The sequence below is a fragment of the Ictidomys tridecemlineatus genome, chromosome 10 (assembly GCF_052094955.1).
Source record: "Ictidomys tridecemlineatus isolate mIctTri1 chromosome 10, mIctTri1.hap1, whole genome shotgun sequence".
Classification (NCBI taxonomy): Eukaryota; Metazoa; Chordata; class Mammalia; order Rodentia; family Sciuridae; genus Ictidomys; species Ictidomys tridecemlineatus.
The window spans coordinates 41,373,445-41,651,668 of record NC_135486.1 but is presented as its reverse complement, the minus strand read 5'-3'; the positions used below and the strand labels follow the sequence as shown (position 1 = coordinate 41,651,668).

General features: G+C 40.9%; 2 protein-coding genes across 4 annotated transcripts; one reads left to right on the top strand and one right to left on the bottom strand.

Moving 5' to 3' along the window:
• The first annotated feature begins 45,671 nt into the window (after positions 1 to 45,671).
• Positions 45,672 to 221,924, top strand: Ptpn14 (protein tyrosine phosphatase non-receptor type 14). Of its 3 annotated transcripts, none has more exons than XM_005334974.5 (19): positions 45,672 to 46,310; positions 116,436 to 116,763; positions 130,468 to 130,637; positions 162,067 to 162,164; positions 164,231 to 164,298; positions 174,135 to 174,205; positions 175,256 to 175,343; positions 179,319 to 179,407; positions 182,711 to 182,798; positions 183,606 to 183,688; positions 186,404 to 186,461; positions 189,678 to 189,756; positions 191,967 to 193,441; positions 198,229 to 198,369; positions 199,491 to 199,709; positions 202,888 to 203,016; positions 205,493 to 205,727; positions 209,003 to 209,166; positions 214,522 to 221,924. In XM_005334974.5, exons 2-19 carry the CDS (start codon positions 116,590 to 116,592, stop codon positions 214,648 to 214,650), a joined length of 3,558 nt encoding a protein of 1,185 aa, XP_005335031.2. In that variant the 5' UTR covers positions 45,672 to 46,310; positions 116,436 to 116,589; the 3' UTR covers positions 214,651 to 221,924. The 3 variants fall into 3 exon arrangements, with proteins under 3 accessions (XP_005335031.2, XP_077878927.1, XP_077878928.1); XM_078022801.1 differs by lacking the exon at positions 45,672 to 46,310 and adding an exon at positions 115,300 to 115,322; XM_078022802.1 differs by lacking the exons at positions 45,672 to 46,310; positions 116,436 to 116,763; positions 130,468 to 130,637 and adding an exon at positions 145,216 to 146,376.
• A 2,962-nt stretch (positions 221,925 to 224,886) lies between these two features.
• Smyd2 (SET and MYND domain containing 2) lies at positions 224,887 to 272,503 on the bottom strand. Its single transcript, XM_021732994.3, has 12 exons — positions 272,141 to 272,503; positions 253,200 to 253,263; positions 244,661 to 244,771; positions 242,324 to 242,384; positions 241,494 to 241,618; positions 235,589 to 235,656; positions 232,986 to 233,088; positions 230,940 to 231,050; positions 229,930 to 230,050; positions 228,617 to 228,791; positions 226,574 to 226,682; positions 224,887 to 225,297 (listed from the first exon to the last, which is right to left on the bottom strand). The coding sequence occupies exons 1-12, from the start codon at positions 272,311 to 272,313 to the stop codon at positions 225,217 to 225,219; spliced, it is 1,302 nt and encodes a 433-aa protein (XP_021588669.2). The 5' UTR covers positions 272,314 to 272,503; the 3' UTR covers positions 224,887 to 225,216.
• Positions 272,504 to 278,224: the final 5,721 nt, after the last annotated feature.

The following is a 278,224-nucleotide window of genomic DNA, read 5'->3' as shown; positions in this document are numbered from 1 at the left end:
TCTCTGGTCCTCTTTTCTGTAAATCTCACCTTCTGTGGCCTCCCCCAAATTCTGACTTATATATCCTCTCCTTTGGCTCTAGCAGTATTGCAATTTCTATAACCATCAATAAATTTAATTCTCAAATCTGCATCTATAACCCAGATCTCCTCTTAAATTTCATACTTGTGTATTCAACTATCCATTCTGAATAAATAATATCCCAATTCACTCAGCTGCCCAAGATGGAGACTTTACAGTCACCCTTGTCTGCTTCTTCTCTATCATATCAAGTCTGACCCCCACAAATATCCCCAAATCTGTCCTGTGTGCTCCATTCTTACTGCCCCATACATAGTCCTACCTACCATCAATTCTTTGTTACTGCAAAAGCCTTCAGGTTGGTCTTACAACTGAGATTTTATTTCTTTAAGTTAGGACTTTGATAGGAAAGAGATAAGACCTAAATTGAAAATATTCAAATGTGTCCAAGTCAGCTCCTTTCATGATGATTTTTCTTGTCAAGACTCTGTAATCCCTAACCCACTTTCCTTCCTTGTCTCTATACCTCTTCTTATGCCAGGAAATAGCTTCTGAAATAGTTACTGAAAAAAATTTGTGCTGGCTGAAATCAGGGATGCATAGTATGAGAGTAGATCTTAAAGAAGTTGGGAAGCAAGGGATTATAAAATATAGAGCTGGTAGGTTAGGGCTTACAGGCATTGGACAACTCTCTCTCTCTCTCTACAGGGGATTTAACATCCTGGCAAGGGCACTTGGAGCTGGTACTATGGGGATGGCTCCCTACCACTTGAACCACTTGAAGGTGACATTTAGTGAGGTTGAGATAATAGAACCATATTTAAGAGTACTGAAAGGATTATAAGTCTCAAGAAAATAGGAAAGTTAGACTGGATTTATTACTTAAGACCACCACCTGATTATCATTTCTAGGAAGGCCAAGAGAACAATGCCTTCAGTAAGGTAATAAAGAACGTTTTAGTAAGTGGAACACCAATGTCTTTAAGAAGTTTAGTGGTAGCTGACCTCTGTAGGCCAGGATTGACAATAGGACATGTTACTATGGAACTGGGCACTGAAGTGTTGAGGTGGAAGACAGGATTCCAGAATGTCCTAGACCAGGACCAGTATCTAACCATCTTGTCAAAACAAAATGAAAATTATTTCTACAATGTACGACACAACTGGAGTAGAAACTAGATGGTAAGGACCTGTAACTATGGCTAATAGATTATATTGTGTTCCTAGGAAAAGAGAGAGTTGAACAGCATACTTGAGTTTTGCTTGATCTATGTAACCAGAAAAACTCATACAATGGCCCAGAAGAAAGCTGAAAGCCACTATAATGCAAAATCAATTAAGCATCTTGTGCTTGGCCATATCATTTGAATGATCTAACAATGCTAGAGTCAGTTAGGCTTCCATTTCTGTGACCAAAATACCTGACAAGAACAACTTAGAGAAGAAAAAATTTATTTTATTCACAGTTTCAGAAGTTCAGTTCATGGTGGGCCAACTCTATTGCTCTGGGCTGAAGTTGAGGCAGAACATCGTGGTGGAAGGGTATGGTGAAGTAGTGCTACTCCATTTTTCATGGCAGCCAGGAAGCAAAGCGGGGGTGGGTAGAGACCACAGGGAAGATAAACCCTCTCAGAATAGGTCTGCAGTGATGCACCTCCTCAAGCCAAGCCCCACCTTCCTATAGTTAACACACAGTTGTTCCATTCAAACTAGAATGGACTGATCAGGTTTACAGCTCTCACAATCCATTCATTTCACCCCTGAACATTCCTGTATTAACACAGGAGTTTTGGGAGGGACATCTCACATTCAAACCATAACTGATGGCAATAACCATGGAAAATAAGGTTAACCCTCCAGCAAGCTTTAGTAAAAGATCTTTTACACAAATTCTCAAGTATTCTGGAGCAAAGACATGTTTTCTCTATTATAGAATGACTTACCATTTAAAATGCAGCACCCACTGTGCTACTGGGCCTTGATAAAAAACTAAGCACAGACTGTGGAACATTAGATATGTAAACAGAACTGTCTATCACTGAGTGTTGTCAAAACCACAATGTCAGAGGTTCTCATGAGGGCAGCAATAAAGCATCCTATAATAAGGCTCAAGCAGGTCCAAAGAACTTACATAAATAGGTAGCCACAAATCACATCTACTGTTTCTGTCAATGTACATTTATGGCCTTATGGTGGGCTCCCAAAAACTAGCTCACAAAGAAGTCATCACAGATGAGATGACTTAGTATATTGGTATGCCCAAGAAATAGACTGTTGCTCTTGCAGTACTACTCCAGCAGGACAACTCCACCAGGCAGAGCTGTGAGCAGAACACTCGATTAGGTATTGCATACTGTAGTTTGAGTTCAGAGTGTACTCCTGGGAAATGATTGATTTCACTGATAGGTCAGAGATGTGGAAGGAGCAAGATTAAATTATTGGAGCCATAGAGTTTGAGAGGACTATGAATAGACCTTAAAGGAATTAAAGGAATGGGAACAACATATGTAAGCCTTTCTGCCTTATGTCAGTGCCACCAGAGAACATCCACTATAAAGGAGCAGGAAACAGATGAGTGGATAAGGTGATTTGTTGGATTTTTCAGAGGATGTCTTCAGTCACCAATTCATCATCAGAGTAGCTATGGTATTAGGGGTGGTGGGTATACATGAGCCTAAGAGCGTGATCTCCCTCTCACCAGACAGGCATCGCCACTATCTCTGATAAATAGCCATGTTGTTAGAAGACTAACACTAAGCCCTCAGTATGGAACCATCCTAAGTAGAAATAGCTAGCTCCTTCATGGCAATTCAGTTGCATGAGATTCCTTCTACCCTGAAAGAATTGATATCTACTTTTTCTTCAATGCTGTGTAGGTACTATTCTCTGAGAATTTAGAGAATATCTAGTATAGGCCTATGGGATCCTGCATACTATTATTGCTTTGGACCAAGGGACCCGTTGTATTGAGAAATATATACATGGCCATAGGTATCATTTATTCTACCATATTCCTACTTATTTCCTGAACATAGCTGGTCTGACAGTGTTGTGGGTTGGATTGTGTCTTGTATAAATTCACATCCTGAAATCCTAACCCCCAGAAGGTGACTTAAATTGAAAACAGGGTAGTTGCAGATATCATTAGTTACAATAAGGTCATTACAGTGGACCCTAATCAAATATGAATATGTCCTTACAAAAAGAGGGATGTTGTGGTTCAGTGGTAGAGTGCTCACCTAGCATGCCTGAGGCACTGGGTTTGATCTTCAGCACCAACCACATAAAAATAAAATAAAAGTGTTGTATGCACTTACAACTAAAAAAATAAATATTTTTTTTAAAAAAAGAGGGATGTGTGAATACAGAGACACTGGGATAATATCATGTAAAAATTATGGTGATACTGCCACAAGACAGGGACACCAAAGGCTAGTATACCACCAGAAGCTAGGCTACAGGCTTGGAAGATACTGCTTTATAGCCCTCAGAAGGAACCAATCCACCAACACCTTAATCTCAGACCATCTTCCATATCTGTAAGACAATTTCTATTGTTCTATATCTACCCAGGTTTTGGAACTTTGTTATAGCAGTCCTGGGAAGTTAATACAAATACCAAACTAAAATGCTTTATAAAAGACTCAATTAAGACATCAGTTCAGTGGTAATATCTCATAGACTAGGGAGCTATCCTTTATAATGCACTAAAAGCATTGAGCCAGTATTTCAAATAATGTCCCCAATAGCCAGAATATACAGGTCCAGAAACCAAAAATGGAAGGATTGACTCTTCTCACTATTGCTCCAAATAACCCATTTGCACGCTTCTCTCTCTCTTTTTTTTTTTTTTTGGTGGGGGTGGGGCTTGGGGTTACAGGGATTGAACTCAGGGGCACTCAAACACTGAACCACATCTCCAACCCTATTTTGATTTTATTTATAGACAGGGTCTCACTGAGTTGCTTAGCGCCTCAACATTGCTGAGGCTGGCTTTGAACTCACAATCCTCTTGTCTCAGCCTCCAGAGCCGCTGGGATTACAGGTATATACTACCTCGCCCAGGCATTTGTGCTTCTCATTCCTTCTACTCTAGGATCCACGGAGTAAGGTGAAGAGTGGAGAACTTTACTCCTATGACAAAAAGTGTTCCACAAAACTTGAAGCTACACCTTTTTCTGATTTTCTTATGTGGTGAACTAGTAGGCAAAGAAAGGAGTTACAATACTGGTTGGTGAGAGGTTGATCCACCCCAATTATCATGAAAAGTTAGGCTCGCTACTACAAAAAGGGGATAAGAAAAATGTGTCTAGAACTCAGGAGATCATTGGGGTACTCCTATCTGCTTTTGTGTCTAGGAAAAACAGTGAACAAGCAATTACAGTTACTATAGCTCAACAAGGCAAAGCAACCCAATGCCAGAACATTCTGGGATGAAGTTCTGGGATCCCTGACCAAGCAAATAAATTAGACCAGCTGACACTGGCCCAGGCAGGGGAAATCTAGGATGAGTGGTAGAAGAGACCACTCGAATATGAGGCATAGCTTTGGGAGTTGTTATAATGGCAGAGACCATAGCTAATTCCATCATTTTTTTCCCCCTTTTGATGCCAGGGATTGAACACAGGACTGCTTAACCACTGAGCCAGTAGTTAAGTCCTTTTTATTTTTTATTTTGAGAAACCGTCTCGCTAAGTTGCTTAGCACCTTGGGAAGTTGCTAAAGCTGTCCTTAAACTTGTGATCCTCCTATCCCGCCCACCCCACACTGAGCCATGCACCCAGAGCACGTGGCTCAATTCTCTTTTAATAAGTGTTCTTTAGAGATTATGGCTACCACCACCTTGACAATACAATGAAAAAAATGAACTCAATATAGGGACAAATGGATCTGAGCAGGGGAGGGGGTGGGCTATAGCACATAAAGACATTCCATTGTGATTTCAGCCTACCTGTGATTTCAGCCACAGGTGTGATAGACAGTTCTGTGGAGACTCAGACTATTCATCCCTCAAGTTCAATTTATGGATCTCTCAGTGTTTCTGCTCCAGGCTTTCTCAGAAGTAGAGGGCGCCATCTTGTCCAGCACCCAAGCACAGTCAGAAAGTGTGGGGGCAGTTATGACTTCCAGGGGCGAACCTCAACAAAGGAGGTCAAGAGCCAGTGGATAAACATCCTAACCTTCCATCCTCCACATTGGCAATTCTGAGAGATTCAGAAGAATCAAGCCCAGTACCTACTGCAACAATAGTACTATTGCATCCTGATATTGACTTTTCCTCCTTCCCAGTCTCTCTCTCCCTGCTCACCACGTTGGTTCCTGAAATCATCACTCAAATAAACCACCAAATCAACTACTTCCATCTGAGTACATTTGACTATTGTTTGGGAAGGAACCCAAAGTAAACAGAAGGCTTCTTACACCTATGCTGCATGAATTTCAGCAAGCAAAAATATCCATGCTGCTTTCCCAAATGTTGTAAAAACTTCTATTGTGTACATGGAACCTCAGTTACTGACATGGGAAATTAAAAGTGTCATCATCATGGGACTGGCCTGCATGGTGGTTTCTGACCAGAAGGTTCTGTAGGTAAGGACCATTCTCTAGTGCTTGTTTTGTACATGTCCCTAGAGTCCTTTTGAGTATAGAATAAGGAATTTAACGCATTCTTTGGGGCAAGAATTTATTTTCAAAGCTTGATATTAGGGAACTTCTAGGAAAGTCTTGGGGATACAAGTTAAATATTCAAATGATATGATTTAAATGAATTTCCTTACCAAAGTAAAGTTCAACATCTCAGTAGGTTTTGGGTAGGTTGATTACAAAGCATGTGAACACTACTTAGTGGTATGTCCAGAAGCACAAGAAAAAGGATCAACTTTTTAAGAGCTTTTTCTATTCCCACCACTAGGTGATTCTCTATACCTAAGAAAGGCTTTGAAAGTAAACTTTTCCAGTCCCACATCCTGCACTCTTTCTCTCTCCTGCATTTTCTCTTCTTTCACTCTTCTGCTCCTGCTCCCTCTCTTTTTAAACTCACATTTGCTTATTTATAGGACAGAAAAATTAAAAAAAAAAAAAACAATGGCTCATAATTCTACTACTTACTTAATCTTCCTTACTAACAATATAATAAAATAATAAGATGATAAGAAATTTCAAACACTCAAAAAAGAGATAAATTTGGAAAACTAGAATGAATATAGGACATTCACTAGTCTAAATCCTCATTTTTTTTAATATTTATTTTTTAGTTTTAGATGGACACAATATCTTTATTTCACATTTTATGTGATTATAAGGATCGAACCCAGTGCCTCATATATGGTAGGTGAGCACGCTACCACTGGACCACAACCCTAGCTCCACTAAATTCTCATTCTATAGCTGAAGGTAGAATTAAGATTTTTGTAATTCATACAACTAGTTACTGACAAAAAAGAAAAAGAAAAGGGAAAGAAAAAAATAGTTTAATAGATAAAATATCATCATTCTGGAATCAATTACTTTACAGAAATTTGGAACACTTTCTTAATATTCTTGCAGTAGAGACTTTTATGAATGAAGTAAAATAATTTACATTTTTAAAAAATTTCAAAGGCTGGGAGGTGTATCTCAATGGTAGAGCATGCATTTAGCATGTACAAGGCCCTCCTGAGTTCTATTATATGTACCACAAACAAAAACAAAAAAATCTCTAAAAGATTCCAGTAGCATTTCTTAGGAAAACACTTCTAATGCCCATAGCTTCCAAAATATTTAAATTATTTAAAACACAAATGTTTTAAAGAAAAAAATGTTTATTACATTTGTTTTATTTTTGGTTAGAAACCTGATTTTCAAAGAAAGTGGCTTTCACAAGTCCATATTTCCAAAAAGAAAATAATATAATAAAAAATGAACCTGCCAACTTGTAGGACAAGTTTGCTGAAAGAGATGACAGTTTTTATCATCACATGACTGAGTTAAAAATCAAATTGTCTCTATATTACTTTCTTTTTTTTTTTTAAAGAGAGAGAATTTTAATATTTATTTATTTATTTATTTTGGCGGACACACATCTTTGTTTGTATGTGGTGCTGAGAATCGAACCCGGGCCACACACATGCCAGGTGAGCACGCTACTGCTTGAGCCACATCCCCAGCCCTCTATATTACTTTCAATAATCATTTTGGCCTAGGTACTAGACTAACCCTGGATTAAAATACATGATTTTTCTGAGCACGATGATCAGGTGGCTTAACACCTCAGAATAAAAGGTGAGAGAATTACTTACACGAAGAATAAACTTTAGTGTCCCTAAGGATGACATGGAAAGCAGTTTTAAAATGTTTAAACCAGGTATAGTGGAGCATGCCTATAATCCCAGAGACATGGGAGGCTGAGGCAGAAGGATTGTAAGTTCAAGGCTGGACTCAGCAGCATAGCAAGGTCCTAAGTAATTCAGTGAGACCCTGTCTCAAAATAAAAAATAAAAAGGATTGGAGAGGTGGCTCAGTGGTTAAGTACCCCTTAGGGTTCAATTCCTGGTACCCTCCCCCGCGCCCCCCCAAAATATATATATATATATATAATAAAATGCCTATTTTGAAAGCATACCTAGTTCTGGTTGAGTAGGTTTGGGATAGTGTACTAAAGATCATTTTATGAAGCACCTGGGAGCCCAACAGAGAAGGTATACATACCTCCTATTTTACCTCAATTTTCCTATTACCTCGCTGATGTTCTAGAGTTGTTGTTTGTTTCTTTTTTGCAGTACTGAGGATGAAACCCAGAGCCTAGACCATGCTAGGTAAGAGCACTACCACTGAACTACCTGCCAGCCCTTTTTATTTGGGGACCAGGTGTTGCCAAATTTCCCAGGCTGACCTTGAATTTATGATTTCCCTGCCTCAACCTCCAGAATAGCTTGGATTACACGCATGCGCCACTGCATCTAGCCCATCATTATTATTTTAATGAAATATTATTGTTCTTAGTGGCATGGAAGCAAGCAAGGATGAGTTTAGTGATCACTTTGTACTTCTACATGCTACCATAATCTCCTCTATTTATGTGTGTGATACATGTGCTACAAACTGAGTTTAGCACGTGTTGAATCTAAACTATCAGTGACAACCCCTCTCACTCTTCCCAAACCTTTCTTGACATGGGTAGGACAGCATACAGCATGCTTGTTGATACAATGTGGTGACTTCAGGTAGCTTGGGACAACTCACTAGTGTGACATGGAGAAGTGTTTGTGGCTGCTGCCCCTGCTGGCCACCTGTCGTATGACTCACTCTCCCTTGGTCTCCGGTGGGGCCAGTGAGATGATGAAGCCAGTTCAACAATGTGAAATGTGAAATGTGGGAAATTAGAAAAATTGGTGAACAACAATAGGGTGTTGTGAATGACCCTGGAAAATAGGTTTTGTCATGTACTAGATAGGGTAAATCTATAACTACTTAGTTTTTGGTAAACTTGTTGAAAATTTTGACACACAAAGTGCTCAAGAAACAAAACAAAAGTGCATGTTTAAGGGCTGGGATTGTAGCTCTGTGGTAGAACACTCGCCTAGTTTGGGTGAGGCCCTTGGTTCCATCTCCAGCATTGAGTTGGGGCAGAAACATATATATTTAAATGAAAATTTGAGTAAAGAATTTTCATTTCTCAGTAAAGTTGATAATGACTATATAACATACATAAAATGTTTATCAACGTTTACTACCCTCCATGAGGGCTGTAGTGATGAAAATAAGAAGATAAATATCCTAAAGAAGTTCTAGAATTGCTTACAAACCTTAAATGTTATTTTAATATTTTCTTGGACAGGTTTGAAATATGAAGCAATAGCTGTTGATGTGTTTGTTTTAATTAGCAGAACTCTACAAACAGCTATGTGATTCCTATTTTTTGTGTCACCAGATGCTTCAAATTAAATACTAGTCAATTCCCATATTTGCTCAATTTTTTCATAAAATCCATGGAATCAAAGCTTTTGAAAGTTAATCAATTATAACTATTACAGATTCAGTAGGAAAAGTTGAACATTGAAGATAAAATTGTTTTGTGAGGATTCTATGAACACATTTTCTGATGATGCAAATATTTTATTCCTTGTCAGTAAATTTTCTGCCAAATTAGAAAGCTACAGTGCAGAGATGTTCTATGAAGATTTTAGACTTACAAGAAAACTTAAACAGGGAGATATTGAAAGTTATCCTATAAGAGCAAGGAAGAATTAAATGAGGAGATTTAATTTTGAAATTCCATAATTGTGCCGTAGAATATATAAATTTGTGAAATAGTCTTTTGATGGAGTTCCTTGTTTTTATTTTGTAAATTTGTATTCTTGGGCTACAGCTGTGGCTCCATGGTAGAGCACTTTGCTTAGCATGCAAAAGGCCTTGATCCCCAGCATCATTAAAAAAGAAGAAGGAGAAGGAGAATGAATAAAAAGAAAAGAAATTTTAAAATGTATATTCTGTAGCAGAATGGAATGGAAGAATTTGAAAAGTTAAAAAATTTGAAGCACATATACACAAAATATTTTAAAGAAGTATAGAGACACCTTATTGATGTTTTGTCCTAAAAAAGGTGTCCATTGGGCTGGGGATATGGCTCAAGCGGTAGCGTGCTCACCTGGCATGCTCGGGGCGCTGGGTTCAGTCCTCAGCACCACTTAAAAATAAAATAAAGATGTGTGTCCACCGAAAACTAAAAAATAAATATTAAAAAATTCTCTCTCTCTCTCTCTCTCTCTCTCTCTCTCTCTCTCTCTCTCTCTCTCTCTCTTTCTCTCTCTCAAAAAAAAAAAGAATGTTCATTAACAAAATCTAACACAAATGGAGGCAAACAGAGGATATCTGTGAAAACAACTATACTGAAATATTTTTGCATTTCAAAACAGAATAGAATTGAGAATTTCCTCTGTTTCACAGAACTTGTTCTGTGTTTACCAAAGAATAATCTCTCAGGTGAATACATTGTGGGCTATAGAGTCAATTGAAATTTATGGGAAAAAAATTAAAACAATAAAAACATATTGGAAAAAATGTACCACAGAAACATCTCAGTAATTGAGTCCTATCAGCAAAAAAAAAAAAAAAAAAAACAGCTAAGAAACCAAATAAAGTGCATAAGTATGTACCAATGACAATTATTCTATTTTTTTAATATTCAGATAATCAATATAAATATAATTCAAGAGGGTGGAGTTGTAGGTCAGTGGTAGAGCACTTGCCTAGCATGTGTGAGCACTGGGTTTGATTCTCAGCACCACATACAAATAAATAAATAAAATAAAGGTCCATCAAAAAAAAAAAAAAACATGATCAGAGCCTGGCGCCTGTAATCCCAGTGGCTTGAGAGGCTGAGGCAGGAGGATCACAAGGCCAAAGTCAGCCTAAGCAAAAGCAAGGCACTAATCAACTCAGTGAGACCATGTCTCCAAATAAAATACAAAATAGGGCTGGGGCTGTGGCTCAGTATTCGAGTGCCCCTGAGTTCAATCCCTGGCACCCCCTCACCCCACCCCCCCAAAAAAAAAGATTCAAAAGTTTTGCTTTAATGTACATGGATATGTGGTCTTCAAAAACATTTAGGTTTTCAAAAATGTTTTTTAGGGCTGGGGATGTGGCTCAAGCGGTAGCGCGCTGGCCTGGCATGCGTGCGGCCCGGGTTCGATCCTCAGCACCACATACCAACAAAGATGTTGTGTCCGCCGAGAATTGAGAAATAAAATGTTAAAAATTCAAAAAAAAAGTTTTTAAATGATATTTTATAGATCCAACAATATAAATATTTTTTGTTGGTAAACAAATGTTACAAATATAAATTTTTAATAATTTTAGTCTTCTCTTTTATTCTCAAATTGTCTTAATTTGGCAACTAAAGTGTATGGTCACCCTATTTGAAGCTCAAATTTGAGAAACAATTAAATCCTTTATGCCCCAAATCGGTAAGAATAGTTCTAGAATATTTTTAAACGAATTTGGGTCAAGGTCCTTCTGTTTAGGATACAGGACATGGAAAAGAAGGACCAGAATATGTAACATTTTAAAACTGTCTCACCAGGCATGGTGGCACACATCTGTAATCCCAGCAACTCGGGAGGCTGAGACAGGAGGATCACAAGTTCAAAGACAGCTTCAGCAATATAGCAAACGTCCTAAAACCGAGTGAGACCCTGTCTCAAAATAAAAAGAACAGGGGATGTGGCTCAGTGGTTACGTGCCCCTAGGTTCGATCTCTTGTACCAAAATAAATAAATAAAATAAAATAAAAACTGTCTCAGTTGATTCTAAGCAAAATAGAATCATATGCCTCATACCCTACCTACATATGAAGGTACATAGTAGAACTTGCTGAATTTCAAGAAGCAGGTAGGGTGGTCAATCTGACAATATGCCTGGGATGGAGGAATTTCGCTGGACATCAGGCTTTCAGTGCTAAAACTGAGAGATTTCCAAACAACTAGGGATGGTGGTCTCCCCACATCTATTACATGACTTCATACCTCCATGTGTTTAAGGGAGGGGAGCCAGTGAGCCATGGTTTCAAAAGAGGTGCTCTTTACCTTTGGTATATTGCAAAATAAATAGGCAGAACTCAGGGATTCCCTTGTATTGCAATCCTCTCTTCTCCAACCAGAGAAAAACCCTGACAAATATCTGGTGATATTCACTTCCTTTCCCTTCCTTCCCAGGGGTGTCTTGACTGAACCTTCATCCTCCCAGCCCTAAAATGCCCCCCTTGTCTGCACATGGGATCCTACCTGACTTCACAGAGACTCAGCTCTCAGTGTGGCCCCCAAAAGGCTGAGCTTCAAACCTTCACACCTCATTCAGTGCTGGGCACATAGAGTTTCCAAAGAAAATATGTAGACTTTGTGAGTGGTGAACTGAAAAGCCCCAAAGAGTGGGAAATCATCAGACTGTACTCTTCCTGCTATTTGATAAAAGTCGGGAGAGGAATGGGAAAAACATTTGAAAATAATCATTTTCCTTTCTGCCCTGCCCAAGAGCTCAGTGGCCAAAGTGAAGTGCAGATGAGCCACAAATAAACTGAGGAAAAACTTCATCTCTCTCACCTTAGTCTCTTGGAAATTGAAAAGGGAAGAATAGCCGAAGGAACCTAAGTTCTCTCCTAGCTGATCTCTACTGACCAGATACCTAAAAGATAAAGGGCATAAAATTATTTATTGTATTCCCTTCTAGAAGAATTTGCTTCTGGGATTTAAGAATCAGAAAGCAGGACCGCTTCAATGTATAGAAAGCAATTAGTCACACTTTTCAGATTTGCTGATGATTCTTTTATTACCAAGTGAAAAGGCATGATTTCTGAAAAATTCAAATATAACAGAATCTGTATTCAGGACATGTAAAGGCAACCTGCTGACCACTGCAGTTGAGAAGTGCTATTCTTACCTTCTAGATTTCTTGGCAGCCAGGAGGCAGCACAGCCCAGAGATGGAGACATCAAAACCAAGAACAGCTTGAGTGCTACAACCGACCACCTATGAGACACTGGGCAACTTCTCTTCACCTTTCTTCACCTAGTAGGTAGGATAGTTATAAGAATTATGCAAAAGAATCAATGTAAAGCCCTTAGCACAAAACCACATGGTAAATACTCACAATATAACTATTGGTACTTATTGTTCTGGACAGATTGTGTCATCTAATTGCCTACAATTTCTGCTAGAAGGACTAAAGTAATTTTCACACCCCATAATAAGTTTATAAGGTATATTAATCACAGAAAAGGTCATACACTGAGTTAGATGTTGCCTAATTTGATGAGTCAGATTGTTTTCTTTTTTTTTTTTCACTTCTATGTTGAAAATAGAAATTTAGGTCAAAGTTCTGCTTGAGGCAGAAAACCTTCTTCCCCTGATTACCTGTCTGAAATGAACAAATAACCTCTCTTAATGTCTGGCCACCTATTCAGCTCCACAGCTGACGTTGACAGATTTCCTTTGAGAAGCTGAGGTAGGAATTTAAAGACAGAGTCTGGATATGGCTCTGAAACCAGGTAGTGTAGAATAAAATTTAGATACGGTCTCTTTATCTCCAAACCCACCAGAAATGAAAAATTTAAAAACCCATGACTGGGGATATAGCTCAGCCGTAGAGCATGTACCTAGCATGCACAAGACCCTGGCTTCCAGCCACAGCACTGCAATAAATAAATAAATAAATAAATAAATAAATAAATAAATAAATAAATAAATAAAACAAGCAAACAAAAACCCACTCAGAACTCCAGAATTCTTCAGCAGAATTAATAGATAATTTATGATGTGGAGAGCTACTCTACATAGTGCTCATTATTACACTCCATCCATGGCCAGTGTCCAGAAAAGCTTCCCATCCAACAACACAGCTGATGGGGATTGTGGGGTGACTAGGAATAGCCAAGGTGATCATCCTACTGAGAAGACCTAATCCAAAGAAATTATCTAATAGGCGTCTGGATTGCTAATAATCATTCTGCACTAATTAGCAGTAAATGAGCATTTATTTAATTAACCCAAGGTCCTAAGGAATCCTGAATTGACTTGAGAAAGGTGAATTAGCTATTGTCACCATGACGAAGCGACCTAACTTTAACAAAACTTGCAAACTTTCATTTTCCTTGGTGCATGAAACTGGGTGCTGGCTTAATAACCTTGGGCCATCATGTACTGTAACATGTTGGCTCATGCTGGGTGGCAACAGGTTTGTTTTTCACGATTATGTAATCTGAATTCCTTTTCCAAGAAGGGATTTGAAAATGAGTTGGCTTGCCAGCAAACATAGAGTCTAAGGGCACACATGGGTTAACCAGAGTAAACGCAGAACCTTCCTCTCAAACTGCCACCCCTTTCCCACCCCTCTACCAATTGGTGAACTATAAATCAAGTGTGACCCATGAGAAATGTTGTCCAGTAGCTGGCTGAGGTTTACACGAAGCATCAAAATGCCCAGTAGGGATTTTTAGGGAGGATATTTGATCTGTTGGAGTCTTAAATAGCAACCTAATCAGACTGGCAATCTAGGCAATTTGTACACTAGGACCATATTAAATTGGTTTTAAAAAACTAATATGGTATTAAAATATTATGTAAAAGGCACATATTAGAGTGGATTCAAAGACTTTAGGTTCTAGGCAGGTATTTATGGGTTAGAAATGCTGTTTCGAAGAGAAGTTCACATTGTTCTTAATTTCCCTAATGAAGCTTAAACCACAGCAAGTAACTACTTGGAGTTCTGCATTCCATATTCCTGCCACTCACAAGCAAGCTTCCTGTTCCTTCTCAGCTGGCAGACCCCCAAGGCCAGACAATGAATGGTTTGATTCTTATACTTGGAGAATCTGCAGTGGCTTCCAGATCTTAAGGTTCTGGGTGCCAGACCAGGTGTTATTTAAAAAAAAAAAAAAAAAAAAAAAGAGTTCCTTCCAGAGATTTGGATTTTACTTGAAGATAACAGAGCAGGCAGAACACAGAGTTATGCATCTGGGTAAAGATGGTATCTAACAAACATCCATACACCCGTGTATAGTCCCAAAAGGAATGTTTCAAAATAACTGAAAATCAAACTTGGAAAATTCCAAACCTTCCCTAGGATCTTCTTGGAAGTTTTGGGGGAATAAAGAGAAAAAAGGGAGTTGAAGTAAAAGGGAAAGGAGGAAGAGTACATGATTAGATTCTTGGGCCAAAAGGATTTGTTCCCCAAGGGGAAGAAATGGCAGAGCTTTTTCAAGTGATAAGATTATTCAGTGTTTTCCGTTGCAGGCTGTATACACAGCCATATCTTTGTTAGGAGTTGAAAGTGAAATGTTGGAGTTTCCTCCACCGCCTTCAGCCGCTAGAGCCGAATTAAATGGGCCCAAGTCAGAACCTACTGGAAACTGAGAGAGGGAAGATACAACTCTGAAAGTTGTGCATGCATGTGCACCGATGTGTGTGTGTGTGTTTGTGTGTGTGTGTATGAGAGAGAGAGAGAGAGAGAGAGAGAGAGAGAGAGAGTTCCAGAACTTCTTAAAAGGAGTAGCTACAAGTCTGATGTGAATCTTCAGTAGAAAACAAAACTAAGACAATACTACTTATTCAAATAGCATATTCAAATTTATTTGAACAGCATTGATCAGGAAAAACTGTTAACCTTTTGTTTTCTGCCCCATTTTTCCAACTTTTTTTCTTTTTTGTGATACTAGGAATTGAATTGAACTCAGGGGTGCTTAATCACGGAGCCACATCACCCACCTTTTTTTTTATATTGTATTTTGAGACAGGGTCTTGCTGAGTGGCTTAGGGCCTTGCTAAATTGCTTAGGCTGGCTTTGAATTCACAATCCGCCTGCCTTAGCCTCCCAAAACGCTGGGATTACAAGCGTATGCCACCATACCCAGCCTATTTTTCCAAAGATTTTCAAGGTCTTATGGCAAAAAGATAAACTCTTCAGCTGAGGCATCAGGGGTAAAGAGGATGATAGGAGTTGTATTTTAATGTGGCTGAGTTGAGGACTAATTTCCTGGGCAGTTCAAGACCTTTTAACGAAGACTTCTTCCAAACAGAACCAGTGCAGCCCACACAATCTTGTCGTGCTGAGACCTGTCCCTGTCTCTCCTTCAGAGAGGAAGAGACTAGCACATCTCCTCTGAAGCAGTCCCCTCCCATGGCAGGATGGGAAGAGACAGCCTCCTCAGTTCCGACCACCACCACTCAGCTCATTCCCACCTCTGTGCCTTCTTACAAATTCTGCTTGGAATTCTGTCTCCCCACCTCCCTTTAACCCAAACTTTCTTCCAGGAATAACCCTAAGTCCTCCAAAAAGCCTTACTCTGTGAAAGACTTTCCCATAAGCCATCAAGTTGCTATGGTTTTCACTATTTATGGTAGAGGTTTTGATGTAGTTGATAGACTACAGACAAAAAAAAAAAAAAAAAAAAAAACCTTCTCCTTTCTTTCCTGGATGTATGTTTCTTTTTCTTAAAAAACAAACAAACAAACAAACAAAAAGAATAATGACTTTATGATCCCTTTACCTGACTTCTATCATTGTTTTCTGTACCCACAGAGGTAGAACATGACTTTTTTCTGCTGTTACACCAAGACAGTGTGTTACTTAACTTCTTGATCCACTGAACATCAATGCAAGCCCATATTTGGTTTTTGCAAAAGTTCTCTGACATTAGAATTCAAAAACAATCCAAGGAATGAAGTTATTCTTCCAACAAGGACAGGATGAACCGAGGAAGAAGTTAGTACATAAAGGGTATATTATATCACTTATGGTCCTCTACTTTGGGGAACACATGCAGAGAAATAACAAGGAAGGGCTTTCCAGAAATGTGCTGCAAAGACATTAGGGAAAACCTTTTCTCTGTTAACAAAAATATTTTAAAGGCTTTTCAAAAAGCAACAAATATATATATATATATATATATATATATATATGTATATATATATATATATATATATATATATATATATATATATATATATATATATATATTTCTCTACTCCCTGAAGTGCTAAAATCTCCCTTTAAAATAATAGAGGTAGAGATAGGGAATAGTACATCCATGGGAGAGAAGTAATTCTCTGGACTTCTCTACCTAAAGGAAATTGGGTGCAGTCAACCTGCTAGGGTGAGCAGAGATAATTGAAATGCACTGATAATTCAGAATCTCATTTCCACCCCATTAATTTCAACCTCTGTACCCTCATTTTGATACTTCTAAAGAAAAGCAAAGTAGACCAAATTAAAGATAATATCCTGTCCCCACTCCCACCCTACCCGACCCTGGAGGTGCTCAGTCAATTGGGTGGAAGGCCATTATCACAGAAGGAGACAAAGCAAGTGACCCACGTGGCTCACAACCCACCTGGCCTCTCTCCGTGGCTTCACTGTGCAAAGATTGCAGGTAGCTGTCACATTTAATATTGATTACAATTAATATGAAAATCATATCTAGTTTTGGTCTGCTTCCAATTTGTCAGTACACTACATTTTGCCAAGTTTGGGAAACTTAGCATAATTATAGCTAATGAGGTCATCTGACTATAGTTAGTGAACTTCTGTATTTGCAATTTTTATATTCTTTGATAAGGCAGAATTTAGCATTATTCTCCATAGGATATGCCTATTAATTATTGCTTGCACTGAAAAATAATTGAGACTCTTGTCTCTCTCAAATAATATTTTCCTCTGACATTTTATAGTTTATACACCTTTTTTTTTTTCCAGAGAAGGAATTTCCCTATATTGTCGAGGTTGGCACCAAATTCCTGACTCAGACTCCCAAGTAGCTGGTACTACCAGTGTCCAGGACAGTGTGCATCTATTCTTCTTAATAAGGAAAGGGTATAATTTCCTATAGTTTTCAACATAGGAAAATTATTTTCTTGCAAGAAGAACTTATGGATTCTTTTTTTTTTTAAAGAGAGAGTGAGAGAGGAGACAGAGAGAGAGAATTTTTAATATTTATTTTTTAGTTATCGGCAGACACAACATCTTTGTTGGTATGTGGTGCTGAGGATCGAACCCGGGCCGCACGCATGCCAGGCGAGCGCGCTACCGCTTGAGCCACATCCCAGCCCCAGAACTTATGGATTCATAAATACTAAATAACAACACATCTAGATTCTAATTTGGGGACCATCAGATAGTAAGCATTCAGGAAAAATTAACCTGAAATGCAAAAAACGTCTATTCAGAGATTACAGGATGCCATGATAAAGAGAGGGGAGAATCTGTGCCTTAGCTATCACCATGCCTTCCTGTGACTCAATATAAACATGAAGACTAGACGGAAAAGAGGTTGGGGAAGGTAATTTTTCTGTGAGTCAGAGGGAGGCCTGATCCAAACTGGGAGCTGAGTCAACCTCATGTCCCTCTTCCCTTTTCTTACCAACACCTACTTAGAATTCACAGTAAGAGGCAACTATCACTACCACATGTGAGGCTCACATTTTAACAGTGACACTTCAGTATTATCTCTAATGGGTAAAATTTTGGACTGAAAAGACACAATTAGGGGGGTATTTAAGGAAATCATTCCTAACCAAGAAATTCTGTTGCATACCAAGAGTGTCTGAGTCCAGGCCTGGAAATAGTAACAAGAAAAATGTTCTAGACCCTTATCAAGATACTGGTATGAGGAAATAAGATACATTTATCTACCACACAAAAATAAAGACGGCAAAAGTCCAATCTTTCTAACAGGGTGTGATTAGTTAGTTTTATGTGCAAACTTGGCCGGGCTATAGGACCTAGCTATTCTACCCAATACTCATCTAGGTATTGCTGTGGAGGCATTTTGTAGATGCAGTTAATATCTAAAAGCAGGTGACTTTAAGTAAAGGAGATTATTCCAGACAATACAGGTGGGCCTCATCCAAACCTTTGAAGAGCCTTAAAAGAAAAAACAGATTTCTCAGAGGAAGGAAAAGAAATTCTGCCTTCAGACTGAACCATCAGCCCCTGCCTCAGAGTTTTCAGCTTGGAAGCTTGCCCTACAGATTTTAGACTTTGCCAGCCTTACAAAGTGTTAAGCTCTGTCTGCCTGTCTATCCATCTATCCATTCATTCATCTATCCATTTGCCTGTTTGTCTATCTATCTGGTTCTGTTTCTCTGCAGAATCCTGACAGGGTGATTAGGAAGGACTGAAGAAGTGACAGTTAAACTGAGCCCTCAATGGATATGGAGCCAACCATGTGAAAAGCCGAAGTTAACTGTGTTCTTTGCAAAGGGAAGAGCATACCAAAGACCCTGAGACAGAAAAGAAGTTGGCATAAATAAGAGAGTGGAAGGCTGAAGATGTAGCTCAGTATTAGAGCATCTGGCCTATCATGTGCAAGGCTCTTGGCTTGATCCTCAGCACGAAAGAAGGAAGGAAAGAAAGGAGGGTGGAGAAAGGAAGGAAGGAAGGAAGAAAAAAGAAAGAGAAGAGATAAACAAGAAATCAGGGGCTGGGGTTGTAGCTCAGCGGTAGAGCACTTGCCTTGCACACGTGAGGCCCTGGGTTCAATCCTCAGCACCACATATAATAAATAAATAAATAAAAATAAAGAGATTGTGTCCATCTACAACAACAAAAAAAGAAGAAAGAAAGAAAGAAAGAAAGAAAGAAAGAAAGAAAGAAAGAAAGAAAGAAAGAAAGAAGTCAGGATGTCTTAGATACAGTGAGTCAAAGAGCTTTGGTCCATGATGAGGGCAGAGAGGTTTGCAGAGTTGGCTCATACATGACTTAGTAAAATGTTTGGACTTGTTTTTCAAAGTACTGTAGGGAGCTATTGAAGATTATTCATTTGGAGAAAGATAGATGCTTCATGGAGAAGAAACCTGGAAGGCACCAAAAATGGAAATAGATAGAAACTTCAAAGGTTACTGTAGTGGTTCAGGTAGAAATTTATTTATTTATTTATTTATTTATTTTTAAATATTTATTTATTTTTTTTTTAGTTCTCGGCGGACACAACATCTTTGTTGGTATGTGGTGCTGAGGATCGAACGCGGGCCACATGCATGCCAGGCGAGCGCGCTACCACTTGAGCCACATCCCAGCCCCTCAGGTGGAAATTTATAAGGCTTGATCCAGTGCTTTGGCAGTGTTGAGAGCCACAGCCAAAGGGGCCCCAGCAAACTTCCAGCTGCCAGCAAGCTTCAGACTGCCCCAGCAACATCTAGCTGATTGGCTCCTCTGCGGTGATGTTCATTGGGCTGTTTCCCTGCCCTTCAGACTGCCAGCTGATGATTGGCTCACAGCTGCCCCAGCAACATCTAGCTGATTGGCTCCTCCACGGAGCTGCTCATTGGGTGACTTCTTTGGCTCTGCCCACGCAACCCAGCCAATCGGCCTCAAGAGGAGGAGGATTGTGGGAGGAAAAGGCTGGTGTGGGGGAGAGAGGCTTGTGGAAGCCGGTGGTGGCAGTTGGGCTCTGAGGGTTTTTCCCTGGAGCTGTTTTGTTTGGCGTTTGTAGTTCTAAAAATAAAGTTAGTTTCTTTTTGACAAGTGGCTCCTGATTTGTGCCAAGCCAGACTTCGGCATTTGGTGGCTCGCACGGGGAGCAACTGAGGGTAAGTAAACTGCTCGCCCCTGAGGGCAGGGCGAGAGGATGGGTAGCCATTCTAAGTTTACTCTTTTGTTTTGCTTCGTTTTTGTTTTAACTTGCCTGTCCCTGGAGATGAGTGAGAGGGAAGAAAAACCACTCACATCTGAGGAAAAACTATTTGCGTTTGAGGAACAGATAGGGAGAAAGGACGGATGGACATGTCAGGAGGATAGAAAGGCTGTTATAATGATTTTGTGTGGTTCCCTTTTTATTGGATTCTGTCTCGGTTTTGTTTGGCGTCATCTTGTTGGGTTGTATTATAGTAGTAATACGGGATCAGCAATTAGTAAAAAACAAACCGAAAGAGTGTTAAGTAAATTGTTAGAGGAAGGAAGCTTCCCAGTAAAACCAAGAGCAGTCAGGGCATACGTTGATGTAATACAAGAATATAGCCCATGGCTTTTTAAGGAGGGGTTGTTAGATATATCACAATGGAACCATCATGGTGAAGATTTAAAAAGAATAGAAAAGAACAACCCAGGGACTCTGCCAGTTGGCACATTGTCATTGTGGACGTTGGTATCTAGTTTGCTTAGTCCAAAGCCTTCAGTTCAGACAGAGGTAGAGGAAGAAGAAGACATATTGATTCAAGTAGAAGAGGAAGTCTCTCAAGTTAGTCAGACAGAGAAAAAGATTCAAGTAAAAGCTCGAGCTAGTCAGAAAGAGGAAAAGATTCAAGTAAAAGAGAAGGTCTTTCGAGATAGTGAGACAGAGGAAGGAAGTTTAGAGCAGAAAAATCTATCAGGGGAAAAGTTAAAACAGGTGACTGCTAATAAGACCCTTTTATTAGAGAGCGTAAGTGTCCAACCAACAGCACCGCCTCTACAGGAGACTGCTACTAACAGCATTCTATCACCAGAGGGCGTAAGTGTTCAACCAACAGCGCCACCTCTACAGGAGACTGCTACTAACAGCACTCTATCACCAGAGGGCATAAGTGTCCAATCAACAGCACCACCTCCATATGCTAAGAGACTCCCAACCCCCGCAGTTGATAGTTTGGATCCTGAGACAGGATCTCAAGTATGCCCTGTATTTGAGGTAGGAGGGCAGCGAACTTACCAGGGTTTAAATTTCAAATCAGTGAAGGAGCTAAAAGAGGCTGTAGCAACCTATGGTCCTCAAGCACCCTTCACTGTAAGCTTGGTCGAATCCATTACCAACTTAAGCATGACGCCAGCAGATTGGGCTAGTTTGTGTAAAGCTGTGCTAAATGGAGGACAATACCTGTTATGGAAGGTTGCCAATGAGGAATTTTGCAAGGAGACGGCTAGTCGAAATGCAGCAGCTGGTTATCCTCAGAGAAATCTAGATATGTTGTTAGGAAAGGGACCTTATGAGGATCGGCAGCAACAACTTGCATATGATCCTGGTGTATATTTACAAATTGCTGTAGATGCAGTTAGGGCATGGAAGTCTTTACAAGAACCTGGAGGTTTACAAGGTCAATTATCTAAGATAATACAAGGAGCTAATGAACCTTACGCTGAATTTGTAGATAGGCTTATTCAAACAGCTACCAGAGTTTTTGGGAATACAGAACAAGCAATGCCATTTATAAAACAACTGGCTTATGACCAAGCGAATCGTTGGTGTAGAGATATCATTAGACCATGGAAACATGAAGATTTAAACACATATATTAAATTATGTAGAGACATTAATGAACAAGGGCAAATTGTGGCAGCTGCAGTAAAACAAGCTTTAGATGCCAGAGACATTAATGAACAAGGGCAAATTGTGGCAGCTGCAGTAAAACAGGTTTTAGATGCCAGAGACATTAATGAACAAGGGCAAATTGTGGCAGCTGCAGTAAAACAGGCTTTAGATGCCAGGCCAAGAACATGCTACAATTGTCAACAAACAGGACATTTTAAAAGGAATTGCCCCATAGGAGGAGGGTTTAACAAAACTAGGTATCAAACAAGTAGAATACCGGGTATTTGCCCACGATGCCGTAGAGGGAGGCATTGGGCTAATGAATGCCGTTCTCAAACCACCATAGAGGGTACTCCATTATATTGGGCTAATGAATACCGTCCTCAAACCACCATAGAGGGTACTCCATTATCAAAAAACGAACAAGGACAAGGTGTTTATCCACAATATCGTGGACAAAGGCATCGGGCTCCGTTGCCAAAAAATGGACAGGGGGCCCCAATGCTCCGGGGCCCCAAACCACAAATATACGGAGCACTGGAGGAACCCAGCAACCCCAGCAACCCCATCAGGGTAGTGCCCAGCACATCAGATCCCTCATCAGACAAACCAGAGGGAGCGCAGGGTTGGACATCTGCGCCTCCACCAAATCAGTACTAACTCCAGAGATGGGAGTTCAAATCATTCCCACAGGGGTAAAAGGACCTCTTCCCAAAGGAACAGTAGGCTTATTATTGGGACGCAGCTCTTCTACTCTAAAAGGACTTTTGATAAGTCCTGGGGTAATTGATTCCAATTATGAAGGTGAAATAAAAATTATAGCCAGTTCTCCAAAGGGTATATCAGTAATTTCACCAGGAGATAGAATAGCACAGTTACTAATAATACCAAGCCTACATGATAAATTTTCCAGTCATGTTGTAGAAAGAGGTTCCAAGGGATTAGGCTCCACAGGTGTAGATTGGGCTATGCTTTCTTTAAATTTAGATTCTCGCCCCATGCTAAAACTAAATATTCAAGGACATGAATTTAATGGGCTACTGGATACAGGTGCAGATCTTAGCATCATCTCTCGTCAAGAATGGCCAAAACATTGGCCATTACAACAAGCCACTCAATCGCTTCGAGGCCTAGGAGTGGCGACTAATCCCGATAGAAGTGCACTGGGACAGAAAAGATCCATTCTTTATAGGACATATCAGGGCACATACAGGATTGCCTGGAGCCCTTAGTTTAGGCAATGATTTAGCAGATAAAACTACACGTGACATACATATTTTCTCTGTACTAGAAGAAGCTATAAATTTTCATGAAAGATTCCATGTCAATGCTAATACTTTACAAAAGCGTTTTAAAATAACTAAGGAACAAGCTAGACAAATAATAAAACAATGTCAAAATTGTGTGACCTTTTTACCACAAGTTAATCTTGGAGTCAATCCTAGAGGATTGATGCCTAACCATATTTGGCAGATGGACGTCACACACTTGCCAGAATTTGGAAAATTAAAATATTTGCATGTTACAATTGATACTTCTTCTGGATTTTTGATGGGCTCCCTTCATGCCGGCGAAAAAACTAAAGATGTTATAGCTCATTGCTTACAAAATTTTGCCACTGTGGGCATTCCAAAACAGTTAAAAACAGATAATGCCCCTGGTTATACGTCTACTTCTTTTAAACAATTTTGCTCATCATTTGGCATTACTCATATAACAGGAATCCCATACAATCCACAGGGTCAAGGCATAGTTGAAAGAGCTCATCAAACTATTAAAATGTACTTATTAAAGCAAAAAGATGGAATTGGGAAGGGGTATATATTCCCCAAAGATAAACTTAAAATAACCCTTTTTACTCTAAACTTTTTAAATTTGGATTCATCAGGACTTAGTGCTGCAGAAAGGCATATGTGCCCAAAAAATGTACATAAGCCCAAGGTACTTTGGAAAGATATTCTAACAGGACAATGGAAAGGTCCTGACCCAGTAATTGTCTGGAATCGGGGGTCTGTTTGTGTGTTTCCACAGGAAGAACAGCAGCCGATTTGGATTCCAGAGAGATTAACCAAGGTTCTGACCCAGAACAGCAGCCGATTTGGATTTCAGAGAGATTAACCAAGGTTCTGACCCAGTGATTGTCTGGAGTCGGGGGCCTGTTTATGTGTTTCCACAGGGAGAACAGCAGCTGATTTGGATTCCGGAGAGATTAACTAAAATCCTGACCCAGTGATTGTCTGGAGTCGGGGGTCTGTTTTTGTGTTTCCACAGGGAGAACAGCAGCCGATTTGGATTCCAGAGAGATTAACTAAAGCGATTTCTACAAACCAAAAAGAAGATGATTTAGCTCAAATCCATAATAGCTGATATCCAAAACTCCAATTTGGCTATCCTTACATCTGCAACAGAACCAGGATGCTTTTTTCAATATCTATTTTATTATTGCCCTTTCCCATATCATGAAGTTCTATTTTATTTTTTTTGAGCTCATACAGACCTAGGTTAATGTTTTGCTGATCAGTTCTATTTTTTTTTTGACTATAGAGTTTTTAAACATTGCAATAGAGATTTTACCTGTAAAAAGTTATAAGGCCTTTACTATTGTGTTATGTGTTGTATGTATTATATTATGTGTGCACACTTGTGTTTTGTGTTATATGTTTGAATGTACGTATGTCCAATGTACATATTTCTATATATCATATATGATGAGCGCTCATGAAAAGATGGATCCAAATATTTTTTTTTTTATTCACGTGATTTAAATGGTTTAATTTAAATTGGGTAAATAACTGTTAAGAATTGTTTTAATATGTAAACAAAAAAGGAGGTTAACAGATCTGTTTGTTTACTCTCACCTTTAGTTTTCATTATATTTAATAATTCTCTTCACTATAATGTAAATTGTTAAGAAAATTGTTTTCTTTTAGTGTCTTCTGGAATGTTACCTAATTTTTTCTTTAGCCATTATTGCCAGAATTTCTATCTTCATCCCAGTGCCGATGAAGATAATATAAATTGTTAAGAAAATTGTTTTCTTTTAAGAAAATTGTTTTCTTTTAGTGTCTTCTGGAATGTTACCTAATTTTTTCTTTAGCCATTATTGCCAGAATTTCTATCTTCATCCCAGTGCCGATGAAGATAATATAAATTGTTAAGAAAATTGTTTTCTTTTAGTGTCTTCTGGAATGTTACCTAATTTTTTCTTTAGTCATTATTGCCAGAATTCCTATCTTCATCCCTGTGCCGGTGAAGACAAAGATAAAACTAATCTACAGTTTCTGCAATAGCCATCACTGAACTGCTTACAGAACTTACACTGAACTGCTTACAGAACCGTCAATTGACTTGGTATATCTTCCTCCCTTCTGCTTGTCATGATCATTCAGCTAAAATTTGGGGGTCAACAGAGGTGAGGCAAAGAACCTCACCCCCCCCCCCCCCGCTGAGACCTCTCCACAGGTGTGGCTGTACTGGACCGGTAGTCAATGACGGGTAAGATCCAATTACAATGGTACCAACCTAAGACAGGAGGCTGACGCCCTGAGGTCAGCTCATCCGAAGACGGGTAAGGACCATATGTATTGGACAACCTAAGGCAGGCACGGTCCATAAGCCACATGCTTGTTGTTTAAACAGAGAGGGGGAGATGTTGAGAGCCACAGCCAAAGGGGCCCCAGCAAACTTCCAGCTGACAGCAAGCTTCAGACTGCCCCAGCAACATCTAGCTGATTGGCTCCTCTGCGGTGATGTTCATTGGGCTGTTTCCCTGCCCTTCAGACTGCCAGCTGATGATTGGCTCACAGCTGCCCCAGCAACATCTAGCTGATTGGCTCCTCCACGGAGCTGCTCATTGGGTGACTTCTTTGGCTCTGCCCACGCAACCCAGCCAATCGGCCTCAAGAGGAGGAGGATTGTGGGAGGAAAAGGCTGGTGTGGGGGAGAGAGGCTTGTGGAAGCCGGTGGTGGCAGTTGGGCTCTGAGGGTTTTTCCCTGGAGCTGTTTTGTTTGGCGTTTGTAGTTCTAAAAATAAAGTTAGTTTCTTTTTGACAAGTGGCTCCTGATTTGTGCCAAGCCAGACTTCGGCAGGCAGAGAGGAGAGGAAGATGTGGGCTGACTCAAGACTCCCTGATGGAATGGAGGGAGAAGGCAGGAGCTGGAAGCATCAAGTATGCTTCCAGATTTCTAGCTTGAACAGCTGATGGTGGTGTTACTTAATGAAATTATGCAGACCGAGAGAAGCACAGGATGAAAGAATCCAAATTAAGAGTTTAGTTTTGGTACTAGAGTGCAGAAGAAGGGGTTTCAGAATTGGAAGTCATCACTTTATAGGATACTTTTAAAGGCTCATGAATGAAAGTGATTAAGGAGAGAAGACAGAAAATCCAGGACTTGAAACCTGGGTGAATCTGACATTTAGAGGTAGGTGGCAAAAGCAGCCAGAGAGATGGATAGAAGAAACTAAACAAAAATTAAGAGTGTGCCAAAAGAGGCTGGGTTTCAAGAAAGAGGTAGCCAGCATGTGAAGTCTGCCAAGAAGTCAACAAAATAAAGACAGAAAAATGAAGGTAGGGTTTGGAAGCATGGCCCAGCACAGTGAGTTCTGGTGTGGGCTGTGTCTGCTTATTGGCTTCAGAATTTCTGGTTTGCCATTGGCAGCCTATTTATAACAGGGTGACCATTGTCATGGCTAATTCCAGGTGGTCCCTGGATTTCCTGGGTATTCAGGGGGGTCTGGTTTTGTTTGCTTGTTTGTTTTCCTGAAAGAAGGAAGGAGAGAAGTTGGTATCTGACTGCCTAGGGATGAGGAAGGAAGAGAGGAGAGATGAGGAAAGGAAGGACAAGATGTTCATTATTCTCCATTCTGGCCTCTGAGACCACCTACAGTTTTGATCTACAGGACACGCCCTAAATCGATGATGGATTATTTTGAAGATTCAAGTTTTCTGAGTTCTGCGTTAAGAGACTTGTTCTCTTTCTTAATATCGTTTCTTTTTTGTTCCTTCATAACATTTAGTACAATTTGTATTTATGAATATATCTGATATAATTTATTTGACATTTATGTCCACATGTGACGATAACTTCCATGAGAAAAAGAGTCTGTTGTTGAATCCACTTGTAGCTAGTGTCCAAAGCAAGGACTGGAACCTAGATATAGTTGTTGAGTTAATAAATAGCAAAAATATACATAGGAGTAGAACATTATGGCCATAAGCTTGTACGCATAAATTTGTGAACTACATGTCAGTGATCTTCTATGTTTTTCTATGTATGTTAATTTACTACTTGTTTATATTGCTCTCCTCTGGTAATAGACATGTGGTAATAGGCACTAGAAATTTAAGAAACTGTGGGAGAAACACAGGAAATTGAGAAAATTTTATGTATTAACTTTCTCAGGGATTTTCAGAGAAGACAATTGTTATTATATTTTAATTGTAAAATATCTTGGTACTAATGGAGAATTCTGTGCTGGTGTTTGAAGAGTGAAAGGTTATGTTTATATTGATGTGTCTCAAAAAGTCCAGATGCAATGGGAACCATGGGAAATCCACTACTAGTATAGTTCATATAACACTGGCTAAAACCATGGCTCTTCAAAATGAGACATTTGGAGAAGAAACTTCTAATGCCTCTGAATAATAGAGAGCTTGTCTTGGAAAAAATCAGAGGATCATATAATTTTAGACTGAAAAGAATCTTTAGTCCATTTTCCCTCACTATACAGTAAGGGCCTATAAGGGCATTGTAGGGTCACACAGCTGGTCCTGACAACTTGTAATAATCTCATGTGTCTGACCTCAATCCTGGGTGTAGGTGTGAAAATTTGTGTAAATATTGAATGTATAATTATAATCAATACTGGTTGGTACACAGGCTATAAAAGAGCCTCTGTTTATAGTCCTGGTGATTTACCTTGAATGAGAAGCCACCCCATACATATTTATTTCATAAGTCTGGAATTTTTATAGGTTTTCTCCAAAGTTAGGCATCACTAAACTACTCTGATGAAATCCCAATTTTGGTACAAATGAAAATGTCACTTTCTCCTCTTACAAACTCTTGCTGAGACACTGTAGTGAGCTCACTACATGTCAAACAGTGAGGCCATAGCCATGTGCTCCAGCAGCCCAGGCATGGCAGCCAACAGCTGGAACAGAGGACTCTGACACATGGAGCATAAATCTCTACTCTGCCAATTTTTTAATGACACTTATTTCTGCACATTTATGAGGAAACTGATAGCTTTATGCAACCACATATTACTATGTATTTTCATGGTAACAGAATTTGTTTAAGAAATTACTAATCTCCCTATACTTAGGGAATTTTGTCAGTTTTTTTTTTTCTCTTAGAGTACTTGCTTTCTACCCTAAAATCCACACCAATGGATTTACTAGCTGAAAATCAATAAAGGTGTGTATTTACTCATTATTTTCACACACACAAGGGGTTGGGGTTGTGGCTCAGTGGTAGAGCACTTGCCTAGCACATGGGAGACATTGGGTTTGATCCTCAGAGCCGCATAAAAATCGATAAATAAAATAAAGGTATTGGGGGTGGGGCTGTGGCTCAGTGGTAGAGCACTCATTTTGCATGTGTGAAGCCCTGGGTTCTATCTTCAGCACCACATAAATGAAATAAAAAGGTATTGTGTCTACCTACAACTAAAAAAAAATATTTAAAAATAAATAAATAAATAAAGGTATCATGTCCAACTATAACTAAAAAAATATTAAAAAGAAAAGAAAAGAAAACACACACAAAAAGGAAAAGAATGTTGGGGAAATCTCATGAAAAATCAAAGGGAGATCAGTAGAATAGAGGAAAGGGACCAATGGGAAGGAGGAGAAGAGGGAAGGAAAAATAATGGAGAATTATATTAGCCAAATTATATTGTTACATTCTGTGCATGTATGAATATGTAACAACAAATCCAACCATTTTATACAACTATAATGCTCCATTTAAAAATGTGGAAAAAAACGCATGAAAATGTGATTCACTTTTCAGAACAGCTACTATTTACACTGAAATATTTTGGTCCCTATTTTAGCATTGTTTCCTTCCTTTCTATGAATCTCATATTTTAAAAATAATGAAGTTAGAATCTTTTATACTGTTCATTTACAGTTCTCTTAGCAAAATGTTATTGTAGCTAGAAATCGTGTTCAGTGTTCCCACTAAGGATTGTTTTCTTAAATCTTTTGATTCCTTTTTTTTTATCTTCAGTTGATGCAACTCAGAAATTTTGATTGCAACTGATGACAATATATCACAGAAACTTTGTAGTATTTCTAGGGAAAAGTCTTATTACCATAAATGGTGAAATACGAAATAGTTTGTCACTGGCAATATAATGACCTATGAACTATGCAAAATGTAAGTATGGTTGCCTCCAAAACAGCACCACCAAATTCCTAGAGGTCAGCTGACTGCATCTGTCTCAACACTGTTTCTTTAGGTTAATAAATCTTACTCTCATTTTCATGATTTGATGATCTCATAATATTTTTTAAAGTTTCATGTCAATTATTATTTAATTTGAACAATTTTTTTTTTTTTTTTTTTTTTTAGGTACCAGGGATTGAATTCAAGGCACTTGACCACTGAGCCATATCCCCAGCCCTATTTTGTATTTTATTTAGAGACAGGGTCTCACTGAGTTGCTTAGGGCCTCACCATTGCTGAAGCTGGCTTTGAACTAGTGATTCTCCTGTATCAGCCTTTCAAGCCTATGGGATTACAGGCATGTGCTAGCAGACCCAGTGGCAATTCTTTCTTTAAAGAATACAGATAATGTGGTAATAATGTTCTTTCAAGAAAAAGAGACATTAGGCGTGGGGATGCTCACCAGTAATTTTAGCTACTCTGGAGACTGAGGCAGGAAAATTGCAAGTTTGAGGCTAGCCTGCGCAACTTGGGGAGACCTTGTCTAAAAATAAAAATAAAAAAAGCCCTGGGGATGTAGCTCAGTGGTAAGCGTTTTCCTAGCAGGAGTGAGGCCCTGAGTTCAATCCCTGATACTGAACAAAAATAAAACAAACAAACAAACTAGCTATTGAAAACTTTCCTTGTATTTTATTATTTTAAAAAATGCACCCTTTGTCTTTATCAAAAAACAAATATTCATTGCAAATGCCATATTAAATAAAGGAAGATTTCAAAAAATAATGACAAAAAACTGTTTCAGTCTAAAAATGGAAGGTATTTAAAAACTCAACCTAAAATATGTCTTCCTCAGCTGTGTATTATCAGCACTTAGCAAACAGTAGAGGTTTACTAAATGTTGTAAAATTAAATGTTAACTATCATACATACAGAAAAGGATAATTAGCACTGGTCAATATTAACCTGTATATAGCCTGTAATTGTTTGCATTCTGCACAAATACAATGGTGTAAATGTTAATAAGGAGTTCGTAGAAAAATTGGGTAGAAAACATGCTCCCCCCCCAATTAAAAATTCACAAAAAGAGTACATTGAATTTATAGAACATATGGAGCTGACTTGACAGATGGGTGGAGTAGGTGGTTCCCAGCATGCAGAGGACCCTATAAATCCATTTTCCTGCTTCTTGTTAGAGGAGAGATAATAAGATCTGTGTGAACTAAGTGTTTCTCTGTTTTTAAATAAGGCCCATACAGACATCTTTCTTAGCTTTTATTTATATTTTTATGCTTTCTGAGCTTTCTTTTCTCCTTCTCTTTCCTGAACAAGTCCACTGTGATTAACCAGCTGGGTTTTTGTTTGTTTGTTTGTTTATACATGGACACCATATCTTAATTTTATTTATTTATTTTTATGTGGTGCTGAGGATAGGACCTAGTGCCTCACAAGTGCAAGGCAAGTGCTCTACCATTGAGCTACAACCCCAGCCATTAGCTATTTTTATGAAATAATTCTAGTTGAATAAGATGGCTTTAAAAAAACTGCATCATTAAGATTAAATCATAATTTCCATGCCCTATACAAGGGTTACCTTATAAAGACTCAGGTCTCCTAACTTCAAATCCAGATTAGAGGACATAGGGTATGTACATGTGAATAAATTTGAAAAGTTATGTATAAATTAAATGAAATGTCAAAGTCAAAAATTTTTATTCATAATTAAAGGGAGTCCTTGGTATATGTATGCATCTTTCCTTTAGTGAAAAATTTTCTATCCAATCCAAAACAAATTTGTTTTCTACATTTGGATTTTTTTTTTGTTTCTTCTTCAAAGTGAGTCACCTTGATTTTATTCTAAGTTTAAATTACCAATTTGGCACAACTGGCAACATTTTTTTCTTATCATATGATGAATAGTTTGGTCTATTGGTCTATCTATGTATCTCCAGACTTTAAAAAAAAAATCTTGTCTATGTCCAACTAAAAATGTGGATTGACCACAGTCAACATATTGTGGCATCTAATGATTTACCTTACTTTTTATTTTTATTTTTTGGTACAGGGATTGAACTCAGGGGCACTTGACCAATGAGCCACATTCCCAGCCCTTTTTTGTATATTATTTAGAGACAGGATCTCATTGAGTTGCTTAGTGCCTCGACATTGCTGAGGCTGGCTTGGAACCCGTGATCCTCCTGCCTAGCCTCCTAAGTCACTGGAATTACAGACACGCGCCACTGTGCCTGGCTACCTCACCGTTTTTTGTTTGTTTGTTTGTTTTGTTTTTGCACACATGTGTACACATGTACACATACATCAGATCTTTGTCTGCAACAGTATAGAAGAGAATTAAAGTGATTACCTTGAGGGATTGCTAAAGGTGAAAATGGGTTGAGAAAACAGAAAACTGTCCAATGATATACTTTGATATTGTTGGAAACAAGAATATATTAATTTTATGTTTTTCTTTTAAAACTTTTTATTAAGTTTTTAACTTTATTATTCCACCAAGACTGCACAAAATTAAACAGAATAACATAATGAGCTACCACATCCCTTTCGCCCAGCTTCAACAGCCATCACCTCACTGTTAACACTGCCAACCTGCTTTATCTACACCCTTATCCATTCCCCAACTCCTGTGTTATTTGAAAGCAAACCCCAGAAGTCTGAAACTTCAACCATAAATATTTCAATTTGTAACTCTAAAAGAAGGGGGACTCTTTATTTTAAGCATAAACACAATACCAGTTATCACATTGGAAATATTTCACAATAATTCCTTAACCTTGTCAGTATTCACATTTTTTCATCAAAAGCACAACGGCTTTAGTTTTAGTTATTTGAGTTAGGATACAAATAATGTCACATGTTGTGAAATGTATTTGTTTAAAAAAAAATGAAGAAGAAGAAAAACAAAAGTCTTCCAATGTTTACCACAGCCTAAATTCTGCTGACTGCATCTCTTTTGAACATATTCCTTTGTTCTTGTATTTTGGGTTAGTAAATTGGTTGAATCTATTCTAGAATGTTGGTCAAATTTAAGTTATCCTTCTAAAGCAAAATGGTGATATTATAAGGTCTGATCATCTCTGGTTTTTGTCCCATTAGCAACCATTACACTCATTCCATTATCTTTCATTGGGGGAAGAGGGACCAGGGATTGAATTCAGGGGCACCGGACCTCTGAGCCACATCCCCAGCCCTATTTTGTATTTTATTTAGAGACAGGGTCTCACTGAGTTGCTTAGTGCCTTGCCATTGCTGAGGCTGGCTTTGAACTCACCATCCTTCTGTCTCAGCCTCCCCACCTGCTGGGATTATACTTTATATAAAGGATATTTTTAGCAATTCCTCATTTCCCTGTCTCCCCATCCTTGGCAACCACAGGTTTGTTTTCTGCTTTTATGAGTTTGACTGTTTTTGATATCAAATGTAAGTGGAATCATGCAGTATTTATTCTTCTGTAACTAGTTCATTCCACTTATCATAATTTCCTTGAAGTTCATTTATATTATTACATTTTGCTGAATTTCCTTTTTTAAAGATTGAAAAAATTAAAAATTACATTATATGTATATACCACATTTTCTTTAATCATTCATCTGTTCATGAACATTTAGTATATATCCACATTTTGACTATTGTGAATAGCACTACAATAAACTACCTACCAAGTTGCCCAACTTGATGGAAATTCTTTTTTTCTTTCTTTCTTTCTTTTTTTTTTTTTTTGGTGCTGGGAATTAAATTAACTCAAGATTTTTGAGATACTTATCCAGACATGGGATTGCTGAATCATAAGGTAGTTAGATTTTTATAATAAAAATTCAAAGGAATCGGTATGTTGTTTTTCCATAGAGGTTGCACCATGTTTCATTCTCTCTAAATTTGTACAAAAGTTCCAATTTCTCTATCCTCACCAATTGTATTGTCTTTTGATTTTTGGTAATAGCCATCAGACCACGAGTGAGATGATATTTTATTGTGATTTTGATTGTTGCAGTAGTATTCACAATAGCCAAAATGTGGCCCATCTCTACAGATGCCTTTTACTAGCCAATGGTCCCAAATGGACAGGAGGAGCTCACAGGTCAAATTCTGAGAACTGAAAGTTTGAGGAACAATGAACTGAACAACTTATACCAGAGAAAGAACTTAAAACAAGAATGAGAAATATGCTTGAGGAGCTGAGAGAAGACACTGGATAGATGAAGTAAGAATAAGTGGTTTGGTAAATGAATTAGAAATATATTTTTTTATTTATTTATTTTTAATTGTTATTTATTTATTTATTTTATGTTTTTTTTATTGTTTTTATTGTTTTTTTTTTAGAAATATATATATTTTTAAAGGAGTCACAGAAGCAAGATACATCAATATTATGGGAAATCACTTTTTTTTGAGAGAGAGAGAGAGAGAGAGAATTTTAATATTTATTTTTTTTAGTTATTGGCGGACACAACATCTTTGTTTGTATGTGGTGCTGAGGATCGAACCCGGGCAGCACGCATGTTAGGCAAGCGCGCTACCACTTGAGCTACATCCCCAGCCCATGAATTAGAAATATCAAGAACAAATTCTGCTGGGCATGGTGGCTCACACATGTAATCCCAAAGGTTTGGGAGGCTGAGGCAGGAAGATTGTGAGTTCAAAGCCTACCTCAGCAACTTAGTGAGGCCGTAAGCAACTTAGCAAGACCCTGTCTCTAAATAAAATATAAAAAAGGGCTGGGGATGTGGCTCAGTGGTTATATACTTCTGGAATCAATCCCTAATACCAAAATAAAAAAACAAACATACAAATAAGAATGAATCCTATTTCATACTGCTGCTGCTGGGCCTCATGGATTCTAGGCAAATGCTCTACCACTGAACTATATCCCCAGCTCTATTATTGAATAGAAAATTAGATGAATTACTTCAGTAGTGAAAGTATCTAGTAAATAAATGAGTGGAAGATTAGGTTATAGAGTTTCCCTGGGAAACATCAGGAAAGGATAAGGATATAGAATGGGAAAAGAGAGATGAAGAAATTTGGAGAATCAATTAAGCACCAAAGGCAGTTTCTTGGGGAACCTATAAGAAAAAAAAAAGGGAATGGAAGGGAGCAAATTCTTCAAGCACAATAATAAGAATTTCCCAATGTCACACAGCCTGTAAATAGCCAAGCCTGGGGGCCAGCCCAGAAATCTGGCTCAAGTACATATTCTTAACTATTATTTATGCTTGAGGTATGTCTCATGAGATGCCAGTCTGGAGAAGAATTAAGTTAGGAGGCATAAAGGCGGGGGGTGGGGATTATGAAATCAACAGAAGAGAGGTAGTAGTACATGAACTTTTGGAAGATAGTGTGGCACAGTAAGTCTGAGTGTCTCAACTCCATGTGACTGAAGTCCTGTAAAAGCACAAACAGCCAGGCATGGTGATGGTGCATGCCTATAATCCCAGCAACTACTTTGGCTGAGGCAGGATGATCGAAAATTCAAGGCCAACTTCGGCAACTTAATAAAACCTGTCTCAAAATTAAAAAAAAAAAAAAAGGACTGGGGAGGTAGTTTAGTAGTAAAGTGCTCCTGGGTTTTCAATTCTCAGTAACCCTCCCCACTACACCCCCCAAAAAAGAATAGACAAGACACTTCAATTCAATTTCTTCATCTATAAATGAGAAAGTATAAAGCCTATCTCACTGGGTGGTTTTAAAGATTAAATAACCGTGGAATTCTGGGCACAGGAGAATAACTGCCCAGATATGACAAAAATAATAAAAATTGCCAGGCGCAGTGATGCAGGCCTGTAATCCCAGTGGATTGGAGGCTGATACAGGAGGATGGTGAGTTCAAAGCCAGTCTCAGCAAAAACCAAGGTGCTAAACAACTCAGTGAGATCCTGTCTCTAAATAAAATACAAAAAATAGGGCTGGGGATGTGGCTCAGTGCTCTAGTGCCCCTGAGTTCAATCCCCAGTACTCCCCCCGCATAAAAAAAAATAAAATAAGAATTGTATTTATTCCAACTTTAAATAAATATTTGTTGGGACTCTTCTAGGCCCAAAACAGACAAAAATTCCCACTGAGATTGAGCTTTTGCTAGGAAAGAAAGACAATAGCAAATAAACGTAAATAGATGTACAATGGGAGGCAGTGTTAAGTACTAGCAAGGAATCAGGGCGAGGTAAAGAAATGGTATAAACTGGCCAGGCACGGTGGCTCAGGGCTGTAATCTGAGCAATTTATCGAGGTGCTAAGCACAGACCCTGTCTCTAATAAAAAACTGCTAAGGATGTGGCTCAGTGGTCGAGTGCCCCCTGAGTTCAATCCCTGGTACCCAAAAACAAAAATTAAAAAGAAAAAAGAAATGGCATATAGGAGTGAAAAGATGCTATGTAGACAGCATGGTTGGGAAAGGTCTACCGAGTCAGGAAACACCTGGATGAATGGAGTTCTTGGTGGAAGGAATAGGAAGCACAAAGGTCCTGAGGTGAGAGAACATGTACCTGGCATGTTCAAGGAATGGCCAAATACCAGTATGGTCAGGACAGAGTGAACCCGGGTGGGGGGTGGGGGGAAGTATTTGGAAATAAAATTACCAATGTAGCCAGGAGCCAGATCATTTGGATCTTCATCTGTCATGAAAAAAATCAGTTGCTCTTTCATCATTTGAAAATTTTTGTTGTGTACAATCACATTAAATCAGAGGTACAGTCTGAAGCCTGGTGGGTACCTTGTTATATGAGCAACTCTTTCTAGCCTCTAAGATTTATGATGTCAGAAGATACCTCTGCTTCACAGTTGTAGCAGAAGGCACCTCAAAATGGAGTTTTCTGGGCAACTTGCCTTTACCCTGCTGGCTGCAGGAAGTAGCTTTCAATCCTCAGTGGTCATTCCAAACCAGTCCTCTAATTGCCCTTGTCCGGGTCCATGGGCATTACTCAGACATGCTTGAAGTACCAGAGCCAGTCACGCTCTGAGTCACCCCCTCATTCTAGGGGAGGCGGCCAGGAAGCAGCCGGTCTTGAGGGAGGTTTTGATTTAGTGCTGCCGGATATTCTTACCCAGCCTGGCCTATCCCGTGGGTCACCCTATCTCACCCCTTTGGGCTGGGGTGTCCATGTTCTTTAGAATGGCATCCCAAACATGACCTGATTCTTCCCTCCCCCAGCGAAGGTTGTTCCTGGTCGCTAATCACAGCAGAAGATTCCTTTCATGTCCTATACCTCTCAGAGGGGTGTTATGGCTGCAGCTGCTGGTGTTGGAAATAAATGCAGCAAATGTACCCCTGTTCTTGTTTTACTTTCCAAATTTGTAATTGGTTTTGAAGGCTGTCCAGTTTTCACGTCTATCAATCTGGTTTGCATGATTTTTTTGTTGACATCTTCATCTAGGTACTTAAATTATATTTAAAAATTCAGCCCAGAACCAAAGACGTAAGAGAAAAACAAATGAATGAATTGCTACCTCTTGGGGGATGTATTTTAAATTTAGCTTGTAGGACTATTATAAGGAAATGAGGTAATGGCCCATAAGATTGGGATCCAGTTTTCTCGGGTTTTTACTTCAAGCTAGATGCACTCTCAGGAGGTCAGTGCAGTTACAAATATCACCAACAGTAAGAGTGCCAGATGTGGGCTGGCCCTTATTCTGAACATCATAATTACAAGAAGGCAAAAACACACATCTAGCTCTAAATATTTTTCTTCTGAGTTCCATGGGAAAGGATTAAAAAACAAAAAACATACAGAACAGGAGCATCTATTGACTTTTTTGGGGGGTGGGTATCAGGGATTGAAACCAGGGGCCCTTAACCACTGAGCCACATCCTCAGCCTTTTTAAGATAGACTCTCACTAAGTACTTTAGGGCCTCACTAAATTGCTGAGGCTGACTTTGAACTTGCAATCCTCCTCTTCAGCCTCCTGAGTTGCTGGGATTATAGGCGTGTACCACCATGCCCGGCTCTACTGATTTTTAACCCAGAAGTGTCCTCGACGACTTGACTTCTTATAGCATGCCTATCATTTCCTTTATCTCCTATGAACAGTGATGTAAAAGAGCTGCTTAGAACTTCTTGATCCTAGATGTGCTTAGCAATCTGGCATCTATTCCCACTCTCATGACACAAAATAGCAGTAAGCAGATGTTTTAGTGAAGATTAGGTGAGAATAATTACGGATATGATTTACCTTCCCTTATGCCATTCCATTAAGGTGTTGATGGCTCCTTGGCCAGACTCAACTCTATAGCTATGTGTCTTTCTAGGAGGCGGCCCAGCTAAGTTATAGACAGAATGAAGAGCTGTTTAGCTCAATTTATGGATGAGAGATTCATAACCAGCTATTTTTGGAAATTAGGACATTTCTGACCTTTTGAGTTTGATGTCATGACCAGAAACTACTCCACAGTCCAAGAAAGTGTGACCTCATGCCACTGAAATGCAAATTCTTGTGTGCTACAAGGACCATTGGTTCAACTTGACTTTCTTTGGACTTCACATGGCTAATAGATGAAGAGTCCTAGGAATCTCAGAGGCTAATGAAATAAACAGTAATGAGATATTAATATTCCATACTCTGGATATGTTTTTTCTCACACATCCAGTTTAATATCAACCCAGTAGAGTTGTTCCCTGGTAAACTGCTAAAATGGAGAAATTTGAAACCAAAAATACTCTAATTTGATAATGTTTTTATATTTTCTTTCTTTCTTTTCTTTTTCTTTTTCTTCTTCTTCTTCTTTTTTTTTTTTAATCATTAAGATGCTCAGTAACCTGAACTGCAACATAACACATTAGAAAGAACGTGAATTTTGGAATTAGAGATCTCCAAGTTTGAATCTTGCTTTTATCATGTATTTAGGTACTTTATATCTTGGTCCATGTACAAGTGCAAGGGTGTCCAAGTTTATTTTTCTGTTAAAAAATAGATCAAGGCCAGACATGATGGTGCATGCCTGTAATCCCAGCATTTTGGGAGGCTGAAGAAGGAGGATTAAAAGTTCAAAGCTGGCCTCAGTAAAAACAAGGCACTAAGCAACACACTGAGACTCTGTCTCTAGATAAAATACAAAATAGGGCTGGGGATGTGGCTCAGTGGTTGAGTGTTCCTGAGTTCAATCCCCCCCCTCCCCCCCGCAAAAAAAAAGATCATACAAATATACCTAAATCAACCTCAATATATTAGCTTGATTGGACTGCAATGATAAAATGCCATAGACTATGCATTACTTTTCTCACAGTCTGGCTGGAAGACAAGATGAAAGTGCCCTCAGGGTTGATTTCTGGTGAGTTCTCTCTCCTTGGCTTGCAGATGGCAAACTTCTTGTTGTGTCCTTACTTGATCTTCCCTCCCTGAATGTGCAAAGAAAAGGGGCTGCAGTGTCTCTTCCTCTTCTTATATGAACAAAAGTCGTATTGAATTAGGATCCCTCCCAGCCTTCTGACCTCATTTAACTTTAACTGTCTACTTAAAGAACCTATCTCTAACTATAGCTGGGTACAGTGGCACAGTTTTGTAATCCCAGCAGTTGGGGAGACTGAGGCAGAAAGATCACAAATTCAAAGTTAGCCTCGGCAATTTAGCAAAGCTCTAAGCAACTTAGTGAGACACAGTTTCTAAATTAAAATATAAAAAGAGCTGGGGATGTGAGTCAGTGGTTAAGCACTGGGTTCAATCTTTGGTACAAAAACACGCTACATATGTCTCTAACTATAGCTATAGTGGGGATTAAAGGCTTTAACATGGGAATTTGGCAGGGACACAATTCAGTTCATAGTACTTAAATACTGTTATAAGAATTACTCCAGATTATGTGTGTAAGACACCTAATCTTGTCCCCTTAACACAGAAGTATTCCATAGACACTGGTTTCCTCAGCTGCCTCCCATGTCACCTTCTCCTCTAGGGAGTAGCCCCTCGTCTTTGCACATGAGAAGCCAGGTCAGGCACATGTCTAGATGGTATAGACAGTTAAATGAACTATGGGATCCCCAAGTTTTCCTTGGAAAAAGGAAACCTGGTTCTTCTCTAGACTCATGACTCAAGTCAGATTCTCTTGGGAATTTGGATCTGAGATTGAGTCTCTGCTGAAGGAGTGCAATGCAGTCTGCAACAAGAGAATTAGGTGAATGATAATATCAAGTAACACAATGAGAACTCAGTGTGTACCAAGTATAGCCCCAAGGGTTTTTCACACTTTGACTCATTGAATTACTACTACACTATGAGTTAGATGCTTTCATATACCTGTTTTGCAGGTGAGGAAACTGAGGCCTGAGAGGTTTAGTACTTTGCCAATATCACGTAGCTATTCATCTGGATATAGTCAAAAGTGGAGGATGGTACTCTCAGCCAAAGGGAGAAAAGCAGGGTATTTCATGAATCTCTGGCTCCAATCATCATTAACATGGACTCCATGACATGTTCCAGTGTCCTGCCAATAAAATGTACTTTTTTTTTTTTCTGCAATGATTTGAAATAGAATTTATTCTTCATAAATCAGGGGAAGTTTTATAAAGCCAACTCACCTTGTCTACCAGATGTGTCACACTCAGCATTAGCGTTCAGTCTTTAACAACTGTATGTAAATGATTATGAAGAATTTGTTTTAAATGACTCACTTCCATTGCAATGTTTAAAATTGCTTAAATCAAAATCAAGAAGAGATCTGAGAGAAAGTGTCTGGATAGTAGATGACACATTTCAGCAGCAGGGATGGGTAAATTCTTCATCAGCAATGTGTTTCGAGAACATAGGATGAGAGTTAGATCTGTGTCTATGGGTAGGCAAATCCTCTTGTATTTGTGTTTGTGTGTGTGTGTTTACAGTACTGGGGATTGAACCTGGGGGTGCTCTACCACTGAACTACATTCTCAGTCCTTTTTATTTTTATTTTTGCGTCAAGTTCTGACCAAATTGCCCAGGCTGGTCTCGAATTGTTTTATTCTCCTGCCTCTGTCTCCCAAGTTGCTGGGATTACAGGCATGAGGTACAAAGACTAGCTAAATTGTGTGTTTCTATCAAGCCTGGAGAAGCTGGAAGTCTAGGTGGCGTCTGAAGGAGGGAGAAAAGTAAGCAATCTGAGCCAGATGACTGTGATCAGGAAGCATATACCATGAAGTCATGGTTCAAAGTGTGTTTGCTATCTAAGATAAAATTAGTAGAAAAGGTACAGGGAATGGTAGTGCAAAACCTGTAATCCCAGCCACTTGGGAGGCTGAAGCAGGAGGATCTCAAGTTTGTGACCAGCCTCAGAAATTTAGCAGGACCCTCAGCAACTTGGTGAGACCCTGTCTCAAAATGAAACATAAAAAAGCACTGGTGATATAATTCAGTGATTAAACAACCCTGGGTTTAATCCCCAGCACACACACAAACACATATGTGCATCTACAATATGTGCTTATGTAGAAAATGAAAACAAATAGAGATTGAAATTCACGGGATAAAACTTTTCATTGTGTTTAGATTTCATTTATTTTAAATCTTGCTAAAAGTACTAATAATATATGTGAATTATCCTTTCTATACTGTATTGATGCACATGCATTGCTCTCATGGAATTTTTATAAAAAGTAAACAATTGTCTGAATCTTGGGAAAAAAAATCAGTGCTCCTGCCTTTGCAATGTCATGACTCTACCTTACATCATGGCCCACAGGTTAGCCACTGGTGCCAGAGGAGCTGGCATATTGACCCAGAAGGACACTCCATCTTTCTTCTCCCAGATTGAATATATGCAATCTAAACCTTGGCATTCTTTCCCAAAGGAAATAATTCATTTGTGGCCTAGATTAGCAGGCACAGAACAGGGGCTCATAAGAGGTGGTCCCTTTGGAAAACAGGGAGCCTTGACTGAGAGGAAGATAGAGAAAAGAGGAAAGAGAAATGAGATGGAGAAGTGGTCAGGGATAGGGGAACATCTGGAATGAGAAATTTGAGAGATGAGTAAAAATGAAACAGGAGATAACATGCTACATAAAAGGGGCTGGTATCCTGGACCTCCAGAAGAGGCTGGTGAGCAACCCCAAATAAAAGGCTTTCAATTTTGTCTTATCTATGCCTTTGCAAAAGTCTTCCTTTTGTCCACTTTATCAATGTTGTAGAGTAGAGAGCCTTCTTGGCCTCAACAAACCAGAAGTAGGCTGAACTATGGGTGTTCTCTTCCACCTTACTGAAGGTGTTTCCCCTTACTGAAAGATCTCAAAGATGCAACCAAGAGGGAAGGAGGGCTCAGTCTTCTGTATCAGCAAACATCATCCTGGAGCAAATACCAAGAAGCTATTTTTACAGGGGAAATCACCAGATCATGGCACACTTCAGGGATGTCACTTATATTGGAGTCTATTTTAGCTCCTGGAGTTGTATTGTATACCTTGTGTGCGGTTGTATGTTACAGTTCTGCATAATCATACAGTTTAAGAAAAACACTAGATAGCAAGGAATTCATGTTCAGTGACTTTCCTAACTTGGCTTTTGTCAATAAAAAGCTCTGAATGTATACTACCATTAAAGCATTTTTTTTTCTTTTCTTCTTTTGCAGTGCTGGGAGTCGAACCAAGGGCCTCATGAATGTTAGTAAAGTGCTCTACTGCTGAGCTATATCCCTAGCCCCAAAGCATTCTTAAGTGTAGTTGTTCTTAAATGTTCTCTTTCGTTTTTTCTGTTAACTTTTTTTTGTTTGTTTTAGGTACTAGTAATCTAAGCTGATTGAGTTATATTTTTGCTGTATATTTGTGGTTCTGAATTGAAGGTTGCAGGCATAACAGAATTACTTGGGAACTGTTTCTAAAATATACCTACCCAATATGTCAACAGGAGAATGAACCTGCAAACTGTGTCATGTTCACACAATGGAATCTATTCTGCGAGAAAAGGGAATAAACTCCTCACACATTCATTAACATGAATAAAACTTTGAGCCAAAGAAGCCAGATTCCCAGATAAAGGCATTATGTATAAATACCATATGATTTCATTTACAGAAAGTCTGAGAATTAGCAAGACAAATCTTTGGGGGCAGAAGATACCGTAGAGGGGTGATACTGATTAAAAATTTACATAGGGAATTTCCTGTGATAATGGACATTTTCCATGTCTTAACCTGGGTAGTGGTACATATAGGAAGAAGTGTTTGAGCTGTATGTTTCAGCTGTATGCACACTTAAGTTTTGTGCTATTTACTGAATATGAACTGTACTTCAACAAAACACTAAAAATATTATGCACTCACACAACCCAGCCTATCTTTACCCCAGATCTAGGAATAAGATATGAAAGCAAAGGATTCAGAGACAATGAGTGTTTTGAAAAAGCTCCCCATTTCCCTGTGTGTTTGCATATAACTAAAATCTGCAGAAAGCCTCTGGAGATCATCAAATAACCTGCTTACTTTCCAGTTTGCTTCAATTCAGGAACTTATTTACTTTCAGTGTCTTTGAAGGTATAAAATTAATACATTAATGACAAGAACATATTGGAGGTGGGAGGAATCATGGAGGCCCCTGAGATTCTGCTTGCATCCTGCATTTAGTTTGAATTAGGCTCAGAACAAGTAGAAATATTGCTTTGGAAAATTAAACATCCACAAGTTCCTAAAATTGCAAAGCTTTAAAGCAAACATGTAGTGATGGATGGGCTGATATGTTCAGAGCCTATCCCATCAATCCAACTTCTGCTCACCCTGATGCATATTAGGGATACTTGAGTGTGATGCAGATTTAGGAAATTGGTTGACTTTTTGAAAGAAGCTATGACTAGCTTTTCTAGATTTCTGTCTATACCTACAAAGAGAATGAAAGCTTTTTATCCCTTCAAGTTATACTTTCTTTCTTCTTTTTTGGTTGTTGCTGCAGTGCTGGGGATTGAATCTTGAATCCAGGGTTTCATGCATGCTAGGCAAGAACTCTACCATGGAGATATACCCCCAGCTGAGGATTACAAGTTTGAGGCCTGCCTCAGCAATTTAGTGAGATCCTATCTCAAAATAACAATAAAAAGAGTCCGGATGTAGTTCAGTGGCAATGTGCTCTGGGTTCAATCCTCAGTACCAAAAAAGAAAAACAAGCAAACAAATAAACAAACAAAATGACTATTATTATTGTGTTGGGGGAAGAGCTCAATGATAATCTAGCAATTTTTTAATCCCTAGCACAGGAGGAAAATAGAGAGAGAGAAAGAAAAAGAGAGAATCCAGAACAAACAAAAAAACCTTATTTGTATTGCCTTTCTGTAGTATAAAGAAAAAGAAATGTAGCTGGTAAGATGCATGCACCTGAAAGGCTTTACATTTAATAATACACTTTTTACTATTATATTTATTTAAATATTGAAAATTAGTTCACAGGGTTATTGCTAAACCATAGTTTTACTTCTCACCGAACACTCAGCAACATTCACTGAATTCTCAATATTTATTTTTTAACTTTATTTTATTTATTTTAAATTTTTTTAGTTGTAGCTGGACACAATACCTTTATTTTATTTATTTATTTTTATGTGGTGCTGAGGATCGAACCCTGCGCCTCACACATGCTAGGTGAGTGTTGTACCACTGAGCCAAACCCCAGCCTCTCAATATTCATTTTGATCTGAAGGTATGTGTGGTTTTCTCTACTCAACGTTGGCTTTATTGCTTTGCTTCCTCCATAGGCACGTCCTCTCTCTGGAGGAGTACACGCGTTCATGCAAGTTCAGACCTGAGAAAGACCTCAGAGATGAACTAATCCAATCAAGCTCTGTGCTCTATATTACACTTATAAAATAAACTCAAGCATCAAGTGAATGGTTTGCTCAGGGTCACATGTCCTGTCTGAGGCAGAACTGAATTCTTGGGTCTGCATGCAAATCACTTGCTCTTTCTTTTAATTCAGTTGCCTCAGGGTGTTGTGCTCAGTTTGGTATCACAGTGACTTCAGACCAACAATGTGCATCTGCTACTTCCTTTCTACTATGAATGAAGCCAAAAGACCTTCCATCTCACAGGAAGGAACAGCACTCTGGATTTCACACTTAGAGTCTGCAGGAGTTTCCTTATCTTTAATCCTAATCTTGTTTTTGTCAAATTTTAGAGATTTAGAGCAGGCACTTTGGGCCAGAGGGACTGGGGTTCATTATCATATTTCACTTGCTGCGAGACCCCCTGGTGAGACAGGTAATCTCTTCCTGTCTTCCCTTCCTCTTCTGGAAAATGGGGCTAAAGATGGAGGATTAAGTAAAGTGCTTTTCCAGTCTTTTGCGATACCCTATGTTATTCACTAATGTTTTCTTTTGAAAATTAGCAACTATATACAGTGATTTCCTTGAAAGTTTGAGAAACTGACCTTATTTCCTTTTACCCTTTTCCTTCCATCATTTTTATGGCCCCTCTATTCTTGACTTCTTTAAAATTCTGGACATTGGCCAATGGTCACAGAAGTCGAGGTCATTACAGAGTTACACATGGTGGGTACAAGTAGGCTTTGCCTTTTGGTTCCCGTTCTCTTTCCCAAAAGGCCTGGAATTGTAGGAGTTGTTGGAAAGTAATTTGATACAGTATCTTCTGTGACAAGGACTTCAAGGTCCTTGAAATGTTGAAAGGACTGGGCTTGAGTCCTGGTGAGATAACAGCTGCCCAGACATGTTTGGAGCAATGCAAAGGACCACAGAAATGTAGGCAATCCCTTCAACTTTATAATTACAGAAACAAGGATCTCGGGGGTTGGGATATTCCTCAGTTATCCATCACAAGTTGGGAAGGGCCTAAACCTAGGTTCCCTGCCTGGCTCGGTGCTTTTTCCATCATACCAGCTGCGCCTCATTAACTCCACCTCCGAAAGTGCTAAGGAAGTTCCCTCCCAGTGCCTACCCGGGCAGGGTGGGGCGATTCTGTGGCATGGAACAAACCGGGAAAACGACATATTCCAACTTTCAGCACAGTCTGCTTTGGCCATTACGAGGGTGGAGGGAAAGATAGAAGAAAGACACAATCACACTACCCAGAGGTTCCAGTTTTTTTTAGGAGAGATCTCTGGGACTGCCTGCTCAGTGAGGCCACCTAAATGTCTCCAGGACTGCCCTCCCCTGTGCTGTGGCTGCATGGGTGCATCCTGCTTGGAGGATCTCCCAAAATAAGTTGGACTGTCGTTGCTCCGGGTCTGAGTGGGCTAGTTCTTACCACCTTCCCGCTCTTGCAGTCTACGAAATCTAGGTGGGATCTTCCTGTCTTTACCGCTTTCCCTCAAACCGCTGGAACAGCGCAGAGTTGGGCTGACTACGGTCTCCTAGCCTTCTCCCCTCCTACGTCTCTTACTCCATGGAGTCTCATCTTGTCTTCAGTCCCCACCTTTGGAAACATTTTCCAAAGCTACCCCATCAAAAGTAAGCAACTTCTCCCGGGCCTGCAGAAAGAACTCCTGCAGCCCGGCATTCCTTGGATTCCAGCGCTGTGACGTCCCCAAGGACAGCGCGCCTCCAGCTCCGGAGCTTGGGCTCCACGTTTCAGCGCTTCCCCCGCGCGCGCGCCCGCGCCCCCGATGCGCGTCCTCGCCGTCCGCATTCCTCTCCGCCCCGGCCACGCGCCCCGAGCTCCCTCCGCCTCCCGGCCCCCAGCGCCGCTGAGCCCGGCCCGGGGGTGGGGGAGCCACGGCCGCCGGCGCCTGCTCCGTCCCCTCCCACTCGAACGGCCCCTTCCTCCCTCCTCTCCCGGCTGCTCGCATTTCCTGCCGCTCTGGCTCTCCCAGCCCCTCAAAGTTCTTCCCAACTTTTTCTCGGCCGAGCGGGCGCAGTATCGGGGGCAGGTTGCTGCGCTCCTCCGGTCTCAGCTGCCTCCTCTCCTGGGCAGGTCCTCTGGGAGCAGCACACACAAAGTGGCCGCTGGCGGTCCTTCCCCTCCCACCTCACCCATCCTCCTTGGCCTCCTGATCCCGGTCCCCTCGGGCGGGACAGCTCGGGTACTCAGGTTCTTCTCCCTTTCCCCTTCGCCGGTGCGCCCCTGAGCCGACTCTCGCGTCCGGACCTCAGCGGAAACCTCCCTCCCCTTTCGCCTCCTGCGGCTGCTTCCCTCCTCCCCTCCTCCGCCAGCCACTGGAATCAATTCCGTGGGGAATTGGGGCTCCGTCGCCGCGGAGGACAGCCTTTCCGCGCGGGACTCCGGGCACCGCGGGGTCATGTAAGCAGGTAAGCCCGACCCGAGGCGGGGAAATCGGGCCGAGATCGCGGGTAGCCTTGGTGCTCCGGGCGCCTTGCAGATGACTTGGGCAAACGCTGGCAACACCAACTTGAGATTGGCGGTCTCCGACGCCTGGCAGGCAGGGCAGCGGGGGCGCAGGGTGGCCGGGCCGCGCGTTTTCTTTCCCGGTGGGAGCTGCGGGCCACAGGGCGCACCGCTTATTTGGGAAGTGAGCTGGAAGGTAAGGGAAGTTTGCAGAGTTTGTGGCTAAACCCAACTCCCTCGCCCCCTCCTCTCAGATCCCGTCTGCATTTTGGGGACGTGAGAGGGCCGGCCAAGGGCTGCCAGAGATAGCTAGACCGTGGGGCCAGGAGGATGAGAGACAAACGACGCTGCTGTCGCCCACGCGGGGAATGCAGTTCCCCGACTCCCCTTCAGGTCCCCGCTTAGGATAGGATTTGGAAGGGAGAGGAGTTTTCATGCCATTCCACTAGGCCCCAGCCGTGCCACCGAACTCCCGAGTGTCTTGGCTCCTACTTGGGTGGTCGGGCAGGCTCATAGGGAAAAAACCTGTGGCCACGTACTTTCAGACCAGCTCTGACTTCCAAAATTCTGCGTCTTAACCACCCCCTCTCCCACGTGACTCTTAAACCTAGGTTTTGAATACTTGTGGGTTTTCTACCTTTTCTTCTGGAGAGAGCAATGAGGCAGGCAGCCTTGTCCTTACCTCCCTTTCCCTCACACTTCCTTCAGTTCCTGTCACCCCCACCCCCATACTTACCTACAATTTAAGGAGATTGTAGGTTTTCAACTCCAGCCTGTTGAGGAACTGGCTGTTTGGGATTCCCAGCGAAGGTGAAGAATTTCTAGACTGCAGGTCTAGCGTGTATGCTTATGGAGTTTCCACCAGTGTGTTAATATGTGAAATGGATTAGTTCAGTTCAGTCATTCATTCAACAAACCGAGTATCAGAGCTTCTACGCTGCTAGAGCAAGATCACAGTACAGGAGTCTGCAGCCCTGTAGGCTGATGGAGAACTACTGTGTGGTGGCAGAGGGGTTCTGGGGGGAGGCTTGGTCCTGGGGCTGAAGAGGTCCTCTCTTGGTGGAGTGTTTAGAGCAAACACTCCTTGTAGAGGAAACAGTTAATGAGAAGTGAACCCAAAGAGAACAGAAAAGTCATTCCTAGCTGTCTGGGACCCAAGGAAGATTTATGGGTGGGTTGGGGCAATGTTGCTGGCATAGCAGTCTCTCCTCCTTTCCTTATACTAGAAATTAAACTAGAAGTGTTACATGCTTATGGGAACTACTGGTAGCTTTCAGAGGAGCAAAAATTCCTCTTTGGAAATGCCTCTGTACCTGATGCATTTCTACCACCAGCAGCAGTCCCCATTTTAATTGACATTAATTGACCCATGTCTGGTTCATTAAAATGATATTGATTCCTTTTAAAGAGACACCTGACAGCAATAGGGGATGACAATACGGCAGTGCTACAGACCTTGTATTAAAAGTTCCCTTATTATTTGGTGATGTGGTTAACAGCTTGTGCTATAGAAATGACAACTTTCACAGCCCGGAGCTGAATGATGTCCTGTTGCCTAATCTGAATGGATGGTCATGATGTGCAGAATTAGTTCGCTTATGTGATGCTGTTCATTGTAGTATTCTCTACTTTAAAAACTCAACTTTATTGTGTTACCAGAGGGGTGAGGACTACCATTGCTTTCTCTGAAACTTAAGACTGAACTCTTCCTGCAGGTGGTTGAAGCCTCATGGACCCAGAATTCAGCACATCCTGCCTAGAAAATTTCCTTATAGCATAATAGCATTTTGTACAGGCTTGTCTTTCTGCAGTGCCTCTTCACTTGGGTTGAAGTAGTGTTGTAGTACTATTCATAGTGGCTGAGTCTTGGCTAAGGTGGCAGACGTCTAGCTTTCAGCAACCTCAGAGAGTACATCAGAGTGGGAAGAGCACACTAGCTTCCTGCAACTTCACATGTTTATCCAGGCCCTCTACCAGCACCTTGTCTTATCTCAAGAACAGCCCCCTTGATGGTTTTCCTGAAGGTGTAGCACCTGTGTGAGAGAAGTGGCTAAGGAGAAGCCCTTTCAGCTAATCCAAGATCACCGCCCAGGTTCCATTATTACGATGTTGCATGCACAACTACAATAGCAAGAACAGTTGGGGAAAACTATTTTGATATGGAAAAACCATAAATAATTCAGAGGAAAATCAGAATTTTTAGAAGATTTCTTGCTTGCCCTGAATGAATGGGACAAGATTTAAGAACTGTGAAGTTATTTTTTTTTTTTTTCCTTCATTGTCTGCTTTTTGGCTTAAGTTTGCTCCAGGGATGCAAGTATCAACCCTTTGATTACACATGATAGCTTACCTGAGTTCCATATTCTTGTCCTTTTGAATAAGAATTTGATCAAATCCCTGCATTTGAACTTCATTAAATGGTCACCAACTACTGTATTTAAAAAAATTCATTCTCAGCCTCAGAACACTGCAATGCACTTTGTTAGATATAAGACAGGGAAGAGGATGAAACACTTAATTAGCCAATTAAGGAATGAGGGAAAACAAACACAAAAGCTTTGGTAGGGAGGAAGTTGATGTCTAAAACTTTCTGATTGCCCCCTTACTGATTTAAATTGATTTAATTTACTTTGCCTGTCTCCCCAGGAGGCTTTGTTGAGTTGTCCCAGGGGTGTGTCTGGCAAAATCTGCACCCCTTTCTAGGCTATCAGTGTACTGGAGCCGTGATCCAGACTTGGGAGTTTGCTATAGAGCCAGGTTTGAATTCCAGCTCTGCCACATTCTAGCTGTGTGATGTTGGGCAGACTTAATCTTTCTGATATTCAGTTTCTTTACATGCAAGACAGAGCCAGTAGTATTTAGCTTGCCATGATATTTATGGAGAATTCAGTGTAATGCTATATAACAGCACCTCAGACAGACTAGGTCAAGGATGGCTATTTATATGTTCAAGGAGTTGTTATGTGGCCATGAATGTGTTCTTTGTTTGTTATTCAGCAGCCTGAATCCACATGCGTGCCAACATACACATAAAGCTTTGTCTTTGACTTTTTTTTTTTCCAGTCTATTGGCTCAAAGCAAACACATTGGCTAGCAGCTGCCATGTGGTCCCTCACACTAGAGGAGGTTGAGAGCTACACCACCAGGCAGTAAAAGTTTAGGGAGCTAGAGCCACTTAGGGAGAAAGGGCAGAGAAAAAGATTCTTTTTCCCTGTATACCCCTTACTATAACAAAGGTCCAATGTATTATGCAAGGGTCTTTGCATCTCTAATGTTGAAATCCAGTTAATTACAGAATGCTAGAATAACTGCCTGCCTTTAGCGGGAGTGCAAAAGCCAGCCAGTTTTCACAAAGGAGTTTCTTGGCAGCCTCAATTTTCTTCTTTGAAGCCTGAATACAGAGTCAACTATAACACCTAGTGTAATGCCAGCTGCACAGGTCATTTGAATTTTTTGTTGTCTTTTATCTGAGAAGCCTAAAGTATTTGACAAACATTAACTCACTGATCTTCGTATCAATTTCCCAGCAGGGGGGAGTTTTAGAAGAAAGGGACTACTCACATAGGGACTATAGGGCAGGTGTGCAGTCTGTTTTCTTGAAGCAGAATGTATTGTTATGGCAAATAATTGGTTAAATCTCTCACATTCCAGGAGGCCATGTGTAGGTACCCTACCCCTTGGAGAGGTCAGGAGGAGAAAGCCTAGAAAAATGCAAGTCTGACTAGGATTTTTGGTCAGTAGTACTTTTACCATACCTTGCATTCACTGATTTTAAAAATACATTATCTCAGAATGTTTTGTGAATCTGAATTAAAGGATATGATGATGCAGTGGTTATAGATGAAAGGCTTAACGTAGCTGAAGATAAAAGGTAAGTAGATTTTTGTACCATAGAGTGGTTATGGATGTAAGCTGGATTATCAATGGCATATTAACATTGCTTCATTTCCTTTCGATTTTTCCTGTTGGTTGGGTGTTTCTTGCATCAAACGTTTGTATCATTTGCTTCATGGTGATGGCTGTGAGAGAGAACATACCATAGTCATCGAGCCTTATAGGTAAAATTTGATCTCAGGGTGATTTTTCTTAGTTTCTTAGATCAGTGTTATGTGTAAAATTTGATCTGAGGATGATTTAGCTTAGTTCCTTAGGCAGCTAAATTAGGCCCAGGTCAAGGGTTGCATCCTGAGCCTGGACAATCAGCTTGACTCAGAGGACTGTTGCATGTCCAGAGATCCTGTAACTCTATCTGGACAGCCCATAAATGCTCCATGTTGGTCAACAGGGAGGAGTCTGGAGAAAATGAGAAAGAGATCCATTGGTTGTGTAGCCGCCTCTGAGTAGTAGAATAACCTCTTCGTGTTTGGAATGTCTTGAGATTTTACTGTTGAGAAATAATCCTAAATTAGGAAGCCATTCTATTGGCCACTGACTTGCTCTTCTTTGCCTTACAGTGTTTTTAGCTCACAGAGGAAAAACTACTCATTGTGGAAAATTAGCAAAGTTCCCAGTACGGTATGCAGGTGTGAACTGTGTACTTTACTTAATACATACTAAATTTCCTGTTTGGGAGATTCATCTCTAACAACTCCCACCTCCTTTCTCCTTTTTTTTTTTTTTTTTTCCTTAAGTGATTGGGGCATTAACTAAGGTAGTAGGTCTCAAACTCTAGAGGGCATCAGAGTCACCTGGAGGGCTTATTAAAACACAGCTTGCTGCTCCCCACACCTTACATTTTGCTCCTCAAACCTTACATTTTGATTTAGTAGCTTTGGGGTAGTCTGAGCGAGGACCTTCCAAGCCATGCTAATGTTCTACTTTCTGATTAACTGTGCTTTGAGAAAAACTGAGCTAAGAAATCTCGGTTGGGTCCACCCACCCTTTTTTGCTCAGGCTCTGTGTGGTGGTCATTGAACTTTTCTAGTATATTGGTTTAAATGATTTTGTCTGCTTGCTTTAGAGCTGCAGAGAGGCTGGATACTACTTGATGGCCACTTGTCCCCGGCCAGATATGAATTCGATGTATCTGTTTTAGTGAGTTTTCTTGGCTATTGTCTAATCCAGACTCTCCACTTGCAGTTTGGTTTATCTGGTGCTAATATCCTCTGAGTATTTGATATTTGTGCCAAATTCTACCCCTCTTTCATTGAGCTCTCCAGTTTCTTGTTATAAAATTTACTACTTTTGTATTCCTGTCTTGGTGACATCACCTTATGTTGAGTTAGCTGCTTGAGCTTGGCTCTTGGACTTCTCTTTTTTAGCACCCTCAACCCCTTTTCTTAACCCTCCCCTAACAAATCCCAGCAATTATTAGGTCCTTTGAGTCTGACTCTAAAATATTCTCAATTTGCTTCTTTCCCTCCCTCTCCACTGTCCCTTAGGATTTTTTCCAAGAGCATTAAAGGCTGTCTTTCATATAGTCTTTTTTTTTTTTTTTTTTGGTACCAGGGGTGCTTAACCACTGAGCCACATTCCCAGCTCTTTATATATATATATATTGTTTTTGAAACAGGGTCTCACTAAATTGCTGAGGGCCTAAATTGTTGAGGCTGGCTTTGACCCTCCTCTTCAGCCTCCCAAGCCATTGGGATTACAGGCATGTGCTGTGGCACCTGGCTTTTCTTTCTATATTCTTTGTCTACTTAGTGCTGTAAAAAGGTTTTTTTTTTTTTTTTTTTTTTTAAAGCACAAATTAAAAAAAAAATCTGTGTTTTCTTAAATGCCATTTAAATTCTTTTGCTTCTTATTCCCTTTAACTTAAGGCTTCTGGCTGGGAATGTGGCTCAATGGTAGAGCACATGCTTTGCATGTGCAAGGCCCTTGGTTTGATCCTCAGCGTTGGGGTGGGGGGAGCTTCCTTTATCCCTCCTTTCTCTTCCCAACTGCTTCTCTTTCCTTCCATCCATTCCAGTGCCTCTAACCTTTGGTAGCATTAATTTCCCTTTTTTATTACACTCCCATCCTCTCCCCCAGCTCCCTGCTGAGCCCCTCCATGCTGGAGGAGCCACTCCTCCCTACTACCGGCTAGCTTTCCTTTCTTTATAGTCCCATAGCACTTTGAACTTACCCACATTGGCAGATTCACCATATTTACCCTTGTTCACTTCTCGGTCTCCTCTACTGAGTTATAAGCTTCTCTGGGTAAGGATCTCATTCTGTTCCAAGTCAGAATCTCTATCCTATGTGCAGTTGATAGCAGTAACCATGGTGATGCCCTTATTATTGTCATTTTGTAGATAACAAAATGGAATCAATTTTTAAAAAACATGTATTTTTATAAGTGTGTGAGGGCCTTTCTGAAATGCAGACCTGAGGGTTTGACATCGGAGCCTGGTTTAGAATTTATTATTTATTCTCTAATGAATAGTTACTGGGCTGTGGAAAAATGGCATCTTGTTAATGATGTACATGATTAAAAAAAAAATTAAACAGAGAGCTGGGGATGTGGCTCAGTGGTGGAGCACTTGTGTAGCATGTGCAAGACCCTGTGTTTCATCATAGCACTGCCAAAACAACTCAGAAACCATGGCTATTTATTATATACATTTTATTTGTTCATTTGAGAAGAAAAATCACACTTCTAAGATGTTGTCTGAAGTTACTAATAATATGGTTCTTATTGTCATTTCACTTTACTTGGATACTTTAAAAACAACCATTTTTTTTTCTCATTTTCAAATCCAGGCAACCTTATAGATCAAGGGACTGACTGTAAATGTCACAAAAAGTTAGGAAGTAGAAACATTTGTGATCAAGGCCTAAAACTAATGTTTTTGCCGGTTTAGATGTAGTGATTAGAATATGCTGAATTCATTTCTGTGCATTTTTCTTCAGAACCTCATGTAGAAGAGGAAAAGGTAAAATCTCTCATTAATCCACCAGTAAGTCACTCAGTTTTGAAGTGAGAAGGAGACAGGCTCCTTGACACTGTTGTCAAAGCGGATTTGCCAGCCTGCCCATGGCCAAGGAGGCCTGTTCTACTTACAGCATGGTAATAAGCAGCAATGATATCATTGATGTTTCCCCAGATCACTAGATTGACTCTTGCCATGATTTAGTTCTGAAGTAGAAGGGATTAAGGCAGATTTCATGGTTATGAAAGTGAATTTGTCATGAATTACATATATACTTCGGCTGGATATTTAAGGTTTTCCATGCATAATCCCCAAAGGGACCTGCAGTTTCTTCATGTTGATGTCCCCCTGCCGCCATGGTTCTGGCCAGCTGTTGTAACTCTTGAACTGATCCTGGGCTTTCCACCTGGGTCAAGCTGTTCTCTCTCTCCTCTTTTTTTTTTTTTTTTTTTTAAGAGAGAGAGAGAGAGAGAGAGAGAGAGAGAGAGAGAGAGAGAGAGAGAGAATTTTTTAATATTTATTTTTTAGTTTTCGGCGGACACAACATCTTTGTACATGGTGCTGAGAATCGAACCCGGGCCGTACGCATGCCAGGCGAGCGCACTACCGCTTGAGCCACATCCCTAGCCCTCAAGCTATTCTCTGGTGCAGGCACCCTAACACTCTCCCAGGGCCCATCTCAAACAATGCTTTCTTGGGCAGCCTTCCCCTCTCTCCCTCCAAGGTCAGGCCTTCCTCCTGCCATTTTGCTCTTGGTATTTACCACCTGTGTTTTGTGGCTTGGTTCACCTGCTTCACCCCCCTCATTAACCTGTGGCCTTCTGCTTCACTCCTCTAGGTTGTGGCTTCTTGCCTGCTGATGGCCCCTGTGGCTCCTTCACATGAAAATGCCTACCCCTTGCCTTTGGGGATGAATTGTTCTGGGGAGACAGCTGTCCAGCACCACACTGTCTAAGCTGTCCCTATCCTATAGCTGGGCCAGTCTGTCTTCTACACTACAGCATCATTCTCAAACATGCCTGATATTTCCGCTCTCTCAATTACAAGCTCACTTGCCACTTTATGTTGTTAAGGGATATGTCTATATGCAGTAAAGGTTTAAAGAAATGCCCGAAGGATGAACTCTAAAAACAGTGCAAGGGCTCTTGGAGGTGAGGACAGAGATGTGCTGTTGTGTTCGTGGTATTCTTCCTTACATCTAAATTTTTTTGTTGATGTTGGGTACTAGGGATTGAACTCAGGGGCACTCGACTACTGAGCCAATCCCCAGCTCCAATTTTGTATTTTATTTAGAGATAGGGTCTTACTGAGTTGCTAAGTGCCTCGCTTTTGCCGAGGCTGGCTTTGAACTTTCAGTCCTCCTGTCTCAGGCTCCCTAGCTAGTGGGATTACAGGTGTGCACCACTATGCCCAGCTTCCCTTACATCTAAAAGATTTCAGTTTTAAAACACATGCATTGCCTATTGGTTAAGGGCCCACTCCCTAGCAGAACATTCAAGGCTCTGCACAGTTCTTGATCCCAACTCGTTTCCTAGCTTGGACCTTTACCCTGAGCCTCCCTTGGCCTCCTGTCATTGTCCTCTGAACATTTCTCGTAGTTGAAACCTTGTTGCTTTGATTTGGGATATTATTGTTACTTCTTCCATGAATTCCTTTTCATATCTGGTCACATAATAACCTCCTACCCATTCTTTAATTTCTGCTGTGATTTTTATATCTTTTTGGGTGTTTTATCTAACATTCTCTTTTTTCTTGGAGAATTCACTGTCACCTTATCTGCCTATCCTCCGGTACTTTACACACCCTTTATACTAAGATATGTGTTAGTGTATTGTAATTGCTTGTTTATCTGTCTCCCCAAGGTTGTGAGCTCTTGGAGGACATATTTATAATTTATTTATCCTTGGGTTCTTGGCATCTGATGCAGAGATGTTCAGTAAATGTTTGGGAAATTGATGAGTAGTAGATGCAAGATAAATGTTTATAATTGAAATGTTTTTTAAGAGTGTCCAAAAAAAAAAAAAAAGAAAATTGAGGCTTAATAGCTGACATTTTTTTTTTTTTTTTTTTTTTTGCACTGCAGATTGAACTCAGGGGCACTTGGCCATTGAGCCACATCCCCAGCCCTATTTTGTATTTTATTTAGAGACAGGGTCTCGCCAAGTTGCTTAGTGCCTTGCCATTGCTGAGGCTGGCTTTGAACTCACTATCCTCCTGCCTCAGTCTCCTGAGCCGCTGGTATTACAGGTGTGGGCCACTGTGCCTGGCAATAGCTGACATTGTGATGATAAATTCAATGAATTTACAGATGGATTTCCTGATTCAAACTATGGTTTGCTTAGAATCTATTTTTCTACTTTTCCCATTTATTTTATTATTGTTATTTTATTTAAATAGCCATTCATGCTCCCCCTCCTCTTTTCTCCTCTATCACATGGATTGTGTTTCTGGTTTCTTCTGTGGATTTCTTCATAGTTTTTTTTTTTTTTTTTTTTTTTTTTTTTTTTGTGTGTGTGTCCTTCTCTCTCTGTGTGTATCCATCTTTCTGTCTCTGTGTGTTCATCTGTCTTTGTCTCTCATATGGAAGTACAGCCTGGCTGTGAACTGGTACTACTTACTGCAGCAATGAATTCTGCCATCAGCCCTACTTGCTCTGGGACAGAAAAGTGACACATTCATTTGGAGGAGAGGCTGCAGAGTTTATTTCTGTGGCAGACGTGTCCCACTGCGGAGCTATAATAACCATAATGAAGGAGGATTATGCCATATTAGGTTTATGAAGGGTGCACCAATCTGTTACCAGGGTCAGTGGTGACATCTCAAGCCAGCAATTAGGTTTCATTTGAGACTCCAGGAGGCAATTAGCATCCCCTTCTGCCAAGGGAAACCTGGGATCTTTGCAGCATATTCTTTATCATTGGACATAGTGTCAAATGTGCTTCAGATGGTGAAGTTACACATTTTTAAAGTTATAAGCATGTCTCCAAATGTTCATTTGAAAAACAGCATTGACTTTAAACACCCTGGGTTCAAATCTGTGGGTTATACTAATGAGCGTTTTGGATGCATTATGTTTTTAAAGTCAATTCGTGTTTAAAAGGTTATATAAATTATTTTATTCACAGGTAAGGAATCTGATATGGAATATTATATCATTATGTGATTTATGGGGGGAAAAATGTGACTGATGTGAAATGAATCAGGACTCCAAAATAATGAAATGACACCTACTGATCTTAATTATATTCTTTAGAAAATTATTGTTTTACTTAAGAGGCATCTAAAAATAAAGGCTGGAAAGGATAATTTGTGCTGTGCTTCTGTTGAGCAGCTGTCTGGTTGTTTTCAAAATGAGGCTTATTTTTTGCATGCCAGGTTAGGTATAAATGTGTACTTTGTGTCACTTCATCCTTATGAATGTGTTTAGGATTTTTAGCTCTGCTTGCAAATATGAAGTGATATTTGGTTAAATTATTCAAACAAATTTCTTTGGCTTCTCTACTCCTCCCTATTACCTCTTTCACTTCCTCCCTCTCCTTCTTCCTTCATTTGGTATAAATTATCTCCATTTGGAGGATTTGATAGATTAACTAGCATATGCATATTCAAAATCAGTGTCTCTTCAGGTATGACAAAAGGGAGCAACGCACAGAGCAGAGCATCAGGCCCAGCCAGGACCCTGATGCAGAGTTCAGGGTAGGAGGTCCCTTTCCACAGGATAATTAGGCTAGTGGCCTACTGTTTGGTTCTTGGTTCGCATTATTATTATTTTTTTCTCATTTGTAGATTGATAAAAACTATAGTAGTGAGGCTAGGGCTGGGGCTCAGCGGTAGTGTACTTGCCTGGCATGTGTGAGGCACTGGGTTCTATTCTCAGCACCACATATAAATAAATAAAATTCTATCAACTATGAAAAAAATATAAACAAAAACTATAGTAATAACCAAGCACAGCACTTTGAACTGTGTATACATTAGTGCATTAAAGACTCTGAGAAGCCCTGCAGGCAACGAAAGTAAGTATTCCAGAGCTAGATTCATTTTAGCAAGGATGGTCTTTTTTAAAAAAAATATTTCATGGAACACCTGTAATCTTAAAGGAACACTAATATGACAGGGAATACTTTCCTAGAGAAATGTTTGTTTAGAAGGTGCCTGGGGGCTGGGGATATAGCTCAGTTGGTAGAGAGCTTGCCTCACATGCATAAGGCCCTGGGTTCAATCCCCAGCAACACACACACACACACACACACAGACACACAGACACACTCACACAGAGACACACTCACACAGTGCCTGGGATAGAAAAGACACATTTGTTGTTTTTTTGTTTTTAAATTTGTTTTTAAATTTTTAAATTTGTTTTTTTTTTATTTTTTAAATTTGTTCTAATTAGTTACACATGACAGAGTACATTGAAGCACTTTGATACACATAAACGGGGTGTTAATTTCTTATTTCTCTCATTGTACATGTTGTAGAATCACATTGGTCATGCAATCATATAAGTACGTAAGTTAATAGTATCGTTTTCATTCTACTATCCTTAACTCAACATCTTAGTATAATGACTTGGATAGTTAAACATTTCAGCTCTTGATTAGCAGACTGGAATTAGCTTTGATTTAAAAAAAAATTAACTGGACTTTTTAGAATATAGTATAAGAGCAATTCTAAAGTAAACTATGAGGAATTTATTCACAAAATTAACTTTTAGGGGAAGTTTAAAGGGACAGTAAACATTTGGTTTAATTTTTACTTATTTATAATACAGTGAAATGTAAGGTTCAGATTAAGTATGTGGCATTATAGGAGACTCATCCTTCAATATATTCAGTAGTTTATTTTACGGATGCCAGAAAGTGAGGGTAATATATGTACTATTAAGTAAATCTTGGTTCTGCATGTTCTGGCCATGAGCTTTTCTCTTCCTCCTTAATTAAAATACTGCCGAGAAAAAAAGCAGGCAGGTTTGGGGGGACTTCAGAAATGTCATTGCAGTTATTTTATTAACAGCTGCCTCTGTTTAAATTGTTTGTGTAATCAGGCATTCACAAAGGTATTGTGAATAAAGTATGATCAAGTGCATTTGCCCCTTCCTCCTCCTCTTTCCTTTCATCCATCCATCAGTTTAATAAATGCACTTTGATGTTTTGAAGGTGGCAGTGTTTTCCCATGGTCGTGATCTTTAAAAGAATAAGCAATTTGTAACATAGCCATTAGCACCATGTGGTGTCCATTCAGTACTTGAAATGTAACTAGTTTGAGTTCAAATGTTGCTGTCAGGACTTTGAAGAGTTAGTACAAAAAGAAAAATGTAAAATATCTCATGGTTTTTAAAATTGATGACATTGAAATGCTAATATTTTGGACATACAGAGTTAAATTTATTATCAAAATTAGTTTCACCAGGATTGATTTGCTTTTTATATGTGACTACAAGAAAATAAAAAATGCTCTACATGGCTTGCATTTATGGGTTCATGTTATATTTCTTTTGTATTGTTTTAGATGGTTATCAAACTCCTCCTCCTAGGAGCCCCACTCCTTTAGTGATGCTTCCAAGGACTGGGGAAAGAATGGTTAGAGGCAGAAACTGGAAATAGCTGTTGGTGATGGTAAGAAGCAAGCCCGATGACACCTGAGACAACCAACAGAGAGAGACTAATATTAGCCTACATTTTTTTAGTGCTTGCCATGTGCAAACACTTTGTCTAGCACTTTAAGTGGATTATCTTCCTTGATCTTTACATCAACCCCTGTGAAGTTAATGGCCTGTTTTAGAGCACTGTCATTGGCCCTTTTTTTAGAGTTGAGACAGCTAGGGCTTAGAAAGGCTAAGTAGCTTGCACAAGATCCAACAACTAGTAAATAAATACCAGTTTACTCTGCAACCTCGCTGGTATGCAAGTACTGGTAAATGATGAGCTGAGTGTGAAACCTGGGCACAAATCCAGAGCTTGTGCTTGTCACCACTCTGCATTACCACCTCTAAAAGCAGAAGAGGGAGAACTGCCATCCTAGCCTTTTCCTCATTCAGTGCCCACCAATGTGCTTGTTCTTCTCCACAGTAATGAAACAGCACCTTCCAATTACAGAAGATGCTACAACAGTTGATGTTCCTAAGAATGACTTTACGCTATCAAGAAATGATAAAATTATGTCTACTAACCCCATCTTTTCTTAATTAGGAAGCTACAGAAATTGTTTTTAAAACTTGAAACGTACTTTTTTTTTTGGTACTGGAGATTGAACTCCGGGGCACTCGACTATTGAACTACACCCCCAGCCCTATTTTGTATTTTATTTAGAGACAGGGTATCACTGAATTGCTTAGCGCCTTACTTTTTGCTGAGGCTGGCTTTTGAACTCATGAACCTCCTGCCTCAACCTCTGAAGCTGCTGGGATTATAGGTGTGCACCACTGTGCCCAGCTGAAATGTACTTAAGATACTTTTTTTAAACTGAGAGATGTTGCTGTACTTCATAGCAAGTACAGATTTTGTAAATACAAGCATTATTCCTTAATGTAACAGTTTTTTTTTAAAAGGGTAGAAAGTACAAATCTCTTCCAAGCTACTTTATTTTTCAATTTTTTAATTGATTTTTAAAATTTATATATGACAGTGGAATGCGTTACAATTCTTATTACACATATAGAGCACAATTTTTCATATCTCTGGTTGTATACGAAGTATATTCACACCAATTTGTGTCTTCATACATGTACTTTGGATATGTGCATCACATTCCACCATCATTTCTAACCCCATGCCCCTTCCCTTCCCCTCCCACCCCTCTGCCCTATCTAGAGTTCGTCTGTTTGTCCCATGTTCCCGCTCCCTACCCAACTATGAATCAGCCTCCTTATATCAGGGAAAACATTTTGCATTTGGTTTTTTGGGATTGGCTAACTTCACTTAGCATTATCTTCTCTAACTTTATCCATTTACTTGCAACTGCCATGATTTTCTTTTCTTTTATGCTGAGTAATATTCCATTGTGTATATAGGCCACATTTTTTTTTTTTTATCCATTCATCTACTGAAGGACATCTAGGTTGGTTCCACAGTTTAGCTATTGTGAATTGTGCTGCTATAAACATTGATGAGGCTGTGTCCCTGTAGTATGCTGTTTTTAAGTTCTTTGGGTATAGACTGAGGAGAGGGACAGTTGGATCAAATGGTAGCTCCATTCTCAATTTTCCAAGAAATCTCCATACTGATTTCCATATTGGCTACACCAATTTGCAGTCCCACCAGCAGTGTATGAGTGTACATTTTCCCCCACATCCTCAATCAAAACTTATTTTTGTTTGTCTTCATAATAGCTGCCATTCTGATGGGAGTGAGATGAAATCTTAGAGTAGGTTTGATACATATTTCTCTAATTGCTAGTGATGATGAACATTTTTTTTTTCATATATTTGTTGATTGATTGTATATCATCTTCTGAGAAGTGTTTGTTCAGAGCAATAGTAACAAAACAGCATGGTATTGGCACCAAAACAGACTGGTAGACCAATATAGAGGACCAGAGACTAACCCACAAAATTACAATTATCTTATATTAAACAAAGGTGCCAAACATGCATTGGAGAAAAGATAGCCTCTTCAACAAATGGTGCTAGGAAAACTGGAAATCCATATGCAACAAAATGAAATTAAACCACTATCTCTCACCATGCACAAAACTCAACTCAAAATGGATCAAGGACCTAGGAATAAAACCAGAGATCCTGCGTCTAGTAGAAGAAAAAGTAGGCCCTAATCTCCATCATGTGTGATTAGGCCCCAACTTCCTTAATAAGACTCTTTTGGCACAAGAATGAAAATCAATAATCAATAAATGGGATGGACTCAAACTAAAAAGTTTCTTCTCAGCAGAAGAAACAATGTGTGAGGTGAATAGAGAACCTACATCTTGGGAACAAATCTTTACCCCTCACACATCAGATAGAGCCCTAATCTCTAGGGCATGTAAAGAACTCAAAAAGCTAAGCACCAAAAAAACATAATCTTCCAAACTATTTTAAGAACTTTTTATGTTCATATGTAGACATATTTTCTTAGGTTGTAGCTATGTATACTTCTTTGTGAATATACATGCTTCCCACACTTTCCTAAAATTTTGAGTAAAATTACATAGATTGATATGATATAAATTTCTTTATTGTTTTCACTTATTGGAGGTACATGCATTTTACATATTTGCTACCCTGTAGGAGGTGATACCTGATACATTTTTAAAATTATTGTTGAATTTATTTCAGGATAAATTTCCATAAGTGGGATTATTAGGGTGAACATTTTTGTAAATTCTTGAATCAGAAAGATGCAACAGAATTTCACACATAGGTCACAAAGACAGATTTAAAGACAACACACTTTATTTTCAGATAGTTGAGGATCTTTCAGATCTTGGTTTTGCACAACTTTTGATGCTGAGAAAGTGGATTTTGTCTCAGACAACAGTTTCTCCTGATTCTTGGTTTTGTCAGTTTTTACAGTTCTCATCTTTATAGTTTGACAAAAGAATTGTTGAATAGTAAATCATACTAAGGTTGAATAATAACCCTTGGATTAGATTCACTTTTGCCATAAATATTCACTAATCCTTGCATCATTTGAAACAGAAAAGTTTGTTGAATAGAAATATATGTAAGTAGCATGGTGGACACACAACTTCTGGAAAATATATTTACAAATGTTTTAAAAACTTTAAACACATGATATAACACATATTAAAAGATATGGGTTGCTATATATGAACATATGCTTCACTGAAAAAAAGAAATAATTATATAAACCATTATATCTTTCTCAGTTAATTAATTCCTGGTGTTTATTCACTAGCTGTCATGGTATTTCCTTTTATTTTTGTCTATTTTTTTCAAATACATAATTTCTTATATCAGCCACTCTATAACTTACCATATTTTGAGGACAAGCTATTGTTTTTTGCTATGGTAACAAAAAGTTTCCAATATCTTAGTGGCTTGCAACTTTAATTTCCTATCTAATATATGTTTGTGCTTTGAGTGGGCTGCAGCTCAGCTCAGATCTTGTATCAACTAGGCTCAATTGTGCTTTACATATTTTCTCATTCTGGGATCCTGGCTAAAAGGTAGTCCCTATCTGGGCCATGCTGTTTTCATGGCATGGTGAAAAGCATGTAATTTCATTTAAAGCTGACATATGGAGGTGGCAAATGGGTTGTCTGCTCATATCTCACAGATACATGAGATACTTTTGGCCAAGCCAAAAGTCATTGAGTTGGGGACTAGTATTCATCCCTTAGGATTTCCAGGCAAGTCATGGGGAAATGGACAGAATATATTATAGAAAGGGAGCAAAGATTTGGGATCAACAGTTCCATCTTTTATTATGATATACTTGTAGTTTGATATTTAGATTATGTCTGTTTTTTTTTTTTAGCAATTACAAATAGCATCTTTACAAAGATTATTGAACTAATTACATTTATTTTACTTGGAGACTATCCTCGTAGTGTATGGCTTCCAACGTGGGTTCTGGGGGTGAGAGGGCAAGAATTGCTTGTAGATCTTGTTACATGCTGCCAGATTGCTCCCAGGAAAGACTATCAGCTTATCATGTCATCATTAATATTTAAGTTTACAACTTTCCTCATATCCTGCTACTTTTGGGTTCTGCAGTTTTCATTTTGCTAGTTTCATAGTTGCTTACAGTTTTGCAGATAGTATTTTTGAAACCAAATCCTTAGAACAAATTGTCGTTGTTCATCTAATAAGTTGAATAAAGCAAGGGCTACGTATAGTTTTCTTTCCTGGTTTCTGAAAGTCAGTGTAAAAAATATGCATTTTCATCCTGTCTTTGTATCCTTCACTTTACATTTTTTTCTCAGTAACTGTTTCTGAAACACATCTTTATTCTTACATTAAAATAAAGCAGTGAAAAAAGCAAAAATAAAACACATACTTTGTAGGAGATTTAACAGCTTTTATTGGAATCAAATCATCATATTGTGGAACTGGAAAGGTCCAAACCTCTTCAAATTGATGAATTTTTTAAAAAAAAAATTTGTTTAGTTTTAGATGGACACAATACCTTTATTTATTTATTTTTATGTGATGCTGAGAATCTGCCACTGAGACACAATCCCAGCCCTAACTTGCTGAATTTTGTTGCAGATTTTAAAGTCTTCCAGAGGCAATTTATTATTGTTCTCTTACCTAACATATTGGATGGCTTTTAATTCCATTATTTTTAGGTTTACAGATTGCTGTATGGTTTATGCAAAAGAAAATGCCACATTGAAACATAACACGGGTCTTCCTTCCTCTCTCCCTGCAAACTGTAAAGGAAGGCTTCTCATTGCTGACTGTATCCTCTAACTCCATTGACTTTGCAGGTGTCAGGTTGCTGGCTGCTACAGTGTCTTTGGCCTCTGCTTATAAACACGGGTGTCTAGACATACCTATAAACATTCTTGGTTCTGCTTTCTCAGGTGAGGCCCTGAGACCTCACGGCAGAGGCAAGAAAACTTGAGGGGCAGAAGTGGGAGAGAGAGCAGAGGGAAAGGAGGGGGTGCAGGATTGGGAAGGCGAGATGGATTTGGGAATGGTAGTTGGATCTTGCAACTGCCTTTGGAGTGCAAATGCCTCACACCTCATTTGACAAAGGAATGTCAAAAATCCTCAGATCTGAGGAGTCGGTTCTCTGTATCTTGAGAAAACAGCCTGGTGAAACTGGTAAGAAATATTACAGCTCTGTGAGAAGGATGTGCAAGTGTGGAAGAAGCCGCTTGATGTGTGTCAGTGTGTGAACCAGAGTTTATTTGAACAGCAGTAGTTACTGGCTGCAGAATGTTAAAAATGGTGAGTATTGAGTATTCGTGGTGTGAATTTTAAGTCATTTTAAGTCTTGGGTGCCTGTTGAAGAAATATGAGTTTGAATAGATTTGCCATGAAAGTTTTTGCACTTCTTTTCCCTGAAATGGATTTTTTATTTCAATTTCAGTTCACTTTATGGAAGCCTTCCTGGAATTCATTGCAATTTCTTTGAAAGTTAAGGACCTGTTGGTTTATGGAGTTTTTGGTTTTGGAGTAGGTACATCTTTTGGGAAAATTGGTTCATAAGGCTCAGAGTAAATGGAACGAGCATGTTTTGTGTTAATATAAGAAGAAACCAAGTAATTATGGAATAAAAGCCTTTAAACATCCGAACAGTAAAATAGTCTGCTTATTCATGTTGAATTGTTCCATATCTTGTCTGAGTTTATAAAAAGATTACTTACTGAACTCTTCTTAAAGGTTGTCATGTACGTGATAAATGTCTCCATATGCTGCCAATGGTTTTGACAATAAAAAGGACTGTATATCCTTGTCATGGGTTCTACTTCACTGAGTTCTTTATTTTGGGAGAGCTGATGATAAGGGAGTAAAACTTTCTGATGTGTATGGAGCTTTTTGGTCTGGGTGATAGCCTATGGGACCTTGTGGTCATCAGTACATGTTTGTTGATGTCTGTGAATTGTTAGTGGTTGCTTGTAAGGAGGGCAGTGGCCAGAACCCTTGTGTTCTCTCTTGTCTCTTGCTACAGATCCCACAAAAGGCATGTGTAGCACTCTCTGTTTTGCTAATGTGCTCAGATGTCAAGTGCAAGTGCGTTTTCTGGGTAGCTGTCTTGTGTGTGGTCTATCACCATTGTTCCTTCCTCACTCTGCTGCTTCCGAGGACTTCAATCTCATACACACACACTTAAGGTCAGATAATCCATGACATAGGATTAGAACTCATCTTCTTGACTTCTAGGTTGTGGGTTTCAAACTGACACCTGTTTTCTAAAACAACAGTACTTAAGCTTTTAAAATATTGCAAGAGTGTTCACACTAATCTTCTTGCTACTCAGGTATATCTTGTCTTTATTTTCTTTCTAATCTATTAACCATATAATTGTAAATATATACCTAGAATAATATATTGAGGAAATACTTTTTATATTCTGCCCCTCCCCCTAGTTTATATTTACCTCTCTCTTTTCTTTCTATTTTGTTTTTGGTACAAGGGATCAAACCCAGGGCCTTGCTCATGCCAAGCTTGCATTCTTCCACTGAACTATCCCCCACCCCCACTAATCTTTATTAACACTTTTCCCTGTTTCTACCTATTAATATATTTATAACGATAATGGTATACAATTCATTGAGTTAATACGTTATAATTAGCAATTTTCATTCATTTATTATTTGGGTTAAAATTAGCTGTCACAAATACAAGGTCATTAATATCTTTGTATATGTAGATATACAAATTATTTTTGGGGTTGAATATCCAGGAGAAGGATTAATGCATCAAAGGAAATAACGTTCACATTTTTATGTCCTTAGTTGGTAAAACTCCTCTCCCAACGAGAGCCCCATTTATATACTGCCAGATTTGTAAGGCTCATTTTTAGTCATTGTTTTTGCGTCATTTTACAGATTTATACTAAATATTTATTATGAGAGTCTTTTTTTAATTTTTTAATATATTTTTTAGTGTTGATGGGCCTTTATTTTATTCATTTATTTATATGTGGTGCTGAGAATTGAACCCAGTGCCTCACACATGTGAGGCAAGCACTCTACCACTGAGCCCCAGCCCCAGCCCCTGGAAGTGAGCGTCTTTAATGCTGTTGTTAATCCTTGGTAGGTGCTCTGTAAATTTTAATAAATCAAACTTTAGAAAGAAGTGCTTATCAATAAGTTAGTATTTCTAATATTGTAACTATTCATCTTTCTGTGCACTTTATTGATTTTTAAATGTTCTTTATAGGTTTTGAATGAAAAGCTATGATGAGGAAAATACTGAAAGCCCTTTCCCCTGGCCAGACAGCCTTTGGCTTCCACACTGCACATTCTGCCTGATTTCCCAGTACCCTGTAGATTTTCCTGTTTGATTAATTGCATGTCACTAAGATGCTTCCCAGCATGCATTTCTGAGCTACTGTGAAATTCCAGACCATTTTTTTATCTTCATGACTATTCAGAATCTCAAATGTATCTCCTGGGAAGAAATACTGTTACACCAATAGAAGTTTGGGGTTAATGAAGGGAATATTGAAGTGTTAAACTGTAATTGCTTTTTAGGGGAACCCCTGAATAAGTGCAGATGTGCCATGCATGTATTGAGGCTCTCTTCCTTTTATTACAAGTGTTTGGGGGATAAATTCCCTTCATTCAAGATTTTTTAATACTAAATTTATTTGCCCAGACACTAGCCCTTCTGGGTTGAGAATGAGCTGAATCCCCTTGGCAATTAGATTTCTTAATATAAATTTCTCATTTGGCATTGGTCACTCCTGGTTGAACTCATAAAATCAAGTTCCCAAACAGGCAGAGCAGAAGAACAGACCCAGTATGCTCAAGAGAAACCACTGCCTTCAGGCAGAAACCTCCAGCGACCCTGGACCATCTGTCTTGTCCTTCTGTCTTGACTGGAGGGTTCTCCTAAGACAGAGGCTCTGCTGCTGTCTTCTCTGGGAGCTACACCTGGCCTTGTTTGTATCACCTGCTCCTTACCTCTTCACTATTCCCTTTCCTCTCTTTTGAGATCCTACATTTTTTTTGCTCTTCTGTCTCCTGTTATTTCTTTCCCACATCTCCAATTTGAACAAAACCCAAAGTACTACCTGGCATTTCAAACATTGTCACTCTTCTCTGCTTTGTTTGGGTCAGTCCACCTTAGGTGTAATTTTGGGTCCCTTCCATTAATTGTTTTTGTTTCTGGCTGCAGGGCCCAAAGAACTGGGGCATCTTTTCTACTAAAACGCTCTCTGTTGTGTGCACCTACCTGCTCGCTCTCATCTGAGGACTTTTAAGTCCTTAACAGATTCTAAAGGTAGTCTATTATATGTTTTACTGGCAATTGAATAGGTTCAATAATACTGCTTTTCAATAAATTATTATTTGACCTTTAGAATATAAACTGTGACTTTTTAATTATTATCAGTAATATGTACTCTAAGTTGAGCTTCTTTTAATCACTTAGACGTCTAAAAAAACCTACCCAGGCATCATTAGAAGAGATTCTAGCTTGCTGCAAGAGAGTCCCTTAGGCCATGTAAGATGAAACCACTGTGTGCAGATGTGTAATGGGCCAAGTGCCTTTTGAATTTCTGCAAGCTCTCCCGCCACCCCCACCATGCCTGCGTGTTCTAGTGGAAAGTATACGCCTGTGGAATTTCAGGGACCTAAGTCCTATTTCTGCCACTAATCAGCTATTATGATTTTTAGGCAAGTTACTTAGCCACTCATGACTCAGTTTCCCTGACCTCATCTGGCAGTTGGTCTAGTAGAATATGATTCCTCAGATTCCCATTTCCATAAGTCTGAGAAATCTACTCATTCCACAAAACTTTTGGTCTTAACTCTGGGGTTGAATTTGTGGTCAAAGCAAAGAAGGAAACCTCTGTGCTTTACTCTTCTCAGAAGAAACTACTAGTTTTCAGATTTATTTTTGTCCAGAGAAAGATTCAAGATGCAAATTTACATAGTAAATATAGACTTTGTTTTTGCAGTGATAGTTCACTTTATTTAAATGCTTTAGTAGCATAGAGTGTTGACCATGGGGGGGGCGGGGGGGGGGAATGGGATGGTCATATGTGCAATATTCTTGTTTTTTGATTCACTGACATTAATATTTATTTATTTATTTTGGGATTGAACCCAGGGCCTTGCATATGCTATCTGAGCTATATCCCTAGCCTAAGTTAACATTAGTTTTGTGTGGATGTATTTTCAGTTTCACTGTGGTCACTTAGGTCATTTGAAATAGGTGTTGTCCTATCAGAAGTTGGAAGTCAGAGGTGGGGGGAGTAGTGGAATTTAGCAGAAGTTTCTCATGTGAAAAACATTGCTTTAGGTCACAGAGTGGTTACTGACTTCCTAGTGAATGCAGGCACTTAATGGTCAGTGCCTTGGGCCGCGCTGATACTGTGTAGCTCTTTGGCTCCTGTGGCTTATTCTATGTTGCACATGTGCCTCTTTGGCCTGCTCTGAGCTTGTTTCCTTTTGGGAATTGCAACATCATCTCCAGGGTTTTAGGTTTCCTGACACCCTCTGGGGCAGATTTCTTTATAGGATATGCATATTACATTAATTTGTTTTGAGAATTTCATCACTTATTCTGAAATAATTTGAGATGTTGGGGGTGTTTCAAATTCTGCGCTGCAAGTCTTCAGTCTAGAGATCAGGATGTAGTGAAAGACAAAAGAGAAAAGGGAAGATTAGGAAGGGGGGTGGTGAATAACTTCCAAACAGGGAACCATATCTGGTATGTGAGGGATTGCTGGAGAGAAGCATAGTTTGAAAAAGAGAAAAAAGATTTCCCAGTACACTTGTTGTCTTTCTATGATCATGCCTGGTTTGCAGGTTGAGGTATCCCTTATCTGAAGTGCTTAGGACCAGAGGTGTTTAGGATTTTGGAATATTTGTAGACATTATTTGTTGAGCGTCCCTAATATGAAAATTTAAAATCCTTAATACTTCAAAATCCAAACCTTTTTGAATGTCATATTTTGCTACTTGTCAGTGCTCAAAAGTTTTCATATTTTGGGTTCATTTCAAATTTTAGATTTTTAGATTAGGGATGCTCAACATTTATTTTGAGTCCTTTCATATTTTTAAAGTTGTTTTGTGTTGCTTATTTTCTACTCTAGCAACTGAATTTTAATTTAACCATAAACCTCTATTTTTTGTTTTCCTTCAAGACATAGATGCACACTGCACACGCAATTTATTTTTATCGAAACAGATTTTTGTTCTTTTGCATATACTACTCATGGATGTTGCCTCCCCTTCTCGTCCTACTTTATAAAAGAATGGTCCCAAAAGTTTGTCAATCAGCTCAGAATGAGGACTTGGTTTCCAATGGAATGATGTTAAAATTGGTGCTACATTCCTGTTTTTATTTGCCTCTTTTATAGCATACTGTATAATCTAGCCACTCTTTCAAGTAGTATTTCATTGCAAAAAAATAAGTTCCCAACTCCAAGACTCAGTGATAGAAGCTTGAGGCTCCTAGTTAGCCCCAGCAGGAGGTGGAGCTCCAGGCTCTGTAGAGAGCCAGTTTTCCTGGGGTCTGCTGCCTAGTGAAAACTGCTTAAGGAGGTTTCCATTCCCCCTGAAGCTTTGACTGAAACTGTACTCAGTGCATACTTCCACCTGAATTCCCCCTGGTTGTCAAATCTGTGGATCCAATCTGAGTATGTCCTCTGGTTTTATTATTGGTTATGAAGGACTACCAATAAGGGATGTGCAAGGAAAAATAAGAAGGGGTGCGGACAGAAAGCAATGAGAGATGGTATTGACCCTTGGATGCTAGGTGCAAGGACACTGTCCTATGATGATGGGTCAGACCTGTCCTTAGAGAGTTTATATTGTGGATTGCCCAAGGATTAATTGTGTATCAGTTTTCTGTTATTTTAATTGTCTCTGTGATTATGAATTGAGCCTTAAAAGTCAGAAAAAGTGTCAGTATTCTGATCCACAGTTGACTCCTGAAGACCACTGTAATTTTAAAAATCTGGAGTTGGTATTTCTCTGCTCCTTCATAGTCCTAGTGTCTGACTCTTTTTACCAGCGTTTTGAATATAATTTATTTTCCCTGCAGTTTTATGAATTATTAAACATGAAGTTGCACATTAAATTATTACAAACACAATAGTTATCTTTTAAAGCTTTACTTTCTGCTTTGCTCCTCTGATGTCTTCATTTACACTTCTCTTGTTCTGCATTTAAATAGCCTGGAGTCAGCTAACTGCACTCTAAGCAACCTCCCTCCTCCACTTATCACCATTTGGTTTAGGCTCAAGGAATGTTAGCTATTTTTTATGCTGATTTAAGAAAAAATGTAATTAGGACAACGGGCTTGTTTCTGAAGTTGATATAAAGCATATATATTCCTTGGTTATGTCCTCCTTGCCTCAGTGCTTGTATTCTGAATGTTTCTTTTTCTGAAGATAGATAGTGATTTGAGTTCCTTGAAGTAGCCGTTTGTTGATCAGTCATTTTGCGGGTTGTTTTTGCAAAGGAGATACAAGTTGAGTAGCTCTTATCTGAAATGTTCAGGACCAGAAGTTGTTGAGATTTCAGTTTTTTTTTTTTCCAGTTTTGGAATATTTGCATAGACTTACATGGCTGAACTTCTCTAATCTGAAAATCCAAAATGCTCCCAAATCTGAGTGCTGATGCATTTTGTATTTTCGAATAGGATGTTTAACTTGTATTAGTTTAATCTAAAGTTTATGGGGTTGGTAATTGTACCAACCCCCAGATTAGCCATAGATTTCCATATTTCATTGAAGCTACTTTTGAATCTTTAAGATGCTACATAACTGATATGAAATCTCATTTTTTTTTGAAGAAAAACGACTCAAGAAGCTTTTGATTTATATTTTCTTGCAAAAAAAGTAAAAATTAAAGTATCTTGAAACATGGTTTTGGTACCTTCTGCTGAACAATTGGGAACATATGCTAAATTAGTGTTGCCTAGACTTTTCCTAACTTCCTCTTTTCCTACCTTTAATAATTTTTCTTATTGAACTCTTCTTGCTTTTTCTTGTTTGTATTTGTTTATGCCGTCATTGGCTTAGTATTTGTACTTTTTTTTTCTTCCTCAGGTGGGGATCTATCTGCTATTTTAAATGTATAGTTGTATCAAAAAGTTCTTTTTTTTGTACATGGGCTAGAGGTTAATTCCTTTCTGTCACACACTAAGGGACTGCAACTATTTTATGAAGACAACATAAATGGATATGCATTTATATGCCAGGTCTCTGCGTATGCTGTTACTGTGCCTCGCGGAGACCTTTGACTGATCCATCCCTTTTCAGTGAAAACATAAATTTGGTTTTTAAATTGCATTGAGATGCTTTTAAGAAAAAAACTATCATTTTCAGAGACAGATTTCATTTCCTATTTAGAAAAGCAGATGACTCTCTTTTCTGTAAAGTTCCTTCTGTGAACTAACAAGTGGATCTGGCAGCCATTGTCAATCTGTTTTATTTCCCTGGTGTTACAAAAAGCAAGGGTGGCATTTTAGCCTCCTTTAAAGAGTTACTAGCCTGGGGTAAATAACAATTTAGTCCAGGTGGGTAGCTTATGACATTCTTTTCTTCAGCTCCATGTGTAACCTCCAAGCAGGAGGTCAGGCCGTAAAACATTTGAGTGAACTGGTGAAATGTTTTGTATTTATTTACAAGGCACTTAATCACAAGACTGATCCCAATAAACTCAACAGGTCAGAGTGATGGAGGAAAGTATATGAGGCATGCAAAACAGTAAAAGTGGGGTCTGGAAGGGTCCTGTAGACTGCATTTAACCTGTCCCGCTGTGGAAGGATGGTCACGGCTGGATTTGATGAGGAATGTAATTAGATCCATTCTGTTCCCACCTGCTGCGGAACTGTTGACATTTTGCTTTTAGGTTCTAGGCCTCAAGCAGCATTTGAATTTTGTATTGCTGAAAAATTTTCATTCTTTTTCTTTTACCTTCTCCACTCAGAATGTCTCATTTGCCATCCATAGTGCATTTGCTATGTTCTGTTGCGCTTGAGTTGATGGCTCAGTTTCATTGGTTACTGCAGTCTGAGTCTAAGGGAAAAAACATTCCAAGAACCTTTTCAGTTTTGTCACTTTATTGTTACTGTGTTTTTTCATTTGTTTAGATGTAATTTGTAGAGAATCAACAACAGCAACCAAACTAAACTAAAAAAACCCCACCAAGCAGTGCCTCTAGATAAATAGTCCATAATATTTTCTCTCTCTCCCCCTCTCCCCCTCTCCCCCTCTCCCCCTCTCCCCCTCTCAGCCACATGTATCCCTTTTCAATATCAGTGACAGACAGGGTCTCACTGAGTTGCTCAGTATCTTGCTAAATTGCTGAAGCTGGCTTTGAACTCAGGATCCTCCTGCTTCAGTCTCCTGAGCTGTTGGGATTACAGGCATGCGCCACTACACCCAGCGCTCCATAATATTTCTCCCCAGGAGGCCCACTATAGTAAGCTCTGCGATCCAGAGTCAATTCTTGGCATTCCAGATTTGGCTGCTGCTCATCTTCTCTTTGTATCTACCAAAAGATGAGCAAACAGGGCTTTCATTCATATATGGTGTGGCTCTGAATTTTTAGATCACAAATCCAAGATTTCATGGGGTGGGAGGTTTGAACTCTATGAATACTAATAATCTAGATTAACTTGAAAGAACTTTCGTTTAATACACTACTAGAAACACAGTTTATACAAGTATGAACTCTATGACCTGGCAGAAGTTTAGGCAAGATTCTTTCAATGAGTAAATAAAGACTAATTTAGTGTCAGTCTGTTGTACAAATAAGAATGCTTTTAGAAGTGAGATCTTTATTATTATCTGGGTATTTCTATCATTCAAACTCTCTCTGGAATGTATTAGTGTATCTTAGGAAGTTTATTATGGATCAGCAAGCGTCCTTGAGAACTTGCTGTGTTGCTGGTGGTATCAGATCCTTCTGAGAGTGGTGAGGGCTTTGATACAGAAATGCGATTGATGCTGCTGTGGGATTGTATACCAACTTTTTTGAGTTTTTTTTTTTTTTTTTAAACAGCACTAATTAAATTATCTAAGAATATAGTTTAAAACCAGCATTGTTATAATATAAAACAGAACACAGGGACATTCTTCTTATGATTTTTTTCCTGAGGCTACCATTTGTTTTAGTTTGCTGTTTGAAGATAAAGACTTTTTTTGTTCAGTAACTTTTTTTTTTTTTTTGGTACAGTAACTTTTTAAATTTTACCTATTTCAGTTTAGCTGAATATAACTTTATGATAAAATGAATAGCCGTTGTATTTCAAGGTAGCACAAATAACAGAGTGTCCCCCTTCCTTGTTCTCTCCTAGCACACCTATCTTTTTAGGGGGATTTTGGATGGTCCTTGGACTCAAGAGAACTCACAGGAAATTCATTTCTGAAGCTTCATGCTCTCTGTGTGAATAAATTATTTGACCATTACCTACTGTTTTTCATTCTTTGTGAAATGTGTCATCTGCTGTAATGGAAGATGGAGAATAATTGTGTTTTAGACTAAAGAGCCTATATTTGGGACGGTTGGTATAATACAACATTTAATCTGCTTAATGAACAAAGAGTCGAAATAAAATGCTGTCATTCTGGGGATATAATTTTCCAAATTAGAAATATTATTATCTCTGACTCTACCTAGGAAGTTATTAGTGTTTTTGATATGGTGGAATCATATTTCGGTTAGGTAAAAATATCTCTAACATTGTTACATTATGTGATGCTTCATTATCCGTCCCTCCAAATAATATTTTCTTTTTTCTTTCTTGTTTGTTTTACAGTGCTAGGAATCAAACCCAGAGTCTCATGCATGTCGGGTAGTCACTTTACCACTAAGCTATGCCCCCATCCCATAATTTCACACTTGGAAAGAAAAGTCCAGCCACGCTGTCTTTCAGCAAGCTTTTATTGTTTGTTATGTGCTAGGTGAGATGGAATGTTAGTTAGCGGGTAGGAAAAGATGCCAAAACATAGTTTCTTTTTTTAGAGGACTTTGTAAGTTTATTATATTTTAACTTGCTTCTTTAGAGAACTTTATTATAGTTTTCTATATTTTTAAGTCCTTCTCCCCTTCCTCCTCTGCCTTTTTTCCTTCCCATCCTAGAAGAAAGACTTGGTTCACTTTGTTGGTGTATTCTTTATTTTTCACTTACGGCTTTTGATTAATGCCATGATAAGATTTTTGAATTCAGGTGGTTAAGCAATCATTTTTACTTAGCTATTTTTGCTGTTATCCTCAGTACATTTGGTAAGATGGTAGCAGCAACTCAAGCTGCTTCTTTGGATTCAACGTGCTTTGTCTTCAGTTGTTTTTAACCCTCATGGTTGGCAGGCCAATGAGACTTACTTGAGGAAGAGTTCTCCCTTCTGTATTTAGGTTCTTTAGGTTTTGGCGCAATGTACTTTCAGAAAGAAAGAAATGTCGTGTATTTTATTATGCACGCACATAGCTTGCTTCCTGGGAAGGTCTTGCCCTGCACCTGTCATGTAGTCACACAGATGGAGGCAGTAGTGGCCTTGAGCAGGAGGAGGCAGATGAACAGGGTGGATGATTGCTCCATAAATGGTATGAGCACAGTAATGTGGAAGGCTTGGGACTGATTGCATTTGCCTTGATGGCAGGAGACAACTTTAGAAGAGGAGGACGGAGCTGGGTCTGGAAGGATGAATAGAGTAGGAGTGGAAGATGAGAAAGAATGTCTCCAGGAGGAAAGAGGGAAGGAACATAAGCTGTGAGGAATGGAGCAGAGATGCCTTAAAGTTCAGAGCATGGTCAGGAAGCTGGGAGTCATCCAGAATGGTGTTTAGGGTGAGTGGGCTGGGATGGGGAATGGGACTTGCCTTCCAGTCAGAATATGAGGATAACCCAGGAATGTGACTTCTCTGGAAAATGGGAATTTTCCTGGATGGGACATTTTGTACCTGCCTGCCTTACTGAGTTTTTTTTCCCTTGTATCAAAGTTAATCCGGTGTTTTTCAAACAGAAACTGTTCGTCTGTTTCCTTTGAATCTGTTCCCAGGGAAAATAAATATTTACAGTCCTGGTAGTAATATGTGTATTGCTTAGGTAAGCTTTTAGTAATAGGTAACTTCAAACAGAGTTTACCAAACCACATTGTGTGTTCGGTTTGGTCTGGTGCTAATCTGGCAAGAATGATGTCCATCAGGAAAGTCAACATATCTTAATAAACCATCTGCTGAGTCGGAATGCTAGCTTTCTGGCAGATGTCATATCTGCCTGGTATTCACTCACAGTGTCGACTGTCAGACCCGTTCCAGAGGGACAGCAGTGTGTTTTGTTGGTCACTGCCATCTTTGCAGAGGATGGTCTAAAGGTCGGTGAAGTCCTTTCTAATTTGTGTACATACCTCAGCGCCTTACACTGTCAGCATCAAGAACAAAACCACACCCAAACAGAGAGTGTCCTAGAGAAATTGTTCCTACCTTTGCAGTACTGTGGCCTCCTTCAAAGAGGAGGGTGAAGAAATTAGAGAAGTAAATAATTTGTTCTTCTATTTGACTGGGCTTTTTAGCTGTGTGTGGTGTAAATGCAGGGAGTTTCCATGAGAACCTGGGGGTGCTAGGGTGGCGTGGGTGGGGTGGATCTAGCTCCTCTGGGGTGGGTGGAGGTGTACTTCCTGTCTTTATGCTTTTGGAAAAGGAGTTCAAGAGAATTATATCCAGACATGAAGAGTTGTTTTGAAAAGGCGCATATGACGCTCTTTTTCAGATACAGGTCCAGGACTCAGTAAGAATATCGGCCCCATTGCAGTTTGGCCTGGAAAAATAGAATTTTGCCAACTAAAACTTTTCCAGGGGGATGTGAAATAGTGAGAGATTTCTTTTAAAAATATTATTTTTTTAGTTACAGACGAACACAATACCTATATTTTATATGTTTATTTTTATGTGGTGCCGAGGATCGAATTTTCTTTTTTAAAGAAAGAAAAATTGGGTGAGGGAGAAGATTATGCCAATAGGGGACCTTTTTTCCCCCATATTTTTTATTTGTGCATCGTAGTTATACATAATGATAGTATTTGTTGTTACATTCTCATACATGCACACAAATATAACAATAATAACAAAATATTTTGATCAATATCACTTCCCAGTGCTCTACCACTGAGCTACAACCCCAGCCTGGCAAAGAAATTTCTTAGAGAAGGAAGTGAAAAGAAAGATCTTTTTCATGGGATTAGCAATGCATTGAACTCGGATTTTAAAAACTCACTAGCTAATGTATAAATTCTTCATTGTCTTCTAATCCCTGAGATGAGGCTCCCCCCACCTTCTGCACATGGAGGTCTTTCTATTGAAAGGTCACTGTAAATAGGAGACTAGTTCAAAGGTATTGAAGGGACTGTGGGCCACATTATTAATATAGAGGACATAGCAGGAGGAGCATTTCTTCTCTTGCCATTGGTCCTTCTCAGCCTGTGCTGTGGATGGTGAAGGGAGATGAGGCCTGTTGGTTGTAGACTGGAGGAGAGAGCTGCTGGGGGATTGGGCAGGGTCAGGGGTGCATGTGACTTGTTCTAAATGCCTCTAGTGCCTGCTCTGGTCCATAAGCTGGGCTTTGGGACTCCCAGATTCTCTGCCTTGTTCAATTCCCCTCATTAGATACATTCTTATTCCCTTTTAAAGAGGAGGGTCCTGAGGTCACACAGCAGGTCTCTTGGAGTCTCGGGTTGGTAAGTCTCCTTGTACAAAGTGGTTTGAGCTAGAGTCCATGGGGTGAAGGCTTGATCTGATGTGGAAGAGTTGGACTCATTGGCTTTATTCTCAGACTAGTCTGGGGCCTGCCTGCCTGCCTGGGAGTGCATTAAACTTAAGTTTCCCTTGAGGGACCCCAGATTGAGAGAATCAGACCACCTATTGGTATAACCTTGGAATCTGCATTTTAACCAATTCTCTGGGTGTCTTATCAGTTGGAAAGCCACTGGTTTATACTTTCCAGTCCACAGATGACTACTCTAAACCCAATTAATAATTTTTAGAAATCTTCTCTCAAATGATCCATCTATGGGATGGTGGGGTAGGTGGCCTAGAGTGGTTGCTATGACCAGCAGGGCCCATATGTGGAGCATATCTTAAAATTATGGACGCTTCATAATACGTCTGAAGAGAACTTGAGGGATTTCAGGCACAAGGTTTATTGCCTTTTAAAATAGGGGTGCTTTATCCTCTTTGAGGACGGCTCAGACTTTCAATTTTGATCCATGGTGTGTGTGTATGTATGTATGTATATATATATATAGACTGTGCATCTAAAGTCTGGCAGCATCCAGATAGTAAAAGACCACCTGGAATTGCTGAGGCAACTCTCAAAATTATCATTTTTTTTTAAAAGAAAAATTGGGTGAGGGAGAAGATTGTGCAAATAGGGGATCTTTTTTCACCCCATATTTTTTATTTGTGCATTATAGTTATACATAATGATAGTGTTTATTGTTACATTCTCATACATGCACACAAATATAACAATAATAACAATATATTTTGATCAATATCACTTTCCCGCACTTCCCCACTCCCTCCCTGCCTGCCTTTCACCCTGGTCCCTTTCCTCTACTGATCTCCCTTGGATTTTCATGAGATCCACCCCCATGGAGGGGATTTGTGAACATTAGATGAGTCCTGGAATTCCCTCCCTATTTTAATATTCCTGATGATGATGATGATGGTGGTGATTATAGTAACAAAAATAATAAAATTGGTATTTAATGAGGATACACTCTTTGCTAAGCATTGTGCTAAATACTGTGGGCACATTAGCTCAGTTAATTTTTATGACAGCTCTATGAAAAAACTACCACTTTTATCAATCCCAATTTATCTATGGGGAAAATGAGGCAGAGTGTTTAGCTCCAATCAAATATCTAGTACTGGCAGATGTGGGATTCAAATTTTGTGAAGTTTGACTTGGGAGTCCATGCACAAAACACTGTGTAGGTTAAAACTCAAATATTTGTGGGGTAAGGTGGAAGAATTGGCAGTAAAGCACACAAGGAGCCGTGAGTCTGTGACCAAAGGAAAAGTGCTTGCTCTGTCCATGGGTAGTCACTTACGTCCCAGTTAATTGTTGCTAGACTGAAATTCTGTCCAGTGCTGTCAGTTCTTCTTTCTAAGAACTAACGGAAATTAACATTATGTAAAAAAAAAAAAAAAAAAAAAAAAGATGGTTCAATGGTGGCAAGACATTCAAATTTTTAAGTGAAACTGGGCCAAATAAAGCATCAGATTATTAAAAAAAAAAACCAAAACAAAACTCCTCCCTGCCCCCCAGTACTGAGGATTGAACCCAGGGGTGCTCTACCACTGAACTATATCACCCAGTCCTTTTTATTTTTTATTTTGAGACAGAGTCTTACCAAATTGCCTAGGTTGGCCTCAGACTTTTCAAGTCTCCTGCTTTTGCCTCCCACGTTGCTGGGATTATAGGTGTGCACCATCTTGCCTGTTTTAAAACATCAGATAGCAGGATTTTTAATTCATTGTCTTTACTGTTAACATGCACAGCATCTAGAACAGTGCTTGGCGCACAGGAGATCTTAAGTTAATTGGATGAATGAATGCATATTTGTGGTCTGTATTTTACTGTCAGGTGACCATTTTTTAACTTCTGTTCTCTTACTTTCCCCAACTACCTTTAGATTTTTTTTGCTGCCTCTTATTCCTGACCAGACCTAAGTATGTAGGTCACATATATTAAAGGTTAAATTCCTTTAGTTCGAGTTGGTGTTTAGATCAGGATTGCTAGTGGAGATGTTTTTGTTTTTATTTTATTTTATTTTCTATTTAAAAAAATTACAGTAAGAAACACATAATGTGGATTTTCCCATCTTCACTATTTTTAAGGGTATAGTTGAGTTGGGTTGCGTGTATTAACATTGTTGTGCAGCAGATCTCCAGAATACTGTCATCTTGCAAAACTGAAATTCTTTTAATCGATTGAACATGTCTGTGTTCTGTCCTGCCTTCAGCCCTCTTTGCCTTCCATTCTACTTTCTGTGAATCTTGATTATTTAGATACCTCGTGTAGGTGGAATCATGCAGTATTTGTCTTGCATATCTGACTTATTGTACCTGGCATACCCAAGGGATGTTAATGTATGGTGCTGACTGGGTGATGGTATAGAGAAGCTAATGCCATTAAAGGATTTTTATTACTTTCTTTTCCCAAGGGGAGGGGGCAGGCCAGACGTTGGCGGGAGGAGCAAGGTGGGTCAGGAGGTAGAAGCAGGGAAGGGAAAGCTAGGTCATAACCTTTATTCCTTTTTTCAGCAGGAAAGACAGGACAGGGTAAAGTCAAGAATTGGCAAGTTTGAGTAATTCTGATGGGCTTGGGGGGCTGTCCTGTCCTGGTTGATTTAGGACAGGAAGGGCACTGGCTTGGATCAGTCCCCTACAGGGACTGACTTGGTTTGTTTGCATGTAAAAGATGAGGGACTTGAGCCCTGTGCTCTATGAACTGACTGGGAGAAGGGAATTTCTCCCCAGTCATCAAAGTCACAAATGTCAGAGCATCAAGAATCTACACAGTCAGAAGATGCAGTCAGTATGATTGACTCTCTGATGAATGGATATCAAATGGACAAATACAGAATCTAGGAAAATGCTGATCCCTATCTTACTAAGCCTAATGTTCTAAAGGGCCAGCCATGTTGTAGCATGTGACAGGATTTCCTTCCTTTATAAGGCTGAATAAGTTCCATTATGTACATGTGGTTTGTCTGTCTATTCAATGTGGCTGTATAAATAAATACCTCTTCCAGACCTTTTTTTAGTTCTTTTGGATGTATACCCAGATGCAGAATCCCTGGATCCTAAAATAATTCTACTTTAAAATTTCCAAGGAACTACACACTGTTTTCTATAGCAGCTGTACCACTTTGCAGTTTTACCAACCATTCAGAAGAGTTCCAGTCGCTCATGCATCCTAGCCAACACTTGTTCTATGATATTTTTTCTTTTTTTGGTACTGGGGATTGAACCCAGGGGCACTTAACCATTGAGCCACATCCCCAGCCCTTTTTTGTATTTTATTTAGAGACAGGGTCTCACTAAGTTGATGAGGCTGGCTTTGAACTCTTGATCCTCCTACTTCAGCCCCCTGAGCTGCTGGGATTATAGGCGTGTGCCACCATGCCAAGCTGTTCTGTGATTTTTGATACTGCAAAAACCATTGTGTGGGGCTAGGGATGCGGCTCAAGCTGTAGCGCGCTCGCCTGGCATGCGTGCGGCCCGGGTTTGATCCTCAGCACCACATACAAAGATGTTGTGTCCGCTGAAAAATAAAAAATGAATATTAAAAAAATTTTCTCTCTCTCTCTCAAAAAAAAAAAAACCCCATTGTGTGAGGTGGTATCTCATAATTTATGACTTTGATTTCTGTCTCCCTGATGGCTGGTGTTGCCAAGCATCTTTTTTACATGCAATTTACTATTCATCATTTTGTTTTATATTTTATAATCGACTAGCTCTAAGTCTGTGAGTTTCCAAGAGTTTTTCAATGTTGTTTTTACGATTACCTGCACATAGGTGGGGGAAGCTTCTCAAGGCAATTGCATTCTTGCTCAGAGATGTAAGAGCTTATCCAATCACCTTGGTTCAGTAAAGAATCAGAAACAAAACACTGGGAACCCTGGCCTCTAGCTCTAACTACTTGGAGCACAGACCATCTATTCACAGAGGACTTACTGTGTGCTGGCCACAGTTTAGATCCGTCCATACTGCCTCTCTCTTTCTCTCCCTTCCCCCTGCCTTTTCTCTCCCTCCCTCCCTCCTTCCCTCCCTCCCTCCCTATCTCTCTCTCTTTCTCTTTTTTCCTTTGGTACTGGGGGTTGAACCCAGGGGCACTTTATCACTGAACTACATCCCCAGCTCTTTTTTATTTTTTTTTTTTTATTTTTTTTTTGAGAGAGAATTCTTAGTATTTATTTTTTAGTTCTCGGCGGACACAACATCTTTGTTGGTATGTGGTGCTGAGGATCGAACCCGGGCCGCACGCATGCCAGGCGAGTGCGCTACCGCTTGAGCCACATCCCCAGCCCCACTTTTTTATTTTTTAATTTGAAACAGGGTCTCACTAAGTTGCTGAGGCTGGTCTTGAACTTGTGGTCGTCAGCTTCCTTGAATTACTGGGATTATAGATGTGCTCCTGTGCCAGCTATTAAGAGGATCTCTAGCTATTTTTCGAGCACGGGGAGGATCCTTTATATCTGATTTCACTTTCCCAGGGGATTGGATCAAACTTTTTGAGATGACATCAACAGAAAGGAAGAAGTTGAAGGGATTGTGATTGTTAGAAAGCTGTACCGATTGAGAGTGGCAGAGTTCAGTGTACTTAGGATTGATAAACTAAGGTGGCCACGTAGAAGAAGTAAGTAAATGATCTTTCTTTTATATTTATATATCTCTAACGGTATCGTTAGTTGGTACTGACTAGAACAAAATAAAATGGGTCAAATCAGTCTGGTAAGAATAATAGAAGCTCAGTGATAGAGCACTTGCCTAGCATGTGTGAGGCCTTGAGTTCTAGCATAGCAGGAGGGAGAGAAAGAAAAGAATAAACAAATAAATAAATAAAACCCCAATCCTCGAGAAGGGTAAATTTAAACTCTGGGATAACAGTATTATCAGTTTCACAGTTAAAAGGTGTTATGCACATTTCTTAAGGATTCTATAAACTAGGGTGAACATCTACTGATTCAAACTGAATTGAAAAAGGTAGTAAGTTGAGGTCTGGACCCCTAGATGTCCTTGACTGATAGAGCATTGAAGCAGAAGTAGCCAGACCTGAGGCCCCAGAAGCAGGTGGCATTCCTGCCCTACTGGCTTGTAGAGTGGAGGGTTGGGAAGGGTTGTCCGGTATTGTTCACCGATTGGTTTAATGGTTAACCCCTGCAACATGCCAGACATACACCTAATCTCTGATGCAACCTACTGCTCAGAGGGAATAATACTTAACCATTCCTTGCCTTTGACGAAGACCATTTACCTTTCATAGTTTATTCTTTTAAATATGTGGGACTTTGTTTTTTTCTTTTTTTTTTTTTTTTTTTTTTACTTAGAAGTAAAGACTTTATTAGTTATTACTCAACTCAGTTGGGAAACAAAGAAGAGACAACGTGTTTTTAAAAAGTGGGGATGATAAAGAGAAGGTAGTGGTCATAATTTATTGTTAAAGAAATGTATTTCTGCTTTGGGGAAACATTTTCTTTCTGTTTTCACCAATGGTTATTCTAGCCATTGGAGTTTAGGAAGGATGAGGGATTAATATGTAGGAGATCTCCCTACTAGAAGAACAGCAGGGTGTTTTTTTCTTTTGCAAATCAAAATCTCATAGCACAGAAGCTTTATGACTCATTCCTTGCAAAGAAAGCAGGTGGTAACCACGAATAGTTTGCCATCTTTGAGAGCCCCGTAGAAGGGTTGCTACCAAATTTTTGTTTAATTTGAACGCAGCCATGTAGTGAGAGGCCAATATAAAATGGTCCTTTCCTCAGTACAGAATTAAAAAAAAAAAAAAGAAAAAAGAAAAAAAGTGGCCTTGTGAACAGACACATTCTTTTGGTTGGCTGTGCTGCACGTGACACAGAGACATTCTTGTTTATGGGAACTTGTCAGGTGGATTGGGAAAAGAATAAAAATAAAGAGAGCAAAGAAAAATCTGAGGGCTTGCTTTGCGCTGGGTGCAGTGTCTGTGATGTGATGGTAGACTCCTGGGAGAGCCACCAACCCCTGGCTAATGAGTATCGGTCACCTGGCAGGCTGCCACAAGTAGGAAGATGCAGTTTTGGGTTAGCCATTTATGGCATCCAACTAAAGCTTTTGGTTCTCTTGCCTACTTAAAAAACATTCCGTAAACATTAGAAACAGTCTTTGTATTAAAAAAAAAAAAAAAAAACAAACTTGAGCTGGAATTTTTTTTTTTTTTTTTGGTATCAGGGATTGAACGAACCCAAAAGTGCTTAACCACTGAGCCACATCCCCATCCCTTTTTATTTTGAGACAGGGTCTTGCTAAGTTGCTGAGGCTGTCTTTGAACTTGCCATCCTCCTGCTTCAGCCTCCTGAGCTGCTGGGGTATTGGTTCTTGTCAGTTCTGAGAAGAGTATGATCAGTGTGGTATTAAGTATTCCACACTTCTTATCAGGGTCCTCATTTCCTTTCCTTTGAGTAATTTATCTAAGGAATTCTCATTAGTTTTCCTTCTTCTTGGCCACTTTCTGCTGCCTAAGCAGAGGATACGAGGCTCACATGGCCTATGTTTCTCTGCTCTATCTTTGGGCTTAGATTTACCTCTGAGAATTCATTGTAAATCTGTTCCAAACTGACTGCTCAGTCCAGGTTGGAATATTTCTTATTTATTACAAACTCTTGTTTTAAAATAATAACATTCTTTTAAAGGTCTAGTTTCTAGTTGCGCATGATGACACACACCTGTAACACGCTAGGCAACTCTGGAGGCTGAGACAGGAGCATCACAAGTTTGAGGCCAGCTTAGGCAATTTGGCGAAACCCTGTCTCAAAAATAAAAAAGAAAAAAGACTGGGAATGTAGCTCAGTGGTAGAGTGCCCCTGTGTTCAATCCTCAGCACTGCCCTAAATAAATAGATACGTAAATAATAAGTAAAGGACTGGGTTCTTTATAACTCTTTCTCAACAGAGCTGTTCGTCTCTCCCACCCATTGCTCTGCTCTCAGCCTCGCAGCTGGCAGCCCCATCACTGTCTTGCCAAGGGACCAGTCACCTAACAGCTAAGGGGCATGTTTCTCTTCTGACCTTCCTTTGGAATTTTACATTGACCACATCCTGCTCCTTGATGTCTTGCCTCCTGAGCCCCCTGTTGTTCCTCCTGCTTCTCTGGATGTTCCCATTTTGTGTCCTCTGAAGACTCTTCTGCTGGTCACCCAGTGAATGGGGGTGTCACCTAGCATCTGATCCTGTCTTCCTGTCTCTGTTCTCAGGGGTATTCACAGCCACACCCACATCTACCAAATTGAGCTGTTCTGCAATTCAAGCTTCTCTCCATGCCCCCCACCCCAGATTCCAACTGCCTGAGGGGATCTTTCCATGTGATTAACTGCAAATATCTTAAACTCAGAATGTTACAAACAGAATCCACTTGCTTTCTCCTCATACCTTTTCCCACCATGGTAAGGGTGTCAAGTTCAATTGAATTAAAGCAACTGGGGGCCTAGGTCAACCTCAAGTCCTCCTCCTGCACCCTCCTTACATAGTTAGCTCTAAACAGTGATTCCTTCTCCTTCCTCTAAGGTTGCTACTTTTTTTTCTAATCCAGGCCAATCCTACTTGTGTTTTAGATCCAATTCATATCTTGCATCCTCTGGCAGGTTCCGCAGAGTCCCAGCTCTTCATCCTGGGGTTGGTCTTACTGGAGTTGAGCCTACCCCAGGCCGGCCCTGTGCCTCAATCACCATATCCTCTCCAGGGCAGAGCAGGGAATGTGCAGCTTAGTGGAGGTGTCTTGGTGCACTTTCATCCTGTGGGATGTGTTACTCTAGACATTCAGAAATGGGGCTGGGACATCACTTGGGACATTCTAGTCCCAAGTCCTGGTGCCTGCCACTTGTGTGGTTGTATCCAGTACAGCTGTGGGAGGGTGCCTGAGGGCAGGAGGCAGTTTTGGTGTAGCAGGAAGAGCACAGACTTCGGACTTTGATGTGAGATGAGGAGAGAATATGCACCGAAGCACCCAAGGCAGAGTCCTTTCAGGAATGGTGAGGTTGGGAAGCCGCCCATTGCCAGGGACTGGGCCAGTTGCTTGGATGCAACTATGCCTAAAAGGTTTCTTGTCTGCCTAAGTGGCAGTGCACTGTGGGGCACCTTCCTGATGTAATTCTGACTGTGTAAGGTCTTTCTTTGCAGAGGCAGGGCTGAAGGGGGTGCCGTGTTCTAGAATGTTGAGTTGAAAGGCTTCTTTCATGCTAAGTTTTCTACCTCCCAACACTATTGGAAGTGGTGGCCTCCTTGGCAGCATCTTAACAGCCATATCCTGGTTTTGCAGGAAAGGTACATTTGAGGAAGGTCTCTGGGTTTCCTGGCCATTTCTCTCCCTTACCCATCTCAAGAAAGCTCTGTGTACAATATGGTTAGCATCCCGGAACTCTCATTGACTGAAGGCTTGTCATTACTGGGGAAACTCAGAGGTTCACTTTTGATCTAACATAAGCAGAAAAGACATAAGGCAAGTGTTTCTGAAGGAGGTGAGGTCAGGGATGGTTGCTGCTGAAAAGATTGGAACATTTTATCTGCAGGTTAGCAACTCACAGTATTGCTGATGTCAGTCTGTGCTTCCATATGTCATATGAGTTTCCTGAGTTGCACTGAGCAACCGTTCACAGACCAATACACAGTAGGATCACAAGCCCACCTATGAAAGTGCTGCCCTTTGCTGAGAGAGAGGGAAGAGTGGACCTTGGGAGAGTTGGCTGAAATGTAATAATTCCAGAGATTCGAAGTGAAAACTGAAAGCAGGATTTGATTTTTCTGTTTCTTCAATTCTGTGTTTAAAGTGTGTCTTGCAAATATAAGAATCAAAGAGAGGCAGCTGATGTTAAGTTATGGCTTCTTCCTGTGTTTAAGATCCACTCCTTCTGGTTACTGAGACTGGCCTCAAATGCCATGTTGTTATGGTTTGGATCTTAAATATCTGCCTCAGGCCATGCACTGAAGCCTTGGTCCCCAGCCTGTGGCACTACTGGGAAGTGGTAGACCTGTTGGGAGGAAGTTAGGTCATTGAGAGTGTGTCTCTGAGGGACATTGAGACCCTCTCTTTGCTTCCCACCTCCATGAGGCAAGCTGCTTTGCTTCACTAGGCCTTCCTGACAGTGGTGTTCTGCTTCACCACAGGCCCTAAACCAACAGAGTGAACCAACCACGGACCAAAACTGACCGAGTCATGAGCCAAAGTAAATCTTTCCTCCTCATAAATTGTTTCTCAGGTATTTTATCACAGCTGTGGAAAGCTGACTAACACATATCTAAGAAAAAGAAATCAGCTTCTTTCCTTATGTCAACCTCTGACATTCAATATATGATCAGGTCAGATTGCTTCTTGTATGTCATTAGATGATATTTTTGAAGATTTAGTGAGTTCAAATAAAATACTTAGAATATTTTCTGTCTTAGTGAACACTAGTGCTTTCCATTATACCATTAATGTTAGTGTTTATTTTAAACAAAATTTTATTTAGATTTACTTTTAGTGATGTTTTTCCAAATACATTAAATATACTTTTCACTATTTGAATTAGAAATTAAAACCTCCTCATTAATTGGATTTTGTCCTTTCATTGGAGTTTTCTTTTGAGATGCTTTGGTACTTTACTTTTGTAGGCTTTGGCTGGGGATACACACGCACACATGCACACACATGCACACATACACAATTTTTTTTTTTTTTTGGTACCAGGGACTGAACTCAGGGGCACTCGCCCACTAAGCCACATCTCTAGCCCTATTTTGTATTTTATTTGGAGAGAGGGTCTCACTGAGTTGCTTAGTGCCTTGCTTTTGCTGGCTTTGAACTCATGATCCTCTTGTCTCAGCCTCCTGAGCTGCTGGGATTACAGGTGCACCAAACCCGGCCATATTTTTGATAATTGATACTAAAAAGTTTTTAAAAATTACAAGTACGAACAACTTTTAGTCTAATTTTTCTAATTACCTTTAAAAATCGAGGGAAATCTGGTTATATCCTACACAGATATTGATGTAAGAATGATAATACTTTCATTTGTTTTATATATGTATTTATTTTTTTCTGTGATTCAAAAAATGTTATGTGTTATATTTTATTATGGAACACTTTTACATATCAAAGTAAAGGTTTTGATAACTTCTTTTTCAACAACATTTCCTCCCCAGCTTAAATTAAAATGCCTGTCATTTCCCCTTAATTTTTTTGTAAATATTTTTAGTTCTAGATGGACATAATACCTTTATTTTGTTTATGTAGTTTTTTTAATGTGGTGCTGGGGATCAAATCCAGAGCCTCACGCATGCTAGGCAAGTGCTGTACCATTGAGCCACAGCCCCAGTCCCCATTTCCCCTTAATTTTTATATGATAAAAAATACTGAGTTAATATTATTTTTCTGGACTTACTAGTGTTAGGCACTATTTACATTTTTTTTTCTTGTTTACTCTTTGCCACTCTGAGCTGTTCCGTAGGATGAGACTTGTTTTGGACATGGGAAAACAGGTTTAAAAATCCATGTCATTTGCCTAGCTAGTAAAGAACAAAACTGGATTGAACACAGGTCTCCATGTCCCCACATCTTGGGCTCTTAACTTCTGCAGTAAAATTCTTTAAAAACAGGTCATCAAGATCAGCAAGATGGCTGGGCATGGTAGTACATGCCTGTAATCTCAGCAGTTTGGGAGGTTGAGATAGGAGGATTACAAATTCAAAGCCAGCCTCAGCAATGCTGAGGGCTGAGCAACTTAGTGAGACCCTGTCTCTAAATAAAATACAAAATAGGGCTGGGGATGTGGCTTAGTAGTTGAGTTTCCCTGAGTTCAATTCCTAGTGCCCCCCCCCCACCCCCAAATTAAATTTTAGCAAGATGGTGGAATAGGAGGTCTTAATTCCTATCCTCCTGTAGAAGAAGCAATTTAGCAACCACCTGTGGTTAAAAATGTCATCAGAGTGTTCTGGAATCCAGTTCTGTACATCAAACATGTACAGCTTTTTGGGTGTCAGCCATACCTTATAAAATGGTTAAAAATATCTTGGGATTAATTGTGTATATGGCATGAAAAATGATTCAGGTTAATTTTCGTCTATATTATACCTGGTGATCCCAATTCATTTCCTTGACAAATATTTACTGAGCTCCTGATAGGTTCCGGGCACGGTGTGAGGTCGATATTCAACAGAGATAACACAGGCATGGGGTCACCTCTTAAGGAGTTTATCGCCTACTTGTTTATAGAATTCTTATTTATTTTTTCATTGACGATGTTTTCTGAGTTTCAGTAGCACTGTTATGGCTTAATAACGGTCACAATGTGATATTATTGAAATGTGACAAGACAGGTTGGACTTTTTGAACCAGTTCCATCCCATGAATGTCATTACTGCGTTATTCCTTGAACTTTTGGTATTGACTTAAAACTGCACAACCTACCAATTTGGAATTTTTACTGTATTTAGTTTTCTCAAGCTCCTATTGGGCACGGTGAATCTTTTTACTATTAGTATTTTTCATAGTTTCCAACAGGAATGGATAGTTACCAAGTGACAGATGTTTTGTAATCTTTCCTCCAGTGCTCACAGCCATCATTCAAAATTAATCTGCCTTCTCTTCCTATTAATGATGAGGGACCTGAGGCCCCGCACGCCTCTCAGATGTTGCTGTTCCAGGACAGTCATCTGCCAGCTTCAAATTCTTTTCAAAATTCTTTTATGAGGACTTAGATAGGCTGTAACAAATTATACCCTTGTCTGCTTCTGGGATGGTTGACTTTCCTTGTATCCATGAACATCTGGAAAGCCCGGTGGTGAATGGATTTCTTCTGTCTGTCCCTCAGTGGTTCTGAAATCTTAGAATGTTGTACTTCTTTCCAGAGATTTTAGCACTTCACTTAGTAAACCAGTTGTCCCAAGCCTCTTGTATTAGGAACTTGTGAAAGGCTTGTCCTTTACTGAATTGAAGGAGGAGGTTGTCAGAGACTTTTCTTCTTTGCTGCTGAAAGGATGGCACTGGATTTGAGAAGCATCTTGAATATCGAGTTGAATCCATGTCCTGGAAAAGCTGGGGGGTTTAAAGAAGTTTGAATTGAATCAGGAGTGTTGGAGAGGAGACGGCAGCATTACCGAGGAGGAAAAGGGGGCAGATCTCTTCCCCCTCTACCTTCCTCTTTTTTTTTTTTTTTTTTTTGTGGTGCTGAGGATTGGACCCAGGGGCTTGGGAATTCAAGGCAAGTACTCTACCAACTGAGCTATATCCCTAGCCCCTCTACCTTCCTTTCTACCTGCTCTTTCTCAGTAGGAATCTGAGTCCATCTTGACCCAGGCTTCTGAGAGTATTTTTCCAGTGTTCTTGCTAATTGCCACAGACGTATCAACAATATGGGCACAGGTAAGTGAGGACGCGTTTCTTATTTGGGTAAATATTCTGTAGGGAACTTTCATTCTTGGGGACTTCCTCACACATGCATTAGGATCAAATTCAAAACAAATAAATTGGAATTGTGATTCATTGCCTAGAGTGGGGAAATGTCACACACAAAGAGCAGCATGAAATGCTGGCAGGTAGAAGTGTTTGCCCTTTCCCCTCCTCATGTGGCTGGTACTGAAGTGTGGCCAGGGGCAGGAGTTCCTGTAGGAAATGTAATGGCTTTTGAAGTTGAGTTTCCTGTAATGTGAACAGTGTTTCTGTATTTGAGACATAAAACAAAACTGAGTATTATTTTCTTTTTAGGGGCTGTCTCATAGCAATTTTTTTTTAAAAAATGTATATTTAGATTAGAAATCATAGGACAACTTTATAGAGAATTTAACAGCTTAACTATTTTTAAAAAATTATGTGAAGTTTGGCAGGTTTTCTGAATTCACATGAATAGATGATTTTTCTATGCAAAGTGTTGGCTGTGAAGGTTATTTTTTTGGGGGGGAGATCAAATATGTTAAATTTAAATTTTAAATTTTGTTTATTTTTGTTTGCATGGGATAAAGGCAAACATGATGCAAGATTTTTGACATTCCAAGGATTGTACTGTAAAAAGTCTTCCTTCCAGTTCTGTTTTGTAAACTCCAGGTTTCCCTCCTAGAGGTCAGTTGCTAAGAAAGCCTTGCATTTCAGTATAGATAGGGTCTCCTCATTCACTTTTCTGTTAAAAACATACATTATCAAGGATGGAATTTTTAGATTATTTCCAGATTTTGCAGTTACAAAGAGTTTTCCCACTTGTGTTTGAATCTTAGAATAAATTCCTGTTAGCGGACTGGCTGGGTCAAAAGATATAAACATTTATAGTTTTAATTGAAATTACCAAATTGCTTGATGGAGAAATTATCCACCAGCAACATGTTGTGGTGTGTTGTAGACAATTGCCTTTCAAGGCTTTTTCTTGGAAATAAGAATTTAGGAATTTTAAAATATACATATTTAGGTCTATAATATGTAAATATGCATGTATGTATTTAGATGTTTCCATATATACTTCATTATTGGGTAATCATATTTGAGATTCCTTTGGAAGCAAGTGGAAATTTTCAAACCCTGAGAGCTATCAGATTGAGAAAATAGGAATAATACAGTAACTTGAGGAACTTTTGGTTTCATGTCCTCTCTTTCTTATTTATGCCCTTGTGAATTCATTTAAGGCCCAGCTCAGTCTTGCCGTCTTCCATGTAATTTTCTATAATTATTGTAGCTCTCTTGACCTGGGACAGCAGTTAGAGCCTGTACTCCATAATATGCTTTTCTTAAAATCAATCTGTGTCATGTTTGTGTACCACATTTGGAAAATTGTGATTTTAGAATGGAAGAGCAAAGAGGGGTTTAACCCTTGACCTTACCATATGATTTTTATCTAGTTCTTGTGACAGAGACAGTAACATTCAATAAATACTATCCTTGTGTGTCATAGAGCCTCCTCAAACACTCCATGATAACATTTTAAGCATAATTCTTATTTTTCTGAATATAAAAGTAAGATTGATCATTAGAGAAATTATAAGAAATACAGGAACTTTCACAAAGCAAACATAAAACTGACTCAGAACTCTACTAGTTATGGATAATCACTGCTGTTGTATTTTTGGTCCCAGGTGGTTGTTTCTAACCTGCTTTATGTTGTTGTTAGCCACATAGGAGTTTAAAATTATTCAATAAAATCTGTTATAGTTTCTTAATTTTGGAACTATTTGGGATAGGGCGGGGCAGTGCTGGGGATGGAGCCCAGGGCCTTGCACACAGTAAGCAAGCCCTATACCATTGAGCTACACCTCCAGCCCCTAGTTTTGGATCTTATTTAGCAAAAAATTCCCTACCTTCAAATTTATAATGTACTTTCTTATTTTTTTTTTTTTTGCACTTTAGGGATTTTCTTACAAAGACTGAGCTAGTTTGATTGAATGACTGAAGTCTATTACCTTTCCCCTGTAGTTTAATTACAGAAACCTATGTATTTTTATAGGATTTTTGTTTACCCAAACAATTCTGAATACTCAAATCAAGTTATAGATTAAACTGAAACTCAATGATGAATATTCACCTTTTGTAGATAAATTGTTTTTTTAGACTTTCCAAATTTCTCTCCAGCTGGCACTGAGGTTAAAGTTTTCAAATAATGTTTCCTGATTACCTTTAGAATTTGAAGGGGAGGCATAAAGAATACATAGATGTCATCCAACCAGCTCTGCTTTTATCTTGGGGGGGGGAAAAAGAAAAAAAAAGAAAAGGGCAGCCAATGAGCTGCAAATCTATTTGAAGTGTTGGGAGCAGGTAGGTAATAGTAACCTATTTCCTCCTAGGGGTGGCTGTGTTTGGTGGTGCGTGTGGTCAGTGTTGGGTGGGGAGGACACTAGAATTCCCTGCCTTTGGGTCTGAGCTGGGTGGGGCCCAGCCATTGCTGCTTCCAGTGCTATCCTGTTACAGTAATAAAGTATGTTCCATATTTTGACCTTCTGCTCTGGAACACTTTGCACACTATTATCTCACATTTCCTCTTGGATACCTTTCTCATCTGTTCACTGGCATCCAGTTATGCCGAAGCAATGCTGCAGAACATAAATATTTTTGTTAAGAACTGAAGTACATTTTAAAATGTGCGAGCACAATACTGAAGTGGAAAATTACTGAGCACATTATAAACTCAGGACCAAGAATGCCAGGAGAGTTTTGTTTTTATGTTTAGAAAAGAAACACAAAGTGATGTTTGTTGGCTGGTGTGAAAAATACTTTAAAGCAGCGCATAATTGTTTAGAGAAGTCTTCTTCCCCCTGCCCCATCTTAATTTGATAAGTATAGACTTGTCTAAATACCTTTTCTCTTGCAGTGAATTAGCAAGACCCTGTCTCAAAAAGGGCTGGGGATATAGATGCCTTTGAATTACTATAAATTCTCACCTATTTTTCTTCCTCACTTTAATGGTATTCTTTTTTTTTTTTCAGAAGATAGTAAATAAATTTAGTTCTTAGTATCACCTTTCAAATCTCCCCTTTATTTTTTGAGGGTTGTTGTTTTTCTTTTCTTTTTCTTTTTTTTGGACTACATTTCCTCTAATCCTAATAACCATAATTAATAGATAACCTACCTGCATTTATTGGAGTGCCAGATACTTTGGTGACAGCTTTTAATCCTTCTGGTAACACTGAATGTGTTTACTATGATTTTCATCTTACAGATGAGGAAACTGAGGCTCAAGGAGGTTAAATAATTTGCTTAAGATACTACAGTTACTTGAAACTCAAAATTAGTACACAGATTCAGGACTCTGTTAGGTCAAAGTCCAAGCTTTTAACTATTGTAATTTCTTTAGATCTTTTCATCTTAATGAGTAACTCAATATGTTTCCATCTCTTTCTGAGATGAGACTAAAGGAGAAAATCATCTTGCTGCTCACAATCTCAGTTCTCAGATAGTTGTGTCTTCACCCAAAGCAATTTCAACGTTAAGTAACCTCTAGATCCTGGTCAGCTTTGTGAGTCAGACAAGAAAGATTCCAGCTCTTTCGGGATCCCCTTCACTTAAGTGCTTTTGTGGTAGAGGTGATGCATGGTCAGCGTTGCTGATTATACCTTGCTCTTCTTTTTTATTGAATTTTGTCAAGGAACAGAGCCACCCTGTCACTTCCCTTCCATCCTTCCTTCCATCCAATAATGCACTCAAGACTCTCAATCCTTACAACCATCTCTGAGAGTCCACTCTTCCTTTAGATTTTGAAACATTTGTTAGCTTTGGTTTCTCTGCTTTGTACAGGAAAGATCCTCATTTATATGAATGGCTTCTCAGCATTCTTTCTTTCCAGCCTTGCAGAAAAATGAGCAGTTCTAACTTTTTTAAAAGTTAGTGGAACACAACGGGGATTGTTTAATCAGTTGAGTAGCTCAGCAGGTAAAAAGAAATATGTTTAGGGCTTACTCCCTTTTAACCAGAAAGCACGGAAGCATATGTGTCACCAGCCTCTGGAACCTTGGGGAAAATGAGCTCCTGAGCCAGAGCTGACAAGAAGACATTGGTGACATTCTTAAGGTGAGGAAGAGGAGGCAGAGGGTCTAAAAACAGGAGAAGGGGACAGTGTCTCCATGTAAACTGAGTGTCTCAACTTCAGAAATTGTTCTCATTTTCTCTGATAGATGCTAATAGGAATGTAGGAATGTTTATAAAAGATCATCCTCAGAGTGGGCATGGTGGCACACACAGCTATAATCCTAGTGACTTGGGAGGCTCAGGCAGGAGGATTGCATGTTCTGGGTCAGCTGCAGCAGTTTAACAAGATCCTAAGCAAATTTGCAAGACCCTGTCTCAAAAAGGGCTGGGGATATAGTTCAGTGGTAAAGTGCCTCTACTGGGTTCCATCCCCAGTACAAAAAAAATCCTCCTAATATAATATTCTGCCAGTATTTCAGAGTTGAGCAGCTCTTGGCTGTATCATTATGACCTCAATTGTAAAGCTATTGTGTATAAACTGGTTCTAGTGTGGACCAATTTTTTATCTTATGTTATCTTCCCTTATCTCCCTGATCGCACTATAGATTACAATTGTGGATAAAAGATAAATTTCCTATTTTACCTTCTCTGCCAATCACTAGCTATTCATTCTGTTATGACAACTCTTTGTTAACTGATTAATTTCTGCATCTCCTGGAGCCCTTTTTTTCTTCTATTTTTTTTTTAATGGGCACATTATAATTATACAGAACGGTGGGATTGGTTATAATATATTCATACATGTACACAATAAAACAGTATAGTTTGATCAATTTTATCCCCAGCTCTTGAAGCTCTTCTTATCTGCAAGTTCTTGAGTTTGAAATTCCTTTCTTTAGTCACTTCTTCCAGTCCATCACTCCCATGCACTCTGACCATTGCCTTCCTTGCTGGTCTCCCTAGTCAGAACCTGGTGGGCAGGTCCTTCTGAACTTTCTAGCACCTGTGACTCCTCTGCCCTCCAGCCAGCCCAGATTTGCACCGTCTGACTTCCAAACATGCCTTATCTTTTCCCATTGAGACTCCAAACCTTCAGAATGAGTATCCCCCACTCCCAAAACCACCACTGCCACCACCACTGCCACCACCACTGCTTGCTTGAGTCCTGATAGGCACAAAGAACAGACCAGGTCTCTTTCATGGAACCTTCCTCATAGCAGCCTGACGGGTGGCTTAACTGCCCCTGTGTCTACCAGCCCTAACAACACACTGTTTATCACCCATCTCCTGTCACTCTAAAGGGAGCCAGGAGAACCTTGTCTTTGAAAACATCATTATGACACTTTATGTCACTCATCAAATGTCACTATATATATCTGCAACTTATCTGATCCTCATTGGGGTCACACAAAACTAAAATATTTTATGGAATTGTTAAGTGAATTACACTGTTAAAATTAAATCAGCATTGCATGTTCACAAGTTTTTAGGGTATTTGTGGATCCTTGGGGTTCAGTTTACAAATGTTGAATCTGCAGGTGACAAAGATTCAGACCAATTTTTTACTCATTTTTGTAATCCTCAAAGATTTCTTTTTTCTTTTCATGGTGCTGGAGATCAAACCCAGGGCGTCAGGCATGCTAAGTAAGTGTTTTCCCACTGAAAAGTTTCTAACACAGTATCCTGCCTTTAGTAGGTTTTTGGTAAATGTGCCCTCATTAAATGAATTACTAAATACCACATTGTAAAATAAGATTCCATCCCAGAATAAGTAAGTAAATAGTAAGTAAAATACGGGGTAGAAAAGGGAAATTCTCTATAGGATAGGCAGCCTGAAAATTGAAGAGAATAATTAGTCTTTATGAATAGACTGAGTAATCTGTATGTCACTATAAATGCTATATTTGCTGCATATCACATATCACATCTCTGTCTTTAGGTTAAGGTCTAGTGTGGTAAATCTGTTTTTGAGAGACGAGAATAAAGAGGCAAGATTCAAAGAATGGAAGAGAAAAGGTGGAAGCTTTCTCAGGTGGGCTATTCAGATGAACTAGACCTTGGGGGAAGTCTTCCTGCGCCTCCATGCTCTATCCAGGCGCTAACCCAGCCCCACCGTGCTTAGCTTCCTGGATCAGAGCAGATGGGGCTCTTTCAGGGTGATCTGGCTGTAGATTCTGCCTCTAATCCTGTAATTTCTTTCTTAAAACCAACTTTCTAGCTGCTGAAGTTCTTATTATAAGTTTAGAGGGGGGTCCAGCTGTTGTTTTCTAAAAACCCTTGAATAGAACTTGGGATACTCAGGCGGCCCTGGCAGTCTGCAGTCACTGTAGAGCCTTCCCTGGCACTTTAATCCATGAAGCAATACTATATCACTGCATCATGAGAACACAAAAAGTGAGGTTTGAGTTTAGAATTTCCCCACGTCCTACACCATTGCCATAATGAAATTTATATATTTTTGAAAATGTAATTTTTAAAGAAAAAGTAATTTCTAAAAGGAATTTTGCTGAATAGAGGGATATGCACTATCAAGCAAATCATATTTCTTAAAGTGGCAGAAATATAAGTTTGGACATCTTTCAGGTATTTCCATTTATATATGCAAGTGAGGAACACTTCTGTTGTCTTGTTTGGAGTCTAGGATGTTTGATGAATGTGGCATGAAGTAAGGCTTTTGCCTACTGTAGTTTTACTTTGATCCAGTAATCAACACTGATATAACTACTGAGAGTGTTCTGTTAAAGGTGAATGACACAGTAACAATTGCTTTATTCTGAGCAAGTGCATCAGTTCCTAGGGAGAAAAGATTAAATTTAAGATTATGTGAGAAACATTTTTTTACCCCTCCTAGCTTTATAGAAAAACCTAAAGTATCTTTAAATGTTTAGCTCTGGAAGAAATTTGGACTGGTTGTTACAAGTTCCCCCGCCCTATAACCAGTGATTGGGAGGGTGGCCTTGTATTTGTTCACAACCTTGGGATTAAAGGGAAACAGGAGCTGGGTACCAAGAGCAAAGTCCCTTATGATCATGGCCTTAGTTTTTGACTTGTACTTTATTACTAATAGCTAACATTTATCACTCATACTGTATGCCACTTACTGAGCAAAGCTGCTAAACTTGAGCTCTCTGAATAGATTTTTGAGCTAGATACTCCTGTTAGTTTTTATTTCATAGGTGAAGCAGTGAGTCTCAGCAAGGTCTGAACAAACTGGTCAAGTTGGTAAGGTACAGAGTCAGGACTTGAATTCAGGCATGTCTGGCTCCAGAGACTGTCCTGAAATCAGGTCTTAGCTTCAGTTCTCTTGTCTTCACTCATTTGCTCAGCCATCTGATACAGGTGATTTGAAGCCTGCTGTGAATTAAGCTATTTTTCATCTCCCATCCTAAAGAATGGATCCTCACTAGATGATGAACTTCTCAAAGACAAAAGCCAGGAAGTACGTAGCACTCATCCTTAGATCTAGTGCCTGACATCTTTTAGCTGCTTGGTAAAAATTAGTTCCATGGGTGAAAGCGCATGGTATTCTAGAACATTCTAGGTATTTGGCATTTTAAGAAGACAGTTGGTAGAAAAAACAATAAGGTTTATAAAGGTGCCTTATTTGGGTACTTGTACATAATTTTTATGTGCCCAGCTGTGATCCTGCTCTGTTTTGTTGCTTTATTGATTTTGATGTTTTTGTATACTTACATAGAGAGTTGTTTTGGAGATGATTAAAACATTTTATGATAGGTGGTATTTATGAGAATGCCCAGCTGTGTCTGTCTTAAAACTGTTTTGCCCCACTGTCTAATAGAGTGCTTGGCATTTTGTGGGGACTTGATAAATATTTGCAATATATGTTTTTAATTTTGTTATAATTAGTTACACATGGCAGTAGAAAGCATTTTGACACATGGTACACAACTGGTGTAATAATGTTTTAAATAGAAATTTTATTTTTTTATTAAAAGCGTGGATCAGGTCATTGTTCTGAAATGTAATCTTTCTTTTTTTCCATACTGGGGATTGAGCTCAGGAGTGCTCTACCACTGAGCTATACAAATAGCCATTTTTATTTTTTATTTTGAGGCAGGGTCTCACTAAGTTGCCCAGGCTGACCTCCAAATGGGGATCCTCCTGTCTCAGCTTCCTGAATTGCTGGGATTACAGCTGTGTGCCATCGTGCTTTGCCCTGAAATGTAATCATAACAAAACCAACAGTTTGACTTCTCGTTGATTGTTTTTGGCCTATAAGGAAGAAGATTGCCTGTGGTCAATACAAAATTCAGTTTGAGTCTGAGTGAAGATTATCCTGTATTTAAACAGTTGGCTTATGCACTGCATGGTGTATTTAGAACTTGCCTGCTCTTCTTGTGTCCTTATTGGTTTTTTTTTTGTTGTTGTTGTTATTGTTGTTTTTTGGTTCTGGGGCTTAAAATTGGAGGTGCTTTACCACAGAGCCACGTTCCTAGCACATTTTATTTTTTGAGACAGGGTCTCATTAAATTGCTTCGGATTCCCACTAAGTTTCGAAGGCTGGCCTTGAACTTGCAGTCCTAAGAACTTTGGGTTGCATGGATACGGCGTACCAGCTCTGTACTGGTGTTCGGTATGTTGAAGGTAGCTTGTAGCATCTCTAGGGAAGCCATCCTGCAAGGGCCTCCCCTCAGATGCAGCCATTTATGTTGCCATTGACTCAAAGAGAACGACATTGACAGCATTTACTCTTCCTTGGCACCTCACAGCAGGCTCCTTCTACCCACCCAGCTTGTCTTTTAAGATGCTGCTCAGTGTGTTATTGCTTCACAAAATCCTTTCAAACATTTTCCTTGCGCTGTTTGCAAAGGATAAGTCGATACTTTTTTCCTGTTGCTCTTGCACTTGGATCTTACCATCTTTGACTCACCTTCAGTAATTCTAGTCTGTCTGGGTCTTGAAACCCCTCATAAAGTGTTCCCTGCCTCCTCCGCCTTTCTTCACTTTACTTTCTGCATCTCTCCTCCTTTCCTGTCTCCAGTCATGATCCAGTGACTTCAGGGGGTACCGTGGAAAACAGGCATACTTTACTATGCTGGAATTGGCTACTGAGGAGCGGGAGCAGAGCGATTTGGGTTAATTTCTGCACTTACCCTTGAAAATATAGAAGTATACAGGTTGCCTCCCCCCCGCCCCCCGTATTTGTTATTCTGTTGGTAGAATGAAAAGAAGATGCTTTGGGGAATCTCACCAAAGTGCATAAGTTAACATGAAAAGGTAGAAGGTAGACATGTCTGGGCGACATTGGGCTTTTCCAGATTTATAGAGTTATGCCAAATATAAAACTTGGGATACGCCAGTTTGTCATGTAAACATCTGAGAACCTAAGCATGTTTTGGTTTATATTTTCACCACTACAATATCAAGATTGGCCTGTGTCCACTGCTTAAGGGGAGTGTGAGGGCTCAGGGAGGTTGTTTTTGTTGTTTGATCAGAAGGGGAACAATATTAGTAAATGCCAGTGGGCAGGTGTCCAGACTGGAGGCAGGCGCACATACGTACTGAAAAGGACATGGATTTCCGGCCTCCTGCTCCCTCTCACCACAGTTCTTTTCCTTTATATTCTGGGCCCTAGGTGACCTAGCAACTTTGTTCCTATTGTTACAACCAAGCTACTCCAAAGAGTCCATTTTCCTACTGAGGCAACACTTTTTATATAATAATGGGGTTGTGACTCAGTGGTAGAGCGCTTGCCTCACATGTGTGAAGTACTGGGTTCGATATGTAGCACCGCATATAAATAAATGAATAAAATTAAGGTCCAGCAACAACTAAAAAGAAAAAAAATAATGCAAGTTGGTCTTGACTGTAAGGAGTACTTTCATTAGTAGAGAATTACTTCTCTTTTTCCCTCTATGCTCTATGGAAAAGTTGTACTCAAGTGTGATGTTATGGCAAATGGTAGACAACACAGCCTCATGGAGACAGCATGGATTCCTGAACTAGCCAGTGTTATCTTAGGTAACTTACATAGACTCTGCAAGCTTCAATATACCCATCTGTAAAATGGGGATAATGCCTAATAAGGGTTGGAGATGTATTAGAAATAAGATATGCCCAGAGTTCAGTATGGAAGAAATGCTCTAAAGTGGCAACTATAGTCTTTGGTAAAATTAAGGCATGATTTGATGCTGTGAACCTTGACTAATCATAACTTTTTGATATTCCCTGCCACACACATACACACACACAGTGATACAGATCATGTTGGTGTCAGCATCTGGAGAAATCTCTGCTCAAGGAATCACCACTGAAATGTAAAAAGGCCGGTTGTCTTCAGCCTGGGGGTCACTCCTCTTCATGGATTTGGTCTCAACTTTTGCAGTGACATTAGCCTTCTCTACTGTTCCAGTGGTGGAGATGGGGAGCTGTAGGTTTAGGGCAATTATGCTTTGGATTTCTCTTTAGGTCTGCTTCTCCCAGTTCAGTGTCCATTGGCTCTTCTTTATTGACCTCAGCAATTCTGGGAAGAATTTCTTACCTTTTCCCCAGGGAGGGCTTGCACCTGGTGGGTACCCACAGATTCTAAACTGAGTGTGATGCTCCTGCTTTCTCCCTTGCAGTCAGAGTTCCAAAGCCTTCCTTCAAGGTATCCATGGAGAGTCTTCCTAACCTGAGAAATGCTCCTGTTTGCTGAATCTGGGATGTTCCATGGTGCATTTGGTATTTGGCAGCCTCCCGGCTCCTGGGGCAGACCTGAGGTCCAATTATATGTGCTCAAAATAAAATTATGAAATAGAGTAACTGCTCAGTAATGCTACCTGAGATGACAGTGATGCTGGTGGGTATTAAAGGACTGAAGCCAGTTTGGGCTCTCTTTTTCCCCACCACCCTTCTTCCAGTATAATTAGCAGCTCTAATGCTCTGGCTCAGTTAAGTGCTTTCTGTTCAGCATAAATATGTAAGTATTGTTTGTTGCTTAAGTCAAAGGTGGTGTGTAGATGATGTTTTCTTTTTGGAGCCCATTTTTGTTTTTCCTTCAATGAGGGAATGCCTCACCTTTTCATTTGCTTGGTTTTCTTTGAACATCTGACTAAGTCTTCCCACACACCTCCAACTGCTTTGTGAATCGCCTGTCATAGCTTTCCACGTGGTCCAGCCTTGGCAGAGCATTCCCACCCCCCCACTATGGTGCCCTCTTGGAGCCCTGTGACTTCCGTTCCCATCTGCACTGGGAGGGGTACTACTTCCTTATAAAGACATTAGATAGTTCTCCTATTTTCTGGTCCCTTCCCAGCCTATAACCTATTCAGTTCCCTTGCAGAACAAAACAAAATACCTAGTGCCTTGTCTCTCAAAGTTAAGTGCCCACAAGGCCCATTGGGCGGGGTCAAATTTTAACGCCCTGTTTTTGAATTTTGTAGTGTGGACTTTTCTGAAATCTTGTTTCATCTTAGACCTTTTAGCATCTAGGCTTTGTTGAGTTGGAGTGATTTTTCAATTAGGAAAAAGGTGACAGCATCTTCATTTCACCACTTAAACCTACCCATCTCTAACTTTTAACTCTAAAGTTTCTAATTATTGGCCAAATTAAAGTAACAAGCAAATAAGGAATTTAATAATCCTGGATATCCCAGACCCATTCTCTACTTTCTTTTGTCCTGTTGTTCTTATCTTATACAAAGGAGAGCCTGCTTACATTCTCTGGGGGCTGTCTCTAGTGTCTATCTCTAGTGAGAGAGCCTTTTCTTCAAATGCAGATTTTTATACAAAAACAACAACAACAAAAAGGTCAGTTTTGAAAAATAAGCCCATCTCTGTGAGGTAGCTTTGCTCATTTTAATATTGCAATTTAAATAAGATAAGGAGAATTTAGAGGTAATAGAGAACAACAGAGATAATTAAAGGGTGAGGAAATAGTGCTTAAAAAGAGAAGGTAAGAAAGGAAGGGTTATTTATGTTGGGAAATATGAGGCAGGGAGTGTCCTCATAAGAGCATTAAATATAAAGGTGTAATGTAGGGACAGAGGCTCCCAGGTGCCCTTCTCAAGAAGAACAATTCAAGGGGAAATGGATGACATTAATAATAGTGTATATAAATAGCAGAGTAGTGCATGAGAATAGCAAGTGGAGTCAGTATATTTTTAAAGAAGTTTGAACTCGGTGAAGATGGTTTCTGGGATGAGCTGTCAAGCTGTAGCCACCTTGAGGAATTTTTCTTTGATGTCTTACTACTGCATCTAAAAGTTCCAACTTAGCCTATAAGGGACCAAAAATTACATTACATTTCTTCTGAATCAGTTCATCTCCCTTGAGAGTGTCCAGGCTTAGGTTCTAGAAGGAGGTCTTCATTCTTCACTACTTGCGTGTTTTACTTCACTAGTCTGAAGTCCTTGCTCCATGCTCTTGAGAGCTATTAACTTCATACAGTTCTAGCATTTGTGTGAATGAAACAATCATATGCAATTTTGAGATAAAAATATTTAAATCTTTATTCTTGTCTGTGTTTGCGCCTCCTGTTGTTTCTGCTGAAAGTATTATATTTATGTGAACTACAGTGTTCTTAGATATAAGCTTTAGCTGAAACCTCTCCATCCTGGAAGGTCTTGTTCCTTTGCTGAACCATGTCTCTTTGGCATCCTCTTTTTTCTTCATACCTTTGTAGATTACCCTGAACCCTAGAACAGTCTCCAGATATTTGGTTGGTTGATTTGCTCTGACCTCTTCCCTGCTGCCCAATGTATCTACCACACTTGGTTTTTAATTCTTACCTAGCATTTCATAGGACTTGGTAGGCAGAAAAGGGGTCCTTATCTTGTCCTTTGGGAATATCACAATCAATATTTCTGTGCTGTATGAATAATATTGTTCGAGGAAGCAAGTTATTTAATGTTCAGACCTAATAATATTTTCTGTAGTTACCACTTGGTGGAGGGCAACATGTTTTTGTTTTTTTTTTTTTTTAAAACTGTCCTTAGAACACTGCCTCTGAAGTTGTGGTGCAGTGGCTAAGCATTGGAGCTACTGAGAAAAGGGCTTGCTGATATCTTTGATGGTTCATCACAACCCAGGCTATGCCTGAGAGTCACAATTCCCCAATTTATTGCAGACCTGGTTTTGGGAGGCATTCTGCCTCTTAGATTTTCTGTTACAAGAGAACACTGAGACATTGATACATTCCTTTCTTGAATTGGAGATTTTCTTTTATTATTTCTGCCATTTTAGAAGCCATGCTTAAGGGCTGAAGATGGAGCCTTAACTGCAGACCTGATGGACTTGGTTCCTTTGATTCCAAGTTTGTTCCTTTTCTTTTTTACATTACGCAGCTTATTTTATTTTATTTTATTTTTTGTACTGGGGGTTGAACCCAGGGGCACTCAACCACTGAGCCAAATCCCCAGCCCTATTTTGTATTTTATTTAGAGACAGAGTCTCACCGAGTTGCTTAGCGCCTCGCTTTTGCTGAGGCTGGCTTTGAACTCATGATCCTCCTGCCTCATCCTCCCTACTTGCTGCGATTACAGGCATGTACCACTGTGCCCAGCTCCCTATGCAGCTTATTGAAGTACTTGGGAGAACACATATTTCTACTCTTTTATAGGTAAAGAAATGGAAGTTGTAGCTTTTGCATTTGTCAGCAATTTAGGAATATGCAATATGAGACTTGTAAGTATATAGCTTTATGTAGCCTTCAATTTGATAAGGGTCCTTAAGAGTCTACTCTAAAGAAAGAACCAGGGCCAGGGGTGTAGTTCAGTGGTAGAGGCCTTACCTAGCATGTAGAGAGGGCCTGAGCTTGATCCCCAGTACCATTAAAAAAAAAAAAAAAAAAAAAAAAAAAAAGTCAAAAGCACAGGCAGATCTTTTGATAGTGAAAATCAAAATGATCTAACATTCCAACAATAGAGCATGGTTAAATAAATGATGATTTATATAGTAGAATATTGCGCAAGAACTGAAAATTATTTTTTGAAAACTTTTATATGAGAAAATAATACAATTAATGAAATGTATTCAACTTACTACAGGCTCAATCAGGTAAATAAATTAAACTTATACTTAATTAACAGAATGACAAAATATGCAAAATTTTTAAAGTGACCTTCTGGGTAGTGACATGATGGGCTATTTTTATATTTCTCTATTAGTTTCATGTAGTAATTTCTGATTTTCTTATAATTTGTTATCAGAAAATACTAAATATTATCAAAAAAATTTAAAGTAACAGAAGATTGACATTTCTAATGCCAATAATTTAAAAGATTGAAAACTCTTCCAAGTTCCAGGGTTTTATTGGTTTTGATCAGTTCTGATTTTGAAAAGGAATGCTTGATCCCAAGTTATTTTTGTTTTTCTTCTGGTCAACTTCTTCTGCCTACCAAGTATGTGGTACTCAAAGCCATTTAGTAAGGGGAGCATTCTGAATATTGTTATTATAAAGGGACAGATATGGCGATCATGCATCTTAAGTATAGCTGGGCCTTGAGCCAGCTTCTGCTACCTGATAGCCCTGGAACTTTGACCAGGTTATGTAGTCTCAGTTTCCTTATCTGTAAATTGTGATTGTGAGGATTAAATGAGATAATACATATAGAAATCTTTAGTATAATTCTTGGCACATAGCAATCATTAAGTTTGATTATAGCTGGAATGACAAGTGGTGGCTACTATATTATTACTACTGAAGAAACACTTTTTCCCAAATTCCCTTAAGTACAGTATTTAGGAATGGCAGATGTTAAGTGATTTAAATTTTTTTTTTCTAATACAATGTTAACTTGAAGACTGCATAAAGTAGCGTTTCTTCTCTGTTCCTCTTTTCTTCCCTCTGAGGATGGAAATGCTCTCATGACTTTTTCCAAGCTCATATTGATATAAACACATACAAGATGACTGAATTTTTGCTGGTTTTGCCCTACATAGGACTTTGCAACTTTTCCTACTTAAAAGCATACCATGGGAGTTGCTCAGAGTCAGTATTTGTTGAGAACTGCATGGTGCTGAAATTTATTTGGACATAATATACAGGTTGCTATAATTTCTCACCCTCTACTGCAGTCATTGTTTGCTGCTGCATCCTTATGAACAGTACTTAAGATTTGTTGCTTTTATTTCTAATGAAAGTTTCCCCAAAGTGGCATTGCTGAGTCACAGTATGTGCTAATTATAGTGCAGAAGGACTTGGGATGACAAAAGCAGTGTAAGCTTTGTTGATTGCTGCCTCCATACAATCTAAATGGAGAACAGATATGTATTTATTTTCCCAGTTTTTTAAAAAACTTACATGGAAAATTTTTATTAAATGGTATTTAGTTTCAGGGATGTTTGAAATCTTAGCATTCTAAAGCACAGGTATAAACCAGAAGAGCAAAAGGATGCTTTGAATTAGGTTTACTCTATGTAGTATTTGCTATGTTTATTAGATACAGATTTGCTAGAAATTTCGCATGCTTTAAGTTTTTTTGTTTTGTTTTGGTACTGGAGAATGAATCCAGGCACTCAAACACTGAGCCACATCCCCAACCCTTTTTGGTATTTTATGTAGAGACGGTCTCACTGAGTTGCTTAGGGTCTCGCTAAGTTGCTGAGGCTGACTTTGAACTTGCAATCCTCCTGCCTCAGCCTCCTGAGCTGCTGATATTACAGATGTGTGCCACCACACCTGGCTGTCTTAAGTTTTTGCAGTGTTTTAGACCTAAAAGCCCCACTTAAAAACTCAAACAATTGACATTTGCTTTCCTTTCCCTGGTGTGCTAACACCCTACATGGGTGCAGAAGGCAGTGGAGATATCCCTGCAGACAGCACTCACCTCCAGAGGCCCAGGCTTGCTCAGCACTGATGCACACACTTCTGAGCAAGCAATCTTCATGTTGAGGTTACCAATGGTAACTGGAATGATAGACACTAACTGTGTCTTTACAGCAGTGAGCCACCTGCTACAGGTAGACAGGCTCTTTTTCTCTGTTAAGGTCACTGTGAACTACTTGGTATAACATAAGTTTTTCCAAGTGCCCATTTAAGTAGTGTAGGGTATGTGTCTTTACAAGGCAGGGGACAGAGAGAAGAAAGGGCACTTGAGATGGGTCTGTGCTGCATGTGTGTGCATGTAGTCTACCTGCAATAAGTAGCAGGACCATGTCTGTTTAGAAGCTTTGTTTTCTTTCATTAGCAATTAGCATTTGGTTACATCAGTTGGGATTACATAGCTCTGAAACAGCTGACACTAGTTCATACCTGTTTTCATTCTTTCTTGCCCCTGATTCAGCTTCTTGGCTCTGGTGCAGTGATTGCATCATGATACTTTAGAGCTTGCTTGGTCATCTCCCTGACTCCCCAAGGTGGTCACAGATCTGAAACCCACCCTGTTACACTTCCAACTCAGTGGGATCTGTAGTAGCTTGCTCTGCTGTCACATTTTGTGTCTTTTTGATGAATAGCTTTAATTTAAAAATTGTTCTGTAACTGGCGGCTTATTGAAAGTTTGGGGTACAGGGCAGTCTGTGTGTTTCCTTAGATTTACTGTCATAGTCAGTGAAATAGCAACTGCAATGATAATGGCATTGATTTCAAACACGTAACTCATGCTTACCGGGTGTCAGGAATTTAGATACAGGTTCAGCTTCCCTAATCTGAAAATCTAAAATGTTCGCAGAATCCAAAACTTTTTGAGTGTGGGCATGATGCTGCAAATGGGCAGTTCCATGCCATGAAGCTTTGTTTCATGCACAAAATTATTAAAGATGTTCTGTAAAATTACCTTCAGAGACTGTGTACAAGGTGTATATAAAACATAAATGAATTTCATGTTGAGACTTAGGTCCCCAGGTCCAAGATATTTAATTATGTACTCTTCCAAAATCTTAAAGAAAAACAAAACCAGAAAACTGAAGCACTTTTGGTCCCAAGCATTTTAGATAAAGGTTATCTCACTTGTATTATTAACTGATATAATTGTCCCAGCAACTCTATGAAATGAAAGTGATGAAGCAGCTTCCTAGCCGTGGTTATGCAGGGGGTAAATGACATTCATGGAAGTGACTGCATCAGGGTGAGCCTTGCTTGTGGGGCTGGAGAAACCTATGAGCAAGTGGGCGACATACCCAGGGAAGGTAGTAAGTACTAGATGCTCAGACCTAGACAGAATTGGCAGAGTTGCTTGGCCGCTACTGACTGTTTGGATAGGAAGTGACACGGATGAGTCCTCCCATCCGAGAGCCCTGTACCCAGGAGGGAAGTTGAGGGAACTCACTCAGGCATGGGCAGGAAGGAAATGGGGGAAAGGGAGGTGTGGAAACTTTGCTGAGGGAAGTCACAGGCAGCTGGCTCTCACGAAGAAGAGTCCCTCTCTTCTCCAGTTCTTTCCCTTCTGGGGAGGGTGAAGCAAATTAAGGTGTGTTTATCCTCTCTGAGTTTCCTCTGCTTTAGGTCATATGCCCAGGATGCAAAACCTCTTTGATTGCTTTTATGATTGTGTTTTTGAAAAAGAGGTTCTGTGTAATGTACTTGGATTCTCCAGTGTGACAACGTAGGGTGCTACTGTGCATGGAAAGCCATTGAGGGGAGAGGCACTGGCAGGGTACTGTGGCTGGAATGGGACCTAGATTCTGCTGCTGCCTCTGGATAAAGCATCTTAGGACTGAACTTGCGTCCCAGCCTTATAGTCCATCTCTGCCACATCTAGATAACATCCACTGAGGGTGCACAAAGATAGACTGCAGATGGTGTGTCACAGCCTTGTACAATGCAGTTCTTGCTATTGTCATTGTTACTTTTCTTTCTTAAAAAATATTTTTTAGTTGTAGATGGACACAATACCTTTGTTTTATTTATTTATTTTTATGTGGTGCTGAGGACTGAACCCTGAGTCCCATATGTGCTTGGCAAGTGGCTCTGCCACTGAGCTACAGCCCCAGCCCTCACTGTTACTTTTCTATCACTAAGTCATAGCTTTTGACTCCCTTCTTTGTAAAAGCAGCATGATTCATTGGGTCAGAGAAAGTGCCAGGTTCTAAGCTTGACTGTTGTTGCTCACTGTATGATTTTGGGCAAGTCCTTTTACCCCTCCAGCCTCGGTGCCCTGGTTTGTAAAATGGGATCATAGAAATAGCCCTCTTATAGGCTGTCGGAGATAATGCTTAGCAGAGTGTCCTGTCATTTTGTCTGCTTGATGAGTGGGGGTAGTCTGACACTTTGGGGCATCTCCTCTTCTGGTTCTTGTTATGATTAGTCTGATATTCTAGGACACATCGTAGTGGGTGTGTAGACCCTGACAGCAAAAGAACTGGAATTGGAGAGTTGCAGATTCCACCTTCTCTCAAAGAAGGGTGGGGTGTCTCAGGACTAAGCATTCCTGGCATGAGTAGACAGAATACTCATTTGAGAAGTAATCCAGGGTCAGGTGTTCTCCTGATAGCTTTGATTATGTAAGCTGCCTAGGAAGAGGCCCATACTTATGCCTGGTGGGCTTTTTTTTTTTTTTTAATTTTTTTTTATAAACAACTTATCTCTTACATATTTAAGATTTTTTTTCCTGCTGTCAGTTTGATCTAGCAAAATCCATGCTTTATTTTGGAAGGAAAAGAAGTTTAAGTTGGAGGTAAAATTTGGACCCCTTTTTTCCTGTATTATACTTCTACAAAGTGGGCACTGTTACCTATTTTACCTGATCACTCTAAAAGTATCATTTAAGAAACATTTTAATAAAAAAAAAATCCGGCTTTTTATCATGGAAAATTTCACATACATGCAAAACAGACACGTAGAGAATGGAGGTGATCTCTGACACGCTGTCTTCCAGCTTTGACTCTTGTCAGCTTATAGCCAGTGGGGCTTCAGCTATACTCCTACTCTATTACTATACCGTCATGATTTTTCAAAGCAGATCCCAGGCAATAGTTTATCCATAAATATTCAAGATGTACTTTGGCTACCTTAAGAGAAAAGTTTTATTAGTAAGGTAAAAAATGAAGACTTAGATCCATACCGTGGGAAAATAAAAAATCATGTATCTAGTAGTCTCAAGGCAGTAATCCTCAAAGCAAGGCATGGGGAAGGTTTTTTTTTTTTTTTTTTTAAACAGGGGGCTTTCCAAATTTCTTCTCCGCCCAGAGGATCACTTCTTGCAGCCCCCCAGACCCCCCTCCCCTCAAGTGGAAAATCATGGCATTTGATGGTTCATGGAGCTGGTTTGCCTCTGTTAGAGGACTGTAAGACCGGGAAGCAGGGGCTGGGGCTGGGGCTCAGCGGTAGAGCACTTGCCTAAGCACATGTGATGCCCTGGGTTGGACCCTCAGCACCACATAAAAATAAATAAATAAAGCAAAAGTGTTATGTCCAACTACAATTAAAAAAGAAATATTTTTGGGGAAAAAAAAAAAAGGTCAGAAAACCGCCTTGTATGGGGAAAGTGGTCCAAGATAGCGGAACCTTTACCTCGCAGGAGCCTTTTTTTTTTTTCTTCTTCTTTTTAATTGCCATGAATGGGACTTATTTTAAAATGTATTTATTTTCTGTCTTCTTATTTAGATTATGCTACTTTTCTAAGATGCACCTGGCCATAGAAATTAGCCAATTGTTTTGAAATTAGAATAAATTGCTTTTTGTCTTGGAAGCAATCAGGAGTCAGCATTGTTGAGTCTTGCTAAGTTGCCCAGGATTATGCTGCATATTATTTAATTGTTCCTATTTAATACAGGCAATTTTGGATACAGCTTTCCTTGCTGTGGAAATGTGTTTATTTTTATCATTTACCCTGTCACCTCCCTTATTGTCACTTGTATTGTGTGTTACCACATTTGTCTATGATGGCCAAACTTGTGTCTCTGAAATTTTCAAAGGGTGCTAGAGAGCAAGGTCAAGGAATTCACAAGGAACTATATATAAAGTTAGAGAAAATGAACCAAGGATATCTTTCCGTTTCCCCAGCACTGTCTGTGATGCTGGAATCTAGGATGTCACAGCCCCATTTCTCAGTTTTCAGCTACATGCTACCTAGACTGGTTGCGTTGTAGCCATCTTTCATGTGTAGGTGAGGTATCATGGTACAGGAGAGTAGCAGAGCAGAAATCTACGTCTTCTAATTTCAAATGTAGCTAAAGAAAGGCTTTGAAAGGTCATTTATGTGGCTAGTGCGTAGGAAAGTTGGAAAAATTTCCACCTCACCACTGAATATTTGAAAGCAGGAAGGAAATCATGGAATTTCTAAATGTGCTCTTTAAAATTCTTCTCATCATAGTTATTTTCTTTAGCAACTAAAGTTAGGGACTTGTGTTTTAAACCTTGTACCGTACCTTTACTTGGCTAAAAGTAATTTGATATAAGGATAGGGAGGGCTGGGATGCGGCTCAAGTGGTAGCGCGCTCGCCTGGCGTGCGTGCGGCCCGGGTTCCATCCTCAGCACCACATACAAACAAAGATGTTGTGTCCGCCGAAAACTAAAATAAATAAATAAATATTAAAAACATTCTCTCTCTTTAAAAAAAAAAAAAGACAGGGAAGGAGTATACAGTTCTAAAGTTGATGGATAGCCCCAGCTGTTTGGGAAACTGAGGCAGGAGGATAGATTGAGCCCAGAAGTTTAAGGCCAGCCTGGGTCACATAGCTAGACCCTGTCTTTAAGAAAGATGATGATGAAGAAGAAGCTGTTATAGTCTAATTTATACCAAACAAATCTCACTGCCTTTCTCCTTTTTAGGGGAAAATCAGAGAAGACCAGTTTTAATACTCCTTTCTTTCCCTCCTTTCCCTATCTATTTTTTAGCTTCCTCTTAGGAAGATGAGAGAGTGTATACCTGAACCCAGAGCTGTGTGAGATGCATCTGTGCACAGGATGGAATAGTCGCATTGATTTTTCCTTTCTCACACCCAGGTCAGGGTTACATAGTTCTGTGAGGTGTGCTTGGGAGCTGTAATAATGTGGAATGCTGGAAAAGTTCCAGAGGGTGTTGGTAAATATAGGATGCAGCTGAATAGCTGTTAGCTTCTTTGGGCGTTTTCAGAATCTACACTGAGAAAGATAAAGTCAAGTGTACCTAACATAACATGGAAAATAAAAAAGAAAGTGCAACAAACACGTTTAGGACTTCAGTTTTAATTTCTTTCATTTCCCTAAAGACTGCGGGTCATTTAGTGAAAAAGATTAAGCTATATTTGGATGATATTAGTGAAAGATCTCTGTACTTCTTACCCTTCCTGTTTAAAGAATTTATTTAATCAGCTGAGACCTTTTTCCATAGGATGAGAAAGCTGTCTTTGCTTGTGTTTTCTGCTTTGAAGGGTGTGTGTGTGTGTGTGTGTGTGTGTGTATATGTGTGTGTGTATGCGCGAGTGCATGTGTGATATGATTTTTGCTCATTAAGAATGGAAATACAAAATGCTGGAAATTCATAGTTCATAGTTAACGATGGAAAGTCACACCTTTTGGCTTGTAGTGAGCTGATGGACTGCTGGGGAGTGGATTTTAGAAGCGACTTTGAAGCTTCTCTGTGTGTTCTCTGCCCCTGTAGCCTATTCTATAGAAGTTCTTTTAAGTGTGGTGTTTACAGAGCAAATATCCCAAGAAATTGCTCTCTGCACACTAAAAACACTTTGTATCACATCATTAAGTTCCATTGTAATTTTTTTTTTCTTTGCAGAGTACTTTCATGGGATGCACCACATCTCTCCCTGAGACCACCCCCAGTTTATAAGCCACAGCAAGGGCTGGAAAAAGGAAACCAGGGTGGTGGGGAATTTCTTTTGGAAATCTGAGCTCTTTTTTTTTTTTTTTTAACCCCCGAAAGCACCAGTGAGCTGAATAATAACTCTCATGTCTGTTCTTCACAGTGTAACCCTCTCTTAAGGCCCCAAAAGTCAGGCTCATAAGGCTCCAAATTTCTCCAGTGATCTAAAGAGCCATTGAAGTCACTCTGTAGGCTCTTGCCCTGCTTTGGCATCAAAACTCAGCCATCTCCAGCGTCATTTTTCTCTCTTTCATCCTAATGACAAACATTCACTTAGCTTCCTGCTGTGCGCAGAGCTCCATTTTATGATTATAGGAGACCACCCAGAGAACCCACATAGGTCTTTCCTTTCAGTATTCTAACCAGGGAGCTAAGTGCGGGTGTCACTATAGCATGAGAGAGACTGTACCAGGCCAGCAGCTTAAAGATGCAACCTTATCCATTCTAAGATCAAAGGTAATTTGGGATCTATTTTCTCTCCTGCAGGAGAAAAAGGACAGTTGGCAACATTAGATATGTATTGGCTAAGATGAAAAGGAGCCTGGGATCTGCCCCATTCAGGATGATCCCTTAAGAGGACATTTAGTCTATGATGAGCTCCCTCCTGCCTCCGGTGTCAGAGTTGGGAGAATAACCAGGTGGCAGTGGTTGGGCTGGGAGAATGCACTTCATTCTCTGTCCATGTCCCCATGGGACTGTGTTTGCTTCACTGAACTCTATCCTTTGCTTTCCCGCCTCCTTCTGAGAGACTTTCTCCATGGGGGCTGGTGAGTCATCCTTGAGCAAACCTAGCATGCTCTGGGCAGGATGGGAAGGGAGCTTGCCCACTACCCTGAAGCACAGGAGAAGACTTTTCTCATTTCCTTCTCACAAATGGATGGGGGATACTATCTTCAGAGATGAGCCTCAGAAGATGGATGATTTGCCATTTAATCCTGACCTCTGGTTAACACTAGTTCCTGTTTTTGAAAGTTTGTTCCTGTCCCTTACAGTAAACCTTGTTCTGTAGGGAGAGTCCCTAGCTCAGCGGCAGCTCTCCCTCCTTGGTCCAGCAACATCTTTCCTCACTGTGGTGTTTAGCATTCACTTTGTAATTTTTTGACTGCTATAGGGACCCTGGGAGCTAGTGAGCTCCAGGAGTTAGTGGCACTTTCCCGCTTTGCTTTGTATTCCAAATTTCTCCAGTCATTGAAGGCCTAATAAAACCTAACTCTCTTATGCAAGGCTACTTTCCTTTCTAAAATGCACCCAGGCACAGAAATTTGCAGATTGTTTTGAGATCAGAATAAATTGCTGTTTGTCTTGGAAGACATCAGGAGTTGGCATTGTTGGTTCTTGCTCAGTTACCCAGGCTGGCCTTAAACTTGTGATCTTCCTGCCTTAGCCTCTTGATTAGTTGAGATTACAAGTGTGTGCCACTCATTCAGTTAGCATTTAGTTTTACCATCTATATTAAAAAATTTTTTTCCCCTAATTTCATGCATGATCCTTGGCAATAGCTGCAGCAGCTTGCTATTATTTACTAGATATGTACTCGAACCATAGATAAATAAAACTACCTATTTGAAGTAACTTTTTATTTGTTTTTAAACTTGACTTTATTTTGTAGAGTAGGTTCACAGCAAAATTGAATGAAAGATAACAGCTATTCCCCACACCCCTCCCCTAAACGTACACAGCCTCTACTGTTGGCACCCACCACCAGCATGTTATGTTTGCTACAATTTATGAACTTATGTTGCAAATTCCCTAAAATTCATCATTTACCTTAGGGTTCATTCTGATTTTTTTTTTAAAGGGGCTATCTTTTTTTTTTTTTTTTAAAAATAAATAGTAAACAGAGTAAGGACTGTATTTTGAAAAGCAGTTTGCATTGAGAAGATCTAAGGTGTTGTACACTTGGGACCTTTCTGGGACCATATGGCATTTACCTATAAGTTTTATAATATTCATGTTATAAAGTGAATGGGACGAAGCCCCAAAGAGCCACATGGGGAGAATCAGTTTCTTGGAGCCAAGCATTGAACAGAAAAGGAGATGGTTCCGAGTGGATTTTGCGTCAAGTCTGCAGTATGGTGGCATATTTCAATCCCAGCTCTATCCGTGAGGCGCAGGGAGCTGAGTTTTGTTTGAGGTAGAACTATATGGCTATTGGGTGGTTAAAAGGGGGAGCTTGGCAGTTGTGCTGTGGATTCTCGGAGAGCTTAAAAATAATGGATAATTCATTGACTATTAAAAATGTTTAAACTGAAAGGAACTAAGAGATGGCTAATCGGTCTGGTTAATCTCAGACAGATTGTTACCTGGGGAAAGTTTAGGCATAGTACTTCCTAAAGGTAAGGGTCATCCCAAATGAGTGCCTGAAAGTTCTTTCCAGAAGCAGAGATCTAGATGTCACAGGCTTTAAACCCAGGAAAATGATGTGTGTGGGAGAGGTGGAAAAGTGCTAGCTCTGGAGGAGTATATCTTCTAAAGTGTGTTAATATTTTTATTAGTATATTAAAATAAGAACAAATGACTGTGGGTGTTGAAAGAAAGGAATCCTTGTGTTGAGAAGGGTCTAGAGAAGTTGATTAAAAGAGGCAGCAGCATTTAAATAGAGCTTTAGAGAGTAGGTACGAACATGTTTATTACCTTCTTTTTAACTTTTGGTTTTGAAAATGGACAGGAAAGCTAAAAGAGTTGCAGTAGATATCTGTATGCAGATATTCAGACAGCTGGATTCAACAACTGTTAACCGTTTTTTAGCATTTGTTTCAATTCTGAATTTTTGTATATGTTTTAACCATTTTAAAGTTGGGGCAGGCATTTTATCCCTGCTAAAGGCCACTGCCATCTCCTAACACCATTCTTCTCCATAACGACAATCCACTATCAAAAATTCAAGAAAATTAACAATAACACATTGGTGTCATCTCATTTCTATTTTTAAGTTTTTCTAGCAGTCTCATTTAGCTTTGGTAGCTCCCCCCTACCCCCCACCAAAAAAACAAAAACAAAAAACCCTTGATTTAACCAATCAAGATGGGCACATTGTATTTTATTTTCCTGACTCCTAAATCTCTTCTATTCAAAGGCAGCCCTTTCTGCCTGCCTCTTCCAGCTCCTTTCCCCCATTCAGTTTTTGTCCCATGATATTGACTTTCAGAAGGACCAGGCTGATTTTCTCACAACTTTTTTTTTGTTGATATCTTATCCTATAAGCTTCTTGCAAATGGAAGATTTAGAAAGTCTTTTTAAAACTCAGAATGGGGTGGGGTGTGGTGCCACCCACCTGTAATCCCAGTGACTCTTGGGAGGCTGAGGCAGGAGGATCACAAATTCAAGGCCAGCCTAAGCACAACTTAGTGAGACCCTGTCTCAAAGTTAAAAATAAAAAGGGCTGGGGATATGGCTCAGTGGTACAATGCCCCTGGGTTCAATCCCTGAACCAAACAAACAAAAAAAACCAACCGAGAATAGGTATTTTCTAAGAAAAATGCTACCAGATTGTTGTTAGCCATGCATGTAAAGATATTGCTCCTGACATAATAATTTTGCTCTGCAAAATAATCTTTATTTACAAAAATAATATAGGACAGTCGGAAGACACTGGAACAACTAAAATATACATAAGGCTAGAGTTCTATTTAATATCTTCTGATATTAGTATCTACTGATATTAATATTCTACTGATATTACCCTGTGGTGGTAATTTTGCTAAACTTACATTCTTTCCTGTGTACATGTCTTATTTATTCTGACTACTGCCATCATCTACACACATTGCCGGTGCAGAGTTCTATTTCACTAGCTGTGCATTGTGAACGTGGTCCTGTAGCATAAGTTGTGGAGATTGTTTTTGATAGGATAGATATGCAACAAGCCAGCCACATTCCTGCATGGGTGTTTAAGGTGAGACACACCCAAATATATTTAAGTGCCTGGCCCAAGATTAGAAAAATGGTTTGTGATCACAGAGCAAATAGTTGTCTCTGTTGGAGGTTCTCTGACTAATGGAGGCATGAAATCCTGGCCTTTCTGCCCTGTGCTTCAGTAAGTCGAGGGGAATTTGTCAGTCGTAAACACTTCAGGGCTGTATATTTGGATTCTGGGCTACCGTCCCTTTCTTTTCCTTTGGGTGGATCTCTCCATATTTCTGTACCTATCAGGAGATCAGGTCGGGCTACCTTGGAGGTAAACACGATGCGCTGCCAATGAGAAGTAAGTTAGAAATGTTAATAGATTTCACCAAGCCAAAGTCTCTAGCACATGTATTTTAAGCCATCATAAAGCATATACCTGTCATGTTAAGGAATGTGCCAAAGGCAAGTATCAAAAGACCTGCCGTGGGAGTGCAGGAGTGTGTTTTGCTGTGTTGTAGCTTATGCCCTGACAACCTCCCGGAGGCCTGGGGGCTGGCAGGGAGTGGTCTATAAATATCGAAGCCATCTTATTTATTAATCTAAGAATTCCTGCAACTATGAGTTACTCCTGTTTGTCCTCCTGAGTGTCCCGAGGCTCAGGGATATTTCTGTGTTGGTGGATAGAGGGAGGGGGGTGAAGCATGGGTGGGTCTGCTGGAGTTAGGAAATCCAGTTCACCAAACAAATGAGCTAGAGATGGTCCTTGAAGCTTAACGGAGAACAGACCATTCGGATAGAAAAGCTTTCTGGATATTTCTGGGTTCTTTGAAAGATGAGTTTCACGAACCTCCCAGCCGGAGGATTGCGTTTGCAGGGTAGAACGGTAAAGCTGCTTTTGTTGTTGTTATTTTATTTGGTGTTCTCCATGGCAATGAAGTCATCCTTCTCATTTGGTGGGACATCAGGGTGCCAGTAAATCTTATTATTAGTTAATTTGAATTATCTGTGATGTTAGTCACAGGGTTTTTTGCATCAGGCATTTTTTGGGGTAAAGGAACAAAATGATGGTAGGATGGTTCCACACATCTGTCTAAATATTTGTTGAAAAAAAGGACAAAGAGTTGTGTACTTAAGAATCACAGATTTTAGGGGCCAGGAGTGTAGCTCAGTGATAGAGCATGGGCTTAGCATGTGCCAGGGTTCCTGGGTTCAATCTCCAGAAACCCCTCGAATATATATATATATACACACACACACACACACACACATACACACACACACACACACACATACACAGATATATTTTAAATTATTTTTAAAAAGAGGAAAGTAGCTGATTATATGAAATGTGTATTCCTACCATTTCACATCATCCTAAGTAAATATAATATATAATGAAATAAAGATAAATGTTAAAAATAAAAGCTAAAGACATTAATTAAAAAAAAAAGAGGAGGTAGTGTTACTAAGAGCGAGGAGGAACAAGATCAGATTTTAAGTTCAGCGAGGTAATGAAATCACTGAACTTCTTTTCATCTGTAAAGAAATTTATTCTCTAGGAAGGTTCATGAGATTAAAACGAGAATATAGAAGTTAAAGTGCTCAAATTATGCTCCTAGTGCTTTTTACGAGCAGATAGTATTGTGGAGTGGGAAAAGCATGTGAGTTGAAGTTGCATGGACGCTGGTTTGAATTCTGGCCTTGCAGTGAACACTGTTGAGTTGGTCTGAACTCTACATCTTCAGCTTGAAGTGGCTTTTTATCATAGAAGCCTCATAAAATAGGGCAGAGCACATGGCCTCCACCAAAACCCTCAGGAGCTTAGAGTTCCTGGTGCTGGGACCTGGCTGTTCACCTGCCTCTGTGTGTGTGTGCGTGCGTGCGTGTGCGTGCGTGTGTGTGTGTGTGTGTGTGTGTGTGTGTGTGTGTAGTATGTACCACACTATTGAGACTTCCCTTCCAGCACATGACCGGGCTCTTTCTTTTCTTTCTGCAGCTGTCTTCCAGAAGGCCACACTGGGCATGGACACCGCTTTCTATACCTGCAGGAGTACAGGGGGTAGTGTGATCACCCGGTCACAAAACTGCTAAGGCCATCTCAGGGGCGTGTGCGCCAGGACAGGAAGGCGGCGTCGGAGGGCCACAGAACCATGCCTTTTGGTCTGAAGCTCCGCCGGACACGGCGCTACAACGTCCTGAGCAAGAACTGCTTCGTCACGCGGATCCGCCTGTTGGACAGCAATGTTATTGAATGCACACTGTCTGTGGAAAGCACGGGGCAAGAGTGCCTGGAGGCTGTGGCCCAGAGGCTGGAGTTGCGGGAGGTAAGGCGAGTGTGAGTGGACACCGTGCCCATGCGTTGGGTGGGCATAGGAGGAAGAAATCCCTAGTGGACCCAGCCAGCTGTTTTTTGGCACCTGCCATGCCCTTTAGCCCAAGTGCTGTGTTCATGAGATCCTGTTCTTCTTAGCATGAGAGTGACCTCAGACTTCAGTGGGTCAGACCTGAGCGGAACAGGGACCCTGCCTGGAGCTGCCACAGGGTGGGAGATCCCAGTTGTTCCCACCAGAAAGGAGGTTTGCTGGGAGGTAAAAATGTGAGACTCTCCCCACCAAAGTCATTTTCTTACTTTGAAACAATGAGTGGGTAGTTGGTATCTTGGCATCTCCGACACAGATCAAGGAGAAGACGCCCACATTCAGAATGGGTGCAGCTGCTCTTCTGTTTGTTTGTTTCTATATTTTCCTCTTGAAGAAGAGAAAAAGCATTTAAAGTGAGCGTGACCAGTGAGACTTTGGGGAGGGATTGTAAAAGGAGGATTTGTTCCTTTTAAGATCCTCACGGACCTGGGTTTTTTCATACCGTCTGTGAGACTGCTTGGACTTCAGGCATCCTGAGGGCTGACCATTTAGAAGGTCACGTCGTCATTCTTTAGAAGAGACCTGGGGTAGCACAGGGGCTCTGTGTTGTTCATGACCTACAAGCCCTGCTTTTCTCAGGCTTATACTTACAAACATTCAGGACAAGAGGCACAGACGTGTGTGTCTGGGTCTTGACAGCCTGGTATCCTGGCTGGTGGGTGGGCAGAGGAGGTGGGCGGGATGGCAGTCAATGCTGACTGCTGCAGGCCCCAAGGTGCACGGTCCTGAGCATCAGAAAATGCTTTGCAATCATCTGAGGCTCTCATGGGGTCCAGGGGACAGCACTGCCCAGGACTGTAGGTGACAGAGGAGGTGATGGTCATTGTTGGGAGTGAGCATATGCGGTTTCTTTCCCTCTGCACAAAGGCCCCGTGCCAAAGAGTCCTCCCCTCCCCTGCCCACCCCTGTGCTGTTCCCTGGGAGACTGGTCCACCTGAACCCTCTGTCTCCTGCTGTTCTTTGTGTTGAGACTTTGGATGCAGTGGTCCTCCGTCCTTTGAGGTTTGCTTTGCAGTGCAGAAGCCTGTTCTAGACCAGAGAAGGGGAGGTGACACAATAGAGGCCACATGTGAAATGTCCTGCCTTGATGATGGGTAGCACATTAGGGTTTTGAACAAACACACGCGCGCGCACACACACACACACACACACACACGCAAGCACAGGCATAAAGGAAAAACCCTGATATTGCTGAGTAGTTGGGCAGTAGGCTCTAAATTCTTGGAAGAAATTTAATTATAGCACATTAAAAAGACATGAAGTTTTTTTTTTTTACTTTTCAGGACTTTAAGTCACTCATGTTAACTGTGTATTATTTGTAGGCATTGATAGCATGTAGCTAAGTAGCTATAAGCACAGGCTCGTATTGCTTTTTTTGGGAGGGGGTGCTGGAGATGGAACCCAGAGGTGCTTTACCTGAGATACAGCCCCAGGTTTTTTTTCATTTTGAGTCAAGTTCTCACTAAGTTTTTGAGGGTCTCGCTAACTTGCCTTAACTGGCTTTAAACTTTGTGATCCTCTACCTCAGTCTCCTGGGTTGCTGGGATTACAGGCGTGCACCACTGCTTCCAATAGGCTTTGTAGTCTTGAACTTGGGTTCAGAGCCATTATTCTGTCACTTACTAGCTGGGTATCCTTGGAAAAGTTACTGAAGCTCTCTGGGCATTGATTTTCCCACCTGTGATTGAAAACAATGATGCTTACCTAGTGGGACTATTGTAAATCCTGAAAATTTGTGTGGAAAATGTCTAATGCTGTATCTAATAATTTATATTGTTTAAATTTGAATGTCTTAACGAAAAGTTTTACATGGAAAGAAAATATTGAGTCACTGTATTATATCAGGTACTATTTTAGGACTTGATGAAACAAAGATAAATAAGCTACAGTTTTGTCTTCAAGACATGCACAGAACAGTAGGGGAACGTAGCACATGAAAAAACATTCAGATTGAATGCTATCTGTGCTGAAACAGAAATTAGGAGGAGGCCTGAAAAGCGACTGTTCTCCTTAGAGTTGTGCAGTGCATTCACTGACCCACTGACTGCTGCAGCTTGGGAAAGAAAGTCTCAGTGAAAGGCAAACAGAGCCCCTAGTCTTTGAACTGGGACTCCAAGGATACTTACGGATTCAGCAGGTAGAAAAGAGGCAGGCCATTCATCCTGAGCACTCAGAATTGGATTTTAAAAGATTCAAGGATGTGAAAGAGCAGCTACCAGTCTTGGGGGCTGAGAAGGGATCTTGGCCAGTCACCAGGTAGAGCTAGAGTGAAAGGAGAAAGGTGAGGTGTCTGGACATGTGCGCTGTAATAAATACTTGACTCAGACTGTCATGGCTCCTAGTGAGAGGGCAAAGGGCAGCCTCGGATTATCCCACAGCTACGCCTTGACAAAGGGTGAAGTGCAGTTAGATTCCCCTGTCAAGTGTGTGTGGAGCTGTGATTGATGTCCCATTACGAAGGGGGCCTTGCATTTAACACTGGCTTTATTTTGACACGCCCTAAATAAGTCCATCACATTGGAGCAAATCACTTTCTCTTTGAGTTTTGGGCTTTCATTCTATGACAGATAACACTGAAGGTCTGACCTTGCGTAAATCAGTCCTGTCAATATTCTTGAGTGAAAGGGCAGATGGAGTCAGCTGGTGCTTTGTTCTTCATTTACACAGGCACACCTGGAGCAGGACGGCTAAAAGCACAAGTAGCAGGGGAGAGAGAGTACAGGGTCTGTTCCTCAGACCTTGACCTTTTCCAAATAGAGCTGATGGTCCTTTAGAAGAGAAGGTGAAAATCAATCTAAAGTATAACCAAGTGTTTAGTCCTGATGAAGCCTTAGAAACCAGATGATGATGGATATTTGGCCTTGTCATTGGAACTTGTTTAGTTGTATCCTAAATTTTATAATAGCTAATAATTTATAAAGGAAAGGGTGTATAGTAGACTTAAAACACTTTTTAAAAACTTTGTGATCTATATTAATTCTTTTACCAGTTAATCTTGTAAGATAGTTGTAAAATAGGCTTCAAAGATTTATTTATTTATTTATTTATTGGTACCAGGGATTGAACCCAGGGAGGCTTAGCCACTGAGTAACATCTCCAACTCTTGCCTATCTATCTATCTATATCTTTTTTTTTCTTTCTTAATTTAGAGACAGATTTCATTGAATTGCTAAGTGCATTGCTAGGTTGCTAAGGCTAGCTTTGAACTTGTGATCCTCCTGCCTCCGCCTCCCAAGCTGCTGGGATTACAGGCATCTTCAAAAAATTTTAAAGACTATCTTTTAGAGTAGTTTTAGGTTTGAGAGGAAGGTATAGAGATTGTACTCCCCATCCCAACTCATGCATAGCCCTTCACCCCTGCTAGTCAGATGTTTGTTAATATAAATGAACTTATGTCCTCATGTCACTATCACCTAAAGCCCTTAGTTTGCATTAGGGTTCACTGTGGCAGCTGCATGTTCTGTGGGTTTGGGCAGATGGGTGAAGGCTTGGAGGTGCGCGGCACACTGAGCAGCAAGTCTGTTTCAGGTGTACTGGTGTGCTGCTGGTTCCCACAGCATTCAGAGGGTCCAGGTCTGGTTCATGGGGTAGCAAAGACCTTCGAAGCTGCATGTGAAGGGTGCCTGCCTCCAGGAACTAGGGGAGCAAAGGAATGAGAAACCAAGCCCAGGGTACAGTTCATGCCAAAGGGCAGAAGAGGGAAAGAACACAGAATTTTTAGGACAGGGCAGAGAGTGATTTTCACCATTGCCTTTGTGAGTGTGGAGGGGGTCACGGCAGGGAGAGGCGGGGAGTGTGGTGAGGCAGGTGGGTCTGTGAGTTCTAACTAGATCCTGTAGGGCAGTTTCTAAAATGTATCACAAAGACTTAAAGAGGGTCATCACCTTTTCATGTCCCATGTACCCGTGGAGCACTTTCCCCCTATCAGCTCACTGACATTTCGTGAGTCTGTGCTGTCCCACATTAGAGCTCAGGATGACCTGTATACAGGTATTGTGCTGGTAAATTGTGAGGCTGGTCTAAACTGAGACAGGTGACTCTCCAGGTCTAGTTCCCAGAAGAGTGAAGTGGAGGAGAAGAGTTTTGGTAGAATGTTTTGGGAACCACTCTCTGAAGTTCTACAGCAAGAAGATAGACAAGCAAATGTGGCAGAGCTGGGATGCAGCTCAGTGGTAGAGCGCTTGCCTAGCACGTGCAAGGCCCTGCTTCAACCCCTAGCATTGCAGAAAGAAACCAAAAAGGTGTTTGTTTTAGTTTTCACTGTTGTGACTAAAAGACCCCATCAGAACAACTGTAGAGGAGGAAAAGTTTGAGGGCTCAATTTCAGAGGTCTCCATCCATAGACAGCAGGCTCCATTCCTTGGGACTCAAAGTGTGGCTGAACATCATGGCAGAAGAGTGTGGCAGAGGGAAGCAGCTCACATAAAGATCAGAAAGCAGAGAGAGAGGTCTCCACTTGCCAGATACCAGGTCCAGAGCCATGCCCCAATTCCCACCTCCTCCAGCCACACCCCCGTTACCACTCAGTTAATCCCTAACAGGGGATTAACTCACTGATTGGGTTAAGACTCTCACAACCCAATCATTTCTCCTCTGAACCTTCTTGCATTGTCTCACATGTGAGCTTTTGGGGGATACCTCACATCCAAACCATAACAATGTTTCACAGTTATTTTAACCTTCTAGTAAATACTCTTAAACTTTGGGGAGTGGGGGGAAATACTGCAGTGAGATGTGAAGACATCAGAGGACTCCAAGGAGGAGCGTGATGGGATCAACTTTTGTATGAGGAAAAGGACCCAATGATGAACAGAATGGGGATTGGAAGAGAGGGACAGGAGGAACAGGGACTCCAGTGGAGACCATAGTGATCCTGGCAAGAGGTAATAAGAATGAACTTCTTAGGAAAAAAATATCTTTTCAATCATTTTCAAGGTCAGACAAAACTTAAAGGTATGAGTTTCTATTAAGGAAGAGATTTGAGAGAGGGGACTGATAAAATCAGAATTCAGATAATATAACTACAGCGTATCTGAGTCAATGGGTTTAATCCTTTTCCTTCTCCCCAAATAAAATCCTAGGAAATATCATGTGTAAAATAGTGCTGTTCTATTTACAGAAGGGGTGCTGTATCTGGAGCTCCCATCTCAGTTTGTAAACCTAGGCTAAGAAAGAAATACCTAAAATCATGCTGCCTTACAACTAAATCATATATTTGAAAATTTGATGTTGTCATTTCTCTGTATGCATGGGTTCCTCATATGTGGATTCAACTAATTACAGGGTTTTTAAAAATTCAGAATATTCCAAGTATTCTGTACTGAACATAGGCAGCTTTTTTACCCCTTCTTGTTCCCTAAACAGTTCAATAACCACTACATAGCATTTACATTGTCTTTGGCACTCTGAGTAATCTAAAGATGGATTAATGTGTAACAGGAGGATATGTGTAGGTTACATGCCTTTTTATAAAAGGGGTTTGAGTATCTGCAGATTTTATTATCCCAGGAGATCTGGAACGAATCCCAAGGGCTGACTCTATGTTTATTGTCCTTTATACAGTGTATGCTTGTTTTGTGGCTTATGTGGCATATGTAGTTCACAATATTTTGCTACCATTACACACACAAGCTGGAATGGAGAATAAAGTGAACATACTGACCATGGTGAGGATGTGGAACAAATGAGATTTGCATAGGATGCCATGGTACTGTCAATTGTCTTAGCTATTTTCCGTTGTTAGGCACCCTCTGCTGCAGGAGTGTAGTGACTGGAAGTGTGATCTGGACCAGACTGCCTGAGTTCTAATTTTGACTTTGCCACTCAGCAGCTGTGTAATTCTAGATAGTTACTAAATTACCTGGTGCCTTGGTTTTCTCATCTGTAAAATGAAGATAGTAATAGTAGCAATATCTGTGAGCTGATAGGATGAGTCACTTTTGCAAAGTTGTCACAGTGTCACAGTGCCACAGTGCCTGCCACAGAGAAACGTGTTGGTAGGGCCATGCCCTCTGCAAGATACCACACAGGTTGCCTAGCCTCTGTGATAAAGCTTCCAGAGGCTTCTCTCTCACTCTTCTAAAAATCTGCTTGTTCCATTTTTAGATGAATTTAATGATTAGAGCCTATGATCTGAGGGCAGATTCTTTCAGCTCCTTGAATAGTTACTGAAAATTGTGCTGTCCAGTTTGGTCTATATGTGGCTACTGAGCACTTGGGTTGTAGCTAGATTGACATATGGTTAAATGTGAATTTGATGTCAGATTTTGAAGAACTGGTATTAAAAAAGGGTTAAAATATCTCAGTAATAACTGTTATGTTGATTACAGGTTTAGATGAGATTTTGAATTTATCATTTTAAATAAAATTTGTTAAAATTAATCACCTTTTGGTACTTTTTAAAGGTAGCTATAAGATGATTTAAAAATGAATATGTGATTCACATTATATTTCTTTTTTAAATTTAATTTTTTAGTAATGAGGATTTAACCCAGAGTGCTTTACCAATGAGCCACATCTCCAAGTCCTTTTGTTTTCTTTAGAAACAGGGTTTTGATAATGTGCTTAGGGCCTGGCTCTGTTGCTGAGGCTAGCTTTAAATCTGCAACCCTCCTGCTTCAGCCTCCTGAGCTGCTGAGATTACAGGCGAGGGCCACCAAGCCCAGTCTCACATTATATTTCTAATCATCAGTACTGTTCTAAGAAAGGCAAAGATGGCTGTGTTAATAGTAATAATGAATATCTAGAATTCCAGGCTGGGATTGTGGCTTAGTGGTATAGCATTTGCTTAGCATGCATAAGGCCCTGGGTTTGATTCCCCAGCATTGCTAAAACAGACAGACAACCACAAGAATTCCAGTGAAATGTAAAAATAAGCTAGAATGATATCTTTAAGGATAATCTTGACTATTTAAAAAGCAACAAGTGGAAGAGGGGAGAGATAAATGATTTAACAAAGGCATCTCAGATACTCTTCACTTCATTGCTGTATCCTATTTGAGGAAGAAAGCTTTTATTTTATTGGAAAATCAAGAGCTCTGGAGAATATTAAATTTGATAACACTTCTATCTCTCCTAAGGCTAGACTGAGAATCCTAGCTTTTAAGGGAGTCTAAAACAACAAATTCAGAATAATTTCATAAGGCAGGTAGTTATTCTCTAATTTAACCAACTCCCCCTTTTTTTTCAAATTCATATTTTCATCTTTACTAAAAGCTGATGTATCCACAGTTGTCAGCAGCAGTAGAAATTTCCACATATGGCTAGAGAGTATCAAGACACAAGATCTTTGTATGCATTTCTTATCTTCAAAGAAAAGTTAACTTATGTTAAGAATAATTGTGTGGTTTGATTCAAACTAATCTACTTACAGTTGGTACTTTATGTGTGATTTGGGGAGCCCTTGAAACCTTATTCCCTCTGGCCCTGGCAGATAATGGTGGAATCTTGCTGTATTCATAACTTCTTTAACCACATCTATATGATTGTACATTTGGAGGGGATTGTAATAATCAACACTGATTAGGAATCTGCCAATAGTAGATAGACTGTTGGGATAAATTGCTGGTGCTAGAATTTCGTGTTGTATTTTTGTCTCTATAAAGATTATGATGTGAAGGGCTGGGCTTGTAGCTCAGTGGTAGAGCGCTTGCCTTGAGTCTAGCATGTGTGAGATACTGGGTTCGATCCTCAGCAGCACATAAAAATAAAAAAATAGATAAATAAATAGATAAATAAAATAAAGCCATTGTGTCCACTACAACTAAAAAATGAAATTAAAAATAAATTTAAAAAGTTAAAAATAATTAACATTTAAAAATAAATAAATAAATAAATAAATAAATAAATGTTCAACATCACTAGCTATTAGAGAAATGCAAATCAAAACCACTCTAAGATTTCATCTCACTCCAGTCAGAATGGCAACTATTATGCATACAAACAACAATAAGTGTTGATTGAGGATGTGGGGGAAAAGGTACACTTATACACTGCTGGTGGGACTGCAAATTGGTGCAGCCAATTTGGAAAGCAGTATGGAAATTTCTTGGAAAATTGGGAATGGAACCACCATTTGACCCAGCTATCCCTGTCCTCAATCTACAACCAAAGGACTTAAAAACAGCATACTACAGGGACACAGCCACATCAATGTTTATAGCAGCACAATTCACAATAGCTAAACTGTGGAACCAACCTAGATGCCCTTCAACAGATGAATGGATAAAGAAAATGTGGCATATATACAGAATGGAATATTACTCATCAATAAAAGAGAATAAAATCATGGCATTTGCAGGTAAATGGATGGAATTAGAGAAGATAATCTAAGTGAAGTTAGCCAACCCCCCAAAACCAAATGCCAAATGTTTTCTCTGATATAAGGAGGCTGATTTATAGTGGGATAAGGAGCGGGAGGGGGCATGGGAGGAACAGACGAACTCTAGATAGGGCAGAGGGTTTTGACGGAAAGGGAGGGTGGGTGGAGAGGGTTATTAATGATGGTGGAATGTGATTATCATTATTATCCAAAGTATCGGTATGAAGACACAAATTGTTGTGAATGTTATATATATAACCAGAGATATGAAAAATTGTGCTCTATATGTATAATAAGAATTGTAATGCATTCTGCTGTCATATAAATAAAAAAAATTTTAAAAAGATTATAAGATGAAATCTCACCAGCTCTCTGACAGACCTATAATGTGAGTTGGCATCTGGACTCCATTTTCTAGGAGTTGAGACCACAGGTGAGATAACTTCCCCCGTCTTCCCCTGTAAGGCTTCATCTTTTTTTAATATGCCAAGGGAGCAGTGCCTCCTATACCTGTGTGATTCTGCAGTTTGTTTTCCTGTCCTTTCATGGAGATAATGGCTAGGAAAATGAAGATGGCGCAGTTGTTAATTATAGATGTGTCAGTTGTAGAAATCCCAGACCTACCCGGAGCGGAGGTTGATTGCACACCAGTTGGTTCTTACAGTTATCCAACTGAGGTAAAGTGGTTTATTTTCCAAAGCTGTTGGAATGTAATTGCATGAAGTGCTGTTTCAGAGTCTGCTTATGGTCACCTTTTTGAAATATTTTCCATGCCTCGGTGAAACGGTGAAACTGCTAATGCTTGCACGTAACTCCTGTCCTTTTTATGTGGACGCACACCAACACTGTTTCTTAATTGACAACGGAAATACTGGGTAAGACAGGCAACCTGTTACAACTAAAGGCAAGATGTTTTAAACTTTTGCTTCTGGATGATTAGCTCTTCAAAATGCTTTCATTAAGATCAAGAGTTTAATCCGTTGTAATTGCCAAGCCTGAATCTGTTACCCTTACAAATAATATTAAAGCCATTCCATAGGTCACAAAACTGGATAAACAAAACCCTCACAAAAAAGAAAAAAATCTTATTAGTTGTTAATGTTCAGAAATATATCATGTCTTTACACATAAATGATTGAACAAATCAAAAAGACTCCAAGCTATTTTCAATAGACTTTATTTTTTTAGAATGGTTTCAGATTCACAGCAAAATTGAGCAGAAGGAATGGAGATTTCCAATATACCCACTGCCTCAAGCTATTTATAATGACCTTTATTCCCTAGAATCTTTTCACAATACGGACCAATGGACATTTTAATGCTAAAGTTAAAGACACACCAGTCTCCCACTGAAGAAACCAGCAGACTTTTTGGTCTGTTTATGCTTCCTCTGTTAAAATACAAAACCTCAAACCAAATCGAAACTATCACATAAAAATAACATTTTAGTGTGGCTTTCCTACGTTGTTTCATCCTAGTACGTTTTTAGTAATTGATTCAGAGATGTGGTTCCTCTCCCTGGGAATGGGTTCTTTGGACTTCTTTTCTCATTGCAGTAAAGTCATTGCAGAACTCAAGGCACCAGCTCAGTGGCTCTAAAACTAGAGAGGAAAATGGGATTTTTACCAGAGGGTATCATGAGGATGGATCCTCTGGGTCTGGCTTGCCTCTGGTCCCTTAGACATGAAACAGACGTTTCAGGCATTTACTCAGGTAACGCGAGGAGATCCTTCTGGTTAGGGAGAAGGTGGTTTCTGTTTGGAATCATCTCCTACATTTTCCTCACCCACGTGGCAGTGTTCAGCAGTGGAGCCCAGCTCACAAAATGCAGCTAGAGTTTAAATTGGTCGGTCTGTTATGAACAGGCCTGGAGTGGTCTCAGCTGGGCTCAATGGGATTAATAGTCCCTTGGGCAGTACACAGGAAGTTGGTTGGTGCACATGCGTGTTGAACTGAGGGCTCAGGTTCTGATTCCATTTCCTGTGAGGCACTGTGTAGACATGGCTATGTTGAACTTCAACAAAGGATTGTAAGAGCTTCGAATCAGGATCTTTCTGCTCTAGAGTAGGGGTGTAACCAGAGGCAGAAGGACAGAAGTGTGGTGGGAATGGAGAAGGTTATTTTGGGCACAGCATCAAAAAAATAGAGCAGGGATGGGAACCTCATAAATGGATTTTCCTTCCTGCTGGATAACTGAATTCAGCACTAAAATCAGGATATCCTGGGTGTGAGTAGTTGTAAACTTTGTGCTGCAGATAACTTGCCTCCCCTAATTCTACCCTGCACTGGGAACCCCATTTCTGGAATAGTTATGTAACCATTTCGTTGGGTAATTGCATAGTGAGTCACTCTGAAATACTCTTCGTCCTCTGGAAAATGCTGTATTTAAGCAGCAGCAGCAGCGAAAAATGCCATAAATTAGGTTTTTCCACTAGAAGTGGCTTGCATTGTTATTTGGAACTCTATATTATTAACTGTGGCTCAAGATTATTACCTTACTCTGAGTTCTCTTCTACTTCTTCATTTCTACATGTGGGTGTGTGCGTGTTGGTGTGCAGGAGCATGTACTTCTTCATGTGCACGTGCAGATGTGTGCACTCCATGGAATATTCTTTGGATGTGTTTTGCAAGCATTCAGATCTGGTTTTATGATTCGAATGGGTGGGAATGATAAAGAGGAAATTTGAAACATTAACCTTTAAATTATAGGAGCAATAATATTTTTTTTGTTTTGTTTTGTAAAATCAGTTGTCAAATGTTTATGTGGTTCTTGTGACCCTTTATGATTTGAATGTTACCAATTTGAGAGAATATTACAATTAGAATGAGGTAAGGACCATATAAATACCCGCCAAATGTCAAAACTACTTTTAGTGAAAGATCATAAATCATGGTTACTCTATTAAGCAATTGTGAAGCTTGCCCTCCCTTCCTCCACCCATGCTTATAAAAGGGCTCTTTTCCAACTCTAATTATTGCATAGCATGTTACAGTTTATGTACATTACCTCATTTATTATATGTAAACACTTCTAGTCATCCAAAATGTAGTGGGAGACCCTTATATGGCACTATCCTCCACAGAGGGATTCAGAATAATGCAGAAATGCCTTTGACCTTTATCAAACAAGTTTGCTGAATTAACGACCCAAGTTACCTTATTGGAGGCTAGCCTAAGTCTTTATCATAGATCCCCAAGAATATCATCAGACTGATGTTCCAGTGTCCCTAAATGCTTATACTGAGATTTTTAAAGACTAATTTAGGGGAGTCACACTGCTTTATTGTTATTTTTTCCCTTATACTCCTTAGGTCCAGCTTCTACTTTTGTCTACTTTTCTCATTACTTCCAGAATGATCTCTGTTTTCTAATTCTGTGTTAGCTTTCTGTTATTGTAACAAAAATACCTGAGATAATTGACTTATAAAGAGAAAGGGTTTATTCTGGCTTATGATGTCACGGTACCAGTTCATGGTTGATTGGCCCTGTTGCTTGAGGCCTTTGAAGGCAACATTTCAGGGTGGAGGTGCCTGGAAGAGCAAAACCATGTCCCTCGTGGATAGAAAGCAAAAGAGAAATCTGGGGTCCCAAAATCTCTTTGAGGACACACCGTTTACTGGTGATGGTGGTGTCACAGCAGGAGTAACAGAGCCAGCAGCCACAGAAGGCAGTGTTTATGACGTACTTACCATGCACATGGGTGGCAAGCATTATCTGAAGTCCACTCCTTACAGCAATCCTAGTTATTCTCATTTACAGGTGAGAAAGCTCAGAGTCTTGTGGGGGCTAGGGTGGGGGAAGTTGCCCAGTGACTTGCACAAAGTTACTATTTGAACGGTGCAAAAGCTGGGAAATGAATTGGCTTCAAAGCCTGTTTCTTGCTCTTTAGCGGCATTTCATTTCCTCTACGTGAGCCTGAGCTTGTGTTGGAACACCTGATGCACTCACTGAAGCTAGGAAATGAAGAGTAGGGTCAGAATTCACTCAAGTGTGCCTAAGTTGATAAAAATATGACTGGGACTCTGATTGTTGGCATTTTTGTCACTTGAGAAATGGATAGATTTCTGATTCTGAACTTGCTTTTTGGAACACCATGGAAGAAGGCTGATGAAATCATTGTGCCCATCTGAAAGTAAATCCATTTAAAAATGTCCTTTAAAAGCACCTGGGTTTGCAGCTTTGTGTAGGCAGGGGACATCTGGTTTCCTAGGAAAATCAGAGTCAGAGTTTCATTAGAGATTTTGGTAGGGTCATGGCAGAGATTGATCTTTGGTAAATTGAGGGGACAGCCAGCTGGAGCAGGAGCATCAGTGTAAGAATGCCTTTGGAAATTAAACCTTGTAATGAAAACATTCTTTTGAAGGCAGATTTCCAGGTGTGCTGCTGTAAACGGTCGTAGGCTATAATTGAAATATAAAAGAATCTTCAAAAGCAGTGTTCTGTTTTTTGGTGATTATTGTGCTAATCCTGAAATCCTAGCATGAATTAATATAAAGACAGGATTGGGTGCATAAAAGTACCTGTTTTAATCATTGAGCATGTTGTTCAAAACTAAGCCAGTTGAGGCTAAGGGTCTAAGGGTGAAAAATCTCACTTTCATCTGTCAAATCCCACCAGTCTGCCAAGAACAGCCATCAGGGGCTCTTGGGGCAGCTGTGGAGAGTAGAGCCTTCCCCTTTCTGCACTTGGTACCTGGAGAGAGATGCTGCAGTTCATGAATAATAAAGTGACAGGGTGATGCTTTTAAAGTACTTCATTAAAGTTCAAAAAGAATGATTACAGTTTTGGTTAAAATCTGGCATTGTAGGAACACATTCTACAGTGCAGAAGCTTTCAGTTGGCAGGTTTTATCTTAGGGGTTGAGTAATAAGTTATTCTGTAGCAGGTGCAATAACTATGTTAGCCTTTGCCAGCGAGCTCCATGTGCAATCATGAGGCATTGGGAAGACACACAGGAAAACCAGCCTTTAGCTCCTAGAAAAAAAAAAGGGGGGTCAGCACTGTCCACACCCTGCACCACCCTCTTTCCTAATACAGTTGAATAGGGACCAACATTTACTAAAGGCCACACTGGGTAGGATGCTGTATCTGGATGATCAGTGTCAGTTACAGTATTCTGTGGTTATGATTGCCTTTAATTTGTTCCAAACCTAGAAAATATAAGCTGGATCCTTGTGTATAAGCTGAGGAACTGAAAATGATGCAGAAACTGCAATCTTGTGTTTTGTGTGATCTCAGGATGCATGTGGAAAACATGAACTGATGCAGTTTTATACCCTTTTATCTAGACGCACTACTTTGGCCTTTGGTTTCTCAGCAAGAGCCAGCAAGCACGATGGGTGGAGCTGGAGAAACCCCTGAAGAAACATCTGGACAAATTCGCTAATGAGCCTCTGCTTTTCTTTGGAGTCATGTTCTATGTGCCAAATGTGTCATGGCTTCAGCAAGAGGCCACAAGGTAGGTGCACGCCCCCTCTCCCCATACAAGGGTATGAAATAACTGTGATTCTCTTGATGAAGCAGATGAGCTGGTTGAGGTAGTGGTGTATATAGTGGCAGAGAGGGTGGGGTAGTTGGACAGTGTTGACCTGTTGCTTTGCAGCTGTAGATTGAACCAGGGCCTCACATCTGCTAAGCAAGTACTCTCTGCATGGTTGAATCCATCTGGCTAACCCCAGTGGTTCCCTGTAACAGTGGTAAGGCAGCAGTGATTTTGAGCCAGGCAGAACATTGTGTCAAGCAGCATAGAAGAATTTGGGGGGGAACGGTGGAATTTATAATTTATCAGGCTTTGGATTTGAAGATTAGGAAGGTAACTAAAGATGGATGTAAAATTAAGGAGGAAATGTTGAGAGGGCAAGAGTTTTGATTGTTCTGGGTTAACCCATTAGATCCCATCATTGTAGACATGGGATATGTATTAAAACTTAAATTGAGCAACAAATATGCCACTTATGATAACTTTGAAAATAAATATTATGTTTATATAGTTCTGTTCCTTTGAGAAAACTGATATTCACTTCACATCCTCTAATTTATCTGTATGCATATACACCTACACACACATATATATGAAAATGTATATAAAATACATAAGCTCTAGATCATGATTTTCAACCAATTTTAATGCACCTGTGTCAATTTCATGGAATATCTGCAAAATGGAAAACTTGGAACTTAATGGGTTAAATAAGAGGGGACAGGAAGTAAACAGTAGAGAGAAGCTCTGGATATTGGCCCTATTCTGCTGTACCTTGGAGAAACCATTTGCCATCTTGAATCACTTGATATTTCCCCCTCTTATTTGTAAATTGAGATATTTGTAAGAGTTCAGAAAGTTCTGGTAATTTATAATTCTGTCAATAAAACAAATACATTTTTGTTGATATAGTAAGATTTACTTACTAGTAAGAATTTTCCATGAAAATGCCTTGGAAGACTCCTTGGTAAATGAGTATTTCCAGCAGGAAAGGGAATCCAATAAACCCTCTACTCCCCCCACCCCACCTTTCTCTGCAGTGCTGGAAATTGAACCAGGGCCTCACACGTGCTAGGCAAGTGCTCCACCACTGGGTGCATCTCCAATGTGCTGCATTTCACCTTGGCATTCAGAGTGCTTGGGAAGCTAAAACAATAAGTGGCATACTTATAGGAAGGCACAGTATTCTACTACTTTTCACTTACATAGTTTGGTAGATTTTAAATTTTTGAAATAAGGGTGCACTTGAAATTTTTATATATGTTTTTGATAGTCTCTTTTTTAAAAAAATATTTTTTTAATTGTAGATGGACACGATACCTTTATTTTATTTATTCATTTTTATATGGTGCTGAGGATTGAACCCAGGGTCTCGTTGTACAAGGAGAGTGCTCTACCGTTGAGCCACAATCCTCGCCCCCGATAGTCTCTTTTTTTAAAATCAAAAACTTAGGCCCTAAGCAATTCAGTGATATGCTGTCTCTAGATAAAATATAACAAAGGGCTTAGTGGTTAAGTGCGCTTGAGTTCAATCCCTGGTACCAAAAAGCCAAAACGAAAAAACCAAAAGCATGCTGTTGTTAAATAGGTGTTGTGTCTGAAAATAGAGGCCATGGGTTAACAGTCTGACTCAGAAAATCAAGTACGCAGGAATTTATCCATTATCATGATAGTCATTTGAAGCACTTTGACATATACTATCATGCACTTGTTTTCAAGTTATTTCATCCAGTCCTTCTTGTATAAGGAATGACCACCTCCTGCAATGAAGCAGTTTCTGCTGTTTAGAATCCTGCTTGGGTACTTAACACAGTGCTAGGCACACAGCATTACGATGATAAGTACTTGCTGAAACTCAGCTCTTGGATCACTAAATTCAAGCCAAGTGACAAGGGCAAAATACTACAAATTAGTGCACATTGAAAAAAAATATTGTAAGAAAAATGAAGTTTTGTTACTATGGAGAGACTTATTCTGTAATGTCTGTTGTGGAGGAAGAGTAATTGAAATGGTGCAGGACTCAGAAATTGTGCTTTGTGAAGTTAAAGAAAAAGAGTTGACTTAACTTAGAAAAATGAAGACTTACAAGGGCACAGTAGCTGCCTTTAGGTATTTAAAGACTTGTCTCTCTCTCTAGGGGGTATTCTGTTAACTCAGGAGCACAAAATTAGAGCCGACAAGGTGAAGTTCAAGGAATTGAAATACTTTGGCTATTTGGTCCTACGTAAGAACACAGTTTCTAATACTGAAGCCATATAAAAGTGAAACAAGACTTACAAAAGGATGAGATCTCTGGGAATATTGCAGCCTAGATGGCCTGTGTGTGTCTTATTGAGGAGGCCACTATATTGGGTAGGATGTTGGAAAAGATCAGCAGTTCTCGGACCAGGGCCTGCTATTTCATAATTATGTGGATCATTTATGATAAATACGGATTCTGGAGCTTTAGCAGAAGTTTGAATTGGAATGCCTAGGGCTGGAAATCAGGAGGGGCTAAAAAGAAATAGGACACCTCATGTGTTCAAACCTGGAACTAGGTGGATGAGTTAACCTCTCAAACTCTCTGTAGTTAGATTTTCTCAGAAAGTAAACTTAAAGCTGAATCATTTGAACAGACTGTCAGTAATATTGGCATTTATAAACTGAAACAAAAAGTGTTTGGATTTCAAGGTTTGAGTTGTAGAATAAGAAGTTTGGGAGGTAGCTATTGGTTAGAAAGAACTTCTTTCCTTTTGCTTTAGAATTTCTTTCTACTCAGCTAGTCTGGTCCATTTTAGATAAAGGTTAACAAGGGGAGAAAGAAGTGTTTTCCAATACAGGATTTTGAGATAAACTCTTACTGTCATGTAAGCAGAAAAATCACCGAAGAAAAAAGTTTTGAAAGACATTTTCAGACTTAAACTTTGGAAGTAAACTGAGGAGATTTCAGGCATAATCTGCTTTTTGGGGCAAATGATGTTTAAAGTTAGGAGTTGGGTTAGCACCAAGGAGTGTCCGTGTTTGTTTTTAGCATACAAAAAAGAGTCATATTTTTTTGTCTCAAGGGGCCCTAAAATGGAATGTGCCAAGGGGTGTCATAGCAAGTGAAAGACTTAAGCCCAGGAGGTAGAGAAATAAGAGAAAAGAGTGTTGTAAGTAAAGAAAGGAAAGTTGATAACAGGAGGAAAAAAGGAAAAAAAAAAGAGAGAGAGAATTGTGTGCGCTTGGGTTTCTGAGGGCCACGACAAACCCAGGTGTGATTCCGTGAGTCTTGTCATGAGTTGTAGGGACGTGGACCAGGGTATAAAGGAGAGCTGGTTTGAACACAATAACATATTTAAATGCTGAAGTTTTCTGGGTTTAGTGTTAGACATGAATAAATGAAGTTTGAATTGGAATGCCTAGGTGAAGAATCCATTAACAGTCAGTAGGAGCCTTTGAAAATCAGAGTTTTAGAAGCATCTAAGGTCTAAACTGAATTGCTGAAACTGCCTTCCAGGCAGAGTAGCCCAGGGGAAGCAGGGAGGTGGGGCTGGATTCCAGTGGCGTGTTTCACAGGAGGCCCCAACAATATTCATTAGGAGCTGGTTAATGACTAACTCTCTAGCCCTGGGTCCCCTGTCATCCCAGGTGGAGATGGGGTCTGGCATCTCCCAGAGCACCTGGGATGGGCTGTGTCTGACACAAAACAGTTAGTCTTTGTGATGTCCCTCCCGAGTAAGATATTTGCATAGATTAGAAATAAAAATCTGCCTTTGATTGGCAGGCAATGGGCAACCTATTGGAGGAGGCAAGGATTTAGCCATCTGTGCTTAAAAAATAAGCCTTTGTCTGGAGCCAACCAAACTTGTTTCCAGCCACACGTTTGCCTTGGTTTGGTTACTTCTGTTTAGGAGTAAAACAGGTTCTATAGCATTAGTCATGACCAGCCTTTTTTTTTTTTTTTTTTTTTTCCCCTATGAAGAGGGGCAGAGAATCTAGGGTTAATACTCTGGGGTTTTGGTGTGTATGTGAACCTAAACACATACACATGTGTGTGTGCATGTGTACATGGGTATGTATAATCTCAAGACATATGGGGGTAAAAGATTTTTTTAAAGTATTTATTTCACTTCTTGTCCCCAGATGGTCCCACCTGTGGAAATTTATAGGTTAACATGCTATCAGCAGCTAAGCCAGGGTCTCTGTGGATCCTGCCTGGCCAGAGTCAGCCACCTGCCTGCCTCAGAAACAAGTAAATGATCTAAAAAGGAAAAAGAATTTTACACAGTTTGATTATACTGGGGAGAAGCAGGTACATTGTTTCTCCATAGGTTCTACAGAAGTAGTTACAATTTATAGAAACAAAAGTCAGATGATATGTGTGCATATGCATGTGTATTATGTATTATACATATGTATGTATAAATTATTATATACCTACACATACATATATATGTATATGTATAAATACATTAATTAATATACCTAGGTGATGCTAGGTAGTGCTTTGCTGTTGGGCTAGGGCAGTACTTTTTTTTTTTTTAATATTTATTTTTTAGTTTTTGGCGGACACAACATCTTTGTATGTGGTGCTGAGGATCGAACCCGGGCCGCACGCATGCCAGGCGAGCACGCTACCGCTTGAGCCACATCCCCAGCCCAAGGGCAGTACTTTTTAATACTCAGAATGAGGAAGTTCAAGAGTTCTCTGTTTCAAATAGGGTGTTCAGAACAACACAACAAAAATTTGAGAATGATGTCAATTGCAAACTGTCTGATAGGGTGGTTGACTTTATTAAAATTATCAACTCCAAATCAGTTTGAATTAGAAAATTGGGAGGCATTGCCTTTTTGACACTAATTTGACTCCGTATGTCTCATCTCATCCTCTGGATGTGACCATTGGGGAATAGATCATTTTACGTCGAGGGAAGCCTGCCAACATCCATGATCATGCTGGAGAAGAAATGGTCAAGTCAGACCTTACCTTAAGCTGACAACTGAATGAGAAGACAAGAGATATCAGAAGGAGAATACACATAGGAGTACATATCAACGTGGGAACAGAGAAACTTGGACATTATTCCAGAAGTGTGAAAAAACTGGCACAAAGGACATACTAGCGGACAGATGGGGATGAGTCACGAAACCATAGGAATTAAAGAGATTAAGAACCACTGAGTTTTGTTAACTTCACTAAGATATATTACCTTGGGGCTTTAAAAATGTTAGTTTTCCCCTTTTGGTTCAGATGACTCAAGGGATGGGGGACCACCATAATTTTTTCCATTTTGCTTTGCTTCTCTTATTCCTTTTTGCCAGATTTTCTGATCAGCAAAGGGACTTTTGCTACAGTTCATTCCCCACCCCCCCACCCCCCCATTATGCCCTCCTGACTCAAAGGAAAGATTTTTGTAATGTGTTTGAATGATCTGCGTAGCAACAGGCTCATTATAAACACATGGTTTTCAGACTTTTCTGGACCCAAAAAGAAGAAGAAGAAAAAATGGTTTGTAAGAGGTGGAGAAATTCTTAGTCAAACAGAAGGATACTTAACAATTGCAAAGGGAAGCCAGAAAACTGCTGGCCACAATCATTGCTTTTAGTTTAGGTCTGGGATTTTTCCAAGTCTTCATCAAGTGAGGAAGTCTCTCTCTAGTTTTTTCAGTACTAAGGAGAACAATTAAAAAAAAAAAAAAAAGGAATTTTTGAAGAATGAATTTAGGCTTTAGAGTTTCCGTTGCTGAGTGCGTGCATGGCTTCTAAAATTTTTCTCTACCAAAACATATTTATCTTTATACTACACACTGACGAATGGTATGTTTGCCTAGTGCAAAGGAGCTTCTAATTGTCCTAATGAGCTCACATAACATTTCTTCCTTTTCATGGACATGTTGCTAACTTGCCTGTTGGGTTGGGACTGTCCACCCTGTTAGGGATGATGAACCCTCTACGGAATTTACATAGTGCCACTACTGCGGAAGCCAACACAGTTTCTCCCCTTGCCTAGGACAGTCTGAGTACACTGTTGTAAACTGGAGGAAGCCCCAGGGCTATGGGACCTGTGCCAGTTACTCTCCATCTCCGGGTGCTTCCTCTGTGTTTTCTGAGCTTCTCAGCCACTGAGGGCCTGCCCTGCTCTTAGGATCACTCTTGCGTACATCTCCAGCTGCTTCAGAGTATTGGACTACGAGGCTGTAGTCTTTTCTGCTAGGTAATACTGCCTGGCAGTTATTACCTGAGAATCTTTAAAATGCTTAATCTCTGTGTGGGCTTGTATGGGGCATTCTTGAATGTTAGACGTGGTTCTTATCTGGGAAGAGCTGACTGGACAAGTTGTCTTTCAACCAACCGGAATAAATGCCCACATTTAAAGCTGTGCTGTTTACGTGCCATAATGAGCGTGAGTGCATTTTTTTGGTGATAGTGAGTGACAAAGGAGTTAGGTGATTGCATTTTTAGACTGTGATAAGGAGGGGCCCTTTTCTTGCACTTACACATTCAGGCCTGTGGCATACTGATGGCAAAGCCAGGGTAGATAAAGCCCTGCATCCCATGAAAGATGAAATGGTATTTGGTATATAAATATATATATATATATATTTTTTTTTTAACTAGGTTTCAGGAAGCAGTTCCAATGACCTTAGAAAAGCTTTCTTTACCTTTCTATTGTTATAAGCACCACTGCTTTTCCCCTCAGACTTTTGCAGTCTGCCTTGTGTGCTGATGCAGAGGAGTTAGTCTTCCACAAGGGCTCAGAGTGTCTATTTTCAAAGCCCTAATTATGGTAATGTTTCCATTTCCTTTTACAACACCCTTTATTTTGTTCCTCTGGTTCCTTTATTATTTTGAAATGTCATTTTAATGGAATATTTAAAGTTTACCCGTGGGCTTGGACATAGGGACTCCCTTCAAGTCAGACTTAAGATTCAGCATGAATTCTCTGTGGATAATATAATTTGCTGAGAATGGCAAACCCCCTCCTGGCAGCCTGAGCTGGTGAATGGGAACTTGTTCTCTCTCCACTGGCAACTGAGAGCAGCGTTGTCTGGGCCAGGCGCTTTAGATATTTTAAGATGCAGTTGATACTGAGATCTAATCTCAAACACTCGGTACAGTTAATGTTATGTAGGATGAGAGAAGAGACGAAATGCCTGTCAGTAATAAACAGAGGGACCTCAGAGAAGAATTACTTTCCCCAAAGAACATTAAAATATTGATTAGAAGGTTATTTACCATTTGCATTCCTTTTCCTTTCAACCTCCACTAAATGCCTTCCATGGTAGATATTTTGCTACTCAATGGGAATTTTAAAATGAACAAATCACAGTGCTCCCCACTCCTGCCACCAAAGAGCTGTGTCTTCAAGCAGCTTTTACTTCAATTCCATGTTTTTGATTCATTGAAGATGTATTTGCATTTGTCCTTAAAACTTCCATTACTGACCCTGTTTTCATCCTGGAGAAGGCTCTGTCTCTGCTTTGGTGAAGCCCTGGGAGCCTGGCAGGGGTTTCCCAGGACCAGGGTCAGCATTGTGGGTCTGAGACCTGTGCAGTTTGTTGTACATGGCCTGGTTCTCAGAATGGGCCCCAAAGTGTTTTAGTTCTCCATTGTCACCATCTTAAAATTCTTATTTTTGAATGACAGGTCCTGCACTTTCATTTTGCCCTGAACTCTGCACACTAAGTAGCCAGCCAAGGGCAGCCCCTTGCTCCCCACACTTATTTGCCTCTGCTTTTTCTTGTTGTGGCCTTGTGATTTGTTCTTAGGATGGGTGGATCTAACCCTCATTCATATTTCAAAGGGAATCTTCATGTATTGTTAGCATTCGGTAATGCATCTGAAATGTTTGATTTGCACTCTTTGTAAAGCAAGAATGCTTCTCTGTGCTTTACCCATCAATAAAGCTAAGTTTATTTAAAAAAAAAATGGGTATAGTATACATCAAAGAAACCTTTGCCTTTAAGGTGATAATTTTATTGTTGCATATTTTAATGATATGCTTAATGTGTTATTTAATGGTCTATTATTTGGAACAGGTTCTTGATAAGTTATTGAGGCTGGTCTTGAATTTGTGATCCTCCTGCCTTAGCTTCCCAAGTCTGTGATTATAGGCAGGTACCACCATGGCCAGCAGCTCCTTGGCTATCACAGATATAATCATTAATTCATTCCAAATGTTTCTTTATTACTATGACACTGTAAAACTGAAAAAAATTTCAACATTCAACACATGAAATATTAAATGTTTGGAATAGTTTATGGATTAAAATTCTTAAATGTGTTTTTTCAAAGGCTGAGTAGAATAGTGGTGATGCCACACTGCAGTGTTTACCTTTAAGGAAGGGGTGGAGAGAGAGAGAAAAACAAACAGAAGCTGTGGGAAGAGATGTCATGTCAAAGCATGCAAGGTATGCTTTATGAATTTTTGAATGGCATCCATTATGGAGCACTCTTAAGATTTGTAGGGTTATCACTATAATGGGTGGGACTGGGAATAAAAATCCTGATTTTAAAAAATGGGTTTTAAAAATATCTTGGGGTAGGGAAAACAAAGGAGCAGATTCTTTAGAATCCTCTGCTCTACCTTTTCCCTGGAAATATCAGTGTTGGGACATTGGGTGGGGAGGGAGGAGGGGACAGATGCACTGTATCCACACATCAAAGGTACTCAGTGTCTGAGAGCAGCAGAATCTGGAAAGCACAGATTCCAAGACCCTCTACCCTCCCTAGCCTGAGGATATTCTGATTCTTTGAGATTGTTTTTTTTTTTAAATTTTTAATTTTTTTTAGTTGTAGATGGACACAATACCTTTATTTATTTTATTTGTTTATTTTTATGTGGTGCTAGGGATCAAACCAGTGCCTCATGCATGCTAGGCAAGCACTCTACCACTGAGCCACAACCCTGACCCCTCTTTGAGGTTTTATGGAAGAATATAGTTTTTATTCAATTGTCAAATGCAATTTCCTAATAGTAATAATGACACATTGTTTGTTAGTATTTATGCATAAGATGCTGTGTTTAGCATCTTTTTTTTAAAGAGAGAATTTTAATATTTATTTTTTAGTTATTGGCGGACACAACATCTTTGTATGTGGTGCTGAGGATGGAACCCGGGCCACACGCATGCCAGGCGAGTGCGCTACTGCTTGAGCCACATCCCCAGCCCTGTATTTAGCATCTTAAATGATTATCTTTTTTTAAAGTCCTCACTAAACCCTATGAAGTGGATGCTGTTATTAGTCCCTGAGAAAGGTATGTTTATTATTTTTTTTTATAAATAATACAAGCTTTATTCTTAACAAATAGAGATTTGGATCACCAAATAAATGGAATCTTTTGTATTATTTTGCTGAAGAGATGCATCCATCCACACACACCTCCCATCAATAGCTTATCAGAGTTAACAAGGAGTTTTGCTTCTGCTGAAGTGTCCGCAAAGAAATCCAGGGGACCGAAGTACCAGTAAAGCTACAGGTTCTTAACTGGTACCAAGAGGGCTGGTTCTGATCTCCAGATGGGTTTTATTTCACTGGGATCATTTTTGAAAGAATTGAGTTGAGTTGCCTTACAAATAGGCAGGTGCTATCTGGCTTGGTCTTGTTCCCCACTCCCAATGCGTTATAGTTGGGGATGTTCACTCCTTCATGTGACTCGTGTGGCTATATAGGGATTTAGGTCACGGCTGCTCGTACTTGCACTTTCCATACAACGAGAAGTCCCTCTGAAGGCTTGGGTCAGCCGCATCTCCTCAGAGGCCCAGATGGTTTTATGCCGTTCAATGTCCAGCTGCCTTTTGTGTTTATATATATATATATATATAATTTATTTTTTAGTTTTAGGTTGGCACAGTGTCTTTATTTTATATTTATGTGGTGCTGAGGATTGAACCCAGTGCTAGGCGAGTGCTCTACCACTGAGCCACAACCCCAGCCCCTCCAGCTGTCTTAAGACGCTAACTGCCTATGAGAGCATGAGATGGCTGAGCTGCGCGTGGGACTCTAATTTCTCTGTGCATACTCACTTGAAAACATTGTTCCTGTATAAGGAACCCTCCAGGGTACTAGGTCTGTGTACTTGTTGTAGAGATGAGGCTCAAGTTTTTCAGATTTTCTCTCTCTATTGCTTTCAGCATCTGACACATCTCTGAACACCCACAGAAGGTTTCATCCATAGCAAGGATACCAGGTGCTTTGTACCTAAATCTTGAACACAGCCTATGTAAGAAGGAACAGCTTGAATCCTAGCGAGACACATCATTTTAACAGAATCAGTGTTACATCTAAACATAAAACCCCACAGATCACAAGGCTGGTTCCTTTATTTTATAGGTAAAGTAATACAGAACCAGAACAACAAAGGGATTTCTGCCAACAGTCACACAGCTGCTTAGGGACAGAAGCCTGGATGCCAGTTGAATCCCTGGAATGGTTTTACAGGAACCAAGCATGCTGACAAGGGAGAGCCCAGGGGTGGGTGGGGTTTATTCCAGCTCTCAGAGGACCCTTGCCAATCCTCCCTCCTCTGCCTGCAGCCACTGAGAGACACCATGGAATTGGGATGGGATGAGTTTTGTCAAAGAGAAGGAAGTAGTGTAGACAGAGGAAACAAAGGGTAGGGGGAAACAGGCCCTTCTTTGAATGGAGTCCTTTAAATAGTGAGCATTATGTAGAGATTGGAACTCAGATGGGTTTTAATTAGCATTTTTATCAGTCATCTCCAGCTCTGGGTCCATAGTGAAAGTGTCAGGCTTTCATATGACACTAGGTCCTTTAGAAGAGTGGAAAAGTGAGACATTGGAAATAAACAGTAGAAAGGTGTCAGCAGGTGTCAGGTTTCCAGGTGTGATTATGAAATAGTGATCCTGCTTTCTGTTGTGGTTTGTGAAAGCCAAGGAGGAGTAATCATAGCTGGACGTGTAGCAACATGTTTCAGTTTACAGCCGCCCAACTCTTTTCAAGGTCAGCCTGTCAATCTTGTGCTTGCAGCTGGGGACAGTGAGTAGACATTTCCCCTGGTGTTTCCTGCCAGCATAAAAATGAGTTACTGCTATTCAGAGCAAAGCCCAGCAAATTTTGACGTAAGTGAAACCAAAATGCAAGTCAGACACTTGATATTTCAATACAAAATCCTGGAGGTGAAGCAATGTTAGAAACAAATGTTTTTGACTGGCACAAATATCTTGAAAAGAGAAAAAAAAATTTTGTAAAGACATTGAGGATGATGACAAAGTGACAAAGCAATAGCTCTAAGGAAAACTTGACAGTGTCATTAATCGAGATCCCTAAAATAAATTCCCACTGTGAAAAGAGGCAGACTGATGAGGAGGATCTAATGGAAAAGATGAAGTTTTGTAACTGCTGGAATTCTGTTCTGTATTTTTTGATTGATTGCTGAAATCATCAAAAAACTAACATTTTGCCGGGTGTGATGACGCACGCCTGTAATCCCAGTGGCTCGGGAAGCTGAGGCAGGAGGATTGCAAGTTCAAAGCCAGCCTCAGCAACATCGAGGTGCTAAGCAACTCAGTGAGACTCTGTCTCTAAATAAAATACAAAATAGGGCTGGGGATGTGGCTTAGAGGTTGAGTGCCCCCGAGTTCAATCCCTGGTACCCTCCCCACAAACAATAACAACTAATGTTTTGGTTTAATATTCAAGGAAAATAATAGGTGGAAATAGAATGTAGTATAAAATTAAAACTCTGCTATAGTGGAATGAACATAAGCAGAAACCAGAAGACTTCTCAGGTATTTGTTTCATGTTAAAGGTCCATATACTCTGCCAAATTCAGTCTCTTTCTATATAATTAGTCAGACATGGTACTAGCATAACTATTGAAAGGATTAATTTAGGGAGTGCCTGTCACTGTGTTTGGCATAACACATAATTTGATGTACTGGAAGATGGTGTGTAGCTGATGCATCCCTCAGGTACATGTGGAGCATTCTTTATTTTAATATTTATTTTTTAGTTGTAGTTGGACACAATACCTTTATTTTATTTATTTATATGTGGTGCTGCGGATTGAACCCAGGGCCTCACATGTTCGAGGCGAGTGCTCTACCGCTGAGCCACAACCCCAGCCCATGTTGAGCATCCTTAATCTGAAAATCCAAAAATCTGAACTCTAAAATGCACTGAAATCTAAAATGTCTTGGAGCATTTCAGATTTGGATTTTCATATTAGGGATGTTTGACTGGTAAACTCTATGAAAATTCTAAAATCTGAAAAACTCTGAAATCTGGAAAGCGTTTCAGACAAGGAATATTCAACCTGTATATCTAACAATTGGCAGAAGACTGTCTCCGGCCCACAACAACCAGAAAACTATGGGAAAGAGAGAACATGCTAGGAAATGTAGTTCAGTCTAGTCACCTTGAAATGTTATAATACTACCCGAGAGCTTAGTGCATAAGTAATGATGAACAAACCTCATATCACTCCACATCCTATTTTAATAGAAACTACTCAATTAAGAACAAATTTGGTAGGAATTCCAAAAAAACCAAAATTAGCTCCCCAAAGACAAAAGGTTTGATATAATTGAAGATGCGTTCAGATCTGACCCTTATATTGCCCAGAGCAGAGATGAAGTTGAGGAAACTAATTCAAGGAAAATTTTTGTTGTATCATAAACATAGATTTCCTAAGGAGGTTCCCTGTCCTCAGCCCTGTCCCATAGGAAGGAGCAGATTCACTGCAGAGTGTCCAGCTGGTCTTGCATCCTATGCAGAACATGGGCACACTGAGGTCATCAGGTATGTGTGAGGAAACAGGACAAGGTGGGTGCAGCTGGGGAGTTCCCAGATGGTCAGGCAACTAACTGTTCAGGTCAGTGAAGCGGGGATAGGCCAGGCTGACCTGATGCTAATCTTGAAGCACTTGTAACTTGAAGAAGGTGTCATCTGAAAAGATAAAGTGGATTCTAATAAAGGATTATTTAAGGAGATGATGGAATCTTGGCAAGTGATGATTATTAAAAAACAAAACGGAGTCGGGCATGGTGGCGAATGCCCATAATCCCAACAGCTCCGGAGGCTGAGGCAGTAGGGCTGCAAGTTCAAAGCCAGCCTCAGCAACTTAGTGAGACCCTGTCTCTAAATAAAATATAAAAAAGGGCTGGGGATGTGGCTCAGTGGTTTAGCCCCTGTGATTTCTATCCCAAGTGCCCCCCACATCACTACCATCATCACAAAAAGCAACAACAACAACAACAAACCCACAAAAACCCTGAAAAAGTGGAGCCTAGTGGTGCTTTCAGCGTCATCTTCAGACTGCCGGCTTCAGAGCCCTCTGCAATGTTTTATAAAATGTCAGTTCTTGAAACCTACTCCTGGCATCCTGAATTAAAATCTTTCTTTAAGTAATGCCATAGGCAATTCTTACTTTTGTAGTTTCAGCTATAACTGGTGGCTTATGTTAGTAGGGTGATGTTAGAGACTCTCAGGGCAAATTTTGGAGAGGAAATTGCAAGGCAGAGGAGATGTCTGGTTTAGACTGAGAAATTTAGAGAATAGTTGGTGTGCTTTTGATTTAGTAGAAGAATTGTGCTAAATAACTAATTCTGCTAAATAATTCCTGGGGGGTTCCAGAATGAGCAGAATGAAGAACCCAAGATTTGGACTTTGGATCACTTTGTGCTTCTTGTATTTCAGACTCTTTTTAGCCTTTGATTTCAGTTTCTATCATGTATAGTACATTATGCATAATATAATGTATAGTATGTTCCCTAAATTGGTTTTAGTAATTTTCTTGCCTTTCTCTGACTTTGTTGTTGTTTCTGTATGTCAATCAGTGTAAGAGTAGATAATAGGTAAATTTAGAGATAATAAAATTATTTCAACCAAATACCAAAGTTGTGAAAACATTCGTTTCTTTTCATGATCACACATACCTGTGTTTTTATGATGTGCAAACTTTCTCTAGCAGCACTGAAAGCACTGTCCTGAGAGCTAGTATTCTGGTAATTTTTCACAAAAAAATTCACTCTAATGTAAAAACAACAACAAAGACTTATCTACAGGCAAAAATATTTATCTGCAAGCAGTTTAAAAATTACTAGAAAAAGGAAAGCTGTATTTCAAAAGGGCATTGTGAATTATTTAATTACCATGCTCTAACGTACACATTTCTCCTTTCTGATTTAATATCATTATTTGCTAATTGAAGACATTGTATAGTTAAAACTAGATATGATTAGAAAACCCATTTAGAGTTATGAACATCTATAGAAGAAATGAACTATAGATAATCTTTTTTTTTGTTTGTTTGGTACTAGGAATTGGGCCTCGGGTGCCATACCCCTGAGTTATACCCCCAGCTCTCTTTATTTTTTTTAATCGTGAGACAGGTTCTAAGTCATTGAAGCAGTTCTTGAACTTGAATCCTCCTGCATCGGCCTCCTGAGTCACTGAGGTCACAAGCATGCATACTGTGCCTGGCTAGATATTCCTATGTATTGCTCTGTGATACTTTCATTTTATACACACGCGCGAGCATGCACGCAGGCACGCACGCGCATGCACGCAGGCACGCACGCACACACACACACACACACACACACACACACAACTATTTTACCTCTCTTTACTCTTAGGAATCAGTTCAGGTTTTGATCATGGGGAATGAAACACATTTTTAACTATTTAGAATAATGTTCGTGTGATATTATGAAGGAAGCTCATCCGGGCATTGTGCAGATTTTAATATAACAGTTTTCATTTAAGAAACAGAATTTGGTAGTGATGAGGAATAGTAGAAGTAATGAGATGAGATCTCTCCTTAAAACAAAACAAAACAAAAAACAACAACAACAACAACAAAAAAAAACCGACTTGAACAATTGCATGATTATCAATCAGAGCCCACAATAAAAGAAGCCCAGGCAGCTGCTTCTGGAGTGGCATCCCGGGTCACCCTGTGCTTTGCCCTTCCCCGTTTCCCCAGCCAGGAAGATTGTTTTCTGCCCTGTACTGGATGACTCCAGCTTCATCCACAATGAGTTCAGTCTTCCTTGATTTTCAAGTATTTGTAATATCTGCTTCTCATAGATTCCTTGCCTTCTGTTTCCAGCCACACTTTATTTTTTCTGTATTAAAAATGAACGGGTTTAGGAGGTGTAGCTCAGCGGTAGACCAATCTTAGCAATCATGAGTGCCTGGATTCAATCCCCAGCAAAAAAGCATAAAACAAAACAGAACAACACAATGTTCATTTTACACATTTTACTTTTTTTCTTTTTATTTTCTTTGAGGTGTTAGGGATTGAACCATGACTCCCCACTTGTGAGGTGAGCACCCCACCACTGAGCTACATTCATGCCCATCCATGCCTTTTGCTTTTTAATTGCTCTTTAATGTCTTTCTTACCTTTGGATGTCTGGTGGGTTTTTTTTGTTGTTGTTGTTTACTCTGTTTATTTATTCTATCGTTCTTGGGTTATCCATTCATTCCCAAATCCTTGAAAAATTATGTCCATCATTGATTTCGCTTGCATGGGCCTCTTGAAGGGTATCAAGGGCACCTCTGCTCCTGAACCTGTGCCTTTTTTTCACTTCCAAACAACATCAAATGTAGAGAGCTCACTTCTCGAAATCCTGAAAAACCATCACCAGAGATATCAGTTAAAACGTTGGAAGTGAGTCTTTGAAGAAGACATTGGGTTTTGATAAGTGAATGAAGTTTCCTCTTGGACAGGAAAACAAGTTTGACCAGGAGCTTTAAGCCTGGTTTGTCTCCAAAGTACCTTAAGGTAAGTCAGCTCCCATCAGTAGCAGAGTTTCACTGATGGATGGAGGCGGAAGGCGTAGAGGGAGAGCATTCCTAGCAGAGGAAAACAGAAGAGAGGAAATATTGCAGTGTGAGGTCTTCAAGGATATCTAGAATGGGGCTCGAAGTAGTTAAATTGTAGCGGATAGAGCCTTGTGTTTCTATGTTGTGAACCAGTTTCTGTGTCTATAAAATAGAAATAGGGATGACTAGTCTTCCCTTCCACCAACACAAATATACCCATTTGCTGGAATTTATTTTTTTTGGGGGGGGTACTAGGGATTGACCCTAGGGGCGCTTAAACACAGGTACATCCTCAACTGTTTTTATTTTTTATTTTGAGACAGGGTCTTGCTAAAGTTGCTGAAGCTTGCTTTGAACTTGTAATCCTCTTGCCTCAGCCTCCCAAGCCTCTGGGATTATACGCATGTGCCAACTGTGCCCTGTTCCCACTTGCTGAATTATGTTGAAACAGAGCAAGGTTGAGGCTAGCAGTTGAATGTGACTGTTGGTGCCCCTGGAAACTTACTGTGGAATCTTGGACTTCTCTGTCATTTCCAAGTTTGCTAAATAATATCTCCTTTACCATAGTAAGATTAACAATATTTCTATCTTAGAGAAATCCTCAAATCTTATTACATTAAATTTTGATTTCTTGGAAGAAAGATTGTTTTAAAGTTCAAGGTTTTCTGGTTATTATTGGGTCACATGTTCCTAGTATGAAACCTCTTTCTATAGCTTGAAATTACAGTTATGCAATGTCTTGTTTAGATTTTGAATTTGGTTAGATCATTAATGAAGAATATATTCTAATGCTAGAGTTTCCAATATTTTTATTATAAGAAAACCTGTTTCACATTTTCTTCTTCTTATAAAACTCCATGTTTTGGAAAAAAAAGAAGTGTCTACCTTTACTAGTTAATAAAAAGTGTTTTTATTAAGTGTAACATATTTATACTTAGAATGAAATAATTAGTGTAACATACAGTTTTACACAATTAATATTTTAGTTAGCGTGAGCAACCCATTTTTTTTTTTTTAGAGGAGAGAGAGAGAGAGAGAGAGAGAGAGAATTTTTTTTAATATTTATTTTTAGTTTTCGGCGGACACAACATCTTTGTTTGTATGTGGTGCTGAGGATCGAACCCGGGCCGCACGCATGCTAGGCGAGCTCGCTACCGCTTGAGCCACATCCCTAGACCAAGCAACCCATTTTGGACATGGTACCAATCAGTTGAATTTTGCATTCATGCATACATTCAGTGAGTATTTGCTGAGCATCTTTGTGTGCTAGGCATTTTCTGGTTACTTGTGGTACAGAAGTAAAAGAAAGTAGAAGAAATGCCTGCCTTCCTCTAGGTCACATTTTTAAAATATCTGAGTAACTTATAAATGCCTCATCATTTTTATTAAATTCTGGCTGGGAATTATAAAAGCATATGGTGCCCTAGTTATCTCAATTATTAAAGTTAGGCTGAGTATGGACACACACCTATAATCCCAGCAGCCCAGGGAGTTGAGGCAGGAGGATTGCAAGTTTGAGGCCAGCCTCAGCAACTTAGCAATGCCCTAAGAAACTAAGAAAGATGCTGCCTTAAAAAAAAAAAAAATGTTTTTAAAAGGGGCTGGGGATACGGTTCAGTGGTTGAGTGCCTCAGGGTTCAATCCCTGGTACCAAAATAATAAAAAATAAAAGTAAATAAAGTTAGGCACCAAGTTGTATTTTCCAAAAAAGATATATAGCATGTGAATAGAGGAAAAAGTATAAAAGAATCCGTTGATATGTTTGTTTTTATTTGCCTAAGCTTCTGAAAAAAGTCTCCTTTGGTCTTATCTGAAATCTGTGATCCTGATTTTATGAGAGAGCCAGCTAGACTCCAAGCACACCCATGCACTCGAGTTGATGAAGTTATATAGAATTCACTAGCATGAGAAAGTGGAGACATGCTTGGGGTTTAGTTCTGTGTGAAATGTGTACAGGGTGCAGTCTTTATAAAAATAATACAATTTAAATGAAAAAATGCACAGATTAGTAATTACATCAACTTGTCCCCTCCCCCCATCTTTTTAGTGCGTGTCTTTTAATCAAGCTCTGCCTCAAAGATCATTTTTAGTGTAACTATCTTTAGTTTGATGACAGTTTTACTATAAAGGGGATCATTGGGAAGTGCCCTTGATTTGGCCTTTGCAGTGATGTTGCCAAATACTGGGTTATTATAGTAATAGAATTTGATGGTTTTTAAAATGATTTCACTTTGTTGGTTTATGTGAATACATTAACAAAATATAGGGGGCTCATATATTTCCTAAAGTCATAAATTTTTAGAAGAAACTTCTGAGGTTGTTGTTCAAGGGGGAATTTGATTCCTACTTCAAAATTTTCTGTAGGAATCCTTTCCTTTAAATGTGGCCATATGCCCAGGGATACTGACTGTCCCAAACCAGCATCCTCTCCAAGTTTCATGCCAAGGTACTTCCTTCTTAAGGAGATAGTTAATGTTTTCTCATTCTCTGTTTTAAGAAGATAGTTTTAGCTTTTCAAACCTAAGATAAAGAGGAAGAGTGCGTTTTTAGAAGTCTCCTACATGGAATGAAAGAGACGAGGATTTTTCTCTGATTTGGGAATTATAATCCTCTGATTTTCTACCATCCCTGTCCCAATGTCCTAAACAAAAATCTTCCTTCCACTTATACATAGTCCTGTGTCACTTTAGGTCATCCATTCCCCCCCACCCCAGGAAATTTTTGTTCCTACCATAAGGTTTCCAATGTGTCAAGGGTTATAAAATATTTTATGGTTGGAGACTGAAACAGTTAGAAAACTAAAACTCTAAAAGGAAAAATGATATCTAAAATCATTATTGTTACCACCATCATCATTATTATTGGGTACCAGGGATTGAACCCAGAAGTGTTTAACCACTGAGCCATATCCCTGGTCCTTTCTATTTTTTGCTGTGAGACATTGTCTAAGTTTCTTAGGGCCTCACTAAGTTGGCTGAAGCTGGCTTTGAACTTGCAATCCTCCTGCCTCAGCTTCCCGAGTTGCTAGAATTATAGGTTTCTGCCATGATGCCCAGGTGAAATTATTTTTAATTTCACTCAACAAGAAAAGTACCCGCTCCTTTAATCCTAGAGCCTCAGAAGAGATTTGAAAGGAAAAATTGTAGAGAGACATTTCCACTCTTGAAAACATTGAGCATGATTTTGGCAGAAATTGCAGCATAGGAAGATACTAGATTCTTGGGCAGTGAGATGTCTGCTGGGTTGGTATTTTATCAGTGGCAATTGTTGCCACATTTGATATCCTCAGCTACTTTGGAGGATTCTATAAGAGAAAATGATTCGTTTCCAGTATTTAAAACCTGAGCAAATGGTCAGTGGTTCATGTTGTAACATGTTTATCACCTATAGTGTTTTTCCTCTCCTTCCTTCGCATTTTACTCTCGAGATTGACGCTTCTGACTATAGAAATGCCTGACTATTTCAGTTTCCTAAACAAGAGCAATGTCCTAACAAAAGCGCACCTGGCTGTAACATTGGAAGACGTGGCAGCTTTCCTTGGCTCTTGGAACCTCCAGTTTCTCTTGTGAAGTGGGAATTACAGTGTCTGTCCTAGAGGGTTGTTGTGAGTATGAAAACACTTGGAAGCCCACTCTACAATGTGAAGCACTGTCATAGTTAATAACTGCTTGAACCGCTCTAATGTCTTCATATCTACAGAAATGAACTTTAATTCCAATTGTGGAAAATTCAAGTCTTTCAAAGCTTTTGCTGTACCTAGAATGTGTTTTTATTATTTTTTCCAGTGTGCTCAAGAAACATAATGACGTTTCTTTCACCCGCTTTCAGTTGACTCCAGTAAGGCTGCACATCATATGTGGCTGTATTGACGTCTTGCCGTGGTGTAAATGTAAAGTGGAGGCCCACTGTGTACTAGATTTTGAGTAGAAATATGAAGATGAATACAGAAAACCTAAATAATTCCCAAGGAGGCAAAAATAGATATGCATAATTAAACGGCCTGAACAATTAAATTGCCTTGCTAATAGAGGGCGGAATGAATTATTCCAATTTGGTGCCTGGAGAAAGGCTTTCTGTTATGTAACGCCTGAAGTTTGGTTGATTTTGCTTTTTCGTTGTGCTACTGAGTCTGGTATTGTTTTATGTCAACTGTTTAGGTGGCTAACTTCCCCCCAAAAATCATTTTTTCCCTTTTTTAGCCCCCTGGATTTCCTCAAGTTAGCAAATGACCAGAATGCTTTTTGCACAGCTACAAGATCTAGGATCATCTACTGTGAATTATAAAACAAAGGGAAATAGGCCCTGATTTTAAGGTACTTATGGGGCAAAATAAAGATGAATTGCTAGGTTATTAGAAATGTATAAAACCTGTGATATGGTTTGGACCTGGAATGTCTATACCCCCAAAAGCCCAGGTGTTGAAAGCATGGCCCTCAGTGCAGTAAGGTTCAAAGGTGGGGCTTTTAGGCAATGATTGGATCATGGGGACTCTGATCTCATCAGTGAATTAATCCATTTGAACAGTAGATGAATCGATTTGATGTTTTAGTTCATTGATAGCCGAATGGACTTCTGAAAGGTAGGACCTAGTTGGGGGAAGTTGGTCACCCAGTGTGTGCGCTGGAAGGGTTTATCTTGTCCCTAGGCCCCCCTGTTTTCTCTTTCTCTGCTTTCCACCTGCCAGGAGCTGAGAAGCTTTCCTTTGCCATTAACTTCTGCCATGATGTTTCTGCCTTAGAGCCAGCTGACCGTGAGACAAAATGATTCTTCCCTCCTCTAAGTTCTGCTTGTCAGGTATTTTAACCACAGCAACATAAAGCTAACACATTCAAGTGCTATTTTGGGGAAGAGGTTGCATGTGGATCACACTAGCCAGGAAGGTGAGGTGGACATTTGTTTCACCACCAGTCCATGCTATGGAAATTAAGGCAGGATCTCAGAAGTGTCTCCTGTATTTTGGACTTGCAAGCAGAAGTAATAACTATTTTGCCGTTTCTGATGAACACCACATTGTTTTTGACCTGCTGATATTTTCACTTTTAAAGCATAGGGTCACTCCTAGGGTGTTCAGAGATATTTCAGCTGTGAATGAGAAAATGTGTATCAGGTGAGTGTGGCTTGTGTGGGCTCCAGCAGCATTTAAGCACTTGGCAATTAGAAATCTTTCAAATTCAAGATTGGTCAATAAATACAAGTACCACCCAGAATTTAAGTTAGGCTTGTCTAGCTCTTAGTTAGGGCCAAAGCTTGGGTGAGGTCAAGTTGCAATGAGGGGATGGAGAAGACATTGCTCCCATAGCGTCCTCAGGTGTCAAGAGCCAAAGACATGATTGACTCAAGGTAGGAAGGACTCTCCCTGCTTCACTGTGAACACAAAAAAAAATCACAGTGACATCATTCCCTCCCAACACTTAGCCAGATTGAGGTCCCCACAGCTTGCAGGTGCTCCCTCCGTCTGGCTTGTCACTTGCCTTTTGGCTAATGCAGAACCTTACCTTGCTTGAGTCCTGCAGGTGTGTGAGAGTTTGTGGACGAGCACCTTCCATTGACAAGCGCTGAGGAGGCCCATCCTTGCACTTATTCTGCTCAGATGGCAGGACGCAGGGCAGAAGGAGTTAGAAACCTGGCACTCAGCAGTCTTCTTGTTTCCTCCTATCCACTAAGTTTCAAGGTCATTGGTCATGAGTCTAGCCATAATGACTTAATCTGGGCCTGGATCCCCCCCACCACCACCTATTTTTATCATAGTCTCTAGGGATCTATAATTAATTAATTAATTACTTCCATTGCCTCATTCATCCATCAAATATTTATGAAGCCTATAGCCAGAATTTCCTACTCATTTCTGGGACATTACTTCATCTACAGAGAACTGACCTCTTTTGGCAGTTGCTCATGTGTGAAAAGATAGGTGCTACCTTTAATTAGGCATGCTAAGGTAGAGCTCAGGCCTGTTTCCAGAGACAATCCTCTCAGCCTCCTTTTGTCAGTTTTTATATCTTTTCTTCTTCAGACCTGCATTTTGCTAATACTGCTCCTCCAACTGCTAGCTCACCAGTGCTCAGGCTCTTATGCAGGCTTCTTAGCCACGAACCTGGCTCTTTACCAGAAAGACAGATCTCTGGGCAGTTGACTCACCTGCTTCCAGATGTAATTTAAGCTCCCTTTTCCCACAGTGGAGTGGTGGGTAATATTATGAACACATGATTTTCAGGGCAGGCAGGTGCGTATTTTGAGCTGGATGAGTCAAGGCATATTTATTACTAGTGTAAGAGGGAGAAGACTCCACATTTTACAGCTGCAATTTAGAAGAGTGGTTCTGTCTGGCTAATCAGCATGGAGCCTTCTTGCACCTTGATTTCTGGTTCTTTTGCCCACCACGAGGGTTTCTTTGATGCTGTTGGTTCCTGTCCAAGATGTATCTCTGAGTTTCTCCTTTGTTGTACAGTAGCTCAGGGAGCCGTTTAAATTATTTACAAGTATACAAATAGTCCTCACTAAGGGAGTACTTTTGTCCTTTACCAAGGAGTTCTTTGAGGCTTCCTACTGGATGTGTGATGGGTTTACGTTTCTGAAGCCTTTAGGTGCCTCTGTCATATGATAGAAATAACATCTAATACCCTTACTAGGAAGTGACTCACTTCTCTCTCCCTCTTTTCTTTTCACACATGCACCTATTTTGTCTCTCTGTCAGTATTTCATCTACTCAGAAACATTTATTGACCATCCATGCACTTCTGTTAAGTGGTTCATGGGGAGGTCATGGTGGAGTGGGGGAGGTGCCAGTGGCAGTGCAGGTCAGGCCTGGTGAAGGAAGGACATGGGGGCCTCAAAAGGGGCCTGTTTATTGAAGAATGTGGAAGGTTGGGTGATTATGCAAATGCAAGTTGAGTAAAGGCCTTCAGACAAGAGAAATGGCAAGGAGGCAGGAGAGAGCATGGCGACGGTTGGGAAATGCAGTAAGTATATCACAGCTCTGGTGTTGGATGCATAGGGAGCCATGAAGATGGAAAGAAGGCTTTGAGCAGATCCTAAAGAGCCTGGTATGTGCTATGTCAGGAGTTTGGACTTTTTCTTTTTAAGGATCACTAAGTGTTTTCATCTATTTAAGATAAAATTCACATTAGATTCACCATTTTAACCATTTAAAAGTATACAGTTCAGCAGTTTATGGTGTATTCACAAAGTTGTGCAACCATCTTTATAATCTAACTTCAAAATATCAGCAGTCATTCCTTGTTCCCACCCCACCCCCCCAGCCTCTGGCAACCACAAATCTACTTTTGTGTCTCTGGTGGGTTTATCTATTCTGGACATTTTGTATAAATGGAATCATGCAAAATGTGGCTTTTTGTGTCTGGCATCTTCAGCTTAGCATTACTTTGAAGCTTCCTCCATGCTGAAGCTCCATTCCTTTTTATGGCTAAATTATATTCCATTGAATGAACAGACTGTATTTTCTTTCTCCATTTGCCAGTTGGTAGACATTTGAGGTATTTTTCTCTTTGGGCTATTGTGGATAGTATTGCTATTCACGTATAAGTTTTTGTGTGAACATGTGTTCTCAATTTTCTTGAGTATATACCTAGGAGTGTAATTGCTGGGTCATGTGCTGATTCTATATTTAACTTTTTGAGGAACTGCAAAATTGTTTTCCAAGTCATTGGAGATTTTAAGATGGATCAAAACAGACTCAGATTTTATTTTGACCTCAAACACTTTGGCCCACTATTTTTTTTTTTTAAAGAATAAATATTTTTACTTTTGCTGTCATGTCTTCTAGGTCAGAGCATTACCGACCACAGCAGCGAGCCCCGTCTGGCTCTTTCACGTCCTATAGGTAGGATTGTTGACAAGGAATCTGTAGCCAATAGCCTAGGAGGGGGACAGAGAGAGGTGATATCAGGGCATTCCCTCTTTCTCTGTGATGTATTACAGAAAATGAGTCGTCTTTTTTTTAAACAGAACCCCTGATTAAATTATAGGCTATTATTAGGGAATTTATTGTACTTATAAACAGAACTTGGATTCCCTGTAATTTGTTATAATTAATGCAAGAGTTCAAGAGCAAAAAGCAGGGATCAGGTTGTGACATGCCTTTCTCTTTTGCAACACCTTGCTATCATTGGCCTTCTTTCACTAGTACTTAAGGTCCGTGTGTGTTTGTGTGCATTTAAACAAACATTGTCCTTTTTAGGAAAGAATTGCAATCCTTTGACTCATTGAAACTCAAGGAGTCTCTGGCAAAAGAAGGTATTTATTGATCAGTGAATGCCGAAAAACTCCTGGAATTGACCTTTTGCCAAGGAAACCTCCTCTGTATGTGTTGGAGTGTATGCATGTATTTTTGTTTTCACACATGCACATGTATGATCTTGTGACGTGAAAAAGAATACAAAAAAAACTTTTCCTTTTAAGGTTATCTTCATCAGTTTTAGTTTTGCTTTTTCCTTCTGTTTTTTTTTTTTTTTAACTGTTTATTCTTTTTTCCTTGTGAGTTATTTCCATTTTGCATACTGGCAAGAGTGTTACTTTTGTAATCTGTTGGTGCAGAGTTTTAATTGACTGTCGGCTGGGACATTCATTAAACGTAACAGCTTTTTAGATAGTGCATAGATCAGCTACCAGACCCATTATTATACTTCAGAAGTCATAAACTGAAATTCTTCCCAAGGGTTTTGAGGATCGAGGGACAGAGGGAGGGAGGCATTCAGGTTTATCTGGTTGCATGCCTGTGTACATACTGTTTATCTGGTCCTGACAGCAGAGCGCCGCAGTGTGGGCCACCCTGTCCATTATCTGGATTTACAGCTGTGAACACCCTTTGGAATGGATGGAATGTGCCCCTTCTCTCCTGTTGGTATCCCTGTCAATCTAAGATTTAAAATTGTTCTTTGCTCTTCTATACCCCAGAATTCTAGGACAACTTGTCCTCTGTCTCCTCTTTTTTTGTCTTTTATAGTAGAGAAACTTTTACATTTGTTTTTTATTTGCACAGCATAACATCAACCAGAAAAAAAAAAAAAAATAGAAGAGCCAGCTCTTTGCTACATTCTGTGCTGTCCTGGGAGAACTGGGTTCTAGTACATTTTAGCAATAATTTTCTGATATGGCTAGTTGTAAAGGAAATTGCTCTTAATAATAATGATAAAATAATCTTTCCCCTTCTGGTCCTCCAACCCCACTAGTTTCAAGGAAAGACTTCAAAGACAGGAATGGAAGGGTAGTCCTGCCTCTATGATGTCCCATATCCCTACTGACTCTGAGGATGGGAAGAGAGAAGTTGGTTTGATTGCATTTGAGCTGTAGAGGAGGGAAGGGCAGACAGGAGCCATGTGATGATACCAGAGATGCTACAGGTTAATAGGCACAGCATTTTGAGACAGGGTCTCACTTTGTTGCTGAGGGCCTTGCTTATCTGCTAAATCTCGCCTTGAACTTGCCATCCTCCTGCCTCCGCCTCCTGAGTGACTGGGATTACACAACAACCAGCTTCACTCATCTGTTTTTAACTGTGGAAGAACAAAGACAGAAGGAGTGACACAGGGGACACAAATGCTGTTCATATAGTTTTATCAGGTGTTATTAGGGTAATAACAGAAATGAATCGGGATTGCTCTTGTAATGATCCTAGAGGTGGAGGCTACTCACAGCAAGCATCAGGAAGGACATGTGGGATCCCGATGATGAACTGCATTTTAGTTTTCAAAACTAATCTGCATTAGGAATACCTATTGTTATGGGCTCATTTCCCACTTGCTGCTGAACATAGCCCCTCATCCTTGGTAGTCACCTATAAACCAAGACCCTGCTTTTAGATTTTACTTGTATCCCTCAGTGTTTCTTACAAGGTCATGAGCAAGTGGGTAGATTGCATGCTCAGGGGTTCTTAAGCTTCCTTCTCTTTACACAGGAGGAAAGTGAAATATCCAGAGGCTACTACCAGGAAAAAACCCAGATCTGAAGAGTCCGTGGGCCACTGTTGGAAACACACCCTGTAATAGGATTTTATAGAAAAGCTTCTCATTTCAGTAGTTGCCTGGTGTGCTGTGGCCCAGACAGTCTAATTGAGGGGAGGGGAGGGCCTGATTATCAGAGCCCTTCCTCAGAAGCATAGGTAAACATCACAGGTGGTGGTGTTTTTATTTTCATTTTTATTTTTAGACTTCAGTGGAATCAAGGGTTTGCCCAGAGTGCCTGGGGATCAGGTCCCTCCCGCCTTGCCTCTGTGGTTGCCCTGGCTGTGGTCTGATCTGGCCTTGCCTTTAGGAAGCAGTGTTACCTTGAGCAAGTCTTTCACTTTCAAAATGGGTTCTTCTTCCAGACACGAAAGGCCTGGCCTTGGGTTTTATAAACATCCTTCCTTTGTTCGATAGCTTTGGCTCAGCCATCCTGCAGTATTTATGGCCCCATATTTCTGTGGCTTTCACAAACAAAGACTTATTGGTATTTCTCGTGCATCTCACTTGTCCACCTGGGCACAAGTTTTGGTCTCTGGTGTCTTTGCCCAGGGCACAGGCTAACCCAGCTGCAGTCCTTGCTGGACACTGCAGGTCTCAGAACAAAGGGAAACAGAGATGACCCAGGCACTGGTTCTGAGGGCTTCCGCTGGGGGTCACAGCATTTTTATTCCCCATTCATTGGCCCCAGAACAGTTCATAAGGGAAACAGGGTCAGCATAGATGACCCTGTTGAGGGGGGTCCTCCCAGCAAACATTTGGAGCAGTGCTAGAAGTCTACCACCCCTCCTATCTCTGCCAGTCTGAGGATGTTGCATCCTTGGGTGGAAGTAGGACCAAAATCAGATCCTAAAGCTTTGCTATTTACATGGCTCTTTCCTGCTGGGGGCAATTCTGCTGATCTGGACTTGGAATGAAGCTTTCGCTTGTGGGAAGGGAGGGAAACATATTTTCAAAGCATCACATACTCAGCCTCTGAGTCCCTAGTGTCTTATTTGTGGTTCTGTGGTAGTGCAGTCTCTACTTTGCAGAATACCACCAAGGATTTCTCAATCTGAGAAGAACGAACAGACCTGCAGGTAGAACACAGTTGTATCAGTGCTGAGATTAATTCTTTGTACATGAATTAAAAGGAGAGATTAGAGATCTTAGTGATGCATCTCCAAATGTTGACAATAACGCTGTGGGGTGTGACTTGGAAAGAGTTCTTTGATATCCCTGATAGAAGTACTGAATGCTCTATTAATTTGACCCAATATGGCATTTAATTTTTTTTTCCTTTTCAAATTTTTAGAGGAGGAAGGAACTTGGAAAAGTGTCTTATTTTCTTATGTTGGGGTACGAACATTCCAGATAGATGCAGTGTCCAGAGACTAGTTCATAGCATCATTCAGCTTCCAGTTGTAATGTTTGGTAACACTGATTATCAGGAACCCTTTTATGCTTCATCCAGAGAAACCTGCATTTAATGAGCACATGAATCCTTAGATTAAAAACAAAACAAAAATAATTTGAAATGAGAATTTTGTTTTCTTCATTTCAACAAGCATAGTTATGTTCACTAGTTCTTACGGGAGAGCAGAGTCCTAACCTAAAAGTAATCACTGGGCCTGAATTGTGAGATAGACTATTTCTAGGTCTTTGAATATGAAAAATATTAAAAAGCGTTCCTTGTGAACTTAGATTTTCAAAGAGGATCTCTTTGGAAAGTTGGCACACACTTACTTTCCTGGCATGAGGATTGTTTTTTTTTTTTTTCTCTCCCCCTTTTCCCTCCCTCCACCCAGAGCTGTGACAGGGTGGAGTATACTTCCATGAAATTGCATGTTTCCAAAATAGGATTCACGGTTGCATTTTACTGCTGTTGTAATTGAATCTCTCATCAAAAATAAGCAGAACTCAAGCACTCTAAAAATAAAAATTTCAGCTCATACTCTCCAGTCTTCAAACAGGATACAATTTTTATATTTTGCAAAAACACTTCTGTGCAGAAGAGTACCAACCAAGCAATTTCCCATGTGGTCCAAATCTCTTTCTCGTTTCTGCAATCTTACATAGCAATAACCACAGTCTCATGTGGTAATGGCACCATATCATTACTGGTATGCAGATTCTCTTGGCTGGATAGCTTCCAAGATAGACTACTGCTTTCCTCAGCTCCAGGGTTTTATATCCCAGCACAAGACTACATCCAACCTACGTGACCAGAATGTTCTAGCACTACTTGCTAGGGATCCTGATTCACTGTATCCTTAGATAGGATGAATTTTTAATAGAACTTGCTCATGTGTTGTGGGTGAGAGTTGGGAGCAGGAGGCTAAGAAAAATGGAAATGGTTGTTTTGCTGGATCCTGTGGATTAATTGGTTGGTGTTTATTCCCAAGGGAGTCGACTGAAACACACACACACACACACACACACACACACACACACACACACACACACATCTTTGGGGATAATTTTTGACTCCAAGTTACCATGTTAAAAAGGCAGGTGATGCCAGGATAACAACTTCTCAAATGTTTTATTCCTTGGTTCTTGAACATTGAACCCTTAGGTAGGGTACTGGAGAAACATGGCGGCAGTGGTCAGAGAGGCCAGGGCGTCCTGTCTTAGCTTTCTCCAGGGTAAGCAAAGTATCCTGCAGACCTAAGCACAGAGAGTGCTTAATAAGAGCATGTTACTGTCCATCTGTTTTCTGTCTGGAAGAGCAGAAAATAAGTGAAACCACTCAAGATGGAAGGGGACAGATAGCACATGGAAGAGAACAGAGTATGATTAATAGGAACAGGTCAACTTTTATCATCGTTTCCTACCTTGAGATTTGCCTTCTGGTTTGCTTTGCTTTGAGAATCTCACTGTTGTTTCTTGAGTAGGCTTTGCTATTTCTTTCTATCCTGAGTCTTTGCTTTTTGATTTGTGTGTGTAAGCGGGTGCGTGTGAGTATCCATTTTCCTTGTTTGCTTTTTTTTTTTTTTCCTTCCATATCTTTTAACTTCACTGAAGAAAGTTGGAGCAGGACACTCCGGAAATAGGATGAAGTTAACACTCTTCCTTGCATCTCTCTTGTTCTTGTTCCCCCAGTTTTGAAAGTAGGGTCTTCAGAATCTAAGTGGCTCGTCTTCAAAGATGGGTCTGCTTTAAGAATGAGCTCTTGGCACTTAAAAGAGGTTTTGATAACTTAGGGACCCTCTTACTTGCTTAGGTTTCTCCTTTCTAAGAACTAAGTTACAAACATGAAAGGTCTTTCATAAAAGACTCCTGGGCAGTTCCCAGAGTCTCTTGAAGAGAAGGTTACCTTGCACGAATGAGTGGACCTTTCATCATTCCCTTGAGACGTGGCCCAGAGACGACCCAAGAAGCGTGTCAGAGGAAAAGCAGGAACCAGGCTGGGGATGGCGAACAAGAAGACAGAAGGTGCTGAAGAAAAACCTCAAAGAGAAGGTGCAGAACACAAACAAGAAACAGGCTCTGTGGTATGAGAAGCCATCTTCCAGAGCCCTTATTTTCCCCATTTTTATAGAGCTACATCCCAGAAGATGAACTAATACTATCATTAATTAGCCATATTGCATGAATCTTTTATTTAAACAAGGTGGTAATGTAAACTTACTTTGGATTCATCTGTACTTGAAACTATGCCTGAGCTGGGGACCTGATTCTAAAATGGGGAAAAAAGGAAGCTAAAAGATATTTATGTAGCATATTTTATTGTAGCAATTCAGAAAGCTTTAGTGTTGAGTATCATGATTTACTCCTGTATTGTTTCTTTAAATTCATATATAGGCACTGCTCTCAAATTTTTTTTTTTAATTTTGATTTTCTCCTATGAAGAATAGAGAGTGACAGGTCATGACTTTGCTTTTCCTGCCCATCATATAATATTACCCAAAACGGCTTTTACAAATCTTCTGGCTCTTTCACACATACATATACCACACAAAGTGCCTTTGATCTCACAGCGTTTTAAAAATGGTCCCACATAATGTGTCGTCCTTATTAGTTTGTGCACATTCAGAAGTGAGATTATCAGTAAAAGAGTTTTGACCAGAAGTTCTTACAAAATAAGCACTCTTTCTTTTTGCTGGGACTCAGCTGGTTAGAGGAGTCATGGATTCTAAGGCTGTAATGACGAGGTCAGGGCAGAGCCAGATCCACTGAACTCAAGAGTGGTGAGTGGCCCCAGCTCACCACAAGTGGCTTTTCGACATCTGTGAGGAACTGGTCTCTAAAAGCCAGTGGAAGCATTTGTTACATACATCATTATATGGTCACATGATGTGAGCAGGAAGTAAAATTATTGACTGGATAGTGAAACCTGTAAAATGTTTATGAATTAATCAGATGAAAGACTGCATGAGGGCAGGGTAAAAGTTTTTTTCTATCTTAAGTTGATTAAGAAGGGTTTTCAAATAATTCTCAGTGTTTACCCTTCTGATTTGAGTCTAGGTTAGATTTTTCCCACCCAAGACTGACATGTTTGCCTTTGCCCTATACAGTGGACCTAACCACAAAGAAGTGAGGGCTGGGCTGGGGTGTGTAGAGAGCCCAGGCCTTCTCCCAATTAGGCTGGTATGTCACTGTTCCTATGATATTGCTGGTAGAACCAGTCATCATTAGGTCTTAGCAGTGATCGCCTGTCTCTGGGAAAGCTGAGCTTTGGGGTCATCTCTGAGTTCTCTGGATTGAGATGTTGCAGTTCATTTGAAAGAGAGAGTGACAGTTACCAGGAGTGTTTGCCAGGAAGGTGTGTTAGAGAGGTGACTCTGTTGTAGGAATGTGGTCAGAGGCTAAGTGGTGTCCCGGGACGTGACCATCAAGAGTGAGGAGATTTCTACATGTTTAGGTCATTCTAAATGTGTAATTTTATTGGCAAGAAAACAACACACTAAAACAGCTACTGGTCTGAGGTTGGTGTCATGTATGGGAACATTCTCTCTGTATTTTTTTTTTTGTTGTTGTCGTTGTTGTTGTTGTTTGGGAATATAGTTCAGTTTGGAAAGTTGCATTTAAATTGATTTTTATGAGTCACCGACCTGGGAGGTGAAGTATGGCTCTGAAAAGCTTTATCCCATCCGTTAGCAGAATTCCAAATTATATGACATATTTGTAATCTGCCCTACCAAAATTTTGCATTTAAAAGATGACTAGTGGTCAACCTGGGCAAGTTAGCAAGACCCTGTCTCAAAAAAAAAAAAAAAAATTAAAGGGTTGGGGATGTAGCTCAGTGGTAGAGTGCCCTTGTGTTCAATCCCTAGTACTATGCAAAAAAAAAAAAAAAAAAAGTTGATGTGTTTCTGGAATTTTCAGCAATGCATACATACTTTGAGTGTGTTGAGTATATTTCTGTCGTCACAGTGTCATGTGTGTCCAGGTGTAGAGAGCTTTTTCATTCTTGGTCTCTGTTATGAAGAACTGGTTCATATCACTAGTTTATCCTGTTAGCCTAAAAGCAAGTGATTTGATGAGAATGTTCTCAATCTCAAAGTAAATGGGATGTGGCACCTGCTACATCAAACAAAGACAAACACAGGCCGAGGTCACTTTCCATCTTTTATAGATGACTTTTGTCAACATCACCTGTGTATCCTGCTGTGTACACAAGGGTTTGCATCCAGGGACGTCTTTTGTGGGAATACATTCCAAGTATGTGTTTTTGAGTTTGTGTGTTCCTCTCTTCCCATGAACAGATATCAGTATTACCTGCAAGTCAAAAAAGACGTGCTTGAAGGCCGGTTGCGGTGTACCTTGGAACAGGTGATTCGACTGGCTGGCTTAGCTGTGCAAGGTAAGATGTAGTCACCACCAGTGTGTGAAATTCTGTTTTCTGTTGGATTTATGGTGTTGGTGTCTTCTTAGTGTGAAAAGATACACTGACCTAAATGATTCCTCATTAATACTCCCTTCTTATTTCAAGAGGTCTTAGGTTAATAAGAAGAAGAGCTAGTGATTTTTGATGGCAGGACAGTTTCTGTCTCAAAACTGTTTGCAAACTGCTCTTGCTTATTTCATTATAGTTTTATTCCAAGAAATAGTAGCTTTAAAGCTGTGTTTTAGAGTTGATGGGACATTCTGCTGCACAATGTGGTTGTATTCTGTGGCTTAAAGGACTATGTTACTGTTACAGCAACTTCCAGTGTAATAGCCTTAATCATTGTCATATGATTTATTCTAATATAGTTAAAGAGAGAAACTTAAAATCCAAGTTGGTAATGTGAAATAACCAACTTCTCTTGGAATAAATTTATCTTCAACCTATCTTATTTAGATGTATCAGACAGCTATTTTTTTTTACCTTCTCTACATTGTTATGTGTCAATTCTTTTAAAATACATTTTATTATATTATCTATTTAGTGGTATTAAAAACAAGAAGCTGGTAAATACAATTTTTGAAAGGAGAACTAATTTCCCTTTCAATCCTCCTTTTCCCTAAAAATCAGCTGGTGTCCAAGTATAACCCTGCCAGCAGCCAAGCTCTCGCTGTGTGGACTGTTGATTTAGAAGCCATGAACTGAACTTCCCAAACTTTGAACTGAATTTGAACCTTTTGGTTTCTAAATGTCTAGAGAAAGTGGCCTTTCCCTGACCTCTTTCATATCAGTGGCATAGCCATTTCTGTTAGACGTAGCTAACAGAGTTAGCTTCTGTTATTACTCTTTGGATGAAAATGCCCAAAATATGTTGTATTATACCTGTCTACATAGAGCCTGGAAGGGGAAGAAAGAATGACCAGTTATGGTAGGAGCAGTGGAAGCATCATTGAAATAATGGAGCAGGCACCCTTAATAGAGGGAGGAGTGAGTAGATCCTGGGGATTCTTACTGGGTTTTTAGAAAGATGCATCATCCAAAATATAAGTTGGGAAGGAAGGTGATAACTGATGATTGACCTTCAAAATAGGCAGAACAGATCATGTGCTACATTTGTCGATGGCTCTTTGGTATTTCAGCATCTTTGTTGTGTTGACCTTGTGTATATCTGTGTATTCTTTTATTCTGCATCTGTTGTTAAATATAATCTTAAATATATCTGAGTCCATTTCTATTGGCTGCTAAGTCTTTTACATGAAATCAAGATTTCACGCAGGTTTGGTTTTTGTGAAAGTGAGTGAGATAAGGAGCAAGACATACGTTCCTATATTGACGTTTATGGCATAGGCTGTGCATGTTCGTTTTGCATGTGCTCCAATATACCACTGAGAGATGAAAACATGACAGAACAGAATTTCTGACATCTTGTAACATGCAAAGTTGTTTAGGAGGTGTAAAGATTTTCTGAGGTTGCTTGCCAAGGGTGATCTGCAGTGGGAATTTCCAGCTGCAAATACGTGATCAGATGAAGATACATTTAGCTCTGTGGTTCTCCAAATTAACCTTGATTTAAAAAGTCCCCTTGGTAGATAGCCTAAAGATATGAACTGAGGCACATTTAACAGATAAATATAGTTCTTTCTTTTTTAAAAATAACTTTTATTTATTTCTGTATGTATGTACATACATACATGTTTATGAGGTGCTGAGGATCAAACCCAGTGCCTCACACATGCTAGGCAAATGCTCTACCACAGAGCCACAACCCCAGGCTATAGATTTGTTTTTAAATATTTAAATAACCTTTTAGGAATAGCTTTCACTATATATATTTTTTAAATTGTGCAGTGGTGCTCATGTGCTGATATTTAGAGTTGTTAGGTAAATGTAGTTACTATATCAAGCACCTCCTGGCACTATTTTCATTTAATAGTGGTGCAGAAAAAGGATACAGTAGGAAGAATAAATATAGTGACAAGTTTACAGTGTTTTATTCCATCTTTAATTTCACATAATAACTGCTCTCCCCATCTTCTTCTCAGCTGATTTTGGAGATTATAATCAGTTTGATTCTCAAGATTTCCTCCGAGAGTATGTGCTATTTCCTATGGTAAGTGCATTTTCTATTCTTCTTGCTTAATTTTCTACCTCCTTTGGGCATTTAATTCTTGCCTTTGAAAAGAGAATTCTTTCCTTAAAGAATTGGGCCTATACATGTTTTCAGGGGAGGAAAGCCTATGCATTAATAAAAGAGGGACAAGGTCTATAAAACACATTGAGACACTAAAGACATCCTTTTTGCCTCAAGACACTCCCTAATTTCTTTTTCAGATAGTTCCTTGTTGCTGTTTAGAAATACCACTGATTTTTGTATATCAATACTATAACCTACAATTTTCCTGAATTTGTTTATCAATTCTAACAGATTTTTGTGACTATAAATTATATAGTCACTAAATCAAGACACTTTTTTCCTATTTGGATACATCTATTTATTTATTTTCTTGACTGATTGTTCTCATCTGGGCTTCCAGGACTATGCTGAATAGAAATGGTGAGAGTGGGCAGAAACTAGTCACATATAGAGTAGCCTAAAACCAACCGACAGTCATTCAAACTTAGGGATTCATTTACTTAAGAAATTGAAAGATTTATGTACTGAAAACTATCAAACATTAATCAAAGAAATTAAAGGTAGCAAATGGAATGATATACTATGTTCATAGATCAGAAGAATCAATACTGTTTACATGTTCATGTTCCCCAAAGCAATCTACAGATTTAATGCAATCCTTATCAAATTTTCAGTGTCATTCTTAAAAGAAATAGAAAATTATCCTAAAATTTATATGGAACTACAAAAGAGACCCTGATAGCCAAAGCATTGTAGAGCAAAATGAACAAAGTTGGAGGTACTAAGCTACCTGACTTCAAACTATATTACCAAGCTATAGTCAATAAAGCAACATGGTCCTGGAAGAATAATAGACACACTGACCATTGGAATAAATTAGAGAGCCCAGAAGTAAATCCACACATCTGTGATCAATTGAGTTTTGACACAGGGGGCCAAAACACACAATGGAATAAGGACAATTTCTCCAATCCATGGTGTTGAGAAAGCTGGCAATCTACATGGAAAGGAACGAAACCGGGCCCTTATCTCACCCCTTACACGAGAATCAGCTCCAGGTGGATGACAGACTTTGTGTGATGAGAAACTGTAGAACTGCTCGAAGAAAACAGGAAAAGCTACAGAACATTGGTCTGGGCAACAATTTCTTGCAGACGACCCTCCAATTATATAGGCAGCAAAAGCCCAAATGAACATATAGATTGTAACAAGCTAGGAAGCTTTTGCCACAACAAAGGAAATAATTAACAGAGCAAAAAGACAATTCACAGACTGGGAGAAAGTGTTTACAAATCATTCATCAGATAAGGGGCTCATATTTAAAATACGCAAGAAACTTCCAACTACTCAATAGCAAGAAAACCCTGTTAAAAAAAAAAAAATGGGCAACAGGCCTGAATAGACATTTCTTAAAATAAGACATACAAATTTAGGAAATGCAGACTAAAACCACAAGGAGATGTCAGCTACCACCTGTTAGGGTGACTGTTGTCAAAAAGAAGAAAGATAACAAGTGTTGGTGAAGATGTGGAAAAAAGGGGAGCCCTGTTCACAGCCGGTGGTGATGTAAGTTAGTACCACCATCGGGAACGCAGTGTAGAGGTTCCTCCAGAAAAACTAAAATGGAATTATCCTGTGACCCAGCAATCCCACCTTGGATTACAAATTCAGAAGGATTGAATCAGTGTGTGGAGGAGATCTCTGTACTCCCATCACTACTGCTGCATCATCCACAATAGCCAAGATATAGAAACACCCTAAATTCCCCAAAATGGAGCAATCAATTTAAAAAGTGGGGTTTATATACACAATGGGACACTCTACAACCTTAAAAAGAACAAAATCCTGTCACTCACAATAATGTGGATAAGACTAGAGGATATTATGGTAGGTAAAATAAGCCAGGCACAGAAAGATGAGTGCTGCAAGGTCTCCTTTCTGTGTGGAATCAAAAAATTCGAACTCATAAAGGTAAAGAGTAGAATGGTGGTTACCAGAGGTGAAGGGGCAGGAAGGGAAAGGGAAAATGTGGATGAACGAGTGCAAAGTTTTATTTAGACAGGAGGGACAAGCTGGGGTCATGGATTTCACAGCATGGTGACTGCACTCAATAATTATGTATATTTCAAAATCACCAAAGGAGCAGATTTTACATGGGCTCATCACAAAGAAATGAGAATTGGGTGGGGCAAGAAATAGGTTAATTAGCTTGATTGGCTTGTTCCAACGATGTATATATGATCAAAATATCACATTGTAGCCGATCATGGTGGACTCACTCCTGTAATCCCAGCTACTCTGGAGGCTGAGGCAGGAGGATTGCAAGTTTGAGGCCAACCTGGGTAACTTAGCGAGACCCTGTCTCAAAAATGGAAGAGCTCGTGGGATGCAGTTCAGTGGTAGGGCACTACTATTACTTAAGAAAAAAATGAAAAAAGAAAAGAAGAAAAATCACATTGCATCTCATAAATATATAAGATTTTTGTCAATAATTATTTTTTTTTTTAAAGGTGCTTCTTTGTCAAGCGCTCCTCATTTATTCATTACCCTCCAGCAAGCTGACGGTCTGGTCTTCCTTTCTGGGTTGTTCCCCCCCAAGAGCCTTTGTACCTGGGTTTCCTCTACTTGGAAACGATCTGCCCCCAATCTTTACATCACTGAGGTCCAATTCACACACCACCTTTTCAGAGAGGACTTCCTTTTCCTTCATTACCTGCTGTCGATGTCGCCTCATCATTAGCCACTTTCTGGACTTCACAGCTCTTTACGTTTTTGAAGTTGTTCATTCTCTGTTTGCCAGCTTAAATTACCAACCCTGTGATCCTTTGTCCATTTCGTTCACCGTTTCTGACACACAGGTCCCACTCGTGAACGTTTGTGGAATGAATCAATGAAGTGAAATGTTCATTCCTAGGCTGAAGTAAGAGTGAGACTGGGTTTTAACCCCCCGGGGATTTTTGTTAGTTGCTTGGTTGGTTGGCTTTGGGGTAAACGTGAGGAGTTTTTTGTGAGAGAGGATAAAAACATCTGCAAAGCCCATTTTAGGGAAGAGCTATAACCAGTCTGACATGCTGGTTCTGAATTTAGAAATCATGATTATTCACCATTAAAAAAAAAAAAAAATCAATTGTTTAGTCCAAACCACTGACCTGGGTAACTAACACCCAGGGCATGAAATTCTACAAGAAAAATGGTGCATGTTCTCAGGAGGCTCCAGTGTGGTTGGGTAAAAAGGAAGTTTGCAAAATCAGACTGTGAAGCCAAGTGTAATAAAGTGCCATGGGCATTTTACGTGAGGAGAGGACAGTATGCTTGGGAAGGCGTAGAGACAAATGGAGTGTGGGCTGTTTTCTTAAAGGGTAGCAGGATTGTAAGAGGGGGAGGGGGAAGGAGCAAGGAATGATCTAGACAGAGAGGAGGGAAGAGGCGAGGTGCTTGGAGTATTTGGGAAAGAGTCAAGTGGATAGTGTGACTGTAACTTGGTGGTGTTTGGGGGGAATCCTGGTGTATGAAACTGAAAACTTCAGAGAAGGCGGAATGCCTGAGCTTTTCCCAGAGCTTTGCAGACTCTACACTTTGAAAACTGCTGGCTTAAGCAGGGAGACCATTTGTGGGAGGAAGTCAGCTGGGAGTCTGTTGTGGTGGTCTGGAGAAGAGATCTAATTTAGGTGGCTAGCAGCGAGATGAAAACAAGAAAGCAAAGCAGGAGATATTTTGGAAGCCAAATAGGTAAATTTTGGAGTCTTATCAGCTGTGACAGACAGGAGAAAGTGGAGAGTCTGGTGACAAAGGTTTTAAGGTCTTTAATTTTTTTTGGTTTTTGGAAAATGAATTTATTTTTTAGACTTCTATGTGTGTTAGCTCAGTGATCACAACAAACATGAGGCAGCCTCGGTGGCATTTGTCCAGTGGATGGTCTGTGAGGTCCCAATAATTATTATCTCCCAGAAGTTTTTCCTTAAAACTTCATATTGACTTTCAACCATGATTCTTTGTCTTGTCTGTGGCTTTGACTTGAACATGACCCTTTCCAAGGAGTGACTTGCCAGCTAGCATGCATGAAGTTTTCTACCCCAACCACAGGGACCTTCTCCAATCAAATCCTCTGTCCACATACAATGTCTCATTTTTACTTAAAATCGGGTCTTCAAAAGCCACCTTCCTGAGAACCAGCTGTGCGGGGTACAGGGCGATCAGCTTATTCACCTTCCCCGAAACCTATGTGTGGTGTCTTCTGTCCTCACCTGGGTCTAGCAGAACCATTTCCCGCCAAGGTGGTGAAATCAGGGGGGTGTTAAGAGCAGATTCTTGCGGAAATGAAGTGCTGTATGAACTGAACCTTTTGAGAAGCAGGCCAAAGGGAGGCCACTCCAGGCCCCAAAGCTCATAGACTGCTGCCCCTGCATGCAGAGACAATAGGCACCTGATGGGGACCATCACTCACAGCTGAGGCCAGAGGAGGGATGGGTTTTAAGTTTTGAGTCACTAGAGTAAGTAGGGGTGGTGTTACTATCCATCTTAGTATATGAGTACAACTGCATTGATCCAAAGCGTACCTTGTTCTCAGATGTTAGGAAAATACTGCAGATCGCTATCTTTTCAAGAATAACTCTATTCTTCTTCCCTCTCAGGAAACAGCAGTAATATCTTTATGCCTGCTTTTATTAATGTATTAATAATTCTACCTGTTCTATCAACTTCCATTCAAAGAGATTAGCAGTTACTTAGCAGACAAGTTCTTCATAGGATTTAATGTCAGTATGCTTAAATGGACCTCTGATATTGCAGAAGTTCCCCGGGATATTTATCATCATGCTTGATGTGAGCTCAGCTTTTAAGAGTGTCAGTTTTATGTCAGGCGAAGTAGTTGATCATGGAGGGTTGAGCATTTTCTACATTTTTTTCACCCCAATCTTATTAAAAGACTTACTCGCATTATCTGAAGGAAGAGACCAGGTTAGGTTGCCAGAGTTTGCAAAAGTGATTGCCAGCATGAGATTGATGAGTTTGTAAGATGCTTTGACAGATGTCAGGAAGCAGTCAAGAGTGTAAGTTTTGTTGTTTTGTGCACCACGCTTCCTTTTGGAGATTCATTCCTTACTGGGCTCTGAGCAGATCATCTACTGAAACAGCCTGGACTCCACACATCTCACCAGTGGGCAGACAGATCCTGACGTTAGTATTTTTGGGTTCTAAAATAGCCCTCTTCTGGATGGGAGCTGCTAGCTCCTGGTGCATATTTATATTCAAATTTAAAGTTAAATAAAGTTAAAAATCACTCCTTGGTAGCATTGGCTGCCTAGTGGCTAACTGTGTTGGAAAGCTCAGATATGAACATTCTCACCATCCCACACAGTCCTGTTGGACAGTGCCCAAGATGATGTGGCACAAACTGATTGTCGTCAGAGTATATGTCTGAGTTGCAAATGTTCCCAGGTCTCTGCCTGTAGCCATCTTCTTTCATTGCTCCCTGCACGTCCCCACCCTGCCCCGCCATGTTGTGTCCTGCATGCACTGTGGTTGGCGGTCAGAAATTTCTCAGCAGAGTTGCCAAGCCGTGCTGTGCCCACATCCTGACTGAGCCACTCACAGCCCACGTTGGGCACGGTAGCCTTCTAAGTCTCATTTTCCTCATCTAAAATGAAGCTAAACAGGGCTGAGACTGTAGCTCAGTGGTAAAGCGCTTGACTTGCATGTATGAGGCCCTGGGTTCAATCCTCAGCACCACATAAAAAACAAAAAAAACAGATACTGTGTGTTCATCTACAATTAAATAAATATTTTAAAAAGATATAATAAAATGAAGCTAACAAAGCTAATCCCTTTGTGAGCATTCAAAGAAAAAAATGTACGTGAAGTACCTAATTTGGCACAGGTGAGATTCTCAGTAACTGTTTATTCAGTTGTCCTGTCATTGTTAGCATAATTCTTTATATATCTTTATATCTTTATGTAGGCAAACATAAGGATGTTAAAGAGTGCGCTTTCCAGGTAAAATCACTGTGTGCATTGTGTGTGTGTGTGTGTGTGTGTGTGAGAGAGAGAGAGAGAGAGAGAGAGAGAGAGATACTGGGCATTGAAGCCAGGAGTACTCCGTCACTGAGCCATATCCCCAGCCATTTTTATTTTGACACAAGGTCTCGTTGAGCTGCCCAGGCTGGCCTGGAACTTGTGCTCCTCCTGCCTCAGGTGCCAAAGTACCTGGGATGATAGGCACATGCCCCTGTGCCTGGCACTGTTTGCATTTTGAATGTGAGCTAACCAGCTTTGCATAATCAAAAACTCTTGTCTCATAGTATGAAACTTACACTCTCAGTAGTGCGTTCACTGAACATTTATTGCTCATTGACTCTGTATGGTGAACTTATAAGTTGTCACTCTGGAAAAGCGCTGTGACAGACTCCGTAAGTGATATAAAGAGGAATCATTGCCCTTGAGGGGCCTAAATTCTAATAGAGGGAGACAAGAATAAGGAATGGGTACACAAATGACTGTGTTAGAAATACAGCAGGCAGAATGTAAGAGACACACAGACAGGTCTGGGGTGAGAGAGGCTACTTCCAGCGGGGGAAGCAGGAAAACCCTGTGGAGGGCAAGGATTGCTGAGAAGGGGATGTGAAGGACAATGTGACATTTCACACGCTGTGGTGGGACTGGATGGTTCTTCCAAAAAAGGGTAGACATGAGCAAGAACAGAGATCTAAAAGCAGTTTGTATTCAAACACGAGGTGGCCTGAGGCCCTAAACCCTTGGGGGAGGAGATCTAGAAGGAAAGGCTGGGTCGTGTTGAAGAATGGTGCGATAGCAGGGCTCAGCTGTTGACCTAATTGAGGAGGCAGTGGGGAGCCATGGAAGGTTGTAAACTTTCTGCTTGATTCCACCAGAGCTTTCAAAGAGAAGAATGCATTCCTTTGGTGGGGGAGGGAAGATAGGATGAATAGCCGTGTTTGATCTTACAAAGTTACTGAATTTGTCAAATGGCATTTCTTCAGCAGAAAAAGAACAAAGTTAAGTACACAGGCGCTCCACAGGTGTGCAGCTGCGTAAGGCACTCACTCTGCCATCTCTCATTCACCCAGGGCCACTCTCACACATTTCTCTGGTGGGGCGCAGGCCTCAGGGAGGCCCCAAGCGCAGGTGGAGGCAGTGAAGTACAATAGCAGAGGGGTTCCTTTGGGCTTTTTCTTTTATAAAACTAGGAAGTGGAGGTTTAATGGAACCTTTTTTGATCTTCTCTTACCCCTGGTTTATTCTGTTGCCACATATCTTTCACTAGCTTTTCAAAATTAATATCATATTGGAGACGAAAACTTGATACTGAGATGCACACACAGCTAAGTTTCTAAGCCTTGTGATATCTTTGTTCGTCCACCACGGAAAGCTGAAAGCATTGAGCTCATTTCTCATTGTGGACTCGTCAATTTAGTGGAAAGGCTAAGGAGGAAACAGCAAGTTAATCAGTAGGTGTGAAAAATAAGAGCCCTGCTGGTTCCCTCTGTCTTCTCTAAGGACTCTCTCGTGAGCTCTGGACTTTGCAGAATCTGCAGAGCTATAAAATTTCCAGGATATATTTACATCCTCATTTCCCACTTTTAAAAATATCATTTTTTTTCACACTTCAATGTTTTGAGATGGAATATTTCTTACAGTTTGAAGTGTATGTTTTGGAGGGTGGTGTTTCATCCATGAACAGTTGTTAAATGGGAGGTAAATCTCGATATCAATGGTATTTTAGAAAGAAGGGTTTGAGGCATTTTATATGGTCTCTGTAAAAATATGAGCCCCCACTCTGCACCTCCAATATCATGAGCCTCAGGGTGCCCTCATCAGGACTCAGCTGAGTCCCTTCTGTCCTCTCCTCCAGAGCTTAGAGGAAGAAGGAGCACACCTGTGCCCTTTGTGGTGCTCACCAGCATGGATCTCAGGTGGTTGAGACACTGACTGGTTGGCTCCATGCCTGCTGTCTTACTGAATGCTCTTGAGACTTTTCAGCTATCATGACTGCCTCCCTCCCATGACTGCTGAGTAACAGTGCAATCAGCTGGCTCTGCCTTCATGAGGTCTGAATGAGTCTGTGGTATTTTAGAAGTGAACACATAGGTCTGCACCAGTGCCTACCTGAGTTCACCTTTTGAAAGGATGGTGGCTTAGAGACTCATTGGTCTGCACTCTAATTATTAAAAATACATAAGTACATACCAAGCGATTCTGATGAAAGCACATTTGAGAGACAGACAGATAGGGAAAAAGGTAAATGAAGAAAGAACTATTCCTGAGTCTTAGAGAATTTAGATGGTAATCCAAATGACACCTTGAAATAACCTAAGTTACAGTGGAAAGCCATTTCACAACAGTAGGAGTCACAGCTCAGTCCTCAACATTATAGGCCTTGCTTTTGCAGGAGTAAAGGAGAGATTAAGAAAGTAAGGCTAGTTAGGTGATATTCTAAAACAGGGAATTTTTTAAAAAAAAGTTTTGTTAATTGCTACATTATAATTATACATAATAGTGGAATTTATTGTGACATTTATTGTGACACTTGTACACATAACATAATTTGGTCCATTTCATTCCCCTGTACCTCCATTATCCCTTTCCTCTTCCCCATCCCCATTCCTTTCCTCTAATCTACTGGTTTCCCTTCTGTTTTCATAAGATGCATTTTTCTCCTTTTTTCTTTAGCTTCTACATATGAGGGAAAACATGCTACTCTTGGCTTTCTGATTCTGACTTGTTTCACTTAACATGATGTTCTCCCATTCCATCTATTTTTCTCCAAATATTATAATTTTGTTCTTTATAGCAAAGACACTATTGTATATATGCCACATTTTCTTTACTCATTTATCTGTTAGGCTGTTTCCATAGCTTGGTTATTGTTAATTGTGCTGCTATATACACGGATATGCATGTATATATAGTATACTGACTTCAGTGCTTTTGGATAAATATTAAGGAGTGGTATAACTAGTTTACATGGTGGTTCCAATCCTAGTCTTTGGAGGAACCTCCATATTGATTTCCATAGTGATCCTACCATACACAGTTCCACCAGCAGTGAACAAATGTTTCTTTTCCCCTGTATCCTTGCCAGCATTTATTATTTGTATTCTTAATGATTGCCATTTTAATCAGGGTGCGATGAAATCTCATTGTTGTTTTGATTTACATTTCCCCGATGGCTAAGAATATTGAACATTTCTTTAAATATATTTGTTGGCCATTTTTATTTCTTTTGAGAAATGTTCATTTAGTTCATTTGCCCATTTATTTTTATCAGGAATTGAACTCATGGACACTCAACCACTCAGCCACATCCCCAGCCCTACTTTGTATTTAATTTAGGGACAGGGTTTCAACTCACTGTTGCTGAGGCTGGCTTTGACCTTGAGATTCTCCTGCCTCAGCCTTCCAAGCCACTGGCATTACAGACATGCGGCACCTCGCCTGGCCATTTGGCCATTTTTTGATTGGGTTATTTTGTTTTTTGGTGTCAAGTTATTGGGTTCTTTTAATATTCTGGATTTTAAGCCTCTCTCTGAAGAATAACTGGCAAAGATTTTCTCCCATTCTGTAGGCATTGTCTTCATGCTCTTGTTTCCTTTTTCAGTGTGCAGAAGATTTTTAATTCAATGCTATCCCATTTAATAATTCTTGGCATTATTTCCTGAGCTTTAGGAGTCCACTATTGAGGAAGGACATCACTGCCTGTGCCTATATGTCGGAGTGTTGCTCTAAAATAAGGGACTTTTATGGTTTGCAAGCAAAACGACAAATGCTCATACCTCTGGACTTGTTTTCTACTTCCCTAGGATTTGGCCCTGGAAGAGGCTGTTCTAGAAGAGCTGACCCAGAAAGTAGCCCAAGAACATAAAGCTCACAGGTGAGGAGGCAGAAGGCCCAGGGCTCCCCAGCCAGCAGACACCCACTGACAAAAGACAGGGCACCTTCATCTCCCGAACCTACCCCTGGCCTTGGTCAGCATGGTTTGCTGCTTCTACTGTGTGACTCAACTCTGAGCTTTCCTGAGGTCTTGAAAACCCCTCTTTCCCCTCCTGTTCTTCTTTGTTCCTTTTCCTTCCTTCTTTTCTTCCTCCTTCCATTCCTTCCCTTCTTTGTTCTTTCCTTCTCCTCCCTTTCTCCTCCTCCTTTGCTCTCTTCTTCACCTCCTTGCTTCCTCCTCTTCTTCCTTCTCCTTCTCTTCCTCCTCCGCCTTCTCACCAGAAATTCCACATAGAGGTGGAGTCGTCACCCAGCAAAGTTCCTCTCTTTGAACCTCCACAAAATCTGTTGCCACTTGGGGAAAAGCCCAGCGCTGCCTGTTCTGAGCATGGAGCCAAGTGCCATGCTGGGTGGGAAAGTGAAGATCAAGAGGGAAGCGGAGGGAGACTGACTTCGCTGAGTGTTGGGTAACAGGGTTCCTTGGAGCTGTGCTGGACCAGTAGACAACAGACATCTTTTCCATCCAACCTTGAAAACTCTTGAGAACCCAGACGGTATTATATCTTGGCCTCTTGGCTCCCCAAATATCACCCTCAAGTAAATCATAATAAACCCTAAAAAAAATTTTTTTTCTTTCCTTTTAAATAGAAATTTTTCCAACTTGGTGGGGAGACCTTGTTTTTAAAGCAAGGAATATTATTCACAGGGATGTCTGGAATAATTATTTAATGTTTTCAGGACTGTGACTCTTAATTCAATACTTTACCACCACCACCCCCCCCCCTTATTGTCCCTGTTGAGTAAAAGGCTACCAGGGGCTGTGTTAATGAATCACCAGTAATGTACCGTACCCTCACAGTCAGGTGGTGATTGCTCTTCCCAGAAACTAGAGCTAAACCACAGCTCTGGAATTTGCCATCAGGAAGGTAGGAAGTTCCACTGACTTTGTGGCCCTTCACCATTTCCTCCTTTAATGCTATTTTCATTGTAGCGGAGTCCTGCCAGCAGAAGCTGAGCTAATGTACATCAATGAAGTGGAACGTCTGGATGGATTTGGACAGGAAATCTTCCCTGTGAAGGTAGCGTGTCACGCCCCATTCTTGCTTCAGCCTTTTCAGAACTGTGCAGGCATTTGGAAAAACCAGTGTTGATAGCAGTGGACCAGCATGGCTTGTCCTTCTTGTTGCTACATGGCATTAATTGGCAAGTCTCCTTTACTTTTGGTAAAGCAAACACTTGTTCTTAGCTAAGAGATTTTGAAGATTTCCATGGTCAGCAGAATACCTCATTTGTCAAGACAACCATCTGAGTATCATGCACCAGCTTATCAGGCTCCTGGAAGGCACTGAGACTGTATTTAGTCTCAGTGGGACAAGTAGCTCATGTCATATGTGTATCGACAGAGACTCTGGCTAATAATTTTCTTCCCTGGGCCGGTTGCTTTTCCTTGAATGAATATAGGGATAATTGTCAGTGAACTAGAATAAAACATTTCCTATATGGGGTGCGTTTTATTTCTCCAGCTCTGCAGAGCTCTACATTGTGGGTTTCCAGCCCTTTTAGTGCTTTGTGGAAACTATACCTAGAAAATAGCACATCGCATCCTCTGCAACAGATCCATGTCCTCAAGTGGGTGTGGTCAGGGTTCATGGTGCATGGTCACTTATAGAGCGAAGCCTGTAATCCACACTCATTTTCCTCTCTCTGCTGACCAACTTTTCAAAAAATGGAGTTCTATCAACTGGCACATTCCAGCAATTTGGGAGACGCCTGCAATTCCGGCACAAACATTTCACTCCAGACTGGCTCCAGTGGCTGTTTTATATGTGTTCTGTTCCCCTTCTGTTGCACGTTTGCAATTTGCCTTAATGAGAACTGCCCATGTGCATCAAGTAGCATCGAGCAGGGTGGTCGCAGCTTGTGAAAAGGGCTAAATGGCTCTTTTTTTAGATTTGTTTAATTTTCTTTCGCTTCTCTAATGGCTGCCCTTCGTAGGGTTGTAATCCATTTTCCTTGCGATAATGCCTTACGAAGCCATCTGCATCCCACTTACATTTCAGCAGCCCATATAGAGTCATGATATTTTGGGTCATTCAGAAATCAGTAAACTTTTCTCCATTGCTAGAAAACTGACTTCTCAGTGCTTGGAAGTTGGGAGTTTCGTTATTGCAGTCATTTTCTTGTTTGTTTTTAGTAATTCTGAACTGTGGGACGTAGACACAGTGGAGGTAGTGTTGAAATCCACTGTGTGGGCTTCTGTGCTCTTTTTAACAGATTCTTTAGTGGAACCAAAAGGGACAGTTGGCCTACCTCTGACTCATTGTCAGGTGGGTATAACTCGGCTGCACTGCTGGGGTTTCCCCCACATGACTGTCCGTGACTGAGGTGACCACCTCCAGATCATATGATACCTAGTAACCCAAGATGGTAGGTGGGAACAGCAAGACCAGTGGGGTCGGGTCGGTGATGTAATGAGCCCTAAAATTAGTTAGTTTTTTTTTTTAATATTCTTAAGTTTTAGGTGGTCACAATATCATTATTTTATTTACATTTATGTGGCGCTGAGGATCGAACTCATTGCCTTGTGCATAATAGGCGAGCACTCTACCACTGAGCCACAACTCCAGCCCTGAAATCAGTTTTAAAAGCAGACAGGAAAACGTGCAGGGAAAGAGAGTGAGGGGCGCCATAGGCCCTTTTGGTTAGTACAGGTCCTTAGCACCCAAAGAAGTTGAAAGCGTGTCACACTGCGTCCTGGGGAAGACAGTTCCATTTAGTGTGAGCTTTTCCACATGCAGTTCCTAAAACCATTCCAGGGCTGGAAGGGTGCCAGTCCACTTCCTGACAGCTCTGCCCCTGCTTCTCCTCCACAAATAAAGACGTAGCTGCTACCTGAGTGGCTCCTGTATTGTCACGGCATTGACCATGGAGAAGGGTGCTTCTGGGCTGGCAAAGACAGAATCTGCATTTTCCAAGCTTTGTTCAGTTAGATGCAGAACTTTTATTTTATTTTTGACTAGTACAGCACCCCCAGCATTCTGGGGCATCCCTTCTGTGTATTTTCATCCCCCTCCCCGTCCTGTAACTACTCTTCCCTTAAACCCATCCTGACCAGACTCCAGTGTGGACCTATTGGAAAGGTGCCAGGGAAGTCTTTTGGTAAAATTTTTCCATCTCCTTCCATCCCGACTCCTGATCTTTTCCCACATGTATTTTTATTTACTATAACTTGCCTTTTAACTTCCTGTCATTACCAAGACAGTTCTTTCTTCTTCCCCAGTTTTTTTCTCTCTTAACCCTCTTCCCTGCTTTTGCAACCAGTGGTTGTCTTTCCTATTTGCTCTATCCCTGCTAGAGACTTCTGTGCTAGCAAAGCTTTGGTGGGTAAGTTGAGACAGGATTACGAGAAGGGATACTGTCTTCTTTGGGACAAGTGTCCTTGGTCTAGTTGCACATGTCCCCTTACTGTGCCCTAGAAAGAAGACCTCCCCATCTACTGCAAGCAGGGGACTGAGTGACAGTTTATCTACTAGATTTTGAGCCTTGTTCCCACTGTACTCTCAGAGCCCTGGCAGCAAGAGTCTCCCAAGCAGGAGACTGGAAGCACCTGACTTCATCAAGAAACCAGACTGAAGATCAGATATTTGGGATTCCCCAGCACAGGGCCCTCAGCTCACTGGTTAGCCATACACACACAGGCTCTTCCTGTGCTCACAAGTTCTCAACCAGGGTTAGGCATACCCTTGCCAGTGCAAAGCACCAGCATCACCCACTCTACATTCCTAATAGGAGTGGCAGAGGCTGACATGATGAGAATAAAGTGGCCTGTAAGAAGCAAAGAATCAGGGAGAAGAACCCCCTGTTTAGAGTACTACCTCCAAGATCTCAGAATTTAAAAGAAAAGAAAAGAAAAGAAAATTGTCTTAAAGGAATAGGGTGCTTATGAAAAGGAAAATTAGAAAACAAAAATTTAGAAAATTAAAAACTCTCCGAAATTTATAATATTAGAAATGGAATACTTAATAGATTGAAAAAGAAAATTGAGAAAAGCCTCACCAGGAAATCCAAAGTAATAGAAATTGGGAGACCAGAGATAAAAGAATTAGAGAACTTATCTAGGATGTCTAATGCCTGAATGATGCAAGTTCTAAAAACAGTCAACAGAGGAAAGGGAGGGAGTAATTTAAGAAAATAGCCCAGTGTTGAGGAACATGAGGTTCTCCATGGAAAGAGCCAAGCTCGGATGTAAAGACACACAGTAGGGCTCCAAGAGATGGAAGTTTGCTGCCTCTGGGCAGGCAAAATGGGAGACAGGGGGTTCTACTGAATATTCAATTCTTCAAAATATACTTAAAATCTACTCTCTAATGGACTTTCAAGAATACAGTACATTTTTACTAACTATAGTCAGCATGAAATTTTAAAACCAATCTAATTTAAATTTTGTGTCCTTGGGCCAACAACTCCCAATACCCACTCCTCTCTTTAGTCCCTGGTAATCACCATTCCTCTCCCTCCCTTCTCCCCCTCTCTCCCTCCCTCCCCCCCCTTCTCTAGGGATTGAACCTGAGGCACTCAACCACTGAGCCACATCCCTACCCTTTTTTATTTTTTATTTAGAGACAGGGTCTCACTAAGTTGCTTAGGGCCTTGTTAAATTGCTGAGGCTGGCTTTGAGCTTGCAATCCTCCTGCCTTAGCCTCCCGAGCCACTGGGATTACAGGTGTGTGCCACCGCACACTTGGCCTGCTCTCTTCTTTGATGAGCTGAACTTTAGTAGATTCTATATCTAAGTGAGATGCTGTATTTGTTTTTCTGAGCCTGGTTTGATTTACTTAATATAATGCCCTCCACATTCACCCATGTTGTTTCAAATGACAGGGTTTCCTTCTCTTTTCTAAGACTATATAATATCCCGTTGTGTATAAACCACATTTTCTTTATCCACTCATTCATTAATGAACAACTAGGTTGATTCCCTATTTTGCCTGATGTGAATAGTTCTGTAATGAACACGGATTCTAATAAGTTTTTTTTTTTTTTTTTTAATGCAGGACAATCATGGAAACAGTACGCACCTTGGCATTTTCTTTATGGGGATCTTTGTGAGAAACAGAATTGGAAGACAAGCAGTAATATATAGGTAATCTTATTTGCCAACCCCTCTTTTTCCTTTTCCTCTGTGAGAGATTCTTGACAAGTACATCAGCTGTTAAATTATCCACATGAGTTAAGAGCCAGACTGTGGATCAGAGTCGAGCTTTTGTCAACTCATAAGATCATCTCTTTATGGGATTCATACAGTTATGGTAAAATTCATCTCATTTTTCCTGAAAGCCTCATTCAGGAGGGGAAACCCCTTCTTCCGCCCTGACTCCAGAAAATGCATCATTGAATCCCACTGAGTCGGAACAGTGGAACTAAACTCTATGGTTGGAATCAGCTCTCCAGATCATCTCTTTTTGGGGGGAGTGAAGTGGGGTGAGATACCAGGGATTGAACCCAGGGACACTCGACCACTGAGCCACATCCCTATTTTGTATTTTATTTAGAGACAGGGTTACATTGAGTTGCTTAGCACCTTACTTTTGTGGAATCTGGCTTTGAACTTGTGATCCTCCTGCCTCAGCCTCCCAAGCTGCTGGGAATATAAGCATGTGCCACTGCGCCCAACTCAGATCATCTCTTGACAGTTATTTTTGTGGAGACTATCCATGATCACTTGCTGGATGAAAACTGACTTCTTCCTGGGGCTGGGGTTATGGCTTAGTGGTAGAGTGCTCACCTCGAATGTGCAAGGCCCTGGATTCGATCCTCAGCACCCCATAAAAATAAATAAATAAATAAATAAATAAATAAAGTTATTGTGTATAACTACAAAAAAAATAAAGAAAGAAAAAAAAAGAAAACTGACTTCTTCCTTTGTTCTGCACCCTCTACGTAACCACATGAGTAGAAGGGTGCAAACTCACTTTTATAGTAATGCAAGGGCATTATTTGTAAAAATGTACCTTAAAAAGCATTCAATTTACTATAACAAATTTAAATACCTCGGTAGTTTTTAAAAGTTATTTTGACACCTGAAGCCTCTTTTCTACTTAACACAAATAGTTTCAATGTAGGGATATGGTGGTGTACCCTTGTCCCATTTTATATCCTTGACCTTGTTCTTGGTTTTGGTGCCCATAGATTCTATTATAACGCTGGCAAGCTTGCTTTCATTTATAAAGGCAGTATAGCTCATTGCTTACTGGAAGAGCAGATTTCCTGTATGTGCATCTGATAGGCAGAGCTCTGCATTTAGGGCAGATGATCAAAGACAGCTGTCAGAGGCAAAGCACAGCCCACTTCTGGAAGTGAATCTTACCAACCATGTACTCTCTGTGTCAGCTATTACAGCATTTTGAGATTGATTTCCATCTAAAACCTTCTTGATTGCTTTTGTTTCCCAAGGTCCATATCCTGTTATGGCTTTTTAAAAAAAAAATTTATTCTTTGAATAGAGACATTAGTGAAGCTAGAATGGGGAGAGAGATCTTCAGAGCTTGGAACACAATATAATTTTTGACTTTTGAACATATTCAGAGTCAATTCCATACACCTGTAACAAAGTGTAAATCAACTGAATAAAGTATGGGAATAATCACAGAGTGGTAACTCTAAATTTTTGTGCCCTTTCAAAGCTGTCTAGACATTTGTCCCATCAGTTCTCCAAGTTAAACTGATGTAGACCAGTCCTACACAATAGCTATAGAGGTGAGATGAAAAAGAATAGCAGCATCCAAGTGTGATGAGCCTAAGCCACTCACAAGTTTTGCTGTTCCCTATGCTTCTAGATATTGCCCTTTTCTTGAAGCCCCTACAGGATGTGACTTCTACTAGTGTCATGTTCACCATGCCACCGACTGAAGTCATGGTAGAGCAGAGTGTCTGTTGAGTTTTGGCAGTTGCTTTGAAGGAATGGAGCCAGAGGAAATCCAATCTCTTATCTCTTGAGGAGCATGTAGCCATGAGTTCTTGTAGCTAGAATCTGGTGGAGGTGGCAGCACTCTGGGCTGAGCACAGTAGAGTCGTGCCACAGCACATGTGTTAAACACGGTTGGGCTGGTGTAATGGAAAGGTGGCTGGAAACTGGGAATCTGGAAACCCCAGGTAAAGAACTCATCCCTCCCTGACCAGCAGAGTGAATGGCTGAGTCAGACTCAGTCACGTCTAAATGGCCTCTTCCCTAAAGTAGGAGGAGAAACAGCTTCCTTGTTTGCTTTAGAGTGGGTATAATAATCCATCACGGTACAGATGAGAGGCCATAGTATTACTTCTCACATTTTTAATTTATTTTTTATTTTTACAGTTCTGGGGAGGGAAGCCAGGGTCTGATGCATGCTAGGCAAGTGCTCTACCACTGAGCTGTCGTACCCCTCATTCTGTATTTCATTCTTTGAGCAAATATTTATTGAGTGATCTATGTGAGGTAGTTGACTCAATGCTTGGAATACAGATAAAAGAAGCAGAATCCCCACAGGGCCATGTTGGGTCTACTTTGAGAGCTTGCCACGGAAGTGAAAATGTAAGACACATTGTGGTGGCGAATAGAGGACTCCAGCAGGTTCTTCTCTTTGCACATGGGTGGTGAGGAGTGAAGAAGGGCTTCTTTGAGGAGGGAATTCCGGTATTGAGTCTTAGGAGAATTATCCAGGCAGGGGATGCTGGAGGCATAAGGGGCAGACAGGCGCGTGACGGAGTACCGTGCGCAGGAAATTGTAGTTTGCAACTGAATGAAGGGTAGACAGTGAACTGGCTCCGAGCAGAAAGTCACTGCTTGGCTTGTCTTCTCTTGCCTGGTGCTTATTTCATTGCATCTCATTTTAGACAAGGTCTCCATGACAGGAAGGAAATTCTCTTATGTGTACATTCATGTGTGTACCCGTGTCTAGATCACCATTATGTAGTATTATTCCGTACACATTTTTTTCTCGATGGGATGATTGAGCTGTAGTGGACATTGCAACACAGAGTCCATGTGGAGTCTTCAATCCAGACTCTTGGCAACATGACTTTTTAATACTGTGCTTTTTTATGCTACAAAGCAGGGGTCATGGGAGCAAGGCCCATGGGAAATGCTTTGGCAGGTTGGAAATATGGGGGAAAAGGGCCATGACGGTCTCTTAGAAATTATTCTCATACCTATTCATAAAGGAAAATATATTTTATGAATATCAGTGTTTAGATACATTTTACATATACATATAATTTTTGCCTGTGTAAATAGATAACACATTGCATTTTTCCTTCTTTCTCTGTCCTTTGGGAAACATTTAACTTTTTAAAAAAGTTAAACTGTAATTTGTCAAATGTGATTTGACAGTAGCAGACAGAACCCTCCCATACTGGAACTAAATGCAGGGATCATCTGTGGACAAACACAGTTGCATTTCTTTTGTCCCAGGTGGAATGACATCGGGAACATCACTCACAACAAGTCGACCATTCTATTGGAGCTCATCAACAAGGAAGAGACTGCCCTCTTTCACACGGTAAGCAAAATGGATGGAGAGGGTTCAATGAACAACGTGCCTTTTGACTTTTTCAATTCATAATATCATTTCCTTGTTCTCCCTATCTTAAGAGAATAAATATTTTATTGAAGAGAGTCTTTGTAATACTTGCTCAGTGTTATCGCTACTCATTTCAGGGTAGTGCGGGTGAAGTATCATGCTCAAGAAGGCAGGTTTCCAAGCTTACTCTGGACTCTAGATTTTGGGCGCTCCTAGGTGCCTTATTTACAGTGATAGCCTTTCCTGGTGTGCTCTGTTCCTTGGAACTTCAGTTGCAGTCCTCATCGAGTGACCCCTGATTATGTTACATGGCATTTTCTTCAGCTGGGTGTCCTGAGTTTCCATTCCCATCGTAGCCCCAGCTTAATCAAAGTCAGCTGAGCAGTTGACCTCCACTTGGGTTCCTCCTCAAGAGCCAGGGCAGTTCCTGCATCTCACTGTTTCCAATTTAATGAAGTCTGGGGTTTATATTCTGGTGTTTTGTCTTGATTCAGTTATTTATTTTAAAAGGACTTGGTTCAGAATTAGATAAGGATTCCAATTTATCAGTGCAGACCCAGTGCCTTGGACATAAGGAATTCCTTCACATTTTCTGCCATTCTTTGGTGAACTCTGTAGACACAGCTGCCACTGGAAATTCAGGTTCATTTGCTTCCTGGCCCATGTGTCACTTTCTACTTGAGACGAAGAGAGGGAGGGATGTGTCCCAGCCCCTAGAGGATCCTAGTAAAGTGTGCATCTAATCAAACTGATTTTGTTTTTCTTCGTCTCTTCTTTTTTTCCAAGGATGATATCGAAAATGCCAAGTATATTTCTCGGTTATTTACTACACGGCACAAGTTTTACAAACAAAACAAAATCTGCACCGAGTAAGTACACGTTTAGTTCCCCCTCTCTCTAGAAGGCTCTTTCAGATCAAATGCGTGTGCTCCGGGGAGGGCGTAGATCACTCTTCCCATTTACTCTTTTCCCTTGATCCTTGTAGAAGCCAAAGAAGTAGGCTAAAGCCGGGCAGGAGCGAAAGAACTTTAATGATGAAGACTGTCTCGTGTAGTCCGTATGCCTAGAGAGAAAACGATCCGCAAATTGACTGCGAGCGCTCGACTGCCTGGATGGGTTGGCCACATTAGTACCTTCCAACCCTCGGCTCTGAGTTCGGAGGAGCCGAGCAGTTCCCAATTTGCCAGGGTGCCCTTCGCGTCAGATGTGGAGTGTGTTCAGAAGTGGGTAACGGAGCGGTGAGCCAACTTGAAAGAGAAGACGCTGCTGTCATCCTCAGCCCCGTTCCGCTCACACAGTTGGCTAACCCTGCGTGTGCTCCTGGGTCATGTCACCTGACTGCAAATGAGAGGCCAGGGTAATTAGAGGAAGATGTGGAAGGCGCTCGGCGTTGTCACACATCTGCGTGTCTTTTTTTTTTTTTTTTTTTTAATTTAATTTGGAAATAAAGATGATAAAGGGGAGTCTGATGAGGGCACTTCTACGTGGCCTGACCTCGGAGATAGCGTGCCGGGGCTTGCTCTATCCTCATCTTTACCTTAGTTGCCTTCAAAAGACGTTCCTCAGCGGAGTCCATTCACAGTTTGGGCATCCAAGGTGTTTAATTTTGGTTCAAAGAATGTCAGGGATGTAAATGCAAGAGACGAGCTGCTTTTCCACTCCCACAGTGGGCACATCCAAGAGTGGTCGAGGCTGCCCTAGTGCAGGTGCTGCGGAGAGCGCGGCTGCTTCAGAACCGGATTCCCAGGTCAAGGCAGACTTTTTTCTCCATGTGATGGAGGCTCTTTCAAGCCAAGCACTGCAACTGGTCACTGCTGGGGTCAAAATGTGTATCTGATACACTTAGGCCCACCAACAAAGTTGGCAAAGGCAAATCAGAAGGACTGATGTGGAGTTTAAATTAGGCAGCCGTGTCTTTCTCGTGGACATGTTCTCGCATACCCGCCCCTCTCCCCCAAACACACCATTCTTTTGAGCAGGTTTCCTGGTCACTCTGTGCAGTTCCACTCTGCTGTTGCCTTTGACCTGTGGGAGCATCCTTGATGTTAACAAGAATTCCATGGCTGTCTTCTGTAGGGTGAATAAAAAAAAGTTCCAAACAGTGGATTTCACTGTAGTCTTCTGATTTAACCATTTCTCAGCAAATAGCTTTACCATAGAATTTACTGCGTATTGGTATTTCTTTTGTGGTCTTTCCTTATGATATTCACGAATGTTGCATATTGGACTACAAACCAAGGCACAGTTCTGGTATTTATTCTGCCTCCGTAATAACTCTTTCCTTTCTCCTAATATGGTTTGGGCGTTTCCTCACCTCTCATCTAATTAAAATGTGGGTCTTTCTCTCCATATACCTATTGAATTCTATATACAATTTCCAAAGCTCAGCACAAGCTCTGCTGAGACCTGGTGCCTCCCTCTGGAGGGTTACGAAATAGCATTGCCTCAGCAGCCTCCTTCCCCAGGTAGGGATAGTGTGTCCTTTCCCAGGGCTCTCCACTCGATAACCACCAAGATCTGCCTTTGTCTTTGCCTCTGCTTCTGCAGAGCTGCTCACTGTTATATGGAAGTATAGCTTTGGGGGGCTTCCTAGGATGGGAGGAACGTGTTTAACATAAGTCTGGTGATATTGTATTTGGCCAGTTATTTAAAAAATTTAGTATTACATCATTTCATAAGAGAAAAGCTACTTTATTGCCAAAGAGAGAAGGTGGCACTCAGAATAAGGAGAGTGCCGTTAGATTGATGAACTTTAACTTAATGAAAAACTCTTCTGTCTTGGCGGGTTTTGTTTTGTTTTGTTTTTTGTTTTTATTAACACTGAGGAATAGAGGAAATACTGTTATGGCATTTGGGACCCATTGCCAAAAGGCATCTTTGATTTCAGTTCTGAAGAGTTTGATGGTATCCTAGTTTCCACTCTCCTTTATCTCTGCTTAAAAAAAAAAAAAAAATCCATGTTCTCCATCTGTAAAGGATCTGATCAGGGGCTGAGGATGTAGCTCAGTGGTGGAGCATTTGCCCAGCTTGTGTAAGGTCCTGGGTTCAGTCCCCCAAAATGGTCTGGGTTCAGTCCCCAAAATCTCTTCCCCAAACCAAAAAACTCGATCGATATTTCTAATATGTATTATCTTAATAAAAGTGCTTCTTTATGGTTATACACAAAATATTTTGTCTATTTTGAAATATCTTTTGGCTGGAAGCATTCTGAAAATATTTTTTTCTTCTTGCCTTTTTTATTATGAAAGATTTTATGCACACACCAGAGAACAAGAGTATGATTTTTTGACATACAGAAAAATGCTGATGTTTTTCAGTCTTATGTCTCTCAAGATCTTTATAAATATGCCTTATTCCTTTATTATCAGTTTGTAAAACTTGTTACACCGTATCAGATGTCCCAACCATTTTGAGAGTAAAGAGGAGAATGAAAAAGGTCAGCATCCAGAAATGCACGACCTTCGTGTTTGGGTGTGTCTCGCTGATCTCGTCTCTTTTCCCTTTCTCTCTCTCCCTGTCTGTCTGGTCTGTTTATATCTGATCAGAAATAACGGCCTTTCTCATTTTTTCAACTTTTCACATAGACAATCAAATTCGCCACCCCCCATCAGACGCCAGCCCACCTGGAGCCGATCTTCCCTGGTACGTACGAATCTTCAGTAGTCTGACTTGGGTGGAGTGTTTTGTTAGCACTTTGAGGGCACAGGGGACCAGGGCATCATGACCAGAGGAGATCTTGTGAGAGTACAGAAGGGTACCGCCCTGCTAAGCAGTGTTGTCACAGTGTCATGTTGTCCTGGCTGCTTTCCCATCTTATGTGACCATCATTTATCTAGGTGTGGCTTGCGGTGTACCCCTATAATTCTCTTTCCAGGTCCATGTGACTGTGTACTTTCAATGTTCAACATACTATGTGTTTTTCTCCACTTGTTCATCTGTTCTGGTCTTTATGTGAAGGAATGTTCTCAGTTACAAGCTCCACACATTTTTTTTTTGTATTGACTGTTACAGATAGAGTTTAATAAACTAGTTTAATATACAAAAATGCTTTTTAAATGAGCATTTAAAAAGAATGAATCTGATTAATTGTCTCAGAGTATCTGATACAGAAGTTTATGAAACTTAAATTTTTAAGGCTTTAATTAGCCAACAAAATTTGGATTGATCTACTTTTTCCCTTACCTTTAGCTTCTTTTTCTTTTATTTAAAAAAAAAAAAAAACTATTCTCTTCATCATGTGAATAAGCAACCATGGCTGTGTTCTGTTTTGCAGATTACTCAACGATAATGTAATAGATATGACTAGCTAGTTTCCTTTAAAGTTTTCATTCTTTTATTTTTAGGTTATGACTTTTTATACATAGTTGAAATAAATAAATAGCCTTTTTTTTCCGTAGGTGAACAGTTCCTTTGAGTCGAGAGGGGTATCACTAGAGTTTTTCTATGTGTACAGTGTATTTATATATTTATATGTACATATTTATATATCAGCACATATTTAACTTTTAAAAAGTTGTGGAGGAAAACTTTTTTATTTTTCTGGAAAAGACATGGACATGGACTCCAGAATTCTAGAGCTGAGCCATTATATCATCAAAGGAGAGTCCCTGAGTGTCCATGTTACTATTATTAATCTCATTTTTATGCACAGTATCTCACATGTGGCCCTTTGCCTTGGACATTAGGTGGGAACCTCTGGAATTTCCCTAGGAGCACCAGTGGATTCGTTTGTGGCCCTGGTTTCTTTATTTTTCTATTCTTTATTAGTGGTGAATTTCCTTCTCTTTTTAGTCCAAGTGTCTTAATTAGTGAGATCATTTCTCATTTATGTCCAGGAAACATCATGAGAGGCAAAGTGTTTTAAGGCCATGTTGTGATCTGATTTTGTCCTAATTATCCAGAGAAGGGGCAGAAACTTACCTTTCTTACTTGGATGAAGACAATCAATAGGAAGACAGATTCAGGGCATCCCCCTTTCCCCTGCCTTTTGGATTTTTTGGATTTAAATTGTTCACCCAGAGTTCCCCATAATGAGCAAGAGAATGACCAGATGATGTGGCCTGTTGGCTTCCTTGCCAGTCACCAGGACTGCCAGTTGCTGTTTTCTCATCCCTCGTGCTGCCTGTGTTATAGTATCTAATCTGTGTCTGTGTTAGCGGATCTAGAAAGAAAAAGAATAATATATTAGAATAGATAAAGATATGAAATAAATAATATAATCCTGAGATCGTGTTTGAAGGATTAGCTTCCTTTGCTCATATATCTGTGCCAATTCATAAACAGTCATTTGCTTGTTGAATTAAAAAAAAATAAGAGCAGGAGGAGGCAGTAGACCAGGTTTGCCTGCCATGAATTTCTATTCCCTTGTACAAATTTCTCTGCACTGTTAAAAAAAAACCCAAAAACCTTAAAACCAAGAGTGCTACTGTGGAAAATTTTAGTTGAATTATGTATTGCCAAAGAGAGGGGAAATATTTTTAAATTGCAACTCAAAAATCAGCCACAAGGACACCTGGGAGTATTTAGAAAAACTTTTCCTTGGTACCCGACACTGTCCTCTTAGTTTAATCTCAATTCTTTATTTCTTCCTTCTTTATTCCTTGAAGATTTTTGATCCTTTATACCCATCACCTTCTTACTTGCCCTTTTGGTGCCCTGCCATTATTTGTTCTAGAGAAAATGACAGGAGAGCTATTTCCCTAGCTTCCAACACTGGGGAGTGCTCTTCTCTTCAAAGACGCTGAGAAAGTGTGACCCCTGCTGGCTCTGGGATTCTTGGTTTGATGTTAGCTTCTTAAAAGTTCTCTGCCTGAAACGGTCAACTTAAAGTCAAACCTATACTAAAAGATACGGGAGAGATCATCTTGATTGGTGGTTTATAATGCGAGGGTGTTTTTCTTTTCTTCTCATCAAAACTCCTTCATCCAACAAATCTGGAACCTCAATGTATAAGTAATATGGATAATGTTCAAGGTACAGGGAGGGAGGAGCTTGATTTAATAGGAAACTGAAACCTGTTGAGCTTAGATAACTTGCAGATCATCTAAGAATCATCGAATTTCCTTTGTCGGTTCACCAAATATTTAATCCGTTGAGGTTTTTTTTTTTTGTTTGTTTCTCTTTAAAAGTTTTACCCTCTTGTGCAATGGAAAGTGATTCACGTTGAGTCTAAATGGCCATCTTTAGGAGTCTAATGGAAAAGATTCTGCATTGGCGTGGGAAGTAGACAGTTAGACTGAGTTCCCTGTCAGGCCTCTCCCACACATTTGGTTCTGCCGTGGGAAGGATGAGTAAGTGACCTTGAGAACCACACACTCGATGTTGTGGGTCACATTTTTAGATTTTTATATGAATTCACCCTGGACTCATCCTAACATCCTAACTGGACTTATCCTAACCCTGTCCTATTTGAGGTTGCTGTGGACCTGTGAACAAAGATCTTGGGTTATGCTGATGAATAGGAGCTCAGGGGGGAACCAATGTTGAATAGAACAAAACAAGTTTTCTCCTTTCCGTAGCTTGGATGGGTCATGCTAATGAATCTGCTCTGATTGTACCTGCGAAGGCATAGAGAACTTTGCAGGTGTAGGAGAAAAAGAGAATAAATAGCTGACCCAGTTTTTGATTGTGGCCTCTTTCTCTTTCTGACCTTGAGACAGCTACTCAGGTTCTCCCTTGTTTCCTTGAACTTGGTGATGAGATGCGAGTAAAGATGGGTGGGAGAGGGGTAAGTCGGAGGGACAGCTGGGAGAGTGGCACCAGTGTGTTTCCCCATGGTTGTGGGTTATGGGGACTGTCACAGCTGGGGCTGGTTCTCTGGCAAAGCTCTCCCCAGCTCCGCTCTGTTCTCTGTTTCAGCCCAGACAGCAGCCGTACATTTTGCCTCCCGTGCACATGCAGTGTGGCGAGCAGTACTCGGAAACACACACTTCACAAGGTAACTGGCCCGCCATCTCCCTTCTTAAGACAAAGCCAAGTACCAGTAAGCAACAGAGAAGTTCTCAGCTTTTATGACATTGATGCTTTCACTTTCACTTTGTCATTGACTGAGTGACAGTAGCCAGCAGCTACTGTGGAAGACCTAAGATATCGATTACCCCTGAAAGAAAAATGCCCCAGAATTGGCTGCTTGGAGGTGGGGTCAAGGCAGGGACCAGTTCTTGCTTCCTCCCTGTCATAAGTGGGACTAGAGAGGAGAGTGGCTGCTTAGCCCGCCTGGAGTGTGCTTCACCCTCCTTGCCAACAGCAGGAGCTTGTAGTAGACAGCGAGCTTCTCGTGCTGGTAGAGAAAGAGCACTTGCCTAGCATGTGTGAGGCACTGGGTTCGATTCTCAGCACCGCATATAAATAAATGAATAAAATAAAGGTCCATCAATGTCTAAAAATTTTTTAAAAAGAAAGAGAATTCAGGTATCCAGTTATCACTGGAAGGAACAGTTTCAGCCTCTTCTTTTAACACTTTTCTCATGTCTCCCTCCAGTCCCTTTCTTAGCAAACTTATTTGTTGCCTCTCAGAATAAACAAAATCTGCTTTATTTTTCTTTTTCTCCCAAAATATCTCCCATGCAGAATGCATGAAAAAGCCCATTCCATTAGTAATAACAATTACAGTTGTAGCAATCAGCATTTATAGAGCCATTAAAATATGCCAGGCACTCTTCTAAATACTTGCTATATATTGTCTCATTTAATCCTCAAATTATACCTATAGGTACTATGATTATTTTCATTTTATAGAAATAGAAGCTAGGATGCAGAGAGGTTAATGGTTGTGTTTGGATGTGAACATCGGTATCTTAATTATCAAATAAACTTCATGTCAAAACAGGAGATGGTAAAAAAAAAATCGTATGTTATCACCTCCTGGATTATACAACAGTACATTTTATAAGCAGTTGCTTCTATGGGAAGACACCAAATCTCTCTTGGGGTGGATAAATTGCAACACCTTGGTCTCTGTGTTCTAGCTTTTCCTGCCTGTCTTATCCAATCCAGTCTATGTCCACACTCCTCCTTTTGGTTAAATATTTTCAGTCACCATTTCTGGTTTTCACCTTTTCTGACTTTGTCTTTTTTTTTTTTTTTTTGTACTGGGGATTGAACTCAGGGGGGCAGTTGACCCCTGAGCCACATCCCCAGCCCTATTTTGTATTTTATTTAGAGACAGGGTCTCACTGAGTTGCCTGGTGCCTCACTGTTTTGCTGAGGCTGGCTTTGAACTCGTGATTCTTCTCCCTCAGCCTCCTGAGCTGCTGGGATTACAGGTGTGTGTCACCACACCCAGCTTGACTTTGTCTTTTTCTGCTTTGCTCTTGCTTAATCAGTGGTGTGATAGCGAATGCATTTAGACCACAGAAAGGGACTTTGGTAAGAGTTTGCCCTCCTGGGGTTTGTGCATGTGTTGAAGACACACTGAGCATCTGGAATGGGCCTGACTTGGGAAGATGGTTTTTATATCTCTTTTAGTACTTCTTCACACTATAGTTACTTTTTACTTGACTTGATCTCAGTGACAGAACCAGAGCCAGAAGAAGACTTCAGGAATGGCTGAAAGAAATCCCGATTCTAATTTTGCCTCAGAAGGAGTGAGCCATGTTAACTAACATGTTAAGGAGTGAGCCATGTTAGTCTCCATATTGGTCTGGTTTCTTGATGAAAGTTCAGTAGTCCCTTGGGTAAAGGGACCTTTTCCATTATAGTCAGAAAGAGCATGTCCAAGTACTAGAGGAAACTGTCACCCTTTTGAAGTTCTTGATATTCTAGCCCAAATTGCCAGTCCTGTTGCTGAGCCCTGCTCAAGAGGATAGGGCTCTCCAAGGTCAGGGTGTCTGATTATAAAGCTCATGGCAAAATGTAGAACTTATCTAGGTGACACCTGTGCCGTGTGTGTGTGTGTGTGTGTGTGTGTGTGTGTGTGTGTGTGTGTCTTTGTTTAGGTTCACTCTTTCCAAGATGTTCTTTCTATGTGTTGATATCTCATCCCAGATGTTATTAGTTCTTCTGTGGAATATGTAGGTAGAGAAGATGGGATCTCACTTTTTAAATTAAAATTAATTGAAATTTAAATAAGTCACCTCACACATGTAGGGATGCTCTTTATTGAAGCAGATTATGAAGATTCATGTGTCTCTGTTTGACTTCTCACAGACAGCATTTTCCACGGGAATGAAGAGGCCTTGTATTGCAATTCTCACAACAGCCTGGACTTAAATTACTTAAATGGCACCGTCACCAACGGCAGTGTGTGTAGCGTTCACAGCGTCAACTCCCTCAGCTGCTCCCAAAGCTTCATCCAGGCTTCTCCCGTCTCCTCCAACCTCAGTATCCCTGGGAGCGACATCATGCGGGCTGACTACATCCCTAGCCACCGGCACAGTGCCATCATTGTGCCATCTTACAGGCCAACCCCCGATTATGAGACGGTCATGCGGCAGATGAAGAGGGGGATGATGCACGCAGACAGCCAGAGCCAGTCTCTGCGGAACCTCAACATCATCAACACCCACGCCTACAACCAGCCCGAGGACCTGGTGTACAGCCAGCCGGAGATGCGTGAGAGACACCCCTACACGGTCCCGTATGGGCCACAAGGGGGTTACAGTCACAAACTTGTCAGTCCATCTGACCAGATGAACCCGAAGAACGCCACGGTGCCCAGCAAGCCGGGGGCAAGTGCCATCTCACACACGGTGAGCACCCCAGAGTTGGCCAACATGCAGCTCCAGGGCAGCCATCACTACAGCACTGCCCACATGCTCAAGAACTATCTCTTCAGGCCACCTCCCCCATACCCACGGCCCCGCCCTGCCACCAGCACCCCAGACCTCGCCAGCCACCGCCACAAGTACGTCAGTGGCAGTAGTCCGGACCTGGTGACACGGAAGGTGCAGCTGTCAGTAAAGACCTTCCAAGAGGACAGCTCTCCAGTGGTGCACCAGTCTCTCCAGGAGGTCAGCGAGCCCTTGACGGCCACCAAGCACCATGGCACGGTGAACAAGCGCCACAGCCTGGAGGTGATGAACAGCATGGTGCGAGGCATGGAGGCCATGACTCTGAAGTCGCTTAACATCCCCATGGCCCGCCGCAATACGCTGCGGGAGCAGGGGCCTCCAGAGGAGGGGCCCGGCGGCCACGAGGTCCACCAGCTTCCTCAGTACCACCACAAGAAGACGTTCTCCGATGCCACCATGCTGATCCACAGCAGCGAGAGCGAGGAGGAGGAGGAGGCCCCCGAAGCCGTGCCGCAGATCCCCGTGCTGCGGGGGAAGATGGAGTATAGCGCCCAGCTGCAGGCCGCCCTGGCCCGGATTCCAAACAAGCCCCCACCCGAGTACCCCGGGCCCAGGAAGAGTGTTAGCAACGGGGCTCTGAGGCAAGACCAGGGGAACCTTCCTCCTGCCATTGCCAGAGCCCGGGTAATGAGGCACGGGCCAGCCAAGGCCCTCAGTGTCTCCCGAACTGATCAGCTGGCCATCAACGGGTCCTCTCTGGGGCCGTCCATCTCCGAACCCGACCTGACAAGTGTGAAGGAGCGGGTCAAAAAAGAGCCTGTGAAGGAGAGACCTGTGTCGGAAATGTTTTCCCTGGAAGACAGCATTATAGAAAGAGAGATGATGATTAGGGTAAGTTCCTCCCAGGGCATCGTTAGTGGGAAAGCGCAAGTACTGGAGTCACTGGAGGAGGCGTGAGGCCTTCGCAGGGAACGTGCCATGTGTTTACAGAATCACTGGGCATTAACAGGCAGCATTTCAGTTCACTAGACCTTGTTTTCCATTCTCATTCATGACTTCTAGTGGGTTTGGTTTGTACAAAGTGCTGCGATTGAGTTAGGATGCTATCGAGGTCAGTGCCTAGGTCAGGGCCAGGATTTTGCTCTTTATTCAGGGTTCAGACTTCCAGTTGCTGCTAGAAGCTTGCCTATCTACATCTCTTCGTGGCTAGCATGAAAGGACCAGGCCGGACACATACTTCACGGATCATCTCAGCCTTTTATTCAGGAACGGCATTACACCCACAGGAATGGACCCACTCTCCTGGTGGAAAATGAGCCACTGGCCAAAGGAGGAGCTTGGGCTTGGAGGTTCTACTGAGAGGTGATTTAGTGAGCATGTCAGTTAGAGCACTTAGAAATTTGGATTTGGGGGTTTGAGTTCAGTGGCCAGCACCTGGAGAGGGTTTATCTTGGATGAGATTAGGGGATGATGAAGAGGGAGATGATGTCATTCTAGGTGTGATGAAATACTTTCTCCCCACCAGTGGCCAGATCTGAAAAGGACTTATCTTGAAAGAGATGAAAGCTATCAGTGTATGGCTTTTTTTTTTTTCCACTTCCTTTTCCAAGGCCACACTACCTTGGGATTTTTCATTTTCCATATAAAACATTTGTGTTTTTGGTTTCAGGGCCGGGGGTGGTGTGGGGATGCACTGTTTTCCCTTGTTAAATATTAGAAGAACAAATCCCTACAGGGTACAGCTTTCTTTCTTTCTTTTTTTGGTGGTCTGAGGGATGGAACCCAGGGCCTTGTGCATGCTAGGCAAGTGTTCTACCACTAAGCTACACCCACCCTACACCCATCCCAGGGTTTCACAAGTTGCTGAGGCTGGCCTTGATCTTGTGATCCTCTTTCTTTAGCCTCCCAAATAACTGGGATTGCATGGAGGATGTACCACTGCATCCAGCTTAGTGTTTGGTTCTGTATGTCAAGATGGTTTGCTACATTGTCAGGACTGTGCTAATTTTAACACAAATTCAAGAAAATTTTAGTAACTGGATCTATAACTTGGGAGCTTACTGTTGGACTTCAATTCCCTATCATATTTGTTCGATAAAAATTTCACTCATATGGATATATACATACATACTTATAACATTTGAAGATACATCCTAACATTAGATACGAATAACCCTTCTTCAGAATATGTATAGTCTAGAAGGCCAATTATGTTATCAGAGCAAGACTACACAGGTAGTCAATGTACATGCAGAACAATAAAGTGAATCCATCTCTTAGTAATGAGAACATTGTCGGATTGTAGTTATTACTTTAAAAATCTCCATTGCTGCTTGTCCTGGAAATTTTCACTTTCTTAAAAAAAATCATTTGATTACATGACTAATCAAACCCAGATTGACTTCTTTTCATTCACCATAGCTGCATCATCAGGTAGCTGGACCTTTTAGGAACTCCAGATAGTTGTCATTAAAATTTGCTTTGATGAAGTTCACTAGACTCCATTTCTAAGTCTTCCAAACTCATCATTGGGAATCAACCTGAAGAATCAAGGACCAAAGTTTTAAGGGAGCCACGTTGCTGGGGTTCAGAAAACTAATCCATAGCAAATTTGTTACTTTAGAAAATCCTCAAGGACACAGTCAGCCTTGCCTTTTTGGCCAACAGTAAAGCTTTGCTAAGAATTCAGTAGAGGCATAACTTTTTCCAGTTTTTGCAAACCAAGAGGGAAATGATGAAGCCGTACCTCCACCTCTGGCAAAGAAAACCTTTGGCTGGGGATGGAGTGAAATGTGGGGTTGGTGCTTTGAGGGGAGAGCTTTCCCAGCTTGGAAAAAAGTAATTGATTGTTTTAAAGGCAATTTTCAACACTTCTTGGCCACGGGCCTCTTAAAAGCAACATTAGCATCAAGAATCTATCAGTCTAAGCATTCAGCTTAGCTGTTTCTCCTGCCAAGTTGATACTTAATGATGTCCACATGGTCCTGTAACCTCATTTGGGTCATATTTGTCCTCTTCTCGTTACCCATATTAAACAAATAGCCGATAGCCCAAATCTCTGCACAGGTCCCTGATTTCCAGCATCTTACATTATCACAGAAGAACAAGGGGTATTCTGCTGTTCTTTCCCATATGCTATTTCATTCCATCCATGTGGATAATAGCAACCAGCAAATTTCACTCATTAACTTTTAGTTTCATTGACATCATAACCCCATGCTACTTCATTTTCCCTGTTGATTATTTTCCCCAAAGCTTATAAGCCTGGGAATTCAAGGACTGCCACCCTCAGCCAGAGCCCTGACCTTGGTGGAAGGAGTCTTCATGGAGCCGGGTGGCCAGGCAGGGTGGATAAAGATGATGCGAGCTCCCAAGCCCAAGATGGAGACAGACAGATACTAGAACCTCACCCCCTCGCTCTAAGCAGCATCCCTTCTATCTCAGATACTCTCTGCTCTCCTCACCATGGGTAGCTTTTGCCAGCTTGGTGGGAATAGATGAGAGAGGAGGCTGCCAAAGCCATGTAGGGCCTTGTAGATAAGAAAACAATGAGAAACCTAAGGCAGGTAAAAGCTGGGGTAGGAGGTGGAGGACAGGTATGGTGAGAATTTGCCCTCTGGGCAGCTTTCCTAGTTCTGGAGCCACTTGTCTATTTGATGAATGACTCAGGCCTGTTGCCTGCTGGGCTCCTGCTTGTTCCTAGTGCAACCCGGAAGATACTTTATTGCTTCCGGCTCCTAACCAGAAGTCAGATCTAGAGAAGAAGACAGATCAGCTCTTGAAGTTGTTATTTTATTTATTTTTTTTAAATTTCAATATTTATTTTTTTAGTTATCAGCGGACACAACATCTCTGTTTGTATGTTATTTTATTTTTTGTTCTCTGATAAAAAAAAAACTAACAGGATCAGTGAGAGGAAGCTAAGAGATGGGTTTTTTTTATGCTGCTGAGGTTTCAGTTCTCACTCAGTTGTAGCAATCCTTTCCCAAGAAAGATAAGTGAGTTCCTTTTGGTCTTGGGCTCAGTCAGGACCACCTCATAGTACAGCGGAAAGATGGCAAGAAGACCTGTTGAGAGGACCCTGGGGAGGTTTTTCTGGAATTTTTGCTTTCTTAAACTTTGAAACAGTCCAACTAAAAGAAGTGACATAAGCAAAATTATCTTTCATAAAACTAGAAATAAAAAAGCAAACTAATGAAGAACTCAACACCTAATCCAAAATCTTCACCTAGGAGGGTGCCTGAATTGAGAAATCAAGGTTATTTTATTAAGGATTTCTTCAAGCCAAAAGTCTGTGGCTGCTTTTCACAATTCTCAGTTAATCGTCCTCTTAAATGCACCTTTGGCTTGTTTGCTGGGTCAGCCCGTCACAGGAACAGGTGTCCTGTTGCCAACTTCACTCACAGAGGCCTCATTCTGATTGTAGGTGACCCTGTAGTGCCAATGAAACCCATATTAGGGAATCAGGTAATCCCTTTCACCCCACGTGCAGTAATCCACTAAGGCTATGACTGGAGGGCACTGTGACTTCATTGAGACAACTCCCTAGGAAGTAAATGTATAAGTGGCCAAATTAAGAAAGGAATCACTAAAGAAAAAAACCAGAGTAGGATGGATGACCCCTTCATCTGTAGCAGTCACATGAGCCTGAAAGTTGCTTTCACTTTGGTTTCAATCCACATTTTCAGTTCTCTTTATCTCACCTGTTTCTAAGCTTAATGAAGTCCCTCTGGTCTTTTCTAGCGTCTCAGACAAAATTACTTTTAGGAAACGGGGTTAGTGGGTTGTCTGAAGTGAGTAAAACCAGGTTTTTCATCTCTCTCTGTTAGTTTTCAAAGACATGAGGAAGCTCGGCAATAAACTGAGCCCTGACTGAGCTGGGCTCAGGCTATAGGTGCCACCCAGTAAGGACAGAGTATGGCTGTGAGAAGCCACAAGTGAAGGCCGGGGGAAAAAACGTCAGCAGCTTCCCCTGAGTGAAGTCTGCTCAGCTGTCATCCATGTTCTCCCCAAAAGTTAGTTACACCCGCTGATGTCCCACCATCTCCCCTGGATGGAGCCCAAGGGTCAATGCCTGTAGCTCATCTTAGGAGGCCCCAGCCTGATTAGTATTGTGACTTTGCTAAACTCTATTAGTTCTTATATCTGGGGCTGATGCCAATAGATGCCCCGAGAGCCAGATATTAAATGTAAGATTCACATCCTCAGTCTGAATCCTCAGGATAGAAGCCTTTTAAGAAGATTTTCTTCTACCATTTTCATGCCTGGATTTCCCCATCAACAACACAACTGTCTTCTAAGCTGTACACCACTCATTCTGTGCACAGACCCACATTTCAGCTGGATCAGATTATTCATGTACACCTCCCTTTAGCTCTTTGCTTCTAAAGTGTATTGTACATACCCTTATTTTTTTGTGAGCCTTGTGGCCTGGTATGTTTATTAGAATGTCATTTATCTATTTATCTACTGAGATAATGAATTAAAAAGAAAAGCACAGGAGTCCTGTAGGAACTGGCTTCCTCAGGCACAGTGGGAATGGGAGGGCTGTGTTTGACTTTGCCCTACTGAGTGTCTGCATTCCTTGGCTGGGGAGTTACAGATTTGGGAAGATTAAAACACATTCCAGCCTTCTACTGGTATATAAACAATGAGAACATGCCTTTTCTTGCTGCAAGAATCTAGAGAAGCAGAAGATGGCAGGCCTGGAGGCACAGAAGAGGCCCCTGATGTTGGCAGCATTGAATGGGCTCTCGGCTCGGGTCTCAGGGCGGGAAGAGAGTCGACATGATGCCACCCGAGTTCCTATGGATGAGAGGGTAAGTGCTGGGCTAGTCAGGTGCATGATTCATTTCTCTGTGGTCTTAAGATCCCAAAGCGCTCTCCTTGCCCAAACATGCCGATTCTGTTGGAAGAATGAATTCTTCAATTTGAGATTAGGAAGATCTAGTGAGTGCTTCTCAGCACCTAATGTTTCTTAATCACGTTGGTGTGTCACTGCTGGCTCAAAAGATCAGCCCCTAATGAGCCATATGATCAAGCCATTCAGATTCTTTTGACATATTACCCTTTTTGTAAGAGGAAAAAATGAAACAATGCTTGTCTCTCTCTATTTCTGTGATTTTTGTGAATAATTACCATTTCTTAGGAAGTGATGCTTTTATGCAAGCATTTATAAGTTTCTTTCAATATGCTGTTTTCCTGTATGGTGGTGAAACGAAGCTGATTTATAGTTGTTAGGACAATGCATTGTGAGAACTTGGGTTTTTAAAAGCAGACATTTGTGGCATGGCAATATTTCCAGGTGATGAAAGATTTCCTTCAGTTCCCGAAATTGCTGTCAGGAGGTTAAGGAATGGGCTGTATAAATTTATAATAGAGTGCTAGTAACACTAGGGTGTCAGATTCCTGCCAGTATATGTTTGGAATTAGAATATTTTGGAGCCAGAATAAACTCCGGAAAGATCATTTCTTCCAATTAATACCACATTATTATAATTAGCAGTTTGGCCAGAGAGGGAAGAAAGGGAGGGGGGTACCTAATCCTTGGAGAAATACAACTGTAGATCAGTATCATCTTAAAGTTTAGCTCAGTAAAAACACCTGTGTAAGTGGAGAACTGGATGTTTGGATAATGAAGACTAACCATCTCCTTATCATTAGAACTTATAAGCAGGTACTAATAACCTAAGTATTGATTTTGAATTTCAGCTCTCACCAGTTCTTACAGATTTGTCTTATAGCATGAGAAAGAATGGTTATGAGACAAGAGGAACTAGCAATATGGTTACAAATGAGACCCAGTAATCAAGTGCTGAATGAGTTTTATGTCTTGAAATCCCCTAACACAGTCATTGCAAATATTGGAAGAACTCTGGTGATTTTATTGGAGATTTGGAGATAGGTAATTCAGAGAACTGAAGATTAATTTCTGTTGCAGTTCAGAACCCTGAAGAAGAAGCTAGAAGAGGGAATGGTGTTCACAGAGTATGAGCAAATCCCAAAGAAAAAGGCCAATGGCATATTTAGCACCGCGGCTTTGCCAGAAAATGCAGAACGCAGCCGAATCCGTGAAGTTGTCCCTTATGAGGAGAATCGGGTAGAGCTGATACCAACCAAAGAGAACAACACGGGCTACATCAATGCCTCCCATATCAAGGTGAGAAGGTATATGCGAGATCACTAGGTGAAGGGGGAGAAATGCAGGAAGAAAAATACACGGGCTGCAACTGTACTTCCTGACTTGTCCCCAGTCCCCTGGGGAGTGCTTTTGAACTCTCATGCTTTTCTTAGTCAACTGGAAAGGATGTCTGTCACTGTAGGGAGAAGGAAGATGAACAGCCTCAGCAAAACCTTAGGACAGCTATTTTCTGAAGCTTGTTTATCACAGAGGAGCTTTTTCATCTCTATGTACATCATAAATACCCTTCCTAAAGTCACGGGGGAACGTGGGGGTTGTCCTTGTCAGTTTGTAATTAGCAGGTGACAGAGATGTTGGGAATTGTAGGTGTTATTGTCATTGAAGTTTATATCCTGTTCAGTAGCAACAGAAACTGTCATTTCTCCCTTGAAGTACTATGGGTTATTCATTTTAGAGCTAAAGTCTCAGTTTGGCATGGTATTTGGAAGAGTGGATAATTTATATGCAAGCCATAAAAATGTAGTTGATATTGAATCTTGCTGCTGCAGCCCGGCTGCAGCAAAATAACGGGGGGTGGGGGGTGGGGGTGGGGGGTGACGAGCAACTTGTGTACATTGATACAGCAGGAGTGGCAGTCGTTTATTGTAGGACCAGAGGGGTATTTATACATTCCACACAGCTTATCTTAATTAACCTAAATTAGATACAGCAGTCAACCAATAAGGAATCTCCACTCTTAATGGCTCGCTGGCGTTACTTCACAAACCACTCCCTCTGCAAAATGCCAGGTGCCATCTTGACTTGTTTACAGACTCTAACATCTTGCAAGGTTTGCCACATTAGTCAATGAGTTGGTGTTAAATTTTTATTAATTCTTCATATCTCAGTAATTCATAGCTAGTAAACCCCAGTTAGGATTTATAGTTAGGGATACACACGTACATATGGTTAAATATTTCCTAAGTAGTTTACTAATATCTGCATATTTGGTCTGCACTCTGAAGTGGATGAATTTGTTCATGTACTAATGTTAAGTTATTACTGGAAGTTTTGAAACAACACAAAGTTGACCTCAATAGTCCATTGTGATTGAAAGCCTTAGAAATCTGTTTCTGGCCCCGTCCAGAATTATCTCATTTTTTCATGGAACTTTTCAACTGTAGCAGAATTATCTTGAAGTTCCTTTGAGCCCCTTAAGTGTAGGTAGATGTCTGGCTTGTGTATCTATTGAATGCAACCAACCTTTGGTTGGATATAGTGTTTAGGAGCACAAAGCATAAATAACCATGCTTTTTTTTTTTTTTTAAGAATTAGAAAGTACTGTTGAAAGAAATCATGAAAGAACAATGATCATAGATCATATTGGTATTTTTGCCTTTTAGAATGAACCCCAGGAAACTCAAGTAACTGATGATGGGCTTGGTTTAGATTATGAAATAATGACTGGAATAATGTAGTCAAAGATGCATGCGGATGATACCACTGCTTCTTGACGAGTATCTATTAAAATCTTGCAAGCAGTATTCTTCTGTCCTCTTTCTTTGGCCAAATCTCTTCCACCATTTTCCATCTGCTCTCTGGGGGTGGGGGGAACTGTCACTCTGTGTAAATGATACCCGTTGGGTATTGTTAACTGTGATGCCTTCCCCTCCTCAGCGTTCTCTGAGACCCACTTTTCATCTTTGAATTGGGGTAGACATGGGTGCCTTTAATAGACCCATAGAGTTTGCAAGAACTTGTCCTTGTGTTTTTGGAATAGAGTTGTGTATTTTGCCAATGTTTTCTCTCCTGGGCTCCAAGCAGCTGTTAACACAGAAGAGAGATTTATTTGCTCCAGAGGTGGAATCACATCTGTGAAATCTACCTCAGTAGCATTGGTTGTTGTGTTTTTAACACAGTTTTTAATAGCCTCCTGTCAATACTTGGAGTATGCTGAAAGGCCCCAGGCTGCAGCATTCTCTCATATATTTATGGTTCCTATATGTGGGGTGCCAGAGAGGCTAATGTTTAAAATCACAATTCAAATAAACCAAACTCCTAGCCAGTGAATATATGAATGTTATCTCCCACCAGTACTTGAAAAATGGATTTTTCTTGCCAGCTTTGACCTAAACACATCTTGTGTAATGAGACAGTAACTGACATTGTTTTTGTTTGAATCAAGTTAGTTTGTGGTTACATAAAATAAATGAAGGGGAAAAGTTTCTGACAGTGATCACCTCATTGCTACTCGAACTCTTGAGAGGCCTACGTTGCATGAATGATAAGGAGGCCTGTCTTTACATTATCAAGGCACAAAGATGGAAGGGGGAGTCGAAAGAATTCCTCCAAAGGTTACTGTTTCACCTTGATAAGGTGACTGTCAATGCTTTGGGCTCAACATATGATTCTCTGCAGCTGGTATTTATAGCTACAGAATTATCCTCCCACGATCATCCTGAGCTGGTAATAATTTTATTATCCAAAATTATCTCATGACTCCATAGTTCAGTTGGATGCTATGGTGCTGCACAAAGTGGAGCTATCAATAATACATGTACCATTGACAAGTGAGCTCATAACACTTCTGCCATACGTGGCACTGCAGAACTGTATTAACAACAGAAGTTTGTGACATGCTTCATATCAGGTCAGCAGAAGAAAGATATTACTCCAGAAGGGATGTTATTCTGTGAGAGACTTTTTTTTTTATTGTTTCAGAGGATGTCACAGAACACTTTTTCAAATGGTGAATCATCGCAGTAGGGGGTTATGAAACCCATTTCATGGGCACAATTAGTTTTGTGTGTACATCTATGAGTATATGTGTGTTTTAATGAAATCAAAATAAAGGAAAAAAATCAAAATATGGGGTACACTGTTCAGAGTAAGCTTAAGTATTATGCTACAAGTAAATCCTTTTACTTTATATGTATACATGTCATACACTGGCATATGTACACCTATATGTGGGCATATATATGTGTATGTATGTACTACGCATTGCAGACCCCCCAAGAATTGAGCGAATATATTTTGCTTAGTAAAAAAACTATCTTCATGTGAGAAACGCATGACAGAGGATTTGAGAGTTGTGCTAAGCCATTTAGTCTAAAAAGTATTACTCAAGGTGGAAGGTGGCTACAAGTGGATGGGGATGAGCAGATGACAATCTTGGACTTGGGGTTCCTTTCCTGATGCTTTCCTTGGTTTGCAGGTGGTGGTTGGTGGGGCAGAATGGCACTACATAGCAACTCAGGGGCCCCTGCCACACACATGCCACGACTTCTGGCAGATGGTGTGGGAGCAAGGAGTGAATGTGATTGCCATGGTCACCGCAGAAGAGGTAAGGGGAACTCCCCCTCTCCTAATGTCCTTTTCCTGTGGGAGTGGGTGGCCAGAAGATGGGCCTAGTGCCAGGGACTTTGCTGCCCATCCTCTGTTTCTCTGCAGATCCTTCTCCCTTTGGCTCTTTTTTTTCCCTCTGCTTTCCACATAATTCTCCCCACCCTACCAAGGATGATTTGGTTTTGTGCTCTTTTCTCCTGTTCTCATTTGGCTTTGAACTCTTTCCTTTGGCTCGTCCATATACTACAGTGAAAACAAAGCAACAAAAAATAAAAAAAACGACCAAACTTTGGTTCAACCAACTGACTGTGTGTGCCAAACAAAGCAGCGATCTTTCCACTGGAATTTGAGGACCTCAGCCGCTCTGGGCAAGAAGACCTACATTCCCAGCCCCAGGCATGGTCAGCCCCACATGCCCTCATGCTTATCAGCTGAAAAGGGACCAGAAGCTGCCATTCCTGGAGAGGTCTCCATTCTTTGGGGAAAAAAATTCTTTCTTTGCCAAGCCAAATATAGCTTTCGTCTTGTAGCAAGAGAACTCTGTGATGCAGACCGGCATGTCCCCCGCTCCAGTCCTGTCTACTTGACTCGCTGCCTTTGGGGGGTGGAGCATGGTGTTTTTTCTCTTGTCACGGTCTCAAAAAATTTTAGCTACCTTTTTTTGTACCTTTCATGACATCTCAACTTGTTTTTGAACTCGTTTAAGGGACCAGCTTTAGGCATCTTTACCAATTTTCATGGTATCCCCAAACCCCTTTCTAACTGTGGTAGGAGCAGAGAAAATTGTAAGGGGAAGTCATGTCCCCTCCCTGTGTCTGTTTTGGGAAGTTGCTTTCAGAAACAGCCTGTTGAAAGATAGTGGCAAAGGGGACTTCAAGCTCTTTAAAGTCATTTGCACGTCCTGGGCAGACCTTATTTTTTTATTTTTATGTTTTTTTGACCTTCTCATCAAGAGATTGAATTCTTCTTAAAGTTTCTAGAGTCGATTCCTTGCCTGATTGGATCACATCCCTGCAAGGGATTCATTCAATTGAATGTCAAGTGCCAACTCTGCTAACCCCAGGGCACGTGGTGAATGAGACGGGCACTGCCCCTGTTCCCATGGAGCTTATTTCCTGGTGAGAGGGACAGTCAGTTGTGAACTGGAGAAGTTCAGTTCAGATAGTAGTAAGTGCCATGGAGAAAAAACAAGGGCATGTGAAGGAGTGTGACCAGAGGCGGCTTTAGGTCAGGTAGGCAGCTGAGGCCCCTCACAGGGGTTGGTATTTGAGCTGAAACCTGAGTGACAAAAAGGGGGACATCCAGGAACTTACCAGGCCAGAACTGACTGAGGCACACTCAGTAGAAATGTAAATCCAAGATTTCAGGTAAGCCCATTTTTGTAGGTTTGGTAAATGGAAGAGGAAGATATGCTTCGAAGACTCAGTTAAACTCAGTGACTCCATATAAAATGACTTCTATCCCCCAAAGAAGTGTTCCTTTACAAGAGGGATGGCCATTAGGCTTCTCCCCAGCAGCCAACAGGGCTCCCAGAGCCTGTCCCTGCTGCAGACGGCTCTGTATCCTCTGGGTGCCTTCTTTTCCCCACACAGCCCCCGTCCAAGATCTCTTCATAAACCACCAACCCTTTCATGGTTTTTGTCCGACTCTAGTGATTTCAAAACTATACATAACTTAAAACTAGACCTTTTGTAAATGGTGGACAATGCATACCTTCAGAAAAGATAATAATTGTCAGAAAGAATGATAATGGAACCAGATGTTCTCTGTTTTGTAGGTTGAACTGAAACTGGTCAGATTTTGAGAGAGGAAAAAAGCAAGATTAACCCTAGATGATAGAGAGACAGTATCAGTAGTCAGTGTGGTGTGATAGAAAGAGCTCTGGACTGTGCCCCAGAACAAGAAGCATGACTTAGAAAGATGACTAGAATCTGTTGCTGCTCTACTTAAATCCTTTGGATGGCTTCCCATCAACTATCGAGTAAAATCCAGGCTTACTTGCTATACTCCATCTGCCCTGAAGATGTCTGTCTTTCTTGAACACACCAAACTTATTCCCCTCTGAACTTTGTGCTTGCTTTTCTCTAAGTTTTCCATTATAAATATTGTAATTGGCCTGAGCTCAATTGTAAAGGATTTTCCCTGTGATAGACATTGCCCAGTGACCCCACTGAGTTAGTGATTTAGAAACTGTTTCCAGTTTTTAAGATTAAGAGGATAGACTGGGCTATGCCTGTAATCCCAGCAATTTGGGAGGCTGAGGCAAGAGGACCACAAGTTCAAAGTTGGCCTCAGCAACCGAGCAAGGCCCTAAGCAACGTGGGGAGATTCTGTCTCTAAGTAAAACTATAGAAAGGGCGGGGGATGTGGCTCAGTGCTTGAGGACCCCTGGGTTCAATCCCCAGTACAAAAAAAGATTAAGAGGATAAGAGTTTATCCTGACTTATTTCCAATTTTGCTTTCTTGTGATTCAGGAGGGTGGACGAACCAAAAGCCATCGATATTGGCCCAAACTGGGTTCCAAGCACAGCTCAGCCACCTATGGCAAGTTCAAGGTCACCACAAAGTTCCGAACAGATTCTGGTTGCTATGCAACCACAGGCTTGAAGGTCAAGCACCTTTTATCTGGGCAGGAAAGGACGGTGTGGCATTTGCAGTATACTGACTGGCCAGATCACGGCTGCCCAGAGGATGTCCAAGGATTTTTGTGTAAGTGTTTTTTTCTCTCTGTTTTACCAACTGCATCAATGGTTTATCATAATGAGAGGATGCTTTCTCTTAAGTGACTAAAGTATGATGACATCAAAGTATCTATGTCTATCAAAGAAGAATAATACATGTCACTTATTCTGTATACCTATTACTCAAAAAGCTCAGACTGTGGTAAACTAGTTCTACATGGATTTAGGCCTATAGTTACTCATTCTTCAATAACTGTTTTGGTACATGTCACAACATTGAATATGTAATGGTAAGTGAAATAAGCCAGACATAAAAGGACAAATGTATGGTTCCACTACATAAAGCACCTAGAATAGGCAAATTTGAAGGGACAGAGGAGCCGGCAAGAAGAGAAAACAGGAAATTGTTGTTTCATGTGCACAAAATTTCTGTTTGTGATGATGAAAAAGTTCTGGAAATGGATAGTGATGATGTTTGCACAACATTGTGAATATACTTAATGGCACTGAATTTACTCTTAAAAATGGTTAAAATGGCAAATTTTATGTTATGTCTATTTTACTTTCAAGAAAATGACACAAAGAAATCACTGAAAAGTAATTTATTTTTAATTTCTCATAAAAGTTTGCTTTTCACCAAGCCTATATTTCTCTCTAGCAGTACATCCCTTTCAGTACTTTCTCCCACCTATGACTGAGAGGTGCTAAGAATTATTGGAATCAGCTTGGAGTGTTCCAAACTGAAATGTGCTTAGAAGACTACCTCATTCATTTATTTTCAGGATATGGTTATTTTTTTAGAAACAAATTCACCAGAATATATGTAGGACTTCATTTGAGGGATTAAAACCTCGATGGGTGCCCACTTTGTGCCAGGCATTGGATCAAGCTTGGGACACAGTGATGAAACTAGGCTCACAGTCTTTGCTTTACGGATGTTCCTAGTCCAGCTGAAAGGACAGGCCAGTATCTAGAGTGCAGGGCTGAGATCCAATGCTTCCATCTGCTTTTTACGATGGCTGCGCTGTCCCCTTCCCTTTTCACATGGTCCTAAATGTCCTGCACGTGTGGAGAAACCCTATTCTTTCCTTACACAGCTAGGGAAGAGGCAGATTTATTCCTGCTGTGTGTTCTTCTCCAGCTATGGGAGACCTGTGACCACAAAGGGCCCATCACCCAGATGTTGGGCAATGTCAAAACCTTGATTTTTATCTTTACGTTATTAGAATGGAATGTAGGAGTGCATGTGGGAGGAGGAAGAAAGAGAGAGAATAGGCTTTTAAGTCCTAATAATAACCAATTTACAAGATTGAGAGATTGCGATACATATTTACCCACTGGTACAAGGATTTCATTTGTCATGGAAGTGGCAATGGTGCTTGAGGGGTTGGGCACTGAAATTAGAAAGATGACTGGAGTCCTAGTTTGAGCAGGTTAGTGATTTGACTGGGGTCAGACAGCCACTTATTCAGAGCTCAAAATATCAATAAGGAGGCAGGTACCCTTTGTATAACCTTCTTTCCTTCTTTTATTCCTTTCAGATAAATGTTTTTTGTTTGTTTTTTGAAGTGGGGTACTGGGGGTTAAACACAAGGGCACTCAACCACTGAGCCACATCCCAGCCCTGTTTTGTTTTTTATTTAGAGGCAGATATTTAGATCATTTTATGAAAAACTATTTTTTAGAGAGAGAAAAAGAGTCTCAATCTTGTAAACTGGTTATTATTAGGACTTAAAAGCCTATTCTCTCTCTTTATTCCTCCTCCTCCCCACATGCACTCCTACATTCCATTCTAATAATGTGAATTAGAAAGATTAGTAGGTATTGCCCAACATTCCTCTTATTTTTCTTCTCTTATTTTTATTTACTTTTTAATTTGGCGATAGGGTCTCACAAAGTTGCCAAGGCTGGCCTTGAACTGGCGATCCTCCTGCCTGCCTCAGTCTCCTGAGTAGCTGGGTTTTTGATTTAGGTCAAGAAAAGCTGTGTCTCTTGTATGTGACCCTTTTTCAGACAGAAACTCAGTGACTTGGCATCTTTTCTCCTTGCAGAAAAATTGCGATGAGAATTCTGTGCATCATATTTAGTTCGTGATGGTACCCAATGGAGTTATCTTTCTCTCTCTCTGTTCACCTCAGTATGTCTTTTTGTTTTGTTCTACCTCATTTTATATTCCTGCTAGTTGTAAGGCTCCAATCAGTACAACTAGTGTTATTTCTAAGTAGTCATCATCATAAAAGTGATAATAGTAGTTTGTCTATTTTGTTAACTACTTCAAATTATTTTTGTAATTGGATCAAGGTATAAAGCAAAGTATTGATACTTATTAATTAAATATAAATAAATGCTTTTAAATTACTGGAATGGTACATGTGCTTTTTTTCTCTTCAACAATTATAGCATTTACCTTATAGCCTTGTAAATGCTGTTGCATGAAGGTAAAATTTTCCAAGTATCAAGAACTTTTAAGCCTGTTTCTTCCCTTAGCTACTGGAAAATCTAAATTACTAATTGGCTTTTTCTGATTTTTGGATTGTCTGAGGATTATATTTATATACTTCCCTTTTTCTGTGACTATGAAAAAAAAAAGTCATTATGGCTTAGATTGCTGTAATTGTTCTTCTGTGCCAGTTGGAGTTGTGAGCAGACCCTAGTGCTGCCCCGCTGGGCGAGGCAGATGTTAGAAGGGGTTGGGGGTGCCGAGACCCCCCTAAACCCCCTATGCATGTTGCCTTCAGAATAGGGCTCCTCTTGAGCGGCTCACATAATCCCATAGGAATCGTGCTGAAAAGCGGACTCCCCAAAGTCTATTTTTAAATCCAAAAATGAAGTCAAGCCTCAGTTGACATTCACTTTTTCAGTGAGGGGAAGGGGAACGTGGCAGATGGATGCTCTTTCCCCACCAGAAATCGGCTCTGACAAGCGGGCGTTTCAAGGGGACTTAGCTGTTGTTCTGATCCCAGTCTGTTAATAGGAGAAATTGCTGTAAGTAATGTCTAGAATCATCTGCTTGAGGGACTCGGGGATTTGCAGAGGGGGAAATAGAATTTTATTTTTAAAAAAGAACTATTTAATTTAAAGAACAAATTCTCCCATGGACTAATTGACTCCCAGCTGGTCCTTTCTGGATCCAGGACTGTACAGCAGGTACCAGACCAATAATTATTGTCTTATAAGAGCTGCAAATTATTGTCACTTAAAAAAAAAATTTTACCAGTCGTTCTGCTCCTGTGCCCAGCCCCCAACACTTGTATGTAAAGCCATGTAGGACCTGGGTGACGATATTTGCATTTTGTCCTGCAGCCTACTTGGAGGAGATCCAGTCAGTCCGTCGCCATACCAACAGCATGTTAGAAGGCACCCAGAGCCAGCACCCCCCCATCGTGGTCCACTGCAGTGCTGGGGTGGGAAGGACTGGAGTGGTCATTCTGTCTGAGCTGATGATCTACTGCCTGGAGCATAACGAAGTGAGTCATTCTGGGATTCTTTCTGAATGCTCCACCTTGGGGACAAATCTGCACCATGGCCACACCCGGCCTGTGCCCTCTCAAGTTCAATGGTTAATTTCCTTTCTCTCTCCAACAGTTATCCAGACCCATTGTTCCAAGTTTGAGTCTGACATTTATAGTCCTTCTGGTTTGGGCCTCTCCCTGCTCTGTGTAGGTACCTAAAATAATATAGAAGAAATGAGAGTCTGAGTTAGGAAACTTCCAGAAAATCTGACCTTAGTTGGCAAAGTAGACAGTCTGGTTTTATTGTGGGTGATTTCCCAAGTGACTTATTTTGCCACACGTAGTTTTGTTGTGTCTTACATTTCTGGGAGGTGTCTTGTCTAATCCTATGTGCAGATTTATTTGCTCAGAAGATGTTTTTCATTCTTCAGAGGGATGTTTTTATTTAAAGAGGGTATTGCTCTTGTCTAGTTGGGCAGCTGTGTGGTAAGCAGAGCAGGAGATGCTCTGAGTACACTGGCATTATTGGTCTTGGCCTGGATTGCCCTGTGGCTATGTTTCCTGCAGAAGTGGGCTGCTGCTGGGCCTGTGGGCACGTGGCCTATGGCATTCCCTTACCTGCTGTACAATCAGGGCGTTACACTGAGAGGCTGGAACAACAACCGAGGGCTGAAGGACAGTTCTGCCTTCTGTTAACATGAGGCTATCGGGTTGTGTTTTAATTATTCATTTATTTATTTATTTTTGTGGTGCTAGGATGGAACCCAGGACTTGGTGCATGCTTGGAAAGGCAAGCACTCTGCTACTGAGCTCTACCTCCAGCCCAGGCTGTTTTGTTGTTGTTGTTTTGATATTTTTATTTCTAGTTACATATGACAGTAAAATATATTTTGGCCATTTGAAGGGCTTTCACTTCCCACTCCCTCATCATCCTCACCTCTACTTTGTAGAGGTATTAATGCCTCGTGCCATTTGGTTCTGTTCTATTTCCAAACCATAAGGCTTGGAAGATGCAAGGAAACTCTGGTAGTGATTTGGAAGTTTTAAAATTGTAGAATGTTCTAATGGAGAAATTGATATGCTAATACACAGGCTTACTGACTAGCTTCAGTAGGTTGAGCATCAGATTAAATATTGCCCTATGAAATTTGTTGTGTTGAGACTAATAGGAAAATAGTACAAGTTTAAGTAAGTCCCTTGTTTAAACTTAACATGTACTTGCAAAGGATTTTAAAACTCCTGCCTATAAAAAAGGTAAAGTTTGGAGACTTTCAGTCTGCACAAAGGAATTTTATGCTACTAGAAGATAGAAGAGGAGCTATCCCAACTGTAGCCTAACATTTAAAACCATAAATCCAAACCCAAACAAAACAAAACATGAAACTTGCTGATAAACTCTTACTATGGAATAAGTTGAGATCACAAAGCAGAAATGTCATTGTCTCCTCTGGTTTTTCTTGTTTTTTTTTTAATCACTCTGTCTCACCTGGGGATTTCTCTGTACCCTGTCACTACTAGAAGTATCTGGAAGTCTCAGATACAATGAATAACTTGATACTAAGTCCCAGTCCTTCAGGAAAATGGAATGAGGTACAATGGAATCAGTGTGCACATGGTTTGAACGTGTCTATGCTCACGCTGGGTGGCCCTGGTGGCTCCAGTGCAAGGAGGAGACTGCCGCCACCACCTTCCACTTCCTCTCATATCACTGTTTTCACCAAATCATCCCTTTTTTCATTTCCTGCCACTCTTCTTCAGTGACCTCTTCCCCTTTTCAACTCGAGCGACTATTCTGCCCGTCTCGTCTGACATGAAAGATTGTTCGGAGCTCTTTGGAGACCCATCAAGCACTGTGGTTCCATGAAGCATGACATGAGGTCCATTGCTCACCTGATATTACAGGGACACAAACAGTACCCATCAAAGCCAGCCCCGTGGTACAGTGAGGGATGGGCTGGTAGAACTTCCTGTGGACTCCGGAGACTTGGAAAGGTTGTACTCCATGGTGTGTCCAAAGGCAGAGGGTTTCCTCAGTGCCCAACTGCATGCCAGAACATTCCTTGCTTGTGTGTGGTCAATCCAAAAAGAACTTCTGTTTCCATTGATACTCAAAGATAGCAAGATGACTCATATTTTTCACTTCCTTTTCCCCAGCACAAATATAGCCAGCCTTATCGGTCCTGTTTCCCATAATTGCTATTGGTGGATGGTGAAGGGAAAAAAACTCTACTTTGTTCTGAAGCTGTTTCAGTCCTGTCTAGTCAGATTCAAGCCTACATTTCAAAATAAGAGTGGAATGTGTGTAGCTAGTTTGTGTTTTAAACAGAGGTTTTGACAAATGAATATGGAATCATGTGTCCCGTGTGTCTCTTGTCCAAAATTTTTTTGCCTTCTTTCCACAGCTGGATTTAGCTTACTTTATATTTTAGCTTGTAATTCATGTGGTTTTGTCAGCAAAATGGCATTTCTGTTTCTTGCACTTTTCCCTCTTAGTCTCATTTGTAAGTAGAAAAGTTGAGCATAAATACTGATGCTTACAGCAAGGTTGGTAGCTGTGAGTTGGGGACTGGAAGGGATAGCTCTCTTGGGCTGCTCTGTGAAGCTTCCCCATGACCCAGTGCTTTTGGTCACTGAGTGTTAATAACAACATCTTCCTGCTCACACATCTGCCAGGGAGCACCTGTTCTTCCTTTTTCAAGCTTCTCTCTTGATCCTCTAGATGTGGCCCAGGCAGCCACAAGTCATTACAAAAGGTGCCATTCTCACTAGCCAAGGAAAAGATGTCTTGATCTTGCTGCTGTTCCCAAATAAGTTCTCTCTCCTTCACTGAGTGAGGAGGAGAAAATGTCCTCGGGGTGAGATTGAGCAAAGATCCACTCCTCATAAGTGTACTCAGTACAAGTTTGTCTACCAAGTCCTCATCCAGTTTCTCCAAAACTCCAGACTCATTTAATCTCCAGATCTGGATCCTGGAGGAGGGATCCAGCTCCATCCTGCAGGTGGAATCACCTCCAGACAACATCTGCTCCCCCAGTTGGGGGCAGATGGCTGGCAGTAAGCCAGGGTACAGGGCAGTTAGCAGCAGAGCCTGTGGGAGTGAATCTTTAGGGTAGTTAAAATCCTCTCATTAGGACCAGGGGAACCTTCTTTGCTTTGTTTCCAACTGCTCTGTATCAGAAAGAGAAAATAAATTGGTTTGGGGGCCAAGTTGTATAGATTCTAGAGATGAGGATGGTGGTAGTGCTGAAGGAAATGGTGAGAGGTGCTGGCAGTGTAGAGGAGAAAGGGGAGGTGATGATGGGGAAGACTTAGAAATGGGGTGCAGGACGTGGAGGGGATGGTAGATGTGGAAGAGGTAGAGTGTGGGGAAGATGGCGGTGGGGTGGAAATGGTAGAGAAGGTGAAGGTGTGGTGGTAAGTGTAGGGGTAAAGGAGGTGGTGGTGGAGGTAGAGGAGGAGGAGGTGGATGGTGGTGGGAAAGAGGAGGTAGTGGTAGAGATGGTGGAGGAGGAGATAGTGGTGGGGAAGGTGGAAAATGAGGAGGTGTGGTGGTTGAAAAACGGGAGGTGGCTTGTTGGTGGTGGTGGAGGTCTGTACCAGAGCTGGGTGATGGAGGAGGCAGGACAGGCAGAGATAGTGATAATGACAGTGGAAATAGCAGCTGTCCTATATTTAGCATTCACCGTGCATTGTCACCATTCCATGAGCCTTGTGGCTTTAACTCAAAAGGCCTTCACAGTAACACTGAGATGGGTTCTCTTAGTGCTCTTATGTAACAGAAGAGAAACTGAGTCACAGGTACAATATGCCCAGGAAGTGCTAGAGCTGGGATTCCACAGAAGAAACCTCATCAGGTTGTCAGAGCTCTGCGCTCTGAGCTCCTGTGCACCCTACCTCCCCTGTCAAAGCCTTTGGTGGCCTTGTTCTCTGCCCCCAACTCTTCAATGCCCAACACAGAGCAGCAGCCATCAAACATTAATTCAGTCCATCATTAGTTGTCTCTTGATTGTTGTATATCATGACAAACCACTTTATTTTTTAAAAGTTTTATTTATTTTTTAGTTGTAAATGGGCACAGTACCTTTATTTATTATTTATTTTATGTGGTGCTGAGGTTCAAACCCAGTGCGTCACATGTATTAGACAAGGGCTGTAACACTGAGCCACCACTCCAGCCTGACAGAGATCACATTACAGTGTAATTTAGGCAAAGACCCATTTGTTGTTAGAGGCTTATAAACTCAGCTCTACATTTTGATTAATAGTTTGGGGATTCATATGCCTTTGTTGTCATTATTACCCAGGACTTGACTGTGTCTCTTTAAGTCTGTGGAGTACATTCTTTAGTTGGTTTTGATAAGAATGACTTCTAAGGATGGCCCCTGTTATCATAGATACCCAAAGTTTGGAAATAACTGAGATTATTTTTCAAGGTTTGGAGGTTACAAAGTATGGCAGGCAGATCAGTTTTTATTATGTAACATTGAGTGCTTTCTCCATCCTTGATAACTTCATGGGTACCATCTGTTTTGGGTTGACCTCTCCTAGATCAGAGTGAGTGGCTAGGCACAGTGGCCTCACAGCCCAGTGGCTATTCAGCTGTGCATGGCTGGCTGGTTGGGGAAGGTAGAAATAGTGAGGGTGAGGGGTCACTAGGACAGTCTCTGGTCTGTGTCAGCACCAATGACCCAAGGTATTAATTTCCTTCCATTCAAGAGAGCTGTGTTCTCAAAGGATTCCTACACAGGCAGTCTTACTTAATACTCAAGATATTTTTAGTGAAAGTCCTTTACTGCAAACTGGTATTCAGAGATGCTTTGATATTTCAAAGGCTTATCATATACATTATCTTGCTTGATAATGACCACAGTCCTGAGAGACAGCAAGATGGATATAATCACATTAACAATACATTTATGAGTTGCATTCATTAAGAACTGTGCACTAAATTCTCTGCATGCATTTCATCATTTGATCCTGTAGGTGCATACTGAGGAATTGCACCTAACATGGGCAAGGCTGTTAAAGGAACACATTATGCTCCTTCCTTTACACAAGACCCAGAGATGCCTGAAATCCCGTCATTGGGTTTGGCAGATTTGACAGTAGCAATTGGGTTGACCCCCAGCCTCTAAGTTTTATCTAGCAGTCTAGGCTATATTTAAAATATCACACCAGTGACAACTGGTGATCAAGTTCTCTAATTACTGGTATAGACTTTGATTCCTAAAACCTAGTGGGGCCAGGGTCCTTTTCTTTGTCTGTACCTGGGTGTGGTCAGTGGGTGAATGCTTCCTGAATGAGCAGATGAAGAATCACCTGAAGAAAGTTTCCCATCTCAGGATTTGTGTCTTTTCTCTTTTCTTGCAGAAGGTGGAAGTCCCCATGATGCTGAGGCTCCTCAGGGAGCAAAGAATGTTCATGATCCAGACCATCACTCAGTACAAGTTTGTCTACCAAGTCCTCATCCAGTTTCTCCAAAACTCCAGACTCATTTAATCTCCAGATCCAGATCCTGGAGGAGGGATCCAGCTCCATCCTGCAGGTGGAATCACCTCCAGACAACATCTGCTCCCCCAGTTGGGGGCAGATGGCTGGCAATAGGCCAGGAGCCAAGATTACCCCGAAATGTCATGTATTATTTTATATGAGATAATTTATTTTTCCCCCTTTGGAATAACTTTTGTGAATTATTATAATGCAGTTTTCATATTAATATAGTACTTTTCATTTGAACCACATTTTGACTGATCTGCATTGTAATATGTCAGGAGGGAAGGTTGTATGGTGGGTCATTTTGGGGCAGAGTCATAAGGGAACACATCTCTAGTGAAGCTGAAGCCAGATTTGTAGCCCATCCTGAAATTCATCAGCTTAATTAGTTGCTCATGTCCAAATCAAAGATGGCAAGAAAATGAATTCATCCTGAAATATAAAGAAAACGGCCAAGACCCTTTACTGAAGAAAACACATTATTCTGTCATATTCTGGGGGCTCATGAGCCCTGGATAGACAAGTCACTTTCCTCTCTTTTCCCTTTCTGCCCTTATCCTCTATAATCTCTTTTCTTGCCCTCCTATGTCCCCAAAAGCTTAAGTTGAAGATGAGAACATCGAGAGAAAATTCTCCCTTTATGGGGCATAGTGACATCTTTCAGGCGAATGAGGAGCTCCTTGCGTCTTTCTCAACCACCCCTTATTCTGGGCTCTGGAGCCTATCTTCCTGCTGGGACTGTACCCTCTATATCTGCTGCTTCTCTCTGTTTTCTCAGACCCCAAGCTGCTGATGTTGAGGCCCTGGGCCAGGCCATCTGTGCAACTCGGCCTCTTGCCTGATTGAGAGAGGATAATGGCCCAGGGTGGGTAAAGAACAGAGTTAGGCAGGGTCTTGATATTGTTTCTTATTTAAATATCAAGTATGTGCTGGACAAGATCCTGCAGGTTGAGGTGCTGGGTGCACTCCGTTTTCTCTCAATCACAGTCATGGAAAAGGTTATAAAGAAAACCATTGACGAAACTAATTTCTAGGAGCTGTTTGGCACTTAGTTAGCAGGGGCCCTGGCCAGGAGTCACCCACAATGTGACCCTCACTGTGCTGGTATCATCTCCAGGCTTTGGCCTACAAGAGTGTAGTTAATCTCTCTCAGGACCCTGTATTCCAAATCTTGCCACCCTGATGAGATGGTAGAATTTGTCTTTCAGAGTCTCCCATTTCTCCCTTTACTCCATGTAACCCACTCTCTGGTCAGTTATAGTGTGAACCACCACCAGTTTAAAGCTTGGTTCTTAGTTTCTTCCTATGACTTCATTCATCAGAGTCCTTCTGAATTTCTTAGGTTAATTATACAATAAATCATGTATCACACATTTTCCATCTTCCTGAATTCTGGGGAATTTCCTTTTCTATATCTAGTTTTTTCTTGGACACACTTTTTGATTGGGGTTTTTGTTCTTAGAACAAGGTGGGTGTTCTACCTGCCTTACTCCATTGCTTTTTTTTTTTTTTTCCTGAGTGAAAAGAGAAAAAGAATGGCATCACACTGACCAAAGAGAGCTTGCTCTTGTGACTCCCATCCCACATACTAATAGCTGCCTATGAAACCAGATTCCCCATTAACTCATTTGGAAGAGGTACCAACCAGTTCCTTCCACTGTGGGCCAGTGTGTTATTGGATGTGGTTTGGCATATTTACACTCAGAATATCTGGAGAACTTCCTCTCATTTCTTCTATACAAAAGGTGTGTGATGCAGTTATAGAGTCTTTACTTGAACTGAGCTTTGTAGATGTGGAGTTTGGGTATATGTTCTGAAAAGAAAACCATTAGTACCACATGTGTTTTAAATGGAACAGAGAAGCTCATCAGCAGGCAGAAAAGTATTGACATCCTTTCCTCAAGAGAGTTTTCATCCTTGGGATATTCTAAGAACTGTCTCAGTTACTAGTTTATTGTACAATGATACCTTCAGTATTTATCTTTTAACTCTAAGCCCTAATGTGAATACTGTTAAAATGTCTCCTGCGGGCAGCATGTAAAGTTGATGTCTCTTTGAGCTCATCACTTTTGGGCTTCATTGAAACCCAATGAAAAGGGTTATGCTATCAGAATATTCATTAATGCACAAGATGGCAGAGAGGAAGTAGGTCTTATATCCAACTTCCTAGCCAAAGTTTATATTGAAACCCAGAGGAAAACATTTAAAAGTTATTCCACATATTTCATTTTTAAAAGCGAATGCTTCTGGTTCTTTAGCACATTTTGCATTCCTCTTTACATCTCCAGTGAATGCCAGTGTATCTCCTGTTAAATTATCAGCAGCCATTCAAAGTGTTTTTAGTAGCATCTGCATAATAATTGCCCAGAGATGCTTTATATCTGGGAAGCAAGCCAAGGAATAAACCTTGAAGCAAAGTGTATTAAATTAGTTATCTAGTTAGAGCTTTTGGAATGACTTCCTGATGATGTATCAAGTCTGAAGCTAGAGCTGTCAGGGTCTATTGCTGCAGTTTGGATTTGAAGGGAGAAAATTAAAAATGGTGGTAATAAAAGGTATCCTCTCACACCAAGGCTATGTAATATTTTCCAACCTCTAGTTTTGAAGTTTTCCAGTTGAGATATTTTGCTTCTTTCATTTGCATTCATTTAGAGATGTTGACCTAAAGTGATCATCCTTGTTCAGCATGGTCCTGGATCCTGGGGCTGAATTTGATGTCTTCATCCTTGAGATGAAGATAAGCTTGCTGGCAATGCTGTGAAGTGTCCTGCTGGGCTATATTTTGGGAGACACACACAGATTTTTCCCTGGATACAAAGTACACAAGAGGATCTAGCTGCATTAGAGAGGTTTGTCAGACATTTATTTATATGAGAGTAAAGACAAACCAGCTTCTATGCTCATTTGGAGATGAGCCACGAGATCAGGAAGGTAAAAACGTCTCCACAGGGAATTGATGAGGAATAAACTTTCAAGGAGCTTAAACTGAGACAGTTTTACTTTTCCAACCTTTGTGGTTCTGATTAAGAAGACAAACTACTTTTTGATTATAACGACAGTCATTATTTACCTGAGTCAGTTTCCATTAGCCTGGATAGAGGGTCTTTGGAGACTCTGCTAAAGACAGGCTGTGGGACCCAACCACTGGCTCGTACTCAGCCTTTATCCTGCCTTCTTTTGGCTTCTGCTTTGCAGTTCCAAATTCTGCTAGGCATAGTAAGTCAGCATTTTTATCCAGTTAACTGCTTTTTGTTTTCCTTTTCTAGTTTAATATAGGTTGACCCATATGTAATTTCCACTAATTAAGCCTATTTTCTATGAACATAAAAACTTCATTTGGGTCAACCTACTATGTACAGTTTGTTTCTTCCCCGATACAGTGGATCCCAATGCCTTATGTCTTTTCTCTAAGGAAGCACTAATGAATGCAAAAGTGTGCGTGGTGGGCAGCCTGGCTTGTGAGCACATGGCCTTGCTGCTGTGATCCTCCCCTACAAGGTGAGCAGGCTGTCTCCCAGGGCTCAGAAGTCGCTTCTGGCAGAGGAGATAGTGCATGGTTGATTCTGACAGGCTGGGTTGGCCATCAAGTCCATTTTTATGGAATTTTCAACTATTGTCCTTTCTTGATATATTGACTACTTTGATCTGTATTAGCTGACTTCAGTCCATTCATTAGAAAACATGACATGGGTCCCAAAGCTGTCCATAGTCAAAAAACAGAATGTACCATCTAATCTCACTCTTACTTCCAACGCTGTGTTTGATGGGTGAAGAAGCATAATTATTGATTTTTATTTGGTAAAGATATGCCAATCCCTGGAGGCAGGGTGGGGGAAGAGTATAGGGATATTCTAGACAGAATGTATGCCAGAGAACATAAATTCAGGGGATATGATTGGTCCAGACCCATGTTGGTGTTAATCCATCCACCATTCCTCCTCAGTTTGAGGAATAGCTAGCTCTATTGGGCTCCTCAGGGAAGGAAATTTTCAGAAACACCAAGTAATCTTGGGCTCTTAACGTAAGAAGTTGTTTTGTGGGGAATTCAGCTTTCCCATTTTACCCAAGATTCTTCTTCTGCCATGTTTTAATTTTCACCATTGGTTTTTATTAGACACACCTCATGCTCTTATTTGGCACTTTCTTTTTATGAGCAGAGCAACTATTCATCCATCTTACCAAAGGAGAATGTGGGCCTTCCATGGGAACTGCTTATTTCCCAAAAGACTTGGTGGGTGACCAACTTAGTTAACTCTAAAGGATGGAAATAATCCCAATTGGCCCTACAGGGTAGAAATAACATTCTAAGGTATTAAATTGCTTTTGACACTTCCCTTGATGTCCAAAGTGGGCAGAATGATTCTTGTTTTTACCTCCAAGTCATTCGGGGGCAAAATACCTTGCTGCTACATCTTTAAAGTAACAGCAACGTGCCTGGGAGAAATGTGAGAGTGAATTAACCAAATTCTGCGAAACCAGGTTGTCCAGAAGCCATTTATTCAAAGGGCCCTGTGAAGTTCAACCATTAGCTTGCCCAACCTTTATCCAGCTTTTGCATTTCCAGTAGAAACTCAGGTAGGTAAGCATTTTTGTCCAACAGACTACCTTTCTTATCTTTTTCAGCTTAATATAGCTGTATCTTCTTTTTCAAGATGAAACTAAAAAGTTCCCTGTTAACACATGCCTGACCCTAGCATTCAGTATCTGGCATCAATCAATTTCACAGCCTGCATAATTTGTTGTTTGATGCAGTCAAAGGAAGGCAGTGTATTCATTCCTACTGTTCAAAGTTTTGTCCAGCTTTCCCATTTTAACAAATAATTTCAGGGACATTGAGTTCTAAAGCAGGAGGGCTGGAGCTCAAAGACAACCTCAATATGTGTAGAAAGTCGCTGTTCCTTCTGCCATGCTCTGGGCCACCAGGATCATTCTTAGTGCCCTAAGCTTGCCCAAAGATAAGACATACTTGGAGAGAAGAGTTAGAATGGTTTTAGATTAGCCCTGATGTTCCTCTGAAAATGTTAATTCACAATTTTTTGTACCCTGGAATGTCTCTCCTATTCCCTACCCTGCTTTGTGCAATGTCACAAGTGTTGGAAACTATGAAGTGGCACCCAGGGAAAAGATTGCTGTAGCACTGGGATCTGTTTTACCCTGGCTTCTAGTGTCCAACTGCATCCTCGTAGCTGAGGGGCAGCTGGGTGAGTATCATGAACCATGATGCCGTGTATGCTGTGTGCCTGGGTTAGCTGCTCAAGAGCACATCTTTCATCTTGCACCGGTAGCCCTTCCTTTCCTCGCAGCCTTATGCTGAGGGCTCTGCTCAGCGACGTAGCTCTCAGGGTTAGTGAGCAGACCTCCCAAACATCCAGGTTTCCTCTCGCCAGTGATCTCAGGTGCTGCAGAAAGTTTTTCCTTTAGAGGTCATGTATCTAACCAGAGCACAAAAATGTAGAATATAAACACAGCGATTGCATTCGTTTCCCATCTCTCAGGCAGCATGTGTTACATCACATCTTTATTCCTAGGGCGTTTCATTCACTCAAGGCTCTGCTGGCTCTTCATGCTTTTCCATTTGCTTCTTGGTTCATCTCTTAAGCACACTTTTTTTTCTTTCTGTACCCTATTTGTGCAACCCCTACAGAAGTTAGTCTGGTCATAGAGAATCATTGTCTTGAACCTCTACAAAATATGTAACTAGGGAATCTTTTAATCTTTCTTTAAAAAAAAAAAAAACTTACTGTTTCCAGGAATTGGATCTGACAAGTGAAAATAACCAGAAGTAGCTTAGAAAACTGTCTAGCCTTGGGGAAGATGTCCTTATTTACCCTTTTGTTCCCTCAGTGATCACAGCTATCATTATTAGAACGAATGAAAGCAAAAGTAGGTAACACTCTTAAGACAATGATTGCCATGGTATTTAATATTTATTTTGAGGTGAGCTTAGGTAGCTTCACATTGGTGCGGTGACATCTGTGGTCTAATTGGTTTCTAGCTTCTTGCCGCCAGACCATGTTCCCTTCATCATGGCCTCTACACACACTGACCAATCTGGGGAGGCAGACTTGTGTCTCTGGGCTGCCAAGGAACATCAAAAGGTAGATTGTGATCAATAATTCAGTTATCTAGGAGGGCAGAATAAGCGGTTCATCCAGTCTGTGTGGAAGTTCTTTTCTTCCATAACCTCTTCCTTCAGGGAAACAGAAATGCCATCTCATCTGACAAAAGGTTTAGAGGAAAAAAGCTGAGATTGGGATCTTTCTGTGCCTTGGAGTGAAACCTTTTGCTAAAATCTCAGGAATGCTGCTTTGAGGTTAGCCAGGTGACTCTCAGGGCAGGGGCGCCTGGCATTCTCGGCATTTCTCAGGGCCTCCCACCTCCTCCCTCAACTGCAGTGTTAGCTAGTAAATACTTTCAGCAGAGAACCAAAACTGTCATTCAGAGCTATTCCCTCCACCCCCAACTTGAACACTGTAAAAATTCACTGCAGTTTCTCCTGAACTGTCTTGCCATTGTTTGGAATCCTACAATTCTTTTAACATTTTCCTTCAGACATATAAGGTACACTCTCCATTAGAGACGATTCTGTGTGTGTCCCTTGTGCCTTCAGAAGTCAACTAACCTGGTTGAGGACGGGAGGGAAAACAGATTTACATATGCAGATGACTATTAAATGTATAACCTTATGTAACTAGTGTTACATCAAATAACAGCCTAATCTATTTTGTTTCACTGGACTGTTGTACTCTGTGATTTCAGTATTGTGATGCTCTCCTTGGTCTGTTTTGTAAAATGTTGTGAATTTTGCTATCCTTCAAAATAATTGATGTCTAATAGGTTTTGTTTTGAAATGATATTCAGGCAAGTCCCCAACTTAGAAACCAGTTTGTTCTTATTAAAGTTCTTAGGTCAGCCCACAGAAGCCCACTGACTTCCAACACAGCTGAAACACAGGCCTGTGTCAGAACTGGTTGAGTTTCATGGGCCGACCTGCAAATGGAACCACGGAACTATTATGTTGTTGTGGTGAGAAATGCATTCCAGGTTGGGACTTGGGATCCTGGGGACACATTCTTCTCCCCATGGAGGCCACTTGGTACTTGGCAAAATGAAAGCCGAGTCTCTTTACTACCAAACTACAGTTGTTATGGCGGGGAGACGGACTGAGTTTATAGGACATTCCCTAAGTTGGGGAGTGACTTTATCTGTAGTCATGTCAACTGTACTTTGGTGTAGACTCCCTGTCAGTTTAATAATATTAAAAGCCTTAAATGAAACTATGCATGCTATTCTATGTGCTATTTTATATCAGTAAATAAGCTTATGCTTGCCAGTTTCATACACAATTGGGGTGTATAAAACTGACTTTGACAGTATTTTTTGCACTGTTTTCTATCTGTTTTTATAAAGTCTTATTTCGATATTGGTCCTAGATGATGTTTTCACTGTCCTTGTCATTGCTGTAAAATGTTTCATATGTGCCTTTACAAATGTGAGATCTTTATTCTAACCTTTTTTTTTTGTAAAAGATATCTATTGATCTCCATATGCAATAAACCTTTTTTTTTTTTTCCCAGAGAAAACAGTCTTTCTCTTTAGCACTGTTGGCATTAGTTGAGGGCATATACCTATCCCTTTCCTCTAAGATTCTTTTCAAAGCAAAGGTGTCTAGGAAAAATCTGCCTTTATAAAGCCAATTTATTGCTACCTACCTTTTATCCTATATAATCTGATCATAATGAAGATTTGTGTATGAAATTTTCAAAGTTGCCTTGGTTAGAAGAAATCAGAGTGGTGATCACTAGCCAAATGGAGTGAACAATGTATGGAAATGGCCTTTCTCACAAATGCAGTGATAACCTTCATTAAACCCCAAGCCCCTCGGCCTCCACTGTCATTTTCTCGGACACCAAATTGTTGATGTGGAAAAGGCAGGCACCAGGCTGCTATTGAAAATCCAAATTCTTGTATTTTGTCTTTCGACTTTTTAACAGCTCACTTCATCTCTGGATTGAAAGGTTGTCACCCTGTGTCCCAGATTTCCACCCAATTGGCTGCCATGACACAAACCCAGTGACCCCTTCATAATGAGGTGGGCTCGTGCTTCATGATAAATAACAGGGCAATCCAACTCCATGGCGTCAGATCTCATGTGCTCAGCCTCTTCGTTTGCCTGTTCCATTTTGCAGCCTTTATAATAAACTGCTAATAGTAAGTAAAAGTATTTCCTGGAGTTTGGGGAGCCATTGTAGCAAATTGTTGAACACAATGGGCAATGGTGTATGGGTCCCCTGACTCTGTAACCAGGTCAGACAGAAATGGGACAGTGATCATGGTGACTGGTATCAGAATTAGGTACAGACCTGTGGGACTGAGACCCTAAACACATGCAGTCTGCCACTAACTCTGGGTAGCCTTAGCACTGAAATGAAAAACATGCACATGTTTCGTAAAAACATCTCAGCCGTGAATTGAATATCAATTCACAGAAGAAACACAATAATCTCTAAATATATGTGGACGTGCCCATCCTCACTAATAAGTGCACAAAAAACAAGATATTTCACACTTTCGATTGGGCCAAAAAAATGATGGTATAGTGTTATGAGGGAGAGGAAAACCAATGCGATTATATTCTATTTCATACCTGGTGAAGTTTTTTAAGGAAATGTAGCCATATATAAATTTTTAAAAAGATTGTTATTTGATCCTGAAATTATATTTCCTAGAATCTATTCCCCGCCCCCCTACACTACTCAGTGTGGCATTTTGTAATAGCATCAAGCTGGGCAAAACCACCTGCCATAAATAGAATTATGAATAAATTATGATTCTGCATTCAATGCAATGTTCTGCCTCTAACAAGAAAGAGCCACATCTGTAAGTGCTGAAATTAAAAGAGGCCCATGTTAAGTCAGAGAAGCAGATTACAAAATCATATCACATTCTGCCTTTTTCTAAATCTCTTTATTTAGATGCTTTATACAAGCATGGGAAAAAGGGAGACCAGATAAAGTTTACAGAGGTCTTACCTTCAGGACAGAGCTGCTGAGAAAGAAAGAATGGTCCACATTTTTCATTCATGTTTGTATTACTTGTTGAGAAATTTCATAAATTTTATGAAACTTTGACAAAGATGGTGAACTTATTTTAGGTTTATCTACAGATATTCTGCCATGAGCTACTTCCATGACTGCAAACTAGCATCCATAAAACACTAAACTCCCCTGAACTACAACTTGCACTGAAGAGATACTGAGTATTTTGCATAAGTAGATGTTCAATAAATATCTTACTGGACTATATAGAAGAGGATAAATCCCACTGCTACATCCCACTATGTGCAACAAACTGAAAGGTCTGTATGGACAAAGAAGGGAAGAAACCATAGCAGATCTACCACCATTTGAGCTGTATTCAGATCATGATTATGAAAGATAAGCAAAGTCTGGTGGTGCTGACACTTGATTATTTTTTAACCGAAGCGGAAGTGCTTCTCTTTGGGCTATAAAACACTTTTTTCCCCCCTAATATCAGGGAGTGAAAAGGGTGCTTAACCATTGAGCCATATCCTCATCCCTTTTTTTTTTTTATTGTTGGTTGTTCAAAACATTACATAGTTCTTGATATATCATATTTCACACTTTGATTCAAGTGGGTTATGAACTCCCCTTTTTTACCTATACAGCTTGCAGAATCACATCAGTTACACTTCCATTGATTTACACTTTTCTTGAGAAACATCCCTGTACTTAGGAGTGCTTGCTGTGTCCTTTAGTGCCTTGGTTGCTAACAAACAATTTCCTAGCTTTCTGCTGTCTAGGCTTTAAGCTGCAAAAAGTTGGATTCCTGCTGGCTGTGTGGGTAGAGATCAGTGTTTGCTCACAACACAGAGTTGGTAAGGAAAAAAATTTTTTTTTCCATCTCAAGCTTACTCTGGAGGCTTTCCAAAAAAGGAGAGTACTGCACAGAACAGTTAATGGAATGAGAGATGGAAACTGCTTTCAGACAGTGAGGGGGAAAAGAAAAAAAGGCCAAGAAAGTAATGCATGCTCTAAGCACGTAAGATACCAGAGAGACGATTCAAACTGCAGAATAAAGGGGCTGCCTGACCCCACCTCTGGGGAGGAGACCTAAGACCTAGGTGCACTGAAAGATGGAGAATAAGTATCACTTCCACTGTAGACCAAGCTCCCACCCTTGGAAATCCTCCCCATAGACAGAGGCAAACACAAACCTCAGGTACTCTATCTTTATTCTCTTACATGAGTCAAATTTGTTCAGGATGTTACAATAGGCATGAAGGGAAAAATAAATGCATTTTTAAAAACTCGGTGTGTCCACAGTATATATTATATGAAACCATGCCATTACCTCTTAGAAAAAAGAAAGCATTCAAAATTAATATTATGGTGAACTATCAAGAACACCCTCAAAGTATGGCATGTGCAAGGTTGAAGTGCAAGAAGTGTTCTCATTCCAATTAGTTGATAGAAATGCTGGAGTGGTGCATAAGATCTGAAATATTCAAATCCTTTAAGGTTTCTAAATGAAAACTGAAATGATGCAATTTCAGTGGCTTTCAATTTCTTGTTTTATCTCAGAAATATATGGATGATCTTTGCCATGAGCTACTTCCATGATTGCAATGGCCTAGGAAAGAGCGAGACAAAGAGTAGATGAGAGCTTCAAAGCCAGTTCCTCATACCTCCGCCCAGGGGAACTGGAATTCGAGGAGGACTTCTCTGCTTTAAGGGATGGAAGGCAAACTGGCTTCCAGAGCTTTTGTTCTCCTCCACAGTCTAGTTTCTTACAAAAAAAATGAGACAAGATTATCTGGTAATCGAACAGTTATCCTTTGGACTGAGTAAGACATTCTGCAAAAAATATGAAGGGTAGTAGCTGGAGAAATGATGTACAGAAACTATTTTCATGAAATTCTTTTGCTCCAATATTCTAGGTATTTCTATAACTGTCAACACTTTCCAATTATGACCTAACTGGATAATTTTCCTTCAGCCTCATTAAGTCAATAAACAAGATGACAAAATCCATAGTCTAAAGAAAATTTTTCGTTTGATTCATAGTTCCGTCCTGGCTGTACCCTGACCCTTCAATTTGTGATGTGAGGCCTTAGCCCATTTCCCTGAATAGTCCATTGGGAATGTGGAGAATTAGGCCTCCAGGCCTAGTTTGTGACCACAACAATTATAAACAGTCTCTTACAGGAAGGAGCAAACGGACTGTTTCTCAGATTACACTGTGCTGTTAACTTCCACATAAAGAACGAGGAGAATCAATACCCAGGAGTATGTTTCTGAGCTACTGTAAGGGGAGGCACAGAAGAGCCATCACACTAAGAGGAACTGCCTCCCAAGTCCAGTCTCCCACCACCCCTGGTCCTGGCATGACTGGGAGGGACTAAAACTCTCAACTCAGAAAGACCCCTATTTGATGGAAGGCCCCTCCACGTACCCAGGCTCCTTACAGCCACTTGAGCCTTACTTCCTTCATCAGGAAAGCCTATCTCATTTTTGTGAGAATTAAAAGAGAAATAACACATAAGGGTCCTAGTGTTTATCTGGTACTGGAAGAATGATGATGGAGTGAATTTTAGAAACTGCAAATGCATCATCAGGCATCTTATTTTGAATCCTAAAGGGACAAATGGGGAATTCCTTGCCACTGTCTCTTGGCCCAACTGGTGGCCTTTCTACTTCCATGGCTTCCCAAGGGGTGGGTAGTATCCCTCCTCCTCAGCCATGTCCTCAGGCTGGGCCTGTGATCTCAGCCAGCCTCTCCTGCTGTGCACCTACCCCCACCTGCTGAACACACCCCTGAGCCTATGGCTGAAGGGTGGTCAGGAGCTGCTTCTCCATTAAGGAGGTTTCCCAACCACTGGACCCCTGACCTTGAGTCCCACACATACCTTCTTCAGGGCTTTCTCTCCGGCAGCTTTGTTTTCCAGGCCCATGTACAGTCTTCCCAGCTTCAACCACATGGAGGCCACGTTGAGGGAGTACAAGGGATAGTGCTTACTGGAAGAAAGGGAGAGACAACAGGCCGCCTCGTCAGCGCTGCACAGAGGACCATGGACTGGGTACAGGAAGCCTGTGGCCCCTGAGCCTGAGACCCAGTACTCCATGGTGGAGGGTTGCTCCATATCCTGCTGGGCTATGGGCAGGGCTTGGATGGGTTGATACCACCGCCTCATCACAGATGCTAGCTACTTTTTGCAGTTTTTGCATTTTGAAAAAGCTACATCAAAATCACTAGAGAAACCCTACACAAAAATATTTGTGAATCCAACATTCAGTCTTGGTCCAGATTTTCCTACTCCTGGTATACCCAAAGCAAGGCTCTGGGAAAACATTTTCTAAATTAAATGCCCCATTTATGATAAGGGCAGCAATCGGTTCTATCCTCTCCCATTAGAAACATAAAAGACACTGTGTGTACAAGTGTACTAAGACCCCATCTTTCTGCTACACTCTGTAAATTGATTTAGCAAAAATATAAGCCCTCTGGAGTAAGCAAAGACCTCCCATTTCTTCTAGGCATTCCTTCACTATTGTCTAGCACAGGGTTTTGTATCCAGAAGGTACTCTCTGGTTTGAGAAGAGGGCTGACTGTTGGAGTCTGCGTAGGAAAGAGCCATTGCCCTGGGAACAGGGTGTAGGAGGCAGTTTGCAGGTGACAGTGTGTAAGAGGTGCTTATTTACACGTAGTCTATTCCACCCAGTCTACCCTGAAACTATGTCCAGCTGAATGCCCTGGTAGGAGGCAGCTTGCCTCCTGGAGGCAGTCCTGGAACCAGCAGCCCTCAGGGCAGAGCTGGGCCTCCAGGAGAGGCTAAGCTAAGAAAAGGTCCAGCACAGCAAGGCCCTGCTGGAAGAACAATCACAAAGCTGAGAACAATCGCAAGTCTGCTGTTGCTTTCTCAAAAGAGGTGTGCATGAGGGGAAAGGACTTCTTACCCACACCAGGAGGAAGGGAAGGCTGAGATTATTTCTAATCCAACAAATTGTTTCTAAGACTTTAAGGACTGGCTTCCCCTTGCGCTCCCCCTGCTGGCTACTCTCGGCACAGTGGGGTAAGTGGATGGCAGAATCAGTACAAATTCAGACCAGACACAAGCTTTACAGTCCCCAGTCTTACAGCTTGAGCGGGTACTGAGGGCTTCTCAAACTCATGAAAAACACCTGGGGTGCTTTGGGGACACAGGGATTTTCTGGTTTAATGCCCAGAGATTTTGATCTTTGTGATCTTAGGCAGATCTTATAAATGGCATAATGTCTAGGTCTTTGGGGAGCCCTCCAGCGATCAGATCCAGCCCATCCCAGTCAGAGACAGATGACAATGCCACTACTTCCATCTGTCATCTACTTTGAAGTTTAATAACCCCCTAGGGACAGGACATTTCCCTATGGCTTAAGTATTACTATTACAAAACAAAACCCAACTTGCTTTCTTCAAACCTGTGAGGGAAACATTAAATGACCACAGACAACGTGCTAGTCCAGTTTTCCCATATGCAAAGTGAGACTGCAACTTGAAAAGGCAAAAGAGAAGTTGTGAGAAGTGATGAAAAAGCAGAGTTTGAAGACCAACAATTCCTGTTCATAAGGGCCATCTACTTTGGAAGGGGATCAGAAGCAAACTGGTGCTTTTTAATACTTTTTAATACTACTTTCAACTATCTATTATGAACACAGGTCCTGAATGGGCCTGAAGAGGGATTTTACTCTCTCCCCTGCCTAACTTTAATCTGGCTCCTTAGGAGCAGGGAGCGGGCCAGGGTCAGTGAAGCAGCTGCACCTGCATATGCACCTCTAGGTGTGGTTACAGAGAAGCAGCAGCCATTCTAGGTGTATTATAACACAGGTCAGGAAGATGAAACAGCTACCCTGTGCCCTTGAAACAACCCAATCCCACTCCATGCTAGGATAATTGAAATAGCCACTGCAATTACCTGTAGGGCTTAATGATCTTCTGACCGTATCTCAGGGCTCCTTCCCAGTCCTGCATGTACAAGCAGACCCCCATGGCCTGGTACATCATGTGCAACATATATACATTACTATCCTCAAAAACTGAGCTCATCTTCTCCTGGCTGAGCTCGCAGATCTCCAGCAGCTCACTAGGGGGTGCTGTGGTGTCAAGGAAATGACTGGGAAGTTGGGGTAAACAGCAGGAGCGGGTGAGCAGGGGATGCTGCCCTGTCCTTCCCCAGGCAGTATTCAAGGAGTTATTTTAGTACACTCCATGCTTTCCTTCACCACCTGAAAAAAATAAGTTACAGGGCTGGGGCATAGCTCAGTGGCCAAGGGCTTATTTAGCGTGTGCAAGGCCTGAGTTCAATAAATTACAGAAAGCCAAACAAAAGAGAAAAGAATTACATTTTTCTCTAAAAAATAAACTAGGAAAGAAATTTCAGCCACAGTGTACCGACCCTCAGCTCTGATATAAACAATGTTGATTAGAATCAGTTCTCAGTCTTTTCATTAAATTCAAATTCTCAACCAAACTGAAACCCTGAGCACTTTAGTTGCAGCCTTTTTAATGAAGTTGTACCCACCATGACAAGGTGTGGGGTTTTTTCTGGTGCTGGGTACTGAACCCCAAACTGCTCATGTAGTAAACCTACACACCACCACCTAGCTACACCCTCTACCTCCAAGATTCTTATGCTGAGAAACAACACAGCTTTCCACAATTTCCTCTCACCAGTTTTAAGGTCTGCCCTCTGGGGGTACAAATCCAATCACTTTTCAAATCCCCCCAAAATGCTACAATGCAGTGGTTGAGAACACGGATTCTGGTAATCAGTAAGGCTTTGGGAACTTAGGTGTGTCACTATCAGCCGTGTTCCCTGGGCAAGTTGCTACTTGGCACCTACAAGACTGCCACCTCATCTGCTATGTGGCAACAGCCCTACTCGGTGCCCCTGGGAGGAGTTTAAGTAATCAAAGACTCTTGACACTGCTCTACCCAAGGCACAATACCCAGCAAAACAGGCCCTGCCAGGGATGGCTCCCCAGTCTTCTGCAATAGCAGCTCCTGACGAAAGGAGTCAAGTATGGAGAAATAAGAAGAGCACAGTGACGTGTGACAAAGTTGACACCATGTCATGGATGGTCAATACATCATTACACATCACCAAAAGGCAGGCCTCCTTCAATATCCAGAATCTCAAATATACCCCCTCCTGCTCCCTCTTGCCAACTTCCTGCCACTTCTCATCAGCGAGGGACAGTAAACTGCCCACACAGTTGTAAAGGATATATTTGTAGTGCTTGGCCCTCCGGAATTCCTCAATGACGTTGCGCGCGTATCTGACCATGTCACGGATGGCTTCTGCTTTTGGGGGGTCGCTGAGCTTGCGGATTTCCACCTTGGCTGTATCCTGAGGGAAACGTCCACAAGTGCGAGGCTTTACCTCCCATGGAAACCATACCGATAAGGAAACCTCTCAATACATATTCCTGCGCAGAGGCAGGACTTGCCCATTCTAAAGTTACAGCAGAAAAGGAGGAAACTGGACAATATCTAAGAGGCGGATTACCTTCTCAAGCACACACCCATGTGTATGTGTGTGTATGCGCGCGCATGTATTATTGGAGACTAAACCCAGAGATGCTCTACCACTGAGCTACATCCCAGCAGGCTTTATTTTGAGACAGGGTTTCAGTAAATTGTACAGGCTATCCTCAAACTTGTGATCCTCCTGCCTGAGCTTCTAAAGTAGCTGAGATTATAGGCATTATAGGATCTTGCCTGGCACTCAATTACCTTTTTATAAAAACAAAAATTTTGATTTTCTAGATGATTTTCCCTAGGTAGGAAACAAAGAATGTATCTGCTATGAGCAGATGTGTGTTCACCTAACAATGCATCAAGAGACGAGAGTAAGGAGGGGTGGCACTGACAAAACCAAAGCTGGGCAGAGCAGGAGTAAATCCCTTGAACTCCATGAGGAGGTGGAAGAGCTTGGACCCAAGTCTCACCTGCTCTCTTCCCTCCCCCCTCTTTTGAACAGTCCTTTTCAAGACACAGGCATCTGGCAGATCCTTCTCTTATTTGTACTGTGAATGGAAATGTGTTCATCAGCTTTGGGGAACAGGTCTCAACAGAGACCTGGTCTGACTGGATTCCCTCTGGCTGTCTGGTAAGGTGGGTCAAAAGGGTCAAAAACACCACAGGAGGAAATCTACCCAGAAGACAGGGGAGCTCATCCATAGCAGAGGTCCCAAGCCAGAGCACAAGTCCCAGCCCTTGGCCAATCAGTGACATACCTTGTCTTTCGTGGTGCACTCCTGGCACTCACAGGTAAAAAAGTAAGAATCTCTCAGCCGATCATTTCTGTCTTCTGTTGGGTACAGGAGGTCGATATAGCTGGTAAATACCTAAGGGGCCAAGAAGGTCAAGCTTCAATCTGCCACAGAGAAAGTCAACCATACCACTCTCATAGCTCTGTGGACACCTGAGGTAGTACTGCAGGGACAGAGAATAAGGAGGGCCACCACTGAGGAACGTGCTGTTTACCTTAAGGCACTGATTTCTGAAGCTCTAGCCACCTAACATGTCCAGCTCCTCACGGTGTAGAGTATCTACAGAATCCGATCTCCTAAACCACAACTTGGAGGGCTGAAAGGTTCCCTGCCTCCTTCTTCTTCACCAAAGAGAGCAGGCTGTGGGTGTGTCCTTAGTCTCTTGGACAGAAGCCATGGCCCCACTGGGCTAAGAGTCGACTCATCCCTGGGTTTGGGCCTGTGTGGTCTCTGCCTGGCCTTTGTTTGGCCTCTTTTATTTCATGACCTGGCATGGCTTGGGTGATGCTGCTGGTACTTCTGGGTGCACACAGGGGAGAGAGTGGGAACACACACGTCCTGCTAAGTTCACCTCTTCTCCTGACATCAGAAGGCTACAGAGCAAGAGGCACAGCTCTAGAGCCTGACACCTGTGGCTCTGGTGGCCTCAGAAGTCAGGGCAGGGAAAACACAAGCTTTCAGGACACCACCTGCTGTGGCCTCAGCCAGCAGGCAGTTCCTGATCCTGAAGTGGACAGTCTTACCTCTGGGCTCACAGGGTTGTTCTGTCCTTGCTTTTTTGTAACAGGGTCCATAACTAAGACTTGGAGCATATGGAGAGGGCCAGCACTGAGATGTCCATTATCTACTCTCTGGGACGGCACTGGCTGCTCATCCCACACAATCAGGCAAATGTCTGCCTGAACAGATGGATTTCTCAAAGCCGCCAGTGTGCCAGTGACCTCAGGCACTGCCAGGCGAGCAGCACAGGGCTAGGTGCAGCAGGGGCAGCCAAGCTCTCCAGCCAAATAACAGGACTGGACACACGGCTCATTCTGATAGTGAGTAATGGATTCCTTCCTCTCTGAAGGGCAAGAAACCCCCAAAGTAGTGAACTCCCCAGATGAAGTTACTGCATTTAAGATCTGTGAGACCTTGCAGGTGACAGAAACCGTGGCCGGCCCTGTCTTGCCACACACGGCAACAGTTGGCCTGGTTTTCTTAGAAATGACTGATGGACACAGTGCAACCAACAGAAGGTTCCAGAAGATGGCGACAAAGGCCACTCCAGTGTCACTGTTCATGGCTCAAGCTGAGCCTGTCTAAGAGACAAACCCCTTGTCCCTCCAGTCAGCCCACAGGAGCTCTGGGGCCCAACAGTTGTACTCTGACCCACTGCAACTATGTTTTAAAAAGGAGGAATCTAGGATGCCTCTATCAGACATCTGTAAACCTAGACAGCCTGGCCCTGAATAGGACACCCTTGTCACAACGGGCTCAACAGGGGGTAGAGGGGCCAATCTATATACTGGGCACCAATTCCTCATCTACCTGAGAACTAGTTAATATCTTTCAAAGAAATCTAAGCATTTCTCATTTAGCACCCCAATAAATATATTTAAAATGTCCATAAAACAGCCTTCCAAAAAAAATAGCATTACAAATTAAATAGAAATTGAACTTCAAATATGTGATCACAGTGCCTAAAAGTTCATATGTTCTGCTAGGGAGCTACTTAAAGAGCTCAGAACATTCGCACAGCCATCCACTAGGCCAGCCTTTTCCAGATGAGAAGTCTGGGAAAGGGAGAAGGGATAAGTGAGCAGGTGACGGAGACCTGCTGTTTCCCAGTCCCTAGGCTGGGGGAGGGAGGGGCTGCTGGTGCCTCTACCTCCCCTACCAGTGCTCCCACTGGCAGTTTAATGTTGGAGTCACTCCAAAAGTACCTCCCCCACACTTCACGGCTTTGTCTGCACTGCCTTTTAGAACAACTGCGTAAGCCCACTGTCACAGCTACCTGTGGCCACATACCTCTTCTCCAGGACTGATTTCCTGTACAGCTCTTACTTCCGCCAGGGTCCCCTTGTAGGTCACAATGACATTGGGGCAACAGCTATGATTCATCAACGCAACACTGTCAACCAGAAGAGAAACCCCAGTTTTGTGAACAGCACAGACAGCACAGTTTCAGTAACTCCTTGGCCACTTATTTGCTGAGTTAGAGGAAACGAGTCTTTGTAAAACAACAAAGATATGTAAAAGCCAGCTTAGACTACTCTAAAAAGTTGTTCCTAATGAATTTATAATAATATTTAAAATCTTAAACTCTATATTGAAAAGTGAAACCCACAAATCAAAACACTGCTATCTAAGTTAAACACGATTTTTAAAAATGCCATAAATATTCCTTCCTGGTAGATGTGGGACCAAAACGCAATACCTTCAGCTACATTATATACAAGACAAATGAGTTATTGTTTCCAAGTGGCTTTTTGTCCAAATGGATCATTTCTCACATTTCCTTAAGATGCCAAGAAATACCAGAAGCCTGCGTGAGGGAGGGCTTGTGGCCCCTGAAGCTGCGGAGAAGCCCATTTGAGTCTCTCTGCACCTCAATTTCCTCATCTGGAAAATTGGGACATTACTGTTCCTGCTGCTCACTGTCTGCTTTTCAGGGACAACGAGAAGGACAGAGATTCGCCTATGCGAGGGGCTTTGAGCTTTCTGATTATATCAAGGTCAAAGTTCTGAGAACAGAAATTTCTAAACTACAGGGAAAGAGTGCTTGATCTCTGAAAATGCTGCCTTTGAAATCACAATGCCGATATGATTTCTGCCCAAGGGGATTTTTCCCCCAATTAAAACTGCCCAGAAACTGGGGCTCACATTCTTACATATGTATCACTGTTCTGATGGCCAGTGCCACATGCCTGATCTTTGGTGACCAGAACCCCTCTCCTGCCTGCCCCAAGAATACAAAAAAAGGAAAGGGGTCGCCAAGATTGATGAGAATATGCTCAAGGGTGTGCTGTGTCCAGGTTGGGTGTGGCCGTCCTCTGCTAGAGGTCTGCGTAAAGTGTGTAGCTAGGCTTGTGCCTGGGACACACAGGTAGCAGGTTCCGGTCTTGTAGTCTCGTCTTGGGGGGCGGGGTGGGGGGGAATACTTCTTCCCTGCATCACAGCCCACCAGGCTTCCCGACAAGTGATGCACAGGGAACCAGGGCCCAGGAAATCTGATAAACAAAGGTACCAAAAGGGTGGTTACCTAACGATTTCTAAAATCTCCTTGCAGAAGTGTTAAGTAATTCCTTATTTCAATAGACCTCTGGGTATCTTTGTAAGAAGGTGGGAGAACCTCACTAAGGCAGGGGGCCTAAAGTAAGTCCTGTTCTGGATCATCACTGGGGGAAGAGGGTGATACCTAGACACGACCACTTCCTCTTAGCCTCCTCTTTAAGATACTGGGCACAACAACCCTGCAGAGACCATGTGATTAACCGAAGTTGCTGTAATACACCTCTTCCACAGAGTCCAATGCCCCTTCTCTCTCTCTCTTCCTTTTCCCAAGAGCAAAAGGCTAAAAAGAATCTCTCCCAAAATACATCTCTTTCCTTATTATCACAATTCAAACTGCTTAGGCTGGTCTCAGGAACAGTAGCATCATGAGGAAACTTTCTGTATCTCTGGTTTTAACAAGCCTGTGACAGGTACTCAGGAGATGCAGACCTGTACGGATTCTTCTCCTTCTGACCCACTTGGTGAATGAAGCCTGGCAGCTACACACACATTCCAGGAGTAAAAATAGCACACTCGGCCAGTGCATAGTGTTAGGGGTTTCCACACATGTTAAGGTAACCAAGGCCCCTATGGTATGTAGCGAGCAACCTCCTCTTAGATGGACGTAATCTACAATGGGGATTAATTCAGACAGAAGGTATACAGGAAGGCTCCCCCAACTTCATCTGTGAATTTCAGGGCACTGAGTTATTTTGGAAATACCCATTCCATCAGAACAAGGGCAAAGCCAATGTTGACATTCCATTAAAGTCAGAGCTATAAAGATCTTCATTTGCAAACTAGGTAGCCTTTCTTAAATTACTCCTGAAATATAGAGAAAAATCTGACAGCTCTTCGAATTTTTTCTATAGTTCACTACTTTAGCAGAGTCTCTCTCCAAACTGTGCTGTTTTTTTATTGGTATTTTTCAAAAAAGGACAGTTGAAACAAGAAGTTTGTTATTTTCTACATAAGTCTGTGGCCAATTTTTTGTTTAGAAATTAATGTTTCACTTTGAGTTTAAGAAACCCAAAGATTTCCACAGCATACACGTGCAGAAAGCAAATTTCTCAGCAGGGCATGGGCTGCTCCTTCCACGCACACTGTAAAATATTCTTCTAATAACAGCTCTCTGCTTAGCAGGACTTAACAAGCAACTGTTCTCCTAACTACTACCTTCAGATCCTTAAGTGTAGGGGAAATATTTTGAAATCTGGCAGATTAAAAAGCTGTCTTAATTCACTTGGAGTTTCATGTCTGCCACATGCAGTTAGGTGGGTTATATAAAAATTCTTAAAAAAAATCAAATTAGTGTTAAATAAGTACAAAGAAAAGAAAAGAAGTCAGACTCAACCTACTCAGGAAATATCGCAGATCCCAAATGAGAAAGCTCTTCATCTTCAATTGTGAAGCCATTACAGTTAACCTGTAGTGAAAAGGGGAGAGACAGAAAAAAAACGAGCTAAAGCTTCCCTCAAGCTTTAGGGATCATTTCTTTAATTTTGACTTTTAACAAATGAACTGTGAAGATGTTCCAGTTTAGTGGTTTTAAAACCTTTTAGCCAGGGCAACCTTTGTTCAAAAAAATTTACTCAGCAGTCCCATGTGTAAACAAATAAAAGCAGAACTGGTGGAGGTTGACTAACTCTTCGTGCACCCGTGCACCGGTCTGCACACAGTGGACGGACTCCCGTGACTGCACAAACTACAGTCTGCATATTAGCAGGGAAGCCAGGGTACTTGGTCTAATTCTAATTAAGCCACAGCTTTTTGGTGTGATGTAGAGCTCGTTGCCAAGTCCTTTGCTCTTAAAAAAGGAACCACTTAATCCAGGGCCTATCTTAGAAGGTGAGAAAGTATCTGCAAAAGCCTTTATTCTTCTAATAGAATTGCTGTCCCTCCCTTTGATAGGCAGAGGGACCAAGGGTCAGGAGCCAAGAGAACTGAAGCCTTGCCTTTCATGTCTCAGCCAAATCAACCACTGGTCACCTTCTCATCCCTGAAAAGAAATGTTCAACCAACATGTCCAAGGCAACTCTCATCATTCTGAAGATCTCAGAATGACCAGGCTGAAAATGGACTCCACATGCCAATTTCCAGATTGTATAAATTCATTCTTTCCACAGATACTTATCGAGAGGCTCAATGTGCAGGGTACTATGCATAGAAATAGAAATCACCAAAAATCTGAGGCCTCCACGGACACACAGTCTCTTGGGGGACAACTCAGTGAATGTTCTCCATACATATCTAAAATTTCACAGCTGGAAGGAAACTAAGCCACTTCACTTTCTAAAAGATGAATCTGAGGTCTGGGAAGAGCACTAGATGGTCTACAGTCACAAAGTGAGCTTTGGTAAAGGCCCAGACTCCTGCTGATCCTGTGAGGCCTGCATGCTGAACGACTTCACCCTTGCACACCTGCACTGCAACATCTCAGATCAGCAGAAGAGCTTGTAAAAACAGCACTGAGTCTCACCAAGTCAGACTCAGTGAGCACATACTCCAGGTTAGATACTGAAGATCTAACACTTCATAAATCCACAGCAACTCTTGCATTATTATAGCAATCCATTTTACAGATGTGAAAACTGAGGCTAGATAGGGGGGTTTGGGCTAAATGACTGTTCAAGGACATGAAATAGTAAGTAGCATGTCAGGAGTCAGAATTCAGACCAGTCTGACTGCAAAGCCTGGCTTCTTCACACTCTACCATGTTTCTTCTAAAAGCCGATGGCTTTCTCAAATATTAATGGAGCTCTTTCACTTAAAGCAAAAGGGCCACTGGCAAAGGCTTGGAAACTGTGGTACACACTCAAGTAAGGGCAGTGACAGGTTTCATTTATTTACCAAAAGAGAGGAAAAAAAAAAAAGGGAGATGGGAAGGCACTACAGGTTGTAAAATAATAGCCTTTGTAATCCCCAGGGGTTGGGCCCTTCTAAGTAGATTACTTAGCATACTATATTTTTGTGTGCCAATTCCAAGTATCCTGACCAAGTCTGTCATGGGACATTACTCAATGACCATTACCAATGACTATCAACCAACACTAAGTAGAAGTAAGTTAGAATTTTAATTCATTCAACAAAATTAATCCATTAGAGTATGAACCATGTGTCCAGCACTTTATTGGCTAGGTACTAAAATGACCTCACAGTCTCAAACTAGACAAGGTCCGGCACCCACAATGACAATAGCTTTTTGCAGAATCAGTAAGAGAATTTAGCAAGAATTATCAAAATGAATCCAGAGACAGATAGGCCCTGACCTCCTTGGATGATGGGATTTTTGCTCCTCTGCTTTATTAATCCCCTCCTCTGCAGCGAGCCCAGCTGGACCAGCCTACAACTCTGGGTTCCTTCAGGCTGAACCATCCTGACCATCACTCGCTTTATTCCCTGCCCTTGCTCCCCGTACTGGGGAAGAGTGCGGGTGTTTCTTCAGAGGCTCTTGGAAGCTTAAGAGTCATTACTGTTCCTTTTGGGGAGGCGGTGATAGTGTTTAAGCCAAACTGCATAGCAATTTTCCTGCCAGCTTTCCTTCCCTTCTGAGATATCCCTAGAGAAGAAAAGTGTACTTGCACATCGAGAAAGATGTATGGGCCACAGTCCTTTTTTCCTCAAGTCAAATCAGGCGTAAGTGCCTTGCTAAAGCTATTTTCATAATTAGCATTTAGAACAGATGTAGGCTACACACCAAAAATACACTTCCCAACCATGTATACATTCCCAGTGATTAAAACACACCTCGACTATGCTGTTGAAGGAGCGCAGTCACCTTTGGCTACCACTTAATCCCCAGCAGTCTCCTCTGAGGAAGGGCTCAGAAGCTGAGACAGCAGACATTCGCTGAGGCACAGGACCAGGGTGGCATGGGGAAGGAGCTGCACTTCTCATTTTTGCTTGGGATACTGAATGCACCTTTTCAAATTTCCGTATGAAAAAAGATGTGTGCATGTTTGTGTGTATCTATACGATCTTAGAATGAATACTATAATTTGATAAATATAAAGTCTAAAAAGAAATGAATTGTTACAGATTTATGTGAGTGTATTTTTCTCTTAAATAAATGCCCTGTATTTCTGAATCCAAAGACTGACTCATTTCCACCACAAATATACCTGTACTTGTGAGAGCAAGTGCTTTTACTTTGTTATGAAAGTATCACTTCAATACAGACAAGTCACATCAACATGTATGACTGTGTTAAGGGGAAAAGTTATCTTTTTTCCCAGCTTAAGAGATGATCTATTTCAATGCTCTGCTTTCTCATACAGACATGCATGTCTCATTAAAAAAAAAAATCACAAATCTAGTTTCTCAAAAAATTTAAGAGATGTCAATTCTTCAACTTTTCACTGTTGCCCCAATCCTCCATCTTAGGATGCTTACCAAAATATGGTGTAAATTAGGATAATGTGAAAATCAGAAAGGTTTTTAATTATTTCTATCTCATAACTTCAATTGATTATTTATCCTATAAGGAATAACCTTTTTTTCTGATTATGACAGTTACAGAGTGAAATATATCTACATAAACAAAGTCTATTAAAATAATTCACTGAATTGTTAACAGTGGTTCTTCAGGGCATAGAAGTGGGTAAAAGTAATGAAAGACCTTTCTTTCTACGTGTAAGTTTTTTTTTTTAATTAGTTATACATGACAGTATAACACATTTATACACTTTGATATATCATACATAGATGGGATATAATGTCTCATTTTTCTGAGTGTACATGTTGTAGAATCATATTGGTCATGCAGTCACATATATACATACAGTAATAATGCCTGTTTCATTCTACTATTTTTCCTGTCCCCATATTCTTTCTCCTCCCTTCCCTTCACTTCTCCCTACCTAGTTTAAGGTAACTCTATTCTTCTCTAGTGCCCCCAATTTTATTGTGAATTAGCATCCACATATTAGAGAAAACATTCAGGCTCTGGTGTTTTGGGATTGGCTTATTTCGCTTAGCACAAAATTCTCCAACTCCATCCAATTACTGGCAAATGCCATATTTTATTCTTCTTTAAAGCTAAGTAATATTCTATTGACTATATATTCCACATGTTCTTTATACATTAATCTATTAAAGGACACTTACGTTGGTTCCATAGTTTAGCTATTGTGAATTGAGCGGCTATAAACACTGATGTGGTTGCATTACTGTAGTATGCTGATTTTAAGTCCTTTGGGTATAAACCAAGGAGTGGGATAGCTAGGTCAAATGGTGGTTCCATTCCAAGTTTTCTGAGGAATCTCAATACTGCTTTCCATAGTGGTTGCACCAATTTGCAGTCCCACAGCAATGTATGAGTACCTTTTTCCCACATTTTTGCCAACATTTATTGTTGCATGTATTCTTAATGATTGCAATTCTGACCAAAGTGAGATGAAATCTTAGAGTAGTTCTGATTTGCATTTCTTTAATCACTAGAGATGTTGAACACTTTTCATATATTTGTTGATCAATTGTATTTCTTCTTCTGTGAAGTGTCAGTTCAGTTCCTTAGTCCATTTACTGATTGGGTTATTTGATTTTTTGGTGTTGATTTTTTTGAGTTCTTTAGATAGCCTAGAGATTAATGCTTTATTGGAGGTGCATGTAGTAAATATTTTCTCCCAATCTGTGGGCTCTCTCCTCAAGTTATTGATTGTTTCCTTTGCTAAGAAGAAGCTTTTTAATTTGAATCCGGTTTATTGATTCTTGATTTTAATTCTTGTGATTTAGGGGTCTTGTTAAGGAAGTCAGATCCTACGAAGTGTGCTTTTTAACCTTTTTCTTCTTTGTATTTTTTCAGTTATACATGTTCATTGTAGAAAATCCAGAAACATCACCCATTAGAATGCCTGCTTCGAATACACAAGACCCTGGGTTCAATCCCCAGCCCCTCAAAAAAAAAAAAAAAAAAAAAAAAGAAAAGAAAAGAAAAGAAAACACTTCCCACACCTCAGAAGAAACCAACTGACCTCATGCAGTCCTTCCACGCAGGGATGTTTCCATATTACACACGTTCCATCCTGCTTTTATATGTCTTGCTGTGTCATCAGCATTTCCCACATCTCCAGGCAGTCTTCAAACACAATTTATTTGTTGTGTTGAAGGCTATGTTACTTCAATCAGGGGCTACACCACAATCTGTTTAATCACACTCTGACTGCTGGCCCCTTTTCCTTTCTCCTTTTCCTTCCTTCCCTCCAGTCCTTTCTTCCTTTTACTTTAAAAGAACCCCATAACCAACAACGTGCAGGTCAATCTCTGACCATATCTCTGATTGCTTCCTTAGAACAGATTCCTGAAAATGGAATTACTAGGTCAAAGGGAAAACAGGTGATGTACATTCCATTCTAAGACAAAAACGTATTGGTGCCCCCAGGGTTCTTCATACACCTAGAGACTGAAGGTTCTGGCAACAGATGTAGCCACTTGCACCCAAGAATAGCATTCTAGACTTTCCTTCTATGGGAAGGTTCCCTTCAACGAAATGTCCAACATGTAGAGAAAACTACAAGGTTATGGAGGAAGAGAAACCCAGTGTAGCAAGTCAGGCCAGGAAGGGCAGCCCTTGCAACAAGGAGAAGACTGCATCCTGCCAAATTCTGATGGTGGCACCCTTTCTCCTCTTGTTCCAACACTGTTCAAGCTTTAGCCTTTCCAATGGCCTAGTGTCCAAGTCTTTAATCACTTCCAAGGTGGTGTTGTCTGGAAGCCTTTTAGGTTTGTTTCTCATATCTGATCTTGGAAAACCTGTGCTTCTCTAAGCAAGACCCTCGAGCAACCTGCAGCAAAGACTCCATGCACTGGACGAGTGGGGCTGCCCAGGCATCCGAGAGGGCCCCCTTCTCGGGGTATCTGTAAAACTCTGCTTTATCAGCACAGCCTTCGCCAGTGGAGACAAAAGGACATTTTCTATCAAATAGAAGATTGAAGAACGGGAAAGTAAAACGGTGTCAGAATTAGACAGCTGGACATGTGCTAGAAAACTGGAGCACTGGCAGCTCCTTTGTTTTCATGAACTCTTTGTGAGGCAGTGGCAAGGGTGATGTCCTCTGCTCCCTACTCAGTGAGGGTCAGCACAAAGAGGACCTTGGCCTGCTCAGGTCACCTAGTGAGGTGTGACAATGTAGGACCCAGGGGCCGAGTGCCTTGTTGTCATGGGATGCCAACGTTCTATTTCACTTCAGCCTTGCTGAGTTCGTGCTCGGGCCAGGAGCTCAGAGAGGGAGGGGCCAAAGCACGGCCTGACCCCAGCATCCTTACCTGTGCAAAGAGTACTACGAGGCTGCTGTGGTCGGGGAACTCGAGGTGCTTGGAGTAGAACTGATGGAGAGCAGCAATGTCACTCTGAATCAAATCCTTCTTCTCATTGTCCAGCTTATCCAGATCTGTGGGAAGAAGCCCATTACTAACCTGGAGGAAACACTATTGCTGGGTTTCCTTACTCTAAACAGCATGAATAAGAAAGGGTAAAATCCAAAATGTCAACATTTTTCCCTATCATCCGATCTAATGACAAAACCTAAGGAAAGAACAGCATGTCATTTCTTCCTTCTCTTGCTCTAAGAATTGGAAGTCACTCAGGATGTGAAATTTCAACTGACCATTAGCAGTGGGGTCAGGACTAAGGGGTAAAGACTGATAACCAACCTAGTGTGGTCAAGGACCCCCAAGTAGCCTTGGAACCTGGGCAGGGACAAGCAACTGGATCACCCTGATTTAATGCCTTTCAGTAAGAACACTGGTTTACAGACTGCAATTCAGTAAAGACCCAAAAATACTTTGCATGCTGGGAGAGTCAGCAGGACATGGCTTGGGATGAAATAATTCATCTGATGACTTCTTATCTCCCTTTAATTATTTTCTAATAAACCTGTCAACTCAGAGAAAAAAGGTTAAAAGCACTTTTCAAAATAGCACACAAGTCAAAATAATTTAAATATTACTATTAATATTATATAAATATATAAATAACTTAAAAATCACTATCCCTACTAAGAGATGAAGCTAGCCTCTTTCTTGCTTCAATCCCATCTAATCTACATTAAATTCGTGGCTAAAATAACTGCCTAGCCGGTCACAGAAAGACTTACGTGATTCAAACTCCTTCACAGCTAACAGTTTCTCTGAAGGTGTTCTCTCTGGGTGGATTTTCTAGTAATTGGGGAAGAAATCAGACACAGATGTTAACGACCAGTGTAAAAAGTAGTGCTTTCATTTTTACACCAACATAAAGAAAAACAATAATTTTCAAGGAAGTAAAGAAAGCTACCCAAGGAGCCACCATTTGGGCTCTGAGTGCTTTGCCCAACATCCAAATCCAAAGGGCTCTTTTAAAAAGCTTTCTGAAGTGTCTGCTGCATTTCCAGCACCCTGAGGATACTACGCACACAGTAGGCTCAGAAATGCTTGTTATGGGAAAGAACAGGGCCAGAAAACAACTTTTTAGGGCCCTTACTTAAAAGGGCTGAGTCTACAGGCAAACCATCCTATTTATTATTTCTCCTTCTAAAAAGGAACAAAATCAAACCCCCCATCCATTTTACACTTTCTTTAAGCATAGGCTAAAATGATCTCGAATTCTGTGTTTCAAAAAAGAACACTTTTGGTTGTATCTGTGAGCCCAGATTCACTTTAAACGTGTTGCTGTCTTTGTTCTAGACACCCCAAGAGGAGCTAACAATAGTAAACCCGCTAGGCTTTGAGAACATGAATAAACTTGGTGTTGACAAGAGTTCAAACGCAGAGCTCTGGAGCTGGCCCCAGGCCTCCTCTTTGTAATCTGGCTATTCAGTTTGGGGATACAGGTGGTCTAGCAGGGCGCTCTCACCTCCCTAGTTAACATGTTAAGCTTCCCCTTGGTAGTTTGGTAGCCTGTCTCCCCTAATCCTTTGCAAGCTACTAGAATACAAATGGCCTGGTTTTTTAATCATCAAGGCCTATAGAGATGAAAAGACAGTCAGGTAACTTTTCATTTAATAGACTATTAGTGGTAGTAGTAATTATAACAAAAGTTGAATGAAACTAGTGTAAACTCATCATAGCATTCAGACTCCCCTCCTGGTGTCAAAACATTTCAATAGTTCTTTTTTGGGAGTCAAAATCTTCCATTCACAGGATGTACTTTTGTAAGACTAATAAGTCATCTTGCCTGGGAAACCTTTCATTCAGGAAAGCAGACCAGCTTCTTCTGAATTCTTAACATGACACTATAAATAACACCAGTAAGTCAGAAGACCAGTCTCCTAAGCCTCTGAAGATACACACAATTTGATACCATCTGATGGCTTATTTACCCTGAACCTCAGCCTGCCAGAACATTTCCCTGAACCCATTTTATCCACCATCTACTCTGCATAAATTTAAAGGCAATTGTTCTTAAGGACCCAAGAGTTAGCCCCCTCCAGGGAAAACAATTCTGATTTTCTGGTCTCAGTCCATGGCATCCCTTGAATGTTTCTGGTTACTCTGATCAGCAATGTGGCTTTTTGGTAACATCACCCAAGCTGAACATAGTGTTCTGTTTATACACCCCAGGATGCTAGCCTGGGTACAGATGTATGTCTGCACTCACATTTGGTTTAGAATAAAAAATATAGACAAATTTTAAGCAGGGATAGGTGCTAGAAGGTATATGGAAGAAAGAGGTGGATAAAATTTTTGGCCTTCAAAGATTAACAACACTGAGGCCTTGCTACCAACTTCTCCATCAACACAGAGAAAAGACTTCCACGGATTCATGCCTCCTGGACTTCATACCATCTACTGCAGTGGCCACAGGGACAAGCCAGTCCTATGCTGCTTCCCCATTCTCAGTTTGGGCGACTGAAGATAATGTGTTCAGTGATCCTAACCAAACAGGGGGAAACAGTCTCGTATCATCTTTGGAGAACACAATCTCTTTCTTCTTCCTTCCCCTCTTCCTTCCCCAACTTGCCTCAGTTTCTACTTTGCCATTCTTTCTCTTCTCTGCACGTACCATCATCCTGGTGGCATGCTCTGCATCCCTACCTATGTGCAGGTAAGAAAATAAGGAGACAGCAAAGAGCAGAAAGGAAAAGGGGACAGCCGTGCATTCCACTCAGAAAGGAAAGAGGGAAAATCTCAAAGTTTCTCAGACTGGTCTGGTTCCTGAGGAAGCTCTAGTAATTATTTGCAGTCAGGTTTTTCTATGTAAACTGGTTTCAAAGAAAACCTAGAATTTAATAGGCATGGCTACACTTCTGGTCTGGGTTAAGGAACACCCTAACTGCCCAGGGCAGACAGTGAACCAAGCTCCAGCCTGCAGTGTTCCTCCCACACTTCCACACGGACATGAACGGCATCCACAGATGTTCAACAGGATATCATCACCATCGGTCAGTGTCTCATTTTCTGACCTCTGAGGAAAAATAAACAAATGTACTTGAATAGTGTCCTAATTTCCTTACCTGTTTGGCCAGAATCCTTGCTGTTAGCCTCACAGTCTCTGAAGGACTCCAGTTTTCCCCAAAAACAACCATGGGAGAACATTCCAGCTTGTGCATCGGCCAATCTTCTTTCTGGGAAGATTTTTTAAACATTATTAAAACATGCACACGCAGTAGAATCAAGTGTGAGAAGAGAGGATGCAGTAAGTGCCCCTTGCTAAGGTCAAGTGCAATATGTTTCCTTCTGGACAACATGAGGATGGCCACAAATGCCAGAGATTGACAATATCTTCTAAGATAGCCATGACTGTAACGTGGACACAGGCCTGGCCAAGGTTGCTGGGATAAGAGGACTTGCTTTGCACTTTTATACTGAGCGTCTCATGCCGTTTTGCAGACCTTCATAATTCCAAACTACACAGACCCTTCCCATGAGCACGCCGACTTCTCAGATTTACTTGATTTTTTCAAAAAGAACCATATTCCTTTCTGTCACATCTTGAAGCTTTTGTGCCCAGATAGAATGGTAAAGGGTCAGCTCTCCCTCCTGGAAGGATGGAGACACTGTCCACTGCGATGGGGAAGGTGGAGGGAGAGGAAGCACACAACAGCATTTTGAAGGCCAGAAGAAGAAAAGTACTTGGAGGACAAGGGAGTAAATGATGGCACAGGAGCTGCTGATGACTGAAAACTGAACAGGCATCGTGGAGGGCATGGCAGACTGAGGTTCAGGGTAAATAAGCCATCAGATGGTATCAAATTGTGGGTATCTTCAGAGGTTTCACACACACACACACACACACAACCACACACACAAACTCAGCTTTGGAAGAGTGATGAGCTGCTGGGAGTGGATTCAGGAGAGGATGGAAGGATACGTGGAAAGTGGGAGAAATGGGGTAAAGGCTTACAGGGATGAAGGGCTGAGGGAAAATTTCTTTTGGGAAGGAAAATGTCAGAGTTTCTGTATGGCTGGAGCCTTCAGAACTCTCTTGCACAGGGAATTAAGTACCTGTCCTGTTCTGCTCTCAGCCTTCCTGGGCTCAGACAATGGCAAGTGCTTTCTTTCAGATGCCAGCATCAAAACCTGAAGCTATCCCCGCCACGATGTTTTCACCATGCCCCACACTGAACTCTGGCAATCCTGTCTCTGCCCTTAGAAACATCTAGACTCTGATCCCTTCTGGCCACATGCCTCTCAACCCGGGAGCAGCCCCGATATCTCTCACCAGGGACATGCCATTGCCTTCTATCTGGATGCCCATTTCTGCCCTTGGCCCTCACAGACTGTGCTCAAGAGAGCAGCCAGGAGATCCTGTAAAACAAACTCAGGTCATACCAGTCCTCAGCGCAGAACCTTCTAGTGGCTTCTCATCTTAGACACAGGCAAAGTACTAGAGTTGAACTGCAAGGCCACAGGGGACAGGAGAGCCTGATACTCCACCACCACCTCCTGCCACGCTCTCCTCACCTTGCACTACTTCCTGTCTAGCCCTGGCTTCTCCTAGCTCCCCACGTGGTTCTCTCCTTCCTCCCTTCCACATCCTGCTCAGGTCACCTTCTCAAGACAGCTGCCATGACCACTCTGTCCAAAAAAGCCCTTTCCCCATCACTCCCTTTCCTTGTTTTCTGATGCTTCTTACCACCTAATATATTATATTTAATATATTAGGTACTCAACAGAGTCGTTGAATAAAGATGTTCCCCTGTCTCCTTCCCTCTACCCCAATCCCGAAAAGGGACGACACAATATCACTAATGATGTAGTGCCGTACCTGGCACAACCCCATGGCCCAAGTTCTGTGCCAAGATGTTCTGCAGAGTTAAATAACACCATGCCAAATATAACTGGGAGCAGGGAGAGAAAGAAATGACAAGATATGCACAAGGGATCAGAGGATCTGTTTTGAGCCAAAGTCTAAAACAAGCGCACAGTGATGAGGTGAAGAAGTGGGGACAGGTGGGTCCAGCTCCCAACAGTCTAATCAGCTCCCTCCCCAGCAGCAAAGCAGACAGGAAAGGACGAAAGAGGTATTTGGACACCTGAACAAAATGAAGATCACCAACAGGGACAGAGAATAATTAATAAGTGCCCACTATGACCCCAGGAACTCTAAGGAAAGTTTAACTTAAGATTTCTGTCTCTGATGAAACTTTAAGCTACTGTTTTTCTGAATTCTGGGTTGTGCTTTAGTTGTTTATAAACAATGATGAACTCCTGGGAGAAAGAAGTATTAACCTTTATATAATTTATCATGTATAAATAATTAAGATTAATGTCTATATAAATAATACGTAATATTGATGTTTATGAAGTAAATGTCCTCAAGGGAAAGAATTTAACCATCACAAAGGTTCTGGGAGGAAAGGAGAATCCTGGGAAGCAGGAAGAACACTGGCCTGGAATGTGGAAACCTGCATTCTTCTTCTACTCTGCAGTATGTGACGCTGCAGACCTCTTAATCCCTTTGCGCCTGTCTCCTTGCCTGCAAATAACATGATCCCCACGTTACTTAACAGGTCCAGAATCCTAAGTCTATGATTTTACACCTTCCAACAGTGATAATTAGATATAAAGCTTGAAGACTACCAACAAAGGCAGGACCTTTCGAATTGGGATAATCAGGCATTCACACAAACACTAAGGGGTCCTCGTGAGGATCCCATCAACTAACCCAGGAGAAGCACAGGGCCCCCTGGCACACAGCGCACTCTTAACAAAGGCTGATAACTGCTCATTTATTGGGTCATTTAGTCATTCAACACGTCTGCCACTGACCCTAGAGGCAGGCCTGGGAAGTCTTTTTTGACTTCAAGCAGTTTATGACCATGTCAGAACACAAGGTAAAAATAAAAGCACCTATAACTCGATGCAGTCCTACATATGGCAGTTAAATCAGATAGCTGGACAAACTCCAGGACATGCAAAATCACACAAGTTTCACCAAGGGAGATTTACCATAATAATAATGTCTCACATTCTTTTTTGAAGGTGATGAGAAATATGGATTGAGGAAAGAATGATAAGATATGTCACAAGGGCAATACTCAGCTCTAATTCTAAAGAAAGAAAGAAAGAATCCCTGAATGCTGGGGACTGAGACTAGGGCCTGATGCATGCTAGCAGGTATTCAACCACTGCGTCACACCCTCAGTCCCTATTTTGAGTGTATTCTGAAACGCTCTCTTTTATCACAGAATCCACATATCTTAGAAAATGTGACAGAAGCAACCTGCCCTAATTTTGCTCATAAGAAACCATAAGCAACCACATTAGGCAAAACAGAAAAAAAAAAAAAAGGCTAACCAGATGAATACAAATGAATTATATTCTTTAACAGTTTGTTTTTAATATTGGCAGTTTTGTTGTATACTTTGATTTTGCTACTCTTTTTTAAAACATTTTTTCAGTTTTTCTAAAATTTTATAAGATATTTTTTCCAAAATTCAAGTTATTTTTTCTACCCTGATGACAATCCTTGAAAAATTGTATATAAAGTAGGATCCATTTTTTTAAAAAGTAATATACATGCACAAAAAGGATCCAGAAAGACATGTAACAAAGGATATGTCACCAGTGGTTTTTCTCTCAAGGAATAAGATACTTGTTCTATTCTTCTTTCAGATTGTACTTTTCTGATTTTTCTATAATGAGCACAGATTTGGTGATATAATAAACTTACAAAACCAAATTGAGACAAGACACTTTTTTGTAATGATTGTTCTTTCTAAACTTCTAACTCATTTGCAGCCAAGATGGTGAGTGCTATGCATAACTTTCATTTCTCTGCATGGACAAAAAAATGCTTTAATATGCATAAAGAGTTACAAAATTGTTTCATGGTACACAAGCATTTCCAGCACTAGAAGAAAAGAAAGAATACTGCAGGATCCACTTTTCTGCTGAGCAAATGACACTGCCTTCCTGGATAAGGCAACCCAATTGTCATTGTGAAACCCCTTTTCAAACTTTTTCAAACCCTTTTCAAAACATTCAGTGTTTTTATTGTTCTAATGAAATTTTCAAGGCAATCCATCCTGTACATGTGCATATGTGATTTCTTAAAATGTGGACTACCAAGAAAATGGCACAGGACTTATGCTTTCCACTACCATTATCTTCAGGAGAAATAGTGGGAAAAGGGGTCAGGTGGATAACTGGCCATCTTGCAGGGAGATGACCACTGCTGCAGAGCCGTCACTCGGGCCTGAACTTTGCTTTGTACTCCAAGAGTGATGGGACCTCCTCAGTCATTCACATACATTTCTTCTTATTGGTGATGTTATACATTAGAAAAAAAGAATGGGCCAAGTTTAGGATGCTACCTATGGCTGTGTTAAGAGCTCAACCAGCACCAAAAACAGGACTTTGTCCCATTCGCTAACAATACATGACGATAACAGGGGCCAACAAGCATGGATCAGACATTTCCTACACTTCCATAAATTTCTAATCAAAATTTCCTACTTCTTTCCTCGCATATTTTTACTCTATCCCTCCATGATTTTCTAATCAAAATTTCCTACATCTTTCTTCACTTTTTTTTGACCCTATCCCTATAAGGACATGCCCCTTCTACTTTCAAAAGCACACACATAGCCCTATCACTTACATTTACAAAACAAAAGAAAGTTCCTTTATATTAAGGTAAAGAAATATTCTTCAGAAGACAGTCATGGTGGCTCATGCCTATAATCCCAGTGATGCAGGAGACTGAGATAGGAGGATAACAAGTTTGAGGCCAGCCTCAGCAACTCAGCAAGACTCTGTCTCAAAATAAAAAATAAAAAGGACTTGGAATATAGCTCAGTGGTAAAGTGCCACTGGATTCAATCACTAGTACCAAAAATGAGAAGAAAAAAAAAAAGAAAGAAATATTTTCCAGATTGCTCTACTGCACAATGATTACCTTATATAAAAATTTCCTAAAACCATTCTCTTGAATGTGTCATGGTACAACTTAATGAACAAATCTGAGTGAACAGTATAACGTAGCTTTCCAGATATATTTATAAAAATATAAATATAGTTCATTAAAACACACAGGTTGTAAAATAACAGCCTACCTAAAAAGCAATTTCTGTGTCTTCTATATTTCCTCCTGTTACATTTCTACGCATCACCCACTGAACCTTCCCTCTGGCACCATTGGATGGGGTCAAGTGGCTCAGAGGGAAGTAAACCACCATCCAATGAGGCAGAACCAAGTACAGCAAACAATCCAAAGTCCTGAGCGCTGTGGACAGAAAGGAGGCCGGGGAGAACGTACCCAGTACAGGGGTCCCTAAAGATGCCTTGTTCTGAGGATTAGGAAACCGATGGTGGCTTGGCATTCTTGGAAAGGTTCACCGAGACAACAGCAATGGACAGGCTCTTCCCTTTCACACCCACTTCTCTTTCTTTGATGTGTCCTCTGACAGGGCCTGCTCTCCAAGTGGTCCCCAGTACCCTAGTACTCCATGCACATGCCCGTGAAGTGGGGAGAGCCATCCCCTAGTGGTGTGTGAGGTCCTGTTGACCTTGGATGGGTCATCCAACCACCCTCAGAAGTGTTCTCATATAATGTTGGGTTGAACAGCGTGACCTCCATTAGCCCCACATCTGCTATGTGGTACCAGCTGCCTACAGACTCCAGGGGGCAGGGTTGCCTTGGAAGAAGGCCCCTTCTCAAGCAGAGAACCCCTCACAGCTGCTCTGGTCTAGGGCCATGCTTTTTATCCTTCAGCAGCGCCTCCACTTTGATCCCAACCAAGTTTCCCTTAAGTTGAACCCTGAATATATTTCCATCGATGCAAATGCCCCAGATTCCTAATGACTTCCTGAATGAAGCCCTGGCACCTCCCTCCATTTCTAGGCACTTCCTCTTACTCAGTCTTTATGCCTATTCTACTTCATTATAATTCACTGCCCCACGCTTACTTAGCTCTTCAGTGCTAAAGACTAATGGCCATTAGCCTCTTCCTTCAGCAGTGGGTGATAGATGAAATAAAAATGAAACAAGTCAAATCCAGGCTTCCACTTCTGGAAATGAGAGTGTAAGAGCTATGTCACTGCTTGCCACTCAAGAGGTCACTCTGGTCACTAGACACTAAACCGAAGCACAGAAAAACAGAATTGCAAAAGCACTGTCTAGGGTTCAAGGTGTTTTTGCCCAGAAACTAAGGATACTATCTCAGCCTGCTGCCTTTGAATATTAAATCCTGAAACTCTCCTGTCCATCCTTGGGTTCCAGCTACTCGAGCACTTGTCTCATTATGATGCGACCACTGCAGTTCTTGTTTAAGACCACTGCAGGTCTTGTTTAACGCCAGGGAGAATGCACCAACTGTCAGGTGCTCACTATAACAGCATCCTGGCACATATAGGTTGAAGTGTTTAGTTACTGAGCCTCCCCCAAGGGATGGACCCCCAATGCAAGCCCACAGATGAGGCTTCTGAGCCTGCAAATCTGGCAGATTAAGTCCTAGAGGATCATGAGGGGCATTTTGAAATCCCAACTTGGAATATGACAGTTCATCAAAATACTGCCACCTAGAGAGGCCTAACAGAATACAGCTTAAGAGCATGCCCGGGAGACCCACAGCTATGGCTACATGTCACACATTCTGTGGTTCTGTGTTAACGCTCTGTTCTCAGTTACTCAGAGAAGTGAAGGCTCATTTTAAAATAATCATTATGCACCTAATGTACATAGTTAGTGCCTTCAAGTTCTTAGAGGCAGCCATTCTCATAGGTTAAATAAATAAGCCCCTTAAATTAAAAAGTATGCTGTTTATCCTTTGCATAAAGCTGACCCTCAGTCCGGACTGAATTATACAAATTCAACTTTATATCATTATTTATAATAACCCCTTACATCTGTTCAGAGTATCACAATTTATATAGAATCCTCATATCTGTCACATCACTTGATTCCTACAGGTCAACAAGATGGGCACCATTTATATGTAGAAACAGTCACATGATGAATCTTCCAGGGCCTGCTGGTCTCTACAATACCAAGGCAGTGCCAGCATAAAGTATCCTATCCACAGCCAGTAGAGCAAAGTATGATTTCTTCTCTTCACTAGAAGGAACTTCCCGAAACTTAACTATGAGCCTCATTTCTATCTTCACTGTCATACAGGATGGCTGTTTCAGGAGGACTATTGTGGCTGACACAGGCAAAGGGATTCTGCCCCAGTCTCCAAAGCCAAGGGACTCTACATTTCCTAAGCCTGTATGTGCTTCACTCTGGCAAGGGGCCACTGTCATTGGAGCTCTGCTGTTAGATGAGCCACCAGGGCTTAGCAATCTCTCCCTCTGCTAAGTAATGTTCTCTGAGGCCTTTCAGAGGCCAAAAAGAATAGGGAGGTGAAAAGAAAAAAATAAACTAGTGGGTAATCAGGGTAGAGGAGAAGGAGGGACTGGGGAGGTATACAGTGGATAACTCTGGGTACTGGAAGAACAAAAAAGAGGTATAGATAGCAAAAATATTCCCTGTTACTTAGAGCCACTCTTCAATAGCACTGGCCTTTTCCAAGGTGGAGTAAAAGGTTCCCTTTTTTAAAAAGTTCAGGAGGATCAGATAAGAAATTCCCAATGCATACTAGCATATGTAAGACTAAAAAAATGTTCTGAAGTAATTAAAAGGTTTTAAAGTAATTCTTTCCTTGTGTCCTTCCCATTTTTCCAAGTCCCCCAAAACTTCTTAGCCCTTCAAAAAGCCTGCCAAGGCTTCCTCCAACATCCTCATGTACCTTCCCAATCTATTACAGGGGGCTTATATGTCTGACCCAGCTTCCAGAGCTCAAGGCTCCCTGGCTGCTTCCCAGCCACTGGCTTGGTACAAGTGCATGTCAATCTTTGCCTAATCAAAGGCTGTGCCTGGCCTACAATAGTTGAGGGTAAGGGAGGCCGCTGTGGGGAGTTCTGATTCAGATTTGTTGGTTTTCCTTTTGGTATTGAGGATTGAACCCAAGGGTGCTGTATCCCCAGCCCTTTTTCTTTTTTGATATAAGGTCTCCCTAAATAGCTCAGACTGGTCTCAAACTTGTGACTGCTGCCTCAGCCTCCAAAGTGGCTGGGATTATAGACATGCACCACCATGCCCAACTTGCTATAGGGATTTCTAAAATTATAGATCCATGGCAACAAAATGTAACTTTAAAAAAAATATTTTTATTAGTTGTTGATGGATCTTTATTTTATTTATATGCAGTGCTGAGAATTGAACCCAGTGCTTCACACATTCTAGGCAAGTACTCTACCACTGAACCACAACCCCAGCCCCAAATGTAACTTTTAAAGATAGCATTTTAACATTTTCCATTTGTCATCTCTGTATTTTCCACCAGTTATTGGCATCCTTGGGGGCAAACCATGGACCTTGATTTCATACCTATTTATACCTAATACATTTTTTTCCTTGTGTCCTTCCCATTTTTCCTGCACCTCATTTTCAGTCTTGCATGTGTGTCCTCTGGCTGCTGCATAATGTCATGACAATGAAGAGGACACACTGGGGACCTGATCTTCAGAGGAAAGAAGGCCCTCCTTGCCAGCTGGCCCAGCACCTACCTGACACTCCACATTGCAGTAAAATGCCTGCTTGCATCTTCCACATTTCGACAATCCTTCTTTCCTTAAAAACAGAAAGGGTACTGTAGTGGCAAGAGACACAGAGACGAGAAGCAGCACATTTGATCATGCAATAACAGGGCCATCTGGTCACAATGCAGAGCCAAGATTCACCTTACCTGACTCTCCCCTAGTAAATGGCATTTTCCCAAAGGAGACTGTGACCAGATTCAGCCCCCCTTCAGGAGGCAGTTGGTCAAAGAATACATGCACATCACTGAGCCCTGTCAGCATGAAGGGCACTATCCAAAGAGATGAAGAACCATGCTCTGACTCAGCAACCCTGACCTGGAACCCAGGGTCACAACACCACCTATACTGTTACTCAGCTTTGGGGGAAAGTCAAATTATCTTATGTTCTAATTGCCTCATCTACTGAGAAGGCACAGAAATAAACAAATCTTATTGCAGACTTGACCTCATGGAGTGTTGTGGTGCATCTACACTAAACATCATGTGAGGAACAACATTCTATCTTGAGAGAGTAGACAATATAGAAGTAGAATCAGTATGCCCTGTGATCCACAGGCTGTCCAGAAAGCTAAGTTTAAAAATAACACAACTTAGCAAGCAGGAGATACATTCTTGAATACAATATGACTGGATCTGATTGGTTTACACACCCAATTTAATGATTCTGCTTCCTCTTCATAACTAGGTCAGTTCAGCCTCTTTCTTGCTATAGTATTTTCCTTCTTCCCCCTAAAGGACAAGAGTGGTGTGGCTTCCCAAATGATAGACAGTAGTATGTGTGTTGCATGAGATAAGCCAAAGTTCTTTCAAAAACTGTGAAGGCATTAAATTAAACCACATGCTAAAAAAAAAAACAAAACAACAACAACAACAACAAAAAAAAAACAACTTATTTGTAAAGTGGGGAATAGCCACATTACTTAAGTCAGAGCTTCATCTGAAAAACCTACTAATTCTCACTGCAGAGAGGCTGACACCATCAGGGCTATTCTTGCTGCTGCAAGGGGTGCTACAACCCTGTACCTCCTCTGCAGCCCAGCAGAGCTGACACCAGGAGAGGGTGCATGCGGGGGACTGACGTTTTATAATACAGATGTACACATTCCACGCTGCAAGTCCTCCGCTGCTTCTTGTCAGCCAGCGGTAGTCACCACACTCCTCCCACGAATTGAGAAAGTGATCCAAAATTGCTACTGTTGGAACTAAACAGACTGCCTTGCAGCTTCCATGACAGCACTTGGCTTCCAAGAAGCAGACTGAAGAATGTGTGGGAGAAAAACACATCTTAGAGATGAGGCATAAATAAATATTCCAAGTTTATACATCTCAATAGTTCAAAAAGGAGCCCACTAATTTAGGTGAGTGCATTCTCTGGCCCTAAAATACTCAAGGGTACACTGAAGGGATTCAAACTCTGACTCTTGTATCTTTTAATATAAAGGAAATGAGATGCATGGTAGCTGCCTGCTTGCAAGGCAAAAAAGATGAGAAGGTACTCTCAGAAACAACTGGGAAGCGACACTTTAGCATGACACTTCAGCACGAGCACATGCCAGGTGCTGTGGACTAGGAAGAGGTGCCAAGGGGCTGAAAAGAAAAGATGAGCCAGGCCAGGAAGCTTTCAAAAGTCTTTCCAAAAAGAGTTAAGTCAGAAAATGGATAATAGATGGGGAAATGACACCCCCAAAAAATGTCAATCAGAAGAAGTCTTTTATAAATTTTGTTTTTATTTCTGTAGGAAGATAGGTCAGAGAACTTTTTGAGAATTTGGTTGAAGCTATTAAATCCCTCCAACAACTCACCTTCTCCTTCACCCCCTGCCCCTGCCAAAAAAAAAAAAAAAACAGAAAATTTTGTAAAATTTCAAGGACTCATGAGCCACATAAAGCCCTGCTATAGACAACCAAATAGCCTCTGAAACCAAAGTGCTGTAAAAGAATTAGGAAATTATCACATTTTAAAATATATTTACTAGCTCTGCAACATACAATAAAAGCAAGAATTATACAGTTCTTCTTGCACAGAAGCCAGTAGTAAGTCAATCTGAAACCAAGGCTTGTTTTCAGCCTCAACATAACATCCCAGGGAGAGAAAAAGCAATGGGGCTCCATGGAGCCAGGAAAGAACTCTAGTGGGATTTCATCAAAATAACCCATCTTCCAAAGGCTGGCCTCAGTGGACCAGCTACCTACCAATTCCACAAACCACAAACAAGAAAGAGCAGGAGGAAAAGGCTATCTCTTCAGTGCTGGCAATCAGCTACATATGTGTTCTCACTGTAGATGTGAGAGCTGTGTTCTCACTGTGGATCTCAGCTTGAGGCCTGCAGACTGCTGGGGTCTCAGAGACCCTTTCAGGGAATTGGTGAAATCAAAATACCACCATGACATTACATTCTCCTTTCCCCCACGACCTTGACATTTTGCATTACAGAAGTTTTAAGGTGTTCAGAGGCCTGGAGAATAAAATTTGGGGACCCTTAGCACAAGTGAAAGCGGTGACACAAAGCCAGTTTCACTGAAGAATGTCCCTGATTGCAGTAATAAATATTACTTTTATTTATTTATTTATTTAGGTACTAAGGATTGAACTCAGGGGCATTCGACCACTGTATACATCCTCAGCTGTATTTTGTATTTTATTTAGAGACAGGGTCTCAATGAGTTGCTTAGCACCTTGCTTTTGCTGAGACTGGATTTGAATTCTCGATCCCCTGACTCAGCCTCCCACACCCCTGGGATTACAGATGTGCACCACCATGCCCAGCTGAATATTACTTTTATTAAATCTCCACTTGAGTCTCTTTTTGATATTCCATGACAAACAAGAAGGGAAGAATGAAGGAAGGACTTCCCCTATGCTGAAAGCACGAGTGTAACTGCTGGCACTGTAAACTGGACTAGCCACTGTTTTCCTGGAATACTTCTCCTGCCCCCAGATTAAGCATCTGGCAGATAGGTTAATGAAAAGAATGAAGTGAGCCCATCATTTTCAGGAAATCACTATTTGCTGCCAATAGTAAATGTGAACTTTAAAGCAAAAATCAGAATTTTGGAAACCATGTTATCTGCCACTCCGAGCCTGACAATTTCTTAGCACTTAACACTCTCCAGGTAAAACTGGTGTTAATATTAACTATGAATATTAACTATGGATCAGATGTAGTGGTGCATGCCTGGTAATTCCAAGAACTCAGGAAGCTGAAGCAGGAGGATAGTGAATTCAAAGCCAGCCTCAACAACTCAGTGAGACTCTAAGCAACTCAGTGAGACCCTGTCTGTAAAGAAAATATAAAAATGAGATGGGGATGTAATTCTGTGGTTAAGCTCTCCTAGGTTCAATCTGTGGTATCAATAAATAAATAATTAACTGCTATGATTCTTTAATATGGTTTGGTAAACTGATTCAACTTTTGGAAGATCTGTATCACTTTAACTCCTATTATCCAAATGGTCAATTATGACGTTTTTTGGTTTTATTTCCCCTGCTCTCTCCCTTCCTCTCCCACCCCTCTGCCCTATGTAGAGTTCGTCTATTCCTCCTATGCTCAATTATGAAGTGGCTAAAAGGATCATTCAAAGCGCAAGGTAAATCAATAGATTTTAATATAATAGAATATACAAAGTTCACTGACATGACTTCAGATGGCACATTACAACTAACCTTCAAGATATGACTAAATGAATTTTAGTGCTGAATCAAAGAATATCCACATTAAACCAAAAAGTTTATTGAAATAGTCCTCCCTTTCCTGTACATACCTATGGAAAACTTTGTTTTTACCACATACTTCAATCAAAACAATATCAGACTGAATTCAGAAGGATATCTGAAAAACCAATTGCCTTCTATAAACCCACACATTACAGAGATGTGCAGAAATGTAAAACAACACTACTCTTCTCACTAATTATTTTATTTTGGAAAATATTTTTCATAAAAGAACCTATGGAGGTGCTGGGATTGTGGCTAAGCGGTAGAGTGCTTGCTTGATGTGCAAGGTGCTGGTTTTGATCCTCAGCACCACATAAAAATAAATAAATAAAGGTACTGTGTCCAACTATAACTCAAAAAAAAAAAAAAAACCCAAAAAGAACCTATGGTAACAGTAATTCATTTTAAAATGAATATAATAATTTTTGTTTTGATTTTAAATATGATAAATATTGATATTTAACCCATATTAACAAAAGCTCTTTGGGATTCTCAATTTTTAAAAGCGTACAAGTGGGCTGGGGCTGTAGAACAGTGGCAGAGCACTTGCCTAACATGTGAGGCACTGAGTTCGATTCTTAACACAACATAAAAATAAATAAATAAAATAAAGGCATACTGTCCATCAGCAAATATCAAAAAATAAAAAAATTAAAATTAAAACTGAAAAAAGCATAGAGACCCTGAGATCAGAAAGTTTGAAGACTGCGAATCCAAAGAAGTTATTATGATTCCTATTTTTGAAGTGAAGATGCTAAGGACCGTAAAGATGAAACAACTAACTTGGTCAGCAAGTAGGGAGCAGAAATGAATTCACACATTTTGTTTATCATGTAAAAATAGTCTTCCATGAGGGCAACTGTCCAGGAGAATAGCCTATATGGCACAGAAGTAATCTGGGTGACTGGATAAACTAATAGTAATAACAAAACACAGAAGAGACATTCTTTTCTCTGTTTCGCATAATGTCCCAGCTCCAAAGGTATCCCATCAATGTCACTTCACTTCAGAGATGTAATGAGGTGGGGTAGGGTACGGTGGAGGCAATACAGAATCAGTTTTAAAAATGAGATTTGGGGAGGGAGCATCCCCACAAGAAGGGTGTCTCAACCAAAGGTGATAGAAGGAATCAATTTCACTTGAAACAGACTGGAAGAAACAAAGGACTGGTACTTTTCTATGTAGCAAAGGTGCCTCCCTCTTACCTACCATGGGAAACTAACATGTTCCTAAGGCAAGAACCGGGAGAGTCTAATTTGGATGTGTCCTCTAGAAACCTGGCGATACAACTCTGAGCTCCCCATGAAACTGAAAAAGCCTTGCGTGGCTCTAGGGCCAGTTTTACTACATGAATCTCCCTGCTCCAACTTCCTGCTTCTGTGTTACTTTTCTTAATACACAGCCTCCTGAGCCAGGCTTCATAGGAGAGAAATAGAAAAGTCAAGTTTTGAAAGCTACTGTTACTGATAATAAATAAGAATCTACTTTGATCTATTTTGGTTTGGGCACTCTAGATACAATGGGGTGGGGACTGGGTAGGGATCTCTGTTTGAATTATCCAGACAAGTGCTTCAATTCTTTCCATAGCTAGGGAGAGGCATAAACTCTTTTTAAAAGTCTCATGGCTGAAACTCAAACTAAAATTTGCTGAGCTGGGATCTGCACTGTGAGGGTGTATGTTCTTGGGAGAAAAAGAGAAAGAGCAAGGCTGAGAGTGTCTGACTTGCTGACTGAGGAATTCTAGCCAGAGAGAAACTTCATCTGGGCTATCCACTGTCACAGTAGGAATATACAAGGCATTTGCAATAAACTGGGTGCCTTCAGAAGACACAGTTGAGAAACTCAAAGTTTCAATGTAACCTAATCTGAACTATCCAGGAGGTTTGGGGAAAGGCCTTGCCAAACAAAGAAAACAAAATTTCCCTTAAAACAAACAACTGGAACACCCTAAAAGGGATGGAATTAAAAGAAAAGCACAAGAGTGGATCACTGATGATCTCTCACACAGGTTCTAGGCTTTGGCTGCTGGGGAAGGACCCATCCATTCTGTGGCTGGTCTGTGGGGCTCAGGTGCTGGGCTTCTTAAGCTCCCAGAAGATTCTGATGTGCTCCCAGCATGCACAACCACTAACACACTGGTAAAGCACTTGAGGGCAGTCTCATGTCCCACACACTATTTCCTGTTGAAGCACTCTGCAAGCAGATCCTCGTCAGAATGACTCTTCTTAAGAACAAAGGCTGGGTGACTTAGGTTGTTCAGCTACCTTGACGACTATATAGGTAAGAATAAAGTGGTCACCACTGTGCCTTCTAATCATGATAGGAAGTATTTTAAGAGTCAGATGTAAGTTTCAAGAAAGAAAGCCTCAGTTTCCTTTCCCCTTCTTCCTGTTCCTGCTTCACAATTTTAGGATGGATCTGATGACTTACTCTTCCGACCCCGCTATCTCAAATCCTTTTCCCTTTCTGGTGCTTGAGGTGCTATGTGATCATGGGCAAGTTAATAATCCTTTTGAACCTCAGTTTCTCCCACTGTAAATAAAGGCATAGTTTGTACCACGCAGGTTTGCTATGGAGATAAAACGAGAAAATAGAAGCAGAGTGTTTAATACACTGCTGGGACCACCGTAAATATTCAATAAATGTTGAGTATTACTGCACTTTTAATTAGTCTTCTTTGTGCTTTTTTTTTTTTTAAAAGTAATGTCAATTGCTGAAATACCTTTTAGTGCAATCTCACTCAGACTCAGGGCTAGAGGATTTGTTTCTGAAGCCTTTGTTTTATGGGCAAATGTCTACCCTGCTGTGAATAGAAGGGCTCTTTGAACTTAAGAAATGGTTTTATCCACAAAGGGGGAAAAGAAATGTTACAGAAAATGCAAGTATTTGATTATTAGAGACTGGAACAGAACTTAGAAGACACGCTCCTGTCATTTTCTACTGGAGGAGACACACACAGTGATTAATTTCCTTGCTTTAAAAAATCAGAAGCCATGAAGATCAACAAGTTAGAAATGTAATTAACAACTCCTGCTAGTTAATGCATTGCCGCAGGTGCTGTTGGTCTAGATAAAAAGAATTTGCTTCTATAAGCTCCCTACTTTCTGCTACTGAATGCTTAGTGGGTTTCACCATGAAAGAAAATGATACTGGCATACAGGGGGCTTGCAATAACAATTACTTTTAACTAGCGGTGACAGAAGAAGTGACAAGTATGTTCTGCCGAACAGAGGCAGCCCTAGCCAAATGAAAAAGAGAAAAGGAAAAAAGCCCAACAGCGCAATATAACTTCACCATAGGTTGAAATAAGACAATCAGAAACAAAGTTAGCCTCCCACCCAGCGAGGGTGGTCACACTAGCAAGGCATACAGTCTTGTTGCAGAGAAATAAAAATTGGAGGAATTGTGGCAAAACCCTATTATAACCCTGGTCAGGGGACAAGGATAATACTCAGGCTACAGGTTTTTGTGTAACAGTGAAAGATGCTCCAGACATCACTTTAATCCACTATGTACAGTGAAACGGGACCCACGTGCAGCGGGGGGCTTCTTCCCAGAGCTGTGCCGAGCCTCCGCCTCTGTGCTGAGCTTTGTTCTGAGGCTTGTTAAAATTTAGAGCCCGCGTCCTCTAGGGGAGGCAGGAAATATTTAGGACAGTAAGGTAGCAACTAATAGGTTTTCCCAACTATTGGAATTAAAGCTGGGCCTGGTGGTCAGGGCAATGACTGGCCTTGTTATAAAATGATGACATTGATTTAGGATTTGTTTTAATGCAGGCTCTCGCCAAGATGAAGTTTACCTTTGTCATAGAAAGAAAATAATTCACAAAGCTTATGGACACAGGACAGAAACACTCAGCCCATGAAACACTGAACATTAAATTACTCTTTTCAGCCACAGGATGACACCTATATCTAAACCCCTCTTGTAGGCCTTATACAATTTCAGAAAGAGTTAAAGCTGGCTCGAACCTACACACTTTTAAATTCTCTTGTTTGCTTCTGGAAATACTCTATGTCTTAACTTTTGTGCAATATTGGTATGACACTTCTTTGTTACTTTCTTCTTTATTTCTTATACCTACTAATAGGTCAAAAGAGACAACTAATGCTTATTTTTAACTCAGTTCTCTCATAAGGCTCTGATAATAAAAAACATCTACCATTTCTTCCAGTAGTACCATAATTCACAAATGTTATGGATTTGGATCAAGTACCAAATTTTAGATCCCCATATGACTGCTGTTGCTCTAACCTGCACAATAGTCATGTGATTGAATATTAAGGAAAATGGCAAAAGCAAAGTAAGAAAATTTAACTATTTTAAAATAGTCTCAATGAAATTTCTCTCTTCAACACTAGGTCCAGAAAATGAAAATAGACCACCATAAAAATATTTCTGTAATCTAACGCTAAATGTGAGTTCCCAGGACATGGTTAGGATCTCTGCAGACAAAAATATTAACTCCTTGCCCCAGAAAGACCTGTTTTGAATCTTATTCACAGAAATATGGGTCTTTTTAATTGCTTAGAAAGGAGTTTTTTAAAGAGTTGACACTCTCAATCACCTTGGTTTTATTTTCCTGAATTCCAATTTGTTTCAAATTACCCCAAATGTAAACTTCACCTTGAGAACTCAAACTTTCCAGGGACATGGCTCAGTGGTACAGCCCTCACCTAGCAAGTGAGCCTTGGTTCAATTCCCAGTACCAAGAAAAAAAAGAGAGAGAGAGAACTCCACCTTATCAGATATTATCTGAAAAGATTTAACAAATTTTTCTTTCAATCTTTATCAATTTCATTTGTATGTTGGAAAACATTTTTTATACTATATAAAACTTTGCTAATGAGGCAGTATGGAGATAATATTAATCGACCACAGCCAAGTAACTTCTATTCAAAAAGATTATATTCCATGTACAACGCACTGTGCTAGGCTCTAGGGAATGCCAGTTTGGCAAAACAGAAGCTATCTGGGAAACCAAGTCCTGCCTACATCAAAGTGGTAAATACAGATCATGAGGCTAAAAGATTCAACACCTGAATGGTCTAAATGACACAGAATGGAGTGCAGAAAACTCTTCCTGGGAATGGGCTGAAGACACAAAAATAAGGGCAACAACACTTCACAGAGAAGTTTGTGTTCCTTATCTCTGAGTCCCCTCAGAACACAAGGCCTGGAATAACAGGACGGTCAATACATGTAAATAGCAAGCTACTATAAAATAAGTAAAAAGAGTAAATAAATTTTAAAAATTGTGGACCAGAGTGGTTCCTGGAACTTTTATAAGAGATGTGATTTGAACCAGGTCTTCTTGAATATGGACAGACTCAAGTAAGGCCTTACCTGGGAAGAAAGCTGAGAAGGAAGGGAATAACGCAGAGAAAAGCATTCTATGTCGCAAATGGACAAGAGGAAAGATGAAGAGCGACATGGCAGCTTTCTTAACATAGTAGGGTACTGGAAAGACCTCCCAGACTGAGTTTATAGTCTAAGTAAAAAAAAAAAAGGTAGCCACAGATAATGCTGGAGGCGTGGGAAGGGCACTCAGAATGAAGGGCTTGAGTGTCTACATTTTGACTTGAAGCAAACAGAACTTAACAAAAGGTTCTTGGAGTATTTATAAGGCTGCATTTCTAAGAATGAACAAGGTTATATGTTTAGATAGGTGTTGAAGAAATGAGACTATTCATTTCACAAATATATACTGGGAATACAGATGCCTGGCCTCTTGCTAAGTGCTGGGGTTAGGAAGATGAGCAAAAAATCATTGTTCCACTTGTAGCAAAGTGTGATAAAGGAAGTATGTAGGACTTACTGTGGGAGCAAAGACCAAGGGGACTAATCTAGCTGCAGAATCAGGATACACTGCTCAGAAAGTGGACTTTGGCAAAGAGGACACAAAGATCAGGAGAGTGCATGTATGTGTGTGCATCACTGTAAGCATTGGGCAGGCGCTGGAGGAGTGAAACCCACACGGCAGAACAAGTCGGACTCAGGTGAGGCTCCCTGATGCTACCATGAAGCTCTATCAATGCCATTCTCTGAAGATTCAGAGAAAGACAAGGAGCAGGAGGATTTCTTCCCCATTTCTGTAGCTGGGTGTCTTGTAAAGTCTGAGCAAGTGCTGTAATCAATTAAATATTAGGCGAAATAAGTAGATTGTTTGTAAATCCTTACTTTCCTTGTTAATTGGAATGTTTACAATATTGAAAAAAATGCTAAAGATTTTCTTTAAAAAATGATGTTTAGAAACGTTTACTGATGTGCATTGATAAGCTATATTTCACTACCTTTCAAAATATGTCTATGTAGAGCTGCTGCTGGTTTTTTGTTTTGTTTTGTTTTTTGGTACTCGGTGCTTAACCACTGAGCTACATCCCTAGCCCTTTTTATTTTAACACAGTATGTTGCTAAATTGCTGAGGCTGGCCTTGAACTTGAAATCTCTCTGCTTCAGCCTCCTGAGTTGCTGGGATATGTGCTTGGCTGCTCTTTTAACATAATACAGGAATGTTACAACTTCATTAGACTTCAGTATTATCTGATCAAAGCTCTTTTATTTTATGTAAGTCATGAACCAGGGTGTTATGGTTAAGCATTCTGGTTAATTCCTGACAAATGGATTATCAATTTTCAACTCATTAAAATACTCAACCCCTGAACCTTACTGCCTTCTACACAACATTTTCCAAAATATAAAGTTCAAGGCACTGGGATAAAATAAAGATAAATAAAATCTACTAGGATATAAGGGATTTTCTTTCTCCTCCCCTCACCCATTGTTTCCTAGGGATACAGAACACTGTATGTGCTCCATAAGGATTTTTAAATAATTTTTAAAAAAGAATCCCTTCCCTCAGAGAGTTTATCATTGGTTCATAATTAAATTCCTATTACTATTGAGTTTTTTCTAAGAACATAAACTTATTACTGTGAATAGCAATTGTCAAAATACTGCACATCTGTGGAACTGACAGGTAAGAGATTTTTCAGGTAGCAAATGGGCAAGTGTTTCTTTACAAAAACTTTCCCACATTCAGAAGTACCACCAAAATATGAGCCAGCATCCACATCCTGAAGACTCTTTCCTGGTGCTCAAAGATTGAAGAAAGTCCTTCCTATCCAAAAATATTTAATTTTGTCACAAATTTTAATGTAACTCTTGACAACTGCCAGGATATTTAAAAAAAAAAAAAACTTGGGATTTTTATTTGTCTTGGATGGAAACCTGCATCTTGTTGGACAGCCATATTTCTTTTCATGGTTCTCCTCCAAGAGAGGTCCATGTCTGCAAGTCCCAGTGTGAAATTCAACTCTCTAGCAGGCTGTCCTTTCCTTTCCTTCTCTCCTCCACACTAACTCCTATTCCCTGGGCACTTACGGGCTTCATGCATCAGTATCCGGGATGATACACAGTGTCTTAGTTATTATGATAAGCATTCATTTTGGTCTCGATGGACTATTATACCTGACAAAAATAAGCACTTATGAATTTTCAGATCCACTCTTTCCTTTAAGAGCTAACCCAAACTATTTTAATGGTTGCATGCAACATTTCTACTTAGTCATCTGAAACCTTCCACTTCACTACAAAAGTCACCAGATTTTATGTTAATAAATTAGCACAAGGAGTTCCTTACTATTTTAACATTTTTTGATTGAAGATTCTCAGGGACACAGCTGGATTCTCAGTGAATGCATGCCCTAAAAAGATAAGTTGTTTCCTGAACCTTCAAGACTTTTTTGTATTATTTTCCTGCTAAATTGCATATTCCTGTCCTTCAGAGCAGTCTTGAAGAGATCTGATTTCCTTCTGTTCTATTGTGTCCCTGTGAACGCCTTTGCAATTGAAAAGGAGGCCACGGAGGGTGGCAGGAACGGAGTCAGCAGAAGTTACACAAAGTGAGCTATGTGGCTTTGTGACTGGATAGAGCGCTAATGAGGCCAAGGTCACCGGTTCAACCCTGAAAAGGCAGGTACTTCAGTCAATTCCTGCTGGAGAACTGCACCCCTAAACTACTGCAGATTTTCTAGAAATCCAAAGATGTGAGAGCTGGGGATGTGGGTGGGAAGGGCACCAGGGACGTACAGAGGCTGAGAATGCAAGTCCCTGAGAGGGGAAGACCTCAGCACACCCAGCTCCCAACAGTCCCAGAACAGGCCACCTGCTTGGGGGAAGCTGCTGAGCAGCCGGGCTCACTAGAGGAGGGCTGATTTCTGAACTCGGTTAAGTACAATAGGGTGCCTTGTTCTAGGTCCATCTAGTCCCTGGTGATACGCAGGAATCACACACATATTCAAAGATAGGTACCACACCGGGGCTATCTGTGACACGTGCAGGAAATGGAATTCTAAAAATCAGACAGGCCTTGCACATACCTGGTGAAAGCAAGTCTTAAACTAGGGAATGTGATGGCCTCAACTCTACATCTGAGGTCCAAAAAGAAGGTATAGGAAAGAGGGAGAATGAATTTAGTTATTCATGACTCCAGGAATATAAAGGATGCTTATAATTATCTACTGCCTCCTTGGAAGGCAAAAATAAAGTGATCTAAATTTGTGATTATTTATTTTTATATGCTACCAGAAAAAAAGAATAGGGAGATTAACCTAAACCAAAGAGGTAAGTATAAAATACTGAAATAAACTAGAAATTTTATTTACAAGTCTCTGTTTCAAATTCTAAAAACAAGCATCTTTATTGTTTCAATTTCTCACCAATTCAGAGTTCTGATGAAGACCAGATTCCTGCTAAGCTACGGGACACAGCCTAGATCCTTCCAAAGAAATTAAAGACTTCTTTAGCTTTTTGGAGGGAGAGGGTGCTAGGGATCAAATCCAGGCCTCACACATGCTAGGCAAGCACTCTACCACTGAGGTATATCCCCAGGCCTTTTTATTTTAAGACAGGTCTAAATTGATGAGGTTGTCATTAAACTTGAGGTCCTCCTGCCTCAACCTCCAGATGGGTTGGTATTACATGTTTATGCCGCGGCTGGCTCCCTCATTAAGGAACAACAGGCTTTCCTTCCTTTTATTTTTTTTTTTTAAGCATTTTTAAAGAGTGTCTGATAGGGAGTATTCGAGTCCTGCAAGAATACCATCTGGGGCCTTGTAGTAGAACTGCAGCACAAATTCCATTTCCAAACCTCACCTATGTAACATGTGTACCATGTTAGATTATGAGAATGGATTGAAGAAAAGAAAAAAGTTTATTCGTAGGTGTTGCCCTGCCACACAGCACAGAAACAAACCCATTATATGCAGGTATAAAGGCACTGAAATGATGAACTTTACTTCTAGCATAATATTTTAAAATATTTCAAGCACACAAAAAGACCAAAGTTTCATGTTCTTTTTACATATAACTATGTAATAGTTAATAAATACAAAAGAATGTATGTTGCTCTTAATGTTAAATCCAAAGCACTGTAACAAAACAATCTCTGAACCTGTATCAGCCTAAGATATAAATATGAGTGAGCTGAATCAATAGAAATTTTCTTAAAAACTTTTTTTTTTGAGAGAGAGAGAATTTTTAAATATTTATTTTTCAGTTTTCAGTGGACACAACATCTTTATTTTATTTTATGTGGTGCTGAGGATCGAACCCAGCGCCCCGTGCATGCCAGGCAAGCGTGCTACTGCTTGAGCCACATCCCCAGCCCCAAAACTTTTTAGAACAGTGCATTAGTTTGTTGAAAAACCTGTTGAGGGAGGGTCGAAACAAAAGAAAAGAGGACATAAAAATTGCATTTGCTCAAGAAGATATCAGAGATAAATTAAAGCCTCATCTCCAATGAACCACACACAGTGTGACTAAGTAGAATTAAGTGCCACGTAAACCACACAGTGGGTATAGGCCAAAGGAGCACAAGAAGGAAAATCTCACTGGGGGCAGAAGATTTGGCTCTGTCCCTGAAGATCACAGAGTCTAACTCTTAGGAGGCACTCAATATATATATATGATAAAAACAAAAAACCAAATATGTGAAACCCAGGGAAATCACTTAGCCTCTTCAATACTCAGCTTCTTTCTATGCAAAATGGGATAAAGCCCTGTCTACAACACTCATCCTTGGAAGGATCAAAATATGAACGTATCTGGAAACGCTTTACGAGCTGCAAAGAGCAAAGTGATTTAAAGGAATGTCATTTTATATGGGATCTTCATATTTTTTTTGATGGAAAGGATTTTGTGCAATTGCTTTCAGGAGGGAAAGGTGTTAGATGGTGGTTTTTAACTCTCCAGGGTTTGAATTTCACTTCAGGATATCCTGCTGCTAGTCTGTCTCTTTCATCTGAAATCGCTTCCAAATGTGCAGCTTGGTCACTGATTCCCTATAAACTGTAAGAGAAATTATATTCTCTGCATATGAAAAATATATGTGTTATGGCTCCTGGCACATTTGAAGTCTTAAAAGTATGGATCCCTGACATAGCTGAAAGAATCATGTTAAAAGTAAAGAGGAAAATGAAATCACAATATCTTTGCTATATGGAAAATTCTGTTCCATTTCTCTTCATAAATATTTGTTTAATCTTATGTTAAAACAGTATTAAAAGTGTCTAAGAACTCTGGAGTTAGAAGAAGGTCAAGAGGCTTTACCTGTATAGATGTGTCAGCATTTTCATTAGGATTTGCAACACAATGAAATATGATCCCAAACACCCATAATTATTTCTGGGGGACTCAAAATGAAGAAATGCTGGTTTCAACTCTGGGTCAGGCTGCTATGTTGGTAGGGCTTCAACCAGCAACAATTTGCCAATATCCTTCCCATTATCTTCCACTGCCACCCTACTGCTATAAATACCCCTGAAATTATAATTTTTACCACAGGATTCAACTAAGCCAGGAGCATTTAGCCACAAGAGCTCATTAGATAAGAACAAGCAGGAGAGCAGGGTGACTGGCAGTTTACTAGCTGCCAGGATTGTGCTGAGAACCTGACTTTTAATCTCATTTAGGCTAGCTTGATAGGGTAGGTGTTAGAATGCAGATCTTATTTTACAAAGGCACCTGGGAGTTCAGAGAGGTCAAGAAATAACCTACATAAAGACAACCATCAGGAAGGGAGGACCCTAGAATTCAGATATAGTTAATGTGGCACAAAGTCCCTACTTCACTATCTCTATCTAAATAAATAAAAAAAAACTGGAAATATTGAAAGTAAAAACACATTATGTTATGGTTTTGATAGGAAGTGACCCCCCCCCAATGATTCATGTATTGAAGGTTTGTTTGGTCCTCAAGTTCAGATGGGGATTTAGGAAAATAATTGGATCATAGGGCTCTGATCCCATCAGTGGATTAATCATCAATAGCTGGATGAATTACTGGGAGGTGAAGGCTGTGGGAAGGGGACCTAGTTGCAGGGAGTGGGTCCTTGGGGTCATGCCCTTGCACCTACCCCTGGGGCTTTCTGGCTGCATAAGGTGAACAGCTTTGCCCTTCAGGGGTGAAGCTCAGCCTCAACTCAGATCCAAAGTAATGAAGCCAGCCAGCCATGTCTGAAACTGAGGGCCAAATAAATCTTTCCTCTTTTAAGTTGTTTTTCTCGGGTATTTGTCACAGGGATACAAAGCTAACTCACACACAAATTTCCTTACCTAATATACAGGCAGCTGACTTTGTAGTCTTTAATGTAACTATTTAGAGGAAATCTGTTGTCTATTTTAATCTTATTATCCATTTTATAGAACTACATCTAAAAAGAAGGAAACCTATTATTGCACGTGTCCAATTTTCCATTCAGAAAACATGATGATTTGAGAACATCTGAACTCATTTCTCCCCCTGGACAACTTTCAGAGAATGTTCTCTGAATAACTGGAATCACAGCAACCCTGGGGATAATGTCTCCTACCAATGCACAGGTTCAGAGAATTTCAAGACAACACCATCGGGCTGGGAGCATGGGTTAGTGTTACAGCACTTGCCTCGTATGCGTGAGACCCTGGGTTCGATCCTCAGCACCACATAGAATAAATAAGTGAAATAAAAGTATTATGTCCAACTACAACTAATAAATAAATAAATAAATAAATAAAAGACAACACCATCAAGATTTCATGACCCTTAATAATGAAGACAATGGCAAAGTTTACTTTGCCCGTCTGATAAAACAATCGGAAAGATAAGATGAAGGTTATTAAAGATTAGGGGAAAAGTCTTTACAGCTGCTTATAACACGACATCCTAAAGATAGTGTTTTGCTCACCCAAGTATTTCATTTTTTTAAAAACAATCACTTTAAGAGAGTCAGACATAACAGAAATTCACTACAACTGAGTTTTAACACCTCTATTCCAAGGAGGCCCAGGAGGGCTTCCAAGTTTCACCATGCTCAGAATAAGCAAACAAAGAAAAACAAAATTCATGGTCTTAAGTGACCCATGAACCCAGAGAATAAGGATCATGAGGCAGACATCTGCCCATCTACCCTCTATGTAACTGCATATCTTTTTAAAACCTGCCACAAAAATTTAACCATGGGTGTGCATCCTGCACATGTGCACCTACACAGGCACATTTGTGAATAAAACATATCAAGGGGCCAGCTCTCTGACAGGGACAGCTCCTAGTAGAAGACATTTATATTTTTAGAAGCTGCCTTATAGCATCTGAGGTAAAATACACATCTTCCCCAGTGTCATCCACCAAACTGGGAAAATGTGATACTAATTTCAACCTCCTGAGACAAGTCTTTGAATTGTCCTGGTAATAAAAAAATACTATTTAGCAGAAAGCTAAGAATTTCCAATTATTTTTCAATTTATAGAATACATTCATTCATGAAGAAATCATTTTTCACCTTTGAAATAAGTTACATTCTGATATAACCAATATGACATGGAAAAATCTGGATGGCTCATTGATCTCAAGGAATACTATTTATATTAAACTTCTGGCACAAGAATAGATAAGGGGTAGTTTTCTTTTAGGTATGTGGGACAGGGAGAGGTAGTGGATTTTGACATGTATGCGGTATTTGTAGATTTCTGCTCCTACTCCTGTGAGGCCCTGTGGAAGCCCATGTGATCTCCTAATACCTCAGGACTGGTTTGTTCTCAGTCATATAAAAATAGTTAACAAAGAAACTGGTGCTGAATCAATTAGAATGATCTAACCATTACTTTTAAACTAACTGGATTTAACAGAAAGTAAAGTGTAGGCAGGCACCCTTGTGTTTCTAAATGAATGGGTCTCCTGAGTAGATTTCTTGTGTATTACTTTACTTGATTTCAAATGACTGAGGAGAGAGAGAAAAGGAACTATACATGTAGAAGTTCACCTAAGCCAAACAGAAAAGGGTGGAAGTGCAGTAGTACCACCGGATTCCATGTGGCAGCCCTAGAGAGGGGCCTAAGGCAATGGTTAGTGACACCAACAAATGTCAATCATAAAAATGTAAAAAATGGGGCACCAAACTTTGTCATATGTGGTAGAATACCTGAGACAGAATGGTGATTAGAGAAGTTGCATCTGACAGTACATTAACAATCTAAAGTTGGGGTGTGTATATGTAGTAGATACAACTAGAACACTCAGCCAAAGAGAAACATCTCTCAGTTCCTCTTCTCCCTTTAAATTCAGAAATTTGATCTTTAATTCATTGGAGAAGACTAGCAACCATCCTTTGTGTACCTACTAAGCACCTGCCATGCAGGGTCTTATCTCACCCCATGGCTTCCAGGAATCACCAGGATCCCTAGCCGGAGGCTCCTTCTGTGCTGGGTCACCTGCTTTGCTCCCGCCACTGCAGACACCCACACTGCTGCAGACTCCGAGCCACAGCAAGGCTCAGAAGATCAAGGGACCAGTCGCAGCAGCCTTTTTAACTTTGGGAAAACCCAATGCTCACTTCACTCAAACGTCGCAAAGTGGTGCCATGACCCTTTAGCTCTTGGCTCACCAATTCAAAGAGCCACATCACATACAGCCCTTCAGCTGCCCACGGCATGATTCTGTGTCTAGTTCCTTTCCAGGTCCCCCCAAGCGGAAGACAGTTCTGGCAGGGAGTCCAGGCAAGATTACTATAATATTCAGCCTTTGTCCCTTCTTTTGCTATGTCTTATTGTAGAACGAGGCACACAGGTCTCTCAGAGATTGTGCTTCAGTGTATGCTGGCCTTGAGACCTGTACTCAAAAGGTACCTGCAGGACCTCAGGTCTGCATAATCTAGCCCAGAAATCTCCATTTCAAAGATGAAGAAACTGAGGTTCAAAGAGAGTAAAGCAAAGTCACTTCCTCAGATAGCAGTGGAAGATCTGGGTACAAACTTGACTCCAACATCATGCCTCCTGCCTTAGTAAATGTACAGACCACCTAAGAGGAAGGGAAACCAGTAACACTGAAGCCAGTTTCCATCCCCTAATTAAAGGCATAAGTGTGTATACACAACATACTTTGTGGTTATCATCTGCAAAATGAAGGGAGACAGGATCGGATTGATGTTTTCTGGTGTTCCTTTCAGGTCTGAAACTGTCATAAGTCTTGTTTAACTATGGGTATGTTAATATGTATGTACAGGTCATACATTGGAATATGGACATCATATACAGTAATGTTACAATTAACTAATGTTTCCACCACACATTTTGCCTCATCTCCCCAGCGACCATGTTTTCCTAATCGCAAACAAGGGCAAGATATGTGTTACCATTGCAGCTCCTGAGAATCACTGGTGTCCCCTAGGTTTCTCCTAATACCCACTGCAGAGCAAGACGGAACAGGGGTCATGTACTTTACATATCAACTCATTAAATTCCTTGAAGGAAATGGCCAAACCAAAGCAGGGTTGGACTTGGGGGTCAGAACACACTTCAGGAAGCACAAGTTAAAGGTGAAAGACTGTGATTGCTCGAATCTGGGGTCCCCCGCTGCCAGTGCACCCAATGGGCCGGGCATGCCATGCTCAGAACAAGCTCAGCTTTGAGGGCAGAAACCTACACGCCCAGTTTGCATATTCTACGCTAGCGCTTGAAAACGTGCAGTGGAAACTTGGCTCCAGTCCCCAAGCGCACATGGCCCTGGCGGGCGTGGGGCTGGAAAGGAGCGGGTCGCAACCGGAGCCCGCCCTACCCAGCGGCCGCCGCCCTGGCCGCCGGCGCTAGGACCCCGCACGCCCCGCGCACTTCCTCCCGCGGCGGTCCGCGCCTCCCGCTCCCGCCCGCGCCGCCGCCTACCTGGCGAAGCAGTACTCGCAGTGGTTGCCCCGCTCATTGACCGTGAGCACGTAGGCGTAAGCCGGGCAGGAGAAGAGCAAGTCCCCCACCTGGAAGGGCTGCAGGGCCCGCAGCCCCCTGCCCTTACCCGGGCTGCAGAACCGCTCCAGGCCGCCGTGGCCCTCGGCCCTCATGGTGGCAGCGGGCGGGCGGGCGCGCGCGAAGGGGCGCCGGCGCCGCTGTGCCCGGGCTGCGGCTCCCCGCGAGCTGTTATTGGAGACGCGTCACCCTGAGCTGCGGGGGGCGGGGTGGGAAGCCGCCCGAGACGCCGCGGCCGCCCGCGCCCCGGAAGGGACGGCGGCCCCGCCCGGGCCTCGCGCGCCCCGGGGGAGGGGCAGCCCCGGCGCCCGCCCCCCCGCCCCGCGCGGACCCCCGGTCCCGCCCGCACGCGCCCCGCCGCTTCCGGTGCAGCGGACGTCCGCTGCCGCGCGATGGCGGGAGGCGGGTGCGCCCCGGCGGCGACCCCCAGCCAGTCACGGGCGCCGGGGTCGGGTGGGCCAGGGCAGGTGTCCCGGGGCTCCGCTGCGACGTCGGCCCGGCCCTACGGATGCCGCGCGCCTGGCAGCTGGAAGGGGGCCCAGACCGCTCTCCACACTGTTCTCAGGTCTTTGTTTAAGACCTTGGGGGGACCGCTCCCGGAGCCCCGAGGAGAAACTGGCAAAGGGGAAACAGTGGAAAAGTTTGGAATGCCGAGAGGGCAAGACGGCTTTCCCAAGGTTTTTAACCCGTGTGTGGCCCTAAGGGGAGCGGGGTTGGCCCTCTGCCCCTCTAGTGGAAGTTAGTTGTCTGGACGGAAGAGGAAGCGCGCTGCTCAGCCCACTCTCTGAACGCTGCAGAGGAAGCAGGAGATAACCTTGCCTTCAAGGAACTTGTACTCTTGTTGGGGCCAGTAGCATGGTGGCCAGAATACTGCACTAAAACTTGCTGTGGTTGTGGTGAGCCTGACCTCCCACCAGCTGTGATCTTAGAAAGGCCATTTAGGTTACCAGTCACAGAGGATTTAAAACACCGTAAAAAGCTGGTGAACAGTGACTAGCATATAAGCCCTTTACGCAGGCATGCTGTTATTCATATGGGAAAGAATACAGTATGCCACATAGCCATAAAGGCTGAGATTGATGTGCGTGTTTTTTTTTTTTTAAGTGTGGCGAGATAATATAGCAGAAGACACTACAAACTATGATCTGAAACTGTGATGTACCTTTAAGTTCATAATTAATCTAGAAAAGGAAAAGAATATGATTTGGAGTGTATCATATGATCAGTGGAATTTGGGGCACACCAATAAAACTCCTTTATTAATGACAAAGGCCTCTAGCCCTCCTTCGTGAAATGAAAAAGAGTGGATATGAATTAATTTATGCATTTTAAAAAGCATTGACTGACTTATGGACCAATCATTGAGAAAGAAGGAAGGACCAAAATAGCACTGGACCTTGTATCTGATACACTCAAAGCCAATAATAATTACCATTAGTTATTGAGCATAGGAGCCAGGCATTAAGCACATTTCAGTAATCCTTACAACAGTGAGTTAGGTCTTAATGTCTCTCACTTCCAACATTAGAAAACTAAGACTCAGACATGATTTCTAAAAATTGCTTACCTAACCACAATGTTTTTACAAACACAATTCAGTGGTACAAGTATTATTACAGTAGCCGTGCAAAGTGTTCTATGAAAATACAGGCAGTGGGCGGTAAATTAAGCCTAGAGAATGTTCAAGAGTGCACTATATTCAAGTAACATTTATTTGACCTGAGCCTTAGGAATGGACAGTACTCTGCAAGTGGAGGAGGAGAGATGAATGTTCTGGACAGAGAGAAGTGCATTCAAAGACAGGAACCTGAAAGAACAAAGTGTGTAGTGGGGCCTACTGAGCAGTTCTGAATAGAAAATAGGTTCTCAAGAGGACAGAGGTGAGGGAAGAACAGTGGAAAGGCATCTTCTCCAGAGGTGAGTTTCATCCTAGAGGTCACATGGAACCATTGAAAGTGCTTGAATGGAATGTTAACACAACCAATCCAGTGTTTTAGTCTGATTTCTGCTACCAGCATTGCAGCATAGAAGGGGAGAGATTGAAACCCAGGACCACCATTTAAAGTCTTATGCAAAGTTCCATTGGTTTGAAGAAGCATGGCCTATATAAAAGACTAAGACATAAAATGATTGGAACAGAGCTGGAAGGCGAGTGTTCAGTATTTTAGTTAGTTCTTCTTGGCCAAGTGCTATAGCTTGAATATAATTTGTCCCCACCAATACTCATGTTGAAATTTGACTCTCAACATGGTAGTATTGGGGGGGCCTTTTGGGACATGCATAGGTCATGGGGTGCTGCCCTCAGGAATAGATTATGTCCCCTTCGGTGTAAGTTAGGTTTCTAAGGAATGTTTTAGTTCTTGAGCAAACAAGTTCTTCTAAAGTGGACCTTTATAAGAACTGACATACTTCCTTTGGTCTCTCTTGCCATATGGGGCCTTCTCTTCCACATGTGCTGTTGGCCCTTCTGCTTTTCTGCCATGTATGGAACAGGACATGACCCTCACCAGAACCTGAGCAAGATGTTGCTGCCATACTCTTGGGCCTCTGGAACTATGAGCTAATTAAATCTTTAAAAAAAAAAAATCCAGTCTCATTTGTTTTAGTGACAGTAACAGAAGAGACTAACACCAGGCTGTAGGAGTTCATCTCTGCAATACAAAAACTCTGACAGGTTCCAGGCTACTATGCTAGATGGGCTTTACTCCAGTCACATTATCCAAGTCCATTGTGACAGTTGTGTTGTGTGTGTGTGTGTGTGTGTGTGTGTGTGTGTGTTTAATACCTTTATTTTATTTACTTGTTTATTTTTATGTGGCTGAGGATTGAACCCAGTGCCTCACACATGTGAGGCAAAGGCCTCTGAGCTACAGCCCCAGCCTCACCATTGTGTTTTCTTACTGGTGGATAGTATATACAAAGGAAAGGGTTTTCTCAAATCTTAGAAGCTTCTGAATAAACACCTACCTAGCTAAATCATGGATATATTTTTGGATGATAAAGTTGTTGTTTTTTTTTTTAACATCCACTTTTCTGAAGGCTCTAACCAATCCAAAGATGAAAAATCTGACAGAAGTCAACAAACAACAGACATTTATACTATACTAGAAAATTTACTGTTTCAAGGATTGAAAATTGTGCAAAGTAATCTATTTGTTCATTTTTGTTTTTATTACACGTAGTTTTCCTCTTTCATTGGGACAGATTATAACAGCTGAGGGGGGAAAAAACAATAACACAGGGAGTTATCTTTCCAGGTGAGTAGTGGCTCCAACAGACTTAATCTTGTGGGTGGAGGTGACCGTCATATGAGAACACAGGAAAAGAAGCAGCCTCATTTCAGAAAAATCCCTGTGCTGAACTTAAGTGACTTTACCTGGGAATGGTCAGTGAAGCAATAGCCATGAATTTAGGGGCTTAAATTACGAAGAAAACTGTGTTTAAAATAAACAGCCAAGGAATGGCAACCAATCAGCAGGGGCAACCGATGACAGCACTCTTCATGCAGCTCATACTTATCACTGCCACCCTGCATTCTCACATTCCGTGAAAGAAGCCTTGGTGCTGCCAGAACCTAGCCACATTTTCCACTCCCAGCTTCGCATGAGTTGGAGAGGAGTTTGACATTACTTTGCCTGAAATGCTGGAGAAGTGGTACCAGGATGAAGGCCCTCCTTTGCTTGATTTCTCCAGCCTGGAAGTTGATCTAATTCATGAGTAAAACATCCTTCCAAACAGGGATTAGCACATGAAAGAAACAGCTCTGGCTCAGGGAAATGAAGTCTTAGCAAAGAAGGAATACCAATGAACACAGATGGGGGACCTCTATTGTGCCTCTGCATGCCTTTATTTATTGAGTACATTTTGCATACTTCCACACTATGATGGACCCTAGTCATATCATGGTAAAAAGATCAATGTGCATGTGAAAAGTTATGAAGTAGTTAAATAAGGTGCTCAAAGATACTAGGTCCTTATCCATGAAACCTGTAAACATTACCTTATATGATTTTTAAATGATCTTACAGATGTATTAAATTAAGGATTGGAAATAGAGGATCCTGGACTATCCAGGTGGGCCCTCAATGTAGTCAGGAGGGATCTTCATGAGAGAGGAAGAAGGAGGTTGAACATGGACAGAAGAGGAGGAAGCAACATGACTACAGAGGCAGAAATTGGATTGGTGTGGCTATAAGCCAAAAGAGTCCCGCAGCCACCAGAAGCTGGAAGAGACAAGGATATTCCCCCTGGAGCCTCTGGAAACCCTGCTGACAACTCAATTTCAGCTCAGTGATGCCGAGTTCAGACTTCTGGCCTCCGGAACTGTGAGAGGATACATTTCTGGTTTTCTAAGATGACCTGTTTGTGGTAATTTGTCACAGCAGCCACAGAAAACTAATACAATTTATAAAACAATAAAATTTTAATGCAGGGTTGAACAAAGTACCATTGAAAGCTTCACTATGGACCTGACATGCTAGCTGTTTCTGAAGGAAAAAAAAAAAAAAAAACTGAACAGAGCAAAAAGGCCTCCCCAAATGGATTTAAGACATTAAGGGTGCAAAGTCACTGGGATAGAAGATAATTTAACAATCTAGGGAACGGTTTTCTTTTATTTAACAAATGTTTACAGAGCTCTGGCAGTGTAGCAGGTGCACCTTTGAAATCTATTCTCACTTAATCCTCCTAAATCATGTGTCCAGGCAAAGCCAGTTGTCTGGTAATGACTCCATGCCCTGGACCATGCCACTGTGCTGCCTCCCTGTTCAGCCAGATCCACAACAGCCCTGAGTCAGGGATGTCTTACAGAAGTAGCCCTGTGCTGAGGCCATATGCTTAGCAGTTTGATCACACGATGTAAGCTCCATGGAGTCAGAGAAGAATTTTGTCTGGCATGATCAGATTTTTGCTTTAGAAAGGTCATTTGCATAGCTGAATAGAGAACAATTTAGAAGGGGCTGAGAAGAGAGAAAGAACTAAGGAATGCTATGCAGTAGTGGTCCAGGGAGAAATGTTGCTGGCGTGAGCAGAACAGTGACAGTAAGAAGAACAGAAAGGAAAAGGGGAATGTGAGCCATGGATACCATGTCTGAGGGGCTTTAGGGTTTAGCTCAGGGGCAGAGTGCTTGCCTCGCATGTCTTGATCTTGACTTCCTAGCTTCTAGAACTGTGAGCAATAACTGATATTTAGTTATAGCAGCCAGAATAGACTAAGACACCACTCAGAGCAACACTGGGAATGAGAACAAGAGACACACAGGGATCTGTGTGGATTGATAACCAAGGACCAGACTTTCCTATCCCTGCCAAAAAGTTCATGCTTTAGCATCATGGAACCACCCAAAAGCAAGAGAGACAGAAATCAACTGAGATGATGACTTTACTACCCAGAGAAAATAAGGGGTCCTAATGAAAATTGTCACAGTTTCTTAAATACATTAGTCTGTAGATGCACTTCATCTCGATGGTTTGTTACTATTCCATGTGCCTCAGTTACTACTGTCAAAGACATTATCTTAAAATAAGTACTATGATAATGACTCTGCTGAAGACCTTCCAGTCTCCCTTTACTGTCTACCTCTCCAAGGCCAAGTTCTTCTGGCTGGCTTTAAAAACCCAACTTCTATCTTCCTCAGATTGAGTTCTACCATTCTGAGAAGCCATCTCCAACATTTCTTATAATCATCTATCTCTACATCCTAAGGCAAGTGTTATCTGGGCATATAATCACCAACTTTGTAGATATATAAATCATCAACTTGGGGTGTGTGTATGTGTGTGTGTGTGAATAAAACATGTAATCATCTATCCACCTGTCTGTCTGCCCATGTTAGTTAAAAGATCTTTAAAGGAAAATAATATGTATTCTATGTGGATAAAATGATGCTTTTTACATGTTAATAGTTTCTGAGTGACTGAATACTGAAGTGACTAATAAAGTTTTGATGGGTGGTGGCCCTTTGATTTTAAGAGTATGTTATAGGAGTAAGAGTTTCTTTTTTTTGA

Excerpts from the sequence above, each read along its gene's own strand:
- Ptpn14 (XM_005334974.5), top strand. The coding sequence starts at position 116,590 with ATGCCTTTTGGTCTGAAGCTCCGCCGGACACGGCGCTACAACGTCCTG. Across the intron at positions 179,408-182,710 it reads AGACAAGCAGTAATATATAG|GTGGAATGACATCGGGAACA; the intron begins GTAATCTTATTT and ends CTTTTGTCCCAG. Across the intron at positions 209,167-214,521 it reads ACTGCCTGGAGCATAACGAA|AAGGTGGAAGTCCCCATGAT; the intron begins GTGAGTCATTCT and ends CTTTTCTTGCAG.
- Smyd2 (XM_021732994.3), bottom strand. The coding sequence starts at position 272,313 with ATGAGGGCCGAGGGCCACGGCGGCCTGGAGCGGTTCTGCAGCCCGGGT. Across the intron at positions 230,051-230,939 it reads AGTGCACCACGAAAGACAAG|GATACAGCCAAGGTGGAAAT; the intron begins GTATGTCACTGA and ends CGTTTCCCTCAG. Across the intron at positions 226,683-228,616 it reads AAGATCATTAAGCCCTACAG|TAAGCACTATCCCTTGTACT; the intron begins GTAATTGCAGTG and ends CCTTTCTTCCAG.